The 281,126-nt window shown below is 47.4% G+C and overlaps 10 protein-coding genes, 3 non-coding genes and 1 pseudogene across 33 annotated transcripts; 6 read left to right on the top strand and 8 right to left on the bottom strand.

Annotated features, from left to right (window-relative positions):
* Positions 1–17,183: 17,183 nt before the first annotated feature.
* LOC120366084 (uncharacterized) lies at positions 17,184–21,792 on the bottom strand. The gene is made up of 3 exons (XM_074381533.1): positions 21,695–21,792; positions 20,898–21,578; positions 17,184–20,666 (listed from the first exon to the last, which is right to left on the bottom strand). Exons 1-3 carry the CDS (start codon positions 21,790–21,792, stop codon positions 20,489–20,491), a joined length of 957 nt encoding a protein of 318 aa, XP_074237634.1. The 3' UTR covers positions 17,184–20,488.
* Positions 21,715–24,730, top strand: POU3F1 (POU class 3 homeobox 1). The gene has a single exon (XM_039474108.2). The coding sequence runs from the start codon at positions 21,791–21,793 to the stop codon at positions 23,144–23,146; it is 1,356 nt and encodes a 451-aa protein (XP_039330042.1). The 5' UTR covers positions 21,715–21,790; the 3' UTR covers positions 23,147–24,730.
* A 19,682-nt stretch (positions 24,731–44,412) lies between these two features.
* On the bottom strand, positions 44,413–58,267 carry UTP11 (UTP11 small subunit processome component). The gene is made up of 8 exons (XM_039474578.2): positions 58,092–58,267; positions 53,831–53,892; positions 52,169–52,271; positions 51,341–51,454; positions 50,693–50,786; positions 50,462–50,592; positions 46,420–46,530; positions 44,413–45,679 (listed from the first exon to the last, which is right to left on the bottom strand). The coding sequence occupies exons 1-8, from the start codon at positions 58,152–58,154 to the stop codon at positions 45,596–45,598; spliced, it is 762 nt and encodes a 253-aa protein (XP_039330512.2). The 5' UTR covers positions 58,155–58,267; the 3' UTR covers positions 44,413–45,595.
* A 7,186-nt stretch (positions 58,268–65,453) lies between these two features.
* On the top strand, positions 65,454–74,193 carry FHL3 (four and a half LIM domains 3). 3 transcript variants are annotated; one of them, XM_074380555.1, is made up of 6 exons: positions 65,454–65,584; positions 71,529–71,704; positions 71,812–71,986; positions 72,830–72,999; positions 73,092–73,274; positions 73,403–74,193. In XM_074380555.1, the coding sequence occupies exons 2-6, from the start codon at positions 71,549–71,551 to the stop codon at positions 73,616–73,618; spliced, it is 900 nt and encodes a 299-aa protein (XP_074236656.1). In that variant the 5' UTR covers positions 65,454–65,584; positions 71,529–71,548; the 3' UTR covers positions 73,619–74,193. The 3 variants fall into 3 exon arrangements, with proteins under 3 accessions (XP_074236656.1, XP_039330324.1, XP_039330325.1); XM_039474390.2 differs by having other exon boundaries at positions 65,455–65,669; XM_039474391.2 differs by having other exon boundaries at positions 65,456–65,669; positions 73,092–73,278.
* Positions 74,194–81,100: 6,907 nt separating this feature from the next.
* On the bottom strand, positions 81,101–81,169 carry LOC120366188 (U6 spliceosomal RNA; annotated as a pseudogene).
* A 1,677-nt stretch (positions 81,170–82,846) lies between these two features.
* Positions 82,847–111,237, top strand: SF3A3 (splicing factor 3a subunit 3). The gene is made up of 17 exons (XM_039473668.2): positions 82,847–83,054; positions 83,340–83,387; positions 85,372–85,424; positions 85,530–85,635; positions 86,545–86,617; positions 87,044–87,135; positions 90,618–90,700; positions 92,004–92,142; positions 92,899–92,967; positions 93,374–93,441; positions 93,607–93,714; positions 95,375–95,444; positions 99,900–100,064; positions 100,180–100,290; positions 101,760–101,850; positions 108,542–108,597; positions 110,911–111,237. The coding sequence occupies exons 1-17, from the start codon at positions 82,959–82,961 to the stop codon at positions 110,986–110,988; spliced, it is 1,506 nt and encodes a 501-aa protein (XP_039329602.1). The 5' UTR covers positions 82,847–82,958; the 3' UTR covers positions 110,989–111,237.
* On the bottom strand, positions 109,151–109,257 carry LOC120366152 (U6 spliceosomal RNA). Its single transcript, XR_005580900.1, has one exon. It is a non-coding gene; the product is annotated as a U6 spliceosomal RNA (small nuclear RNA).
* Positions 111,238–123,253: 12,016 nt separating the features above from the next.
* On the top strand, positions 123,254–203,866 carry INPP5B (inositol polyphosphate-5-phosphatase B). 15 transcript variants are annotated; one of them, XM_074380544.1, is made up of 24 exons: positions 123,254–123,321; positions 123,993–124,069; positions 124,756–124,856; positions 127,324–127,421; positions 127,563–127,592; positions 130,707–130,817; positions 138,997–139,104; positions 169,982–170,078; positions 171,844–172,011; positions 174,562–174,663; positions 175,764–175,878; positions 176,844–176,960; positions 177,714–177,901; positions 181,012–181,123; positions 183,593–183,702; positions 185,735–185,870; positions 189,077–189,187; positions 191,026–191,188; positions 192,058–192,293; positions 195,052–195,165; positions 197,459–197,543; positions 198,172–198,299; positions 200,148–200,259; positions 202,400–203,866. In XM_074380544.1, exons 2-24 carry the CDS (start codon positions 124,019–124,021, stop codon positions 202,513–202,515), a joined length of 2,709 nt encoding a protein of 902 aa, XP_074236645.1. In that variant the 5' UTR covers positions 123,254–123,321; positions 123,993–124,018; the 3' UTR covers positions 202,516–203,866. The 15 variants fall into 15 exon arrangements, 14 of the variants coding, with proteins under 14 accessions (XP_074236645.1, XP_074236644.1, XP_074236643.1 ...); XM_074380543.1 differs by having other exon boundaries at positions 138,997–139,137; XM_074380542.1 differs by having other exon boundaries at positions 138,997–139,377.
* On the bottom strand, positions 154,767–154,873 carry LOC120366122 (U6 spliceosomal RNA). Its single transcript, XR_005580872.1, has one exon. It is a non-coding gene; the product is annotated as a U6 spliceosomal RNA (small nuclear RNA).
* Positions 178,108–178,209, bottom strand: LOC120366169 (U6 spliceosomal RNA). The gene has a single exon (XR_005580916.1). It is a non-coding gene; the product is annotated as a U6 spliceosomal RNA (small nuclear RNA).
* Positions 203,867–204,916: 1,050 nt separating the features above from the next.
* On the top strand, positions 204,917–264,758 carry MTF1 (metal regulatory transcription factor 1). The gene is made up of 11 exons (XM_039473669.2): positions 204,917–204,999; positions 207,140–207,598; positions 230,495–230,733; positions 231,920–232,051; positions 234,636–234,709; positions 235,468–235,604; positions 238,195–238,272; positions 246,844–246,946; positions 251,580–252,172; positions 256,704–256,767; positions 258,608–264,758. Exons 2-11 carry the CDS (start codon positions 207,191–207,193, stop codon positions 259,039–259,041), a joined length of 2,262 nt encoding a protein of 753 aa, XP_039329603.1. The 5' UTR covers positions 204,917–204,999; positions 207,140–207,190; the 3' UTR covers positions 259,042–264,758.
* Positions 264,759–264,877: 119 nt separating this feature from the next.
* Positions 264,878–266,102, bottom strand: C11H1orf122 (chromosome 11 C1orf122 homolog). Of its 2 annotated transcripts, none has more exons than XM_039473673.2 (3): positions 266,021–266,102; positions 265,594–265,795; positions 264,878–265,354 (listed from the first exon to the last, which is right to left on the bottom strand). In XM_039473673.2, exons 2-3 carry the CDS (start codon positions 265,639–265,641, stop codon positions 265,259–265,261), a joined length of 144 nt encoding a protein of 47 aa, XP_039329607.1. In that variant the 5' UTR covers positions 265,642–265,795; positions 266,021–266,102; the 3' UTR covers positions 264,878–265,258. The 2 variants fall into 2 exon arrangements, with proteins under 2 accessions (XP_039329607.1, XP_039329606.1); XM_039473672.2 differs by having other exon boundaries at positions 265,888–266,085.
* A 44-nt stretch (positions 266,103–266,146) lies between these two features.
* YRDC (yrdC N6-threonylcarbamoyltransferase domain containing) lies at positions 266,147–274,155 on the top strand. Of its 2 annotated transcripts, XR_012512380.1 has the most exons (6): positions 266,147–266,535; positions 267,106–267,220; positions 267,343–267,462; positions 270,573–270,715; positions 271,011–271,352; positions 274,091–274,155. XR_012512380.1 is itself a non-coding variant. In XM_003937074.4 (5 exons), exons 1-5 carry the CDS (start codon positions 266,147–266,149, stop codon positions 271,081–271,083), a joined length of 840 nt encoding a protein of 279 aa, XP_003937123.3. In that variant the 3' UTR covers positions 271,084–272,042. The 2 variants fall into 2 exon arrangements, 1 of the variants encoding a protein (XP_003937123.3); XM_003937074.4 differs by lacking the exon at positions 274,091–274,155 and having other exon boundaries at positions 271,011–272,042.
* Positions 272,899–279,957, bottom strand: MANEAL (mannosidase endo-alpha like). 3 transcript variants are annotated; one of them, XM_039473670.2, is made up of 4 exons: positions 279,104–279,957; positions 278,008–278,117; positions 277,074–277,150; positions 272,899–274,459 (listed from the first exon to the last, which is right to left on the bottom strand). In XM_039473670.2, the coding sequence occupies exons 1-4, from the start codon at positions 279,651–279,653 to the stop codon at positions 273,823–273,825; spliced, it is 1,374 nt and encodes a 457-aa protein (XP_039329604.1). In that variant the 5' UTR covers positions 279,654–279,957; the 3' UTR covers positions 272,899–273,822. The 3 variants fall into 3 exon arrangements, with proteins under 3 accessions (XP_039329604.1, XP_039329605.1, XP_074236641.1); XM_039473671.2 differs by having other exon boundaries at positions 272,899–274,182; XM_074380540.1 differs by lacking the exons at positions 277,074–277,150; positions 279,104–279,957 and having other exon boundaries at positions 278,008–278,085.
* Between the last annotated feature and the right edge of the window lie 1,169 nt (positions 279,958–281,126).

The following is a 281,126-nucleotide window of genomic DNA, read 5'->3' as shown; positions in this document are numbered from 1 at the left end:
AGGAGAATTGCTCAAACCTGGGAGGCAGAGGTTGCAGTGAGCTGAAATAGCACCACTGCATGCCAGTCTGGGCCATACAGTGAGACCTCCATCTCTTAAAAATAAGAAAAGTAGCCAGGAACAGTGGCTCACGCACTGTAATCCCAGCACCTCTGCCAAGGCGGGTGGATCACCTGAGGTCAGGAGTTCGAGACCAGCCTGGTCAACTGGGGGGTTGAGACATGAGAATCGCTTGAACCTAGGAGGCAGAGGTTGCAGTGAGCTGAGATCGCGCCACTGCACTCCAGCCTGGGTGACAGAGTAAGACTCTGTCTCAAAAAAAACAAAAATAAAATAAGAAAAGTAATAAACAATAATAAAGAGTTACGATCAGAGCAGGGACATAATTACCAAGATCTTAAAAGGTAAGCCTGATTGCTGTGTGAGTAACAGACTTCAGGCAGCATTGTCCAACAGAAATGTGTTTCAAGCCACATGCATCATTTAAAACTTCCTAGTGGGCAGATCAAACACAGTAAGGAAACAGGTGAAATTAACTCTAAGAATATATTTTGTTTCCCCCAAAATATTATCATCTCAACATGCCATCTACATAAAAAAATTATTAGCAATGTTTTACATTGGCTTCTTTATGCCACATCTTCAAAAGCCAGTACCTATTTTGTGTTTATTGCACATCTCAAGTTGGCCTAGTCACATTTCATGTGCCCACTGGCTGCATGTGGTGACGGTACTAGACAGCACAGCTACAGTGGGACGGGAGTGACACAGCAGGAAGACCAGGTAAGAGGTGGTTCCCAGGTGCAGGGGGCGGGGCTTGGAGTCCAATGGCAGCAGCAGAAGGGGCAAGTCCTACTTCGTGGGATCATCATGGGGGTAAATGAGGTAGGAAGGTGACAAGTGAGACTTCTGGCGAACGTTAGCTGCCATGGTTTGGTATTACTTGTAGTTACCCAGCCACCGCAATCTCTATGCAGCAAGCGCAGTGCCAGAGACTAATTCTCAGAATCTCAGTGGCCTCTCATCTGATCCCTTAGACATCCAAGAAAGCCAAACTCTGGCCCCCAACAACAGAAGAGGGTGGGGAGAGGAAGACATGAGCCTGGAGCAGCTGTCACCTCTGAGACAATCCATCCCTGAGCAGGCAGAGCCTACCCACCCACAGATGCCATGTCCCATCCCCTAGCCATGGACCCCAAGGATGGGGGAGAGAAGAGGCTATGGGGCTCAGAATTGAGCCTTGTGCCCAGCTTGGGAACTGGACACCAGAGCCTGGGTCTTCCACAGCCCAGAGCACTGGATGACCTTGGCCCTGCCCTCTCTGCCTTGTCTGCAGAGCTGCAAAGTGAGGAGCTTGCACTGCATGAGGTTATAGGGATACAGAGCAATGCGGGGGTCTCCGTTCACTAAGGAAACTCCTTACGTGTGTGCACATCTCTTAGACAGGGATCTACAGTCCTACCAACCTGGAGGATCAGGCGTTATCCTACAACTAACAAAAATAATAATGGGATAGGTGTGGAGGCTCACGCCTGTAATTCCAGAACTTTGGGAGGCTGAGGTGGGCAGATCATGAGGTCAGGAGTTCAAGACCAGCCTGGCCAATATGGTGAAACCCTGTCTCTACCAAAAAATACAAAAATTAGCCTGGTGTGGTGGCACAAACCTATAGTCCCAGATACTCAGGAGGCCGAGGCAGGAGAATTGCTGGAACCCGGAGGCGAAGGTTGCAGTGAGCCGAGATCACGCCACTGCACTCCAGCCTGGGTGAGAGAGCGAGACTCTGTCTCAAAAAAAAATAATAATAATAATGATAATAGCTAACACAGGCCAATTTGTGTTCTAAGTACTTAGATATAGATTAACTCATTTCACCCTTATTACCCAAGGTCACCCAGCTTCTGATTGGCGAGGTTGGCATGTGAACTAGGCAGTCTGGTTCCAGCACCCTAAGCACCACACCTCCTGCCTCTCTGGTGGAGCAGAAAGGTGCCACAGTCACCATCACTCAAAACTGTCAAGCACCTATCATTCGCCAGGCAGCACAGGGCCCTGCCCCTTCTGAGCGTACCCCTAGAGGACAAGTTCTCTATGATTTTTCTTCTGGGAATGCGCAGGGGCTTTTTGCCTAGGGTGGGGAGGGCTGGATGAATACTCCCTCCTCCTATGACTTCTCCCTGATACACAGAGATATCTATCTGATGTCAGTGAGAATTAGGAAGAAAACGAGGATGTCAGGGAGGGGAGCTGAGCTGAGTCCAGGCTGGTGTTCAATGGTTAAGGTTAGTGTCATAGGTCAAAATCCATGGAAATGCTGTGAGGCCGTGAGATTGGCATTGGCAAGGCAGAGAGGGCTGGCCCAAGGTCACCCAAGGCCTCTGGGCTGAGGAAGACCCAGGGTCTGGTGTCCCAATTCCCAAGGTGGGCTCAAGCCTCAATCCTCAGCCCCACACGGCAAGCCCTTTCTCTCCCCCATCCTTCAGGTCCATGGCTAAGGGATGGGACATGGCAGCTATAGGCAGCGAGGGTCTGCTCACTCAGAGATGGATTTTCTCAGAGGTGACAACTGCTCCTAGCTCATATCTCTCTACCAGTTCTATTGTTGGGGGCCAGAGTCTGGCCATCTTGGGTATCTAATCTCACAGCCTCACCGTTTCTGGGAGAGCTTACTGGGGAGTAATCCCGGGAATAACAGAAAACAAGGGAAGCAGGGTTGGGCAAACAGAGAAATTGATCTGCCACGCAGTCCTACCAAAGGCCTCAGCCCATCTCCCAAGGACCTTTAGAGCTGGGATGGCCCTTCAGAAGTGTCACAAATTGATGCAAAAGGACCTGGCTTTTTTTTTTTTTTTTTTTTTTTTTTTTTTTTTTTTTGAGACGGAGTTTCGCTCTTGTTACCCAGGCTGTAGTGCAATGGCGCAATCTCGGCTCACCGCAACCTCCGCCTCCTGGCTTCAGGCAATTCTCCTGCCTCAGCCTCCTGAATAGCTGGGATTACAGGCACGCACCACCATGCCCAGATAATTTTTTGTATTTTTAGTAGAGATGGGGTTTCACCATGTTGACCAGGTTGGTCTCGATCTCTCGACCTTGTGATCCACCCGCCTCGGCCTCCCAAAGTGCTGGGATTACAGGCTTGAGCCACCGCGCCTAGGACCTGGCTTTTGTACAGCCCCTTCCCCCACGATCAATGGGCCACTGGATGCAGGCTGCCCCCAGGAAGGAAGCATAACCTTAGGCAAGGTTCTCCCCCTCCTTCCATCAAAGGCAATTCCCTAAGACTGATTCAGCTGTGAGTCATCCACAGCCTACACACCCAGAAGCTGGGGAGCAAGCGCCTCTGACCTGAAGGGGAGTCTGAGCATGTACCAACCACAGCATCCACTACAGTCAGCAGCCGGGACTTGAAAGCGACGCATCTCCTCCCAGGAAGGAAAGCAGCACTGTCATGGTGGCAGGAATGGCAGGCACAAGCCAGCAATGCCAGCCCTGGCCTGGGAACACAGCTGGGGGGGGGGTCTCAGTCACAGCTCAGGCCCAGCTGGGGGCTGTGTCCCTAAGCCACTCACCACCCCCACCCTGTGCTACCCACTCCAGCCAGTCCCAGTCCCAGCTCCAGCTCCCCACCCCGTCCTGCCGGGTGGAGGATCTCCAACCCCATCTCAGCCCGGCTATCAGGAGGCCTGAACGAGTTTCGAGTTTCTGCGAGTGAGAAAGTGTGTTTGCCGTGGAGTCCTGTCTGCACTGCGGGGGAGGGGGGCTTTTACTTTTTTTTAATATTTTCCTTTAGTTCTGGGTTACATGTGCAGATCTTGCAGGTTTGTTACATAGGTACACACATGCCATGGTGGTCTGCTGCCTCCATCCCCCTCTCACCTACATTAGGTATTTCTCCTAATGTTATCCCTCCCCAACCTCCCCACCCCAGCTATCCTCCACTAGCCCTCCATCCCCCAACAGACCCCAGTGTGTGATGTTCAGGAGGGGGCTTTTATTAAGCTATCATTACTCTCTGCATCCCCTGCCTTTGGAAGACCTGCTCCCTGAGCCCACCACACTCGGCTTCCCTCCCTTGCCCTGGACTCCCCTCCTCTGATCCTTCTCTTCTCAGTCCCTTGAATCTTCCCTCTCTCACCTGAGTGTCTCTGCCTTCCTGAGTCTCTCTCTCCTCTCTCTCTCTCTCTCTCTCTCTCTCTCTCTCTCTCTCTCTCTCTCTCTCTCTCCACCCCTCAACCTCCATATCCCCCTGCCCTATCTGCATGTCTGTCTCCCTCTGATTTGGGTCTTTGCCCCTGGGCCCTCTGCAGTTTCACCTCCAGCCACAGCGGCTCAGACCCTAGCCCATGTGCTGCTGTCCAAGCCAGGTCTGACCTGGGCCAGGAGGACAGGCTTCAACTCTCAGGCCCACAGCAGCCGCTGGGTTCAAAGCGTGCCACTCACCCACCCCTCTGAGAACAGAGATGGCAACTACCCAACCCTTCCTGGCTCCCAGGCCCAGAGTCCCAGACTTTTTTTTTTTTTTTTTTTTTGAGACAGAGTTTCACTCTTGCTGCCCAGGCTGGAGTGCAATGGTGCAATCTCGGCTCATTGCAACCTCCGCCTCCCAGGTTCAAGCGATTCTCCTGCCTCAGCCTCCTGAGTAGCTGGGATTACAGGTGCACACCACCATGCCCAGCTAATTTTTTGTATTTTTAGTACTGATGGGGTTTCACCCTGTTGGTCAGGCTGGTGTCAAACTTCTGACCTCGGGTGATCCACCTGCCTCAGCCTCACAATGTTCTAGGATTACAGGCATGAGCCACCGTGCCTGGCCCCAGACTGTTTGTTTATTACAGTAGTGTGGAGAGGCTCTGCAGCAACACAACTGTAACACTCTAAGAGCTTGGTGCTGGCTAGAGGCCAGTAGCCCCTCAGCAGCATGGGCAGGCTGCCAGGCAAAGAGGCCCCGCCCCTGGAGCAGTGCAAGGCCCTGGCCCTGCTCACCTGGTGACCACGTTGGCATCCTCCACAGCTGGGACTGAGGGTAACAGGCCTGGTGCAGCAGCGGTGGCAGCAGCATGCAAGATTCCCCACTAACCAGGGTACTCAAGCCAGGCAGCTGCTGCCAACCCCACAGCCAACACAGAGTCCCTCCCATTGGCTCTACAGAGATGGAGGGGCTCCACTTCACAAGGAGCTCTCTACGAACCAGGTGAGGAGAGGAAATTCACAAAAAAGTCACAAAAGCATACACACTGACTAGATCCCAGCACACTCACTCAATAAACATAACTGAGCTGGTGGCTGCATCAGGCAAGCAGTCAGTGGGTGGATGGGTGGATGGATGAATGCACGGATAGATGCATGGACAGATGAAGAGCCAGAGAGATGAACAGAGGAAGAGAGTGAGGGGTGGATGGATAGATGGATAGAGAGATGAAGGGATAGATGGATGGATGGATGGATGGATGGATGGATGGATGGATGGAGAGATGAAGGGATGGATGAATGGATGGATGGATAGAGAGATGAAGGGATAGATGGATGGATGGATGGATGGATGGATGGATGGATGGATGATGGATGGATGGATGATGGATAGTTGGATAGATGGATAGACAGATGAATGGAATGACAGGTGGAGTCATGGTTTCCAGGTTAGCATAGCCAACCATACAAGACCTTCCTTTTCCTTTACCCTACCCAGAAAACCCCCTTTGCCAGGTGTATTTATTCTCCAAAGACTATTGGAACTGCCAGATCCATTCCACACCTCTGAATTTTGAGCAATTTTCTATTTAGTCATTTCTGTCCCCTTTCCTCCAGAAGAGGGTGAGGAGCCCAGGTCGTGGGCAGAAGCTGGGTACACAGGCACAGGTGGGCAGTCAGGAACTGAAAAGCCTGCCCTAGCTGAGGCCCTGTGAGCTGATCATTGTAAGGAAAGGACAGAAAGAGCCAGGCACGGTGCATACCGCCCTGCTGCCTCTAGCAGTTAGTGAAGCCACGGTGAGTGTTCGGGGACTGCCCCATCAGAAAATGGAATTTTTTCTTTTCTCCCTGGCAGCAGTCTCAGCCCTGAACTGGAACATGGCTCCCTAGGCAGAGTCCAAAAACAGGGCTTAAGCTACACAGAGGGGTTGGAGGGAGGCCAGGAGCTGAGTGGTACAGAGGGGACAGGGAAGGTACTACTGGGAGCCAGGCCCCTGGGAGGGGACATTCTGAGGGAGGCCTGGCTGGAGGGTACCCCACCCTCTCAGCCTATCTATTGGGTAGCTTCCAGGAGGCTCACAGCCTCATCCGAGGCAGGGCCCAGCCAGGACAGGAAACACCCTGCAGCAGTCATGTTCTCAGAACCGCCCCACCTCACCTACTGTGGAGGTCCTGGACTTCCTGCGTGGTACATACTGGGTGCCTGAGGTGGCTGGGAGATGGGAAGAGGGTGGAGGAATCAGAGGAAGACCAACTATCTCCCCAAACTTCCCCAACTCAGTGTGGTACTGTGAAGACCAAATGAGACAATATACATAAAGAGCTTAGAAGCAGTAAGCATTCAATAAGTGTTGGCCATTGGCATCTAGGATAGTGCCTGGCACAAAGCAGGCGCTTTGTTGAAGGAATGAATGAATCCTGTCCCCGCTTAGCTACTCTACTTCAGATACTAGAGAACTGGAGTCCATGTTGTCTCTACAGCTACTGTGGAAGGTGATGTACACGTTAATTCCTTCCCACTCTAGGGCCTTTGCACCTGCTCTTCCCTCTGCCAGGAGTGATTGCCCACACATTTGCACATAGTAGTCTCTCACCTGATTTCGATCTCTGCAGCTGGAAATTAGAAAGGTCTCTGACCACCGCCTGCTGAGAGAGAGAGCTCCCCACTTCCCAAAGTTGTCTATCCTTCTCCAGTCTAGGACCCTCACCAAATCCATAAACACAACACACACACACAGACACAGACACACACACACACACACACACACACACACACACACACATATAGCCAGACAATCCTGACCAGACAGCCTCAGTGTCCCTACCCTATCCAGGGCTGGTCTTAAGCCAACAGGGGCTCTCTCTGGCCTGGCAGGTGGTCCCACCCATCTGCTGACGGCCATCAGTGTCCCTGCATGGCAAGGCTCACTCAACCCACAGCAGAGGTCATGCTCTGTTCCCAACCATCTGCTCTCCCAACTGGCCTCGGCAAAAAACACAGTATCACGCAAACAGTAGGCTCAGTGAACCAGGATTTAAGAATCCTTGATGTGCCACTTAAGAAAAGAAATACTTTTACTATTAGCCGGGCGTGGTGGCGCATGCCTGTAATCTAAGCTACTCAGGAAGCTGAGGCAGGAGAATTGCTTGTACCTAGGAGATGGAGGTTGTGGTGAGCTGAGATCACGCCATTGCACTCCAGCATGGACAACAAGAGCAAAACTCCATCTCAAAAAAAAAAACAAAACTTACTTTTACCGAGCACTTACTGTGGGCCAGCCACCATGTTAAGCTGTCCACACACTTGAGTCCATTTCACTCACAAAAACAAAATGATGTTGGTTTTATCCTTATTTTACGTCTAGCTGAGAAGAATAAACTGGTCAAGTGCTTGGGCTTTGGAATGAAACAGAGCCAGATTCAAATCTAGACTCCTCCACTCACTTGCTGTGTGACCTTGGGCAAGTTACTATAGCTCTCTGATCTCTGCTTCTCCCTATAATGAGAAGATAAGACAGCCACTGCCTGTCAGGGCCCTTGTGAGGATTAAAGGAGATAATGGATGTAAGTATCACATGGTGCCAGGCACAGAGCCTCCACCAAGGTTGGGGCCTGCCCTTCCCTCCTTATCTTACCAGTTCTCCTGCCAAAGTTTGCAGGCTAGGACTGATCTTCTCCACAGTTCCAGGCACAGGGCTGGGCACTGCCAGCACACAGAAAATTCTTGCTGATGGGCAGATTTTCTCAATTCCTGTCCCAGGTCTTGATTACAGAGAGTGCTGCCTTTCTCAGAGCAATTGAAGCAGAGGACTCCTGCCCTGGGCAGCTCCAGGGGTCAGGCACTCTGCAGAGACAGCCTCTGAACTCTGCCTCGTTTGGAAGCCTTTCCAACCACCATGAGTCCTAGAACCTGAGCTTGGTTCCCACCCAGAAAGTATGGCCACCACCCAGGGTCCTCCAAGACCATGGCCCACTGTGTCCCCACAGTCACTCGCCCCAGTGCCTGGAGCTCCGACCTGCCCCCAGCCCCTTGGCTGGACCCTGCCGCATGCTAACAGACATTCCCCACTCACACCAGCTGCCCAAATCACCCTAGAATACCAGGCTCCAGTCTGCTCACTACACCCTCTCTGGCTGCCAGCCACTACCCATGGCTGCCACTTTCAACCCACCCAAGAACCCCCACATGCTCACATGGAGCCTGCAGCCACATCCATGCTGGCCATGCCCCTGCAGGGCCCAGAAGGCTGGCAGAAAAATCACACAGGCACTTTGACATTAATCAAAGACACTCATAAATAAATATGTGTAAATTGTATGCAAACCAAGGTAGGAATTAACATCTTTCTCTGCTGAGTCAGCATCTCAAGGCACCAGGGAGGCTGCCTGTACCTCAGGAGATTTGGGACAAGAACCCTCAGTATCTAGGAGTCCATTGAACAGTCCCAGATTCATCATCTGAAGTTCTGTAACTTCCAGGTTTGAAGAATCAACTACCATCTGCTGATTGCCTGCTACACACCACGCATTCTCCTACATACTAGCTACTAGAGGTATGAAATGAGATAGCATGTAAAGTGCTTCGAAGTGCTTACTGCTGGTACCTGTAAGAACCCAATATATGTGAGCTATGATTGACATCCTCCAGTTTAACCCTCACAAGAACAATAATCATTAGTAAAACTACCATTAATACCAGTCGCAATTAGTATCATTGATTGGGTGCTTCCTAAGCCACAGGCCCTCCGTGAGTAGCAGGTAATGCTGGCACTCCACCCCCATTCCTCCAGGCCCTACCATTTCGGTGTACTCCAGCCTGACTTCCAACTGCCTGCAGCTGCATCTTTGCCTGGGGGCTTCTTCTGGTCTCCAGGAGCCTGCTCTGTCCTCCGGAGGCAGGCCCAGAGTGCTGGAGAATTAACCTCCACCCCAACCCCAGAATGACTGACGTGTCAGTAGATAAGTGGCCTGCCTCCCTCATCTAGCAAGTGGGGTAACTCTGAGAAGTGTGTTCAACACAGGCGGCCAGTGGTCCTCAGTGGCCCAGTCACCCACAGCGTAACTCGCAACTTGCTCCAGGAGGCTCCCTCTGTGGGCTTCCTCCACTCCCCGTCGGCTCACAGGCCCACTCCCTACCAGCGTCTCCCGGAATCACTTCCCTGCATGTGTTCAAATCCTTATCTCGGGATCTGCTTCTGGGGAAACCCAAACATGATGCATATCTCATTGTACCCTCATGAGAATCCTAAGAGGTCGAAATTCACCCTTAGCAGGATGTCAGACTCCTGGCCGGGTTCTACAAGGACCTGCTAGGTGTGAGTCACCTCCCTCTTGGACCTCAGCTTCGGCTGCTGTCTCCTCTGCCACTCTGCTCCAGCAACGCCAGCTGCCTCCTATTCCTTGGACACGCAAGGGCACCTTGGCACCTCACAGTCTTCCCTGCCAGACACTCCTTCCATGGCTCTCAGCATGACAGGCCCTTCTCATCCCCAAGCGTCAGCTCCTACATCACATCCTCAGAGAGAGTTTTCTCAACGACTGCATCTAGGCCTCTCCAGCAGCTCTATCATAGCATCCGATGCGGTGCCTTCAAAACTCTTACTACAATCTGTAGTCATCTTCTGCGAAAGTATTTGTTTCCTGTCTGATTCTCTTCCCTCCTCTTCTAAATGTACATTCTCTGAGGACAATGGCTTTGTCTATCTTTTTCATGGCTATACCCCCAATGCTTGGCCCAAAAGAGGTGATCAAAAATATTAGTTGAGGCCAGGCACAATGGCTCACGCCTGTAATCCCAGCACTTTGGGAGGCCAAGGAAGGTGGATCACTTGAGGTCAGGAGTTCCAGATCAGACTGGCCAACATGGTGAAACCTCGTCTCTACTAAAAATACAAAAAAAAAAAAAAAAAAAAAAAAAAATTAGCTGGATGTTGTGGCAGGTGCCTATAATCCCAGCTACTTGGGAGGCTGAGGCAGGAGAATTGCTTGAACCCAGGAGGTGGAGGTTGCAGTGAGCCAAGATCACACCACTGCACTCCAGCATAGGCAACAGAGCAGGACTCCGTCTCAAAATTTAAAAAAAAAAAAAAAATTAAAGTGGAAGGACAAACTATTTGTAGACTGGGTACAGTGGCTCATGCCTATAATCCCAACACTTTGGGAGGCCCAGGTGGGAAGGTCACTTGAGCCCAGGAGTTCAAGACCAGCCTGGGGAACCTAATGAGGTCCTGTCTCTATAAAACATTTTTGTAGAGATGCACCCCAGCTACTCAGGAGGCTCAGCGGGGAGGATCACTTGAGCCCAGGAGATGGAGGCTGCAGTCAACTGTGATCGTGTCACTGCACTCCAGCCTGGACAACGGAGTGAGACCCTGTCTCAAAACACACACATACACACACAACTATTTGTACTGTATTCCTGTGTCAAAGTTGAGAAAAGTATGGCTACTTTTCAGCAAATTGCCCCTGGCCACACAACTGGTAAGAAGCAGCGCCTTTACTCAGCATCAGCTCTGCCTGTCTCCAAGCCCATGATCTGACTGCTGGGGTACTGTCTTTTCATTTTACAGATGGGGAAAACTGAAACACCGGGAGGTTTGCCAGGAGCCGCAGCAGGAACTTGAGCAGGTCTCCAAGCCGTAAAACCAGCGCTCCTTCCCCTATACCTCAGGGCCCACCCAACACTCCCCCGAAACCACAGCCTAATACACAAATCCTCTTTCGGCATTCCTGAGAGGAGCTACTCTGCCTTTACTTCAATTCCTTCAGAGTCAGGGAGCTCAGTCTGTGACAAGGTGGTTCTTAGAATCGGGAACCCAAACCCTGGCTCCCTAAAATGTCCATGGCTTGATCTGAATTCTGCTCCTTCGGGTCACAAAGAGTTTATCTCCTCCCTGGGGCCCAGGACAGCCCCGCAGACACTCAAGAGGCAGAAGCTACCATCTCAATGTCCATCAGTAGAGTTTAAATAAAGTACAGTGCATCAACACAACAAATACTCTACAGCCGTTGCAAAAGGGTAAGGTGGATGAGATGTATAAAAAAATAGACACACATCCAAAATACGTTGTTAATTTATAAACGCAAATTACAGACCAGGCACAGTGGCTCATGCCTGTAATCTCAGCACTTTGGGAGGCCGAGGCAGGTGGATCACCCGAGGTCAGCTGTTCAAGACCAGCCTGGCCAACATGGTGAAACCCCACCTCTACTAAAAATACAAAAATTGGCTGGACATGGTGGCCAGTGCCTGTAATCCCAGCTACTTGGGAGGCTGAGGCAGAAGAATTGAATCTGGGAGGCAGAGGTTGCAGTGAGCCGAGATCGAGCCACTGCACTCCAGCATGGGCGACAGAACAACACTCTGTATCAAAAAACAGAAACAAAAAAAAGTTAAAAAAAAAACACCATATGCACTGTGGTTCCATCTTCTGTACATAATATATCCATAGATATCTATACAGATTACTACCTAGATAACCTTGGCAAGTTTGAGTTCAACTCTCTGAGCCTCAGTTTCTTCATTTGTAAAATGAGAATAATAGTTGCGCTTAACCCACATTGTTTTTGTAAGGAAGCAAGGCATAGACTCAGGTAGAAGAACTTAGCACAGTACCTGCACTTCATAAGCCCTCAGTAAACCTAAGCCACTATTATTAAGTACTGTGTGTCCGCACAAACAAGTTCTGGAAAGATGGAGCCAACAGGAGTAGTTATGAGCAGTGAGGCAGGGAGCCGGATGGAGGACTTCCATTTTCTATCTTGTATACTATTTTTCTAGTGTTTACAAATGAGCTTGTATTGCTTTTATCATCGGCAAAAACCATAGAGATATTCCTATTTGGTGGAATAAAAGCCACAAAAGCAGAGACCATGTCCTCGGAACATTCAGTTCTCAGCTACCTGATCACGGTTCCACGTGGCCCCTTACTCTGGTCTCTGTTCCCATACACATTCCTAGGGATCTGTGTCCCTCCAAAGCTGGTCAGGTGCCAGGGCTTCCTGACCAGTGAGAGCAGCTTGGTCTGGACACAGCATTGATACTGATAATACTTTTTGTGACTCTCCCTCTCTGGCAAGACAAGCATACCTAGGACCCCTTTGACCTCCCCATTCGAGCTGAGCCAAGCCTCTGTTCTCCCACCTGCCCTCGAGGAGCTGGTCAAGGTCCTGACATTTGCCCAACACAGTCCTCCTTATTAGACTTAGTTCCATCCCTGCAGCCCACGGAGAAGCTATTATGTCTGGATTCATTGCTGCCCCCTGACCTTCACTGCACTTTCCCGCTCCTGTCAGCAGCAAATGCATCGAGTCCTGCCAGCCTATATATCTTCATCTTGGTCACAGATAAAGAATCTTGGGCAGGACACGGCTTCATCAGGCTCTTGTCCAAGGCATTCTGGGTCTGTTACCCAGCCCCTTTGACTACAGTCAACCCACCAGGTATGAAAAAGACATGCCCCCTTCTCTGAAGCCCATTTCTTCTGAGGCTGAAAACCAGCGTCTATAGTATCCCTTTTATACCCCCATTTTAAAAAAAAAAAAAGAAGGAAATGAGATCACAGCAGCACAACCTGTGGTCCTTCAGCAGGCATTCTTTACTGGTGCCTACTATGGACCGGGAATGAGCTGGGTGCTGGGGGACAGAGATAAAGCAGATCCAGACCCAGAACCCCAGAGCTCACAGTCCCATGGGAGAGACAGACACACGAAGAATTAATGACAGTACAGGTCTGTACAGGCTAATGCACAAATAGACTGCAGAAGCAGGACAGAGGCTGTGGCTTAGTCTAGAGGGGAAAACTTCCCAGGGCTGGTGAAGCTTGTGCTGGGATTTGAAGGATGTAAAGCAGAGACAGTGGACGTTCCAAGGACAGCGAACCATCTGTGCAGAGATAAGGGGTCTTAGAAGGGCCCGGTGTGTCTGCAGGAACAGAGATCGGTGTGGCTGGATTCAGAGGGTCGGCAGAGGTAGGATTACCAGGGACTTTGGGCCTGATGATGTATATAACGGGGAACAATAGAAGGGTCCTCGGGAGCCAGGTGCCAAATGACATGTCCAAGTTGTGTCTTTGTGGGAACACTGTGACCTGACTCAGTATCTGGATGAGGGATTGGAGGGAGGGAGAATCATCCCAGACGGGTCACCGGATTTTATAACCTATCAATCTCCTCATGTGTTCTTTTGACTTTGGTTTCCCAGAGCCACTGGGGTGTAGGCTTTGGCCAGTGCTCGAGGTACCCAGAGCAACCAGGCCACAGGGCCTACAATGGAAGGTAAACTGAGGCATTCCGCCTACAATCCCTTTCCCCAGTAGAAAGGAGAACAGGGACATAAGCCCTGCACACACTCTGTTCAGCCACAAACCAAAGTTGAGACTTAGGAGTGATTTTATCTGTGATGACAAGTGCATCCCTGGGCTCACACAGGTATTGTTCCAGGCCCAGCTGTCGTCCCCAGGTTAAACACACATCCAGGGTTCAAACAGACATTGCCCCCAGGCCAGGACGATGATGTACCAGGCCCAGACAGATGTTGTGCCAGGTTCAAACACATGTCCTGAGCCCAGACAGAAGCTGTCCCAGGGCCAGATAATGTGCTGGGCTCAGCCAGGTGTCCCAGCCTCAGACAGATGTTGTCTCCCGCCTAGGCAGATGCTACCTTAAGCTCAGACAGATGTCTGCCACCAGAGACATATAAAGATGCTGAGAGGTCCCTGGGAAAATATAATTCCTAAATCCTCCTTTATCACTTCCACTCTCCACCTGCTACCCCCAGGAAAGCTAAGAACGGTCAGCAATGAGCCCAGCCAACTCTCCCCAGACCTTCCCACCTTGCAAAAGCCAAGTACTTGTATCATTCTGTTCTTCCCCCAACTCCAGGCTAGACTACTACATGGAGGGGAGGGACAGACATACAGTGGGATGATGAATGAGGCACATGTACAGGCGTACAGGGTACCTGGGCCATCTGGGGAGTAGTGGACAGTGATGCCCAGGCTAGCCAAGCTGACTCTATATTAGGAGAGGGAGATGCAGTAGGTTAGAAGAAAATGTGGGTTAATGTAAGGACTGGGCGCATTAAATCCCACCTCAAACCTCCCACTCTGTGACTAGAGGGGAAAGGAAAGTCCTGTGACCTCATCCCCATACACACATGCTCTGCTCAACACCCAGGGAATATGATTACTGGGTCATGGGAAGGTAATTACTACTTCAAAGCTGGGCTACATTAAGCTAGGGAGAAAGAGAGGACTAAGCAGGCCGATCCAGTGTGGACAGAGAATGGGGAGATGGTCTCATTTATCAGCTTGACCCTGGTTGGAAGAATAACTTCCCTCCCCAAGATCCCTCACAGGAGCGTCCAGGACCTGACAGCTTCCTGATAGGAGCAGCCAAATCGCTCTTATCCCTATTGGAAGCTAGAGTTATGTGTCCTGTGGCTATGCAGAGGTCAGGTTTCAGGAACTGTGGGTGTTGGAGGTTCCTGAGCCGTGGGTTGGAGGAGGCAGCCACTATACCTGGGAGTGGGGAGTAAGAGGTGTTAACAGTGAGAGCCTGACCTCCTCCATCTGCCCTGAGAGGTCTCCCACTTGGGCTCAGACTGAGTCTCTTCAAGAGGAGAGTTCCCCAAGCCAACAGGTAGCTAGCTCATGAATATGTAAATCAACCTTGAGCCACACATCCCACAGCAGGTGCTGGTTGGGAATTCCCTCCTTTCTACCTTCTTCCTCTAAGGAGCTACCCTGAGACTGAGGGTGAGGTGTGGTCTCCCACCAGAGGGGATGTACTCACACACGCAATAAAGCAGTATCCCAAAAACATGCTCTCAAATGCAATTACTGACACAATTACAAACCAAGTGTCTGACACTAATACAAACCAAGCAAAAGCACCCTAACACAAGCACATGAATACTTATGGGCATCTATAAAATGTAAACACACGAATTCATGCAAGCATGCTAATATAAAGTCCCCATATATACAAGCACACCAAGCCACCTACACACTATTATAAACATCGTAACACCCATAATCTCAAGGAAATGGCCCTCCCTTCCTCCCACCCCACCCAAACTGCCTTAGTACCACCCGTCAATTGGACTACAAAGTCAACCCAGACTCAGAAAGGCATCTCTCTCTTCTAATGATGGTGACGAAGACTTAAATTATCATTCTCTGCTCCCACCCTACCCTGTGGTGGTGAATTTTGCAGACATCCAGATAAAAAGTATGTTTTAAAAAAAGAAAGAAAAAGAAAGAAAGAGACTAAAGCGTAGCCCCAGCCTTTCAGAGTGATTAATCCCTGCTAATGATTTACCGATTTGCAGAGAGCGTGTTCTGCATAACCGGATTGTGGGCATTAACACCAGCTCAAAGGCTGACATTCTGCTAAAAATGAAAGTAAATTTCAAGAGCAATTGACCACCCCTAATTTGAATATTCTACTGACACACTGGGAGGACCCTTACCCACACCCATAAGCTTAGAGGTTGAGGCAGGAATAAGAAAATACAAGGAAAGATTCATCCCAAAGAGATATTTCAGCTTCCGTCCCTCCTTCCCTTCACCAAGACCTGAGAATTAAATAAGTTAGACCGCTCCTTTCTCTTCTGCCAAAGGCAGCAACAGCCCTGATACTAATCCTCTCCTCTGCCTTGGGCTCTAAGATCACAGGAAGGACAGAAGAATTGGATACCTGGAGGGGCTGAGATTAGAGGGAAAGAGGAAGGGGCTTTGAGGGCTCAGAAGGTTGAGCTCATCCTATGTGCGGAGAGCTTTAGGATGATGGCAAGCACTATGAATCTGCCTAGCCAGCACCCACCCTCGCCAAGGTAGTGACCCTGGCGCCCTCCTAAGACTAGGGATTTATGACAGCCAGGACCCTGCCAGACTCTTCCGGTCAAAACCACATTCCAGCTCAGAATGAGCAGGCAGCCAGCCCCAGTGGGCGTGGTCCCTCCTCACACTCTTTAGCAAGAACTGGTTAGGGGAGCAGGCAGGTTCCACCCCTGCTCACACAGCCTCTTACTCACCCCAGATGGCCGGCCAGAGAGGGAAATCAAACCACACTTTCCCTTTCCAAGTTTCCTTCAAGCAGCGATCTCACCCCCAGCTTCTCAAGCAGCCAACAGAGACCATATTGCCCAGCTTTCAAATGAGGATACAGAGGGTCACAGAGGTTAGGAGGCTGACACTGGCCCAGTAGGAGCCCTGAGTCAGGACCAAGATGGAACCCAGGACCCTTGACCGCCAAGCCAGACCATTCTGAAAAGGTAGGATCCAGGGCATAAGGAGACTGGCAGGAGGGAAAGGAAGTGGCCCATGAGTGCTGCGCCTGTCCGGCCAGCCTCAAAGTCTCAAAGCCCATACATGCAGGAGGCATCCCGAGACACACAGCCCATCTGGCAGCACTTCCCATGGGCCCCATCTCTCTTCTTTTCTACTTCTCTGCATTCCTGACTTGTGAGGAATCCACGTGGAGCATACTGGAGCCTGTCTTCCTCCAGCACTGAAAAGGCCTGAGGTCTGAAACTGCATCTGCTCTCAGCCCGTGCTGGACTTCTCAGTAACTGATCTATTCGCAGAAGAGAGCTCAGAGGCTCAGAAACCAAAGGGGGAAAGCAGCCAGACCCAGCTGCCTCCAGGAGATGCAGAGCAAGGCTGTTCCTCTTTCTCCTTCCCAAAGCTGTGCTCGGTGTGCCATTGTTAGCCCCCCTGTCATCTGGGATGTGTGTCTGGAATACTGCCCTGTGTATGTGGCCGCCAGGGTGCTGATGGCGACCGCCTCGTGCGTATAGTTGTATTCTAGGGCCCACATCTGTAACCCAGAGCTTTGCGGAAAGAGTATAAGAAGCTGGAGATTGTGTTGTAGCCTGCCCTTCATCCCTGCAGAGCCTCCCTCCCACTCCCAGCCCCCCACAGCCCCCGGCTCAGAGACCCCCCACAGTGAGGGCCCCATCTGCTGGAGGCTCGGTGACCTGTGTCAAATGAGCAGGCGCTCGGTCACACTCCAGAGCCTGGAGGAGGCCTCTGTGCTCTGGGAAAGCCCAAGCAGATCCTGCCTGGGGGCGGGCTGGGCAGAGGCCCCGCTGGGGAGGGAGGCCCGGGAGCCTCTGAAACTGGCGGCGGCCTGGCTGGGAGCTGCCCTCCATAGACAAGGAGAGTGGGAAAAAATATAAAAAGAAAAGCCTTCCCTGTTTCCCTGGGACTAGCACTGCAATCAAACCATGCAGACCAAACTCGGGATTGGACACAGCCCCTTCCTCTGCTTTCCGATCCCCTGCGTGGAGCTGTATTTCTTACAGGGTGTGGGTGGATATGTCTGTGTGTCTCTGTGATGTGTCGGTTGAGCTTCTTTGTATCTGTGCATCTGGGTGAGAGGGTGTGCATGGCTGGCTCCGTGTGCTCATGTGTGTGAATATGATGGTGTGCCTATGTGTGTGACTCGGCATGCCAGCTGAGAGTCTTCTTGTTTGTGGCCCCAAGAGCCTGTAGGTTTCATGTATCTCTATGTCAGCAAAGCAGTGCCTACTTGAGCCTATTTCAGCCTATGTGTGGGTTCTGTGTATCTCCCCGTTTAGACACATGCCTGTATTTACCACTGGGTGTTGCTTTGTGTGACTATGAATATTCCGCCTAATGGTGTGAGTCTGTGTGTTCCCCATTGTGAATCTGCATGTTTGATCCTGTGCTAAATTGCACGGTTCTATCTGTGTGTGTGTGTGTGTGTGTGCACGCGCGCACCTGTTCTTATGCCCGCACCACTCTGTGTCTACATGGATCAGGTGGGCATCTGACCTCTGTGTGTACACCTGCCTATGTGTTGTGGGTCTGAGGGTGGGGGCCTGAGAAGGTGGTGCTCCAGGAGGAAGGGGCTGCTCAGCTGCAGGTGTTTCTGCCAGTGGCCATATCTTGGCCCTAGTGTCCCAGACAGAATCTTGAGAAGGATGTCAAGACTTCCGGGGGGAAACTTAACTCTAACACGAGAAAATTCTGACTCAAGACCAAACCCATATCCTTTTAGAAGGTCTAAAATTTCCAAAGCAGAGAAAGGAATTTTATCTTCCCTACTTCAAACTGCTTCCCACCCCAGGGCAGCATCTAATATTTAAAGGACACCTAAATTGGATGCCTTATTTCATTCGTGGAGCCTCAGAGCTGCCCCAAGAAGCAGGCATCATTGTTCTCACTGTAAGATGCACAAACTTAAGCTCCAAGAGGCAATGTAGTTCACACAAAGTTACAGGGCTGCTAAAGGGTGTGATGGGACTGGGACTTTGATTTGTTGGGTGACAAGCTGATAATCTAGAAGCCCGTCTACTGGGGCTTTGCTGCCAATGCCCCTCAATTCAGCACAGACCTGGGAAGATGCCTTCAGGAGACCTGGCAGGCCCTGGCCTGCCCTTGAGACCTACTAGAAACAGGGCCGCGGGCTCTCTTTGCTGTGCCAGCCAAAGCTGCTGCCTCCACAGGCCCCCATCCGATGGTAATGGTGAGAATGGTGAGTGGAAACTCACAGGTCCTATGCCATTGGACAAATCTTGGGTCCCTTATCTAGGCAATGAAGATAATCTCAGTGGTCTCTCACAGGACTGAGAGGTACAGTAAAATGATAGATGTTAAAGTACTTGTTAAAACACAGTGCCTATGCCGGGCACGGTGGCTCAAGCCTGTAATCCCAGTACTTTGGGAGGCCGAGGCGGGTGGATCACGAGGTCAAGAGATCGAGACCATCCTGGTCAACATGGTGAAACCTCGTCTCTACCAAAAATACAAAAAATTAGCTGGGCATGGTGGCACGTGCCTGTAATCCCAGCTCCTCAGGAGGCTGAGGCAGGAGAATTGCCTGAACCCAGGAGGTGGAGGTTGCGGTGAGCCGAGATTGCGCCATTGCACTCCAGCCTGGGTAACAAGAGCGAAATTCCGTCTAAAAAAAAAAAAAAAAACACACAGTGCCTGTATGTATACCTCTGTAACAAACCTGCACATTCTGCACATGTAGAACTTGAAGTATAATTTAAAACAAACAAACAAAAAAAAAAAAAAACCACGGTGCCTGTTGGCAATTCCAAAGGCTGGACATTGAAACCTCTGTCCACTGTCCAGACATTTCCCCTCCTGCAGCAGGAACTGAGACAGATTACAGAATCACCGACCATGAGAGTGAGAAATGCCAGAGAGGTTAACTGATCCAAACCTCTGCAATCCCATGCTATAGGTGAAGAAACTGAGATTTAGTTGGAGAGGGGGAATGCCTTGCCCCCTCACTGAATAGCAACAACAGAAACAATCAGAGTAAGCACCCATCTGAGAGCTTTACACCCCCATCACCTCACACCACTGTCTGACCTGCCTTGGTGAGACAGCTGGGCTGCCTATATTACTGTTATTCCCAACTTACAGGAAGGAAAACCCAGAGCTAGGAAGAGTGGATCAGAGTTACTCCTGCCCAGGAAGGTGATGGCAGCTCCAGGTTGAAAGCCCAAGCTTCAATATCACACAGACCTAGTTAGGGCTGGCATGAGAGGGGACTTCACTGCAAGATTCCCAGCCTACCTCCTACCTCCTAGGCCTGGGAAAGGGGGCAGGAAGGTGAAGGGCCTGGGTTGTCTCAAGGTGACCATTTCCTGGGCCAGAGTCCAGGAAAGCCCAGTATCTCTAGCTGGGTTCAGACACAGAACTCCATCACAGCTCTTACAGGCAGGGTGGGACCATGGAGCCTGCTCAGGACAGTGACCAATGGCCAGACAAGGGCCCTGCTCTGTCCCACTCCTTCCCTGTTCGGCCCTAGGCCATTCAGGGCCCACATGATCAAAGTCAGTGCCCAGGGTGACCCCTGTCACTGTCAACTCTGTCCCAGCCACCCTGGATCTTTCCGATGCCATCTGCCACCTGAGCACCCCAGGACCTTTTTTTGCACACTGAGGCTTTATTCCCCACACCTGACTTGCTCAGTGGGCCCCTGGCTGGGCCCTCCAGCTCAGTTCTGTGATCTGGGACCCCAGGGCCCTGTAAGCTATAAATCCACTTGAGGCAAGATCCAGGAGAGAACAGTGGGAAGACTGGCAGCTGAAGACTCCCTGGGACCCAAGCCTCGGTGCGGGGTAGAGGAGAGAACACAGCTCAGTCCCCTCAGCCTGGGGCCCAAGGTCGGGTAAGGAGGCACAGAGGAACTGCAGTGAGGTCCAACTCCACTCAAGATCCTTCAGGGGGTCCTCAAGGGCTGGGGCGTGAGAAGGTAGCTGAATTCCACTGTCCACCTTTCCAACAAGGTCTCCTTCCTCTCAATTCCCTTTTCAGCAGCTCCAGGCAAGTCCGGGGAAACTCCAGCCGGGGGTTCCTGGCGAGGCTGGACAGCTCCCGGCCTGCAACGCCGGATTTCTGGAGTGCCCGCGGCCCTTCCCTGAGTCCATCCTTCTCCTCTCCTCTCCCGGGGGTGACCCCACCATGACCACAGCCGATGAGCCGTTCAAGCTGGGAGAAGGAGCGAAAAGGCTGCAACGGAACAGGTCGGATACCCCTGGGCCCAATGTCCACCCCTCACTAGCGCCCTCGCCAGCAGCGTTTTCCCCGGAGCCACAGTCTCCACCTCGAGTTCTTCTCCTTCCGGAACCCCCGAGCGGGGCCGGGTACCGGGGGCTCGCGCAGGACTGTAGAACCGCTGCTGCCCGCCGCCCCAGCCCCAGCCGCCCGCGCGGTACTCACCTGGGCCGCAGTGCCCGGGAGAAGGGGTGCCCGCGCGAGGCGTGAAGCCCGAGTCCGTCCGACTCCGCCCGCGCCGGACGCGCTCTCAGGGCAGCAGAGGTTGGCGGAGTTGCGACTCTGGGACTGGAGGGAAGAAAAGGAAAGCCGAGACGGGCCGGGCAGACGCGCCGAAGAGCGCCCGGTGCACGCTGGCAGCCGCGGGAGGAGAGGCGGGCGGGCGCGGTGAGCAGTCGCGCCAGAACCGAGCCGGGAATCCGCGCCGCCTCTCGCTCGCAGCCGCCAGGACCCGCGGGAATCCTGGTCCGCCCGCAGCGGTACTGCGGAGGGAGGGGCGCGGGGCTGAGCCGCTTCTCGGAGCCCGAGCGCCTCCCGGAGCCCGAGCGCCTCCCGGAGCCCGCAGTCTCGGCTGCCCGGGCGGGATGCGGGCGGGAATTCAACTCGCGTGGAATGTGGGACCGGCCGGGCTCGGAGTCTCCAGCGCTGGGGGAAAGCTGGGCCCACACAGCCAGGACGAGAGGGGGTGCGGTCCCAGGGCCACCCCCGCGCCACTCCCCACGTGGCGGCCGCGCCCCCGGGGCGTGAGTGTGTACGCGGACGGTAGGGGGGCCGTGAATGAAGCCCCAGCGGCCAATCAGCACGGCCGGCGCGCGGGACCCCGAGAGCGACGCCCAATGGAGAGCTCTGGGCGGCCCGGCCGGGCGGCGGGCGGGAGAGGGGGGCGGGGGCCGGGGCCGGGGGGCGGGAGGCGGCTCCGCGGGCAGCCAATGGGCGGCGGGCGGGGTGGGGCTCCGGAGCGCCGAGCGGGTCGGGTCTTTAAGCCGGCGGAGCGAGGCGGCGGGGCCCGCAGACGGAGCGGAGCGGCGGCGGCGGCGCGGCGCAGGGCGCGGGGCGGCATGGCCACCACCGCGCAGTACCTGCCGCGGGGCCCCGGTGGCGGAGCCGGGGGCACCGGGCCGCTCATGCACCCGGACGCTGCGGCAGCAGCGGCGGCGGCGGCGGCCGCCGAGCGACTGCACGCAGGGGCCGCGTACCGCGAAGTGCAGAAGCTGATGCACCACGAGTGGCTGGGCGCGGGCGCGGGCCACCCCGTGGGCCTAGCGCACCCCCAGTGGCTACCCACCGGAGGAGGCGGCGGCGGCGACTGGGCTGGCGGCCCGCACCTAGAACACGGCAAGGCAGGCGGCGGCGGCACCGGCCGAGCCGACGACAGCGGCGGCGGCGGAGGTTTCCACGCGCGCCTGGTGCACCAGGGGGCGGCCCACGCGGGCGCGGCATGGGCGCAGGGCAGCACGGCGCACCACTTGGGCCCGGCCATGTCGCCGTCGCCCGGGGCCGGCGGGGGCCACCAGCCCCAGCCGCTCGGGCTGTACGCGCAGGCGGCCTACCCGGGGGGCGGCGGCGGCGGCCTGGCCGGGATGCTGGCGGCGGGCGGTGGCGGCGCGGGGCCGGGCCTGCACCACGCGCTGCACGAGGACGGCCACGAGGCGCAGCTGGAGCCGTCGCCGCCGCCGCATCTGGGCGCCCACGGACACGCACACGGACATGCACACGCGGGCGGCCTGCACGCGGCGGCTGCGCACCTGCACCCGGGCGCGGGCGGCGGCGGCTCGTCGGTGGGCGAGCACTCGGACGAGGATGCGCCCAGCTCGGACGACCTGGAGCAGTTCGCCAAGCAGTTCAAGCAGCGGCGCATCAAGCTGGGCTTCACGCAGGCCGACGTGGGGCTGGCGCTGGGCACGCTCTATGGTAACGTGTTCTCGCAGACCACCATCTGCCGCTTCGAGGCCCTGCAGCTGAGCTTCAAGAACATGTGCAAGCTCAAGCCGCTGCTCAACAAGTGGCTGGAGGAGACCGACTCGTCCAGCGGCAGCCCCACCAACCTGGACAAGATCGCGGCGCAGGGCCGCAAGCGCAAGAAGCGCACGTCCATCGAGGTGGGGGTCAAAGGCGCGCTCGAGAGCCACTTTCTCAAGTGCCCCAAGCCCTCGGCGCACGAGATCACCGGCTTGGCCGACAGCCTGCAGCTGGAGAAGGAGGTGGTGCGCGTCTGGTTCTGCAACCGGCGGCAGAAGGAGAAGCGCATGACCCCTGCGGCCGGCGCGGGCCACCCGCCCATGGACGATGTTTACGCGCCTGGGGAGCTAGGGCCCAGCGGGGGCGGCGCATCGCCACCCTCGGCGCCCCCGCCGCCCCCGCCGGCGGCGCTGCATCACCACCACCACCACACACTACCCGGCTCTGTGCAGTGACCCCGCGGGCCGGGCCCCCGCCGGCGCGCTGCAGGGCGCGGACGCGCAGCCCGCCCGCGCGGCCTGGACTCTTTTTGTTCCGTTGCTTTGGATTTTACAAAAAAAAAAAAAAAAAAAAAAAAAAAAAAACGCCCAGAAACTTTCGAACAAAACCAAACACCCGGACGACCCTCTCCGGTGAGCGGCGAAGACGGCTAGTACGCTGCGTCGCCCGAACCCCGGGAGAGAGGAGCGAAGATCCGGAACTCGCCAACTCACCCCGGGCATCCTGCCCGTCGCCTGCTCTCTGCCCCCATCCCCTCGACGACCCCCGCCCCTGCCCCCCGGGCTGTTCGGGGCCGGATCCCGGCAGCGGCCTCCCCAAAGCGACAGGTAACGCGGTGCGGGGTTAGGGATTCCCCGGGAGAGAGGACGAAGCGAGGAGAGTTCTCCATCCCCTCTCCCGGCGTGGACTCCTGAGCCTGCGGGTCCAGGGTGGGGGGGGGCTGTCACTTTATTCGCTACAAGCCTCTTCTCTCCTATAAGGATGCGCCCCACCCCCTTTTCCCCTTTCTCCGGGCTTGGTTTTTTACGGTTTTTATTTATTCGTGGAGCCTCTCGGCTCCTGGGGTCCTTCTAACTCCGCCCGCGCCCTTAATTTAAATCGCTGTATACTGTATTTATCGGGGCCCCGGAGGGGAGGTCGCGAGAGCCGCGTCTGTGTATAAAAGCAGGAAATAGCCAAAGCTTTAATCTAGCCTAATTTATTTTTCCCTTTATCTTTCCCTACCCTCCCCTCAAAAAAAAAGCAAAAAAAAAAAAAAAAAAAAAAAAAAAAACTAACAAAAAAAATTTCGAGTGTTCATTTTTCGTTTCGTTTCATCCGAGCCCCGGCTTGGTTCCCGGCCACGCGGGAGGGGTCTGCGCTCCCACACACCAAGATGGGAAGGGACTTCTGCCCTGCTGCAGACCGACCGCCGCACAGCGGGGCCCCTGCTCCCCGCGGGGCCCTGCCCTCCTGGCCACACCAAACGAAACTTGGAAAAGTTGGAGAGATTTTTTTTTTAACCAGCTGTAGAAATAAGCTGTTCCCTAAGAACCCTCCGCCTGATTCCCTGCAGCTTCCCTCTGCTCCCTTTCCAGCCCGCCGGGATGCGGGATGCCAGGGGAAGCCGGGAGAATAATTCCCCAACTTTGGGGTGAGGTGGGAACCATGTAAATATGTGAGATATGTACACACTGGAGGGGAGAAGAAACATTTTGTGCTTGGTTTTTATTTTTGGTTTTCCGGGTTACCCTTCCTTCCTACCCTAAAGGATTTTGTACACTGACTAATCCGAAAAAGATATTTTAATATGATTTCCGAATTTCTGACCCATCTCTATTTATTTTCTGGATGTGTTTGGAGCTTCCCCCTTCTCCATTTCTTTTTCTGTTTGTTAAGGTCTGAATTTAAATTTTGTTATTTTATTTTTATTATTTTTGAAACAATGTTTTGGTGCATTCTCTTTGTATCTTTATTGCAAAAAAAAAAAACTAATGTAGACTGGGAAGTTCCCTTTATATTTATGTTATAGTAAATATTTTATTACTCACATAAACATGTACCCCAGGGCTGTGTCCTGTCCTCTTTACTGCTAGGGCTTGGTGGGTTTTGGGGTGAAGTGACGGCATACCCTGCTTCACCTCCCTAAAGTTCTGATCTCACTAAGAGAGATCTTGGAGGAAGATGACCGTGCAGACCTAGATGGATATCAAGCCATGGGCAACAATTGGGCCTGTGCCTCATGCGCATCAGTTTAGGGAAGATGAAGCCGCTTCATATCCCCCTGCTGTAGACAGACTCTCCTAGACCAAACCAGGGCCTGGGACAGTGAGCCAAAGACACCACAAGGAATTCGGTCAGCCATCGCTCATGCACAACTCGACTGCTCTTCTCTGCCAAGAAGGAAGCTCGCCTCAGCCTGGGTCACCAGCCTAGAATCTATAATCCCCCACCTGACACTTCAACCCCAACTTTCATTTCACCTTGCACTCTATATGAGGGGTCTGGGCCAACTTCACCATTCCGGGTCCTAGGGCACCTGGCAGCCTGGTCAGGCCCCACCATTCTACCCCAGCAGGCTCTCCACTCAAAAACAAATGGTGCCCAAGCCTCCCTGGATCCATTGGGAGTTCTAACAGCTCAGATAGAGGTCAGTTTTGTGGTCCTGTGTGAGCTGGGTCAGCCTGGGGAGGGAGCCCTGCCAATTTGCTTGGGCAAAGCCGGCCCTACTTCTCTGCAAACAAACCACTGCCCCAGCTTCTCTTGGGGAGAAGTGGAGGCAGGGGCAACTGTGCCACCAGAAAGACCTGATATCTCCTCTCCAAGGGTGGGTACCCAAGACCGCTGTAGGGAGTACAGGGGAGAGCACAGACATTCATTCTCAGATGCTGTCTTCTGGAGCAAGTCAGGATGTCTGGGGCAGATCTGGTTCCAGGAGCAGAACCCCGGACTACCTGTGTTCCAATCACAATCTTATTTTCTCCTTTAAAACAACCGTTCTTAAAAATACTAATAAAAGAGCTCTTCCTGCTTCCTCCCTAGACGCGATTCTTTTCCCCTCTCCGGAGAAGCCACATGCAATTTCTCTCACTCTTTGTGAAGCCAAAGCTTGAAGGCATAATCTCTTAGCTGGGGAGAAAGTCGTCCCTAGTGAAGGGATATGTGGGGCCCCTCCTGAAAGGAAGCTGCCTGTGTCCAGGCCTGTGAGAGGCCTGGCCTCCAGCCGACGGCATCAGGGATGTCCAGAGAGGTGTCCACAGGGCCCCAAGTTGGTGCTCCCTCGCGGGCTGGGGCCTCAGGATGACTGTGCCATGCTGGGAGTTCCTGGTGACTTTCTGCGCTCAGCCCTCACTCTTGGAGGGGATTGTCTTTGCAAGCACAAACACTGCCTCGGTTTCTAGAGCCCCCGCCTCTCACTCCTTTGCTCCTTTTTCCTTTTCCTCCTCAGTCCAGCCAGGTGAGCCAATAGCCCTGTAATTGGCACCTGGGTCCCAGCCGTTCCCCACACTGGTGGGCCAGGTAGCCTGCCCTCCCGTGTTTCCTAAAGAGGAAGCGGGAACGAACAGGCCAGCCAGGCAATGGCACAGCCGGGAGCCGCTGACCACCCTGCCTCGGCCTCTCGTTTCCACTAAGTACAAAACTTCGAAGGCGCCACACACTCTTCCCTCCTCCCTCCTTATTTCTCCATTCCTGGATTTATCCCAGCCTCAAGGCTCTGAAATGGAAGCAAATGAAGCTGAGAGCTCCCGCTGCCTGCGAGGCCCAGAGCCTCAGCAGGTTTTGAGGTTGGAAAGGGCCACCAGGAAGATGGGGCCTTTCACTGGCCTCTGCCTGCAGCTGACACCAATTGATTGATTGATTTCCTAATTGTCTGCTTAATCCTCTACAAGAGGGTAGGTTTATTATTTAAGCAAGTCAACTCAAAAACAGCAAAACAAAGCAACCTCCCAAGAACCAGCAGCAGCTGAGGAGTAGAACAAAAAGAATGAAAAAAAAAAAAAAGTGGGAAAAGGGATGGAAGAAAATCTTTTACTTTGCAAGGATTTGGCTTAATGAGACACCAGCGTGGGATAGCTACCCGGTGACCAACCCCTTGGTCGCAGAAGGCCCCTAGACAGCAGGAACCTCAGCACTTTATAGGAAGAGAAATCTTTTTCCCTGGACAGAACAGAGTTAGGACAAGCAAAGCCAACTGTGGCCTTGATGCAGTCTCTCTGTCCCAAGGGTATGTGTGTCTACCTGCTTGCGCCTGAGAGTGTCAGACTTCCTTTTGTTCAGGAGAGGTATGTGACCCTAGTGTCAACCTCCAAGGAAGTCCAAGCTTTCCCTAGCATATTGGGAATTTTCTGATCCCATCTCCCTCCCCATCTCACTTGAACAAAATTATTGTTTATGATGATGTGGCCACAGATTACGGTAGTTAGAACTTCTCTGTCCCCAGGTGAACCTCTGCAAGTTGGTGTAAGAATTTGTGTGTATGCCATTGTGTGTGCAAAGCCACAGCTGATCCCAGAGGTAGGAGAGGAAAAAGAAAACCAAGGCTACATTGCTAATGCTTTGAGCTGAGCTGGAAGAACATTTACAGGCTGGAGGCTGGCCAATACCAAAAGGAATGAAGGTGGTCATCTTTGTCACCTGTGGTCATCAAGGCAAATCCAGCAGGAGGACATTTATATTCTCCCCCTCCTACTGCCAAGAAGGTTGCACTAGTTTATGTGTTGCATGCCTTAGGTCCCATGCAATCATCCCTTGACCCTAGGACTTGACTGGACATCCATAGGACTAACTGATCCCCAATCGCAGATGCCCACGTAGAGCTGTTCAGAACTCAGCCTGCCCTGGAGAGGCTCTGGACCTCGAATGACACACCCAGGGCCGGACTGCCTCCCTCCCTGGAACTTTCCCCAGCAGGGCTTCAGCTCCAAAAAGGAGACCCACCTAAGCAGGGGGTGGAGTGAGAGGAGGTTGGTCACCTGTCCTAGTTGCTCTCCTAAGCTCAGCCAAGATGATCTACTCAGGGCCTCTGGCTTGGAGAGTGAGACCAGAAGCAGCTGGAGGAGCCATCAGTTTTGTCCCTGCCTGTCATATTTAAAGGCCCTGGAGTTCAAATGGTGTTTGGCCATTCAGGGCTCCCCTTGCTGCCTCTGAGGCCTCCATGTGGGAGAACTGCCCTCTATTAGTCCCTGAACTGGGATCTGGCAGCAGTCACCAGAGCCACCTTGAAGTTCAGGATGCCCCCAGAAAGTAAGCAAGTGGGCCCCTCCAGGAGGGACTGGCAGTTAGAGCAGAGGCAACTTTAGTCTCCAAAAGCAGCAAGCTTGCCTCTCTTGCTCTGTCTCTCTCTCTTTCTCTTTCTCTTTCTCTCTCTCTCTCTCTCATACACACACACACACACACACACACACACGCGCTTATCCATGACCCTTCCCTCTCATCTTCCACCCCACCCATTCACACAACCACTCTCAGAAACCCACGATCACACACCACCTCCTCTGTCTCTCTCCCACTCACCCCCATCCCCGTCACTCCTCCCCTCAGCCAGTTAAAACCCCAATCCAGGCTCTTGCCACCTTGCTCGCTCACACACATGCTAACACACCCGTGGTCACACCCACACCATAGTTTGAGCCGTCCGAGACCAGCTTTCTGGTCTTTGGTGTTGAGCTCTTCAGAGTCGCTGAGTACCTGGCACATGTAATATATGATTAAGCACACACGGCGATCCTTTGCAACATTTGACCCGGTCCCCTTCTCTCAGGATTTCCAAGCACTTGCTCCTAAACTGCTTTCCAAACACATCCCTGTCCATCATTGTCCCAGCTCCTCCCAGATCTCTTCCTGCTCCTTTCAGATAATTAAAGTTAGGCTGTGTGTTTGTATGTATGTGTGATCTTATTTTTTAAACACACACCCCCACACATACATATGCGTGTATATATACAAACACACACAGCAATTAGATCTATCCGTTCCTGCCATAGTCCTTCTTATGCAGTAAAACCTCAGCTATGCGTCTGCCCCCACACTGCTATGCAATGAACCCAGCATCACCTCGTCACGGGCTCCCGATGTCACACACATGCACACACGTACACACACACACATGCACAGTGGCACATTCACGTGGTTACACCCACCCCCAGATCCCTCGTCTTTCTCCAAGGGCATGACCCACCTCCCACTACCCACCCTGCTCCAGGGCATCTGAGTGGGCTCTCCTCAGAAGACCTAAGTACCACTAAGTACCAGGAGAGCTTTGCCCCAATCCCTCCCCCCAGCACACACACACACCAGTGGACGTGTCTCCTGCTGAGTCTGACCAGGGTGGGTCTGGGTATTATTAGGCTGCAGAGACAGCACGGAGGCATATGGTCTCGTACACAAGAAATAATGTTCATGTTAAATCAGACCTCATGCATAATGCATGGTGCCTGATCTCACATTATTTTGGGTGTTCGTCAAAATCAGTGTTCTTTCTTGTGAGGGCTCCTGAAAAGAAGTGAAAAGGCATTTGCTAATTACACCCACGGCCTGGACCCAGAGAGCTGGGAGTGCCCCCAGGAGCCTCCCTCTGGCCCCACTTCACCCACCAGTGGGTCCCATCCCTCTGCTCCACTCTGTCTTCCCACTTGGAAGGAGGGGCTGCCTGGGGTTTGTGGCAGGCGTAAGGCCCCATGTTATTTTTATTTCTTTTCTCTCGGCTCTCTGTCCCCGGAGGGTTCTGGGGAATAGCAGTGGCTCTGTCGCTCTCACACCCGATTCATTTGCCGTTTTATGAACTCCCCGTTGATTCATCGCCTCCCTAAGTCAATGATTCACTCCTGATGGCTTTTCAGAAATCCTTCTTCAAAGGCTCCAGATTATTCAGCTCTGAGCAAGAGCAAAAGCCAGAGCAGACCTGGACCTTGCATTACCACTGCTCCTGTGGCTTAGAATGGGATATTGTCCCCATCTTTGGGCCTTCCCTAGAGCTGGCCTGGCCTGGGGAGGAGGGAGTGCTCCCTCCACACAAAAGCTGGTAGAGCTGGCCCAAGCAACTCATGGACAGACCTAGCCCACGGCCAGGCCCCCTCCAGTCTCTGTGAGTTACCTGCCTTCTCCCCTTGTCATCACAGTCCCTCCAGAAGCTGTCCATGCCTCCAAGGAGGTAGAGAGCAGAATAGTGAAGGACAGGGGCTGTGGGACCAGAACCCTGGGCACAAATCCTGACTCCACCTCTTATTAGTTTCATTTAGGCCAACTACTTACATTTCTGTGCCTCCTTTTTCTGGTATGGTAACAAAGCCAGTTCACTGATCATAGAGTTGTTTTGAGAATTTAGTGGGATAATATGCATATAGAGTTTACGTAAGTGATGAATGAATGAAACCTGCTGATTTGGGTTTTTGTTTTTGGGTTTTTTTTGTTGTTGTTGTTGTTTTTTGTTTTTGAGACAGGGTATCTCTCTGTTGCCTAGGCTGGAGTGCAGTTGTGAGATCTCGGCTCACTGCAACCTCCACCTCCCAGGTTCATACGATTCTCCTGCCTCAGCCTCCTGAGTAGCTGGGATTACAGGCGCCTGCTGCCACACCCAGCTAATTTTTTTATTTTTTTTAAATTAGAGAGACCGGTTTCACCCTGTTGGCCGGGCTGGTCTTGAACTCCCGACCTCAAGTGATCCACCCGCCTTGGCCTCGCAAAGTGCTGAAATTGCACGTGTGAACCACCACGCTGGGCCTGAGAGCTGTTTTATTGTGAGGCCTGAGCAGAGTATTGTACAGAAACCAGTGAACAGGGAAGAAAACCATAATGTAATGAACTTTGGTCATAGACCCCACTCCGTCCAAGGCATTCTAAGATCTTTTCCCATCACTACTTTGTGCTTTATTTTCACTACGTCACATTAGTTATTTGTTTTTGTTTTTGTTTTTTTTTTTTTTTTTTGAGACGGAGTTTCGCTCTTGTTACCCAGGCTGGAGTGCAATGGCGCGATCTCGGCTCACCGCAACCTCCGCCTCCTGGGTTCAGACAATTCTCCTGCCTCAGCCTCCTGAGTAGCTGGGATTACAGGCACGCGCCACCATGCCCAGCTAATTTTTTGTATTTTTAGTAGAGACGGGGTTTCACCATGTTGACCAGGATGGTCTCGATCTCTCGACCTCGTGATCCACCCGCCTCGGCCTCCCAAAGTGCTGGGATTACAGGCTTGAGCCACCGCGCCCGGCCAGTTATTTGTATTTTATAGATAAGGAAAGCGGTGCCCAGAGTGACTTGTCCAAGGCAGCATGATTAGTTAATGTCAGAAGCTGGGATAAAACCCATTTTCGCTGACTCCCAGAGCCCACTCAGATGCCCTGGACATGGACCTGGGACATGGACTCTCACGCCCATGACACCCCCTGCTGGGCCAAAAAGTGGTGTTCAGTGCTTGGGTATTTGCCCCAAGCAGGGGAGGTTCCAGGACTCAGGACTGGGCCAGGGAGAGAAGCTAGGGACCGAGGGTGACGGAGTTTATCGGCTAGTAGCTGACCCTTTCTCCACCACCCCACTATCGGGGTATGTTTTGAAAACAGAGGGACTGGCCGGGCACAGTGACTCACACCTGTAATCCCAACACTTTTGGAGGCCGAGATTAGTGGATCACGAGGTCAGGAGTTCAAGACCAGCCTAGCCAACATGGTGAAACCCCGTTTCTACTAAAAATACAAAAATTAGCTGGGCATGATGGCAGATGCCTGTAATCTCAGCTACTTGGGAGGTTGAGGCAGGAAAATTGTTTGAACCCAGGAGGTGGAGGTTGCAGATTGCGCCACTGCACTCCAGCCAGGGCAACAGGGCGAGGCTCCCTCTCAAAAAAAGAAAAGAAAACAGAGGGTCTGGTCTTATCTATGGCTATACTCAACATAGGGCTCTTATCTAGCTCTGTGCTCAACCTGAATCTCATGAGGCTCAAGAAAGTTGTGTAACTTGCTTGGGGTCATCAAGACCGTCAGGACGCCCTTCTGATTGATCCACTACAAGCTGTCATTTACTGAGCAGCTACCTGTACCTAAGAATGTGGGCCCTGGCAACTGCCCAGACATCCATCCTGGCTGCACCCCCTACTACCCATGAGACTTTTGGCAAGCTACTTAAGCCCTCCAAACTTCAGTTTCCTCATCTGTGAATGAAGATAATGAGAGTGCCTTCTTTGTAGAACTGCTGTGAGGACTAGATGAGGGATGATATATGTAAACACTCAGAAGGCAGCCTGGCACATTGCAAGTGCACATTAAATGTTAGCTATAAAAAAATTTTATATGTACAATATATATTATATTATTGCTGAGCTTAAGCAATGCAGAAAAATAATGCCTGGTGCTTCCCCGACCTAGAATTATTTCTCTTCATTTTCAAAACCACTCTGGAAAGAAAAGCTCAAGATCCCCATCCCCAATCTACAGGTGAGGAAACTGAGGCCCAAGAATATTGAGGGCCTTACCTGAGATAACCCAGAAAATTAGCGACAGGTGCAGTCTCTCAACCTATTCCCTACTTCTGCCACTCTGTAGCATTCCCTTGTCCTCGGTTATGGGCACTGGTCCCCTTCTGTGTTGGGTTCTAGGGAGACAGCACCCAGAGGGTCAGGGAAGGCCTCATAGAGGGTGGTACCATTAAGCTGGGTCGTAAAGAATGAGAGAGTGTTTGCCTGGGGGTAGGGTACAGGGGGGTCCCGGCTCTGGGCCTAATCCCAAGGAGCCAAAGTCACTGAGCCTGAACCCTTAGACTCCACTCATTAGCCTTCTTGCCCCTCTCAGGACCCTTCCACCAGTGGCCCCCTCCCCCCTCCCTTAACCCCAGCACAGAAAATTCACCCACCACGAGACTAAGTCTGCCTATAGATTTCTTTAGGTCTCAATTCCTGCTTCTACTGCATCCCTGCGCAGATGTTGACCACCAAACCGTGCCACAGGACAACCAAGCCTCCAAGGTGCTGCCCAGGTACCTGCATCCAGGCCTCGTTCCACTCTTCATCCCAAGTTGGGTCATCTGTCATGTCCTGACCTCAGTATATATGAAATGGGCATTTTCCCGTTCATTTATCCATCCATCCGTTCTACACCCATCCACTCACCCATTCATCAACCCACCCACCCATCCATTCATCCATCTACCCAGCCATCCACTCACGCATTCATCCATCCACTCTTCAACTACCTGTTCAACCACCTACCCATCTGTCTACCATCCACTCATCCAATCATCCAATTTAACAATCAGGCCCTATATTGAGCACAGAGATAGATAAGACCAGTCCCTCTGTTTTCCAATCACTCCCAGATTAGTCTCTTCCCTTCCCTAATGCTCAAGTCATATAGGGTAGGTATATGAGGGCCTACATGAAAAAATTGGGCAGAAACAATGTTCATTGTTGCATCAATACATCCTGTGTGTCAGAGACTGGGAACCTCCATGCCCCACCCATTTCCTGAGTGCCCCACAGAAGGTGTAGTGGGCTCTGCATGGCCCTAGGACTCCCCTTACTTCTATTTTACTTTCTCTGTTGCCAAGGCTGGAGTGCAGTGGTGTGTCATAGCCCACTGTGACTTTGAACTCCTAGGTTCAAGCAATCCTCCTGCCTCAGCCTCCCAAACAGCTAGTGCTACAGGGTAGAGGCATGTACCACCACACCCAGCTAATTTATATTTTTCTTTCTGTAGAGACAGGGTCTCGCTAGGTTGCCCAGGCAAGTCTGTTTCCTGACCTCAAGCGATCCTCCCACCTTGGCCTCCCAAAGTGTTGGGATTACAAGTATAAGCCACTGGGCCCAGCCTCCAATTTCTTACTCCAGGGATGCAAGTGTTGACCTAAACTAGAGGGATTTCAGAGGAAGTGGGGGAGAGGAAGGAGCTCATGAACATCACTTCTGCCAAAACAAAGTCACCACTTGGGCTCAGTCTCTGTCAGAAATGGCAGCAGCATCTCCAGGGAGATATGGGGCAATATCACCACCAACTGGGGCCTGTCACCACCCCGCTGTGTGACTTTGAGCGAGTCCCTGCCATTCTCTGGACCTCAGTTTCCCCAGCGGTGCAGACTGTGAGGGGTATAGGTTTTCCCAGTTTGAAGTGGTCCTCTTCGGTTCTCGCTTCTCTTCCAGCCTGGGTGGGCCTGCTCCTCTGACAATGGGGCCTCTCTGGCCGGCCCACACACGAGGCAGGGTAGGAGATGACGTGGTTGGTGTCCAGGGCCTGGAGTCCCCTGGCTATTCAACCCCCTCCCCTGACACAAACAACCCTCAGTTGCCTCCCCCTCTCAGCCCCAGAATCTGGGCACAGCTGGGGCCCGCTCTGCCCTGGCCACCCTATGAATCACCCCTCTATGGTCCTCGGGGGAGTGGTCCAGGGAGCATCCTACGCCCCACGCGGGGTGAGGGCCAGAATCTTGGCCCTCAAGCAGGCAGTGTCCACAGGAACAATGGGGGCCTGTGGCTAACAGCCGGAATGCAGCCATTGTCCAGCCCTGGCCCCCAACCCCAAGGCCTCAGGTCCCCAGGCTGGGCAGGCTGGCGTGGGTCGGTACATCAGGCACTCATGTGCCAGGGCTGGGGACATATGGCCTCCCACTTCCCCTCACTGGGGAGGCAGGCGGGTAGGCTGATGGGCCAGACCCACCTCCACACCCAGCCTCACAAAGAGTCCCATGCACAGGGTGAGGAGAGACAAGACGGGGTACACGGAGCAGACTCTCAGAAAAGGGGCCTAGCAGCTCTGAGACCCCAGCTATACATCACAGTGCGGAGGGGGACCACATTAGAATAATGCAGGATTAGAGTGGGGTTGCTATAGCGACGCATGAGGGCAATACATCTAGGGAGCCCAGCCCCTTGGTGATGTATGACTCTGCCCGGCTGTGGGGAGCAGGGGGAGGGGATCTGTCCCACCCCAGCCTCCAAGGGGAGAGCAGACACCAAACATTCTCTTCACCTGGGGAACATCTGCCTTGGACTCCTAATATAGGCGTCTCGGAATCCTTTCAAGACTGAAGGAGATGCCCTTCCAACCCAGCCTCCTACTTCTCACTTTAGCCCACGTTCAGCTCGGCTCTAACTTCAAATCCCAGCTCTAGCCTCAGTCTCAGCCCTGGCTTCTGCCGCTCCTCAACCTCAGCCCTACAGGGTCATACAAAGCCTCCATCCCAGCCCCTGCAGGCCTGGTCCTTTCGACTCCACTGCTAACCACTCCCATACCCCAGTACCTGATGAGATTCTGAGGACTCTATGCGGTGGGGGAGAGGTCAAAGGACACAAAAAGGGAAGAGGTGGGATCGCCTAGAAACGCTCCTCGGCCACACCGCCTGAAGCTGCTAATTGGAGAGGAGCCTGGAGAGTTTGAGGGCACATGTGCTGTCCCCTCTCACCCAGATGCCTCCTTGTGCCCATGCCTGGGTGCCCCTCCCTCATCTCAACCCAGGCAGGAGCTTAGCTTCCTGCCCCAGACTCTCAGGACCACCATAAGGTAATTAGGGGTGGACCAGCCCTAGTGAGAAAATTACATGGGGCTCCCAGCAAAGGACTCATTGGAAAAGCTTCACACAATATATGTAATGTTACATGACAAAGTTGAGCCTTGGGCTTCCTTTCAAATTCTGTGTCATTCATACCGGTTTGCCCCTTCTCTGAGGCCCTGGACCTCAACTCCCTGGAGACTTAAGGGGAAGGGTCTCTTCAGATAACCCCCTTTACTACATCCACCTTAGCATCTTGGTAAGGGAAGAGGTGGGGCAGATAAACTCCTTCAATAATCCTAGGTATGGCCCAGGCACGACGACTCATGCCTGTAATCTCAGCATTTGGGGAGGCTGAGGTAGAAAGGTCCCTTGAGCCCAGGAGTTTGAGACCAGCCTGGACAACATAGCAAGACCCCATCTCTACAAAATATTTTAAAAATTAGCCAGTTGTGATGGCATGCGTCTGCAGTCCCAGCTATTTGGGAGGCTGAGGTGGGAGTCACTTGAGCCCAGGAGGTCAGGGCTGCAGTAAGCCACAATCGCACCGATGCACTCCACCCTGTTGCCCAGGGTGAGATCCTATCTCAAAAGATTTAGAAAAGTGACACTCTGGCTCTGTCACCTTGAAAGTCACAGCTCTGGTTCCAGCCTGAGCCGGAAGATGCTGACCATAGAAATCACTCCTCCTACTAGAGGTCAAAGGACAAGGCAGAGCAGGGGGCATTACCCTCCACATAAGCACACACATCCACTCCCTTGCACACACATGCAGAGGCACATGCACATACGCCTTGGCCCCATCCCTGTGTTGTCCCCACAATGAAAGAAACTCAGTCTTTTTTTTTCCGTCACCCAGGCTGGAGTGCAGTGGCCCGATTTCTGTTCACTTTAACCTCCACCTCCCAGGTTCAAGCAATTCTCCTGCCTCAGCCTCCCAAGTAGCTGGGACTGCATGTGTGCATCACTACACCTGGCTAATTGCTTTTTTGAGACAGAGTCTCGCTCCGTCTCCCAGGCTGGAGTGCAATGGCACAATCTCGGCTCACTGCAACCTCCACCTGCTGGGTTCAAGCAATTCTCCTGCCTTAGCCTCCTGAGTGGCTAGGACTACAGGCACATGCCACCACGCCCAGCTAATTTTTTGGATTTTTAGTAGAGACAAGGTTTCACCATGTTGGCCAGGGTAGTCTCAAACTCCTGACCTTAAGCAATCTGCCTGCCTTGGCCTCCCAAAGTGCTGGGATGACAGGCATAAGCCATTTCGCCCAGCCTTGCCTGTCTAATTTTTGTATTTTTAGTAGAGATGGCGTTTTGCCATGTTGACTAGGCTGGTCTCAAACTCCTCACCCCAAGTGATCCACCCGACTCGGCCTCCCCAAGTGCTGGGATTACTGGCATGAGCCACCGCACCTAGCGTTTTTTTTTTTTTTTTTTTTTTTTTTTTTTTTGACATGGAGTTTTGTTCTGTCACCCAGCCTAGAGTGCAGTGGCCTGATCTCCATTCACTGCGCCCTCTGCCTCCCAGGTTCAAGTGATTCTCCTGCCTCAGCCTCCCTAGTGGCTGGGATTACAGGTGCACACCACCATGCCCAGCTAATTTTTTGTGTTTTTAGTAGAGACAGGGTTTCACCATGTTACCCAGGATGGTCTCAAACTCCTGAACTCAGGCAATCTGCCCACCTCAGCCTCCCAAAGTGCTAGGATTACAGGCGTGAGCCACTGTGCCTGGATTACAGGCATGAGCCACTGTGCCTGGCTGAAACTCTGTCTTTATTCCTGATGGGGAAGAACCCAGAAAGAGGGTCTCTTCTCTCCCTTTCATCCTGTGCTGCCCTTCTCACATTCACACAGACATACACTCTCATACGCAAATACACACACATTGTACACATGCTCCCACATGTGGCAGAGCAAAGAGAAAGACTAAAGAAGAAGGTAGGTGGAAGACAGTGTGTGTGCCCAGAGGGCAGTTCCTGGGGTGGGGGTGTCAGGGGGCCCAGAGCATGGAGTGGGCAGGAGTCTTCATGGCTTCCTCTCTTCCCTAGCCAGTGACCAAAGGTCAGCCCAGGCAGCTCAGCCACGTGCGGTCCACCCACCCGCCCTGGTCAGGTCATGTGAGACCAGGACCGAAGCCTCATCAACACTCCATTGTCTTCCAGAGCCCAGCCTTGAGCTGAAACTAACAAGCCCCCTCCAGCCCAGGACTGGCTGGTGGCCCTCCAGAACCTTTGGTTCCCTCCTGAGGGACCCTCTGCAGGGGTCTCACAGCCCCTGCTCTGAGGAAAAGCTAGGTGATGCTCAGCCAGATCCCAACCCTCTCTGGGACTTTATGTCTCCTTCTGAGAAATGGGGAGGAGCTGGCCTACCATTTGCACAGAGAAAGCCTAGGGTGAGCAGCAGGGAGCAGGGAAAGAAGGGCCCTCTTTCTCATGTTCCCTCTGGGGGCACATACCCCATCCCATGCCACCTCCTTGCCCATTCTCCAGATGCTCAGCGGGGAAGGAGAGCACAGCAGAGGGCCGAAGCGCGGCCCTGAAGGTCATCTTGCACGTCAGCACTGTGTCGGCCCCAGAGCCCCTTGCGCCCTGGCTCCCCGCCTGGACCACAACACAGGCTCCATTGACTCCTGTGTGCCCTCCTTCCCAAGATGCACACAAAGCCGTGGGCTCGTGGTTGCTGCCCACGGGCCCTGGAGCCCCACAGGACCCACCCAGGGAAGGAGGCCAGAGCTGGCTAGCTGGCCACAGCTCCCAAGGGGCTGGCATGGGGGAAGGATTGTGCACCTACACAAGAATCTCCTGGTTCTGGGCAGAAAGCCCTCATAGCCGACCTCTAGGCCCTGTTCTACCCAGGCTGGAATGGAGTCAAAGACCCTGGGGACCCAGCTAGGACAGATTCCCTGCTAGTGCCACCTCTACCCACCCTTCATCCTGTTTACCTCTTTCAAAAACAAGGACACCCACCCCGCCACTGAGACTAAACCAGGAGCAAAGCCGCCCTGGCCCACCCTCTGCCTCCCACAGGGGAAGTCAGGTGGGGAAAGATGCTTGTGTCTGGGGGAGGGGGACTGAAGGAAAGCTGGGGCTGAGAAGCTCCAGCCCCTCTGGGGGCTTCAGTTAGGGGAGGGCTGCCCCAGCAGGATGACAGAGAGATGATTAAACCCACAGAGAAGATTGATAAGGGAGCTAAACAGCTGCAACTCTGCAAGGTAGGCTGGGACAAATCTCATCTTGTCCTGGCGGCACTCAAAGCACTGGGGGGGCTGGGCCAGCCTGGCTCAGCTCATGACCTACACAACTCCAGAGCAGGAATGGGGGCAGGGGTGGCGGGCTGCTCCCACCTTCTTCCTCAGAGCCCAGTCCCCATTCCTGCTGCCTCAGAGCGCCCTCCCTGCCTGACACCCATTGGCACCTAGGCGGCGTGCCCCTCCTTCCTGGTGCCCCTTCACCCGCAGCACCTCTGTCTCAGCTCTCACTCTCGGTATTATTAGATGTGATTTACAGCGGAAACGCTGAGTCAGACAAACCAAGACTTCCCAGACAGAGGCAGTAGGAGAGGAGAGGAAGAGTCCAGGGCAGCTGGCCTCCCTGGGCAGGGTCCTCAAAGGAGCGAGGAGATGGGGACACGGGTCCCCAGCTTCCAGGATGGCTGGGACATTTGCCCCTCCTGTTTCTCTTTTCTGCCCCGGGCCCAGGATCATCATCCGGGACTCCTGGGCATTCAGACCACTTTTCTGACTCCCAGGCAGCCTCTCACCCTCAGTCCTGCCAGCCCCCGTCTCTTCCTTGGCAAGTTTGAGAAAACAGCCCTGCAATCCTGGAGCCTGGAAACAAGGTGGTTCTTCGGGGCCATTTCCTCACACCAAGGCCCCAGTTCAGAAGGCAGCCCCTGCCTCCCAGAGATAAGAGAGGCAGGAAAAGTGCATTCTGGGGTCCCAGCCCCCTACTCTGCCAACAGAAACACAGGCACCGTGTGCTCCTGGGGGTCCCAGGGCCCTAGAACCGGCAGAGAGCACACATTTCTGCTTCCACTTTGTGCGGAAGAGCACAGTGGGCAGGTCCGTCTCTGCTCCCCAGGTCTCTGACACCCTGGCAGGGAGGAACTGGGCATTGTTGCCAAAAATAAACGTTCCCTCTCCCGCTCCCTGGCTCCCGGCTCCCGCTCATTAGGATGCGTGGCGTTTGGCTGCGGTCCCACACCTTGCAGCTCATTATAAATATGCAGTCGCTGCTGGCGCTACCCCAATCATCTCTGCAATCAGAGCTTTTAATTAGGTTAATTAAATTGTATCAAATCTCGCAGGGACGCAGTTCACTGATGCTGATGAGGCAGCCAAAACAGACCCCAGCTCCTCCGCTAATGAAGGCCGCTGCCTGCCTGAGCCATGAGGGAGCAGGAGAGCATAATAAATGGGCGCGTCCTCTGGGAGGAGCTGCTGCCCAGGCCCTGAGCTCTGAGGACCTGGCAGGAGGTCTGCATCAAGCGGTCCAGGCTCCAGCTGCAGCAGAGGCTTCCGCCCCAGGAGCCGGCCCCTTCACACAAGAACTAACAGGGGCAGCTTCAGGAGCCCAGGCGCCGCCACCCTTACGTGGCAAACTTGAGGGTGTCCCCAAGATCCACTGACTCTGTCTGGGGCTCTTCTTTACTTCTCCCCCAGAATGGCCCAACAAGGCCAGGGCGCCCTCTCCCACACACCTACGTGCACACACACACACACCAGCAGTTAGCCCTGCCACTGCTCCCGGATTGTCTTATTAGCCAGAGTGGCCAGGCTGAAACTAGAAAGCCCATCCTGCCACTGCTGGCCTAGTCTCCATCTGCCATGGAGACCATCTGCCCCTGGTGTGGGGCAGGGGCGGTCTATAATGCTACTGAGCCAGCAACAGGAGGGGGTGCTGCCCCCTAGGCTCCGTGTGCCAGATGGACCTTCTATATTCCACCTACCACTCCACCTCGAGTCCTCTGCCTGGGAGGGACACCTGTCCTAGACCTCTTGGGATCAAATTAGCTAGGGAGGGGAGATGGTCCCCTCCTTCCATGGTCCCTCACCATCCTGAGCTCGCTGTCCCATGCCCTGGGAATCCATCTCCGGGCACTGGAGACCACAGGCTCCAGAGCTGGAGGGCCCTGCAAAAGTTCTCCCCTGCCTGTAAGCAGGAAGGCAGGTGCTGCCACCTCCAAAGGGGCTGTCCCCAGCACTCCACTCAGCCTGGCTCCAACCCCTCCCCTTAACCCCTCTGTCACTGGTCTCAGTGTCTCTGAGCAGATGAGGAGAGAGGATGGGGAAATTTTTAGTGCTCTCGGGACTCGTTGTTTCTGCTACAGAAGTTGGTTTTTTTGGTTTGGAAAGGTGGTTTTTTTTTTTTTTTTTTTCCACCCAGTAATGTGAAAACATGAAACCCGAAACCAACCCCCCACATTTGTCACCTCTGAGAGAAGCCTTTGGGGTAACTGGGAGAAAGCTGTAAATGAGTCAGGCTGATTGGGGAGGAGGGTGCTGCCCAGCTGCCTGGGGCACCAGGGTTTTATTAACACGCTCTGAGCACGGCCCTCAGGTGACAGATGCAGGGAGGGGAAAAGGGCTTCGTTTCCATCCTCTGCTTACCCCGAAACAACAGTCCCCTTGATACGTTCCTTTGCCTAGAAAAAGCTGGGTCCTTAGCTCCGTTCTGGACAAGCCTCTTCTACCACCACGCAGGAGCACAGGACTGGACTGTGTCACCACCCCAGCCCTAAGCAGTTTGTCCCCTTTACATCAAGCGAAGCAGACAGGATGAACAGGGAGAGCTAGGGGTATGTTTCACCTAGGAGTAGATTGGACAAGACTTCCTAAATGTGATGATGATGGATCCAAGAACAGGGAGCCCAGAGATTCATTACAGGGGGTCTGAGAAGCAGTGGAGACTTTCTTCCGTCTGGCCAGAGCAGTTTAGGAAAGAACAGGCCGAAGCATGAACTGGGCAGCCCCTCTAGACTCTGACCTCTCAGCAACGGGCTTGGAAGGGAAGCTATGCCTCCCTTTGTTTCACAGCTTCTCTCTGATCCTTCCTGGCACTTTCTGCTGAGACAGACCTGTAGAGACCTGGTTGGGTACAGAGAGCGCACCCTCTGACCCCAGGAGGCAGCCGCATATGCCCAGGAGGCCTGCCAGCTCCACCTCAACACAGAACTTCACGTCCGCCCCCAATTCCTCCACTCACCTGGGGCTTTGAGCCAAGACTCCCACCCACGGTTCAGCCCGCCCTTCCCCAACACCCTGCACAGAAGGCTCCAGGAACTGGCATGCTGGGAGAACTGGAGGGGGGGAGCCCAGCACCACACACCCACTTGCCTCACTGTTTCAAGTCCCAACAGGCCCTGGCCTCACCAGCCTCCGCAGGTAGGCAGCGCGAGTCTGCATCTGTTGGCTGCCTTCCCTGCTGGAGGACGTGCAGCTCTAATTGCTCAGTGCCCCACAGTCAGCAGCATGGCGAGGACAGTGAACAATAAACAAACACTCAGAGCGGCACAGAGGGAGACCCCTCCCAGGTCTGGGCAGAACCGCCCTGTGGGAAACCTGGGGCTCTATGACAGGGCCCTCCCTACGTGGTCCTCACTGGCTATAGGAAGGAAAAAGCACCTTCCCACCAGCCTTCCTCCTCAGGCCACACTCACCACAAACTCAGGGGGGAGAAAATCCCATTTCTTCATGGGAACTCTCCCCCATGGCATTAAATTCAGTAAGCAAACACATACAAGCACCTCCTAAGTACAAGGACGCTTCTGAAAGAAGCCAAGTAAGTGTGCTGGGTGGGTGGATACCAAGTCCCCAAGAAGGATCCCAGCAATGGGGCAGCAGCTCCACCTGCTGGGCCCTCTTCCACCCTGGCACCAGGAAGCAGAAATCAGAAAAAGGTTGGCCAGAAGCAGTGGCTCATGCCTGTAATCCCAGCACTTTAGGAGGTAGAGGAGGGGTGGATCACCTGAGGTCAGGAGTTCAAGATCAGCCTGGCCAACATGGCCAAACCCCATCTCTGCACCTGTAGTCCGAGCTACTAGAGAGGCCGAGGCAAGAGAATCACTTGAATCCAGGAGGCAGAGGTTGCAGTGAACCAAGATTGCACTACTGCTCTCCAGCCTGGGCAACAGAGTGTGACTCCATCTCAAAGAAAAAGATGAATTTAAGAATAAAGCTAGCCGGGCACAGTGGGTCACACCTGTAATCCCAGCACTTTGAGAGGCTGAGGCGGGAGGATCGCCTGAGGTCAAGGGTTTGAGACCAGCCTGACCAATATGGTGAAACCTCGTCTTTAAAAAAAAAAAAAAAAAAAAGAATAAAGCTAAAAGTTGACACTCTCCTGCTTTGGTGGGAAGGGCTCTAAGATGTGACAACAGACTAAGACTGAGCCAGGCTCACTGAATTCTCTGTTGGACAGACCTGAAGGGTCCACGTCACCATGGAGCTGGTTTGGATTTGCTCACAAGACCTGAGCCAAACAAGTCCTCAGAAATGCCCTCCAGCTCCATAGGCTGCCCACAGCCCCGCTGGCACAACTAGAACACTATGCCATCAACAGCCCCAATCACCCTAGGCCAAGAAGGGTGAATCCTAAGCAAACAATACTCTTCCCTCCCCAACAAACCAGGAGTCTGGGGTCCCATGAGCACCAAAGCAGCAAAGCCCTGGCCATTCTCAGAACCCATGGCGCTGGAGCTGTCCTTGCTTAGTCACAAGGGGCAGCCAATCTCTTTGCTTAACAACCTTGGGTCTTGGAGACAACAGAGTGTTAACAGCAATTCAAAACACCCAGCTCCCCTTATAGTTCTCTGATTACCTTCAGCCTGGAACTCACAGCACACCAAGAGGATGGACTTTCCTGCTCTGTTTGGCTGGGGCGGGTCCCTCTTCAAGTGTCACTGTTTGTGCCCACGTACCAGAGGGTGTGTAGGTATGCCCGCACCTGTTTATGAGGCCTGAGTTATACGTGCCTTGTGCATCTGTGAACATGAGATCCTATGGGGCAAGCCTACCTTCACGTGGGTATATGGCTCATGAGAAGGCATTTAGGTCTATCCTCCATTTTCTCACCCAGCAGGGGCAAGCGACAGAGCAGCAGCACCCAGCTGTTTGACCGCAGGATCAGACTGCTGCTTAGTCTGCTCATTCCTCTGTCCATTATCACTGTGATGAGTCCCTTCCCTGGTTTGATCCTCAGGTCTCCTAAAACTGTCAGCACTGACTGAGCTCAGCACCTCCCCAGAAGGGAGTGTGGGCACGCGCAGTAGGAAGCATTTCCTTCCTCAAGGCAAAAGCTACTGGTTTCTGTTTCCTGGCCCTTCTTCCTGTTTTCCAGGGCCCCTGATTTAAATCCCACTGGGTACACCCTGAGGAAACAGGCTTCCAGTCTGGGCTTGCACACGAACTTCATAGTCATGGGCACTTATTAAGTTATTACCAATTTTTTTTTTTAAGCCTTAAAATCCATACATGGTGGGCCAGGCACGGTGGCTCAAGCCTGTAATCCCAGCACTTTGGGAGGCCGAGGCGGGTGGATCATGAGGTCAAGAGATCGAGACCATCCTGGTCACCATGGCGAAACCCCTTCTCTACTAAAAATACAAAACATTAGCTGGGCATGGTGGCATGTGCCTGCAATCCCAGCTACTCAGGAGGCTGAGGCAGGAGAATTGCCTGAACCCAGGAGGCGGAGGTTGCAGTGAGCCGAGATCGCGCCATTGCACTCCAGCCTGGGTAACAGGAGTGAAACTCTGTCTTAAAAAAAAAAAAAAAATCCATACATGGGTATTCTTCCTCCAAGGATAAGGGCTGAGCAAGCCCACTGCCCCCACCGACCCGCCAAAAACCCTGCTTTTTGTTCTTCCACGTTTGCTCTAAGCATGTTCAGTCCTGTCCTTACTGGCCTTGGCCTATAGACCTGATGTGGGCAAATGAAGGAGAGAACCAGGGTAAAAAAGGAAGCTGGCCAACACACTTGGGGGGTCCATATTCCCAGAGTGAAAGTCTGTACTAAGCCATTATAGCCTTGGGATTGTGAGTTGGTATGGAGTGCAGAGGGCAGAGACAGAGCCAGGTCTATTCTGATTTGAGCTTCATCAATAAAGAAGAGGTGCTCCTGTGGGTTCCTTGTTCCAAGAGTTTCTATCTGCAGCTGTTAAGAGAAAAAAATTCCTCCTTGGATAATTTATGAAGCCACCTGAATAGCCAATAAAATAATGAGTGAGGGTAAAATCAGTCTATCCACTGGATAAAACACTATGCAATCATTAAAAGTAATATTTTACTGTTTAATGTATATTACTGTAAAAAAATTTTGTGATGTAACAAAGTGGGAAAGAGCTAATGATTTAATTAAAAAGTAGGACATCAAATTGTTAACTATAAAACACAAAAACAAGCCGGGCGCGGTGGCTCAAGCCTGTAATCCCAGCACTTTGGGAGGCCGAGGCGGGTGGATCACGAGGTCGAGAGATCGAGACCATCCTGGTCAACATGGTGAAACCCCGTCTCTACTAAAAGTGCAAAAAATTAGCTGGGCATGGTGGCACGTGCCTGTAATCCCAGCTACTCAGGAGGCTGAGGCAGGAGAATTGCCTGAGCCCAGGAGGCGGAGGTTGCGGTGAGCCGAGATCGCGCCATTGCACTCCAGCCTGGGTAACAAGGGCGAAACTCCGTCTCAAAAAAAAAAAAAAAAAAAAAAAAAAAAACACAAAAACATGGACAAAAAGTGATGCATAGCTTTACAAAATGGAGGAAATCAACTAGACTCTACTCACAGTAATTGCTCACCTCCACAGCTCCAGCTCCTAGCACAGTTAAGTATGCAATAAATACTTCTTATTATTGAATAAGTACTGGGATTAGGAATGAATTAATCTGTTTTCCAAATCTGCTGTAATGAGATCCTATAAGTTTCATAATAAAAAAAATTACAGGCCAGGCATAGTGGCTCATACCTGTAATCCCAGACCTTTCGGAGGCCAAGGTGGGAGGATCACTTGAGCCCAGGAGTTCAAAACCAGCCTGGCCAACATGGCAAAACCTGGTCTCTACAGAAAATTTAAACATTACTCAGGCATGGTGGCACATGTCTATAGTACCAGCTGCTTGAGAGGCTGAAGCAGGAAGATCACTTGTGCCCAGGAGTTCAAAGTTGCAGTGAGTCATGATCACATAACGGCACTTCCAGCCTGACAACAAAGACCTTATCTCAAATTGTAAAAAAAAAAAAAAAAAAAGTTATGTATATAAAAATAGGACTAATTTCACAATCCAAAAATAATTACAGAAGGGATGGAGATTTAATGTTGTCCATAGAAAGACGTTAATACCAGACTGACAATTTAGTTATGGTTACAAACCGGAAAACCGTGCCATTTGGGCTAATGGAATTTGAAGTTACTAGAAAAAGACAATAGATTTTTGATGCAGAATGACAAGGCTTATCTATAACATGTCAACGTTTTCGACGGCTCTGAAATTTATAAATAACTGGAGAGTTCACTGTTTCTTTCTTCACCTTCACTTTCTGAGTTTTATCCTACAAAAGAGTAAAGAGGTTATCAGTAAAGAGAAGGAAATGGTCACTTTCTAAAATAAAAAGCTTAATAAACTACCTATTAGAAAGCCCCGTTTCAGCCCTTCTCGAAGTTGAGAAGAGACAGAGCCCTACTGCCCAAGGCATCCACTGCATACAGTGAATTAACTTCTCCCCTAAGCCTCTAAAAAGTACTGGCTGTGTATACTCCATGGGAAAATTGAGAAAAAAGGTGTTCACGTAGTTGTTTCATTTAAAATTATCATTTTAATTCTCTCACGGAACCCCAGTTGAGAAAGGCTGACTTAAATGATCCGCAAAGCATAAGAATTTGACATTTAGAGAAATGATAAGAATATGAAGGAGGCATCTTATATTCCTCAGCTCTGCTATTTAACTACACAATGTTGTCTATTTTTAAACACCAATGAGTGACATGCACTGTTTTGTTAACCTGTTTAAATGTTACGGGAGCTGCTCATAAGCTATAAAGTTCATACGCTACCCGATCCTACCCTTTGCTGTTCCAAAGCACTGACTAATAACCCCCTTATTACCTTCTTAATCAAGGAACATTTCAACACTGTCAGAGTAACAGACACTGGCTCAAACCACTGCCCCTGAGGAGCAGACATTTTCACTGGGATTGATTTACACATAGCTGAAATCCAGTCTGAGTTAAGACCTTTACGAGACAGAAAAGGAAAAAAAAAAAAAAAAGGCCTAAGGCTCTCTTTCCTCACCAGAAGATCTTTGCGTGTTTGAATTTTCTGAGCAATAACGAACAATTTCTTCTCTCGTTCAATCCGCTGTGTCAGGCAGTTATATTGCTTTTGCCTTTCTTTAGCTATTCGCTGCAGAAGAAACAGATGTATTCTCAGTGACACAATGAACAGGACAAAAATGAGCAAGAAACTGTTTCTTAATCCATTTAAGCCAACTGCAGAGTTTCATCAAATCCCTTTCACCAGAATCAACATAATGTGATAACAATGAAGCTGCCCATTTTAGAAACATCACATTCTGAAGCTAAAAGGAACCCTGGGCCAGACAGTGGCTCACGACCGTAATCCCAGGAGTTTAGGAGGCTGAGGCAGGAGGATTGCTTGAGCCCAGGAGTTTGAGACCAGTGTGGGCAACATAACGAGACTCTGTCTCCAAAAAAAAATTTTTTTTTTTATTAAAAAGGAGCCCTAGGCCAGGCACAGTGGCTCACGCCTGTAATCCAAGCACTTTGGAAGGCCAAGGTGGGCAGATCACCTGAGGTCAGGAGCTTGAGACCAGCGTGATCAACATGGTGAAACCCTGTTTCTACTAAAAATACAAAATTAGCCAGGCGTGGTGGTTCATGCCTGTAATCCCAGTTACTTGGGAGACTGAGGCAGGAGAATTGCTTGAACCTGGGAGGCGGAGGTTGCGGCAAGCCAAGACTGTGACATTGCACTCTGGCCTGGGCAACAAGAGTGAAACGCCATCTCAAAAAAAAAAAAAAAAAGAAACCCTATAGACTACCTTATCAAAACCTATCATTTACAAAAGCAGAAAAATGAGGCCCAGAGAAGAAGTAAGTGGCCTAAAGACACATGGCTCACCTGGAGCAGAGTCAGACTGTCCCCGTCTCACAAACCCCAGGAATCTTTCCACTACTATACTAAGCTGCTTCAACCTTTGTGTGAGTGCTGCAATCACCTGAGATGATGGCAGGAATGAGTCAGTGTTGGAAACCCTACACAAAGTGAATGGAGAACAGAAGGGTCCCCAGGCAGTGTGCTGGTACCTGAGAATCTTACCATACAGAGAGCAGAGGAATTTTTTCAGCTGAAGCTGACCTGGGAATTCTCACTGCTAACGACTCCTCAAAGACCAGTGGGGTCCTTAAGTTTTGGGGAACCATCAACCTCAGAGAAACTGATGAAAGCTTTGGGACCTTTCTTTCTTTTTTTTTTTTGAGACACAGTCTTGTTCTGTCGCTCGGGCTGAAGTGCAGTGGCAGGATATTGGCTCACTGCAACCTCTGCCTCCTGGGTTCAAGCAATTCTCCTGCCTCAGCCTCCCAGGTAGCTGGGATTGCAGGTGCCCGCCACCATGCCCGGCTAATTTTTGTATTTTTAGTAGAGACATGATTTTTTCCACCATGTTGGCCAGGCTAATCTCAAACTCCTGACCTCAAGCCGTCCACCCGCCTTGGCCTCCCAAAGTGCTGGGACTATAGGCATGAGCTACCACGCCCAGCCTGGGATCTTTCTTGAGATAAATGTACACATATGTTTATAAAAGGTTGTGCGATCACATGTAGCTATCTGCACAAAATACCAGCAAGAAAGGGGGGCCTTCACAGACCCCCTAAAGCTCATTCCTGGGTTGTCTACCCATACCAAGTTACAGACAAAATATCCTTGCAATCCACCCACCAGCAGTCTCTTAATAAAAATAATTTTGCAGTAAACAAAATAGAAAGAAACAGCACTACTAGACAAAATGGCAAAATCTAGACCTTCCTAACTTTTCAAAAGCTATGCTGGTGAACAATTCTACATGGGAGTTTGGAATACTAATCTTTTTAGGGACTACCACAATTCTTGAGAAGTATCAATGACATGGCTAACTGAAAGTACACCTAATTGACAAATAACAGGGTTATCACAGAGCGCTCAAGAGCAGGCTCTTCAGCTGGAAGTGTTATCTACATAGAGGGAAATATTACTGGGCCTCAGACTTCAACAATCCACGGATTCTAGCACAGTCTCACAGCAGTGGTTTCAGACAGCTTTTGTTTTCGCTTTACTGCACAGACTGTCAGATTTATGGGATTACCCAATATAGTCAAACTAATTAGGGGTATTTATATTACTAAAGCAAGTTTAGCTGCCTCTGAGCTAGAGAAAACTGCTGTGAAATTAAACATTGGAAGCAAAACTGATGCGGTGTAAATGATTCAAATCAAAACAGAACAGCTGTCTGCTTGAAACACATTGACAGCATTTTTTTTTAATGAATCAGTCAGAAGAGTTCAACTCCAGAAGGCTTTGAGAAAAAGCATGTCTTCTGCACAACCCAGTTACAGTGACGGAAAGCACCATAAGGAAAAGTCAATACAAAATGTTTGTTACAATACATAATATGAAAGACCTTTTGGGCAGGCATGGTGGCTCACGCCTGTAATCCCAGCATGTCAGAAGGCCAAGGCACGAGGAAACACTTGAGCTCAGGAGTTTGAGACAAGCCTGGGCAACATAGCAAGACCTCATTTCTACAAAAAAAAAATTAAAATTTAGCTAGGCATTGTGGCACACACCTGTGGTCCCAGCTACCCAGGAGGCAGAAGCAGGAGAATTGCTTAAGCCCAAGAAGTGGAGGCTGCAGTGAGCCATAATCACACCATTGTATTCCAGCCTGGGTGACAAAATGAGACCCTGCCTCAAAAAAAATTATTTTTTAATAGAAAGGCCTTTTGATGTGTGCATTCACTGCTAAAGGTTCAATATTAAAGTATTCCAAATCCTTTCATCTTCAGCAATCGTTCCTGTCTCTGCATTTTAAAAACACTGGCATCTGTTACAAGCATTAAAAGCACAAAGCGCAGTGTCAGAATTGGGATTCAAACCCAGGTCTAAAAGCCAGAACCTAAGCTCCTGACCACTATACCAACACATCCTCCGATCACAGAAACGGAGCCCTTCCCCACTTCCATCCCATCATCAAATCCTCCTTCAAATCCTCCTACAAATCCACTTTTCTAAAAGAACTTCATGGGTTTTCATTAATAATTATTTTAGGGCCGGGCGCGGTGGCTCAAGCCTGTAATCCCAGCACTTTGGGAGGCCGAGGCGGGTGGATCACGAGGTCAAGAGATCGAGACCATCCTGGTCAACATGGTGAAACCCCGTCTCTACTAAAAATATAAAAAATTAGCTGGGCATGGTGGCGCGTGCCTGTAATCCCAGCTACTCAGGAGGCTGAGGCAGGAGAATTGCCTGAAGCCAGGAGGCGGAGGTTGCGGTGAGCCGAGATCGCGCCATTGCATTCCAGCCTGGGTAACAAGAGCGAAACTCCGTCTCAAAAAAAAATAATTATTATTATTATTATTTTAGGTGGGGCACAGTAGCTCACACCTGTAATACCAACACTTTGGCAGGCCAAGGCAGGTGGAACAACTGAAGTAAGGCATTCAAGACCAGCCTGGCCAACATAGCAAAACTCCATCTCTATGAAAAACACAAAAATTGGCCGGGCACGGTGGCTCACGCCTGGAATCCCAGCACTTTGGGAGGCCAAGGCCGGTGGATCACGAGGTCAAGAGATCGAGACCATTCTGGTCAACATGGTGAAACCCCATCTCTACTAAAAAATACAAAAATTAGCTGGGCATGGTGGCGCACGCCTGTAGTCCCAGCTACTCGGGAGGCTGAGGCAGGAGAATTGCCCGAACCCAGAAGGCGGAGGTTGAGGTGAGCCGAGATCGCGCCATTGCACTCTAGCCTGGGTAACAAGAGCGAAACTCCATCTCAAAAAAAAAAACAAAAACACAAAAATTAGCTGGGTGTGGAGATGCACTCTTGTAGTCCTAGTTAATGGGGAAACTGAGGCATAAGAATTGCTCGAACCCAGGAGGCAGAGGTTGCAGTGAGCCAAGATCATGCCACTGCACCCCACAACAAAGTGAGACTCTATCTAAAAAATAATAATAAAACTTTAAAAATTATTTTAAATGCAGTGGCAAAAAAAAAAAAAAAACAAAGAACTTAGATTCCCCTAAACTCACATGTGAAGAACAGAGAAAATTACCTTAAGTCCAGTCTGATGGGTAACTCCTTTCACTTTTTCCTTCTGCAAGGTCTCTATCCTGGGCCTATTAAAGACTCTGTCGACTAGTTCCGGGGCTGTTTGCAGGTGAGTTGCAACATCAAACTGTTCAACTAAAATTCAAGACAATTCTTAAGGCACTGTCTGTTTCTAACACCAAACAACACAGACTGGCATGGTAGACTGTCCCAGAAACCTTTAAACATTTCATACCTTCCTTTTTGGTGTCAAAAAAGAACACATGCTTGCTCTGTTGCTTCCCCTGGAAATCCAGCAGATGGAGCTCTGATTTTAGTCTTTCAATTTTCTAGAACACAGAATATGGTCTCACTTTATATTAGATTCTTCTGGCATATCAAAAAAAAAAAAAAAAAACTGCCAAAGTTTAAACCATTTCACATCATTATTGCCAGCCAGCAAAGAACTTGCTTCATCTTATTTTTCTTTTTTTATTTTTTTTTTTCTTTTTCTTTTTTCCTTCCATCATTTGTCGGCAGGAAGCTTCATCCTTTTAAAGGAAAGGATTCCAAGTATACATCAAGTACCGGGCTAGGCGCTTCCCAAAATGCACTTAACCCTTGCAACAATCCTCTGAGACAGAAATGAGGGAAGAGCCCCAGGGAGTTGAATTTGCCCACTGTCATGGGGCTAAGTCATTGGCAGTGCCAGAACTCAAACCTAGGGCTGTCTCATTCACAAACTTGAACTCCTTCCACTACCATGCTAACTATACTTCCAAATCATTAACACAAACAGGTAAGATTGTAAATGCCAGAATAAATTAACAAATAACTTGAGACTGACGATTTTAAGTTTCTTTCTTAACCAATAAACCAAACAGAACAGAGAATGAGTTGTTACCTTAGCTTCTGCAACCCTTTTCATTTCTATATATTTGACATCCTGAGTTCTCATCAGCTTTAGTTGTTCTGGAGTTACCTCTTCCTTAGTCTGCTTAATAACATGTACTCCATCCTAAAATCCAAATGTAAAAGATATATTCCCTATTAGATTAAAATCATTAATAAGTTGTGGCACAGTACATGGTTAGAACAAAGACAACCATAGGGCAGGTACAGTGGCTCACACCTGTAATCCTAGCACTTTGGGAGGCCAAGACGGCCAGATCACTTGAGGTCAGGGGTTCAAGACCAGCCTGACCAACATGGTGAAACCCATCTCTACTAAAAATACGAAACATTAGCCGGGCATGGCGGTGTGTGCCTGTAGTTCCAGCTACTCAGGAGGCTGAGGCACAAGAATCACTTGAACCCGGGAGTCAGAGGTTGCAGGGAGTCAAGATCATGCCACTGTACTCCAGCCTGGACAACAGAAAGAGAATCCATCAAAAAAAAAAAAAAAAAAAAGAAAACCCCCCAAAGCAAAAAAACCACCAAATGTTGCATGCTAACAGCACTCCTAGACACAGGCCCCTGAGGCGCACGTTCAGTGTAGCACCTCCAGCCAGCCATCCTAGAACAGCTCCAGGGCTAAGACAACTCGGATTCAAAGGCAGAAATGCATGCTCCTCTGGAAGTGGCAAGTTTGCCTTGGACACTGACCGAGAGCACCTGGAGTAACCAGGGAAGGGTTAAATTAAGGCCAAGGATCCTTCCTCTCCATCTCCTCCCTGTCCTTATTTTCCAATGTGTGGAGCTCAAAACACCAACCAAGCCATTGGGCACCCACCTGGAGTTTAACCCGAGTCATTTTGTAGTAGAATTCATCTGGATTTTTTTCAAGAGCCTTCTTCCGGAGAGCTCTGAGGTATTCTTGTTTTTTACGGTAGTCACTAAAGACAGGTTAAATGCATAGCAAAAAACAAACGAAATAACTTTAAAAAAACAAAATCCCACAATAAGCAAACTTTACAAGCATCTAAAAGGTCACACAAAAACTCGAAAAAGCCAAAGCAGTGACTGGATCTGACCAACACTCCACTGTCACTGAGCTGAGCTCATGTCTTCACAGGGTCCACAATCTAATCAACAGTTCTATTCTAGTGGAACCTGAAATTAACTGTCCCCAGCCCACATATGTTTCCGTGCCATTGACATCATTACAGGGAGACACCAAAGTACAAATTAAAACTCCTGGCCGGGCGCGGTGGCTCAAGCCTGTAATCCCAGCACTTTGGGAGGCCGAGGCGGGTGGATCACGAGGTCAAGAGATCGAGACCATCCTGGTCAACATGGTGAAACCCCGTCTCTACTAAAAATACTAAAAATTAGCTGGGTATGGTGTCAGGTGCCTGTAATCCCAGCTACTCAGGAGGCTGAGGCAGGAGAATTGCCTGAACCCAGGAGGCGGAGGTTGCGGTGAGCCGAGATCGCGCCATTGCACTCCAGCCTGGGCCACAAGAGCGAAACTCCGTCTCAAAAAAAAAAAACAAACAAATTAAAACTCCTTAGAGATGATATCGTGTAAGCTTGGGCACCAAATGACCACATATAATTCAGAAACTACACAGTACAGTATAGCATAATGACTAGAATCGTGGACTCTGGAGCCAGACAGCATGGGTTCAAATCTGGACTTGACACTTCTGGCTAAGCAATTTTGGATAAATTATTTAACTACTCTGCATCCCAATTTCATTTGTAAAATGAATATGGTAATAGTAACCTATCCCAGAAGGTTGGTTGGGAAGGATAAGTCAGGTGTAAAAATGGTAAATATCCTAGAACACTGCCTGGCCCAATAAGCAACACTTAATTATCATTAGCCTTAAAATCTCTGGGACCTACAGAAACCCACTTAATCCATCGCCACCATCTATACCAGGGGCATAAGAAGGACCTCAGCTGACATGTATGGCTAACAAATAATTATGAAGTATTCTGCAAATCAAGTGCTAATAGAGAAGAAGAATGGGGATAATTGTTTTATAAAATGTTTTCAGAGTTCATTATCACCCACGCTTGGTCTCATGAATCTGTCTTTCACATCTCTTCATTCCACACCACACCACACACATGGTGATGTAAGAGACTCAACAAATGGAATTTTAGATTATATCTTGCACTTCAAGAAAACGAAGAGAAAAAAAATTCAGCTTTGGGCTCAAACATCAAGGCCGAGCCAAATCAAAGCCACTATGAGAAAAACGCTCTGGAACAACATAATAAAAATAACTCACAATGCCACTACAGTTAAATAAATAATGATGTGCCTTAAACAAAGAGAGAAATGTAGGGTCACAGAAAAAATCATCTGACAGGCTGCCAGCGCTTTGGCCATTTTATCAATGGCAGGAAATGATCCCCTGTCGGACACTCAGGCAATTCAGCTGCAGTGCAAGGAGGTTGTAAGCTTTCTCGGCAGCGACTCTACCAGAAAGACTGAACTCACTCTGCACGAAGTTTGTAATCTTTCTTTTTCTCCAGCAGGCCCAGATGTTTTCGAAAGCCAGGCTAGAAGACAAGAGGAAAAATGACAGTGCTTAGTTTCCTCGGTGAACACATATCCAAACCAACGTGACACCTCACAGGCACTGGAGTCTGCAGCGCTCAGTAAATCCAGTCCTTGGAGCTAACCCATGGCCCTGTTCCCTCCCCTCCCAACAACTGGGCTCTGCCCAAGGATGAGAGGGACCACGCCAGCACCAGACAGGTCACAAGCACTGCTGTAGTAGGTTTGTTGGCCTATTAAGGACAGAGAGAGGCAACAATGACTCGGCACTAAGCAAGCAGTTGCCAGTTGTACTAAAATTACTACCAACTTAATCCATGGGTTTAGAAAATACTACAAAGGGAAAACATAGTAACAGGGAGGCAACTGTGGTAAGGGAGCTAAATTTAGAGTTTGGAGATAGGGGTTCAAATCTAAGCTTTACCTCTGAACAATCTGTGACCTTGGGCATGTCAGTTAACTTCTCTGAACCGCTATTTCCTGACTGTAACATGAGAACAGTACCTGCTTCTCCAGGTTATCCTGAGGATTCAAGGAGCTTGTGTAAATGGTTATGACTGCACATGGTTTCACACATAGCAGCTGTCCAGCATGAGTTATTATTATTATTATTATTATTTTTTGAGACAGAGTTTCGCTCTTGTTGCCTAGGCTGGAGTGCAATGGCACAATCTTGGCTCACCGCAATCTCCAGTCACCACAACCTCTGCCTCCTGGGTTCAAGCAATTCTCCTGCCTCAGCCTCCCAAGTAGCTGGGATGACAGGTATGCACCAACACAACCAGCTAATTTTGTATTTTTAGTAGAGACAGGGTTTCTCCATGTTGGTCAGGCTGGTCTCGAACTCCCGACCTCAGGTGATCCGCTCGCCTGGGCCTCCCAAAGTGCTGAGATTACAGGCATGAGCCACCACACCTGGCCCCTACTATTATTATTATAATTCTGGTACTAGGTATGAGAAAAAAGTATGACAAAAAGTACTTTCTCTGACACAGACTTGGAGAGCACAGAAGGTATAAGGATTAAATCTTGGTACCATCTTTCTGCATACCATCATTTGTTGAGCACTTAGCATATGTCAGCATCTGTGCTGGCTTCTCTTGCCTACATCATTATAATAGTTCATATTTATGAAGCACTTACTCTGTCAAAAAACAATGTGTTATGCTCACTACACAATTTCATTTAATCCCCACAACAATCACGAAAAGAAGGTGAAACAGGCACTACTGTTATCACAGTTTTCCACAAAGGGAATGAGGTTTAGAGAATGATAAGCCCAAGAACACTGAACTAGTAAGTAGCAGAGCTAAAACTAGACCCCATTCTACCTAGGACCATCACAGTAGACTGAGTTCTCTTCTATTGCGAATAATCTTAACATTTTGGGAAATGCATACACTTCTCTAGTGTTTAAACTTGTATAATAGGTGGGGTGCAGTGGCTCATGCCTGTAATCCCAGCACTTTGGGAGGCCAAGGTGGGTGGATCACAATGTCAGCAGTTCAAGACAAGTCTAGCCAACATGGTGAAACCCTGTCTCTACAAAAATTAGCCAGGCATGAAATTAGTGGGTGCCTGTAATTCCAGCTACTTGGGAGGCTGAAGCAGGAGAATCGCTTGAACCTGGGAGGTGGAGGTTGCAGTGAGCCGAGATCACACCATAACATTCCAGCCCAAGCAACAGAATGAGACCGCATCTCAACAAAACAAACAAAAACTTGTATAATAATTTGGGTAGGATTTTTAACAGTCATCTGTCTCATCTTTTATGCTTCAAATGATGCAATAAATAACTATTTAAGGCCGGGCTCACACCTGCAATCCCAGCACTTTGGGTGGCAGAGGTGAGCAAATTACTTGAGCCCAGGAGTTCAAGACCAGTCTGGGCAACACAGTGAGACCTCACCTCTACAAATTAAAAAATAAAATAAAATTAGCTGGGTGTCATGGTGTACACCTGTGGTCCCAGCTACTCAGGAGGCTGAGGCAAAAGAATGGCTTGAGGGGGTTGAACCTGAAGTGGGCAGTGATTGCCCCACTGCATTCCAGCCTGGGGCTAAAGATAGAGCGAGACCCTATCCAAAAAAATAAATAAAGTAACACCAAACCTCCCTTAATAATTTTAACTTGTGGGCCAGGCGCAGTGGCTCAAGCCTGTAATCCCAGCACTTTGGGAGGCCGAGGCGGGTGGATCACGAGGTCAAGAGATCGAGACCATCCTGGCCAACATGGTGAAACCCCCTCTCTACTAAAAATACAAAAAGTTAGCTGGGCATGGTGGTGCATGCCTGTAATCCCAGCTGCTCAGGAGGCTGAGACAGGAGAACTGCCTGAACCCAGGAGGCGGAGGTTGCGGTGAGCCAAGATTGTGCCATTGCACTCCAGCCTGGGTAACAAGAGCGAAACTCCGTCTCAAAAAAAAAAAAAAAAAAAATTAACTTTAATTACAGCAGATAAAAGGAGATTGACAGAGTAGACAAAGAAAGCTAAAGGGTCAAAAGAGCAACAACATGAGAAGAGGCAGAACTCTTGAGATCTCTCATGTTCACTTGAATGTACATCTGCATTACAGAAGAAAACCTGGTATTAATATCTGAAATAGTTTATGTAATTAACATATACACCCTCCATACAAAATATCTTCAGTAGCCCCCCTGCTGCCCTACGGAAGGATCTACAGGAGAAAGCCCAAAGTACCCAAATATGGAACATCTGTGTCGATGGTTTACCCACCTTTCCAGCATGGCCTTCTCCTCACCTCTTCCACATAGGCCTTCTGTTCTTATTCAGCCACGGCCATGCCATGTCCATGGCCAGCTTTGAAAGCCCTCTGTCTTCTCTGCTAATACAAATCCACTACTGACAACTATGACTTTGGATATACTATTCAATCTCCTTAAGCACCAGATTCCTTATTTGTAAAATGAGGAATTAACATCCACCTCATAGGGATGGTGTAGGATCCATGAGACAATTGTAAAACATGCAGGGCTCTGCCTAGCACATAATAAGTGCTCAAAAGGTAATAGTTTTGGCCGGGTGTGGTGGCTCACACCTGTAATCCCAGCACTTTGGGAGGCCGAGGTGGGTGGATCACCTGAGGTCAAGAGTTCGAGACCAGCCTGGCCTGCATCACAAAACCCCATCTCTACTAAAAATACAAAAAATTAGTTGGGCATGGTGGTGCACACCTGTAGCCCCAGCCACCCAGGAGGCTGAGGCAGGAGAATCACTTGAAGCCAGGAGGTGGAGGTTGCAGTGAGGCGGTATCACACCATTGTACTACAGCCTGGGCAACAGAGCAAGATTCAGTCTCAAAAAAAAAAACAACAACAACAACTCTGATAAATGCTATTAAGCAGGAAGACTGAACTATAGTTAAGAGGCCTTAGTTGTATCCCATCAGTCAGCTGCACAACTCTGGACACATCCTTTCCCCTCTCTTCCTTATCTGTAAAATGAAGTTGGAGCACATATATACGTATGCCTAAGAGTCTTTCTGAATCAGATATTAAGCATGGGATTCCTGAAAGTGTATCAATATAAACTTATTTCTACTCAACCTCCCCACACAGACACACCCACCATAGAAATCCTGGAACTGTTTACTCTGCCTGAATCTGGTGTTTATAAATGGACAAGTCACCACGCTGGGCCTCAGTTTCCTCATCTGTATAATGGGAGTGGAAAACACCAACATTAAGGGGTAAGGCATAAACAAAAGGCACATGTGGCAGATCATTATGAACCACAAGACCAGTATGATAATACCACATTAGTAACGACAGTCTCCTCGGTCAGTGCCACCATATGCAGCAGGAGGAGCTGAGCATTAAGACGCGGGATCCAATTTCAGCCTGGCAGTTGTTGCCTGTAAGAGCTTTGACCTCGGCTGCCTCAGAAGAGGCCGAGCACTTAACATATATTGTCTTAATTCAATCACCACACTGAAATCTTCCAGAGTACGTTTGATGGCCCCAAGGAATGGGGAGCAGCCCTTGCTCTTGCTAGAACGGGAACGACAAAGCCCCTCCACTCGTTGCCGCGAAGCCCCGCCCCAGCCACGCCAGCTGTATTAGCATACATTTGCGTACATTTACATACAGCTTGGACTGGGATCCCAGGGTGGCGAGAGGGTTGGGACGAGAGTAACACATGGCGACAAGGGCCAGCGCTCGTGGAACCTGCATGGTCCTACCTGGCTTCGCTCTCGGTGTTCCCGCTGCCGGGACTTAGCGGCCTTCCGAAAAGCCGCCGCCATGTCTGTACAGCCTTGGAAAAGCTCACTGGACAACGCCGGTTCCGCACTCCCTCTGCCGCCGTCCACTGATCCTACCGGAAACAGGCCTAGCCGCTGGTGGTTTAGAACCGCCTACTTCCTCTAAGCAACCTTTCCGGAGCCGATCTTCCGGATGTACGTCATCCAGCAAAGGCAGACACCGCAGGCTCCTTCTGGGAAATGTAGTTTTCTAGATCTAGTCTTGTGACTCGGCAAGAGCCCGTTCTTATTAGCTAGTGCCTGTCCACGCTGCCCAGATCTCGCCTTCGCGCTTGGCCCGCGTTGGCACCTGGGAACACGTGGCTGGCACTGCCCTGCGTCCAAGTTGGGCTTGGCGTGTGCGCATGTGCAGTCACTTTCAGCTCGGCACGGGTTACAGTATTTAGGCGGTATGTTTAAAGCTAGAGGAGTATGCACTCAACAGTGTTGGCGCTGGCTGGGCGCCGTAGCTCATGCCTGTAACCCCAGCTCTATTGGGAGGCTGAGACGGGCGGATCACGAGATTGGGTGTTCGAGACCATCGTGGCCAATATGGTGAAACCCGGTCTGTACTTAAAAAAATAGAAAAATTAGCCGGACGTGGTGATGCACACCTGTAATCCCAAACTACTCGGGAGGTTGAAACAGGAAAATCACTTGAACCTGGGAGGCAGAGGTTGCAGTGAGCCAACATCGTGCCATTGCACCCCAGCAGGCAATAGTGAGATTCCGTCTCAAAAAAGACACACCACTCCAAATATGACTGTTGGAGACCAGAACTCCAAAATATATATTTATCTTGCTTATTTCTTTCAGCTGGTTATGCTGAGAAACTGCAGACAGAGGAGTTGCTCTGAAAAGCTGTCCTTCCTTTTGTAAAATAAATTTACATCTACAACGGAAATTTATATTTTTAGAGAGCTATCTGTGTCAAGAAGAGGGCTGACAACTGTCACTTCCTGAGAGATTTTATCTCCATAACAGGACATTTCTTCCCCTCACCTTCCCATAATTTGTGTTGCCACCAGCCCCCAGAAGCCCCACGCCACTATTCTTTTTTGTAACTCAGAACACTATATAAACTTGGTTCATCTGACCCACCCATTTTTTCCTCCTCTACAACGGTGTACAGAAAAGATCATTCTATGGAGAGACAAGAGACCTTAAAACCATACCTGGCTCTGCCACTCACTTATAGGCTGTGTGACTTTTGGCTGGTTTCTTGACTTTAATGAGCATCATTTTTCTCAACTATAAAATGAGGATGATAATAACATGCACCTCTTGATTCACATTGCTGTCAAGAGCTCACAGATGAACTGATGAATCATATCTGTAAAGAGCATAGAAGGGAATCATTCAATGACAGTAGCTATAAAGTTCTGAGTCCCTCACATCCCCAAGGGAATGGCTGGTTGATGATATGAGGATCAGAGGCAGTACAAGGTAATGATTAGAACTGTGACCCATGAGGTGTGTTCTGAGGCTACCCCAGTCAAAGTAAAGTTAGATTCACTGAGCCTCCACCTGAGTGTAAATTGAGATACTAATAATGCTATACCCACAGGATTGTTTTGAGAATAAAATAAAATCATTTGTAAAATGCTTAATGCTGTTTTTACTCCTTAGCAAGTTCAAAATAAAATGGAGTTAGTAGGCCAGCCACAGTGGCTCGCTTCTGTAATCCCAGCACTTTGTGAGGCTGAGGCAGGTGGATCACCTGAGGTCATGAGTTCAAGACCAGTCTGACCAACATGGAAAAACTCCATCTCTACTAAAAATACAAAATTAGCCAGGCATGGTGGCACATGCCTGTAATCGCAGCTACTCGGGAGGCCGAGGCAGGGGAGTCACTTGAACCCAGGAGGCAGAGGTTGTGGTGAGCCAAGATTGTGCCATTGCATTCCAACCTGGACAACAAGAGCAAAACTCCTTCTCAAAAAATAAAATAAAGTAAAATAAAATGGAGTTACTATCGTTATTTTTATTATTACTAAACCTGCTCTAAGTTTACAGAGAGGACTGGGCATAGTAAAGCATTCTAGAGGCATTTGGTTTCTTTTCCACCACATGAAACAGGGTGTATAATTGCACCCCTTTCTCATGACAGGGGTTACTCCTCCAGCTAAGGAGCTCTGAGGAAATCCTCTCCTTAGTCCCCAGAAATGCCAGTCCAGTTGACCAGTGGGCATGAAAGAGCTCAAAGTATGAGTTTGAGCCTTGCCCATTTAGGGCCTCTTGCATTAAAAAAATTTCATCTCATTTGTCACTTATGATTGGAAGACGAGGCCCTTTATAACCTGACCCATCCCATGCCCACCTTTCCAACCTTGTTTCCATCAAGAAGACCAGCTATCAGGCACAGTGACTAGGTGGCAGCCCCAGCCACTCCTGCCTCTTCCCCTGAAGAAGGCACTGGGTGATCAGCATACCCAAGAGAAGCTAGCTCTGTACATTAGACATGGGGACCCTGGTGTCAGCCCTAGTTTTATATCTGTCACCTACTGGCTTGTGATTTGAGGCCATGATGTCATATACTCTGAGCTTGTCTCACTCTGTCAAATAGTGATGACGATAATTATTATAATAAACACCTCATCTGGTTTTTGTGGGGACTGAAGGAGGTAATAACTAGCACGTGGCATGGTGCCCTTCACACAGTCAACCTTTAACCACATTAGTTCTCACTCTGCCCTCCCCACCTCCCATGCTCTGTAAAAGTCTCTTACTTATTTCAGCCTCTCCACCCACAAATTCAATGTCCAGCTTGGGGTCACAAGGAAAGTTTCTGGACGGCCAGGCACAGTGGCTCATGCCTGTAATCACAGCATATTGGGAGGCCGAGGCAGGCAGATCACTTGAGGTCAAGAGTTAACAACCAGCCTGGTCAACATGGAGAAACCCCATCTCCACTAAAAATACAAAAATTGGTGGGGCGTGGTGGCACGTGCCTGTACTCTCAACTACTCAAGAGGCTGAGGCAGAAGAATAGCTTGAACCTGGGAGGTGGGCATTGCAGTGAGCTCAGATTGCTCCACTGCACTCCAACCTGGGCGACAGAGTGAGGCTCTGTCAAAAAAAAAAAAAAAAAGCTGGACATGATGGCTCACACCTATAATCCCAACACTTTGGGAGGCCGAGGCAGGCGGACCACAAGGTTGGGAGTTCGAGACCAGCCTGGCCAATACGGTGAAACCCCATCTCTACTAAAAATACAAAAATTAGCTGGGTGTGGTGGTGCACGCCTGTAATCCCAGCTACTCCGGAGGCTGAGGCAGGAGAATCACTTAAACCCAGGAGGCAGAGGTTGCAGTGAGCAGAGATTGCACCACTGCACTCCAGCCTGGATGACAGAGCAAGACTCACTCTCAGGAAAATCAAAATAAAAATAAAAGAAGGCATCTGGGCAATTTGGAAGAGGTTATCTGCCAAGCCTTGAGGCCTGCAAAGGCTGTAGGCAGGCAGTATAAGAGTCAGCAATACACCCAGAGAAGAAAGCCTGTGTTCTCACCAGGGGGAAGGAAGCCTGTGGTTACAGGCATCACGGAGTGATTCACCAACCCAGAAGAAACCATGAGAGGCCTGTCAGTAGCCACCCAGAGCCTTCTTTTAAAAATCCTTGCAGGGTAAAAAAAATAGCAGGGGTATCCTAAGAACAAGATAAAGGGCCGGGCGCGGTGGCTCAAGCCTGTAATCCCAGCACTTTGGGAGGCCGAGGCGGGTGAATCACGAGGTCAAGAGATCGAGACCATCCTGGTCAACATGGTGAAACACCGTCTCTACTGAAAAAAAAAAAACAAAACATTAGCTGGGCATGGTGGCGCGTGCCTGTAATCCCAGCTACTCAGGAGGCTGAGGCAGGAGAATTTCCTGAACCCAGGAGGCGGAGGTTGCGGTGAACCGAGATCGCGCCATTGCACTCCAGCCTCGGTAACAAGAGTGAAACTCCGTCTCAAAAAAAAAAAAAAAAAAAAAAAAAAGAACAAGATAAAGAAGAGTACGTGGGGACCTCCAGGGTGACTGAGGGACAACAGGCTTCTACTCACCCAAGGCCAGTCGTGCAGCTCCCGGGCTCTGCTTCCAGCCCCAGTTCAGACACACCTGTTTCCCAGGGAGGGGGGAGGATAGATAGGGAACAGGAACAGGGAGTCCGCGTGGCTGATCCCTAGACTTTCCTGGGGCACGTCCTCCTGGGCCAGCGAAAATAGAGTGAGCAGGGAAATGTGAGCCCACTGGGGAGTGGAAATTGAGACGGGGAGACACAGCTTCCCTGTGGGCAGCTTGCCCCTAGGCTGGTTTCCCTAGCCCAGGTGGGCCCAAGCCAGATAGCTAACTTTCTCTGACCCCCAAACTCCAAGTCCAAGCAGCTGAACCTTAACATTTGACCATGAAAGGGGGACTGTCCCCACATATTGACAGCCTATTATGTGCTCTCATCCAATCTTTACAACAATGCTGTGAGGCAGTCATTCACTTTACACAGCAAGAAGACTGAGGTTTATAGAGATAAAATGACTACAGATACTAGAGCCTAGTGGTGAAGCTCATTTTTGGCATAAGCACTATGACATCTGACTGTCTAGATTTGATTTTTATTTCCCTCACCCCCAAGATGGAGTCGTGCTCTGTCTGTCACCCAGGCTGCAGTGCAGTGGCACAATCTCGGCTCACTGCAACCTCCGCTTCCCAGGAGGTTGGATCAAGCAATTCTCCTGCCTCAGCCTCCTGAGTAACCGGGATTACAGGCAAGTGCCGCCACGCCCGGTCAATTTTTGTATTCTTCGTAGAGATGGGGTTTCACCATGTTGGCCAGGCTGGTCTCAAACTCTTGACCTCATGATCTGTCCACCTCAGCCTCCCAAAGGGCTGGGATTACAGGCAAGAGCTACCATGCCCAGCCAACCATCTGGATTTGAATCCTAACTTTGCCTTTATTACCTGTGTCACCCTTGCCAGGTTACTTAATCTCTCTATGCCTCCATTTTCTCATCTTTAAAATGGGGATAAAAATATATATTTAGACCAGGTGTGGTGCCTCATGCCTGTAATCCCAGCACTTTGCGGGGCTGAGGCCAGAGAATCATTTGAGCCCAGGAGTTCAAGACCAGCCTGGGCAACATAATAAGGCACCTGCTTCTACAAAAAATAAAAATTAAAATTAATTAGCTAGGTGTGGTGGCCCATGCCTGTCTGTAATCCCAGCTACTTGGGAGACTGAGGTCAGAGGATCAGTTGAGCCCAGGAGGTTAAGGTTACAGTGAGCCACTGCACTCCAGCCTGGAGCAACACACAGTATCAAAACAAACAAACAAACAAATATATATATATATATATATTTAATAAAGTTCTTGAATGATAAGGTATGTTAATATATGTAAAGTGTTTAGCACTGGTGCCAAAAAAGAACTCAGGAAGTACTGGCTCTTATTATGACTATTTAGGAGGGATTAGAGCCATGCATCAAGAACAGAGATTCCAATACTCTGCCTTTCATCGGGCCCTTCTGCACCTACTCATAAACTCCCGCTTTCTGAAGGCTCCCCACCTTTGCCCTCCTATCAACCCAGAGCTGACCTCCTCTTGATACCTACTCCACCAAGACTGAGTAGTCTTCACTGCTCTTCCCTGGGCTGGGAGTTTCTTACACCCACCAGATAAACCCCAGAGAGGCCAGGTGCAGTGGCTCATGGCACTTTGGGAGGTTGAGGCAGGCAGATCATGAGGTCAGGAGTTCAAGACCAGCCTAGCCAATATGGTGAAACCCCGTCTCTGCTAAAAATACAAAAATATTAGCCAGGCATGGTGGCATGCACCTGTAGTCCCAGCTACTTGAGAGGCTGAGGCAGAAAAATCGCTTGAACCTGAAATGTGGAGGTTGCAGTGAGCGGAGATCATGCCACTGCACTCCAGCCTGAGTGGCAGAGAGACTCTGTCTCAAAAAAAAAAAAAAAAAGAAAGAAAGAAAAAAAATCCCAGAGAAAGGCCCCATCCATGGGCTGGATGCTCACTGCCTGGACTCTAGAGAGCAGATGCCTATGATCCAAACTGAGGATGTTAGAGGGACATGCATCCTGAAGCAGTGTCTGTCATCCATTCATTCATCAGATGTTTATGATGTGCTGGACCCTGGGTTAAGTACTGAGAAGGCAGTGGTGAACAAAAAGGAGCCCTGCCTTCATGGCTCTTACCATTTAGGCAGCAACAGCAATAATAAACAAGCAATGATTTAATTTTGAAAGGAAACCAGGCCTGGAAGGTGACTTGGGAACCAGGAACCCAGGCATGACACAGAAATGGGAGGGAAGTGTTCTCAGGAGCCCCAGCCTGGGAGGGTGTTAGTCCCTCCCTTGAGAGCTCGGCTGCACCCAGCCTGGGGTGTGGGGAGGTCTCTGCAGGCACCTGAATCTTCACTCTAGATGCTAAGGTTATTCCGGGGTTGGTTTGCTGTCTCTTGTTTCCCCAAACAGCACAGTAGAGCCTCCTGCCTCCCTCCTTCCCCACCCTTCCAGACCAAGGCTATTTATTCCTAGTGACAAGCCTGAGGATCCCGGGGGGAGGAGGGGGTGGCCTCAGGGACCTGGAGGGGCCTCGTATCCCTAGCAGGCGCCAGTCCTTCCTCACAGACACTGCAGAGGTCCCTTCCCCTCTCCTCCACCACCCCTGCGGCGCCCCATCTTCTCACACTCCTCACACTCCTCCCTAGAAGCCCGAAGATCATGGGGTCAAGGATTAGGGTCTCCCCCACCGAGCTTCAAAGGTCAAAACTATTCCTGGGCACTGCGGAAACCCAGGCAAGGCAGGACTTCTCAGTGTCAGGAGGCCGCTGGAGGTGGGGAGGTGGTTACCCCTGTTTTTGCCACTCAAAGTTGTGGAATAAAATCCTATGGTGAGGAGGGGTCCTCTCTTTGCCCCATGTTTTCAGAGAACACTTTGATGCCCGCTGACAGGCTCAAGACAGCAGAGTCAAAACCTCCTCTTCCAGCCTGGATTAAGGCAGGGTTGAGTGTCACCCCTAGGGGTAAGGTGGGGCGGGGGTTGGGGGGGAGATCCGAGGAGGCCAGAAGCCTCTTCCCCAATGGACTGTGGTCTGCGGGGTCTGGTGCCGCCGGCCTGAGATGGAATACAGCAGTCTCCCTCTGGCAGCTGGGGATGGGGGTGGGAGGGGAGGACAGCAGCGGCGGCGGGGAGGGGACAGGGGCGGGGTCCCGGCTGCCCGAAGGTTGGGAGCGCCAGGTTAGGCCGGGCGGGAGGAGGGGGCGGGGTCTGGCCCCCGCGGCGGGCCTGGGGGCCGGGGGCGGGGGCCGGGCGGGGCGGGCCGGCGCTCACTTCCTCGGGGAGGGGTTGGGGCCGCGCTCCCACTCGCCCACACGGTCCGTCTGCAGTCGGCAGCCTCGCCGGCAGCTCGCTCGGCCCCCGCTCGGCCCGGCCCGCAGGTAGGAGCCACCGAGGGACGAGGCGCCGGGTTCCCGGCCCCGCCCGCGCCGCGCGCCGCCCGCCCGCGCGCCGGCCCGCTTCGAGGTGAGCGCCCCGCCGACCCCGGCTCCCAGCCTCGGCCGTCCTCCCCCGCGCCCGGGCCGGGGAGCGAGCGGACCCGCGGAGGGCTGAGGCCAGCCGCGGCCCCAACCCCTGTCCCCGCCTGGCTCTGGCCGCGGGCGCCCGGGACACGCCGAGCCCGGGAGAGCGCCCGCTCGGACTGGACCCCTCCGGGTTGCCCGGCGGGGCGGGGGCGGGGGCGGCCGCGAGAGTTGGTCGGGGGAGGGGGGCTAAGTTTGAAATAGAAAAGCCAGAAACAGACAGACAGACAGACCGAGCAGGAGCGCTGGAGAAACTGAGGTTCTCGGAAAGCCTGGTGGAGCGAGAGACCGAGACAGGCAGGGACTCGAGGCACAGGAGGCTACTGAGATCATTGAAACAAGGACACACTGGGCGTACGGAGTTAGCGGTGGACAGACCCGAGGCATGGGGGCCGTCCCAGGCTTTGTGGAGCATTTTCAGAAAAAGCTTAGGTAGAACCCCAGCGAACACACTGCTAGGGCCCTTCTCTGGGCCTTGGAGGTGCCCTGCGGCGTGGGTGTCAGTGGCATCATGCTGAGTCTGCTCTCTGAGGCCTGCAGAGACACTGAGAGACTAGAGACAGAGACATTCAGGTATGCAGAGATGGCGAAAGAGACCTGGATGCAGAGACAGAGAAAGGGAGGTGGTGAGCATTGAGACATTAAGCCATGTAGCCAAGAAGAGACCAAGACTTGAGATCCACAGAGGCATGGGCCCTCTGGGGGACAGGCAGTCAAGATACAGGGCCGTCCAAAACCTAAAGACAGCCGCTGAAGTGTGCCCAGACTGAGATGCTGCGTGGAGCAGAGACAGAGACTTAGTGGAGGCAGAGAGACCTATGTGGGCTGACAGCTTACAGGACAGCCCCTGACAGACCCAGGCCTGAACCACTGGGGAAACAGTAACTCTGAGCTCACTGATCCCCCAGGAGACAGAGGCCCTGAGACAGTAAGTTCGAGATCAATAAGAGCCCCATGCACACACACAGCCACCAAGATAGCCCCAACTTATTTTTAAACTCAAATCTTGGACGGGCTGCCTCAGCCCTGGGGGACCGGGGTGAATGAACTGTTCTGTTCATCTCCTGTCCCCAGAGCAGCTGCGGGATCCTGCTCCCCAACCCCCTTCCCTAAACTTCTCTGACTTTCAGGTCCCATGGGGGAGAGCAGACCTTGGAACGGTTGGTGCCCAGTTGCAGAGGGTGAGGGTTGGGGGAGTTGAATTTCTCCCTTCAAGTCTCCTGTCAGCTTCTAGAAGGTGGGGGAGGGGTCTGTTCTGATCCTGACTCACAGCTGTGGGACCTGGCCAGGGTCCTCCTGGACAGTGGGTGTGTTGGGGGTGGGGGACAGAGGGTTGAATGGTTGGCATGGGTCATTGGAAAGGCTTCTGGGTGCCTTCCAATCACAGGGCTAGCAGCTGGGGAGAAGAGCCAGGCTCTGTTGCATCTCCTGTCACCCTGCCCTTACAAGCTGACCATCTCCTTCATCACCAGGGCAGCATTTTTAGGGAGAGAGCAGAGCTCTGTGCTGGGAGGCAGGGTATCTGGGTCCTGATACCTAAGTGATCTTGGGCATGACCCTGCTCTGTTCCTGCCCTCCTTGTGCTCAATTGTAAAATGGGGATGATACTCTGTCCTTCCTGCCTTTTGTGAGATCTGATGAGATGGGATAGGCATGGACTTTGCAAGTGGCAAAACAGCATGCAGCTGTCTAACACCCGTGGACCTGTGTGAGAGATCTCAGAGTCATGCTTACTAGAGTCAGGCTGACCAGGCTGGAGTGACCAGGACACTGGCCCCACTGGTGTCTTCCGCAAGCCCCATGGGCCTGGGGCCTCCTGTTCTCTCCCTGGGCCTACACTGAGAATGTCCAGGTCAAATTTCAGGACAGGCTGGGCACAGTGGCTCAAGCCTGTAACCCCAGCACTTTGGGAGGCTGAGGCTGGAGGATCACTTGAGGCCAGGAGTTAAAAGACCAGCCTGGGCAACATAGTTGGACACCCATCTCTTCAAAAAAAATAGAAAAACCTAGCTGAGCATGGTGGCACATGGCTGTAGTCCCAACTACTCAGGCTGAGGCAGGTGGCTTGCTAGAACCCAGAAGTTACTTTTTTTGTTTTTTGAGAGAGAATTTTGCTCTTGTCGACCAGGCTGGAGTGCAATGACACAATCTCACTTCACTGCAACTTACACCTCCAGAGTTCAAGCAATTCTCCTGCCTCAGCCTCTAGTAGCTGTGATTACAGGCGCCCACCACCATGCCCTGTTAATTTTTGTCTTTTTAGTAGAGATGGGGTTTCACCATGTTGACCAGCTGGTCTTGAACTACTGACCTCAGGTGATCCACCTACTTTGGCCTCCCAAAGTGCTGGGATTACAGGCGTGAGCCACCTCACCTGGCCGAGCTCAGAAGTTTGAGGCTTCTGTGAGCCATGATTGTGCCACTGCACTCCAGCCCTGGCAACAGAGTGAGACTCCAACTCAAAAAAAAAAAAGGCTGAGCCAGGCTGGCCAATATGGCAAAACTCTGTCTCTACTAAAAATAAAAAAATTAGCTGGGCATGGTGATGTGCACCTGTAATCCCAGCTACTCTGGGAGCTGAGGCAGGAGAATTGCTTGAACCCTGGAGGTGGTGATGGCAGTGAGCCAAGATTACATTACTGCACTCCAGCCTGGGTGACAGAGTGAGACCCTGTCTCAAAAAAAAAAAAAAAAAAAAAAATCTGGCCTGGGCATGGTGACTCACGCCTGTAATCCCAGCACTTTAGCCAAGGAAGCAAGAGGATAGCTTGAGCCCAGAAGTTTGAGACCAGCCTGGGCAACATATTGAGACCCCCATCTCTATTTAAAAATTCCAGTCCTGGCCAGGCGCGGTGGCTCACACCTGTAATCCCAGCACTTTGGAAGGCCAAGGTGATCAGACCACAAGGTCAAGAGATTGAGACTATCCGCTAATATGGTAAAAACCCTGTCTCTACTAAAAATGCAAAAATTAGCTGTGTCTGGTGGTACATGCCTGTAGTCCCAGCTACTTGGGAGGCTGAGGCAGAAGAATCGCTTGAACCCAGGAGGTGGAGGTTGCGGTGAGCTGAGATCGCGCCACTGCACTCCAGCCTGGGCAACAGAGCAAGGTTCTGTCTCAAAAAAAAAAAAAAAAAAAAAAAAAAAATTCCACTTCAGCTCCTTGTTGTGAAACTGCTGTCTGGCCACAGTATGAGAGAGGATGCTAACAGTAAAAATACTGATAGCTACCATTTTCTGAGTATTTATTATCTGCCAGGTGCTTTACAATTATCATCACATTTAAGCCTGACAACAACCTTAGGAGGTAGGAAGTAGTAGTATCTCATGTAATTCGATGGGAAAACAAGCTTAGGGAGCTTAAGTGACTTGCCCAAGGTCACCCAGTTAGTAAGCATAGGAGCTGGGATTCAAACCTTGCAGCTTGAGCTGCTCCACACACCACAGCCAGTTACGCAGCTCCGGAAGGTTCCCTGGGAGGTGTCTTGTCGGGGGGGAGGGGGAGATTGTTGGGGGTGCAGGGGTTGAGAGCCATCTGTAGAGGAGCAGTCTCCCGCGGGCCCTGCCCCACTGCCAGCCAGGAAGGAATACAAACTTGGCTCCCCTCAGTCCCCAGCCTAGCCAGGGAAAAGGGCAGGGAGAGGGGTATGGGCAGAGACAGGTGGGCCTTGATGGTGCCCTTCACTCTGTCCTCATCAGAGCCCAGCTGGATACACTAGGACATTGGAGATTCTGGGAAGGAAATAGAAGCCATGCCCATACCCTATTTGGGTTGCCCTGGTCTCAGAGTGCTGACTGTCTCTCAGGGGGTGGACCCAGGGCTAGCCTGAGCCTGAGATGGTGGCAGCCGCAGTGGGCCAAGCCAAGAAGGAAGGAAGAGGCCCAGGCACCCGCTGTGGACGCATTCCACCTGTGTGGCCCCCTGCTGCCCTGTGGCTGACAGCCCAGGCAATCCTCAGATGTTGGGCCAGAGGAAACCTGGGTCTGAGTGGCAGGAAGCGGACTGAGAAGGAGGAGTATCTTCTCTACCCTATGCCATAGCCCCCACCCCAGGAGTCCCAGCTCTAAAGACCCTGGCTCCTGGTGGCCTCATGCCCTGGCCTGGGGTGCGAGCTCACTGTCCCATTGCACAGAGGCTTGATGTATGGAGAGTAGGCCTCCAAGCTAGGGGCATCTATCTGCTGGTGCCTGGAGTCTGAACTTCAAGCCAGAGCAGTGCTAGTCAAGAATGTTGAGCTGGGGGTGGATGAGAAAAGGAGGACTTTTCCTTCAACTTGAGCCAGGGCAGGCCCTGGTGACTGCCAGTCACCGGGGCCTTGTGGGAGAGTGGGTTGGTGAATTCCTTTGTATGTGCCTGTAACTTCCCCCGGTTCATCCACAGCTGTGAGAACATCCCCTTCCTATGGGTCCTGGTGGGTCCTCTCCATACCCCAGGATCCCAGCCCTTAGAGAGCAGGCTTCATGATGGAGGAGAGCAGGGGTGGAAGCTCTGACTTTGGGACTAGAGACTGGAATCGGGGACAACAGAAAGGTCTGGGAACCCCACTTCCCTACCGCTCCACTCCCCGGGCTCCTGTTCCAGAGGCAGCTGTGTGGATGACCTCATCCCGCAAACATGCTTTGTTCCTGAGAAAATGGAAAGTGTCTGAGGTTTGGTGGGGGGCTGGGTGTCTCCAGCAGCAGCTCTCAGGGCTCCCCCTTGTCCTACCCCCCCACCCAAGATGGGGCCTGACTGGGGAGAAAATGTCTTCACTGGCGCTTGTTCTCTCTCCTTTCAGCTCCCTAGTCCCAAATCCTGAGGAATCAGAAAAGGTGGGAGATCGACTGTCTCTCCCAGAGGCAGTGGGAGGGAAATCATGACCCCAGGGGCTGGAAAGGTCCTGGGGTTTTGCCAGCTGCTAGCAAGAGGTGGCAGGGGCACACTGCACTCTCAGTCTGTCTCCAGTTCCTCTCGGCCTCCCGCGACACTTCATTTTCCCTTTTTCTCCCCATTGCTGGCAGAACCTGACATCTGGCCATCTGTGCCGCCACAGCTGCTGCAGATGTTTGAGGCCAAGGCTGTCCAAGCTGGTGTGACCAGAGACACAGCGGGGGTGGGAGGATGAGGGCAGAGGGTCTAGCTGGGGAAGCCGGGCTGTGTCCAGCTTGCAGGATTTCCTTCCTGCTTGAGCCTAAGCTGAGCCTCTGAAGTTCCCCTTGCTTGGCTGATTCTCCCGGAGGGAAGGCCCAACCTCTCACACTGGCCTCCTCCACCATTCATCAGTCCAGCATCTCTCTAGCATTCCACTGTTTTCTGGACCAGGAGGGGCCGAGAACAGCCCATTCCCATCTCTCAGTTCTGTACTCCAGAGCTCTGGATAAGGGTTCCTTTAAAGTCCCTTCCTGGGAGTCAGGAGAGGGTGGGAGTACTGTTCATATGGAGTAGAGTGGGGTGGCTCCCTGCCCCTGCTTCTCCCACGCTGGGGACAGTCGGGACAGTGGAGGCTAAACGCTGGCTGGGGCAGGAAATGAGTCACTGACCCAGGAAAAGCCCCCTCCCCCTAGATCTGCTAGGGCCTAGATAAGAAAACAACTTCTGCTTCCTGGTTTTTTCCTGACCTCTTCCTACCCCCAGTTAAATACAGAAAGAAATATGCAGAACTCCTAGTTTCCCGGAAGCACCCTTTCCCCATCCCCACCTAACTCTGAACCGGCATTTCCTATGCCAGGTCTCTTGCTGTGTTTTGAATGCAGAGGACTCTTTGCCAGGAGCCAAGTCACAGCCCCTCTGTGTGACCCCAGTTCTACCTTGTGTCCCTCACAGGGTTCTCTCCCCTTGCCACCATGAGCGAGTCATTTGACTGTGCAAAATGCAGCGAGTCCCTCTATGGACGCAAGTACATCCAGACAGACAGCGGCCCCTACTGTGTGCCCTGCTATGACAATACCTTTGCCAACACCTGTGCTGAGTGCCAGCAGCTTATCGGGCATGACTCGAGGGTAAGGAGAGGACCAGGCTGGGCAGGAGGTGGGTGGTGACCAGAGGGAGGGGGCAAAGGATGGATCCACCAGGCCTGGGTGCCAGCGTCCCGCTGTGTTCCCCACAGGAGCTTTTCTATGAAGACCGCCACTTCCACGAGGGCTGCTTCCGCTGCTGCCGCTGCCAGCGCTCACTCGCCGATGAACCCTTCACCTGCCAGGACAGTGAGCTGCTCTGCAATGACTGCTACTGCAGTGCGTTTTCCTCGCAGTGCTCCGCCTGTGGGGAAACTGTCATGCCTGGTATGTCCCCAAGGGGCTCAGCTTGTGTGAGAACTGGCGTGCCTGGCGTCTGTGTAGGGTCTTGGCATGTCTGTCTCATACGTGGAGACTTGGTCTGTGTAAAGACCTGCACACACACCGCGTTTCTGGAAATGTAGTGTATGCAGTATCTGTTTGCCTGGTCTCCTGGGGGCTCACTATGTGCTGGCAGATTGACGCATTTGATACATCCTTGGAGGCTTAGCATGTGTGAATATCTGCATGTTTGGTACATGTAGGTGCTAGAGGCGTGCTGAGACTGTCATGCTCGGTGCATTGGGTCTTAGCGTGTGCAGAGGCAGGTACACAGAGGGCTTAACGTGTGGGGACCTGCATGCCTAACAGAAATGTTGGGATTCAGCACATACGGAGAATGGTGTGCCGAGGAGATGCGAGGGCTTAGCATGTACTGAACCTGTCATGCCCAGGGCATTAGGACTTAGTGCGGGCAGATACTTACTTGCCTGGCACATGTGGGGTCCCATGTGAGTGCTGAAACCATCACATCTGTTATATGAGGGTTTGGAACACAGTGAGACTTCATGAGTGTTACATGGAGGCTTGCTGTGTACTGAAATAGTCATATCAGGGACATATAGGGGCTTAACATATGCCAAAATCCTCATGTCTAGCACGTGCTGAGTCATCATGTCTGGTGTCTAGGAAGAGGTTAGCATGCGTAATGTACATGGGGGGTCTTGCTGCATGTGCATGGACGTCACCCTGCTCAGGCTGTGAGAGCAGTGGAGACTCTGGGGATGTAACAGAGCATGGCCCTCAGGAGCATGTGACACAGCCTCTGAGTGGAACCCCTGTTCCCCACAGGTTCCCGGAAGCTGGAGTACGGAGGCCAGACGTGGCATGAGCACTGCTTCCTGTGCAGTGGCTGCGAGCAGCCACTGGGCTCCCGTTCTTTTGTGCCCGACAAGGGTGCTCACTACTGCGTGCCCTGCTATGAGAACAAGTTTGCTCCTCGCTGCGCCCGCTGCAGCAAGGTGGGGGCTGGGCCAGCCAGGTGGGGGTGAGTAAGGCCCGTTCTGGGGTGGGAATCGCCACTCATACCTACTAATGGATGCTGCCCCCACAGACGCTGACACAGGGTGGAGTGACATACCGTGATCAGCCCTGGCATCGGGAATGTCTGGTCTGTACTGGGTGCCAGACGCCCCTGGCAGGGCAGCAGTTCACCTCCCGGGATGAAGATCCCTACTGTGTGGCCTGTTTTGGAGAACTCTTTGCACCTAAGTGCAGCAGCTGCAAGAGCCCCATCGTAGGTGGGACAAGGGTCAAAGAACGGAGCGGGCAGGGTGCAGGCAAGGGAGTGGGATGTGGTATTGGGCAAGGTTGAGGGCCAGACCATCCCCAGATCTGCAGAGCTAACTTCCGGCCTCCCTCCAGGACTCGGTGGAGGCAAGTATGTGTCCTTTGAAGACCGACACTGGCACCACAACTGCTTCTCCTGCGCCCGCTGCTCCACCTCCCTGGTGGGCCAAGGCTTCGTGCCGGATGGAGACCAAGTGCTCTGCCAGGGCTGCAGCCAGGCAGGGCCCTGAGCCAGGGCTCCTGCGCCCAGGCTTTCCAGTACCACTGCCCCAGGACTGGCTCCTCTTCTAAACCACCTCTGGGACCCAGCCCCTCCCCAACGTGGGTCTCTCTCTGGGCTCCGGGATTGTCTCCCCACTCCAGCATCCCCAAACTGGTGCTCCCTGAGCCAGGCCCCCAAACCTGGCTTTTACGGAGCCTCCATGAGTCAAGCCCCCTCCCCACACCTGGACTCCAGAACTCAGCCCTCTGCCCTGCAGTGTGGCCTCCCAGACTGAGTCCTCTCCTCAAAGCAGGGCTCTAGACTCCAGCCCTCCAAACCTGGACTCTGGGACCTAGGCCCCCTTAAACCTAGACTTCTCTTTATAGATTTTAGGTCTCCTATGGGTGCCTGAGAAGTCCTCAAAAGTGACTGTTCCCAGGCTTGACCCACCCCGCCCTATCCCCGGGGCTGAGGCTGGCTGTGGGGGCAGCAGATCAGGGGCCCACTGATTAGGGGGCCCTAGGGGACAGGGTGCTGCCCGGCCTGTGTCCACCAAGTGTCTCCTCATTTTATTTCAGCTCCATTTTGCCCAGAGATGGGCGGAGGGGTGAGATTGGCTCACCCCCCTTCTAGATTCTGCAATAAAGCTGTGTGAGGAAGCAGGGCCTCTGCGTGTGTGTTCAGGGTATAGAGGGGAAGGAAGGGTTTTTGCAGACTGGGAGGCTCAGAATGTCTTCTAGACCTCGTCCTTGCAGGGCGGAGGGAGGGGGGCCGGGCCACGGGTGGGAAGTCTCTCCCCAGGAAGGGGATCCCCGCCACAGCTACTGTCCCTTTGGAGCTGGGCCTGCCTCCCTGCTGGCAGAGGGCTTTTTCCTCCATCTAGGGAAGGGAGGGGTTTGGGGGAGGTTCCAGACGAAAGCTAGGGTGGCGGTGGGGTTCCTTAATTGGCCGGTGCAAATCGTCCCCTCCGCCAGCAGCCCTGCCCAAAGCCCGCAGAGCCAGTACCCGGTTCCGATCCCCCGTCTGGGCCCAGACCCTCTCAGTCCCCTTCCCCCTCTTCCCAAGGATTAGTGGGGGCGGCCCAGGATCCGCTCCAGCCGCACGTTTTTTGCCAAAAAAGGAAAGGATGCAGCTGCACATGCCGCGGGAACATCTGGATCCGATTCCCGGCATGAATGGGTCACGCCCCGTCCCCCGTCTCACCCCCCCACCACCACCCCAGCCAACATTAATTCAAGTCCAGGGTGGAGGCGGGAATGAGCGAGGGGGGCTGTCCCCCAAAATGGGGAGATGGGCGGGGCGACGCTCCCCACTCCTGGCTTCCGACGCCCAGGTCCCTGACCCTGGCAGCCGCGGTCTGGGCTCCCGGTCCGACTGTCGACTGTTGGGGCAGGTATGCGCACACACAGTGGTGCCCGCAGCCGCCTGCGGTGGGGCCCGGCCTTGGGCCTGGAGGGGAGGGGAGGGGAGGGGAGGGGCCCCTCCGCCTGGGGGAAACCGCGAGATTGTTTGTATCTCAAGTTAAATCCTCCCCGAAGTCCTGTGGGCGGGTATTATTACTTCCATTACACAAAAGTAGAGATGCCCACAGTCAGTAGCCCCAAGTCACATAGGTAGTCACTGGTGGATCCAGAGTTCTAATCCGCTTTCTGAAACCGTGGTTGATATTTTCTCTTTTCTTTTTTTTTTTTTTTTTTTTTTTTGAGACAGAGTCTTGCTCTGTCGCCCAGGCTGGAGTGCAGTGGCGCGATCTCGGTTCACTGCAACCTCTGCCTCCGGAGTTCAAGCTACTCTCCTGCCTCAGCCTCCTGAGTAGCTGGGATTACAGCGCGCACAACCACGCCCGTCTAATTTTTGTATTTTTAGAAGAGAAGGGCTTTCACTATGTTGGTCAGGCTGGTCTCGAATTCCTCATCTCATGATCCGCCCGCCTCGACCTCCCGAAGTGCTGGGATTACTGCCGTGAGCCACTGTGCCTGGCCTTATTATTATTTTTTATTTTTATTTTTAATGTTACTTTAAGTTCCAGGATACATGTGCAGAACGCTCAGGTTTGTTACATAGGTTTACGTGTGCTGTGGTGGTTTGCTGCACTTATTGACCCGTTCTCTTAAGTTCCTTTCCTGACATTTTCAACAAACTTCTACAAATGCCTATACGTGTGTTTATAAGTGGTAATTACCGTAAATGCTTACGATTTTGTTTGTTTCTCTCTCCAACCAGCCTAAGGACGGAGATGAGATCCTGCCTGCCTTCCTCCCCGCTCCTTCTCAGTTCCAGGCACTTACTATGTGTTCAATAAACACTTGTTGAGGAAGAGCAGTCCAATCATAGAAAACAGCTGGTGCCAAGGCCTGGCGGCCTGCAAACGTAAGGTGCTTTGGGGAAGTCGTAAGTAATTCCGCTTGGAGGAAGTGCCAGGAGCGTAAAACGGCAGGCAAGAGCCCAGGTCCTAAAAAACCAAATACCAAGTTACACAGATCTTACCCCGCAGGAAATGCAGCCTATGGAAACGTTGAAGCAGGGGCCTGGGATGAGCAGAGTTTTAGAAAGATGATGCTGGCTGCGGCATCAATAATGGAGTGGAGGGGTTAAGATGAGCAGGCTGTTCAGAGGCTAGCGTAGAGGTCCCAGTGAGAGATCTGGTGGCAGGCAGCGGCCTGAGCAGAAAAGGCAAGACTTGCTGCCTGGTTGGATGGAGTGGGGATGGAGAAACATTTAGGGGCAGGAAGGCGTTAGATTTGAGGCAGAGTGACTGGGGGCTGGCGGTGGTTAAGGTGGTCCACCCACCTAACAGGAAGTGAGAGACGTGCAGCTACAAAACTGTTTGATTTATTTCAGTACATACATTTTTCAGACTTAACATCTTAGAAACCCAGGCATATAATTAAAAAAAGAAAAAGAAAAAAAGAAAAACAAAGCAAAACAAAAAAAAGAAACCCAGGCATATAATCAAGGCCGGGTGCTGTGGCTCACGCCTGTAATCCCAGCACTTTGGGAGGCTGAGGAGGGTGGATCACCTGAGGTCAGGAGTTTGAGACCAGCCTGGACAACATGGTGAAACCCCGCCTCTACTAAAAATACAAAAATTAGCTGGGCATGGTGGCAGGTGCCTGTAATACCAGCTACTGTGGGGACTGAGGCAGAAGAATTACTTGAACCGGAGAGGTGGAGGTTGCAGTGAGCCGGGATCGCACCACTGCACTTCAGCCTGGGCGATAAGAGCAAAACTCCATCTCAAAGAAAATGAAAAGAAAAAGAAACCCAGATATATAATCAAAGCTGTGTCATTGTTTAATTGACAATTTTTTTCTCTCTTCCTTAGTAAAGAATAAAATAATGCTAAGTTTTACATTTAATGGCATCTCATATTCGATAAATACAGTAGCTCTCCAACTTTATACCCCTCACAAAACAAAACAGAACAAAAAACATTTGCTGAGTCTCCCCATTCCCTGAATGGAGATTTCTACTACTTCTTTCTGAGTGGTCCGGGAAAAGCCCCAGCTGAGTTGTGACTGGGTCCTTTCCCTACACTCGGCAGCCCTGCTTACCTTTCTGTATACAAATAAGATCCTCACAGTACCCCATGAGTGGGCAAAACACAGGCTATTGTTTCCATTTTCTTTTTCCTTCTTTCTTTTTTTTTTTCTGAGACGATCTTGGCTCCCTGCAACCTCTGCCTCCCGGTTTCAAGCGATTCTCCTGCCTCAGCCTCCGGAGTAGCTGGGAAGCTGGGATTACAAACAAGCAACACTGACACCACACCTGGCCAATTTTTGTATTACCATTACTATTATTATGATTGAGACAGAATCTCATGCAGTGGCACAGTTTCAGCTGGGACTACAGACCCACACCACCACACCCAGCTAATTTTTTGTGTTTTTAGTAGAGACGCGTTTTCACCATTTGGCCAGGATGGTCTCAATCTCTTGATCCACCGCCACAGCCTCCCAAAGTGCTGGTATTACAGATGTGAGCTACTGTGCCTGGCCTCCATTTTATTTTCAAAAAAAAAAAATATATATATATGTATTATATATATATTATTATATATATTATATATTACATTATATATATATATTTTATATATATATATATTTTTTTTTTTTTTTTTTTTTGAGAGAGGGTCTCACCCAGGCTTGGAGTACAGTGGCATGATCATAGCTCATTGTAACCTTCAACTCCTGGGCTCAAGTGATCCTCCCACCTCAGCCTCCCAGGTAGCTGGGAGTACAGGCAAGTGCTAGCATGCTCGGCTAATTTACTTATTTTTTGTAGAGATGAGGTCTCGCTATGTTGCCCAGACTGTTCTAGAACTCCTAGCTTTAAGGGATCCTCCCAGCTTGGCCTCCCAAAGTGATGGGATTATAGGAAGAAAAATTGGGCTGGGTACAGTGGCTCATGCCTATAATCCAGCACTTTGGGAGGCCAAGGCAGGAGGATTACTTGAGCTCAGGAAATGCAGACTAGCCTGGCCACCATAGTGAGATCTCCTCTCTAGCAAAAATCAAAAAAATTATGTGGAAGGCTAGGAGTGGTGGCTCATGCCTGTAATCCCAGCACTTTGGGAGGCCGAGGTGGGTGGATCATGAGATCAGGAATTCGAGACCAGCCTGACCAATATAGTGAAACCCCGTCTCTTCTAAAAATACAAAAATTAGACAGGTGTGGTGGTACGTACCTGTAATCCCAGCTACTCGGGAGGCTGAGGCAGGAGAATTGCTTGAACCTGGTAGGCAGAGGTTGCACTAAGCTGAGATCACACCACTGCACTCCAGCCTAGGCAACAGAGTGAGACTCTGCGTCAAAAAAAAAAAAAAAAAAAAAATTATGCCAGGTCTGGTGTCTTATGCCTGTAATCCCAGAATTTTGGGAGGCCAAGGCAGGAAGATCGCTTGAGTCCAGGAGTTTGAGACCAGCTTGGGAAACATGGCAAAACCCTGTCTCTACAAAAAATTCAAAAATTAGCAGGGTGTAGGGGCATGCGCCTATAGTCCCAGCTACTCAGGAGGCTGAGGTGGGAGGATAGTTTTAGCCTGGGAGGTCGAGGCTGCAGTGAGCCAAGATCCTGCCACTGCATTCCAGCTTGGATGACACAGGAAGACACTATCTTAAAAAAAAAATGATAATTAAAAAAAAAAGCCTTGGCCGGGTACAGTGGCTCACGACTGTAATCCCAGCATTTTGGGAGGCCAAGGTGGGCCGATCACGCTGAGGTTAGGAATTCAAGACCAGCCTGGCCAACATAGTGAAAGCCCAGCTCTACTAAACATATAAAAATTAGCCAGGCATGGTGGCACACACCTGTAATCCCAGCCACTTGGGAGGCTGAGGTAGAGGAATCACTTGAACTCGGAAGGTGGAGGTTGCTGTGAGCTGAGATCATACCACTGCACTCCAGCCTGTGCCACACAGCAAGACTCCATCTCAAAAAAAAAAGAAAGAAAGAAAAGAAAAGAAAAGAAAAAACAAAACCAAAACTTTGAATGTGGCTTTTGTTGTGAGGGGAAAAAAAATTAAACAGGGTGGTTGTACCTACCTGTGGGGCCATGGGGGTGGAGGCTGCAGTGAGCCATGATTACGACACTCTGCTCCAGCCTGGGGCAACAGAGAAAGACCCTATCTTAAAAAAGAGAAAAAGAAAAAAAAAAGTGAACAATAGGTAAATTACTAATAATTTGATATATTATGTCCTCATTCTTGTTAAACATAAATGTGCACATACATATTTTCAGTTTTAAATTTATTTTTAAATTGAAAAAATAATTCAAATAAATTGTTGAAAAATAACTTTTCACTGGGCCGGTGGCGCATACCTGTAGTCCCAGCTACTTGGGAGGCTGAAGTGGGAGGATCACTTGAGGCCAGGAGTTCTGGGCTGTAGCGCACGATGCCTACCTGGTGTCCGCACTAAGTTCAGTATCAATATGGTGACCTTCCGGGAGCGGGGGACCACCAGGTTGCCTAAGGAGGGCAAACCCGCCCAGGTTGGAAACGGAGCAGGTCAAAACTCCCATGCTAATCATGAGTGAGATCGCGCTTGTGAATAGCCACTGCACTCCAGCCTGGGCAACATATTGAGACCCTATCTCTTAAAGAAATAATAAGTTTTCAGCCGGGTTTGGTGGCTCATGCCTGTAATCTCAGCAGTTTGGGAGGCTGAGGTGAGTAGATCTGAGGTCAGGAGTTTGAGGCCAGCCTGGCCAATATGGTGAAACCCCATCTGTACTAAAAATACAAAAATTAGCTGGGCATGGTGGCACACACCTCTAGTCCCAGCTACTTAGGAGGCTGAGGCAGAAGAATCACTTGAACCTGGGAGGTGGAGGTCGCAGTGAGCCGAGATCGTGCCACTGCACTCCAGCCTGGGCGACTAAGCAAGATTCTATCTCAAAAAAAAAAAAAAAAAAAAAAAAAAAAAGCCTGGGTGTGATGCCTCACACCTATAACTCTGTAGTCCCAACACTGGGAGCCTGAGGTGGGAGGATCACTTGAGCCCAGGAATTTGAGACCAGCCTGGAAAACACAGCAAGACCTTGTCTCTAAATAAATAGATAAATAATAGCTTTTCATGTTGTGCTTGGGGTGTACACAAAGAAAAATCTCCCTCCCGTATCAGATCTCCAAGGCTATCTGCTCAGGAGCAACCACTGTTTACTGTTACTTGGATATCCTTACAGAAATAATCTCTTTGCACATCTATTTTTATACACGCTTGTGCGTCTAGCTTTTCTGTTCGTGTGGCCATCTCTCCATATGAGTTCATGCAGAGTGTTTAACAGTTTTTTTTTTTTTTTTTTTTTTGTGGGGGGGGATGGAGTTTCGCTCTTGTTACCCAGGCTGGAGTGCAATGGCGCGATCTCGGCTCACCGCAACCTCCTCCTCCTGGGTTCAGGCAATTCTCCTGCCTCAGCCTCCTGAGTAGCTGGGATTACAGGCACACGCCACCATACCCAGCTAATTTTTTGTATTTTTAGTAGAGACGGGGTTTCACCATGTTGACCAGGATGGTCTCGATCTCTTGACCTTGTGATCCACCTCGGCCTCCCAAAGTGTTGGGATTAAAGGCGTCAGCCACTGCGCCTGGCTAACAGTTTTATTGAGGCATAATTTATATACCACAAAATTCACCCATTTTAAGAGTACAATGCAATTAATTTTAGCAAAGTGAATAGACTTAAGCAACTATCACCACAGTCCAATTTTGGAACATTTCTGTCAGTCCAAAAAGGATTCGTTGTGTACATTTGTAGTCACTTCCAATCTCACCTCCAGTCACAGGCAACCACCCATAGACTTTCTGCCTCCATAGATTTGCCTTTGTTAAATTAGGTTTAGCCCAAGGCTGCCTCCTTACATGTTTTAAACTTAGCCTAAAGGTTTCTCTGTACATCGTGAACTATAACCTAAATGGAGTTGTCAACAGACTGTAGCCTACTCTTTGCCAATTGCTGAGTTTTGGCCAATCAAACATGGTAAACTATGCAAACCATGTTCAAATAAGGCAAAGGCCAAGCTGTAACCAGTGTTTTTCTTTTCCTTTTCTTTTTTTTTTTTTTTTTTTTTTGCCCAGGGGCATGCTAATCTTCTTTGTATGGTTCCAGTTTTAGTATATGTGCTGCCATAGTGAGCACCAGTGTTTTTATTTTAACACCCTTCTGGACATTTCATCTGGACACACATTGTTGTTTTTCTCCTGGCTTCTTTCACTCAGCATGATGCTTTCACGGTTCATCATTGTAGTATTCCTTTATTGCTGAATGATGTTCCATTGTACCGTATAGATATACCACACTGTATCCATTCAACAGTTAATGGACTCTTGGGTTGCCTCCAGTTTTTGTCCGTTACGAATAATGCTGCTGTGAACGTATAAATACGTGGACGTCTTTGCATTTCTCTACCTACAAGTGGAGATAAATAGACACAGTCTTTTTTTTAAGGCCGTATAGCATTTCACATAAGGTCTTCCACTGCTTGGATGCACAGACTTTATTTTATTTTATTTATTTCATGTTTTGACAGAGTCTTGCTCTGTCGTCCAGCTGGGAGTACAATGGCACGATCTCGGCTCACTGCAACCTCCACCTCGCAGGTTCAAGGGATTCTCCTGCTTCAACCTCCCGAGTAGCTGGGACTACAGTCATGCATCATGCCTGGCTAATTGTATTTTTAGTAGAGATGCGGTTTCACTGTGTTAGCCAGGCTGGTCTTGATCTCCTGACCTCACTGGATACACAATATTTTATTTAACATACTGATAGGTCGTTTCTACACATTAATTTCTTTTTCTTTTCTTTCTTTTTTTTTTTTTTTTGAGACTGAGTCTTGCTGTGTCACACAGGCTGGAGTGCAGTGGCTCGCAATGTCAGCTCGCTGCAACCTCTGCTTCCTGGGTTCAAGCGATTCTCCTGCTTCAGCCTACCAAGTAGGTGGAACTTACAGGTACCTGCCACCATGCCCGGTTAATTTTTTTTTTTTTTTTTTTTTTTTTTTTAGTAGAGACGGGGTTTCACCATGTTGTCCAGACCTCAAGAGAGCCACGGGCCTTGGCCTCCCAAAGTGCTGAGATTACAGGCGTGAACCATCGCGCCCGGCCTCACTTGTGAATTTCTTTTAAAACACCACCAGAAGTGGCTCACGCCTGTAATCCCACCACTTTGGGAGGCCAAGGCGGTTGGATCACAAGGTCAGAAGATCGAGACCATCCTGGCCAACAGGGTGAAACCCTGTCTCTACTAAAATACAAAAAAAAAATTAGTTGGGTGTGGTGGCGCACGCCTCTAGTCTTAGCTACTCGGGAGACTGAGACAGGAGAATTGCTTGAACTCGGGAGGCAGAGGTTGCAGTGAGCCGAGATCGCGCCACTGCACTCCAGCTCTGGCGACAGAGCAAGACTGTCTCAAATATATAAAAAAAAAAAAACCACCAGCAAAACAAAACCCCACTATTCCCATTTTACTGAAAAAGACACTGAGGTCCAGAGAAGGAGCAAACGTTCTGATAATTCACTCTGAAAACTGCGCCCTCAAATTCCGGTTTCCCAGCTCTCCCATCCGCGCTCCAACTGCTCGCGCAGTCCACACAGGTACCTGTCCGCCCAGCCGGCACCCGCAAACCCCGGAAAGCCCGCCGCTGAACCTCACGTTCTGGGATTTTCCCATGCCCCCTGGAGGCATCTGCAAACCTCTGGGCGTCCGTCCCCCACACCTCCGACCAGCAGGTGGCACTGTTGCCATCTCGATAGCATAGACCGGTCCTCCTTGTGGTGCTCACGTTTTCCTAAGTCCCTGGACACTTCCGGCACTGGCGGAACTTTGGTGCGGCCGGATGCGCAACGCGGGGACTCAGGCGCGCAAGGCGGCAGGGGTTGTTTCCGCCGCGTAGGTGGTCTGTATTGAGAGGCCGAGAGGCGAAGGGAAGATGGAGACGATACTGGAGCAACAGCGGCGCTATCATGAGGAGAAGGAACGGCTCATGGACGTCATGGCCAAAGAGATGCTCACTAAGAAGTCCACGGTGAGTGGGGTCTGGTCAGGGACTGCGTGTGAGGCTGGGCCTCTGTCCCGTGTCTGACCTCTGAGAGCTTGCTTTGGGCCGCAGCCTCCCCGCGCTCCGCCCCGTGCCTCCTCCGGGGCTCCGTCTCCGAGCTCCGGTCTCGGTAACCTCCTCCCGGTGTCCAGCGCCCCAGAGGCCTTTTCCGCCTCCGCTGCTAAAACCCGAGCCGGTAAGCTCCGCCCTCGGCGGCCTTTTCTGCTCCGGAACGTAGACTAACGGCGTGTGTGTCACCGTTTGTTTTTTCAGCTCCGGGACCAGATCAATTCTGATCACCGCACTCGGGCCATGCAAGACGTGAGTGCCCTGCTGTCTGCCTCCCTTTGGGTCGGCGAGGGCGGGAAAAGAGGGGAGGTGAAGTGCGCGGCTCAGCATGAGCACTGACCAAGGGTAACCGGATTGGCCAGTCGCGGGCTCTCTGCCTGCACACAGGTCCACCGGCTGCCGAACGTGAGGGTGCTTCCTCACTTCTCTGAATGGGGAACTCTTAGGCATTCTTCATTACTCGGGAAGGTGCCCATTCTTTTTCTTTTCTTTTCTTTTTTCTTTTTTTGAGACGGAGTTTTGCTGTTGTTGCCCAGACTGGAGCGCGGTGGCGCGATCTGGGCTCACTGCAACCTCCGCTTCCCGAGTTCAAGCAATTTTCCTGCCTCATCCTCCCGAATAGGGGAATTACAGGTGCCTGCCACCACACCTGGCGCTCATTTTTTGTATTTTAGTGGGATGGGGTTTCACCATGTTGACCAGGCTGGTGTCGAACTCCTGACCTCGTGATCTACCCGTCCCAGTCTCCCAAAGTGCTGTGATTATAGGCATGAGCCACCGCGCCCGGCCTACAGGTGCACATTCTTACAGAATCCCGTATCCCTTGGATGGGCAAACAATAGTTATGAGGAATCTATGACTGAGGTGCACGGCTACAATTCTTCTCTTAAAAAAAATACCGTAGGCCGAGGCGGGTGGATCACGAGGTCAAGAGATCGAGACCATCCTGGTCAACATGGTGAAACCCCGTCTCTACTAAAAATACAAAAATTAGCTGGGCGTGGCGGCGCACGCCTGTAATCCCAGCTACTCAGGAGGCTGAGGCAGGAGAATTGCCTGAACCCGGGAGGCGGAGGTTGAGGTGAGCCGAGATCGCGCCATTGCACTCCAGCCTGGGTAACAAGAGCGAAACTCCGTCTCAAAAAAAAAAAAAAAAAAAAAAATTAAAAAAAAATATATACTGTATATTAGTGTTTTTCTCTCAGGATACTGTTTTAAAGTTTTTTGGACTACTAAACTGCATTTGTCTTGTAATAGCTCAATTAGTACTTTAACAAAAGATGTTATATAGATTTTAAAAACTGAGTGATGAGTAAATGGAGGTTATGCTACCTTCCTTACTCTTGCGTATGTTTGAAACCTGTCTAAAAACAAATAAAAGACGTACTTGGATATTCTGATTTGCAGGAGAGAATCAGATTACAAGCCCTCAGTCCCAAAATACTCTGAAAACTAAGGATTTTTTTTCCTTGGGTGATTATTTGATGTCAAAATCTGACTTGATCTCACTTGGTAGTAAAACCTGGGCTGAATCTGTGATAGGCTTTTTATAGTCTTTAATTTATCTCACTTAGTAAATAAGGTATAAGGTTTACTGCAGAACTGTGTGCTCCAGATTCCACTAGGGATGTTACATAATATATGATACCTTTTCTGAACTTAAAAAATTCCAAATTCTGAAACAAACCTGGTCCCAAAAGTTTTGGAGGCATGACTACATACCTGTACCATCCTGAATTAATATACTTTAACTCCAAAGGAAGCCTATGTAATGTTTATTTAGCCTGCCTACTCTTCAGTCAAGCTTTTTGAAATGGTGAATATTATCTTGATTATCATCTTTATCTTTGAGGATTTTCGGTGGGAACTTGTGTTTAGCTAATGAGGATGAGTCTGTTACAGGCAAAGTTAGGCATTGGTGGTATGTAAAGATAGGAGCCACCTCTTAAATGGTATCATCAGCCTGTTTAAAAAACTAACCTGGAATCAGGGCTGTGTGTTAAAAGGTACTAGGAAGCACAGGAACTGTTAAGACCATATCCATGTCTCTTGAGGTTGCCCTGGGCTTTGACTAGAGAGCCTTTGTTGTTTGCTTAACTCTGTTAGGTCAGGAGTTCAAGACTAACCATGGCCAACATGGTGCAATCCCATTTCTACTAAAAATACAAAATTTAGCTGCGCGTGGTGGCAGTTGTGCAAATTGTGTCGTTCTGATGGTTTCGTATTTGCCTTTCAGAGGTATATGGAGGTCAGTGGAAACCTGAGGGATTTGTATGATGATAAGGATGGGTAAGTGACAGTCACAGCTAATCCAAGAGTTAGTGTTTCTGAGGAGCCCTAGTTAGAGGACTGACTTTGTGTTTTATCTTCTTTGAATTTTTCCTGAAATTGCAGATTACGAAAGGAGGAGCTCAATGCCATTTCAGGACCCAATGAGTTTGCTGAATTCTATAATAGACTCAAGCAAATAAAGGAATTCCACCGGAAGCACCCAAATGAGGTATGTCCTCAGAAAAGTCTTTTCTCCAGACCTATCCTTAAAGCATACTAAAGGAAAGGAGTAAAGGAAACTGGACATGTGCTGTTCAAGTGAACTTCGAGAAAGAACTTGCCATTTAGCTGCAAGGACCATAGTTAGCTAACATTCTACAACTACAGTGTTTTCAGCATCCCCCCTCATCTTTTAAGCCAAGGCCACATTTCGTGGGCGGCCCCCAACCAGTGACTGAGCACAGTTTGGGTACTAGGGCCCAGCAATTTGGTCCACTGTGAGACTCTGCTGATTATTAGTCTTTGTTCCTCAGTTCCCTGTTGAGTTGGTCAAGATTTTGTCCAATCTGCATGTGGTTTAGGCTGTCCTGGCCTAATCCTGCTTTCTCTTCCTTTTTACCTTCACAGAAATTACCCTCCCCAATAAATTGTGCTCCTAACTCTGTCTTGAAGTCTTCTACCTAGAAGATTCAGTTAACACAAAGATAATTTTACTCATTTCCAAAGTTCATTTCACATTAAAGATTCAGCTCAGAGGCCAACTCTTTCATGAAATTTTTTTTTTTTTTTTTTTTTGAGACGGAGTTTTGCTCTTGTTACCGAGGCTGGAGTGCAATGGCGCGATCTCGGCTCACCGCAACCTCCGCCTCCTGGGTTCAGGCAATTCTGCCTCAGCCTCTGGAGTAGCTGGGATTACAGGCACGTGCCACCATGCCCAGCTAATTTTTTGCACCTTTAGTAGAGACGGGGTTTTACCATGTTGACCAGGATGGTCTCAATCTCTTGACCTCATGATCCACCCGCCTCGGCCTCCCAAAGTGCTGGGATTACAGGCTTGAGCCACCGCGCCCGGCCGAGAGAGTCCATCTCAAAAAGAAAGAAAGAAAAAATCTACCTGAGCTTTCACTTTTCCCCTCAGATCTGTGTGCCAATGTCAGTGGAATTTGAGGAGCTCCTGAAGGCTCGAGAGAATCCAAGTGAAGAGGCACAAAGTGAGTAGGGGTGAACATTTCATTCAACACGAGCAGAAGTGCAGGTCATGCAGCCGTAGCCTCAGAGATATTCATAACCAGGTTTTCTTGTTGCTTTTGTCTTTGCTGGTTTCTGGGCTAGAGTGACATTCTAAATTGGTCTTGGGCAAAATGCTCCTTTTGTTCTCTCCTACCTAAAATTTACTGGCTTGGAAAGCCAAGTGTTATTCACTTTAGTTCACAATACTAAAATGAGTCAGCCCTTGTTACCTTGTAAGAGAACACTCGCTTTTGATCTCACTTATTGGAGGTTATATTGTGAGCACAGGGAGGATATTTGGGTGGCATGCTGCCTCAAGAAACTGGGAACAAGCAGTCCATTTGAAAAAGTAAGTTCAAGAGAGTGGTCTGTAGAATCTGAAACATTGGTGTATTTGATTCCCTCAGACTTGGTGGAGTTCACAGATGAAGAGGGATATGGTCGTTACCTTGATCTCCATGATTGTTACCTCAAGTACATTAACCTGAAGGCATCTGAGGTAAGGCCTGGGAGAGGGGAGAGAGATTCTGATTCTAGAGCTAAGTCAGGACACTAGGCTGGAACTGCTAGACATGAAGCCATTGTAAAAGTGTCTTGCCGGGCGCGGTGGCTCAAGCCTGTAATCCCAGCACTTTGGGAGGCCGAGGCGGGTGGATCACAAGGTCAAGAGATGGAGACCATCCTGGTCAACATGGTGAAACCCCGTCTCTACTAAAAATACAAAAAATTAGCTGGGCGTGGTGGCATGTGTCTGTAATCCCAGCTACTCAGGAGGCTGAGGCAGGAGAATTGCCTGAACCCAGGAGGCGGAGGTTGCGGTGAGCCGAGATTGCGCCATTGCACTCCAGCCTGGGTAACAAGAGTGAAACTCCGTCTCAAAAAAAAAAAAAAAAAGTGTCTTGTGTTTTCAAACTGTTACATAAATAATAATAAAGAGGTGATAATGAAATACTATTCAAAATGAAAGTTTTCTACAGTGAAAACATATTTATTAATAAATTTTATTTTTTTATTTTGAGATGATGCCTTACCATGTTGTCCAGTCTGGAGTGCAGTGTTGTGATCTTTGCTCACTGCAACCTCCACTTCTAGGTTCAGCCTTCTGAGTAATTGAAACTACAGGTACACACCACCACCACACTTGGCTAGTTTTTTTTGTTTTTGTTTTTTTTTAAAGATGGGGTCTTGCAGTGTTGCTCAGGCTGGTCTCAAATTCCTGACCTCAAGTGATTGTCCTTTTTCGGCCTACTACAGTGTTAGAATTACAGGCATGAGCCACTGTGCCCAGCCCATTATCAATACAATAAGCTGCTTTTTTTTTTTTTTTTTTTTTTTTTTGAGATAGGGTTTTTGGTTTGTTTTTCTTTTTTTTTTTTCCAGACAGAGTCTTACTCTGTTGCCAGGTGTCAGGCTTGAGTGCAGTGGTGCAATCTCGGCTCACTGCAACCTCCACCTACCGGGTTCAAGCAATTCTTCTGCCTCAGCCTCCCGAGTAGCTGAGACTACAGGCGCGCGCCACCATGTCTAGCTAATTTTTTTTTTTTTTTTTTTTTTTGAGACGGAGTTTCGCTCTTGTTACCCAGGCTGGAGTGCAATGGCGCGATCTCGGCTCACCGCAACCTCCGCCTCCTGGGTTCAGGCAATTCTCCTGCCTCAGCCTCCCGAGTAGCTGGGATTACAGGCACGTGCCACCATGCCCAGCTAATTTTTTGTATTTTTAGTAGAGACGGGGTTTCACCATGTTGACCAGGATGGTCTCGATCTCTCGACCTCGTGATCCACCCGCCTCGGCCTCCCAAAGTGCTGGGATTACAGGCTTGAGCCACCGCGCCCGGCCATGTCTAGCTAATTTTAGTAGAGACGGGGTTTCACCGTGTTGGCCAGGATGGTCTCGATCTCTTGACGTCGTGATCCGCCCGCCTTGGCCTCCCAAAATGTTGGGATTACAGGCGTGAGCCACTGCTCCTGGCCTGTTTGTTTGTTTTTTTTTTGAGACAGGGTCTCACTTTGTCATCGAGGATGGAGTTCAGTGGCACAGTCTTGACTCACTGCAGCCTCGACCTCCTGGACTCAAGCTATGGATCCCGCCTTAGCCCTACCAAGTACTTGAGACTTCAGGCGCATGCCACCATGCCGAGCTAATTTTTTTGTATTTTATGTAGAGACAGGGTTTTGCCATGTTGCCAGTGCTGGTCTCAAACTCCTGAGCTTAAGCAATCTGCCTGCCTTGGCCTCCCAAAGTGTTGGGATTCTAGGTGTGAGCCATAACACTCAGCCTTATCTAAGATTCCTTAAAATTTTTTTTTTTTTTTTTTTTTTTGAGATGGAGTTTTGCTCTTGTTACCCAGGCTGGAGTGCAATGGTGCGATCTCGGCTCACTGCAACCTCCGCCTCCTGGGTACAGGCAATTCTCCTGCCTCAGCCTCCTGAATAGCTGGGATTACAGGCACGCGCCACCATGCCCAGCTAATTTTTTGTATTTTTAGTAGAGACGGGATTTCACCATGTTGACCAGGATGGTCTTGATCTCTCGACCTCGTGATCCACCCGCCTCGGCCTCCCAAAGTGCTGGGATTACAGGCTTGAGCCACCACGCCTGGCCAAAATTCTTGTTTTTAAAAATAAATATTATGTTCCTGTTTTAGACACATAAAATACTAGGTACATGGAAGATAAAACAGCATGATGTTTCTGTCAGCAAAAAGCTATTTAATGTCTTTTGTTAAAGATGTTTAAACATAGCTTATCACAAGAGATGAAGTTTAATATGATAATCTCAAAAGAGTCACCAGGAAATACATGATTAGATTCCTCATGGAGTTGTGAGGAAATGTCCCAGAAGTACAGTGACCAAACTTGAAGTTCCATGGGGGGCAGATCAGACAACTTGTCTGTTTTGTTGTATTCTGTACCCTGTACTTGGTACAAAGATGCTCAATAAGTGGTTACATGTGTGAGTAAATGGCAACATTCAGGACCTTACGTGAGGATGTCAGAGTCCTTAACCAAGAGCCCAGCATGAGGTAATGATCCACAAATGTTTCTTTCTTTTTTTTTTTTTTTTTTTTTTTTGAGGCGGAGTTTCGCTCTTATTACCCAGGCTGGAGTGCAATGGCGTGATCTCGGCTCACCGCAACCTCCGCCTCCTGGGTTCAGGCAATTCTCCTGCCTCAGCCTCCTGAGTAGCTGGGATTACAGGCACGTGCCACCATGCCCAGCTAATTTTTTGTATTTTTAGTAGAGACGGGGTTTCACCATGTTGACCAGGATGGTCTCCATCTCTTGACCTCGTGATCCACCCACCTCGGCCTCCCAGAGTGCTGGGATAGAGGCTTGAGCCACCGCGCCCGGCCCACAAATGTTTCTTTTAGTTTATTGTTTGTTAACTTGATCTTTATTTTGTAAAGTTAATTATGTCTGATATTTTCCTGTTATATTTATTTTCTAAAGTTAATTATGTCGATATTTTCTGGTCCAGTGAAATTAACACTCCAGCCGGGCGCGGTGGCTCAAGCCTGTAATCCCAGCACTTTGGGAGGCCGAGGCGGGTGGATCACAAGGTCAAGAGATCGAGACCATCCTGGTCAACATGGTGAAACCCCGTCTCTACTAAAAATACAAAAAAACTAGCTGGGTGTGGTGGTGCATGCCTGTAATCCCAGCTACTTAGGAGGCTGAGGCAGGAGAATTGCCTGAGCCCAGGAGGCGGAGGTTGTGGTGAGCCGAGATTGTGCCATTGCACTCCAGCCTGGGTAACAAGAGCGAAACTCCGTCTCAAAAAAAAAAAAAAAAAAAAGAAATTAACACTCCAATTGTAGTAGGATTGAATTATTATGGGAAAGCAAAAAAACCAAAATGGCCAGCCCTTGTTACTTTGTTAGAAAACACTCAATTTTGGTCTCACTTATTGGAGATTATATTTTAACTTGTTCCAGTATAAATACCTAACTAAAGTTCCTATCATTTCTTTCCTCTTTTCAGAAGCTGGATTATATCACATACCTGTCCATCTTTGACCAATTATTTGACATTCCTAAAGAAAGGAAGAATGCAGAATATAAGAGGTAGGCATTAAGAGCTTCTAGGCCTCTCCTGGATTTGATTAGAAGACAATGTGAAGGTTTTGAGAGTGAAGTTACGAATTTGTTGCCGGGAAGGCATACAATGAAGGCATACTTCCTTCGTACATGAAGGTTTATTGGAGGATAAGGATTATGAATGATGTGGTTTTAAAACCTTCGCGATACTATGGTTATGGGCAAGGGTGTATCTGTGGGCACAACTTTCTATATTATGCCCATACTGTTCTTTTTTTTTTTTTTTTGAGACGGAGTTTCGCTCTTGTTACCCAGGCTGGAGTGCAATGGCGCAATCTCGGCTCACCGCAACCTCCGCCTCCTGGGTTCAGGCAATTCTCCTGCCTCAGCCTCCTGAGTAGCTGGGATTACAGGCACACGCCACCATGCCCAGCTAATTTTTTGTATTTTTAGTAGAGACGGGGTTTCACCATGTTGACCAGGATGGTCTCGATCTCTTGACCTCGTGATCCACCCGCCTCGGCCTCCCAAAGTGCTGGGATTACAGGCTTGAGCTACCGCGCCCGGCGCCCATACTGTTCTTAATTTTGTCTCACTGTAGAAGGAACTCTCCCACTCTGGGACTTAAGTGTTTTTGAAGTTTAATGGGAAAAAATTAGACTTTCTCAGATTGTGACTAGAGTGAGATGCTTGGGTGTGATGTGTAAGTCAAAAATGTATGTTTTTGTTAATTGTTCCCCTGATTAGTGATTTTATACCCTTTCTCTCTTTTTCTTATTTTCTTTTTACTGAAATATTTTCTGTGCAAGATAATTAAGACCTTAGCATTTAGCATTATTTCATGAGACTAAAGGGAGGTAGGAAAGGTCAGAATCAAAATGACATGTCGGGAGAAAAGTCCATTATAAGTTCATTTAAAAATGATTATTGCCGGGCGCGGTGGCTCAAGCCTGTAATCCCAGCACTTTGGGAGGCCGAGGCGGGTGGATCACAAGGTCAAGAGATCGAGACCATCCTGGTCAACATAGTGAAATCCCGTCTCTACTAAAAATACAAAAAATTAGCTGGGCATGGTGGCACGTGCCTGTAATCCCGGCTACTCAGGAGGCTGAGGCAGGAGAATTGCTTCAACCCAGGAGGCGGAGGTTGCGGTGAGCCGAGATTGCGCCATTGCACTCCAGCCTGGGTAACAAGAGCGAAACTCCGTCTCAAAAAAAAAAAAAAAAAAGATTATTAAAAAATGCTATTACTAGAATTATAAGTACTATTTATTCTACAGGGAATATAACAAGATACTTTTTCTTTCTCTTTGTTGTGTGTTCCTCTGTAGATACCTAGAGATGCTGCTTGAGTACCTTCAGGATTACACAGATAGAGTGAAGCCTCTCCAAGATCAGAATGAACTTTTTGGGAAGATTCAGGCTGAGTTTGAGAAGAAATGGGAGAATGGGACCTTTCCTGGATGGCCGGTGAGCTTCAGTGGGGTGTGAATGGTGGACATGCCAGGGAATTGAACTGATTATTTTCCTTTATCTTGAGCTTCCACTTTAGGGCATTAGATATCAATTCCTTTGTATCACTTGTGACCATGAGGTATTCCCTGCCAAATATGCTAGGTTTTTTTGTGTGTACTTTGGAGCAAGATTAGCAGGGCCCACTTGCCTTTGACTGTGCCCAGATTTTCACCAATCACATCATTACTGCTATGTGGTTTCTGCTGACCAAAAACTTATTCTATCATATGTTAGGAATCTATATTCTTGCTTGTGGGGGATAAACATGAGTTTTTCCTGAACTCTCCAGGCAGAGAATGTGGACCAACCTTACGTTCATTCTAAACCTGTTTTTGTTTGTTTGTTTTTTGGAAGCGAATTCTCCATCTGGCTCCTAGGCTGGAGTGCAGTGGTACAATCATACCTCACTGCTGCAGCCTCAACCGCCAGGGCTCAGGAGATCCTCCCACTTTAGATTCCTGAGTAGCTGGCACGTGCCACCATACCCAGCTAATTCATGTATTTTTTTGTAGAGGTGGGTTTTCACCGTGTTGCTGTGGCTGATCTCTTAACTTCTGAGCTCAAGCAGTCCACTCACCTTGGCCTCCCAAAGTGTTGAGATTATAGTTGTGAGCCACTATGCCCAGCCTAAACCTGAATCTTTTTTTTCTTTGTTTGGTTCCAATGCATAAATCTGGATCTTAATAAATAACATATTGTTCTTCTTTCCAGAAAGAGACAAGCAGTGCTCTGACCCATGCTGGAGCCCATCTTGACCTCTCCGCATTCTCCTCCTGGGAGGTATGTTTCCTTCAGTGGTAGTAGTGTTCTCCCTGTCTGTCATTCAGAGGGACCACTTGCTCTCCTGTCTTTAATACCGTGGTTGTGTTGTGATAAGGCACTATTTCCTGGGATCAAGCATCTACAAAGAAGGTAGCAAGGTAAAAAGAAAAAAATAATTAACTACTTGGGAAACTGAAATAATTGTTCTAACTACATTAAGCTGTAGTAACAGTAATAGTTACTACCAGTATGTTTAAGTCTGAAGATGACTATAGGCTCAGTCCTCTGGAGAGTTTAGACTTACTTCCGTATCGGCTGTGAAATGTGTGGTCCTGACACAGCCTCAGGAACACCCACCCACTGGCCTGCATTTGTTGTTTCCCAAAAATCTTAATGTAATATTGTAATTTTTCTTTTTGTACAGGAGTTGGCCTCTCTGGGTTTGGACAGATTGAAATCTGCTCTCTTAGCTTTAGGCTTGAAATGTGGCGGGTAAGGAATGGTTTTTCTATCAAAACTGTTTGATTTACTATGTGTTTGCACAGTCTTCTAAGTAGCTCTGATTACATATTTTTTTCTGTTCTTCCATACTGCAAAAATAAGCAAGCCTGTGTGGTAAAGTAACCCTGAAATCCTTTGCCCGTTCTGTCTCCTTAGGACCCTAGAAGAGCGAGCCCAGAGACTATTCAGCACCAAAGGAAAGTCCCTGGAGTCACTTGATACCTCTTTGTTTGCCAAAAATCCCAAGTCAAAGGGCACCAAGCGGTGAGTGGCTGGGATAGCACCTCTCTTTGTGGCTTTTAAATGTTATTCCCATGCAGAATTTTTAACCACAGTGGAGATTTTAAAGCAGAGTCTGCTTTATCCCCATTATTGGTTGACAGATTCAGTCTGCTCTTTTGTATTTTTAGTAGAGACAAGGTTTCACCATATTGGCCAGGCTGATCTCAAACTCCTGACCTCGTAATCCACCGGCCTCGGCCTCCCAAAGTGCTGGGATTACAGGCGTGAGTCACACTGTGCCCAGCCAAAAAATATTTTTCTAAGCTTATTTTTGGTAATGAAAGTTGAATCTTAATTCTTGAACTACATACTTATACAGGGTCTTTTCTCTTTTTTTTTGACACAGAGTTTTGCTCTGTCACCCAAGCTGGAGTTCAACGGTGCAATCTATAGCCTTCACCTCCTGGGTTCAAGGGATTGACTTGCTCAACCTCCTGAATAGCTGGGACTACAGGAGTGCACCACCACACCTGGCTGATTTTTTGTATTTTTAGTACAGATGGGTTTCGTTATGTTGGCCATGCTGGTCTGCATCTCCTGAGCTTAAGTGATTCACCCGCCTTGGCTTCCCAAAGTGTGGGATTATAGGTGTGAGCCACCGCACCCAGCTGAGGGAATTTTTTTTTTTCTTTTTTGAGGCAAAGTCTCACTCTGTTGTCCAGGCTGGAGTGTAGTAGCACGATCTTGGCTTATTGCAACCTGTGCCTCCCAGGTTCTAGTGATTCTCCTGCCTCTGCCTCTTGAGTAGCTGGGATTACAGGCACCTGCCACCGTGCCTGACTAATTTTTGTATTTTTAGTAGAGACAGGGTTTCACCATGTTGGCCAGGCTGGTTTTCAACTCCTGACCTCAGGCAATCCACCTGCCTTGGCCTCCCAAAGTGCTGGGATTACAGGTGTGAACCACTGTGCCCACCTAATTTTTGTATTTTTAGTAGAGACAAGGTTTCATCATGTTGGCCAGGCTGGTTTTGAACTGACCTCAGGCAATCTACCTGCCTTGGCCTTCCAAAGTGCTGGGATTACAGGCATGAGCCATTGCACCCGCCTAATTTTTGTATTTTTAGTAGAGACAGGGTTTCACTATGTTGGCCAGTCTGGTCATGAATGCCTCAAGCGATCCTCCTGCCTCAGCCTCCCAAAGTGCTGGGATTTACAGGCATGACCCACTGCGCCTGGCCCATTTTCTTAATGCATGTTTTTTTCTAATTCTTACAACAACCCTGAAAAATAGTTGTTATCCTGAGTTTTTGCAGATAAGGACTCAGAAAAGTTATAGTGTGTGTCCACTCTCTCATAGTTCTAAGTAGCAGAGTCAGGATTTGGGCCCAGGTCTACCTACTGCAGAGCCTGCTCTTCTATATCACATTTTTTTGTAGATTATAGTGATGGAAATGTAAGTGCTCTTGATGTCTTTCACCTTCTAGATGAGGTCATAGAGGAAGCCTCCATGCATTCTAAGAAATACCTTCAGTATTTCTGTCAGAGTCATGAGATGAACAGAGCATTTCCTTTCGTAGGATGGTATTTCTCATGTGCTTATAATTTTTAATGCAGTTGTGCAGTAAGTGTTCCCAGATATAGGGAACAAGGCAATGGATGCGAGAATCCTTGAGTGATAACGGCTTGTTTCTTTTTCTCAGAGACACTGAGAGGAACAAAGACATTGCTTTTCTAGAAGCCCAAATCTATGAATACGTAGAGATTCTCGGGGTAAGTGACTGCTGAAAGCGGAAAATGGTATAAAGTATGGGAGTTAAAGGGAGAGGAACTTATGGAAGATATTTTTTTCTCTAGGTTCAAAAGAGGAATGGATAGGTGAGGTGATAAACTAGTACGGCACAAAATAGACGTCAGGGTACCAAGGTCTTGAGTAAGTTCGTATTCTGTTGTCAGATGATACTCCCAAAGTTGCCCAATTCCCATAAGGCCAGGCATGGAGAAGAGAGTCCCTTCTTAATATAATGTCCAGAATAGTGCAGGTTCTTTGCCTGGGCTTCAGAAAATACTCAGGGGTGGCCCACAAAGCAGACACTTAAAGGGCAGGTAACATGCTACTCGCAGCAGCATTTCAGTTATGACTTACAAAAAGGCATTGACTTACATGTTCATAAGATTGTGAGAAACTTAGTAGGGCTAAAGTATTAGTAGTACAAAGCTGGCAGTGAATGTTCTCCTTAAATATTTCAGGACGAGCTGAAGTGTGGGTTGGGCTAGAAAAGGGCTTAGCCTGAGCAAGATGATTATCTCAGAGAGAAAGTAGGGAGAGGAGTAGGAGGAAAATAAATCTCTTTCCAGGAAGAAAAGGCAGCAGTGATCATCCAGAGATGTTCAGTGTCTTTCCTCCAGAGACACTGTGTAGAGTTTCTTTCTTTTTCTTTTTTCTTTTCTTTTCTTTTTTTTTTTTTTTTGAGACAGTCTCACTTTGTCGTCCAGGCAATCTCGGACCACTGCAACTTCCGCCTCCTGGGTTCAACTGATTCTCCTGCCTCAGCCTCCTGAGTAGCTGGAACTAAAGGCACGCGCCACCATGCCCAGATAATTTTTCGTGTTTTTAGTAGAGGCGGGGTTTCACTATATTGGCCAGACTGACCTCATGATCTACCCGCCTTGGCCTCCCAAAGTGCTGGGATTACAGGCGTGAGCCACTGCGCCTGGCCCAGTTTTTTACTTTCAGAGCCTTTCCCTTTACACACACTCACATGGTCCTTTGAGTGGATGGCTCTGGGTCAGATAGCTTGTTTACATATTTTTGTTAATTGCTGTGGACATTTTCATTCTGCCCTTGTTTGAGGACCATCTATATAATAGGTGTAGAACTAGTCAGCTGTGATTCTGTTATGACTGCTTTCAGTAAAAGGCTAGCTAGACGTTGGATATTAGAGAGGCATATTCTTTGCTATGAACTTGGGCTATGCTAGGCTGAGTTGCCAGTCTTGTAAAGGTGGCTAGGAGGCCACTGACAAAATCATGCCCTTGACAAGAGGTTTGTCAACTCTCTCTCTCTCTTTTTTTTTTTTTTTTTTTTTGAGACAGAGTCTCACTCTGTCACCCAGGCTGGAGTGCCGTGGCGCAATCTCAGCTTACTACAACCTCCACCTCCTGGGTTCAAGCCGTTCTCCTGCTTCAGCCCCCCAAGTAGCTGGGACTACAGGCATGTGCCACCACACCTGGCTAATTTTTGTCTTTTTTAATAGAGATGGGGTTTCATCATGTTGGACAGGCTGTTCTTGAATTCCTCGCCTCAAGTGATCTGCCCACCTTGGCCTCCCAAAGTGCTGGGATTACCGATGTGAGCCACCACATCTGGCCCTTTTTTTGAAATAGTGTCTCACTCTGTCACCCAGGCTGGGGTGCAGTGCATGATCTCGGCTCACTGTAACCTCCGCCTCCCAGGTTCAAGTGATTCTTGTGCCTCAGCCTCCCCAGTAGCTTGGACTACAGGTAGGTGCCACCACACCCAGTTAATTTTTGTATTTTTGGTAGAGACAGGGTTTTGCCATGTTGGCCAGGCTGGTCTTGAATTCCTGGACTCAAGTGATCCTCTTGCCTTGGCCTCCCACAGTGCTGGGGTTACAGGTGGGATCTATCAAGGCTGGCCTCTCCCTCCTTTAAGCGCATTTTGTTTTCCCTGCCAGGAGATGGCACATATTTTCTTCAGAATTCCAACCAGTTCTAGCCAAATACTTTACAGAAAGTTGCTCTCACTATGAACTGATAAAATTTTTGCCGTTATTAACACCATTTGTTGATACCAGATTTTGGACATTATGTGAATTTTTTTGGTACAATAGTGAATATGGTATAGCCTCTTGCCCTTGAGAAACTCATTTTGTGGTTAAGGGAGACAAATAATTAAAATATAATATGATACATATCTTAATACAGTGAGGTTGAGCTTTCTAAGTAGAAAGAGGGAGAAGAAAAAGTTCCTGGTAGAGGAAACAGCAAACACAAAGATACAACAGTATTAGATACAATTATGTGTTCATGAAATGAGAAATGTAGTATGCCTGGAATATGACTTGTGAGGGAGGGAATGGTGAGAGAAAACTTGAGAGATTTATGTTGGAAATTTGGACTTTGCCTTATAAGCGGTAGGAAGCCAATAGAAGTTCTCGTAAGTAGGGTAGTGTGCCACAGATTTGGATTTTTTTTTTTTTTTTTTCTTTGAGACAGAGTCTGTCGCTGCAATATTGGCTCACTGCAACCTCCACCTCCTGGGTTTAAGCAGTTCTCCTGCCTCAGTCTCCCAAGTAACTGGGATCACCCACGCCCGCCACTACTCACGGCTAATATTTTTGGTTTTTTTTTAAACTTTCACATTAGTTGTGTGAGAAGATAATTTTTGTATCTCTTAGTAGAGACGGGTTTTCACCATGTTGGCCAGGATTTTCTCAATCTCTTGACCTCGTAATCTGCCCACCTCAGCCTCCCAGAGTGCTGGGATTACAGTAGTGAGCCACCATGCCCGGCCAATTTTTGTATTTTTAGTAGAGACGGATTTTCACCATATTGGTCAGGCTGGTTTGAACTCCTGACCTCAGGTGATCCACCTGCCTTGGCCTCCCAAAGTGCTGGGATTACAGGTGTGAGCCACTGCACCCGGCCACAGATTTGGATTTTTAAACAGATAAACCTGGTAGCAAAATGGAAATTAGACTGGAATGAGGAGAGACTCAAGGCAAGTTAGAATGTGCTCATGTTGGTGAGGAAAGGAGAAGAAAGTCCTGGTTAAGGAAATATTTTATATTTTTAAAATTTTATTATTAGTTTTTTGTTTGTTTGTTTGTTTGTTTGTTTTTATAAAGACGGTTTCACCACGTTGGCCAGGCTGCTCTTGAACTTCCGACCTCAGGTGATCCACCCGCCTTGGCCTCCAAAGTGCTTGGATTACAGGCGTGAGCCACTACGCCCAGCCCCCAAGAACCTTTCTCTAAAAAATACTAATAATGGACCAGGCGTAGTGGCCCATTCTTTTTTTTAATTTAAAAAAAAAAAAAAAGGACTGGGCGCGGTGGCTCAAGCCTGTAATCCCAGCACTTTGGGAGGCCGAGGCGGGTGGATCACGAGGTCAAGAGATCGAGACCATCCCGATCAACATGGTGAAACCCCATCTCTACTAAAAATACAAAAAATTAGCTGGGCATGGTGGCGCGTGCCTGTAATCCCAGCTATTCAGGAGGCTGAGGCAGGAGAATTGACTGAACCCAGGAGGCAGAGGTTGCGGTGAGCCGAGATCGCGCCATTGCACTCCAGCCTGGGTAACAAGAGCGAAACCCTGTCTCAAAAAAAAAAAAAGAGAGAGAGAAAGGTTCTTGCTCTGTCACCCAGGCTGGAATGCAATGGCGGGATCATAGCTCACTGCTTCCTCAACCTGGGCTCAAGCAGTCCTCCTGCCTCAGCCTCCTAAGTAGCTGGGACCACAGGTGCACACCACCATGCCTAGCTAATTTTTAATTATTTTGTAGAGACAGGGTCCCACTGTGTTGCCCAGGCTTATGTTAAACTCTTGGCTTCAAATGATTCTCCCACCCTAGCTTCTCAGAAGTGATGGGATTACAGGTGTGAGCCACCACACCCAGGCAAGAAATATTTTAGAGTCAGAATAGATGAGACTGTTTTCTGTTGTTCTGTAATAGCCTCAGATGAGAAATTAGGCAAGTGATCTAAAACCTTAGACTTTTTTCTTTGGTATCAGGTAGGGCCTGCTGATAAGGAGTTCTGATACAAAGGCAAGATTTTCCTTTATTCTAGAAGAAAGAACCTTATCCTTGGAAGTAAGAGATCAGCAACAGGAAATTTCCCCTTCTCATTCCGAAATTTTTTTTTTTTTTTTTGAGATAGAGTTTCACTATTGTTGCCAAGACTTCAGTACAATGGTGCGATCTCAGCTCACCACAACCTGCATCTCCCAGGTTCAAGCAGTTCTGCTTCAGTCTCCTGAGTAGCCGGAATTATAGACATGTACCACCATACCCAGCTAATTTTTTATTTTTAGTAAAGACAGGTTTTCTCTATGTTGGTCAGGCTGGTTTCAAACTCATGACCTTAAGTGATCCGCCCACCTCGACCTCCCAAAGTGCTGGGGATTACAGGTGTGAGCCACCATGCCTGGCTTCTTCTGCACTACTTTTTTCTGACTTTTCATTTATGGACCTGCCTTAGGAACAGCGACATCTCACTCATGAAAATGTACAACGCAAGCAAGCAAGGACAGGAGAAGAGCGAGAAGAGGAGGAAGAAGAGCAGATTAGTGAGAGTGAGAGTGAAGATGAAGAGAATGAGATCATTTACAACCCCAAAAACCTGCCACTTGGGTGGGATGGCAAAGTAAGTCTCAGCACTACCACCTTCTCCCCATTCCCCATTTTGGAAGCAGATACAGAGTTTAGTAGGCTAACGCTTCATGTTGGTTTTGTTTTTTGTTTTTCTTTTTCTTTTTTAGCCCATTCCCTACTGGCTATATAAACTTCATGGCCTAAATATCAACTACAACTGTGAGATTTGTGGAAACTACACCTACCGAGGGCCCAAAGCCTTCCAGCGACACTTTGCTGTAAGAAATTCAGAGCCGTTTTTCCTGGGAACTGAAGTGAAAACATTAGACTTTCAGAGAAGAGAGTAGGAGCAGCCCATGTGGACCACTGGTGTCCAGAGCTGAAGGGAATCAGAAAAGGATAGTTTTAAAATCCAGCCCATGGCATTTGACTTTTGGCACCAGTGTTAGTCTTAAATACCTGAGACAGTTTCTGGAGGAATTCTACCACTCTGCTCTTTGAACCTCACTTGGTTTTCTCTTGCCTGCTCTTAGACTTCTCTTCTTGTTTTTTGCTGGCATTTTAGATCAATTTTGACTCTGTTATTTCTCCACCCCATTGCTAATACTCAGGACTGAAAATGGAACTGACTGATCTCTTTTGGATCTTAAATGGGCCTTTGCCTTTTTTTTTTTTTTTTTTTTTTGTGGAAACAGAGTTTCGCTCTTGTTACCCAGGCTGGAATGCAATGGCGCGATCTCGGCTCACCGCAACCTCCGCCTCCTGGGTTCAGGCAATTCTCCTGCCTCAGCCTCCTGACTAGCTGGGATTACAGGCACGTGCCACCATGCCCAGCTAATTTTTTTGTATTTTTAGTAGAGACGGGGTTTCACCGTGTTGACCAGGATGGGGTCTCGATCTCTTGACCTCGTGATCCACCCGCCTCGGCCTCCCAAAGTGCTGGGATTACAGGCTTGAGCCACCGCGCCCGGCAGGCCTTTGCCTCTTTGAGAAAACAAAGGGGATGTTGTTTATCAAGCTATTCTTCAGACAGGGTATCGTTCGGGTGGTGCTGCTGTAAGTGGGCTCACCTCTAACTAGGCTCTACTTTCAGTTCTTAGACTTTGGAAAGAAATATTACAGAATGGAAAAGATTTATGCTAGACCAAGGATGATGAATTTATATGAACTCCTCTCCCCGTCTCTGAGTCATACATATTAATTGATCCTGGGTCTTTTTTGCTGAGCCCATGAGTGAGTTCTGAATATTTCTTAGCACCACCTCCAATGATTGGAGTTGACATCCAGGATAAAACCCACATGCCAATTACCATCCCTCAGCCAGAACTGCCATCATGTTTTACCACATCATTATGCCTAACAAAGATGATGCTGACCTGCCATTAGTAACCCGTATTCATGCAGGTGTTCAGAGTTGCTGGGGCTTTGGTAGGTTCTCCCGCAGCATGGGAGATGTAGTTAGAGTTGTGATGTTTTCCTGTGATCCTCACCCAGAAATTTTATGTGTAAGACTACTGTCTCTAGGTTTACAAGCCAGCCCAGTGAGGCAAACAGTGCAATGCTGCTTTGAAATACCAGCCTTTTGTCAGTCACAGCCAGCTGTTTACAAACATGAAACAGAAGGAATGCTGCCTTTAGGTGGAGTCTTGCAAAGGGCCATGTTAGGATTTATGAATAGAATGGAGTTAGTGCTCTGTGTTCAGCTATTCCCATTTCACATGGTCCTTTTGCTTCTCTCTTCTCCCAGGAATGGCGTCATGCTCATGGCATGAGGTGTTTGGGCATCCCAAACACCGCTCACTTTGCTAATGTGACACAGATTGAAGATGCTGTCTCCTGTAAGTAAGGTTTATTTACTGTCTCCTAGGCCAATACAAATGGCCTCTCCTCCTTCAAGTCAACATCCTAATAACCTGTGTATCTAGGATTAAAGGCAGTAGGTTGTAGATATGTAAAATCTAGGACAGTTCTATAATTATTGCATATTTTTTTTATTTTTTTGAGACAGAGTCTCGCTATCTATCACCCAGGCTGGAGCGCAGTGGCATGATCTCGACTCACTGCCACCTCTGCCTCCCAGGCTCAAGTGATTCTCCTGCCTCAGTTTCTTGAGTAGCTGGGATTACAGGTGCCCGTCACCACACCCAGCTAACTTTTGTATTTTTGGTAGAGACGGGGATTCACCATGTTGGCCTGGCTGGTCTCAAACTCGTGACCTCAGGTGACCTGCCTGCCTCGGCTTCCCAAAGTGCTGGAATTACAGGCATTAGCCACCACACCTGGCCTGGCTTTTTTTTTCTTTTCAGTGGATCTGTATCATATTTCACTGTTGTCTGGTTAGACAGAAGTAAGGTATTTTACTTTGTTAATTTACAGGAACTTTGCTCTCAGTTGTTCTTAGCAAGCTGTTCAGCTGCTTGGGCAGCTGGAACCTTGGGCTTCCAATTCTGTTGCCCAGGGTGGAGTGCAGTGGTGCAATCACAGTTTACTGCAATCTCTGCCTCCTAGGCTCAAGTGATCCTCCCACCTCAGATTCCCAAGTCGATGGGACTACAGGCATGTGCCACCATGTATTTTTTTGTAGAGATGGTGTTTCACCATGTTGCCCAGGCTGTTCTCAAAGTCCTGTACTCAAGCAGTCTGCCTGCCTTGGCCTCCCAAAGTGCTGAGATTGTAACATGAGCCTCACCCAGCCTGTAACAACGCTACAATTTTTCTGTCATTTGAAACTGTTTATATTGACAGAGATTACTTTTTCAGCGAGATTGTGCTAAGATTCTTTTTTTTTTTGAGTCAGAATCTCGCTCTGTCACCTCTGGTGGGGTGGAGTGGAGTGGAGTAGTGTGATCTTGGCTCACTGCAACCTCTGCCTCTGGGTTCAAGTGATTCTCCTGCCTCAGACTCCTGAGTAGCTGGCATTATGGGCAGCTGCCACCGCGCCCAGCTAATTTTTTTATTTTTACTAGAGACGGAGTTTTACCATGTTGGTCAGGCTGGTCTCGAACTCCTAATCTTGTGATCTGCCTCCCTTGGCCTCCCAGAGTGCTGGGATTACAGGCATGAGCCACTATGCCTAACCGCTGAGATTCTTTAGTTACCACTAACTTGTATAATTTCTTGACTTCTTATAACAAGGTAGGAAACCAACTGCTTTAATTCTGAGTTTATTTTCCTTTTCTTTTTTTTTTCCACTTGTGACTGGGTCTCCCCAGGTTGGAGTGCAGTGGTGTGATCACAGCTCACTGCAGCCTTGACCTTTTGCATTCAAGCAATCCCCCCACCTCAACTTCCCAAGTAGCTTGGACTACAAGTGTGCGCCACTGTGCCCAGCTACTTTTTTTTGTTTGTTTAGATGGGGTTTCCTTATGTTGCCCAGGCTGGTCTCAAACTCCTGGGCTGAAGTGATCCTCCCACCTTAGCCCCACAAAATGCTGGGATTATAGGCATGAGCCACTGCACCCAACCTTTTTTTTTTTTTTTTTTTTTTGAGACGGAGTTTCGCTCTTGTTACCCAGGCTGGAGTGCAATGGCGCAATCTCGGCTCACCGCAACCTCCGCCTCCTGGGCTCAGGCTATTCTCCTGCCTCAGCCTCCTGAGTAGCTGGGATTACAGGCACGTGCCACCATGCCCAGCTAATTTTTTGTATCTTTAGTAGAGATGGGGTTTCACCATGTTGACCAGGATGGTCTCGATCTCTCGACCTCGTGATCCACCCGCCTCAGCCTCCCAAAGTGCTGGGATTACAGGCTTGAGCCACCGCGCCCGGCTCCCAACCTTATTTTTTAATTTTTATTTTATTTTATATTTGAGACGGAGTCTTCCTCGTCTTGCCACCCAGGATGGAGTGCAATGGCATGATCTCAGATCACTGCAACCTCTGCCTTCCAGGTTCAAGTGATTCTCCTGCCTCAGCCTCCCAAGTAGCTGGGATTACAGGTGCCTGCCACCAAGCCCAGCTCATTTCTTTTTTAATTTTATTTATTTTTAAAAATTTTTTATTTTTCTGTTCTAATGAAATTTTTTTTTTTTTTTTTTTTTTTGAGACGGAGTCTTGCTCTATCACCAGGCTGGAGTGCAGTGGCACAATCTCAGCTCACTGCAACCTTCGCCTCCTGGGTTCAAGCAATTCTTCCGCCTCAGCCTCCCAAGTAGCTGGGACAGGCACGTGCCACCATGCCCAGCTATTTTTTGTATTTTTAGTAGAGATGGGGTTTTACCATGTTGGCCACGATGGTCTCAATCTCTTGACCTCATGATCCGCCCGCCTCAGCCTCCCAAAGTGCTGGGATTACAGGCGTGAGTCACTGCGCCTGGCTATGAATTTTTTTTTTAAATAGATTCTCAGTCTATCGCCCAGGCTGGAGTGCAGTGGTGCAGTCTCGGCTCACTGCAACCTCTGCTGCCCAGGTTCAAGCAGTTCTCCTTCCTCAGCCTCCGAGTAGCTGGGATTACAGGCACCTGCCACCGTGCCTGGCTAATTTTTGTATTTTTAGCAGAGACGGGTTTAAATATCTTGGCCAGGCTGGTCTTGAACTTCTGACCTCATGATCCACCCGTCTCGGCCTCCCAAAGTGCTGGGATTATAAGCGTGAGTTACTGTGCCTGGCCTAATTTTTGTATTTTTAGTAGAGTTGGTATTTCGTCATGTTGCTCAGGCTGGTCTCAAACTCCTGACCTTGTGATCCACCTGCCTCGGCCTCCCAAAGTGCTGGGATTACAGGCATGAGCCACCATGCTCAAGTCTATTTCATATTTTTATCTGTTCATTTTTAATTCTAACAGGGACATGTTATAATTAAATTTTATCTCTTGCGTTTCCATCAGTTTTATATGTATTTTTTGCGTTAAGCTATAAAAGCTCAATTGTAACCTTATTAATCACTCTTATTTTCTTTTTGAAATTTTCTTTATCTGTTAACATTGTTTGTTACTTTGTGATAGATCATTTCCTTAATCCTCAAAGTTTTGGCAGCAAATGTTAGATTTTTTTTGCTTTTTTTCCAAATAGAAGGCTGAATAAGGTTGGCTAATTTTTAACCCAGTCATCAGTATTCATTGTTAAATAGGTGAATTAAGCCATTTATACTCAATGTATTAATTGATTTATTTGTATTTATCTCCTTTGCTGGTTTTGTTAGATTCGTTTATTCTTCTCCTCTGTAGAGATTATAATAGTAGACTTGAAACTTCATTTAGACAGGTTTTATGTGTGTGTGTGTGTATGTATGTATGTATGTATGTATGTATATATAGTCCTTGATTCAGGATAGATACCTATGTTTCTAACATTTTAGTGTAACATTTTAATGTTTTAGCAAGTGGTTTTTTTCTACTGATTCTTATTATCTATTATTGTCTATTATCAGCATATATTATTCGTTTGAATTATGTACAAAAAGTGATTATATCCTGATGGTGTAGAGTACTGTACATATATACCTTCTTATTATTATCATGATTCACTCTAGTTTAACGTCTCTATCACTATTCTTAGCATCTTGTTTATAAAAACAAGATGCTTTTAAATTCCCATCATCTCTTGTCATGAGCTTTGCCCTTATGACAGGACTTGGTTAATAGATTCTATCAGGTTCTTTATGGTTTGATATGTTCTGCCTCTAGGGTAAAGTTGGCTCAAAACCTCATTTCTAATACACTTTCATGTGATGAAGAATGCAGACTCTGGAGAAGCAATCTGTTGGCGTTCAAGTCAGTGACTCTGCCACTTACTAAGTGGGACCCTGCACAAGTTACTTCCCCTAGTGCCTCCATTTCCATATCTAAGATGTGGATGGTAATAATATGCCTACCTCACAGAATTGTCTTGAAGTTTAAATGAGATGATAACAGGCAGAGCATTTATAACTTTGGCTGACATAACATAGTATGCAGTCAGTGACTAAGTGTTAGCTGTCATCAGCATCATTTTCTCTTCTGAGCTCTTCTGCAGAGTCTGAGGAATAAGATCCAAAGTCACCTATATCTTTTCATTTTAATATTACTAGTCTCATTTATCAAGTGCCAGCTGTACTTCTCAGATAAATGACAAGTTAGGTAACTTTTTCCAAGGTCATTTAACTTGGAAGAGGGAAGGGCCAGGGATCAAACTCATGTGTCTTAAAACAGTCTTTTCTCTTTGTACAACGCCATACTGACTTCTTTGAAATCAGTCTCAAGTAGATTTTTAAAGGGTTGGTCATTAAGAGACTTTCTGAAAGAAATTGTATTCTCTTAGCCATATACAGTTGTTTTTTTTATTTATTTATTTTTAGAATATTATTAGCAGGTTCATGATTCTTCAGTTGTATTACTTTGAGAATTTATCTCCTTATTCAGTTGTCTAGGTTAATCAGTTTCTCCCTATGTATGTTATTTATTGCTACTGCTTTAATAGTATTATTTCTACCCATCATGGCTTCCCTTGATCTTTTTAGATTCACCACATAGCATTTGTAGTTTCATTTCTACCTCAGTTTCTACTGCACCCACACACAGCCCCTGTCTTCTCTCCCTTTTTTTTTTCCCCTGAGACTGGGTCTCACTCTGTCGCCCAGGCTGGAGTGCAGTGGCGTGATCTCTGCACACTCCAGTCTCCACCTCCTGGGTTCAAACAATTCTCCTGTCTCAGCCTTCCAAGTAGGTGGGACTACAGGCATGTGCTACCACACTCAGCTAATTTTTGTATTATTATTATTATTTTTTTTTTTTTGAGACAGAGTTTCGCTCTTGTTACCCAGGCTGGAATGCAATGGCGCAATCTCAGCTCACCGCAACCTCCGCCTCCTGGGTTCAGGCAATTCTCCTGCCTCAGCCTCCTGAGTAGCTGGGGTTACAGGCACGCGCCACCATGTCCAGCTAATTTTTTGTATTTTTAGTAGAGACGGGGTTTCACCATGTTGACCAGGATGGTCTCGATCTCTCGACCTCGTGATCCACCCACCTCGGCCTCCCAAAGTGCTGGGATTACAGGCTTGAGCCACCGCGCCCGGCCAATTTTTGTATTTTTTAGCAGAGATGGAGTTTCACCATGTTGGCCAGTATGGTCTCCATCTCTTGACCTCGTGATCCTCCCACCTCGGCCTCCCAAAGTGCTGGGATTACTGGCGTGAGCCACCTCGCCTGGCCTGATTTTTTTTTTTTTTTTTTTTTAATTCTCCAAAAGCTAAGAAAGAGCCCTCTGAGATTGCTACCAGAAATCCTCATTTAGGTGATAGGTTGCACTTCATGAATTTTTTTTTTTTTTTTTTTTTTTTTGAGACAAAGTCTCATTCTGTCACTAGGCTGAATTCTTGTTTAGATTCTTGAAGGACTTTGACAAAGATGATGACAGGGTCCTGCCCTGTCACATAGAAGCACATGATAACGTCTCCATTCCTTCTTGATGTGCATATTATCTGGGCTTGAGGACTTCATTAATTTAAAGCAATTAGCAAGGAAGGAAAAGATGATTAGTTGAGCACCTATGGGCCAGGTGCAGAGCTAAGCATTTTATCATATATTGTTTCATTTAATATTTATTCACCCATCTTAGGCATCAACTATCTCTCTTCTAGTCTGGTCAAGTTTAAATTATTCTCCAAAAGGTGAAAGCGCAGGAATCAAGTTCTGTTTTTATTATCTTCCCTCTCTGGTAGTGGACCTGTCTCATGTATTCCATGTAGCCATTTGTTCTAAGAGTTCACCTTCCTGACACCATAATTTAAGGTTCAAGTTGTTCTTTACCTGGTTTTGTATTTGTTTTTTTCTTTTTTTTTTTGAGACGGAGTTTTGCACTTGTTACCCAGGCTGGGGTGCAATGGCGCAATCTCGGCTCACTGCAACCTCTGCCTCCTGGATTCAAGCAATTCTCCTGCCTCAGCCTCCTGAGTAGCTGAGATTACAGGCACGCGCCACCATGCCCAGCTCATTTTTTGTATTTTTTTTTTTTTTTAGTAGAGATGGGGTTTCACCATGTTGACCAGGATGTTCTCGATCTCTCGACCTCGTGATCCACCCACCTTGGCCTCCCAAAGTGCTGGGATTACAGGCTTGAGCCACCGCGCCCGGCCCTTGTATTTGTTTTTTTCTTATGTATACATGTCTGATCACTCCCTCTGAATCTATGATGGTTTTTTCAGATGTCTTTACCTTTTCTCCTTCATAGAAATTGCTGTTGAACTGTTAGAATTTTTAAATTATGAAATATGAATACCAATAATATGAAATATTAAGAAAGTAAGGTCACTTTCTCCCATTCTCATAGATTGTTCCACATTAACCCCCTTCAAGAGTATCAGTTTTCTGTTCTTGGAGGTCTTTGGTTGTATTTGATCCAACTTTTACAGCAAAGCAAGATTATGACAAATTTTGCAGTGGAAGGGGTTTTGTCTATAGGTGGTCCAGACCCCAAGTTCTGGTTTGGGGTAGGCAAGACTCTCAAAGGCAGAGTCTTCCATGGAGCATCCTTAATAGCAGGGAAGGAGGATTATAACAGTGGATACCCAACAGATGTTCAGTCCATCCATTGCTGTTCATTTCTCATCCTGCAGTGTGGGCCAAACTGAAATTGCAGAAGGCTTCAGAACGATGGCAGCCTGACACTGAGGTGGGTACTAATAATATGGATGGTGTTGGGGATAGTGTCAAGTGATAGAGAGCTCCCTCGCCATGTAGAAGGGAGGTGCAAGATGATCCAGACAAATTCTCTGCAAATACTAGAGTAGAATAGAATGGTGTACTGCAGCAGTGAGTATAATGTGACAATATCTATAAATTGACTTTTCCTTTTTTTTTTTTTTTTTTTTTTTTTTTTTGACATGGAGTCTCTCTCAGTCACCTAGGCTGGAGTGTAGTGGCGCAATGTTGGCTCGTTACAACTTCCACCTCCCAGGTTCCAGCAATTCTCCTGCCTCTGCCTCCCGAGTAGCTGGGATTACAGGTGCCTGCCACCACACTCAGCTAATTTTTGTATTTTTAGTAGAGACAGTTTCGACATGTTGGCCAGACTGGTCTTAAACTCCTCACCTCAGGTGATCCACACACCTTGGCCTTCCAGAGTGCTGGAATGACAGGCGTGAGCTACCACACCCAGCCTTAAATTGACTCTTGACATGTAAGCCTAATTTATTTGTTATATTTGTTAGACTTTATTATTATTTTAAAATATGGAATGCTTCATAGATTTCCATGTTATCCTTGCACAAGGGCCATGCTACTCATCTCTGTATCATTCTAATTTTAGTATATGTGCTACCAAAGGAAGCACTCTCAGACTTTATTTTTATTTATTTATTTATTTATTTATTTATTTATTTTGAGACAGGATCTGACTCTGTCACCTAGGCTGGAGTGCAGTGGCACAACCTCGGCTCACTATAACCTCTGCCTCCTAGGCTCAAGCCATCCTCCCACCTCAGCCTCCCAAGTAGCTGGGACTACAGGTGTATGCCACCACACCCAGCTAGTTTTTATATTTTTTGCAGAGACCTGGGTTTCGCCATGTTGCCTAGGCTGGTCTCAAAACTCCTGAGCTCAAGTGATCTGCCCACCTCAGCCTCCCACGTATTACAGGCATGAGCTACCACACCAGGCCAGTACTGTCAGACTTTAAATCCATGTCTGAAGACAGGTTGTAGGCTGGCATGGTTGTTCACAGTAGTAATCCTAGCACTTCGGGAGGCCAGAGCAGGTGCATCACTTGAGGCCAGGAGTTTAAAACTAGACTGGGCAACATAGTGAAACTTTTTATTTACAAAAAAAAAAGTTAAAAGATTAGGCCAAGCACTGTGGCTTACATTTGTAATCCCAGCACTTTGGGAGGCTGAGGCGGGCAGATCATTTGAGGCCAGCATGGAGAAACCCCATCTCTACTAAAAATACAAAAATAAGTGGGTGTGGTGGCACATGCCTGTAGTTCCAGCTACTTGGGAGGCCTAGGCATGAGAATCGCTTAAACCCGGGAGGTGAAGGTTGCATGAGCCAAGATGGTGCTGCTACACTCCAGCCTGGGTGACAGAGCAAGAAGACTCTGTCTCAAAAAAAAGAAACAATTAGCCACATGTGGTGATACATGCTTGTAGCCCCAGCTAATTGGGAGACTGAGGCAGGAGGAACGTTATTCTCCCATTCAAATATTGAAATGGGCCAGGTGCAGCAGCTCATGCCTGTATTCCCACCACTTTGGGAGGCCTGTGCAAGGCAGATCACTTGAGCCCAAGAGTTGGAGAACAGCCTGAGCAACATGGTGAAACCATGTCTCTACAACTTGGGAGGTGGAGGTTGCAGTGAGCCAAGATAATGCCACTGCACTCCAGTCTGGGTGACAGAGCAGAGCAAGACTTCGTCTCAAAAATAAATAATAAATGCCGAGATTGTCCCACTGTACTCCAGCCTGGCTGACAGAGCAGAGCAAAACTTTGTCTCAAAAATAAGTAGAATAGAATAGGATAGGACAGAATAGAATCAAGCAGAATTGCTCTGGACATGGAGAAGCTCAGACTTCTTGGTCTCTCTTTCACCCCCTACAGTGGTCTCTGGGCAGGAACCTGGGATTCTTGGGAACCATTTGCAAACTGCTGTCGTAGGTCAGCCTTTCTTAACCAGGGTTCCTCATCTTAAACACAAAAAGAAAGCTAAATGAACTATTTTCTCAGATACCCTAAAGATGGATCATGACTGATACCATTCTAGATGTCTAAGAGAGAAGTTAATTCATTGCACACAGTGGCTGCTTTTGGGCAGTGGGGCTTAATTCTCTTGTGGAACCCCAGTTGAGAAAGGCTGTCTTAGATGAATTCTAATCTTAGTGTACCAGAGTATGCCATGAAAGCAGATCAGGATGAGCTCAGGTATCTAGAGATTGGTTCCAAACATTTCTTTTAGGAGATGTATCTAACAAAATGTACCCCTTCCTTTCCAGGAAGAATATGAAGACTCGAGTGGGAATGTTGTGAATAAGAAGACATACGAGGATCTGAAAAGACAAGGACTGCTCTAGTGTTCAGGGATGTAGCTCAGCTTTTGGGCTAGTCCAGGCTTCCCTAAGATCTGCTTTTTCTATTTCTCCCAACCAAATCCTCTTAAAGACCCTTTGCTATGTAGTCTCATGGTCTAGCATGCATCTTGTAGAAACAAGGCATGCTGGCAGATTACAGGGTTGGGATGCGTTTTATCTGTTTTATATTAAAAAAGATCCTGCCGGAAAATAAAACCAGGCCTTGTTCTGAAGCCCAGGATTATGGACCAACTCAGTGCTTCAGGTCTTAATGCCTCCATACCTCTTTCTTACCAACTTTAGTAGTAGCTGAGATTTAATGGGCACCTGTTACGCTACACATCACGTTAGGTAAATCTTACCTGACCTCTTTCCCATCCTCCTTTGTTGCTACTTCCTGAATGAGTATTACCCCAGGGTGAGGTCTGCTATCAGCTTAGTTAGCCACTGATGCAAATACTAGGGAAAGACTAGGAGGGCAAGCCGGGGCTTACAAGTTAAGTGTGGCACCAAGGTTTGCCTTTTGTATTTGCATAAAGAAAGGAGTTGGAACTGGGTCCAGTGGCTTGTGCCTGTAGTCCCAATTACTTGGGAGGCTGAGGCAGGAGGGTTGCTTGAGATTAGCCTATGTAACATAGTGAGACCCTGTCTCATTTAAAAAAAAAAAAAAAAAAAAAAAAAAAAAGATAGGCATGGTGGCACACACTGTAGTCCCAGGTATTCAGGAGGCTGAAGTTAGAGTATCCTTTGAGCTTAGGAGTTTGAGACCAGCCTGGGTGATACTGTGAGGCCCCATCTCAAAAAAAAAAACAAAAAAAAGGAACTGGCTGTTTGGAATGGGCCTGTAATCCAATATGCAATGCAACTAGGACCAGCAGTGACTTCACCACCTGCTTGCTAGGTCAGAATGAGAGACTTTGGTGGGTCTGTCTACCTGTTTCTTCTACAGGACTCCTGCTTGACTATAAAAGTAGCAAATATTCACATGCTCTCGAAGCCCAGGTAGCCATGGCAGAGTTGAGCAGCTCCCCCAGGATCCAAATCTGGTGTCTGAAATGGAAAGTACTAGGGCAGCCAGGAAGGCACTGATCTGCCTTATAAGCACAGTCCTCTGAAAGTAGACCTGCTGCAGGACAGGATCCCCCAGAGGCCCCATTTGCCTCTCAACACTCAGGCTTTCAGTTGTTTTTTAATAAATTACTTTTTAAAAAAAAAATAATCTTTTTCTTTATATTATAGATTTATATCTTATTTTTCTAAAAACCTGCCAGGGACCAGTGCTGCATTTGCCCCATGCAGAGGCAGTCTGGCTAATGTTTTTAATTTTAAAAATCCCAACTCACACGGCCGGACACAATGGCTCACACCTGTTAATCCCAGCACTTTGGGAGGCCAAGGCGGATGGATCACCTGAGGTCAGGAGTTTGAGACCAGTCTGGCCAACAATGTGAGACCCCATCTCTACTAAAAATAGAAAAATTAGCTGGGCCTGGTGACAGGTGCCTGCAATCCCAGCTACTTGGGAGGCTGAGGCTGGAGAATCACTTGAACCCAGGAGGCAGAGGTTGCCATGACTGGAGATAACACCGTTGCACTCCAACCTAAGTGACATGAGCGAAACTGTGTCTCAGAAGAAAAATAAAATAAATCCCAACTCAGGCCAGGTGCCACTTTGGGAGGCCAAGGCTGGCAGATTACTTGAGGTCGGGAGTTCAAGACCATCCTGGCCAACATGGCAAAACCCTATCTCTACTAAAAAAAATTAGCCGAGGATGGTGGCATGCACATGTAGTCCCACCTACTCAGGAGGCTGAGGCAGGAGGATCACTTGAACCTGGAAGGCAGAGGTTGCAGTGAGCCAAGATCGTGCCACCACACTCCAACCTGGGTGACAGAGCAGACCCCATCTCAGAATCCCAAATTGAACAAGCCCTCTGCGTCACACTAATCTTTTGCCCCAGTCATTTCCATGGCAGTAAAGTTTCACCACTCCCACCCCAGTGGCACTTTAGGTTGGTATTTTCCTTCCTGATTTGACCCATCCCTGTGCAACTCATATTCCCATGTGTCTTCACTCCATCAAGACTCCAGTCAGACAACTTCTCCAGGGCCTGAGCTGAAGCAGAGTGAGTGGATAATTAAACATAATTGAGCCAACTAGAAACACTGATTAGTGGACCCTGGCCCAAGGTGCAAGGAGACATTGCCATTTGAGAAGAGTTAAAACCTTGGAATGGGGGGCCGGGCGCGGTGGCTCAAGCCTGTAATCCCAGCACTTTGGGAGGCCGAGGTGGGTGGATCACGAGGTCGAGAGATCGAGACCAACCTGGTCAACATGGTGAAACCCCGTCTCTACTAAAAATACAAAAAATTAGCTGGGCATGGTGGTGCATGCCTGTAATCCCAGCTACTCAGGAGGCTGAGGCAGGAGAATTGCCTGAACCCAGGGGGCGGAGGTTGCGGTGAGCCGAGATCGCGCCATTGCACTCCAGCCTGGGTAACAAGAGCGAAACTCCATCTCAAAAAAAAAAAAAAAAAAAAAAAAAAAAAAAAAAAAAAACCTTGGAATGGGAAATGTGCAAAGAAGATGGCCCTTCAGACTGCTCGGCAGAACAGTGGCTGCACTGGGCTACCAAGCAACGCACCTGCTGCTTTCCAGCTTTTGGGAGTCCTCCAGGCCCTGTCTTGAGTGGGTACCTGGGACTCCAGGGTTAATGGGCTATCCCTCTACAGTGTGGAGAGAAGGTAGGACCAGGTTCTGAGGAGTCCTGCCTTCCCCTTGCCCAGTAACTGAAGTCATCATGTGAACTCTGCCAGAACAGCCTTGGAGGGAACCTGGGGCTTAATTGTCATTGCAGAAGTTTGTTCATTTGTTACCTTCATTGATTCAGGGTTTTGTTTTTTTTTTTTCAGTGCCTTCCATATGCCAGGCACAGCTAGATCCAACCTTGAAAAAGTGGAGGTGAGGGCTGGGCGCGGTGGCTCACGCCTGTAATCCCAGCACTTTGGGAGGCAGAGGCGGGTGGATCACGAGGTCAAGAGATTGAGACCATCCTGGTCAACATGGTGAAACCCCGTCTCTACTAAAAATACAAAAAATTAGCTGGGCATGGTGGCACATGCCTATAATCCCAGCTACTCAGGAGGCTGAGGCAGGAGAATTGCCTGAACCCAGGAGGCGGAGGTTGTGGTGAGCCAAGATCACGCCATTCCACTCCAGCCTGGGTAAAAAGAGTGAAACTGTCTCAAAAAAAAAAAAGTGGAGGTGAGACTTTGGAGGCAGAAGCCTCTGGGACTGCAGAAAAGCCATATGGCCAGCTCCATCCAGGTGCAAGGGACACTGCTGTTTTCTGAGGTACAGGCAAACCACATCATAATTGGTTCTCAGAGGCGATTCCTTCAGGTTTGGACTCCATAGGGTCAGCCAAAGGAAAAAGAATTTCAATCAGACACCTGCCTTGGCCTCCCAAGTCCAAGAGTCTTGCTCTCCTGCCCAGGCTGGAGTGCAGTGGCCTGATCTCAGCTCACTGCAACCTCTGCCTCCCAGGTTCAGTGATTCTCCTGCGTCAGCCTCCCAAGTAGCTGGGATTACAGGCGTGTGCCACTAAGCCCAGCTAATTTTTTGTACTTTTGGTAGAGACGAGGGTTTCACCATATTGGCCAGGCTGGTCTCAAACTCCTGACCTGTGATCCATCCGCCTCAGCCTCCCAAAGTGCTGGGATTACAGGCCCGAGCCACTACACCCAACTTGGAATCGGAACTTCTGCCAATTAGCTTATTGCTGAGAACAGTTAATTCAATTAGCTCTTCAAGGAGGAAAGCTGCAGGAAGTGTTTAGGGAGTTATTCCTACGATTGATTTCCAGATTGGTGCTGCTAAACCCAAAGGCTGCACCTGAGATGAACCCTCCCAGGAGGAGTCTACACCTACTTCTCAAAGGAAAGTGAATACATCAGTCTCTAACCTCAACCAGGTATCCCTTTCTTCATTTTCTTTCCATTCCCCTCCCTGGGGTAAACTTGTGCTGGAATGCTCTGTGAAGGGAGCACCCTAAAGGTAACCAACGTGTTGGGAAAGTGAAGTTCTGAGATATTTCTCTCTCTGCATTTAAAAAAAAAAAAAAAAAAAAAAAAAAATCCGGCCAGGCGTGTTGGCTCATGCCTGTAATCCAAGCACTTTGGAAGCCAAGGCGGACGGATCACCTGAGGTCGGGAATTCAAGACCAGTTTGACCAACATGGTGAAACCCTGTCTTAAAAAAAAAATCCTTGGGATGATAGCAACCTTTCCCCTCATCCTTCAGGTTCTACTGTTAGCCTCAGCTCAGAGTTCTCAGGGTGGGAATGAGCCTGTGACCCTCTCCACCCTCATCCAGAAGAGTCCTCCCATTGCAGGTCTGCTGTGGGAGGACACTGGTCTCCTCTCCCTCTGATCTCTTCTGAGAGCACTCTCCACCTGCCAGGTTTTTCATCCAGACAAATAAGGCATCTCCCAGTGGGATGTTGGGATGGAGGTCTTTTGAGCTGCCCAAGCTGTCAACTGGCTTTATTTTGTCCCTCCAACTACAGTCTGGGCAGCAGCTGTGCTTTCTTCTTCTTCTTTTTTTTTTTTTTTTTGAGACGGAGTTTCGCTCTTGTTACCCAGGCTGGAGTGCAATGGCGCGATCTCGGCTCACTGCAACCTCCGCCTCCTGGGTTCAGGCAATTCTCCTGCCTCAGCCTCCTGAGTAGCTGGGATTACAGGCATGTGCCACCACGCCCAGCTAGTTTTTTGTATTTTTAGTAGAGACGGGGTTTCACCATGTTGACCAGGATGGTCTCGATCTCTCGACCTCGTGATCCACCCGCCTCGGCCTCCCAAAGTGCTGGGATTACAGGCTTGAGCCACCGCGCCCGGCATGTGCTTTCTTCTTTTAAGCCTGTGGTCCCTGTGTGTCCCTGGTGGCAGCAACGTGAGAGGCAACTCCCAGAGCTGACATATGATTGGAGGGGAGGAGGAAGGGCAGCTTCCAGTTTCCAGGGGCTGCAGCTGTGGCCTCCCTGCCTTGTGCATGCACACTCACAGCCCTCCGCACCTTCAAGTGCGCAGGTAGGTCTATAGCTGGGATAGGGTGGGGCACAGAGAATATTGAGACTATGCTTTAGCCATGGAGGGGCACACAGACTAAAGCAGATGGGCAAGAAGCCTGGATTGATACAGCCTAGGAGGTACCTACCTAGCTTTGCCCAGCCTTCTGATTCAGTTCAGTGTCTGTCAACCTGCCTGATCTGTCATATTCCTGAGCTGTCCCTCCAGCCTCATCTGTGCAAAGTAAGGAGAAGGAAAAGGGCTTTTTTGGGAGGCCTGGGCTCTTCTTTTCACGAAGCTTCAGGGACCTGGGTAGAACCTTTGAGCCCTTTGAACCTTTGGTGTTTGGAAACTGAGGTCCCCTTGGAGATGTGCTGACTGGCTAAAAACTTTTTTTTGTTTGTTTGTTTTTGAGACCGAGTCTCTGACGCCTAGGCTGGAGTGCAGTGGTGTGACCTTGGCTCACTACAACCTCTGCCTCCCAGTTGAAGCAATTCTCCTGCCTCAGCCTCCTGAGTAGCTGGGGTTACAGGCATGTGCCACCACGGCTGGCTAATTTTTTTGTATTTTTAGTAGAGATGGGGTTTCACCATCTTAGGCTGGTCTCAAACTCTTACCTTGTGATCTGCCAGCCTTGGTCTCCCAAAGTGCTGGGATTATAGGTGTGAGCCATCGTGCCCAGCCCCAAAAACTTTTTTTTTTTTTTTTTTTAAGACAAGGTCTCACTGTTCCCTAGACTAGAATGCAGTGGCATGATCATAGCTTACTGCAGCCTCCCAACTCTCGGGCTCAAGTGACCTCCCCACCTCAGCTTCCCAAGTAGCTATTACTACAGGTGCAGACCTCCATGCCCAGCTGATTTTTTGTAAAGATGGGGGTTTCACTATCTTGCGCAGGCTTGTTTTGAACTTCTGGCCTGAAGCAGTTCTCCTGCTTCAGCCTCCTGAGTCACTGGGATTATAGGTGTGAGCCACCATACCCAGCAAGAAAATTGTTTCTCAGCCGGGCGCGGTGGCTCAAGCCTGTAATCCCAGCACTTTGGGAGGCCGAGGCGGGTGGATCACAAGGTCAGGAGATCGAGACCATCCTGGTCAACATGGTGAAACCCCGCCTCTACTAAAAATACAAAAAATTAGCTGGGCATGGTGGCACGTGCCTGTAATCCCAGCTACTCAGGAGGCTGAGGCAGGAGAATTGCCTGACCCCAGAAGGCGGAGTTTGCGGTGAGCCCAGATTGCGCCATTGCACTCCAGCCTGGGTAACAAGAGCGAAACTCTGTCTCAAAAAAAAAAAGAAAAAGAAAAAGAAAAAATTGTTTCTCGAGTGTAGTGTTTGTTGGTGGTGGGGACGGATGGGCAACAGAGAGGCTGGCACCATCAGAAGGGCCCAGCCCAGGAGTCCTTGCTGCACATTTTCCTGTGTATCACATCACCCTGGCTGCTGTCACTTGAGAGACAAGTCTGAGTGCTGATGGAGGATTATATCCATGAGGGCAGGGAAACAGATGCTCCATTAGCATTGGGAATGGTAGGGTTGTGCTCAGCTTCCAGGGCTGGGCAAGAAGATGGGAATAAGCCCCATTCTCATCTCCAGCAGTTTTCTACCTTTCATGGAAAACCCTAAACTCAGGCTTAGCAGACTGTTTCAGGTCTGATCCCTTAGTGCTGCAGGAGGCAGAGCCTGGGATCCAAGAACCCAGTGTCTGAGAGCTACCTCCTGTCTTTGGCTCAGCACTCATTTAGGGACAGGGTGGGGTTTGAATCCCGAAGAAGACTTAGACAAAGTGAGTCTGGACTTTTGACTCTCTGTGGCCCAGGGTTTCCCTGCCCTGGGTTCTGAGGAAGCCCATCACCCTCACCTTCCCACCCCGGGCACCTTCTGACGTTGGCAGCAAATGAGGCCAGATCAGAGGCACCGGATATCTATTTCCTGTCGCAGCACCTGCTCCAGTTCTGCCTCCCCTCAGGCTGGGATGCTGCTGTTGCCATGCCAATGACAACATGTACTCTCAGAGAGGCTGTTACTAGCAGGCAGGCCCCTTTGTGACTGCCTCAATGTCACTCTGACAGTATGACTTGCAGGAAGTGAAAGCTGAGCCCCGAAACCTCATATTCCCTAAAGGTTGACCCACCCGCACCCCAGTTCCTCAGCTTCAGTTTTTTCATTTGCATAGCACAATAATGGAAATTTTGGCCGGGCGCGGTGGCTCACGCCTATAATCCCAGCACTTTGGGAGGCCGAGGCGGGTGGATCACGAGGTCAAGAGATCGAGACCATCCTGGTCAACATGGTGAAACCCCGTCTCTACTAAAAATACAAAAATTAGCTGGGCATGGTGGTGAGTGCCTGTAATCCCAGCTACTCAGGAGGCTGAGGCGGGAGAATTGCTTGAACCCAGGAGGTGGAGGTTGCGGTGAGCCGAGATCGTGCCATTGCACTCCAGCCTGGGTAACAAGAGCGAAACTCCGTCTCAAAAATAAATAAATAAATAAATAAATAAATAAAATAAAAAAATAATAACGGAAATTTTGTTTGTAGATTTCCTGGGCTGCCCAGAACTGGTCCTTCCCTCTCTTTGGCTCCTGCGGCACCTCAGTCGAAGATGTATGTGGCCAATGGTAGCCACAGAGCTGCTTTGCTCAGAGGTAGCTGTTCTCAGCCCAGGGACTCTGGCCTTTCCTGGACCCTGACTATTGCTGGGCCCTGGGACTGCCCCTACTTTTCCCTAAGTTCATGACCTCTTCCACTTAACTGCTGCAGTACCTTTCTTTGACCTATGACCTTTGAGCTGGTTACCCCCTGCAGTGGCTCCCTCTTTCCTTTTCCTCCTGTCAGTCCTCCTGCTGGTCTTACTGGTAGCCCAAAACCTGGCAAGAAGTCAGCTGACCCCTCCTTCTGTCCAGGTAAGTAGCATGTGAAGGAGGGGACAGCCTTCCTTTTCTTTTTTTGAGACAGAGTCTTGCTCCGTCACCAGGCACCAGGCTGGAGTGCAGTGGCATGATCTTGGCTCACTGCAACCTCTGCATCCCAGGTTCAAGCAATTCTCCTGCCTCAGCCTCCCGAGTAGCTGGGACTACAGGTGTGCGCCACCACACCCAGCTAATTTTTGTATTTTTAGTAGAGACGGGGTTTCACTATATTGACCAGGATGGTCTCGATCTCTTGACCTCGTGATCCGCCCACCTCGGCCTCCCAAAGTGCTGGGATTGCCACTGCTCCCGGCTGCGGACAGCCTTCCTAATGCCTTCAGCCCTGGGCATGGGACTACAGTGCTCCAACCTGTCTGCAGATATGCCACAACTTCCACTGCCTTGGAGACATGTGCTACCAGGAGGCAAAGTTCTCCAACCAGACAGCAGAGTGCAAGCCCGGGCAGCACCACTGCGAGGTGTGGGGCTGGGGCTATGATGGACCCCAGACAGGGCACTTCTCAGAGGTGAAAGGGAGTGGAGGGAGTGGAAGGAAGACTGACATTCAGGTACGGTCAAGTGCGGGAATGGATCCTGAAGCGGGAGGGAGGGGAGTCAGTATTTGGGACGCTGGGAACATGGAGATATTGACCAGGTCTGGCTGTCCCCCCATCCTCCTGGACATGCCTTCATTCTCTCTACCCAGCTGATTCAACTCAACACTTCCCACTACGTGGCCCAGTGCAGCTTCAGCTGTGAAGGGGGAAATGAATACAGCCCTAGCCCTTGCCGGCTGTCCAACGGCTCAGCCCCCAGCCCAGGCCCCTGCAGGCTGCAGTGCTGCAGTGGAGGGCCACTCTGCCTCATGCTCAATGAGTCAGCCTCGGGTAAGACAGCCCCACCTTATTGCTCAGCCCTGCCCCACCAATCTGCAGCTCTGAGCCCCATTACCCCCACCTCTAACTCTCATTCCTACTCATCCACAGGCTCACCCTCCTGCCCACTAATCCCTAACTCTGAACCCAGCCCTTTGAGAGGCCCTCAAATCTCAATTCAATTTTCACCAGCCCCCCAACCTCTATAAATATGCTAACCTCTAGGCCTTGCCTGACTGACCCCTACCTTTAATGCCTTCCCTCCTCATCAGCTCCCCAAGTCTGAGCTTTCTACCTCTGGTGCCCCACCCCCACCCCCCACCCCCCATTCCCAACTCCTAATATCCCCACCTCTCCTTAGTCCAGCCCATCCAGCACTCCCCTACCCAACAAGCTCCAAAGAGGCCTGGGGCAAGCACCTGCACTCATCCAAGGTGGCAGCATGGGAGGCCATCAGGTTGTGAGCTGCCCACACACATGATGCTCTCCCTGGGGACAAGGCAGGGGGCCAGGGCTTTGCAGAGGTGTCACAGCACTTCCCCAGGCAGTCTTGCTCTGCTCCTAGGCCTAGCCCACCTGATGATCCCAGAGGTCAAGCTGCATTCCACTCCACCCCTGGTGACCACCACCTTGCCAGCCCTCCAGGGAAATGTGAGTGTCTCATTCTCGCCTGCCTGCTCTGGGAAGTGGAGGCAGGAACAGACAGCGTGTGGTGAATGGGGCCAGTGACACCGGCACGATAGGGCTCCGGCCTTGCCTCTGTCCCACATTTACCACCCATTTAGTCTGCACAAAGCTCCCAAACCTCCTCCTGCTTTCTCTTCCATGAGAAAATCTGTGCCACTTTCTCCTGCCATGGTGGTGAATGTTTCAAAGGGCAGAAAGCTGTGGCCATGTGCTCTGAGGGCTTGGACTTCTGTGAGGTGAGCTTCAAGGATTAGGGAGCTGTCCTCCCTCAGAGCTGCACGGCTTTCTCCGTCTACCTGGAATGGGTAGCTCGGCAGTAGGATCTGGCTGGAGCTAGACCTGCTGGAAGCCAGGCTGCCTGAGATCTAGCAAGCTTGACACCCTCAGCTCTGCATGATGCCAACACCAAGGGCAGCAGCTGGAATTTTCCATACCTCCATGATGTGCCCCTTTGTTTCTGGCCACGCTGTATGTTCACTAGGGCAGGAAGTTAGGAATCCAAGGAGGTTGAGTTCAACCCATGGCCCACTTAACACTTTCTGCCTTTGGGTGGGGAAAAGGGGGGCAAAGGGAAGATGAATGGTCCCACCTCTTCCTACAGCTGAACCGCTCCAGCTCAGGTTACACTGCAGGCTGCAGCCAGGCCTGTGAAGCAGGGACCTCCCGATGTCATGAGGCCGTGGCTCCGCCCTGCTATCAGGAGTGCTGTCAAGCCTCAACCTCAGGCAGCTGCCTCCAGCTGGATGGGAACCTTCACTTCAACCAGGCATCCCCTGGGGCCACCAGAAGCCTCCTGCACTGGGCCCTGGCTGTGGCTACACTGCTGCTCCTCCACTCTGCCCTGCTTCTGTTCCTGCTCCCCTAGCTGGGCCCAGCAGAATCCAGGAGCAGCCACCAAGAAGACCCTGTAGGTCCTACAAGCCTTCAGGCCCATCTCCAGCTCTGATTCCTGTAGTTGCATCTTTAGAAAAGGGCTTTATCAAGTCCATAGCTCTGGGCTTAAGGCTCCTCACTTCTCCCCTTCTAGGGCCTAGACCTGACCACAGAACCCTCTAAGGGGGCAGGGCCTTAGCCCTAATCTCAAGGAGAGGATAGGGTTTGTCTGGAAAAATTGAAAACCTCCTGCCTGACCCCCACCCAGTGGGAGGACCCCAGAATCCTACAGGGACAGTTTCTTCATCATAAAAAACATGCAGCCCATCTTCTTTCCCCAGACCCCCACCCCCACCCCTAGGCTTTAACACTAAGAGCAGGGCTGGAATTCGGGTTCCTCTGTTTCTCTGCAGTGACCCACCCCTTGATCCTAAGGGTCTGAGTCAATCTCCTTTCCCCTCATCCTCCACATGACTTTGAAACTGAATTCAAATAAACTTGAGCTCCATTTGTACTGTGGATGTTTCCAGGAAAAGGAATTGATTGAGAAGAAGGCGATGCCTATTTCTGGAAGGGGCTTACATATGCAAAGTTGAACTGGTCATTAGTATGGCCACTTCACTTGAGGAAAGAGGAGGAGACACTGGTCACAAATCACAACAATCACCCCTCTCCCAGCATTGAAGGCCCATTCCTTCAGTTTGGGTCAAAGCTTGGGAGAAGGTGTATTTATTAAAATAGTTCATTAAGTAATTCACTAACTCAGTAGATAACTGTGTGCCAGAAACTGCTGGTATGTTGAGGAAAAGGCATAGTCCTGTCCAAAGGGAGCTTACAGCTTGATTAAATGGCCAATAGGCCAAGAGAGAATGATCTTAGTATTCCTTATCTGAACTGGATGAGCAATTACAGGTCTCTGCAGTCTTGGACTCCTGGGCTCAAGTGATCCTCCCACCTCAGCCTCCCAAGTATCTGGGACTGCAGGCATGCACCACTACACCCAGATAAATTTTTAATAAATTTTTTGTAGAGATGGGGTCTCAAACTCCTGGCCTCAAGTGATCCTCCCTCCTTGGCCTCCCAAAGTGCTGGGATTACAGGCATGAGCCACCATGCCCAGTCCCTGCGCTGGCTCTTTTTGTCCATCTGGAATAACCTCCTTATCTTAGATGGGGACACTGAGGCCCAAGGAGAGAAAGGTCTTGGCAAAGGTCATACAGCCAGGTGGATCAAGGGAAAGACATTGCCAGTCAGAAACGATATCATACTCTTTACAAAGTATGTTCACACCCAGTAGCCTCAAACAGCCCTGTGTGGAAGGAGGGCTGGGTGGGGTGGTATAAATGGCCCAGGAGTTGCAGTCAGACTTTCAGTGGAGTCCCAGTGTTGCCACCTGCTAGCTGCAAGACTTAATGTCAAACTACTTACCCTCTCCAAGGCTCAGTTTCTCCACCTGGAAAATGGACATAATGGTTCTTCAGAGTTGGGTTCTCTCTCCATTAAGCTAGGAGAGGGTAGTTATTTTGGGGGAAGAGTTTCAGTAGAGGTCCGAGCTGTCTACCCTGAAGTGAGAAAAGCTGAAATGGAACTAAGTAGAAAATAAAAATGCATTACTTTCTTCCCCTAAGATAAAATGTGGCCATTTTCCTTCTGGGCAGGAAGCTCTGGCCCCATGACTTAGAGGGCTGGGGATGAGTGTGAGGACAATCATTAGAAAACCTTTCTGGAATAGGAGTCCAGTGTATGCCAGGACCTAAGGGGTTAACGGGGATGGAGAGGTTCCCCACCCCACGATTGACTCGGGCATGCTGGGACTTGCAGGCTGACTGACCCCCGTGTGGCGCAGGGGCTGTTGGGAAATGTAGTCATTGTCCCGGACCCTGGGGCAGTGGTGTCCCGTGTGCCCTGTGGTGACAGCTCAGGAGGTAGGTGGCAATGGCAGGGGGCTGTGGTGGGTGGGGGGTAGAGCAGGAAATCCAGGGCAGGGCTGGGCAGGAGGGAGTGGGCAAGCTGAAGGCTGGGACACCCCCACACACCCCCACCCTCGGCCTGCAGCTGATGCAATGGGCCTGCTGGGCGGGGGTTAGGGGCAAGCAGCTACAGGATGCTTCCGGTCTCCAAGGAAAGAGGAATGGGACCCTCCCTGAATGAGAGTAAGGGAAAGTTCCCCCAAACCCACACGGACACACCACTGACACCTCCTAGAGAGGCAAGAGCAGAACAAAAACTGCCCCCAAAAGAGAGGCGGAGCCCTGTCCTAAGAGCAAAGGGGCTAGGTCCCCTTCTCCAATACCACATAGGCCACTTCCAACAAGTAGGATAGACCATACTCAGGAACAACTGGATGCCCTCCCAGACAAAGGCAGTACAGCAAACTCTAGATCCCACTGGGGGCAAAGGAACCAGACCCCTATTTCTAGAAACTGTAAAAGGCCAATTCTAGGAAGGAGACAGGAGAATGAGGAGGATCAGGCCCCCCTAATACCTGTTCACACCACAAAAGCCCCTCTCTCCTGCCCCCCACCCCTCTAAGGCAGCTCCATCAACTCAAGCCTAACTTGCTGACCAAAGGGGGCTCCCGTCTCCCCTCCTGCAGGGTCTGTGCACTCAGCAGGGGCCAGCATGGACCAGTCTGTGGCGATCCAGGAGACGCTGGCTGAGGGGGAATACTGCGTCATCATATCCTTCCTGTGCTAACTGCAGCCCTGAGCCTGCCCTGGCCTTGGGAAGCGGAATGGAAGGTGTCGAGGTGTCTGTCCCCTCTCCTCCCTCTCTGAGCCATCAGGGGAGAAGGAAATCAGTATTCACTAAGTACTTACTGATTCCTGGACTCTGCCAGATGCTTTAAATATGCAGTGATCCAGCCGGGTGCGGTGGCTCAAGCCTGTAATCCCAGCACTTTGGGAGGCCGAGGCGGGTGGATCACGAGGTCAAGAGATCGAGACCATCCTGGTCAACATGGTGAAACCCCGTCTCTGCTAAAAATACAAAAAAAACATTAGCTGGGCATGGTGGCGCGTGCCTGTAATCCCAGCTACTCAGGAGGTTGAGGCAGGAGAATTGCCTGAACCCGGGAGGTGGAGGTTGCGGTGAGCCGAGATCGCGCCATTGCACTCCAGCCTGGGTAACAAGAGCGAAACTCCATCTCAAAAAAAAAAAAAAAAAAAAAAAATATGCAGTGATCCTCCCAACCCCCTATGAAGTTGGGGGTTTCTATCCTCATTTCATAGAGGAGGAAGGCTTAGAGAGTGACTTGCCCAAGACCACGCGGTAAATCTAGGAGCAGGGGAAGGGAGGGAAGGTGGGACAGGCTGGGTGGGGAAAGCCTGGCCTCCAGATTGTCTTCCCTTGACTTTGAGCCGCAGGCGGTGCAAGGTGTGCTGTGTGAGGGGGACAGCCGGCAGAGCCGCCTCCTGGGACTCGTGCGCCACCGCCTGGAGCACGGTGGCCAGGAACACGCGTGAGTGAGGGGCTTGGTCCCCGCCTGTCTGGGCCATGGCGGTGTTCAAGACTCCACCCTCCAGCTGAACTTCAACCATCCCTCCAGGGCCGGGTCTGAGTCTCCTAGAATAATTATCATAGTGACAATTAATATTTTTGAATACTATATTCTAAACTCTTCACACATGTACTAACTCATAATCCTCAAGATCTGAGGAATAAGTTTCTTGGGAAGAGCTAGTTTACCATACTGGCCCAGATCTTGAGCCTCGTGGTCCAACAGCTGCATGGGTTAAAACCCAGAGGGCCGGGCGCAGTGGCCCATGCCTGTAATCCCAGCACTTTGGGGGGCAGAGGCGGGTGGATCACGAGGTCAAGAGATCAAGATCATCCTGGTCAACATGGTGAAACCCCGTCTCTACTAAAAATACAAAAAATTAGCTGGGCATGGTGGCGCGTGCCTGTAATCCCAGCTACTCAGGAGGCTGAGGCAGGAGAATTGCCTGAACCCAAGAGGCGGAGGATGCAGTCAGCCGAGATCATGCCATTGCACTCCAGCCTGGGTAACAAGCGAAACTCCGTCTCAAAAAACAAAACAAAACAAAACAAAAAAAAAACCCAGAGTTTGTTACTAACAAGCCACATGATCTATTTTTTTTTTTTTTTTTTTTTTGGTTTGTTTTGAGACGGAGTCTGCTCTTCGCCCAGGCTGAGTGCGGTGGTGTGATCTTGGCTCACTGCAACCTCTGCCTCCCAGGTTCAAGCAATTCTCGTGCCTCAGCCTCTCAAGTAGCTGGGATTACAGAGATGCCCGTTACCGTGCCTGGCTCATTTCTGTATTTTTAGTAGAGCCAGGTTTTACCACATTGGCCAGGCTGGTCTTGAACTCCTGACCTCAAGTGATCCACCTGCCTCAGCCTCCCAAAGTGATAGGATTACAGGTGTGAGCCAGCGCACCTGGCCTCACATGATCTTTTTTTGGGGGGGTAGGATCTCTATCACCCAGGCTGGAATGCAGTGGTGCGCTGGTAGCTGCACCGTGGAACTCCTGGCCTCAAGCCATTCTCCCGCCTCAGCCTCCAAAGTGTTGGAATTTTAGGCATGAGTCCACGCACCTGGTGGAGCCACATCAACTTGAGCAAGTTGTACTCCTCGACTTGTCCAGATTAAAGAGTAAAGTGAGCCGGGCGCGGTGGCTCAAGCCTGTAATCCCAGCACTTTGGGAGGCCGAGGCGGGTGGATCACGAGGTCGAGAGATCGAGACCATCCTGGTCAACATGGTGAAACCCCGTCTCTACTAAAAATGCAAAAAACTAGCTGGGCGTGGTGGCGCGTGCCTGTAATCCCAGCTACTCGGGAGGCTGAGGCAGGAGAATTGCCTGAACCCAGGAGGCGGAGGTTGCGGTGAGCCGAGATCGCGCCATTGCACTCCAGCCTGGAAAGAGCGAAACTCCATCTCAAAAAAAAAAAAAAAAAAAAAAAAAAAAAAGAGTAAAGTGAATTAGGACAGGTGCAGTGGCTCATGCTTATAATCCCAACACTTTGGGACGCTGAGGCAGGAAGAATTGCTTGAGCCTAGGAGTTCGAGACCAGCTTGGGCAACATAGCAAGACCCCATCCCCCATCTCTACAAAAAATAAGAAAATTAGCTGGGTATGATGGTGCACGCTTGCGGTCTCAGCTACTCAGGAGGCTGAGGTGGGAGGATCACATGAGCTGAGGAGTTTGAGATTACAGTGAACTGTGATTGCAGTATAGCTTGGGTGACACAGCGAGACCCTGTCTCTATAAAAAAAGGAAAAAAACCAAACACCATGGGGCACATAGAAAGTGTTCAGTAAGGCTGGGTGCAGTGGCTCACACCTGGATTCCCAGCACTTTGGGAGCCTGAGCTGGGAGGATTGCTTGACCTCAGGAGTTAAGACCAGCCTGGGCGATATAGTAAGACCCCATCTGTATTTCAAATAATTAAATAATAATAATAAAAAGAAAAAAAAGAAAGTACTCCATAAATGCCTTGTAATGCCCACATACCACATAGAAGCAGAGAGAGACCAAATAGTTGTCAAAGGACTCAGAGCTGGTAAGTGACCCTCAGGGTCTGGGAGCTGGGAGGAAGGGGTCCTTAGACATTTTCTGATCCATCACCCCAATTTTCAGAGAGAAGTGGGTAGCTAAAGTCACACTGCTCCTGTCACACACAGTGCTACAATGCGCTGTGATTAGATCAAACGTGTGTTTGTGTTTTACTAACAAAGCAGGGACTCCTGCAGATGAGAAAAGTTCTGCTTTGATGACCTCATCCACAAAACTGCAGTCTCTGATGGGCACCATGGACAGAGATGGCATGAGACATGTGCCTAGCCAGGGCACCACCGGCACAGTGTTAGGGAACAAGGAGGGAGTGTGAGCACCCCAAGGCCTCCAAGACAGGGCTGAGGGACAGCCAGTGGGCCTCCATCCTCACCTCTGCTTCCTGCCCTTAGTCTCTTCCTCTATACGCACCGGAGGATGGCCATTACCGGGGATGATGTCTCTCTGGACCAGATAGTGCCAGTCTCGCGGGATTTTACGCTGGAAGAAGGTGCCACAGGGGGCTGGGTGGTATGAATCTTCTCCTGTGGGCCCCCCAGGTCATCTTTGTCTTTGATGGGGGAGCAAGAGGGAGTAAGAATGATGCTGGGGTGCTCAATTGCTAAAGGCATTCTCATTTCCCTCCCCACAGTGTCCCCAGATGGTGAAATCTACATCCTTGGTGAGTGGGCCTCTCGGTCCGGGTACCACTTGGGCCAGGGGGTACATGATCTTCAGAGAGAAGAGTGGTGTAAAGTAAGAGCACTCCCCGGTAAACGTATTGCAGCAAGTAAGATCCTGTAGGATCTAACACTGCCCATCTCCGTGGGCTCATCTCCTATCACTCTCCTCCTTGCTGCTGCTTCTGTCGCCCCCACGCCCCAAGATATCACATGTTCTCACCCCAGAGCTCCTGCACATGCTGTCCCCTCCTCCTGCAAGCCTCACATCTCTTTTCGCCTAATCAACTCCTACTCAGCCTTCAGGGCTTCCATTCATGCATTTCTCTTCCCAGGCAGCCTTTGTGAAACCCCTGGAATTGTTTTGTATCTCCCTTCCTCTGGCTCCCTCCCTCCTTCCCTCCCTTCCTTCCTTCCTTCTCACTTTGTCACACAGGCTAGACTGCAGTGGTATGATCTTGCCTCACTGCAACCTCCGCCTCCCGGATTCCAGTGATTCTCCTGTGTCAGACTCTCGAGTAGCTGGGACTACAGGCACGCGCCACCATGCCTGGCTAATTTTTTTGTTATATTAGTAGAGACAGGGCTTCACCATGTTGGCCAGGCTGGTCTCAAACTCCTGACCTCAGGTGATCCACCCACCTCAGCCTCCCAAAGTGATGGGATTACAGGCGTTAGCCACCACACTGGGTGAGCCCACACTCTTTTATTTTATTTTTTGAGACGGGATCTTGCTCTGTCACTCGTGCTGGAGTACAGTGGCAAAATATGACTCACTTCAGCCTTGACCTCCTGGGCTCAAGTGATCCTCCCACCTCCGCCTCCCAAGTAGCTGGGACTCCACATCTGGCTAATTATTTATAGAGATGGGGGTTTCACTGTTTTCCAAGCTGGTCTCAAACTCCTGGCTTTAAGTAATCCTCCTGCCCTGGCCTCCCAAAGTTCTGGGATCATAGGCATGAGTACGCCCTGCCTAGCCCATACTCTTTTTTTTTTTTTTTTTGACGGAGTTTCGCTCTTGTTACCCAGGCTGGAATGCAATGGCGCGATCTCGGCTCACCGCAACCTCCGCCTCCTGGGTTCAGGCAATTCTCCTGCCTCAGCTTCCTGAGTAGCTGGGATTACAGGCACACGCCACCATGCCCAGCTAATATTTTGTATTTTTAGTAGAGACGGGGTTTCACCATGTTGACCAGGATGGTCTCGATCTCTTGACCTCGTGATCCGCCCACCTCGGCCTCCTAAACTGCTGGGATTAGAGGCTTGAGCCACCGCGCCCGGCCTTTTTTTTTTTTTTTTAAGACGGAGTCTCTCTGTCATCCAGGCTGGAGTGCGGTGATGCAATCTCAGCTCTCTGCAACCTCCACCTCCTGGGTTCAAGTGATTCTCTTGCCTCAGCCTCCCGAGTAGCTGGAATTATTGGCATGCACCATCATACCCGGCTAATTTATATATATATATATATATATATATATATATATATATATATATATTTTTTTTTTTTTTTTTTTTGAGACAGAGTTTCGCTCTTGTTACCCAGGCTGGAGTGCAATGGCGCGATCTCGGCTCACCGCAACCTCCGCCTCCTGGATTCAGGCAATTCTCCTGCCTCAGCCTCCTGAGTAACTGGGATTACAGGCACGTGCCACCATGCCCAGCTAATTTTTTGTATTTTTAGTAGAGACGGGGTTTCACCATGTCGACCAGGATGGTCTCGATCTCTTGACCTCGTGATCCACCCGCCTCGGCCTCCCAAAGTGCTGGGATTACAAGCTTGAGCCACCGCGCCCGGCCAATTTTTTTTTTTTTTTTTTTTTTTTTTTGAGACGGAGTTTCGCTCTTGTTACCCAGGCTGGAGTGCAATGGCGCGATCTCGGCTCACTGCAACCTCCGCCTCCTGGGTTCAGGCAATTCTCCTGCCTCAGCCTCCTGAGTAGCTGGGATTACAGGCACGCACCACCATGCCCAGCTAATTTTTTGTATTTTTAGTAGAGACGGGGTTTCACCATGTTGCCCAGGATGGTCTCGATCTCTTGACCTCGTGATCCACCCGCCTCGGCCTCCCAAAGTGCTGGGATTACAGGCTTGAGCCACCGCGCCCGGCCCAATTTTTATATTTTTAGTAGAGATGGGGTTTCACCATGATGGCCAGGCTGGTCTCAAACTCCTGACCTCAGGTGATCTGCCTGCCTCCTCCTCCACCTCTCCGCTGGGATTACAGGTGTGAGCCACCATGCCCACTAGCCCATACTCCTTTTTTTTTTGAGACAAAGTCTCACTCTGTCGCCCAGGCTGGAGTGCAGTGCCACGATGATCTTGGCTCACTGCAACCTCCACCTCCCAGGTTCAGGCAGTTCTCCTGCCTCAGCCTCCTGAGTAGCTGGGATTACAGGCGTGCGCCACCACGCCCAGCTAATATTTGTATTTTTAGTAGAGACAGGGTTTCACCATGTTGGTCAGGCTGGTCTCAAACTCCTGACCTCGTGATCCACCCACCTCGGCCTCCCAAAGTGCTGGGATTACAGGCATGAGCCACCGCGCCCAGTGCCCATACTCTTAATTGCTCTGCTAGGTTGCTTCTGTTTGTCTGTTGGTTCAGCACACATTTTTGTGTGTTTACCATGTGCCTGGTTTGGGTATATGCTATGAACAGGGGAGCCTTCTACAGTCTAGCTCCCTGAGATGGGCCCACATGTATTCTCCTCACCATGGTATTCCCTGTGCCTATCATGGTATCTGGCACAGGCAGGTAGAATGACCCATGGACATCCCCTCTTGTCTGCCTCTATGTGCTTTTCATTTAATCAGGAGGGGAACAGACTACATGTCCAGAGAACCCGTTCTCTACTGGCTCCATCTAGTACTGCGGGGGAGGCTTGTCGACTTTTCAGAGCCTTTGTCTACCTTCTCTGTAATGAGGGGATGATGATAATTTGGAACTCAGGGTACAGAGGGTTTCCTTGTCCCAGCAGCAGTCCCAAGTGAGCTGCTTAAGGGCTCCAGCCCGCGTGACAGAGCAAGATCCTAATTCTCCATTCTGAGGACTCCAGCCTTAAGATGCATCAAGCACTTAGCTCCTGGCAGCCAAGGGTTCATTGCTGGCTTCCTTTGTTCAGGCTCAGATGTGACTGTCCAGCTCGACACAGCGGAGCTTAGCCTCATATTCCAGCTACCCTTTGGTTCACAAACCAGGATGTTCCTCCACGAAGTTGCCAGGGCCTGTCCAGGTAGGTAAGACCCCAGGCTCCCTGGGATGGGGGGCGGGTGGCTGGGTATTCACCTACCCACTTCAGTTGACTTTTCACCCTTTGTGCTCATACCCCATGGTTTCTGTGTCCTTTTGAAGCTGCTGATGTAAAGCCACAGTGCCCCCAGGCTGCCAGCCAACCACAGGGTTTGCTTTTGTGTTTACAGTTTCTAGAGCTGAATGTTAACTAAGGCAGGTCCCCTTTGCCCTCCTGGCTCTGGGCAGGGTTGCACAGGGTAGGTTGTGACTGTAATGCAGAATCTCTTAAAAACTGGCAGGCTGAGCGGCTTCCAGCAGCCCATCTTCCCTCTCTCTGCCACCCACAGCCAGAACTCCCAGCTAGAACCATCTGTCATATTGGCTCTCCTGCCCTCGAACTGTGCTGGCACTCACTGCAGCTGAGAAAATGGTCTAGCTTTGGGCTTGCAGTGAAAGGTTAGTGGCCTCTCGGATAAAATTTGTTTAGAAAAGGAAGTTAGCCTGGCAGGTGGAGGAGAGTTTGTATACAGAGCTGAGGACAGAACATGCAAATTCAAGCCAACAGGTGCTGGGGCTTAAGTGTTTACCCAGCACTTTCATCTGTCTTCTTTCAAGCTAATCTCTTGTCTTTGTGGGAACGGGAGAGGGCTGGTGTTCACTGTGGTCTCACTATGCAGTCTGAGCGTCCAGGGGCTTGGCTTTATTTTGGTTGGTGTGCCAGGAAGGGAACTGGCCTTGGATACAAACCCAGGGATGAGGGAAAATGAAGCAGAAGAAACAGATAGGCCTAGTAGCTTGTATGTAATCCCAACTACTTGGGAGGCTAAGGCAGGAGGATCACTCGAGCCCAAGAGTTCAAGGCTACAGTGAGCTATGATCGCACCACTGCACCACAGCATGGGCGACAGAGTGAGACTCCTGTCTCTAATAAAAAGGCCAGGCACAGCGGCTCATGCCTGTAATCTCAGCGCTTTGGGAGGCCAAGGCAGGTGGATCACAAGGCCAAGAGATCCATACCATCCTGGCCGACATGGTAATACCCTGTCTTTACTAAAAATACAAAAATTAGCCAGGCATGGTGGCACGTGCCTGTGGTCCCAGCTACTCGAGAGGCTGAGGTGGAAGAATCACTTGAACCCAGAGGCGGAGGTTGCAGTGAGCTGAGACTGCGCCACTGCACTCCAGCCTGGTGGCAGAGCAAGACTCCATCTCAAAAATAAAATAAAATAAAATAAAATAAAATAAAATAAAAAGCCGGCGCAGTGGCTCACACCTGTAATCCTGGCAGTTTGGGAGGCCGAGGCAGGTGGATCACCTGGGTCAGGATTTTGAGACCAGCCTGACCAACATGTAGAAACCCCATCTCTACTAAAAATACAAAAATTAGCCGGACATGATGGTGCATGTCTGTAATTCCAGCTACTCAGGAGGCTGAGGAAGGAGAATTGCTTGAACCCAGGAGGTGGAGGTTTCAGTGAGCCGAGATTGCGCCATTGCACTCCACCCTGGGCAACAAAAGCGAAACTCAGTCTCAAAAAAATAAATAAAATAAGGAAGTAGAAATATGATTATAAAGCCTTGAATGCCTGGTTAAGAGCTTTATTTGCTTATTTTATTTTTTTGAGACGGAGTCTCAAGATGGCGCTATCTCAGTTCACCACAACCTCTGCCTCCCGGGTTCAAGCAATTCTCCTGCCCCAGCCTCCAGAGTAGCTGGGACTACAGGTCCCTACCAGCAAGCCCAGCTAAGTTTTTTGTTTTTTGTTTTTTGTTTTTTGAGACCGAGTTTTGCTCTTGTTACCCAGGCTGGAGTGCAATGGTGCGATCTCGGCTCACCGCAACCTCCGCCTCCTGGGTTCAGGCAATTCTCCTGCCTCAGCCTCCTGAGTAGCTGGGATTACAGGCACGTGCCACCATGCCCAGCTAATTTTTTGTATTTTTTAGTAGAGACGGGGTTTCACTATGTTGACCGGGATGGTCTCGATCTCTTGACCTCATGATCCACCCGCCTCGGCCTCCCAAAGTGCTGGGATTACAGGCTTGAGCCACCGCGCCCAGCAGTTTTTATACTTTTAGTAGAGACGGAGTTTCACCATGTTGGTCAGGCTGGTCTCAAACTCCTGACCTCAGGTGATCCACCTACCTTAGCCTCCCAAAGTCCTGGGATTACAGGCATGAGCCACTGTGCCCAGCCAAGAGGTTTAAGATTTATTAAGCAGGGGGAAATTTATCTCTACATCTTAAAATAATAAGGATAACATATTTTATGATTATTAATAGTAGTTGTAGGAGGTAAAATAGTAGAAATAACAGCAAAGAGCCTGGCCTTTGAAGTTACACAGCCCCTTGAGTTTGAAACTCATCTCTGCCAGTTCCTAGCTGTGCAACTTTGGGCAAGCTACTTCACCTCTCTGAACTTTAGTTTTTGTAAGCTTCTGTAATGTAATGAATACCTTATTCATGCGGTTGTGAGAATTAAATGAGATAACACATCTATAAGTGCCTACCACACAGCAGGAACTCAGAAAATGTTTTTCCACTCTACAAGAAGGCTCATAGCGCACATTCATTGTTGATTTAGCATGTGTTAGGGACTATTCCAAGAACTTTTCACACGTTATCTCATTTACTCTTTTTTTTTTTTGAGACTGAGTTTTGCTCTTGTTGCCCTCCTGGGCTGGAGTGCAATGGCACTGTCTCAGCTCACTGCAACCTCCACCTCCCGTGTTCAAGTGATTCTCCTGCCTCAGCCTCCCAAGTAGCTGGGACTACAGGCACGTGCCACCACGCCCAGCTAATTTTTGTATTTTTTGGTAGAGACAGGGTTTCACCATGTTGGCCAGGCTGATCTGGAACTTCTGACCTCAAGTGATCTGTCCACCTTGGCCTCCCAAAGTGCTGGGATTACAGGCATGAGCCACTGCACCTGACTGATTTTTTTTTTTTTTTTTTTTGAGACAGAGTTTCGCTTTGTTACCCAGGCTGGAGTGCGGTGGGTGGCACAATCTTGGCTCACTGCAATCTCTACCTCCCAGGTTCAAGCCATTATCCTGCCTCAGCTTCCCAAATAGCTGGGACTGTAGGTGCATGCCACATGCCCGGCTAATTTTTGTATTTTTAGTAGAGACAGCGTTTCACTATGTTGGCCAGGCTGCTCTTAAACTCCTCACCTTGCTGGGCGCTGTGGCTCATGCCTGTAATCCCAGCTCTTAGGGAGGCAGTGGCGGGAGGATAGCTTGAGCCCAGGAGTTTGAGACCTGCCTGGGCAATATAGTGAGACCCCGTTCTCCACAAAAAGGAAAAAACAAAAAGACACACAAAAAAAACAGGACAAAACTCCTCACCTTGTGATCTGTCCAACTCGGCTCTCAAAGTACTGGGATTACAGGCATGAGCCATTGTGCCCTGCCAGATTTTTTTTTTTTTTTTTTTTTTTTTGAGTCAGAGTCTTGCACTGTTGCCCAGGCTGGAGTGCAATGGCACAATCTTGGCTCATGCAACCTCTGCCTCGTGGGTTCAAGTGATTCTCTTGCCTCAGTCTCCAGAGTAGCTGGGATTATAGGCACCCACCACCATACCCAGCTAATTTTTTGTATTTTTAGTAGAGATGGGGTTTCACTATGTTGTCCAGGCTGGTCTCAAACTCCTGACCTTGTGATTTGCCCACCTCGGCCTCCCAAAGTGCTGGGATTACAGGCGTGAACCACCATGCCCAGCCCAATTTTTGTATTTTTAGTAGAGACAGGGTTTTACCACATTGGCCAGGCTGGTCTTGAACTCCTGACCTCAGGTGACCTGCCCACCTCATCTTTCGAAAGTGCTAGGATTACAGGCATGACTCATCATGCTGGCCTCATTTACCCTTTACCATGATCTTATCAGGCAAGTATTATCAATGTGTCCATTTCACAAATGAGGAAACTGAGGCTCAGAGAGGGTAAGAGCTTTGCCTGAGTACCTAGCTGGTAAATGATAGAGCCAAGATTAGGCAGGATTAAATAGTTCTACTCCAGGCTGGGTATGGTAGTTCACAGCTGTAATCCCAGCAGTTTGGGAGGTCCGAGACAGGTGGATCACTTGAGGTCGGAGGTTCGAGACCAGACTAGCCAAAATATAGTGAAATCCTCTCTCTACTAAAAATACAAAATTAGCTGGGCGTGGTGGTGCATGCCTGTAGTCCCCATTAGTTGAGAAGCTGAGGCAGGAGAATCCCTTGCACCCAGGAGGCAGAGGTTGTGGTGAGCCAAGATCATGCCACTGTTCGCCAGCCTGGGTGACAGAGCAAGACTCTATCTCTCTTTTTTTTTTTGAGATGGAGTTTCACTCTTGTTGCCTAGGCTGGAGTGCAATGGCATGATCTTGGCTCACCGCAACCTCCAGCTCCCGGGTTCAAGCAATTCTTCTGCCTCAGCCTTCCAAGTAGTTGGGGCTACAGGCATGTGCCACCGCACCCAGCTAATTTGTGTATTTTTAGTAGAGATGGGGTTTCACCATGTTGGTCAGGGTGGTCTCGATCTCCTCATCTTGTGATTCGCCCACCTTGGCCTCCTAAAGTGCTGGGATTACAGGCATGAGCCACTGAGCCCAGCCTAGACTCTCTCTCTCTTTTTTTTTTTTTTTTTTTTGAGACGGAGTTTTGCTCTTGTTACCCAGGCTGGAGTGCAATGGCGCGATCTCGGCTCACCGCAACCTCCGCCTCCTGGGTTCAGGCAATTCTCCTGCCTCAGCCTCCTGAGTAGCTGGGATTACAGGCACGCGCCACCATGCCCAGCTAATTTTTTGTATTTTTAGTAGAGACGGGGTTTCACCATGTTGACCAGGATGGTCTTGATCTCTTGACCTCGTGATCCACCCGCCTCGGCCTCCCAAAGTGCTGGGATTACAGGCTTGAGCCACCGCGCCCGGCCTCTCTCTCTTTTTTTTTAAGAGATGTGGTCTTGCTATGTCACCCAGGCTGGAGTGCAGTGGCTATTCACAAGTGCGATCCCACTACTGATCAGCATGGGAGTTTTGACCTGCTCCGTTTCCAACCTGGGCCGATTCACCCCTCCTTAGGCAACCTGGTGGTCCCCTGCTCCTGGGAGGTCACCATATTGATGCTGAACTTAGTGCAGACACCCGACTGGCATAATGCACTACAGCCCAGAACTCCTGGACTCAAGAGATCCTCCAGCCTCAGCCTCCCGAGTAGCTGGGACTACAGGCACTCACCCCTCGAGACTCCATCTCTTAAAAAAAAAAGTTCCACTCCAGAGCCTGAGCTCCTGAGTGTTTTGCTATAGTGCTTCCTTAGCTCATGGCACCCTCTCCCCTATAAACAGCTCAGAAAGGCTTCATATAGGAGGTGATATTTAAGCTTAGGCTAGAAAGATGAAGTTTTTCCCCAGGCAGGCAACAAGGAGGAAAAGGACATGGCAGTTGGAGGGAAGAGCAGGACCTTTGATGGGGCAAGGGCAGGGTGTGGAGACAGTTTAGCCAGGAGAGGTCAGCAGAGGACATCTCATGAAGAGTCTTAGCTACCCAGCAAAGAGCTTGGACTTTGCCCTATATATTAGAGAGAGCCATTAAGGAATTTTAAGCTGGAGAGTGATTAAGGCAAGATTTGCAAGTTGGAAAAGTTCCTCAGGCAACTGGTATAGAAAAAGCCTAGAGCAGGGAGATAGGAATGTTTTGCAATGGCTGAGGAATGGAAAGTGAGTCTGGAGCCTGGGAGAGCCCTGGTGATAAGAATGGGGAAGGAGGGATGGACTTGTAAGATACAGAGGTCAAAGAGATGAGAATGAAGGCACCATGGGGGCAGTGAGTTTGGGTCACATTCACAACTTCATCTGCAGAGATCAGAACAGTGCCTGGCACACAGCAGGCCCTTAATAAGTATTTGTTGAATGCATGAACAGAGATTGGTAGCTGGCTATGAGAATGAAGGAGTCAAGGATGACTTCTTTTTTTGTGTGTGAGACGGAGTCTCTCTCTTTGTTGCCCAGGCTGGAGTCCAGTGGGGCGATCTCAGCTCACTGCAACCTCCGCCTCCCGGGTTCAAGTGATTTTCCTGCCTCAGCCTCCCCAGCAGCTGGGACTATAGGCACGTGCTACCACACACAGCCAATTTTTTTTTTTTTTTTTTTTTTTTTTAGTAGAGACGGGGTTTCACCATGTTGGTCAGGCTACTCTTGAACTCCTGACCTCGCGATCTGCCTGCCTCGGCCTCCCAAAGTGCTAGGATTACAGGCGTGAGCCACTGTGCCTGGCCAAGGATGACTTCTTTCTTTTAGGATTGAGTGTATGTCTTGCAGTCCCCTTACCTGCTCATCTTTCTGGGGTCCACAACACACCTGGGGTAACCAGCAGAGAAACTCTGTACCAACCAACTTCCCCGAGTGCTTGTCATGATGGAGATTTCCTCAGGGAGGAACCTGGGTGAGACGGAGTCTAGCTCTGTCACGAAGGTTGGAGTGTGGTGACACAATCTTGGCTCATTATAACCTCCACCTACCAGGTAAAAATGATTCTCTTGCCTCAGCCTCCCAAGTAGCTGGGATTACAGGCACCTGCCCCCATGCCCAGCTAATTTTTGTATTTTTACTTATTTTTATTTTTGGGGGGACAGTCTTACTATGTCACCCAGGCTGGAATGCAATGGCATGATCTCAACCAACTGCAACCTCCGCCTCCTGGGTTCAAGCAATTCTCCAGCCTCAGCCTTTTCAGTAGTTGGGATTATAGGTGCACACCACCACGCTTGGCTAATTTTTTGTATTTTTAGTAGAGATGGGGTTTCACTATGTTGTCCAGGCTGGTCTCGAACTGCTGACCTCGTGATCCACCCACCCCAGCCTCCCAAAGTGTTGGGATTACAGGCGTGAGCCATCACAACTGGTCTTTTTGTATTTTTAGTAGAGACAGGGTTTCACTATGTTGGCCAGGCTGGTCTCAAACTCCTGACCTCAGCCTCAGCCTCCCAAAGTGTTGGGATTATAGGTGTGAGCCACTGTGCCCAGCCACTACCATATTTTATTTTTTCAGACCTTGGCTTTCTTACTTATACAATGGAAATATAAACTTGCCTTCTCTAATAATCCAAGAGTTTTGTGAGGATCAGATGAGGCCAAATATGGGTTAGTAGTATGTAAATGGTGAAGATAACTTAAAAGCTGTGTCTGACAGTGCCATAGTTAGGACTGGAACTCATGTCTTCTCATGTGTCATGTCCTTGCACATCCAATTCAGTTTGGTCAGGTTCATGCAGTTCCACACACAGAGCAGGCAGGATAGCAGAAGGGTTAAGAACAATTGTTCCAGAGTCAGATAGTTTGAGTCAGAGACAGAGGTGACTCAAGAATTTCTAGGAAGGAGAGTGGCAGTCTGGTGAAGGGAGAAATAGAGGATTTGTCTTGATATATTTCATAGTAAACACACTGCTTTGCTTAGAGCGTGCGGTTTCTCTGGAGTGGGCTGCCAACTGCTGGTGGAGTTTATGGGTAGTGAAATCCTCCAACCCTCTGGCAACTGTTTGAATCCTACACTCTGCCAGTCACTCTGTGACCTTAGACTTAACCTCTCTGAACTCGGCTTCCTTGTATATAAAATTGGGATGATAGGCTGGGTGCGGTGGCTCATGCCTGTAATCCCAACACTTTGGGAGGCTGAAGCTGGCAGATCACTTGAGGTCACGAGTTCGAGACCAGCCTGATCAATATGGTGAAACCCCCGACTCTACTAAAAATGCAAAAGTTAGCCAGGTGTGGTGGCAAGTGCCTGTAATCCCAGTTACTCGGGAGGCTGAGGCAGGAGAATCGCTTGAACCTGGGAGGTGGAGGTTGCAGCGAGCTGAGATCACGCCACTGCATTCCAGCCTAGGGGACACAGCCAGACCCCATCTCAAAAAAAAAAAAAAAGAAAAGAAAAAGGATAATAGTTTTCTCCCTCATGAAGTGTGTTACGAGGAGTAGGAAGATAATATTTATACGAAGCACAGACCTTGGCACATAGTTACCGTGAGGTTCAATGGCGGAGTCTCTGCCTTGGAATAGTACTTTTGTGTTCACAATTATTCTTGCATTTTAACCTCAGACCCTTCTGTGCGCAAGAGAAACAGGCCAGGAGGGTCTCGGGATAATACAATCATTCAGAGCAGGCTCATTAAGCCCATGGCTCAGTCTGCCCTCCTTGTTCCTGCACAGGCTTCGATTCTGCGACCCGGGATCCTGAATTCCTGTGGCTGTCTCGGTACAGGTGCGCAGAGCCGGAACCCGAGCTGCCGACGCCGCTCGATTGTAACTCGGCCCCAGGTACCTGGCCAGGGTGCGCGACAATTGGCGGAGGCAGGTATCCGTCTCGAAAGGAGCGGTGGGGATTGGAGGAGGCCTGGCTTGAGGAGGCGGGCTCTATTTTGTTTTGGGGCGGAGCGATGAAGAAGACAGGCTTTCGATTGGTGGAGGGGCACACGGGGGCGGGTTCGTCTTGGGGGTGGAGTGCGCGGGGCGGGCGGCGGGATGAAGAGCTTGAGGAGGCAGATAGGGAAATGTCTGCCGCCGTCGGCTCTCGGGAGCGCAACTCTGCAGGTCCGGCGGGCGGCGGGAAACTGGGCTGGGGAGTTGGGCCGGGGGCGGCGGTGGGCCCGGCCCATGGGTGGGCAGGGTCTGCGGTTTGGCCGGTGGACGCACGGGGCGAACACCAAAGTCTTGGTGGCCCTCCGGAGGCTGGGACACTGGGGCAGAAGTTCTGTTACGTTCTTCTCAGCCGGGTGTGACGAGAGCAGGAGGGTGGGAATGGGATACTCGGGAATCCGGAGGCTGGGGTTTTAGTAAAGCTCCGTTTCGAGCACGCTGTGTGGCCTCGGGCCACTCGCTGCCCCTCTCTGGACCTGTTTCGCCATCTGAGCTTGCTCTTCAATCCTGACCTTCCGAGTTTGTCGCGTGGGGGGTGCACTCCCTATGACAGAGCCTTCCTTTGGGTGAGGTGTGGTATATGTTGGGGTCCTGTCAGTCCTCAGACCCTGTGATGATAGTGTCAGTCCTCAGACCCTGTGATGATAGTGCAGTGCACAGGGCTTGAGTCTTGGGGAGCCCCGTCTACTCTGGGACTGGAGGCCGGGATGAGGTTACAGGTTATAAAGGGACTGGGTTTTTTCCCACCGAGCTGTTGATGAATAATGAGCAGCACAGAAGGCCAGAGGCTCAGGGATGAAATTTGGCTGAGTCCGCTCTTTTGTCCAGCTCCAGGGTTTTCTGCAAGGGCTCCAGGTGCTTTTTTCCCCTGGGTGTGTCCTTGAGGCTCCATTTATGTGCAAGCTTTGCATGACCCTTATTACCTATTTGTACTTCTTTTCTCAGTCATTTGCCAGCAGTGAATAGGCTGTCAAGTAGATGTGTAAAGTGTGGGCCAGCACTCCACTTGCTCTTACAAGGCTTGGAAACTGTGAGAGGCAGGGAGGAGTGGCATGTTGCACAAGAGTTTGTAAAATGAGAGGAAATGAGGTGGGCAGAAGACTTCCTCAGTGCTTACGTTTCTCCTTCATTGCAGCCACCACAAGGTGCGATTGAAGAGCCTGATGGTGCTGATAGTTTGCGTCTTCCTTGGGCTTATCTCAGAGTTCACTATCGCTTGAGTTTCCATGACATTCTGGGCTATAGTTCGGGGACGGGTGAGAGTTTAAGAGCACTTCATCTCTTTGCCCCTTCACAAGAGACTGCCAGAATCCAGAGAGTTGACGGAGGACAAGCCCAATGGCAGCAGAAAGAGGTGGGTGCTGAGTTCTCAGCCAGTACACCAGAGCTAGGCCAGGCAGGCACTTCACTCCCTTAGTCTTCAACTCTGAAGCCAGTTAGCTTCTCCTGGGTGAGAAATGTGCAGGGATCTCAAGCTTTCATTTCCTTTCCGAGCCACATGCTGGAGACGATTTATTGATGTTAAGGTTTTGGTTTTATTTTCTTTTATAATAATTTGAAAGCCGAGTGTGGTGGCGCGTATCTATAAGTCCCAGCTCCTTGAGAGGCTGAGGTGGGAGGCTTGAGCCCAGGAGTGTGAGGGTGATGTGCACCATGATTGATCCTGTGAATTAGCTATTGCACTCCAGCCTAGGCAACATAGTGAGATTGTCTCTAAAATAAATAAATAAATAGTTTAAACAATTTTGTTGGCTGGGTGTGGTGGCTCATTCCTGTACTCCCAGCACTGTGGGAAGCAGAGGCGGGCGGGCCACCTGTGGTCAGGAGTTTGAGACTAGCCTGGCCAACATGGCGAAATCCCATCTCTACTAAAAATACAAAAATTAGGTGGGTGTCATGTCGCATGCCTGTAATCCCAGGTACTCGGGAGGCTGAGGTAAGAGAATCGCTTGAACCTGGGAGGCAGAGGTTGCAGTGAGCTGAGATTGCGTCACTGGACTCTATCCTGGGAGACAGAGCGTGACTCCATCTCAAAAAAAATTTTTGTCTTATCATAATACCTACAGTAAGTGGGGTTACACTATTAATTGCTAAGTTGCTCCTGCTAAAATTGCTAAAAAATGGCATCAAGCCTCTCAGTTCTATTTGGGTTATCTCTGTTTTCAGAGTTATTCTGACCTCAGAGGAAAGTTACATCTTCTACAACAGGTAGGAAAAACCCTTTGGGCTGCCTCTGGATGTCGATACAGGCCCCAAGGGAAACAGAGTAGTAGATTTGTTTTTTCTTATATGCATATGATCAAAATACTCACTTCTTGATAGCCTAGAAAACCCAAGGCAAAATGTTGCTTAAAAATGCTGTTTTTGGCCAGGCGCAGTGGCTCACACCTGTAATCCCAGCACTTTGGGAGGCGGAGGCAGGTGGATCATGAAGTCAGGAGTTTGAGACCAGCCTGGCCAATGTGGCAAAACCCTGTCTCAACTAAAAATACAAAACTTAGCCCAGGTTTGGTGGCTCATGCCTGTAATCCCAGCGCTTTGGGAGGCCGAGGCAGGCGGATCATGAGGTCAAGAGATCAAGACCATCCTGGCTAACACAGTGAATCCCCTTCTCTACTAAAAATACAAAAAAATTAGCTGGGCGTGGTGGTGGGAGCCTGTAGTCCTAGCTGCTTGGGAGGCTGTGACAGGAGAATTGTTTGAACCCGGGAAGCAGAGGTTGCAGTGAGCCAAGATCGTGCCATTGCACTCCAGCCTGGGTGACAAGAGCAAGACTACGTCTCAGAAAAAAACAAACAAACAAACAAACAAACAAACCCATATATATATATATATATACATATGCTGTTTTTGATACACAATAGGAGAGACAAGGCTCCCCCCCAAGAGCTGGCAGTCTGATGGAGAGGGGTCTGATAATACATAGATAGAGGTAAGAGAGTATAGGGTTGGCCCAGCAGGACAGTGTTCCTTGTAGGGAGAGCTTGGTAGGGATTATATTAGAAGAATGAAATGAAGCTAGTTTCAGACTGGGATCCATGTCTTCAGGTTCAGATCGGTATCTAGGAGCTAAGTTGTGGTGTTGAGGTAATGCTTCTGATTGAGTGGCAGCCTGTTCATGTGATTCTCTTGGCCTCTTCAACTACTTCAAGTGCCAATTGTCAAGGCCAGCTTGCAGTGACATTAGATTGGTAGTTGGATTAGTAGGCATCTTTCTGCTCCTTCACTTATTTAAATGCTCTTAATATCTTTTTCTTTTTTTCTTCCTAACCACTAGATGACCAGGGATGCTGTTAATTTCCTTGTGCAGCTTTTCCTTTCCTTAAAAAGAGTGAAGTCCGATTTGGGAGAAATGCCTCATTATTTCCATCTAGCAACTGAAGTTGCTTTTATCCAGAAAACCCCATTGAGGATCCTGGCTGCACAGTGCCCAGTACTGAGCCAAGTCAGTCTGTCAAATGTTCACCTGCATTACATCCCTGGTACACGCAAAGGCCTGGAGCTGTGTTCTGGAGGATTTTGAAATACGTGCTAGAAAGGAAATGGCTACTCAGAAGTCCCACAGGGCCATTCTGGGCTATTTTAACAAAGCGGTAATAGCAAATAAATTTTGGCCTTTTGAAGTGGTTTTTTTAATCCACTGGTTGATTAGAAATGAGTCAGCTTGGGCCAGGCGAGGTGGCTCACACCTGTAATCCCAGCACTTTGGGAGGCTGAGGTGGGTGAATCACAAGGTCAGGAGTTCAAGACCTGGCCAAGATGGTGAAACCCGTCTCTACTAAAAATACAAAAATTAGCTGGGTGTGGTGGCACATGCTTGTAATCCCAGCTACTCGGGAGGCTGAGGCAGAGAATTGTTTGAACCTGGGAGGTGGAGGTTGCAGTAAGCAGAGATCACACCACTGCACTCCAGCCTGGGCAATAGAGTGAGACTCCGTCAAAAAAAAAAAGAAGAATGCCGGGCGTGGTGGCTCATGCCTGTAATCCTAGCACTTTGGGAGGCCGAGGTGGGTGGATCACCTGAGGTCAGGAGTTCAAGACTAGCCTGTCCATCATGGTGAAACCGCATCTTAAAAAAAAAGAAAAAGAAAAAAAAGAAATGAGTCAGCTTTGTAGTAACTCAAATTTAAAGGAGAAGATGTGTTATTTTTTCTCTAGACCCAGGAAACAAAACATTAAAGTCTGTCTGGCCAGTGAAAGGAAATGAATGCTATTTATATCTCAGGGTAACATAAAGGGTAACCTAGATTACCAGAGTAGAAGCCAGAAAGCATGTTAGCAAAATAGCCCTGGGTTGGTTTTCCCTCTCACTCTCTGTTTCATCTTACTTTGTCAGTACTAATAGGTAAAACTTGTGTGACCAACATATCCTTTTAACATGGGGAAAACAAATTTGCTTTTGTTTATCTTAGAGTACAAATATCACCCATCATTTCCACCTTTGTGGGAAGGTCTGCAGGCTCCTCAGTAAATTATTTTAGGTCACCTTGTTTCCTGAAACAAAAGAGAACTGTATTCGTTTTTCTTCTTCCTTTTGTTGCTCCCCTCTCCATTTTCCTTCTTGGTGCCATTTAACCCCGTTTTTTGTTTCTAGCACAGGAGAACCCACTAAAGAGTCTTTTTTTCTTCTGAAAACAGTTTGTTTTGGAATTCTACAGTGATTGTTGAGAGCAAGTGAGGTGACCCACAAACACTCAGAAGTGGAGCTTTGAACAAAAAAATCCTCAGGGAAGGGACGGTTCAGGAAGAGGAAGGCATCAATATTTATTAGAGGAAAGATGCTGTACTGTCGGAGGATAGATGCTAGCTAACATGCATGTTTTTCTTTGCTACTTAAAATGTACTGTTTGCCCAGCACAGTGGTGTGCACCTGTAGTCCCAGCTACCCAGGAGGCTGAGGTGGGAGTCTTGCTTGAGGAGTTCCAGACCAGCCTGGGCAACAAAGTGATATCTCTATATTTAAATTAATGACTTAATTAAATAAATTATGCTCTAACAGTTTTGTTGTTGGTGATCCATACATGTACTGAAGCTAGAAAATGTGAATGAGAAGAGGCTTGCTTTCTTGGAATGCCGATGGTGAGAATTTAAACAAAGTGGGTGTCAAGTAGTCTGGACATTTTTCTTTTCATCATTGTTCCTTGGTGCACTATTATTCTCCTTTTTTGTTTATATTTATTTTTATTTTATTTTATTTTATTTTTTTGAGGCAGAGTCTTGCTCTGTTGCCAAGGCTGGAGTGCAGTGGTATGATCTCTGCTCACTGCAGCCTCTGCCTTCCGGGTTCAAGCAATTCTCCTGCCTCAGCCTCCCAAGTAGCTGGGATTACAGACCCATGCCACCATGTCTGGCTAAATTTTGTATTTTTAGTAAAGACTGGGTTTCACCATTTTGGCCAGGTTGGTCTTGAACTCCTGACCTCAGGTGATCCACCCACCTTGCCATCTCAAAGTGCTGGGATTACAGGCGTGAGCTATCATGCCTGGACTAATTTTTGTATTTTTAGTAGAGACAGGGTTTCACCATATTGGCTGGGCTGGTCTCGAACTCCTGACCTCAAGTGATTCGCCTGCTTGGCCTCCCAAAGTGCTGGCATTGCAGGCTTGAGCCACCATGCCCAGCCTCTTTTTGTTTTTAGAGATGAGATCTCCCTGTGTTGCCCAGGCTGGTCTCAAGTGATCCTCCCACCTCAGCCTCCCAAAGTCCTGGGATTACAGGCATGAGCCACTGCACCTGACCTCAAGTGATCCACCTGCCTCAGCCTCCCAAAGTGCTGGGATTACAGGCATGAGCCACCGCACCTGACCCCTTGGTACAATATTAGATGTATGTCTTAACTTTCCTTATATGTCTGTAAAATAGGAGTGAATGTTTGCCTCCTGAAGGTCACACAGGACTTAAGGAATACTAAATTATTTAGACGTGCTTTTATTTGGGAAATACAATTAGAAATGGGAAATGCTAGCCAGGAGTGAGGTGGCTCATACCTGTAATCCCAGCATTTTGGGAGGCCTAGGTGGGCAGATCACTTGAGGCCAGGAGCTCGAGATCAGCCTGGCCAACATGGTGAAACCCTGTTCTACTAAAAATACAAAAATTAGCTCGGCAGGGTGGCATGTGCCTATAGTCCTAACTACTTAAGAGGCTGAGGCTTGAGAATGACTTGAACCCTGGAGGCAGAGGTTGCAGTGAGCTGAGATCACACCACTGCACTCCACCCTGGGCAACACAGGGAGACTCTGTCTCCAAAAAAAAAAAAAAGAAATGGGAAATGTTCACCTGTGAGAACCGAGAACCTGGCTCCTCTATTCAGGGCCTATCCTAGGGCGATTCATTTCCTGTTAAGAACTACACTGGCTGGATGTGGTAACTTATGCCTGTAATCCCAGCACTTTGGGAGGCCAAGGCGGGTGAATCACCTGAAGTCAGGAGTTCGAGACCAGCCTGGCCAACGTGGTGAAACCCTGTCTTCACTAAAAATACAAAAATTAGCCAGGTGTGGTGGCATGCACCTGTAATCCTAGCTACTGGGGAGGCTGAGGCAGGAAAATCACTTGAACCCTGGAGATGGAGGTTGCAATAAGCAGAGATCATGCCACTGCACTCCAGCCTGGGTGACACAGCGAGACTCTGTCTCCAAAAAAAAAAAAAAAAAAAAAATCGAGTTAAAGTACAAACCACAGTGCTTTGAAAAAAAAAAAAAAAAAAAGGCCGGGTGCAGTGGCTCACACCTGTATTCCCAGCACTTTGGGAGGCCGAGGCAGGTGGGTAATGACCAGCCTGGCCAACATAGTGAAACCCCCATTTCTACTAAAAACACAAAAAATTAGTCAGGTATGGTGGCAGGCACCTGTAATCCTAGCTACTTGAGAGGCTGAGACAGGAGAATCGCTTGAACCCAGGAGGTGGAGGTTGCAGTGAGACGATATCATGCCATTGCACTCCAGCTGGGACGACAGTGTATGGACTCCGTCTAAAAAAAAAGAAAAGAAAAAAAGAAATGCACTTACTATCTTCTTTACTCCGTTCTCCCTCCATTTTCATGTTTCTGAATGCCATCACTAACAACCTCAGGACATCCTTGACTTTCACTCTGCTATTATGTCTAATAAGCAAATTCTGTTCATTCTTTTTCTGAAGTGCCTCTCCTATCTACACACATTTCAAAATCCCCGTCGTTCACGTTGGTATCCTCTTACCTGAACTGTTGCAGTCGTCTCCATATAAGTCTTCCCAACCTCAAGTTTCCCTCTCCCTTCAGGATCTCCTTAGAACATAACTTTGATTGTGTATGTGAACTTGAATATTGTACCACTACCTGTTGCCTGCAGAATAAAGTTTAAATTCCTTAGTGTAGTGGTCAAGTCCCCTGCACTGCCTGTCCTCAGCCCGCTTCTCTGGTGTTATCTGCTGCAACTCATCTTCATTTCCTTTTACTTCAAACTCAACTGCTTATTATTTCTGGATAAAGCCTTGTACCTTTTCCCCTCTCTGTTGACTTCCCATTCAGCTACATTTTTGTAAACTTGAACTTGCTGCTTTTAGCATTTTGCATTCTCTCTCCTTCCCAAATGACAGTGGAATGCTTTGTACATCAGTAGGTGCTCAAAAAATCTCTGTCTGTCTCTGGTTGAAGTGTAGAAACCCATACAGTTTTTAGCCTATGGTGCTTTGTGGCCTGAACAACTCCTGCCCTCTTCCTCTTTGAGCATGCTCTATGTTGCCCTCCCCCATCCCTGGTTTGCTCTTGCCCACTTCTCTTTTAGCTTTATCACCAGACCACAGACAGTTCACAGAAGGCCCAATGAAGGGTGAGCCTGAGAAGGAAAAATTCAAGTCATCTCTCCAAGGGCCTATCACCACTAACTAACCTGTTGCTGTAAAGTAATTGCACTGTAGTCTTCCTCCTTGAAAGCTAAACTGGTCATATTTAGTCCTTGCCAGCCTAAACTGGATTTGCACAGGATGCAAATTGGATTTTCAATCTGGAGCTTACAGTTTGCATGGCACATGATGTGTTTTTAGAGATGTCTGTGTTCATTTTATTTTATTTTTTTGAGACAGAGTCTTACTCTGTTGCCCAGGCTGGAGTGCAGTGGCATGATCTCAACTCACTGCAACATCCACCTCCTAGGTTCAAGTGGTTCTCCTGCCTCAGCCTCCCAAGTAGCTGGGACTGCAGATGTGCGCCACCACACCTGGCTTATTATTATTATTATTATTATTTGAGCCAGAGTCTTGCTCTGTCACCTAGGCTGGAATCCATGGCATTATCTTGACTCACTGCAACCTCCACCTCCCATGTTCGATTGGTTCTTCTGCCTCAGCTTCCCAAGTAGCTGAGACTACAGGTGCCTGCCACCATGCCCAGCTAATTTTTATTGTTTTTATTTTTTTGAGACAGTCTTGTTCTGCCACTCAGGCTGGAGTGCAGTAGCTCAATCTCAGCTCATTGTAACCTCCACCTCCTGTGTTCAAGCAGTTCTCCTGCCTCAGCCTCCTGAATAGCTGGGATTACAGGTTCCCACCAGCATGCCCATTATAGGCAGCTGCCACCACTCCTGGCTAATTTTTGTATTCTTAGTAGAGACAGAGTTTTGCCATGTTGGCCAGGCTGGTCTCGAACTCCTGACCTTAGGTGATCCACCTGCCTTGGCTTCCCAAAGTGTTAGGATTACAGGCGTGAGCTGCCATGCCTGGACTTTATTTTATTTATTAATTTCTTTTTAAAATGTTTTGTATTTTTAGTAGAGGTGTAGAGGTGGAGTTTTACCATGTTGGCCAGACTGATCTCAAACTTCTGACCTCAGGTGATCCACCCACCTCAGCCTCCCAAAGTGCTGGGATTATAGGCGTGAGCCACCGCACCCCGCCCTGTGTTCATTTTAAATGCTAGAATCTCTGTTAAGTTTTTTTTTTTTTTTTTTTTTTTGAGACGGAGTTTCGCTCTTGTTACCCAGGCTGGAGTGCAATGGCGCGATCTCGGCTCACCGCAACCTCCGCCTCCTGGGTTCAGGCAATTCTCCTGCCTCAGCCTCCTGAGTAGCTGGGATTACAGGCACGTGCCACCAAGCCCAGCTAATGTTTTGTATTTTTAGTAGAGACGGGGTTTCACCATGTTGACCAGGATGGTCTCGATCTCTTGACCTTGTGATCCATCCGCCTCGGCCTCCCAAAGTGCTGGGATTACAGGCTTGAGCCACCGTGCCCGGCTTCTCTGTTAAGTTTTTTTTTTTTTTTTTTTTTTTTTGAGACGGAGTTTTTGCTCTTGTTACCCAGGCTGGAGTGCAATGGCACGCTCTCGGCTCACCGCAACCTCTGCCTCCTGGGTTCAGGAAATTCTCCTGCCTCAGCCTCCTGAGTAGCTGGGACTACAGGCACGCGCCACCATGCCCAGCTAATTTTTTGTATTTTTAGTAGAGACGGGGGGGGTTTCACCACGTTGACCAGGATGGTCTCGATCTCTCGACCTCGTGATCCACCCACCTCGGCCTCCCAAAGTGCTGGGATTACAGGCTTGAGCCACCGCGCCCGGCCTCTGTTAAGTTTTTTAAAGCCACGAGATACTTGAGAAATGTAAAATAGATGAAAAAAGAAAACTAAACATGGTTATTTAACTTTGAAGAAAATAACAAAACTATTTGGGATGGTGTTGAAGCTGAAATGGAAAAAATGTATTCTTTCCAGTCTTTTTAATGCCAGGTGCCCTGTGTTATGAATGTCACTCAAGAGTTACCTGCCCTTTGTAGTATGTGCTAGGTAAACACTTAGCTCCTTTCTGTCATAAGAATAAAATCCAAACTCCACATGGTGTTTGAAGTCTTATAGTTTAGCCTAAATTTATTACTGTTATTATCATTATTAGTAGTACTTACCATTTATTAAGCGCTTACTTTGGGTCCATGAGGCTTACACTGTGTCACAGAAGTTCCATAAGAGGATCTCTATTTTTCAGCTGGGAGATTGAGGCTTAGAGAGGGTGGTTAACATGCTTGTGATCACTCATCTGGTCAGTTGCAGAGTCGAAAGTAGAACTCAGGTCGCACTTGAGTCCTAACTCTTTTTTTTTTTTTTTTTTGAGACAGAGTGTCGCTCTTGTTACCCAGGCTGGAGTGCAATGGCACGATCTCGGCTCACCGCAACCTCTGCCTCCTGGGTTCAGGCAATTCTCCTGCCTCAGCCTCCTGAGTAGCTGGGACTACAGGCACGCGCCACCATGCCCAGCTAATTTTTTGTATTTTTAGTAGAGACGGGGTTTCACCACGTTGACCAGGATGGTCTCGATCTCTTGACCTCGTGATCCACCCGCCTCAGCCTCCCAAAGTGCTGGGATTACAGGCGTGAGCTACCGCGCCCGGCCGAGTCCTAACTCTTACACTCTTTTTTTTTTTGAGACAGAGTCTCGCTCACTACCCAGGCTGGAGTGCAGTGGTGTGATCTCAGCTGACTGTAACCTTTGCCTCCTGAGTCCCAGTCATTCCCCTGCCTCAGCCTCCCAAATAGCTGGGATTATGGGCGCCTGCTACCACACTCAGCTAGTGTAATCATTAGTAGAGATGGGGTTTCTCCATGTTGGCCAGGCTGGTCTTGAACTCCTGACCTCAAGTGATCTGCCCACCTTGGCCTCCTAAAGCTCTAGGATTACAGGCGTGAGCCACTGCGCCCAGTCACACTCTTCTTTTGTATCCCTGGTGGTTCTCAAATAAAACTTTTACCTACTTATTTATCCTACTTATTACTTGTTTCTGATCATACCATAATGCTATATCTTTATTCTTTTGCTGAAGTTATTTTCTCTGCCAGAAATGCCTTCTGAGCCCCTTGTTTTCTCCTTGGTAATATAGTTTATTGATTGAGATCACAGACTCTTGGCTCAGATTCCCTAGGTTTGAACCCTGGCTGTGTATGCCGTTTATGACTGTGTGCTCTTGGGCAAGTTATTTAACATCTTTGTGTGTGTCTCCTGGTCTGTGACATGGACATAATAACAGCACATACATGGTAGAGTAGTTGTAACGATAAAATACATGTGAAGTGATTTAAACAGTGCTCAATATGTAGTAGCCTTAAGTATTTGCTCTTTTTATTTTTGACATGGAGTCTTGCTCTGTCACCCAGGCTGGAGTGCAGTGGCATGATATTGGCTCACTGTAACCTCTGCCTCCTGGGTTCAAGTGATTCTTGTGCCTCAGCCTCCCGAGTAGTTGGGATCACAGGCACCTGCCACCAAACCTGGCTAATTTTTTTGTGTTTTTAGTAGGCACTGGGTTTTACTATTGTGGCCAGGCTAGTCTTGAACTCCTGACGTCAGGTAATCCACCCACCTCAGAAGTACTGGGATTACAGGCGTGAACCACTGCACCTGGCCAAGTATTTGCTCTTAATATTATTAATATTGGTAATATTACTATCATTGTCATCATCAACAGAGGCCTGACTTGTATTCTAAGTAGTTGGATCTAGACTGGCTGAATTCTTTGCTAGTATATGAGGCTCTGTCGCAGACTTAGAGAGCCTGTGGAATGTCCCCCTGGTGGTGTGTGCACAGCATGATGTCACTGTCAAGCACTGAACCCACTCACTTAATCTGGTCAGTTTGAACTGTCAGGTATTTTGATGCACATGGTTTGCAGGTATTTTGCTCCCATGGTTTTGCAGGTTCTTCCAGTGTGCTGGAAATGGAATGCAAAGGCTGGTGACTGAGAAGATAGGAGGGGACACCTCCTCCTAGACCTGTCTAGTAGATGTTCAGGAAGGGTAGAACATGATTTCCACCCAGCAGTGACTGCCACCCTCCCACACATTCTGTAGAAACTGTGCTGATACTTTTGCTTTGTTATCCAAATAGATTTAAACCTTTTATTCACATTGTACTGATCCCTGGGAGTTTATAGTTTCAGTGGTGATGATGTCCTCATGCTTGCAAAAGGGGAGGCTGTGGGACTTTGGAGTCAAGTAGATCTGGGTTTTAAAGCTAACTGCACCATTTACTGGCTCTATGTCCTCAGGCATGTCTGCTATCTGCTCTAGGCCTCAATAGCCTTATTTGTAAAATGAGACTAATAATCAGACACCATGGATGAAACATTTAACATAGTACCTAACTATGAGAGGTGCTTGATAAATGGTAGTCGTTATTATTAAAGCAGTGGGGGATTAGGAGTGATGGAGAAGAAGGAAAGGAACAGTTCCTGAATGCCTGCTGTGTACCAGGCGTTGTGCTAGGTTCATGACCCATGTAGATTGTATTTGTTTATCCTTTTGAGGTCTCTGTAAGGATGGTAGCATTACTTCCATTTTACAAATGAGGAAGCAAATTAAGTAATTTGTTTGAGATTTCATATGAAGTGATGGATGGAGTCAGTAACATTACCAGCTCTATTTTATTCCAAAGCCCAAAGCATTTTCCAAAACACTCTAATGTTTCTTAAAGTGCTAGACACGTTATATTTACAGGAAGACACTCAAAATTCAGAGAAATGACTACCGAGGACTTATGTGACTGGGGAGGGCTTCATGAAGGAGGAGGTAGGAATTGAGGTTGGGCTTCAAAGGAGAGGTGGCCAGAAAGTAGGAGGAATTTCATATGAAGGCATGAGTGAGGATAGCATGTGTGAAGAATCTATGCTTTTAGAGCGTGCTGTCTTTGGGTGATGGATTGATGAGGGAGAATAAAGCCAAAACGCAAAGGGCCTCAGATGCCAGTTGAACCAGTTTGGGTCTTAACCTGTAGGCAGTGGTGTAATACAGGAGTATTTAGATCAGGGAGAGAGAAAATCACAGATTAATCAGGTCAAGTGTGGAGGCTAAATGGGTAGGGAGAAGTGGGAAGATCTCATAGTTGGGAGACTCCTGAGGTAGCAAGTGAGGAGATGATAGCCTGGAGGAAGGCAGCTGTGAGACTGAAGAAACAGATGACTGACGCTTTCTGGGGGCCCAAGGAGAGAGGTGAGCTGATGGCAAGACTGTACACCTGGCTGACAGGAAGAATGATGGTGCTGATAACAGGCAGGAGAGCTCCGGGAAAGAGTCCAGAATCAGACTGCAGTTTTACCTGCCTGCCTCCCGACCTCCCGCATATAGAACATCTTATAGAAGTGCCCAGGGGACAGTGGAGGTGTGAGCTCAGACAGGGCTAGACAGCCGCATTCATAATCAGCTGGGATGGCTGGCGGGTTCCTTGTAGAACAAGAAGAACAAGGTCTAGATCTGGACTGTCCAATATGGTAGTCACTAGCCATATGTAGCTAAGCTTTTTTTTTTTTTTTAAGAGATGGGGTCTCGCTATATTGATTGACTAGGCTGGTCTCGAACTCCTGGCCTCAAGCCAGCCTCCCATCTTACACTCCGAAAGTGCTGGGATTACAGGCTAAACTTAATTTAGGTAAAATCAAATAAAAAATTCAGTTTTTTGGTTGGGCGTGGTGGCTCATGCCTGTAATCCCAGCAGTTTAGGAGGCCTAGGCAGGCAGATTGCTTGAAGTCAGGAGTTTGATAGCAGCCTGGCCAACATGGTGAAACCCTATTGAAACCATCTCTACTGAAAATACAAAAATTATCTGGGCGTGGTGGTGCGTGCCTGTAATCCCAGCTACTAGGGAGGCTGAGGCAGGAGAATTGCTTCGGAGGCAAAGGTTGCAGTGAGTAGAGATTGTGCCACTGCACTACAGCCTGGGTGACAGAACAGGACCCTTTCTCAAAAAAAAAAAAAAGAAAAAAAATTATTTTTTTTATTTCTTGAAGTCGTATACTGCCCCCCAACCCCACAGACAGAATCTTGCTGTGTCACCCAGGCTGGAGTGCAGTGGTGCAATCTTGGCTCACTACAACCTCCGCCTGCTGGGTTCAAGCAATTCTCTTGCCTCAGCCTCCTCAGTAGCTGGGATTACAGGCACCCACCACTGCGCCTGGCTAATTTTTGTATTTTTAGTAGAGACAGGGTTTCACCATGTTGGCCAGGCTGGTTTCAAACTCCTGACCTCGTGATCCATCTGCCTTGCCCTCCCAAAGTGCTAGAATTACAGGCATGAGCCACTGCGCCTGGCCTCAAGCCATATTTTAAGTGTTCAATATGTATTGGACAGCACAGTTACGGAATATTTCCATCATCAAAAATGTTCTATTGGACAGTACTGGTCTAGGGCTTGGGGAGTACCTACAAATAACTAGGGGGCCTAGAGGAGGAAAAAGAGCAAAAGAAGACGGAGCAATTGAATGAAGAAATAATCTTGCTGCCTCTCAGATGATTCTCAAAAGAAATGGGGTATTTCAGTTTTGGTTTGAATTTATTTTTCCTTGTATGATGGCATGTTTTAGAAAAAGCCCAGACTGCAGTGGCTCACACCTATAATCCCAGCACTTGAGGAGGTTAAGGTGGGTGGACCACTTGAGGTTAGGAGTTCAAGACCAGACTGGGCAAGATGGCAAAAGCCCGTCTCTACTAAAAATACAAAAATTAGCTGGGAGCAGTGGCAGGTACCTGTAATCCTAGCTGTTTGGGCGGCTGAGGCATGAGAATCTCTTGAACCCAGGAGGCAGAGGTTGCAGTGAGCCAGATCACGCCACTTATCTCCAGCCTGGGCGACAGAGCGAGACTCCATCTCAAAAAAAAAAAAAAAGGAAAAAGAAAAAGAAAAGCCCAGACTCCAATTCAGTGGTAGCCCTGGCTACAGGATGTTGAAATCGAAGCCTTGCCATCTATCTTTGTTTCATAAGTCTGGGCCTTCAACAGATCTTGTTTGGCTTCTAGAACACTTGTTGGTCATGCAGTGAGGTTAAGCCTCATGTTAACCACGGGAAAAGAAGACAGCAACTGTATGAGGCAGACAGTGTTATCTTGCTGAAATGAGGAAGCAGATGCTTAGAGAAGTTTGATAACTTTCTCAATATAATGTGCCTTTGACTCCAAAGCCTGTGTATATGTAAAACACAAAAAATATGCATTTTTATAGCTAACTATAGGAAGTACATATAAGCAAAAATAAATCTAACCACTGAGAAATAACTACTGTTAACATTTTGCTGTATACCCTTCCAGACTTTCCCTGTGTCTGTGTATGGGTCCATACAAATACAGCATATGTGACTATTGATAAACATGTTATCTATGCACATAGACATATACTCCAGTCTTTTCTAACGTATCTAGGTATGTCAGGCCATGCTCATTAACTACCATCCTCAATCCCTTATCAGCAGTTCTGAAGTTCTGAAAGCGCTAAAGGCTGGAACAAATTTTTCTTTCTTTTTTTTTTTTTTTTTGAGACAGAGTGTCACTCTTGTTACCCAGGCTGGAGTGCAATGGCACGATCTCGACTCACCGCAACCTCCGCCTCCTGGATTCAAGCAATTCTCCTGCCTCAGCCTCCTGAGTAGCTGGGACTACAGGCACGCGCCACCATGCCCAGCTAATTTTTTGTATTTTTAGTAGAGATGGGGTTTCACCACATTGACCAGGATGGTCTCAATCTCTCGACCTCGTGATCCACCCACCTCGGCCTCCCAAAGTGCTGGGATTACAGGCTTGAGCCACCGCGCCCGGCCTCTTTCTTTATTTTTTTTAAAAAAATATGGAACGCTTCGCGAATTTGTGTGTCATCCTTGTGTAGGGGCCATGCTAATCTTCTCTGTATCGTTCCAATTTTAGTATATGTGCCGCTGAAGCGAGCACCAAATTTTTCCTGTAAGTTTGACCCAAGCTCAATGTGGCAGTAAGACTTGGTTGAACTGACATGAGACTATTTATAGGCTTTGTTTATCGCACTAAGTGTTACTATTCATAAGTTATGCTGTGGAAATATAGAGTGTTTGATTAACTGGGTATTGCCTCAGACTCCCCTGGGGTTGTTATATAGGATATGATATAGGTAATGTGTTATCTTCCTAAAATGCCTCAAATTCTGAATTCCAAAAAACACTTGGCCCAAAGGATTTCAGATAAGGGCTTATGGGTCTGTATTAGGTTATGTTGCTGCTTGGGCTAAGGAAGGCACCTCAAGGTCAACATTGTCTGTTTAGTGAGGCATGTGAGAGTTTGGGTTCTATACAATATGTAGTACAAAGCAAAGAATTTGCAAGAAATACAGAACACTTGAACTTTTACACATCGTAATCAAGCTGCAGTTGTTACTATAGCTTGTTGACCTACTAGGTAAGCTGTTACTGGGAAATGATTTCATTTGTCCACATGAAAGGCAGTTAGTGAGAGTACACAGAAAAATTCCACTGAGCTTAATCTGTGCCTGGGGGCTGCTTGTTTAGGGTGTGTTTACTGACTGCCTGGTGTGTGCCGTATATTGTGGTGAGCTGGGGCCACAGAGACAGCACATCAGTCCCTGCTTTCAAGAAGCTGTGGTCTAGGTATAGAGGTAAGACAGATAAGAATGGTTAAACCCAGGTATGGTTCCATGATTATAAATGCCCTGATGGAGGTAAGCACTGAGTTATGTGAGAATATAAGGAGAGGGCCAGAGAAAGCTTTTTGAAGATAACTCTTGAGCTGAGTCTTGAATGATGAGTTTGTAGCTCACCACGTGAAAGTGGAATTGGGACATGGAAAGATGTACCCTGGATCAGGGGTGGCCTGAGTAGGCAGGTAAGTTTGGTGACTGGATTGGGAGCTAAGAGAGGGAAGCTTCCAGTGGGGATGGGAAATGGGTCTGAAAAGGTAAGTTTGGTGACTGGATTGGGAGCTAAGAGAGGGAAGCTTCCAGTGGGGATGGGAAATGGGGCTGGAGAGGTAGTTTGAAGCTGTTTATAAATGTCTTTGCATGCAATACTCAAGAAGTTTGGGTTTTATTTCAAAAATGATTTCCGGAAAGGGATCTTAATCCAGGCTCCAAGAGAGGGTTCTTGGATCTTGAGCAAGAAAGAATTCAAGGCAAATCTATAAAGTGAAGGAAAGTTTATCAAGACAGTAAAAGAATAAAGAATGGCTACTCTATATAGACAGAGCAGTCCTGAGGGCTACTGGTTGCCTGTTTTTAAATTTTGTTTTTTTTTTTTTTGAGACAGAGTTTCGCTCTTGTTACTCAGGCTGGAGTGCAATGGCGCGATCTCGGCTCACCGTAACCTCCGCCTCCTGGGTTCAAGCAGTTCTCCTGCCTAGCCTCCTGAGTAGCTGGGACTACAGGCGCGCGCCATGATGCCCAGCTAATTTTTGTATTTTTAGTAGAGACGGGGTTTCCCCATGTTGACCAGGATGGTCTTGATCTCTTGACCTCGTGATCCACCTGCCTGGGCCTCCCAAAGTGTTTGGATTACAGGCATGAGCCACCACGCCCAGCCTGCCTTTTCTTTTCTTTTCTCTCTCTTTTTTTGAGACAGGGTCTCACTGTACTGTCCAGGCTGGAATGCAGGGGTACGATCATGGTTCGCTGCAGCCTCGACCTCCCTGGCTCAAGCAATCCTCCTCCCCTCATCTCCTGAGTAGTAGCTGGGACTACAGATGTGCACTACCATGCCCAGTTAATTAAAAATATATATTTTGTAGAGATAGGATTTCACCATGTTGTCCAGGCTGGTCTTGGACTCCTGGACTCAAGCGATCCTCCTGCCTCTGCTTCTCAAAGTCTTGGGATTACAGGCATGAGCCACTGTGCCCACCCAGATTTGTGTTTTCTTCTAGGTGTTGGCAGAATGGATTGGAGGAGGTGAAAATGGAGGTAGGAAAATCATTAAGTGGGCTTTCCAGAAACATTAAGGGCCTAAACTAAGGCATGACAGTAGGGATAGAGAAGACAATCAGGTATAATAATATTTAAGAGAGGCTGGGTGTGGTGGCTCACGCCTATAATCCTAGCACTTTAGGAGGCCAAGGTGGGTGGATCACTTGCAGTCAGGAGTTTGAGACCACCTTGCCAACATGGTGAAACTCCGCCTATACTAAAAAATACAAAACATTAACTGGACGTGCTGGTGCATGCCTGTGATCCCATCTTTCTTGGGAGGCTGAGGCAGGAGAATCACTTCAACCCAGGACAGAGGTTGTAGTGAGCTGAGATCACATCACCACACTCAAACCTGGGCAGCAGAGCAAGACTCCGTCTCAAAAAAAAAGTTTAAGAGAGAGGATTCATAGGACTTGGTGACCGAACATGGGAAAAAAAAGGAAAAATCTCTGTTGTCACCTATTAGATTGGGTGACAGAAGGGTTGGAGGTCTGAGGTTGGAAAAAAGACTGAGTTGGGAGTAGGGAAGCAGGAGAGGAGAAAGGACAGGAAGCTGTGGCCAGAGGAGGAACTGTGGGGCTGTGTAATGGCAAATCTGGTCAAGAGCTGCTCTGACAGCCAGCTTCTGTGCCAGGTTCTAGAGGAGATTCCGAGAAGACTGCCCTGTGGCTGGAAATCCCCTACATCATGCCTTAAAGTTTCCATGTAGTGTAATGAGTGAACATGTTCCAGTCCTTGCTGGACTGTCCTGAGAGACCCCTTGTGAGAGCATCGACAAGATGCAGGGCCGTTTTCCTACCAGTACCCTACGCACCCCTGACCGTGAGCCAAATCCACAGAGACAAATTGTTGGTCCTTAGGAGATGCCCTTTCAGCCTGTCTGTTAGGAAGTACCTAAAGAAACAATCCTGAGAGAGTTATTAGAAAACACTGATGTGCAGAAACAAAGCACTTAATTATAATTCCTTAGTTTGAGAATTGCAGATGCCTTTGCATATGGTAAAGGTCCCTGAAATATTGATATTTAAAGTCCCCACTTTATAGATGAAGAAACTAAGACCCAAAGAGCAGAAGTGACTTCTCAAGTCATACAGGAAGATAGTGGTAGAACTGGACGTCAGCTGACATTTCCTGATACTTTGCTGTACTTAATACATTGAGTGCCTGTAGTGCACTAGGCAGGGAAGGAGCAGAAAGAAGACCAAGTCCCTGCCTTGTAGAGTTCACGTTTTAGTGGAAATGGTATCCAATAAAAATGAATAAATATAAAATTTAATATCAAATGGTATTGGTACTAAGAGGGAAACTTTTATTTTTTATTGAGACAGAGCTTCACTCTGTCACCCAGTCTGGAGTGCAGTGGCATGATGGCTCACTGAAACAAGAGGGAAACTTTTTTTTTTTTTTGAGACATTTTCACTCTTATTGCCCAGGCTGAAGTGGAGTGGTGCAATCTCGGCTCACTGCAACCTCCACCTCCCAGGTTCAAGTGATTCTTCTGCCTCAGCTTCCCGAGTAGCTGGGATTACAGGCATGCACCACCATACCTGGCTAATTTTGTATTTTTAGTAGAAATGGGTTCTCCATGTTGGTCAGGCTGGTCTTGAACTCTCACTCTGCCTGCCTCAGCCTTCCAACGTGCTGGGATTACAGGTATGAGCCACTGTGCCCAGTTCAGAAACTTTTTTTTTTTTTGAGATGGAGTTTCGCTCTTGTTGCCCAGGCTGGACTGCAATGGCACAATGTTGGCTCACCACGACCCCGCCTCCTGGGTTCAAGCGATTCTCCTGCCTCAGCCTCTCGAGTACCTGAGATTATAGGCACCTGCCACCACACCCAGCTAATTTTGTTTTTTTGTTTTGTTTTGTTTTTAGTAGAGACAGGTTTCATGGTGTTGTTCAGGCTGGTCTCAAACTCCTGATCGACCTTTTGATCCGCCTGCTTCAGCTTCCCAAAGTGCTGGGATTACAGAGGTGAGCCACTGTGCCTGTCCAAGAAACTTTTTAAAAAGCAGTGCTATAGTTCCCAAACTGTTCAGGTACCCTGGGGCTCTGCAGGAACACTCATAGGGTCACTGTGGGAGATTTAAAAATTTCAAGATAGGCTGGGTGTTGTGGCTCACATCTGTAATCCTAGCACTTTGAGAGGCCCGAGAGGGTAGACCACTTGAGCTCAGGAAATTGAGACCAGCCTGGCCAACATGATGAAACCCATCTCTACTAAAAATACAAAAATTAGCTGGGCATGGTGGCATATGCCTCTAGTCCCCAATACTTGGGAGGCTGAGGCATGAGAATTACTTGAACCCAGGAGGCAGAGGTTGCAGTGAGCCGAGACTGCCCCACTGCACTCCAGCCTGGGTGACAGAGTGAGTGAGACTTTCTCTAGAAAAAAAAAAAAAATTTCAAGGTAAACAGAGAGATCTGTGGGAACACCAGACAAACTTCTAGTTGAAAGTAGTTCATAGTTTCAACCTTAAATGGGTCTGCATTCCTTTTGATAACATATCTTCGTGAAGCTGGGTTTTTGGTGGTTGCTGTGATTAAACACAAGTCCACACAAAAGTCAGTGTGGAACATTGTGTGTGTTGTGTCCAACCTGCTTCCAAATTTTGAGAAATTGTGCAGTATCTAACAGACACACACATCTCATTATTAAGTCATTGTGGTTAAGATGAAATGGAAATCTTTTCTTATGTGTATTGTTTTTTCAAACTGCTACTAAGTTGTTAGGGCTTAAATACTTATTTGGCCTTGACTGCTTAAATAGAACTGTTAGGGATTCCTTTTGGCCTAGAGGTGCCTTGAGAAAATTATTGAGCCAGTAGGGCGCTGAGAACTGAGAGCCTTTAAGGGTGCTCTGGTGTAAGGAGATAGGATGTTGTGGGTTGGTGGGGCCCCTGGCTGTTAGATGGGGTGTCAGAGAGAGCTTTTTTTTAGAGACAGACTGTCACTTTGTCACCCAGCTGGAGTGCGATGGCACCATCATAGCTTACTGCAGCATCAAACTCCTTGATTCAAGTGCTCCTGCCATGTCAGCCTCCCAAGTAGCTAGGACTACAGGCATGTGCCAACGTGCCTGTCTAATTTTTAAAATTTTTTGTAGAGATGGGGGTCTCACTGTGTTGCCCAGGCTAGTCCTGAACTCCTGGCCTTAAATGATCCTGCTACCTTTGCCTCCCAAATTGCTGGGATTATAGGTGTGAGCCACTGTGCCTGACCTGAGAGAGCTTCTGACATTTGAGCAGAGGCCTAAACAAGATGAAAGAGTTGGCAGGGTGGAGATCTGTAGGAAAAGCACTCTAGGCAGAGTATCAACAAGAACAAAGGCCCTGAGTTGGGAATGAGCCCGATATGCTCTAGCAACAGCCAACAGGGAAGTGGTGGAGTCCTGTTGATGAGGTGGAGTATAATAGGTGAGGTCTCAGAGGCATCAGAGGTTGGGTCAAGTAGGGCCTTGTCAGCTCTGTTTAGGGGGTTGGATTTTTTTTTTTTTTTTTTAGGAGATGGGGTCTCGATATGTTGCCCAGGCTGGAGTGCAGTGGCTAGTCACAGGCGCAATCCCATTACTGATCAGCATGGGAGTTTTGACTTGCTCCGTTTCCCACCTGGGCCAGTTCACCCCTCCTTAGGCAACCTGGTGGTCCCCCACTCCCTGGAGGTCACCATATTGATGCTGAACTTAGTGCGGACACCCAATCAGCATAGAGCACTACAGCCCAGAACTCCTGGACTCAAGAGATCCTCCAGCCTCAGCCTCCCGAGTAGCTGGGACTACAGGCACGCACCACCATGCCCAGCAGAGGTTGGATTTTATAGTTTGTTCTAGTTAATTTCTTTTCAAGAATTTTTTATATTTTTTAGCTTTTAGTTTGGGGGTACATGTTAGGGTTTGTTACATAGGTAAACTCATGTCACAGGGGTTTGTTGTACAGGTTATTTCATCACCCAGGTTTAAACCCAGGACCCAATAGTTGTTTTTTCTGCTTCTCTCCCTCCCTACTTCTACCTTCCCATTTTGATTTCTTTCTTTCTTTCTTTTTTTTTCTTTTTGAGACAGAGTCTCACTTTGTTGCCCAGGCTGGAGTTGGAGTGCAGTGGCATGATCTCAGCTCACTGCAAACTTCATCTCTTGGGTTCAAACGATTCTCCCACCTCAGCCTCCCAGGTATCTGGGATACAAGCAGGTGCCACTACGCCTTGCTAATTTTTTTGCATTTTTAGTAGAGAGGGTTTCACCATGTTGGTCAGGCTGGTCTCAAACTCCTGACCTCAAGTGATCTGTCCACCTCTGCCTCCCAAAGTGCTGGGATTATAGGCATGAGCCACCATGCCTGGCCTCCCATTTTTATTTCTATATAGAAAACTAACCGTTGAAGTGTTAGTACTAAGAGGAAACTAACGAGTATTAGTACTTTGAACACACAGAAGTGCAAAAAGCAAGAAGTGGCCAGGTACAGTGGCTCACGCCTGTAATCCCAACACTTTGGGAGGCTGAGGTGGATGGACCACTTGAGGTCAGGAGTTCGAGACCAGGCTGGCCAACATGGTGAAACCCTGTCTCTACTAAAAACACAAAATTAGCTGGGTGTGGTGGTAGGCACCTGTAATCCCAGCTACTTCAGAGGCTGAGGTAAGAGAATTGCTTGAACCTGGGAGATGGAGGTTGCAGTAAGCCAAGATTGTAGCTTAGGCGACAGAGTAAAACTCATCTCTCTCTCTCTCTTTTTTTTTTTTTTTTAAGATGGGGTTTCACTATGATGGCCAGGCTGGTCTTGAACTCCTGACCTCAGGTGATCCACCCACAGCCTCCCAAAGTGCTAAGATTACAGGCGTGAGCCACCGCGCCTGGCTAAAACTTGTCTCAAAAAAAAAAAAAAAAAAAAAAAAAAAGCAGGAAGCTGCTGTTGTAGTCTTGGTGAGAACTTCTGGGTTTAATCTGTTTTTGGTGGTGTTTTTTTTTTTTTTTTGCTTGTTTGTTTTTGAGACAGTCTCACTCTGTCAACCATGCTTGAATGTAGTGGTACTGTCACGGCTCACTGCAGCCTCAACTTCCTCAGGCTCAGGTGATCTTCCCACTTCAGCCTCCCGAGTAGCTGGAACTAGAGGCATGTACCGAATGCCTGGCTAATTTTTGTATTTTTTATAGGAATGAGGTTGTGTTGCCCAGGCTGGTCTCCAACTCCTAGGTTCAAGTAATCTGCCTGCCTTGGCCTCCCAAAGTGCTGAGATTGTGAGTGTGAGCCACTGCACCTGTCCTGGGTATAATTTTAAAGGTAGAAATTGCTTGAATTGCTGATGATTTAGATGTGGGTATGAGCAGGAATAAGAGAAGTCATGAGTGTATCCAAGATTTTTGCAGCTGATGGAATGATGGCACCATTTACTGAAATGAGGAAGAGTAATTGGAGAAGGAGGTTATAAGAATCTGCAACTCAGGTAGAAGATCCAGGCTGGAGATATAATTTGAGAATGAGTAGCATGTAGGTGGTTTTTAAACCTATGAGACTAAACGAGATCATGAGATACATAAGAGATTATGTAGAGAAGAGGTCCCCATCCCAGGACCTTACCTGGGTCTTTCAGGCATGGAGAAAAAGAGGGGCCTTCAGGGGTTAAGAAAGTGTTTACCAAAGGAGGGAGTGACAGTCATCTATCAGGACTACCAAAGAGGTCAAAGTGGATGTAGCTGAGAACTGAGAATTGACTGTTGGATTTGGCAATATGAAGGTTGTGGGCACCCTTAACAAGCAGTTGCAGTAGAGTAGTGGCAACAAGGCCCGATTACAGAGGATTGAGAAGAGAATGGGAGGTAAGGCAGAGACTAGATAAACCTTTCAAGAGTTTCAGTCTCCAGTATGTCTTTTTAAAATTATGACCAGTGAGGCCGGGCGCGGTGGCTCACGCCTATAATCCCAGCACTTTGGGAGGCTGAGGCAGGCGGATCACGAGGTCAAGAGAGCGAGATCATCCTGGCCAACATGGTGAAACCCCATCTCTACTAAAAATACAAAAAAAATTCAGCTGGGCATGGTGGCGCGTGCCTGTAGTCCCAGCTACTCAGGAGGCTGAGGCAGGAGAATTGCCTGAACCCAGGAGGCGGAGGTTGCGGTGAGCCGAGATCGCGCCATTGCACTCCAGCCTGGGTAACGAGCGAAACTCCGTCTCAAAAAAAAAAAAAAAAAAAAAAAAAAAAAAAAAAAAAAAATTAGCTGGGCCTGGTGGTGCGTGCCTGTAGTCCCGGCGGGAGGATTGCTTGAACCTGGGAGGCAGAGGTTGCAGTGAGCCGAGGTCGCACCACTGCACTCCAGCCTGGTGCCTGATGATGGAGTGAGACTCTGTCTCAAAAAATAAAATAAAATAAAATAAAATAATGACCAGTGAAATGTTCACAGATGGCTTTTTTCAAAAATAAAATTTTCTTTTCTTTCTTTTGTTTTTTCTTTCTTTCTCTTTCTTCTCTTTTTCTTTTTCTCTCTTCTTTCCATCCTGTTCTTTTTCTTTCTTCCTTTTTCCATCCCTCCTTTTTCTTTCTTTTCTCTTTTGGTAGATAACAGGGTTTCACCACGTTGGCCAGGCTGGTCTCAAACTCCTAACCTCAAGTGATTCGCCTGCCTCGGCCTCCCAAAATGCTGGGATTACAGGTATAAGCCACTGTGCTCGGCCCATTATCTGTAAATATTTCTGTATGTAACCATATGTGTTAAGATAAACATGAATTCATACTGATGCCTCCAACTCTAATCCATTACCACATGGATTGTTCTGTCTTTCTTACCTGGAACCTCCCACTCCAACAGTGGAAAACGTCGCTCCTTCCATCTGCCAGCCATTTACTCAGTTGTTTAATTCCAATACACATATATAGTAGTTTCAGAATTGTTAACCTGTACCCCCATGGAAACACCATTATCAACCAGAGTACAGTGCTTATGTACAGTTCCATTTGCCTTTAGTCTTACAGATTCCACTTATTTCCAAATTTACTTAGGTAGACACTTCTCCTCTACTCCCTTCAATGAGGTTGTTTCATACGTTTGTGATATAGGTTAGACACTTTTGTCATTTTCCGGATTTTACTCCACAGTTTCCTGATGTCCTAAGTGATTTTTTAAAATTTGCATACATGAAGGTGCATTCTTTGTGCTATAAAAATCTGTGAGTTTTGAAACCCATAGATAGTGCCATATATCCAGCATTACGGTTTCTTTCTTTTTTTTTTTTTTTTTTTGTGCCGTGACTCAGATGCATTACAGTTTCTTTGAGAATAGTTTTGCTGTCCTAAAAAGTCCCCTGTCCTTCATCGATTTGATCTGACCCTCACCACCAAAACCCCTGGCAACCATTTATCTGTTTACCATCCCTATAGTTTTATCTTATCTAGAATGTTGTGTAATTGGAATCATATAATATATAGCCTTTTCAGACGGCTTCCTTCACTCGGCAATATGCATTTGAGATTCATTCATGTATTTTCATGGCTTGATAACTCATTCTTTTTTATTGCTGATTACTTTATGGATGTTTCACAGTTTATCCATTCATTTATTGCAATACATCTTGGTTGCTTCCAGTTTTCGGTGATTATAAATAATGCTGCTATAAACGTTTCTGTTCAGGGTTTTGGGTGTACAAAAATTATTTTTCTTGCCATTTTTTTTAGAGGTTGGGTCTCCCTCTGTCACCCAGGCTGGAATGTAGTGACAGGATCACAGCTCACTGCAGCGTTGAACTCCTGGGTTCATGTAATCGTTCCTCCTCAGCCTCCCGAGTAGCTAGGACTATGGACATGTGCCATCACATATTTTATTTATTTTATTATTTTTTAAGAGATGGGGGTCTCTATTGTCCAGACTGGTCTCAAACTCCTGGGCTCAAGCAGTCCTCCTGCCTCAGCCTTCCGAATAACTGGGACTATAGGCATAAGCCATGTGCCCAGCAGATTTTCAAATCAGTAAATACGTAGGAGTGTGATGGCTAGATCATATAGTGAGACCGTTTAACTTTGTAAGAAACTGCCAAACTGTCTTCCAAAGTGGCTGTATGGTTTTCCATGCCTACTGTCAGTGAATGAGAGTCACTGCTCCTCTGCATTCTTGTCAGCAGTTGGAATTGTGAGATGATTTTCTTTTCTTTTCTTTTCTTTTAAATTTCATTCATTCTAACAGATGTCCCGGTTACTAACTCAAAAAGCTTAGCTCTCTAAGCTTTATTATAGCTCAGCGAGAGTAAAGTAAGAGAGGTAGAATACAACTGTGGATTTTATTTCCAGAAATAATTATTAAGTTAACTATGGTGTAGTAGAACTCTAGACACAACCTATTCTAATTCTCCTTTCTTATTTTTGTTATATTTTGGAGATAATGGAAAGATTACCTCAAACATTCCAAAATAATGCTACAGACTTGAACTTGGATATTATGTATTTAACCATATAAGGCACACAGGGGCCAGGCATGGTGGCTCACACCTGTAATCCCAGCACTGGGAGGCCAAGGTGGGTGGATCACCTGAGGTCAGGAGTTTGAGACCAGCCTGGCCAACATGACGAAACCCATCTCTACCAAAAATACAAAATTACCTGGGTGTGGTGGTGCACATCTGTAATCCCACCTGCTCCAGAGGCTGAGGCTGGAGAATTGTTTGAACCTGGGAGGCAGAGGTTGCAGTGAGCCAAGCTTGAGCCACTACACTCTAGCCTGGGCAACAAAGCAAGACCCTGTCTCAAAAAAAAAAAAAAAATACAGAAAAAAGAAAAACATATAGGTACATAGGGATTCATGTACATTGAGCATTTAATATTGAATTGTATGATTGCACCGCCTATAATGTGCTGGGTGGTATACCGAACGATGGTGATACAGCGATGCATAAATCAGACAAAGTCTAGTCCTCAATAAGCTTACAGTCTAACTGGGAAGAAAAGAACACCTACAATAGACAGCAATCCAAACTGCGATGGGGAGTACAGGGAGCTATGGAAACACCAATGTCAGGGCATCTGACCAGCCTAGGAGAGGTTAGAGAAGGCTTTGTGGAGGAAGTGACCTCTAAGATATGACTAGCAAGAGTTGGTGAACTGCAGTCTATAGGCCAAATCCAACCTGCCATCTGCTTTGTTACAGCTCATGAGCTAAGAATGATTTTATGCATTTTTAAATGTTTGAAAAGATTCAAGAGAATAATGTTTTGTGATATGTGAAAATTGTATCATATTCAAATTTCAGTGTCTATAAATAACATTTCACTGGAATGTAGCCACACTCACAGCTGCTTTTGCACTATAGTGGCAAAGTCGAACAGTTGCAAGAAACTGTATGATTGCAAAACCCAGGGTATTTACTCTGTGGCCCTTTACAGAAAAAGTTTGCTGACCCCTGGCACAGGATGGGTAGGAGTTAGCCTAATAAAGCAGAGTGAGGAAGAGGGAAGTTGCTTTCTGATGGGGTCTTTTTATAGCTGTAGTAACCTTAATATACTTAGAGCGTGGCATCAAGGAGGTAGGGGCTGAAGGACTATGGTGAGTATTGAGGCTGGAGCAGTGGGCAGGATCCAGACTGGCAAGAGCCTTGGCAACCATATGTAGGGATTTGGGCTTATCCAGTATGAAGCCTTTAAAAGATTTAAAGTAATGTGATCCGATTTCCTTTTTATTTTTTATTTTTTTGAGATGGAGTCTCACTCTGTTGCCTGGGCTAGAGTACAATGGCGTGATCTCGGCTCACTGTAACCTATGCCTCCCAGGTTCAAACAATTCTCCCGCCTCAGCCTCCTGAGTAACGGGGATTACAGGTGCCCGCCACCACACCTGACTAATTTGTATATTTTTAGTAGAGATGTGGGTTTCACTATATTGGCCAGGCTGGTCTTGAACTCTTGACCTCATGATCTGCCCGCTCGGCTTCCCAAAGTTCTGGAATTAGGCCGGGCGCGGTGGCTTAAGCCTGTAATCCTAGCACTTTGGGAGGCCGAGGCGGGTGGATCACAAGGTCGAGAGATCGAGACCATCCTGGTCAACATGGTGAAACCCCGTCTCTACTAAAAATACAAAAAAATTAGCTGGGCATGGTGGCACGTGCCTGTGATCCCAGCTACTCAGGAGGCTGAGGCAGGAGAATTGCCTGAACCCAGGAGGCGGAGGTTGCGGTGAGCCGAGATCGCGCCATTGCACTCCAGCCTGGGTAACAAGAGCGAAACTCCATCTCAAAAAAAAAGTTCTGGAATTACAGGTGTGAGCCACCGCACACCCAGCCCTAATTTACTTTAAAAAAAAAAAAAAAAATCCTCTGGCCACAGTGTAGAGATTGGGTTGGAGAGGGTGGGCTGAGAAAAGGGGCAGGGAAACTAGTTGAGATTTTGTAGTCATTCAGGGGAGAAATTGGTGACTTAGGCTAGCACAGTGACATTGGGGATAGGAATATATTGGTTTGAAAGGCATTTAGGAAGCAAAATTGAAAGAGTTTGGTGTCTTAGTTTAGCCTTAGTCTATAGGCTGTTATAACAAAATACCATAGAGTGGTAGTTTTTAAACAACAGAGATTTGGCTGGGCATGGTGGCTCACACCTGTAATCCCAACACTTTGAGAGGCTGAGGTGGGAGGATCACTTGAGCCCAAGAGTTCAAGACCAGCCTGGGAAACATAGCAAAACTCCAGATCTCAAAAACAAAACAAAACAAAACAAAACAAAAAGGTGGGCATGGTGGCATGTGCCTGTAATGCCAGCTACCCAAGAGGCCGAGGTGGGAGGATTGCATGAGCCCTGGAGGTCGAGGCTACGATGAGCCATGATCAGGCTACTGTACTCCAGCCTGGAGACCCTGTCTCAAAAAAAAAGGAAAAAGAAAAAGAATTAAAAAGAATACAGAGGCCGGGCGCGGTGGCTCAAGCCTGTAATCCCAGCACTTTGGGAGGCCGAGGCGGGTGGATCACGAGGTCGAGAGATCGAGACCATCCTGGTCAACATGGTGAAACCCCGTCTCTACTAAAAATACAAAAAATTAGCTGGGCATGGTGGCGCGTGCCTGTAGTCCCAGCTACTCAGGAGGCTGAGGCAGGAGAATTGCCTGAACCCAGGAGGCAGAGGTTGCGGTGAGCCGAGATCGCGCCATTGCACTCCAGCCTGAGTAACAAGAGCGAAACTCCGTCTCAAAAAAAAAAAAAGAATACAGAAAAAAAAAAACCCCACAAAACAAAAGCAGATATTTATTTTTCACAGTTTTAGAGGCTGAGAAGTCTAAGATCAAGGTGCTGGCAGGTTCAGTGTCTGGTGAGGGTCTGCTTTCTGGCTTAGTGGCAGCTGTCTTTTCACTGTGCTCTCACATAGCAAAAGGAGGAACTCTGGTCTCCTCAGCCCTTATAAGGGCACTAATCCTAATCATGAAAGCTCCACCCTTGTGACCTAAACACCTCACGTCTCACAAAGGCCACACCTCCTAGTACATTATCTTGGGGGTTAGGATTTCAACGTAAGACTTTGGGCAGGGGTATAAATATTCAGTCTATAGGATTTAGTGATTGGAGGCATTGAAGTGTGATTATTTTCATGTTTCAAATGATTGTGCTTTTTTTTTTTTTCAAAAGTTCGTTTTTCTGGTTCATGTGAATGCATGGTTAAGAAATCCATGTTTAGTAATAAATAGTCTTTAGAGCAAAATTCTTGAGTGATGTTTCATTCCTCCAGAGCTCCTTCCCATAACTTGGGTATTAAAATCACATCTCTCTGTGACCTCTTCATGTTGTTCCCTGTTTACAAGAGATCTGGCTTTTAAAGAGCAGAGAACCTATGGGCAGATTAATTTTCCTTTCCAGGTTTATCTTGGTTTAATGACTTTCCCAAAATATTTCTGGATTGGGCCCTTGGGCTCTTTGGTTTTCAAGACAATTTGTTAACAATGACAAGCGCTTCTCATTTTCTAGAGCACTTAGACTATTTCTGGTTTTAATCTCTGACCCTTGCCTTTCTCCTCTTTGGAGAGGAAGTCACTATATTATGTTTTATAATGTGTTGTGTAGCTTTTAAAGTGCCTATTCACATGTCAACTCAGTTGATCCTACAGTAAACCTGTAAAGAAGGCAGGACAGGTCAAATTATTGAGATTAAGAGAGGTTAGATGGCTTTTCCAAAGCCAGAAGGTCAATAAATAGTAAAGCAGGTGATTTGCCGGGTGCGGTGGCTCAAACCTGTAATCCCAGCACTTTGGGAGGCCGAGGCGGGTGGATCACGAGGTCAAGAGATGGAGACCATCCTGGTCAACATGGTGAAACCCCGTCTCTACTAAAATACAAAAAAAAATTAGCTTGGCATGGTGGTGTGTGCCTGTAATCCCAGCTACTCAGGAGGCTGAGGCAGGAGAATTGCCTGAACCCAGGAGGCGGAGGTTGCGGTGAGCCGAGATCGCGCCATTGCACTCCAGCCTGGGTAACAAGAGCGAAACTCCGTCGCAAAAAAAAAAAAAAAAAAAAAAAAAAAAAAAAAAAAAAGTAAAGCAGGTGATATAAAACTTAGGTTTTTCAGATTTTGTAGTTTTATTCTTTCTATAATGTACCTTGTCTCCAAGAAAAGGGAGTTAGACTAGCTGTAATAGTTACATTTTCAGCAGTAAAGATGAAATGAAATACTTTTTTCTCCTTCTGCGTATGATCTGTGGGACTTTGTCCAGACGTCAGCATAGTCTTTTCCAAGCAATATGTGGACTACCAATAATTCCTAGACTACAATTTGTGAAGCTGTTGTCTGTATATTGAAGCATATATATGTATATTTTATTTTAATTAATTAATTAATTTTTGAGATGGAGTTTTGCCGTTGTTGCCCAGGCTGGAGTGCAATGGCGTGATCTCGGCTTACCATAACCTCCGCCTTCCAGGTACAAGCAATTTTCCTGCCTCAGCCTCCCAAGTAGTTGGGATTAGAGACTTGAGATACCACACCCAGCTAATTTTGCATTTTTAGTAGAGATGGAGTTTCTCCATGTTGGTCAGGCTGGTCTCAAACTCCTGACCTCAGGTGATCCATCCGCCTCGGCTTCCTGAAGTGCTGGGATTACAGGCATGAGTCACTATGCCCAGCCTATGTATGTATATTTTAATTCCTTCTCCTTCCCTTTAGGTGGTTCTAACTTTGATGGTTTGAGGCCAAATGGGAAGGGACTGCCTATGGACCAAAACTCCAGTGATCAAGATAAACCAGAAAGCTTGCCACCAAGGTAATGCAACTCTCCCTTCATTTGTCTCTTGTAGGACTGAGGTTCTCCTCATAGTACTGAGACCATTACTGGGCATAATGTAAGTCATTCCAGGGTGGCTAGCCTAGGAAATGTTCTTTTTATTTATTTATTTATTTATTTTAAGGTGGAGTCTCACCATGATGGCCAGGCTGGTCTTGAACTCCTGACCTCAGGTGATCCACCCACCTCGGCCTCCCAAAGTGCTAGGATTACAGGCGTGAGCCGCCGCGCCCGGCCGGGAATGTTCTTAATTATACCTAACATTTATTTGCACTTACTGCCAGGCACCCTGCTCTTATTTGGACTATCTTATTTTAGCCTAAGAGGTAAGTACTTTTTTCTGTTTTACAATTAAAGAAACTCAGATGATGAGAAATTATATAACTCAACTAAGGTCCCAGAATTAGCAAGTGGCCAACCTAGGATTTGAAACTGGCAGTCTAACCCTCCCTTGAAAATGTAGATTAGAAATGTTTGATTTCACTCTTTCATTCTTTTAGGCATTTCCTGACTCTGAAGTGGCTTTTTTTTTTTTTTTTTTGAGACGGAGTTTCGCTCGTGTTACCCAGGCTGGAGTGCAATGGCGCGATCTCGGCTCACTGCAACCTCCGCCTCCTGGGCTCAGGCAATTCTCCTGCCTCAGCCTCCTGAGTAGCTGGGATTACAGGCACGCGCCACCACGCCCAGCTAGTTTTTTGTATTTTTAGTAGAGACGGGGTTTCACTATGTTGACCAGGATGGTCTCGATCTCTCGACCTCGTGATCCACCCGCCTCGGCCTCCCAAAGTGCTGGGATTACAGGCTTGAGCCACCGCGCCCGGCCTGAAGTGGCTTTTTTCCTTTTTTATTTATTTTTTCCCTACCCACACCTGAGGTGTGTTATAAAATATCTGAAGTCTGTACTCCAGTGCCCCCTACTGAATGTCTCCAGGATCTGTTTGGTGAAGATAAAACACTTGTGTCAGTATTTTAGTTATGACTATAAATACAGTATAACGCAAATAATAATGAAATGTAAATTTTTATTGGCTTCCTTTTATTTTGGATTATTCCTGTGGAATAGATGTACATAATAGAATGATCAAGTCAAAGGATCTAGAGGGTTCTATAGTTTTTTTTCTCTCTCTTTTTTTTTTTTTTGAGACAGAGTCTCACTTTGTTACCCTGTCACTACAGCCTGTGCCTCCCAGGTTCAAGTGGTTCTCCTGCCTCAGCCTCTCGAGCACCTGGGATTATAGGCATGCACCACCACACCCGACTCATTTTTGTATTTTTGGTAGAGATGGGATTTCGCCATGTTGGCCAAGTTGGTCTTGAACTCTCAGCCTCAAGTGATCCACCTGCTTCGACCTCCCAAAGTGCTGGGATTACAGGCGTGAGCCATTGCACCCACCTGTCAATTCCATGTTCTAATCCCATATTCTGCTACCATATATGTGGGTGATGACACTGGGTTTCATTTTTCTCATTTGGAACTGAGGGAATTGGATTATCTTTAAGGTGCCCCTCTGGTCTGAAATTCTGTGACTCTATTATCAGGAAAGTCTCCAGACCAATATATTATATAATCAACAAAATATAAATTTACCTAATTCCACATAGAAATAGTGTTATTTTAGTAAATAAATTTTACTTTGGCCTCCTTTAGTCTTCTGTGACTTAGATGGGATCTTTTAGCTTTTCATTCTTTCATTTTGCCATGGGGACTCATCCACATATGAAAAAAATATTTTTATTTTTCCAGACAGAATAAATCCAAGTCCCAAATTACTGACATGGTTCGGTCCTCCACTATCACAGTCTCAGACAAGGCTCATATTTTATCCATGCAGAAGTTTGGACTGCGAGATACAATTGTGAAATCACATCTACTACAGAAAGAAGAAGATTATACCTACGTCCAGAACTTCAGGTAGCTAACTGCTGGGTCTTAGGATGTTTTCAGAACAGAATGATTTATTTATTTATTTATTTATTTATTTATTTATTTATTTATTTGAGATGGAGTCTTGCTCTGTTGCCCAGGCTGAAGTGCAGTGGCACAATCTCTGCTCACTGCAACCTCTGCCTTCAGGGTTCAAGTGACTTCTCTGCCTCAGCCTCCCGAGTAGTTGGGATTACAGGCATGCACCACCATGCCTGGCTGATTTTTGTATTTTTAGCAGAGATGATATTTCGCCAGTTGGCCAGGCTGGTCTCAACCTCCTGACCTCAGGTGATCTACCCGCCTCAGCCTCCCAAAGTGCTGGGATTACAGGCATGAGCCACCATGCCTTGCCCCAGAATGATCATTTGGCTCTCTGGAATTTGAGCACTTCCTCCTATACCCGGATTTGGAGTTATGCTCTTGTATAGAATCTCTCCCCTCATTTTTGAAATGAGTGATTTTATGCACTGTTTACTAACAGGCATTTATTCTGTGCTCTTTCTAGGTGGGCACTGTGGTATAGTGAGAATGACACAACTTGCAGATAGTTACAACTTGCAGTTAGTTACAGAAATATTTGCAGAGACAAATTGGTACAGAAGAAGGAGCACCATCATGATTCTTCCTTTTTTTTTTTTTTTTAACGTTTTATCTTTTTGAGACAAGGTCTCGCTTTGTTTCCCAGGATGGAGTGCAGTGACTCAATCACAGCTCACTGCAGCCTCAACCTCCCAGGCTCAAGTAACCCTTACACCTCAGCTGCTGGAGTAGCTGGTAATACACATGGGTATACCACTATGCCTAGCTAATTTTTTTTTTTTTTTTGAGACGGAGTTTCGCTCTTGTTACCCAGGCTGGAGTGCAATGGCTCAATCTCGGCTCACCGCAACCTCCGCCTCCTGGGTTCAAGCAATTCTCCTGCCTCAGCCTCCTGAGTAGCTGGGATTACAGGCACGCACCACCATGCCCAGCTGATTTTTTTGTATTTTTTAGTAGAGACGGGGTTTCACCATGTTGACCAGGTTGGTCTCGATTTCTTGACCTCGTGATCCACCCGCCTTGGCCTCCCAAAGTACTGGGATTACAGGCTTGAGCCACTGCGCCCTGCCCAGCCTAGCTAATTTTTTAAGTTTTTTTTTTTTTTTTTGTTGTTGTTGTTGTTGTTGTTGTTGTTGTTGTTTTTTGAGACGGAGTTTTGCTCTTGTTACCCAGGCTGGAGTGTGCAATGGTGCGATCTCGGTTCACCACAACCTCCTCCTCCTGGGTTCAGGCAATTCTCCTGCCTCAGCCTCCTGAGTAGCTGGGATTACAGGCACACGCCACCATGCCCAGCTAATTTTTTGTATTTTTAGTAGAGACGGGGTTTCACCATGTTGACCAGGATGGCCTCGATCTCTTGACCTCGTGATCCACCCGCCTCGGCCTCCCAAAGTGCTGGGATTACAGGCTTGAGCCACCGTGCCCGGCCATATTTTTTAAGTTTTGTAGAGACAGTGTCTCACTATGTTGCCCATGCAGATCTCAAGCTCCTGGGCTCGAGCAGTCCTCCTGCCTTGGCCTCCCAAAATGTTGAGATTATAAGTGTGAGCCACCACGCCCAGCCCAGTGATTCTTATGTATCCCTCCAAGGTTCTGTATCCCTTTGTCATTCTGGGCCTTTGAAGAAAGTCATTTAGAGTGAAATTAGTAAAACGAAGTTAGCTGGTGTTTGGCAATCTTTTTAGGCAAGATTACTAAAAGCTAAATGAATAAAGGTTGTGGGATTCTGCTAGATCTTTCAGAATCATTGCATTGGACTATAGATAAAATAACATTGTTTCTAGCGATATAAACTGTGAATTATGGTGAAGAAGTAGCCTTTTGAACACTGTTGTTGCTTTCTTGCCAAAAGTAATTACCAAAGCACTTTTCAGTTTTTCATTTCATTAGTATATACAAGGCAAAGAATTATGCAGATAATGGCTGGATAATGGCCATTTAAAGAAAGTAGGAATGTTCAGAATAGGCCTATACTGTTGAAATTGTTCTCACAAAAGCAGCAGATACCATAACAGACCACAAGTCACCCCTTGGTGCTTCAGTCCTGATCTAGAAATGATATTTATATATATATATTTTTTTGAGACGGAGTTTTGCTCTTGTTACCCAGGCTGGAGTGCAATGGTACGATCTCGGCTCACCGCAACCTCCGCCTCCTGGGTTCAGGCAATTCTCCTGCCTCAACCTCCTGAGTAGCTGGGATTACAGGCATGTGCCACTATGCCCAGCTAATTTTTTGTATTTTTAGTAGAGACGGGGTTTCACTATGTTGACCAGGATGGTCTCGATCTCTTGACCTCGTGATCCACCCGCCTCAGCCTCCCAAAGTGCTGGGATTACAGGCGTGAGCCACCACGCCCAGCTTAGAAATGATATTTTTTATGTCTTAAAATGCTGCTCCACAGAGACTAAAACCAGCATAAATCAGCATAAAATGCTTTCTCCTGTAATCTCCATAGTGATTTGCAGTCACTACTTCTTTCTCTTTGGTGACAGGTTTTTTGTGGGAACATACAATGTAAATGGACAGTCCCCCAAAGAATGCCTCCGGCCCTGGCTGAGCGAAGGTATCGAGGCCCCAGATGTCTATTGTGTAGGGTGAGTGCTTCTCTTCTCTTCTTGTCTCCATCTTCAAGCACGCAGAACTGAGGTTGAGGATGGGTCTTCACAGCAGGTGAAGGATTTGAAAAATGAACAGGTGCTTAGAACAGCTGCTTCCCTGTTTGATGTTCTTCCTCATGGCAAGCAAATGCCTGCCACTGTTAAAGTGAAGTGCTTGGCATTTAAATGCTAATACTTAATTTTTAGTGTAATCTTCTGTTAAAACACTGAATTGCATCCTGAACTCAGTGCATCCTGAATTGAACTTTATTGCTTAGACGTTCAATCCTTTTTTGGTTACAAAGCAAAAATGTCTTTTGCCAGAGAAGGGAGGTTACCTGAAGAAAGTTCCATTAGTTGGCCGGGCGCGGTGGCTCAAGCCTGTAATCCCAGCACTTTGGGAGGCCGAGGCGGATGGATCACGAGGTCGAGAGATCGAGACCATCCCGGTCAACATAGTGAAACCCCGTCTCTACTAAAAATACAAAAAATTAGCTGGGCATGGTGGCACGTGCCTGTAATCCCAGCTATTCGGGAGGCTGAGGCAGGAGAATTGCCTGAACCCAGGAGGCGGAGGTTGCGGTGAGCCGAGATCGCGCCATTGCACTCCAGCCTGGGTAACAAGAGCGAAACTCTGTCTCAAAAAAAAAAAAAAAAAAAAAAGAAAGTTCCATTAGTTAGTCTTTTTTTTTTTTAACCTTCTCATTACTATACTGGGCCTTACTGGTGGGGAGGGGCAGCAAAGCTTGTGTAGTATATTGAAAAGAACGAGAATTTAGAATTTATATAGACCTAGGTTTGAGTCCTAGTTTGCCACTTGGTGCTTGTGTGAACTAGGGGCTACAGATATCAAATAGTGACACTTCGAACTATTTCTTAGGCTGGTCATGAAAAGGAATGGGGTTTTGTTTGCAAAAGCACCTGGAAAGTTCCTTGGCATTTAGTTCCTTGGCTCTAAGTGTTTGTTTAAATTTTTTCCTCCTGAGAGTCCTGAAGTTTAGCTAGAAAGCTAGGGCTTATGCACCTAAACCAATCCGAGAATGTGTCATTTGCACATTACTTTTCTTTACTCTCTAACTGGCTGCTTCTCCAAATAGGTTCCAGGAGCTTGATCTGAGTAAGGAAGCTTTTTTCTTTCATGATACCCCAAAGGAGGAAGAGTGGTTTAAAGCTGTGTCAGAGGGTCTTCATCCAGATGCCAAATATGCAAAGGTAAGAGAGGAGTCAGGGACCTTTTCATTTATGTTGCCATGCAGGGAAATTCCAGGATCATTTTTCACCTTTTCTATGACCTTTATCTTTTTTCTTTTTTTGAGACGGAGTCTTGCTCTGTCGCCAGGCTGGAGTGCAGTAGTGGGATCTCTCGGCTCATTGCAACTTCCGCCTCCTGGGTTCAAGCGATTCCCCTGCCTTAGCCTCCCAAGCAGCTGGGATTACATGTGCACGTCACCATGCATGGCTAACTTTTTGTATTTTAGTAGAGACAGGGTTTCACCACGTTGGCCAGGACGGTCTCGATCCTCTGACCTCGTGATCCACCCTCCTCAGCCTCCCAAAATCCTGGGATTACAGGTGTGAACCACCGTGCCCAGCCCATGACCTTTATCTTAAGCCAATCTTAATTATCCCGCAATTTTCATTTCCAGATCTTCCAGAAGGGGTGTCTCTGGGTGGGACAGATGCAGGGCATTGGCACTCGTAGGTTAGCATGTAGCATGCTTGGTGAGTTGAACAGATGATTACCTGTGTTCTAGCGTGGAGAAGGAGAGGTGTTAATACTCTCAGCCAGCTTCCAGACCACTTTTCCTTTGGGGTATTTATTCCTGTTTGCAACTTCTTTTTTTTTTTTTTTTTTTTGAGACGGAGTTTCGCTCTTGTTACCCAGGCTGGAGTGCAATGGCGCGATCTCGGCTCACTGCAACCTCCGCCTCCTGGGTTCAAGCAATTCTCCTGCCTCAGCCTCCTGAGTAGCTGGGATTACAGGCACGCGCCACCATGCCCAGCTAATTTTTTGTATTTTTAGTAGAGATGGCGTTTCACCATGCTGACCAGGATGGTCTCGATCTCTTGACCTCGTGATCCACCTGCCTCAGCCTCCCAAAGTTCTGGGATTACAGGCGTAAGCCACCGCGCCCGGCCCTGCAACTTCTATTTAATGCCATGTCTCTCATTTCCAGGTGAAGCTCATCCGACTGGTTGGGATTATGCTGCTGTTATATGTCAAACAGGAGCATGCAGCATATATCTCAGAAGTGGAAGCTGAGACTGTGGGGACAGGAATCATGGGCAGGATGGTGAGTCCTTGATTGATATGTTTGGCACATTGAGGACCTTAACTCCTGAGGTATTGACTGCTTCTGATGACACAGTGACTACACATGTCCCAGTTTGAAGGTGCCAGTATTCCAAGATGAATCATATGCTCAAGCAGGACTCAGTCGAGCAAACTATTTAGAAACTGCATTTTAGTGAACTGCCTGCTGATTTAACCAACTAGTGCCTATCCTTGTATTTGCCAACACTCGAGCCTCCAGTTGATCCTCCCATTTCACCCATGAAGTATGTTGCAGAAACTATGGTGGGTCATCCAGGAAAACAAAGAATGCTGATAGTAGGTTTGCAGTTTCCTCTTCTTCTTGAGGCCATTAAGGTTCTGTTTTTAGGTTCTTCTGTAAGAGCTTAGCTTTGTGTGGCAGAGGGCACATATGGTTTGCCTGTGATTTAGTGTAAAGAACACTGGATTGAGGGAGCTAAGTTTTGGAGCTGGCGCGATGGCTCACAACTGTAATCCCAGCACTTTGGGAGGCCGAGGTGGGTGGATCACTTGGGGTCAGGAGTTCGAGAGAGCTAGGTTTTGGACTCAGCTTTGCCACTGACTGGCTAGTCATTCTGCCTTCTTGTTTTGTTTTTTTTTAATTTGTAAAATATAGATAATAAGCTCACAGGATTATTATAAAGATTAAGACAAAACATTGTGAAAGTCTGTAGGTTTAAATGACTGACACAGTTAAGTTTGAATTGGATTTCTTTGGGGATCTTTTCCACAGGGCAACAAGGGAGGCGTGGCGATCAGGTTCCAGTTCCACAACACCAGCATCTGTGTTGTGAATTCTCACTTGGCAGCACACACTGAAGAGAATGCGAGGAGGAACCAGGACTATAAGGACATTTGTTCTCGAATGCAGTTTTATCAGCTTGACCCAAGCCTTCCCCCTCTCACCATCAGCAAGCACGAGTGAGTCTGGGCTTCCACCCCCATACCATTTATCATGAATGCATAGAGTTCTGGGCTCTGGCTTTTGATGGGGAGATGCCTGGTGGTGGTTTACCGTTGCTGCAATGGTGGCAAGTGCCACCTCTTGGTTATACATGGATTATATCTCTTGAAAATTTTTACTTTCCTAACTTAGCATCTGGCAGATCTCTAGAGCCTTTCTCTTTTTTTATTTTTAAATTGTTATTTGCATGTCATCCTTGCTCAGGGGCCATGCTAATCATCTTTGTATCTTTCAATTTTAGTATATGTGCTGCAGAAGCAAGCACACTCCAGCGTCTTTCTCAAGCATTATGTGTCCTTGGGAAAGTATAAGGTTTATTTATTTACTTTTTTTATTTTGAAATGGAGTCTTGCTCTGTCACTAGGCTGGAGTGCAGTGGTGCTATCTTGCCTCATTGTAACCTCCACCTCCTGGGTTCAAGTGATTCTCCTGCATTAGCCTCCCAAGTGGCTGGGACTACAGGTGCGTGCCACCATGCTGGGCTAATTTTTGTATTTTTCTTTTCTTTTTTTTTTTTTTTTTTTGAGACGGAGTTTCGCTCTTGTTACCCAGGCTGGAGTGCAATGGCGCGACCTCAGCTCACCGCAACCTCCGCCTCCTGGGTTCAAGCAATTCTCCTGACTCAGCCTCCTAAGTAGCTGGGATTACAGGCACGTGCCACCATGCCCAGCTAATTTTTTGTATTTTTAGTAGAGACGGGGTTTCACCATGTTGACCAGGACGGTCTCGATCTCTCGACCTCATGATCCACCCGCCTCGGCCTCCCAAAGTGCTGGGATTACAGGCTTGAGCCACCGCGCCCGGCCCAATTTTTGTATTTTTCATAGAGACGAGGTTTCACCATGTTGGCCAGGCTGATCTCGAACTCCTGACCTCAGGTGATCCATCTGCCTCGTCCTCCCAAAGTACTAGGATTACAGGCATGAGCCACTGCATCTGACCAAGGTTTATTTTTTCAATATTTGATTTATCAACATGTATGAGAGTCCTTGGCTGCTGTAGTATAGCAGCTAGAAGTAGTTAAGAAGAAAGTGAGGCTGGGTGCAGTGTGGTTCGTGTGTGTTATCCCAGGACTTTAGGAGGCTGAGCAGGGGGATTGCTAGGGCCCAGGAGTTCAAGAATAGCCTGGGCAACATAGTGTCTCTGCAAAAAATTTGAAAAATCAGCTGGTGTGTTGCTGCATGTCTGTAATCCCAGCTATTCAGGAAGCTGAGGCAGGAAGATAACAGAAAGGGAAGGGAAGAGAAAGGCAAGGAGAGGAGAAAGGAAAAACGAAAGGAAGGAAAGGAGAGGGAAAAGTTTATTTTGAGCAGGGAATATGACAAAACGTCAGTTCACAGTTATATTGTAGTCTGAGTTCTGCTTAAGATTTATCTTTTGGCCGGGCACGGTGGCTCAAGCCTGTAATCCCAGCACTTTGGGAGGCCGAGGCGGGTGGATCACGAGGTCAAGAGATCAAGACCATCCTGCTCAACATGGTGAAACCCCGTCTCTACTAAAAATACAAAAAATCAGCTGGGCATGGTGGCGCATGCCTGTAATCCCAGCTACTCAGGAGGCTGAGGCAGGAGAATTGCCTGAACCCGGGAGGCGGAGGTTGCGGTGAGCCGAGATCGTGTCATTGCACTCCAGCCTGGGTAACAAGAGCGAAACTCTATCTCAAAAAAAAAAAAAAGATTTATCTTTTTTCTTTTTTTTAAGATTTATTTTAATTTTGGTCTGTCTACATCCAACATTATGAAGAAAACCAAAGAATGAGCATATCAAACCCAGTTTTTAGAAGTATGTTTTAGGATTTTATATATCTACTTTTTTTTTTTTTTTTTTTGAGGTGGAGTTTTGCTCTTGTTGCCCAGGCTGGAGTGCAGTGGCACGATCTTGGCTCACTGCATCCTCTGCCTCCCGGGTCCAAGCAATTCTCCTGCCTCAGCCTCCTGAATAGCTGGGACTACAGGTGCACACCACCACACCTGGCTAATTTTTGTATTTTTATTAGAGACAGGATTTCACCACGTTAGCCAGGCTGGTCTCGAACTTCTGACCTCAGGAGATCCACCCGCCTTAGCTTCCCAAAGTGCTGGGATTACAGGTACCTAGGTTCCAGGGAACCTAGCAGGGAGTGTCTTGCAGCTGAACTCTTCTATTCTGGTGAACCTGCAGCATCCTAGTTTGTGAGGTCACAGCTTATGTGTCAGTTTGCCTGCTTTTAGTTTGTGGATGCATTAATTTTGGTGTGTGTGTACTGCCGTGCAGATTCTCTAATGACATGGTTGTTGGCTTCAGATACAGCAGTATTAGACTTAATGAGATGTACATTGTCATCAGGGAGCCTTCAGTTAGCTTCTTCCCAAAGCAGCAGGAGGAATAAAACACCTTCTACACTCTACCCAACAGCACAGAAAGAGCCAACCAATGATATGGTAGGGATTAAATCCAGGCTCCACTATAAAGTTTGAACTTTGTTTTCTTTTTTTTTTTAAGAGACAGGGTTTCACTATCTTGGCCAGGCCGGTCTTGAACTTCTGACCCTGTGATCCACCTGCCTCGGCCTCCCAAAGTGCTGGGATTACAGGTGTGAGCCACCAGACCCGGCCTTGAACTTTGTTTCAGAGGAACTCTGCTTTAGAAACAAAGGCTGAAAGTGTGTTTTGTGGACTGCAGTATACACAGAGGCAGAGGTGGCATTGTGGCATCATCTGGTTTGGGGTCCCTGGGTGATTGTCATGACTCTCAATTTTTGATCTTTTTTCCTTCTTCCCAAGAATGGGGTAAATTACTATTTTTCAGATCTTATCAGACTGTCTTTCCAACCTACAGAAATAAAATAGTTAGGGAGAACACAAGGCTATTATAAGGAGCTTAGACCAAGATACAATTATCACAAGCAAGCATCACATTAGAGTATTAAATGGGATGGCAAGAGAAAAAAAATTCCTGAACAGTTGAGCCATTTCCCCACTCACCTCCCAAGAGGCTGAGCCTCATGGGCCTTTCATCAGAAGCACCCTGGGTAGGTTGGGTTAAAGTTCCTCCTAAACCCTGTTACCTTTGTGCTCTGCCCTCACAGTGTGATCTTGTGGCTGGGGGACCTCAACTACAGGATAGAAAACATGGATGTGGAAAAAGTGAAAAAGCTCATTGAAGAGAAGGACTTTCAAACCCTGTATGAATATGATCAGGTACAGATGGCCACCTGTGCCCTCTTCCAGCAGCTGTCCTCCACTGTGAGGGCATGGAAAAGCCTGGCTTCCAAACTCATAGCCTCTTATTCTTTGGCTTGAGAGGTTTCTCTGAGTTCCTGATGTTGTTCAGTCATTTCTTCATTTCATCTGCATTCCCTTTTCCATAATTGTCTCCCCATTGTTTCTTTCCTGAAGCACATTTTCTCCTTTGGAAGCAAGAGTGTGTTCTCTCTCTCTCTTTCTCATTCATTCATTCAAGAAGTCTGAAGTTGGAGCTAAAAGAGTACCAACTTTCTATAAAGAAAGGAATTGTTATATTTAAGATGATGAAATAATTGTTTTAGTATGAGCCTTCTTCCCCCCTGTACTTCTCCTCACCAGAGTTCTCCATTGTGAGTGACAGCTCTTCCTACGTGGCTTTCCTCACTTCCTACAGGAATCAGTAACCTGCTGTTCTCCATCGTTGCTTGACGGAGCATTTCCCTCTCAGAGCACTCGCTGTTTCACAGTACAAAAGAATCTGTTCCTCTGTGACTTTCTTCTGGCTACTCCTCTCAGTAGATTTCAGACTTGTTTAGGTGGTCAGGTTGTTTAGAATGCTAAACATTATTTTTTATTGTTGTTGTTCTATATCCTCCCTTTTAATAACTTTAGTATTGTCATTAATCTGAATATTTCTATTATAATTTTTTCTCCAGTGCAGATTAACTAAAGAGAAGAAATCTCAACTTATTTATGTCTGTCTATTTTTTTTATCTCCTCTGTGTTCTGGTCTGAGGCATTCTAACTTCCCTGGTAGTTTAATACCCATCTCTACTTGCCTTCTTTTCTGGTCTTTCCTAAAGGAATAGTACCCATTTTGTGTGTTATCTGCCTACTACATGGTTTTAAGGTCTGTACATTCATACCTAGCTCACATTCATACCTACATTTTAACTATTTTCTGTTGCTTTTGAATAGGAATTTGGCAAGTGGTATCTACTCAATAGCTGACCATGTGCAATGTTAGAGGTGACAGTTCTTCACCAGTCCATGCAGTGCCACGCTTGGTGCTTCAGGGAAGAGGAAAGAGTACCTGTGTTTTGTTTTGTTTTGTGAGACAGAGTCTTCCTCTATTGCTCAGGCTGGAGTGCAGTGGCGCAATCTCGGCTTACTACAACCCCCACCTTCTTGGTTCAAGCAATTTTCCTGCCTCAGCTTCCTGAATAGTGGGGACTACAGGTGTGTGCAACCATGCCAGACCAGGCTAGTTTTTTTTGTATTTTTACTAGAGATGGGGTTCTCCATATTGGCCAGGCTTGTCTCGAACTCCTGACCTCATGATCCACCCACCTCGGCCTCCCAAAGAGCTGGCATTACAGGCATGAGCCACTGTGCCGGCCAGCACCTGTAGTTTCTATGTTGCTGAGAGTGTGATCTGGAAGGCACTCCTAAAATTCATAGGAATGATGCTAACTGTTATCATAGTGTGTCAGGCACTGTTTAAGTTGACAGAAAATCTTTCTAACAACCCTATGAGGTAGATTCTGTTAAAAATCCAAAATTTGCAGCTGCAGCAACCAAAGCACAGAGCTTTCCCCAGTTCACGTAACTAATTTGACAACACAGTTCTATCTTTGTGTGTATTTAGAGCATCTATGCTACACAGATGAAGTGTTTGTATACCTGGCAGAGAAAAACTATTAGTTTGTTAAGTGTAAGTGATACCTAATCCTCTTAAAGATATCTCAATAAGATGATAATCAGGCCCTTTGGGTAAGCTTTGCTCTTACGAAGGAGCCTTAGCCAGGCATGATGGCTTACACATGCAATCCCATCACTTTGGGAGGCCAAGGCAGGAGGATCACTTGAGGCCAAAAGTTTCAGACAAGCCTAGGCAGCCTAGTGAGACCCTGTCTCTAAAAAGTTTTTAAAAGTAGCTGTGTGGTGGTGTACACCTGCAGTCCCAGCTACTTGGAAGGCTGAGGTGGGAGGATTACTGGAGCCCAGGAGATGGTGGCTGTAGTGAGCTATGGTCACTCCATGGCACTCCAGCCTGGGTGACAGAGTAAGATCCTGTCTTTAAAAAATAAAAAACATTAAAAACAACTAAAAAATAAAAACTATATACAGAAAAGAAATGGTCAGCTTGTTCACTTTCCTAGGAGTTAGCTAACTTAAGGTATTATAGAAGCTGGGCATGGTGGCTCATGCCTGTAATCCCTGCACTTTGAGAGGCCAAGGCAGGAGAATTGCATGAACCTGGGAGGCGGAGGTTGCAGTGAGCTGAGATCACACCACTGCACTCCAGCCTGGGCAACAAGAGCAAAACTCTGTCTCAAAAAAAAAAAAAAATCTTATAGAGTAACTTTTTTGGGGGTCTTTTTCCTTAGAGTTTGAATTCTAGACTGATATCCTTTTCTCCACTAATTCAAAGTTTGACCTTTTTATTGTGAGATTTGTTTTTTCTCCCATCATTTTGTATAGCTGAAAATTCAGGTGGACAAAAAGACTGTCTTTGAAGGCTTCACAGAGGGTGAGCTGACATTCCAGCCTACTTACAAATACGATACGGGCTCTGACGACTGGGATACCAGGTAGGTCAGAGGTTTCTTCAAATGATTGAGCAAATGGAAACCCAGAAATTCTGGGAAGCACTTCTCTTTTGGACCTAAGGAAGAATATATGCTTCCTGTGACTTTTCCCCCATGTTTTGCACTCTGGTTAAACATTTCGTCTCAGTATTTGCTCATTAAGCAGCCTGCTTTCCCATGTATTTACTTTGTGACTGCCTTTGCCTTTGTTCCATAATAATTTTTTTTTTTTTTTTTTTTTTTTTTTTGGAGACGGAGTTTCGCTCTTGTTACCCAGGCTGGAGTGCAATGGCGCGATCTCGGCTCACTGCAACCTCCGCCTCCTGGGTTCAAGCAATTCTCCTGCCTCAGCCTCCTGAGTAGCTGGGATTACAGGCACACACCACCATGCCCAGCTAATTTTTTGTATTTTTAGTAGAGACGGGGTTTCACCTTGTTGACCAGGAGGTCTCGATCTCTCGACCTCGTGATCCACCCGCCTCGGCCTCCCAAAGTGCTGGGATTACAGGCTTGAGCCACCGCGCCCGGCCCCATAATAATTTTTAATACTGATTTACTTTTCAGCTGTGCCTAGGATGAGATGATTCCAACTAACTTAGCTGGTACTTGGTCATTACATAGTAGTTAATATTTTTGTTTGTTTGTTTTGAGACAGTCTTGTTCTGTTGCCCAGGCTGGAGTGCAGTGGCTGGATCTTGGCTCACTGCAACCTCCGCCTCCGGAGTTCAAGCGATTCTCCTGCCTCATCCTCCTGAGTAGCTGGGATTACAGGTGTGTGCCACCACGCCCAGCTAATTTTTGTATTTTTGTAGAGACAGGGTTTCGCCATATTGGCCAAGCTGGTCTCGAACGCCTGGCCTCAAGTGATCGGTCTGCCTCAGCCTCCCAAAGTCAGTAGTTAATATTTTTTATTACTGCTTACCATGTGCCATGTACTTTTGATGTACTTGTTATTTTCTTATTTAATCCTCAGGACTCTGTCGAAGTAGGTATGATTTACCTCATTTTATGAGATTGGAAACTGAAGCATAGAAAAATTAAAGAGGCCCCAGGTAGACAAGGGATACAGGGAGGATTTGAACCCAGGCAGTGGGAAATTCAGAGCCTGTCTCTTAACCAGCATCTCTTTTTTTTTTTTTGAGACGGAGTCTCACTTTGTTGCCAGGCTAGAGTACAGTGGTGTAATTTTGGTTCACTGCAACCTCTGCCTCCTGGGTTCAAGTGATTCTCCTGCCTCAGCCTCCTGAATAACTGGGACTACAGGTGCATACCACCACATGCAGCTAATTTTTGTATTTTTAATAGAGACGGGGATTCACCATGTTGGCCAGGATGGTCTCAGTCTCTTGACCTTGTGATCCACCTGCCTTGGCCTCCCAAAATGCTGGGATTTCAGGGGTGAGTGACTGCACCTGGCCTTAACCAGCATCTTTTAAAGACCATAGGGTGGCCGGGTGGGGTGGCTCACACCTGTAATCCCAGCACTTTGGGAGGCGGAGGCAGACAGATCATTAGGTCAGGAGATCAAGATCATCCTGGCCATGGTGAAACCCCATCTCTACTAAAATACAAAAAATTAGCCAGGCATGGTGGCACGTACCTATAGTCCTAGCTACTCAGGAGGCTAAGGCAGGGGAATCACTTGAACCTGGAAGACAGAGGTTGTAGAGAACCGAGATTGTGCCACTGTACTCCAACCTGGCTAAAGATCAAGACTCGGTCTAAAAAAAAAAAGACCATAGAGTGCTTACTGTTAGATTGGTTTTTTAATTCTCTCCTAATTCTCATAGGAGGGTAAAGAGCAGAGAATCAGTCTGAACTCTGTTTTGACTTTGAGCTTTCATAGTTGTTTTGGATGATACCCACAGGATGTATGTTATCCCTTGGTGGGCCCAAATTGCTGTTGCTTCCTCAGATGACTTAGCCAGGTGGACATGAAGGCCCTGATTTATCACTCTGCCTGAGCCAGGACACTTGCCAGGCAGTGGGCACTGCTGTTTCTGTGAATACTTCCAGGGTGGACTTTGCATTTCAGTGAGAAGTGCCGTGCTCCTGCCTGGTGTGACCGGATCCTCTGGAAGGGGAAGAACATCACTCAGCTGAGTTACCAGAGCCACATGGCCCTGAAGACCAGTGACCACAAGCCTGTCCACTCACTGTTTGACATCGGGGTAGGTGGGCAGCTGGTGCCCGTTGTAACCATTCTGGAGGGAATTGGCTTTCACAACTAAGACCATTTCTTCTCTTTCTGGTTTCTTCCTCTCCTTTTGAGTGGGAGGAAGCCCCTTTTAGAACAATTTAGAACAATTATTAGCAACTTAGTTAATAATTATTTTAGTATGCCTCTGTGTTTTTCCTCATACATGGAAGTTCCCTTTTCTATTTTTGAACTGTCTTTTTGCAGACCTTTCTCTATGTGTTTATAAATGGATGTATCAGTATTCTATATATAACATTGAGGGTATTTTTCCTTTTTTGTAAAAGGATCATATTATACATATTGCTCTAAGGACATCTTTTTTTCCCCGACTGAATATGTCTTAGGAGATCTTTCCGTGACAGTGAAGGTAGAGCTTTCTTCTCATTATTTGTAAAGGTTCCAAAGTATTCCATGGTCTGGATGTGCCTTAACATACGCATTGATAAAGTTATTTCCAAAGTTTTGCTATTACACACAGTGCTGTTGTGACCACCCTTCACATGTATCTTTGTGTATCGGTATATTTCTATAGAATGAAATTAGTGGTTCAAAGAAAAAATGTATTTTAAATTTATTAGATCTTGCTAAATTATCCTTACAACAGTTTTACCACTTTACACTTCTACCAACCATATAAGAGTTTGTTTTCCCATGCCCTTGCCGATACTGGGTTTTATCAGTCTTTTACATTTTTGTCAACCCAATAAACAAAGGGAAAAAAAAGATACTTTATTATTTTTTTTTCTTTTAAGCCAAAGGATTTTGTACAAGTTCAAAAAGGTACTTTATTATGTTAGATTACATTTCCCTGATTACCTATGAGTCAGCATCTTTTTCTTCCTTTCCCTTTCCTTTTTTTTTTTTTTTTTTTTTTTTTTTTTGAGACGGAGTTTCGCTCTTGTTTCCCAGGCTGGAGTGCAATGGCGCGATCTCGGCTCACCGCAACCTCCGCCTCCCGGGCTCAGGCAATTCTCCTGCCTCAGCCTCCTAAGTAGCTGGGATTACAGGCACGCGCCACCACGCCCAGCTAGTTTTTTTGTATTTTTAGTAGAGATGGGGTTTCACCATGTTGACCAGGATGGTCTCGATCTCTCGACCTCGTGATCCACCCACCTCGGCCTCCCAAAGTGCTGGGATTACAGGCTTGAGCCACCGCGCCCGGCTTTTTTTTTTTTAATTTTTATTTTTATTTTTATTTATTTATTTATTTATTTATTTATTTATTTTTGAGACGGAGTTTCGCTCTTGTTACCCAGGCTGGAGTGCAATGGCATGATCTTGGCTCACCGCAACCTCCGCCTCCTGGGCTCAGGCAATTCTCCTGCCTCAGCCTCCTAAGTAGCTGGGATTACAGGCACACACTACCACGCCCAGCTAGTTTTTTGTATTTTTAGTAGAGACGGGTTTCACCATGTTGACCAGGATGGTCTCGATCTCTCGACCTCGTGATCCACCCGCCTCAGCCTCCCAAAGTGCTGGGATTACAGGCTTGAGCCGCCATGCCTGGCTAATTTTTATTTTAAGACAGGGTCTTGTTCTGTCACCCAGGCTGGAGTGCAGTGGTGCTGTGGCACAATCACAAAGCACTGCAGCCTCGATCTGCTGGGCTTAAGCAGTGCTCCCACATCAGCCTCCTGAGTAGCTAGGACTATAGGCATGTATCACCTTACCTGGATTTTTTCTTTAGAGACAGTATCTTGCTATCTTGCCCAGACTGGTCTCAGGCGACTCCTGGGCTCAGGTAATCCTTCTGCCTTGGCCACTCCAAGTTCTGGGATTATAGGATGAGCCATCACACCTGGCCTTTTCATTTCTTTATTATCTATTTACAGTGGCTCTTTATTATCTTTTTTTTTTCTTGAGGCAGAGTCTCACTCTGTTGCCCAGGCTGGAGTACAGTGGCACGATCTCAGCTCACTGCAATCTCTGCCTCCCAGGTTCAAGCAATTCTCCTGCCTTAGCTTCCTGAGTAGCTGGCATTACAAGCTTATGCCATCATGCCCAGCTAATTTTTATATTTTTAGTAGAGACGGGGAGTCTTATGCCACCATGCCTGGCTAATTTTTGTATTTTTAGTAGAGACGGGGTTTCACCATGTTGGTCAGGCTGGTCTGGAACTCCTGATCTCGTGATCCGCCCACCTCAGCCTCCCAAAGTGCTGGGATATCAGGCATGAGCCACCACGCCCAGCCCAGCTCTTTATTATATATTACAGTGACTCACGCCTGTAATCCCAGCACTTTGGGAGGCTGAGGTGGTTGGATTGCTTGAGCTCAGGAGTTCAAGACCAGCCTGGGCAACACGGCAAAACCTCTTATTGCTACAAAAAAATTAAAAACTTAGCCAGGCGCGGTGGCTCAAGCCTGTAATCCCAGCACTTTGGGAGGCCGAGGCGGATGGATCATGAGGTCAAGAGATCGAGACCATCCTGGTCAACGTAGTGAAACCCCGCCTCTACTAAAAATACAAAAAATTAGCTGGGCATGGCGGCGCGTGCCTGTAATCCCAGCTACTCAGGAGGCTGAGGCAGGAGAAATGCCTGAGCCCAGGAGGCAGAAGTTGCGGTGAGCCGAGATCGCGCCATTGCACTCCAGCCTGGGTAACAAGAGCAAAACTCTGTCTCAAAAAAAAAAAAAAATTAAAAACTTAGCTGGGCGTGGTGGCTTGCGTCTGTGGTCCCAGCTACTTCGGGGGCTGAGGTAGCAGAATCACTTGAACTCAGGAGGTGGAGCTTGCAGTGAGCCGAGATCACTTCACGGCACTCCGGCTTGGGTGACAGCAAGACCTTGTCTCAAAAGAAAAAAATAAAAAGAAGCTTGAGAAACACTGCTTTAAATCAAAGCCCTAGAAAAGGTTCTCACTGCTGGCCTGTTGGTGGCAGCAAGCAATTTTCTGCCCTGGGCCTTAGACCTGACAGAACTAACTGCCAACCATGCTTTCACTTCCATGTCTTTTTTTTTCTGCTAATCAGGAAGCAGATGCCTGTACCACAAGCTTTGCCTCTGGGAGATACTTCTAAGTCAATTGTTAATGGAGTTAATTAATTAATTAAATCTATTTAGATTGTTTTCTGTTTGCTGTCAACTGTTATTTCCCAATGCTGTGAATGCTTTCTATACTGAGAAAGAAGAAATGGGCAGAAGCCAGGGCACTCAGTCTCTGATGTTTCCCTTCCAGGTGAGGGTCATAAATGATGAGCTTTACCGGAAGACTCTGGAGGAAATTGTTCGCTCCCTGGATAAGATGGAAAATGCCAACATTCCTTCTGTGTCCCTGTCCAAGCGAGAGGTAGGAAGGACATGTTAAGAATATTAGCATTCTAGAGAGACAGAACTAAAAAAAAAAAAAAAAAAGAAAGAAAAAAAGAGAATTATTATCATTGAGGCCAGGCACGGTGCCTCATACCTGTAATCCCAGCACTTTGGGAGGCCTAGGCAGGTGGATCACCTGAGGTCAGGAGTTCGAGACCAGCCTGACCAACACAGAGAAACCCCATCTCTACTAAAAATACAAAATTAGCTGGGGGTGGTGGTGCAGGCCTGTAATCCCAGCTACTTGAGAGGCTGGAGAATCACGTGAACCTGGGAGGTGGAGGTTGCAGTAAGCCAAGATTGTGCCATTGCACTCCAGCTTGGGCAACACGAGTGAAACGCTGCCTTAAAAAAAAAAAAAAGAATATTAGCATCAGACTCTTCTATTCCTAGAACTTAAATCTCCCTCATCTATTGGAGCTCAGAGTTCCAGGAGGCACCTATACCACTATTGGACTGTAGTCTTTCTTTTTTTTTTTTTTTTTTTTTTTTTTTTTCGGAGACGGAGTTTCGCTCTTGTTACCCAGGCTGGAGTGCAATGGCGCGATCTCGGCTCACCACAACCTCCGCCTCCTGGGTTCAAGCAATTCTCCTGCCTCAGCCTCCTGAGTAGCTGGGATTACAGGCACACACCACCATGCCCAGCTAAATTTTTGTATTTTTAGTAGAGATGGGGTTTCACCTTGTTGACCAGGATGGTCTCGATCTCTCGACCTTGTGATCCACCCACCTCGGCCTCCCAAAGTGCTGGGATTACAGGCTTGAGCCACCGCGCCCGGCTGGACTGTAGTCTTTCTTGATAGACTGCTTCTAGATAAAGTGAGGCTGATGTTGTTAGCTGAGAAGAGAGAGGTTATTGGCTTAGGTCATCATGTCCCGCTCTTCTAAACCAGAAGAGGATTCAAAATGTGTTTTTATTTTAGAATAACTGTTGTATATTCTTGCAATAGATTTTTCTTACTGATGCTTTGCCTTGGGATTAAATTGAGTTTGGATGCCCATGAGCTGATGGGAGGCAGACAGTATAGAAAAGGAATAGGTAATATATGAAGTTGAATAAGGTTTGAAGGTTTTTCATGGAAGAGCCAAATGGAAGATCATTCAAACTTGACAGTTATGCAGAGTCAAATGGGGGTTTAAGGTGAAGGCATTTTTTGTTTGTTTGTTTGTTTTAGATAGAGTCTCACCCTGTCACTCAGGATGGAATGCAATGGCATGATCACAGCTCATTGCAACCTCTTTCTTCTAGGTTCAAGCAATTCTCATGCTTTCGCCTCCCAGTAGCTGGGATTACAGGCATGTGCCACCATGCCTGACTAATTTTTGTGTTTTTAGTAGAGATGGGGTTTCGCCATATAGGCCAGGATGGTCTCGAACTCCTGAGCTCAAGTGATCTGCCCACTTTGGACTCCCAAAGTGCTAGGATTATAGGCCTGAGCCACTGCACCAGCTGCTGATGGCATTTTTAATGCCCTAGGTGTCCAGCTACTTGGAAGGATGGGCTTAATCATCATGTTTAGTAGTGGAATTTGTGAAGGGTGTTTTGTAAATGGTTTTGGGGTATAGGCGATAAAAACTTTCATTTCTTCAGGAAATATAACACAAAAACAAATGGAATTTTTGGATTTGAGGTTGAACACAGATAACTAGTCTTTAGTGGGAACTGTGGCCTCCCAGGTAAATACGTAAAACAGAGACATTTAAAAGAGATGGTCCTTCATTTTCTTTCCATGGTAAGGATTGCCCAGTTGGGGTGGCTAGGCAGGTGGCCAAGGAAACGGCACTGGTTTTCACTGGACCCGGGCTTCTTCCCAGTTCTGTTTTCAGAATGTCAAGTACATGCAATTGCAAGTAGAATCCTTTACAATTCATAATGGACAAGTACCCTGTCATTTTGAATTCATCAACAAGCCTGATGAAGAGTCTTACTGTAAGCAGTGGCTAAATGCCAACCCCAGCAGAGGCTTCCTCCTGCCAGGTAAGGCCTCTGTCCCAGCTTCCTGGTGTCTGGTTTGGGGAAAGCCTTACTCTATATTTGCTCATTTTCCTAAAATAAGCTTTTTGCTTGAGTGTTTTATTCTCTGCTTGAGGCTTTTTAAAAAGCCCTATAGAGGAACCCATTCATAAATAAAATGTAAAATAGGAGCATGAGTTCAGTTTCAAAAGCATTCTGTCATTTATATGTTCTATAATTTCACAGAAAGAGAAAACCTAAGATTACTGTAGAGCAGTTGCTGCTGTTACTTTTGTCCTCAATAAAGTTTCTCAAGTTAAAAAAAAAAAAAAGCAGGTGCTGCTGTTAAAGGAACCATTTTATGATCTCGCTATAATCAACTCCCAATTATCTGCTCTTGATAATGGGGAAGTAATCCAGAAATTATGTCTGGCCCTGGAATGTACCATTCAGATTTTTCCCAACTTTTCCTTTGCACGCTGCATGATTCTGTGTGACAGAACAATGAAGGGTGTTCTGTGGACAGTTCGCAGGTTGATAATTGTGTTACATTTCTTCTGAATCAGGTCTCTTCATCTTACCTGGCTCAGGGAAGGCTCTTTGATCCATGCCTTCTTATTCTCTTAGTATTTCTAGCTTGAGCTGTGCTCCTTAGTACTTCAATTTTATAGCATTTGTCTATTTACATGTTTTTGTCTGTTGTTTTCATATTCCCATTTGGACTATAAACTCTTTGTTCTTGTTTCTCCTGCATGCCAAGCACATTTAGATGCTTGATACCTTTTCTTTCCTTTTCCTAACCCTTCATGCCTTACCCTCTTCCCTCCTATCTTCTTTTCCCCTTTCCTCTTAGCCTCCCCCTAGCCAACATTATTTTTAAAATTTCTCTGCAGATTCTGACGTTGAGATTGAATTGGAGCTCTTCGTAAATAAGACCACAGCTACAAAGCTCAACTCTGGTGAAGACAAAATTGAGGACATTCTGGTTTTGCACTTGGACAGGGGAAAGGATTACTTTTTGCCTGTGTCTGGGAACTACCTGCCTAGCTGTTTCGGGTCTCCCATTCATACACTGTGTTACATGAGAGAGCCAATCCTAGACCTGCCACTTGAAACTATTAGTGAGCTGGTGAGTAATATGCCACAAGGAAATACCTAGAACTTTGTAGCAGCCAAGCCAGTCAAACAGGATATTCCTATGCCTACCTTCCTAGGGACTTAGAAATTCTTCAGCCTTCTAGAGCTTGCTTAGTGTATCAGCTGTATAAAGCTGTGCTACAAACTATCTGAAATTTTAGTAGTTTTTAACACCAAGTTATTGCTTCTCATGATTCTGTGAATTTCCAGTGTGGGTCTTCTGCTGGTCTCACCTAGCCCCATTTGTGTGGTTATAATCAGATGGCAGCTGTGATGGCCAGAGGGCTCCAGATGGCCTCTCTCACATGTCTTGGTGTTTGCCTTTTCTCTGGATTTCACTCACCACATAGGCTCATCATTCAGAAGGCTAGCTCAGGTTTCTGTAGCTAGTGGCAAGAACATGAGAGAACTGTAAGGCCTTTTGTAGCATAGGCTCCAAAATGCACACAAGGCCACTTCTGCCATGTTTTATTGGTAGAGCAAGTTATGAAGCCGTACTAGATTCTATGAGTGGAGCAATAAAGACTCTGCTTCTTTTTTTCTTTTCTTTTCTTTTCTTTCTTTCTTTCTTTTTCTTTTCTTTTCTTTTTTTTTTTTTTTTGAGACAGAGTTTCTCTCTGTTGCCCAGGCTGGAGTCCAGTGGCTTGATCTCGGCTCACTGCAACCTCCACCTCCTCCTGGGTTCAAGTGATTCTCCTGCCTCTGCTTCCCCAGTAGCTGGGACTACAGGCATGCACACCACCACGCCTGGCTGATTTTTGTATTTTTCATAGAGATGGAGTTTCACCATGTTGTCTAGGCTAGTCTGAAACTCCTGACCTCAAGTGATCTGCCCACCTCAGCCTCCCAAAGTGCTGGGATTACAGGTGTGAGCCACCACACCTGGCCTTTTTTTTTGTGGGGGGAGGGTAGGGTCGGAGTCTCACTCTGTTACCCAGGCTGGAGTGCAGTGGTGTGATCTTGGCTTACTGCAACCTCTGTCTCCCAGGTTCAAGTGATTCTCCTGCCTCAGCCTCCTGAGTAAGTGGGATTACAGGTACCTGCCACTATACCCAGCTAATTTTTGTATTTTCTGTACAGGGTTTTGCAGTGTTGGCCAGGCTGGCCTGGAACTCCTAACCTCAGGTGATCCTTCCACCCTGGCCTCCCCAAGTGTTGGGATTACAGGTGTGAACTACTGTGCCTGGCCTAACTCCACTTCTTGATAGGAAAGAAAAGCTGCAAAATGCTGTGGCCATGTTTTTCAGTATTTCACTTACAGTATGTTTCTTTGTCTGAGCTGTTATAACAGAATCCCATAGACTGGGTGATTTATCAGCAATAGAAATTTATTTCTCACAGTTCTGAGAACTGGGAAGTCCAAGATCAAGGCACAGTCAGATTTGCTGTCTGGTGAGGTGAGGGCTTACTTCCTGGCTCAGAGAGGGCCATCTTCTCACTGTGTTCTTACATGGCAGAAGAGATGAGGGAGGTCTCTGTGGTATCTTGTTTAGGGGCACTAATCCCATTCATGAGGGCAAATACCTTATCACCTAACCATCTCCCAAAGGGCCACCTCCTAGTACCATCACACTAGGGATTAGGTTTCAACGTATTTGAAGGGGTTATAAACATTCAGTCTGTAGCAGTACATTAGAGAAACTCAGCCATGGGTTGGACACAGTGACTCACAGCTGTAATTCCAGCACTTTGGGAGGCCAAGGCAGGAGAATTGTTTTAGGCCAGGACTTTGAGACCAGCCTGCACAACATAGTGAGGCTCCGTCTCTACAAAAAATTAAGAAATCAGCTGGGTATGGGGGTGTGCACCTTTAGTCCTAGCTACTTGGGAGGCAGGGGTGGGAGGGAACCGGGGAGTTCAAGACTGCAGTACCTGAGCAATAGTGTAAGACCCTGTCTCTAAAAAAAAAGAGGAACTCAGCCATGGATTCTAAAATAATGAAAGTTCCATAGTCAATGATATTATTCTTTTTTTTTTTAAAATCATCATTGGTAGGTTATCATCCTAAACTAAATTTGCTGCGATCTAAAAGCTTCCTATGAAGACAATTCTAATGCAAGGGAAATAATTTGGAGCAGACCTATGGTAATATGCATGCTTTTTTTTTTTTTCCAATGCATTTTTTAAATCTAGGGAGTCTTGAACTTCCTCTTCTGCATCATGTAGATGAAAACAGGGACCCAATCAAGGAGAGTGATTTGTCACAGGTCATATGGTGAGTTAACAGTGGACCTGGAGGCTGGGTACAGTGGCTCCCATCTGTAATCCCAGCACTTTGGGAGTCTGAAGTGGGTATGTCACTTGAGTCCAGGAGTTCAAGACCAGCCTGGGCAACAGAGTAAGACCCCATCTCAAGATTAAAAAAAAAAAAAAAGAATTAAAAAGAGAATCAAAACAATGGACGTGGGCCTTGAACTCAGATTTTCGGACTCCCAGGTCTGTGCTGTTTCCTCACCAGATGACACCTCTCTAGTTCTAATAGTGAAATGCTATAGGAATGATTTTTTTCCTAAAAATATGGTATATATTTCACCTGATTCATTGAAACTGCTTGTCATAACCCTCTCCTGATTCTCAAAAATTACCTTTTGTTCCTTGATCGTATCACCTGAATTCATTTCTGTCTGAGGACTGTGTGGTTAGGGGCATTGAATTATTTTCCTTCTTCCATGGGTTTGCCGTCCCCATGTCATGCATTTTCCTGGAGCCGGCCTGGCAGAATTTCTGTCATGATCTTGATTGCTTTCCAGACTTTGATGCCAATACAGACTGAAAGTAATGGGAGCCAGCTGGAGAGACCCTTGGAAATTCCCAAAGAGCTCTGGATGATGGTTGATTACCTGTACCGAAATGCTGTCCAGCAGGTAGGTTGTGTTTAGGCATTCAGACCTGATTGAGGCCAGGCTGCCTTGAGAAAGACCATCAGCTCCAAGAACTTTTTGCATAAGGAACCTGTGGAGAACTGTTCTTCCCCCATGAAGGGGAAGGAGGATAGGGAGTATGCCATGTTTCACAATGCTGGGAGACTGCTTTTTTTTTTTTTTTTTTTTGAGACAGAGTCACGTTCTGTCGCTCAGGCTAGAGTATAAATGGCGCAATCTCAGCTCACTGCAACCACCACCTCCTGGGTTCAAGTGGTTCTCCTGCCTCAGTCTCCTGAGTAGCTGGGATTACAGGCACCCACCATCATGCCTGGCTAATTTTTGTATTTTTATAGAGAAGGAGTTTCACCATGTTGGCCAGGCTGGTCCTGAACTCCTGACCTCAGATGATCCACCTGCCTCAGCCTCCCAAAGTGCTGGGATGACAGGTATGAGCCATGGTCCCCAGCCAGAGACCCTGCTATGACATGCAGTACATGATCACCCCCAAGGGAAGCAGTGCTGCGTAGGAAGGCCATCCCAGCACTGCATAGCATGTTCCTTCCCATGGCCTCTGGGGTCCCTCAGCCAGAAAACTGCCTGGAGGCCTCTCAGAATGTTATTGCTCTCCTTCAGGAACTCTCACCAGCTTCTGGGAATGAGTGGGGCTAACTTGTTGATAAACCAAGGAGAGGCAGGGGACCAGATGCAACCCCTGGTCCTCGAATTTGGAGGCCTGATTTCTAGAGAGACTAGGGCAGGCTTCACTAGTCAGATTGGTCAGTTTCACTGATCTGTTTATATAGGTTTCAGGGAGACCTATACAAACTATAAGATCACTTTATTTTTATTATTTTTATTTTTTTTATTTTTTTTGAGGCAGAGTTTCACTCTTGTTACCCAGGCTGGAGTGCAATGGTGCGATCTCGGCTCACCGCAACCTCCGCCTCCTGGGTTCAGGCAATTCTCCTGCCTCAGCCTCCTGAGTAGCTGGGATTACAGGCATACATCACCATGCCCAGCTAATTTTTTGTATTTTTAGTAGAGACGGGGTTTCACCAAGTTGACCAGGATGGTCTCGATCTCTTGACCTTGTGATCCACCCGCCTCGGCCTCCCAAAGTGCTGAGATTACAGGCTTGAGCCACTGCGCCCGGCCACTGTAAGATCACTTTACCACTTCAGAGCAACATACTTTTCTTTTTTAGTATATATTCTTTTTTTTTTGAGACAGGGTCTCACTCTGTTGCCCAGGCTGGAGTGCAGTGGCACGATCTTGGCTCACTGCAACCTCTGCCTCCCGGGTTCAAGCAATTCTCCTGCCTCAGCCTCCCAAGTAGCTGGAATTACAGGCACTCGCCACCATGCCTGGCTAATTTTGCATTTTGAGACAAGGTTTTACCATGCTGATCAGGCTGGTCCTGAACTCCTGTGACCTCAAGTGATCCACCGCCTCGGACTCCCGTAGTGCTGGGATTACACGTGTGAGCCACCACACCTGGCCTTAATATACATTTTTATGATATTCCATTTTCACTTTTTTTCCCCTCACATTTATTGAGAATTGCAGTATGCCAAGCACTATTCTAAGTGTTTTACAGCATTGCCTCTAGTTTTCACAGTAGTTCTCACATGAAGTAAAACAGATGCCTGGAAAGGTGAATAACTTGGTTAAGGTCCCAAAGCTGATAAATGGGCAGAGGTGGGATTTGAATACAGTTAATCTGAGTAGAGAAGTCATATTCTTCAGTGCTATACTATTCTACCTTCTCTGCAGAGCTCCTTTCAAATGTAATTTTTGAGCAATATATATAACAATGTTACTATTAATACAGTTATATGGTATTAAGTCATTTTATAAAACAAATGAACATAAAGTGTCCTGATACTAATGGAAATAGCTTTGCTGCCATAAACTTATTTGCTCAAAGCAGTGAAGTACCTTGTTAGCTTTCTCTTATGCTCTTATGCATATTTTCTTCATTTTTTCCCCCCGGGTAATCCCTCTATACCACTGCCGGAAACACAGCTGCTTTTATGTTTTCTCCAGTGTTGGATCTTCTTGCATATGGTATGCCCTACCCATAGTTTTATAGTAGATGCCTGAAGACCTACTGTAGAAACATGCCTGGGAAGGCCCACAAGATGAATTAGCCAAATCAGCTTAAATCAGAGAATCTGCCAGGGCCTTACCACACTGCTCCTTTTTGCATTCTGCTAGTGATATTATTAGGTCAGGAAATCATTGGTGATTTTCTGAGAAAATAATTCTTTTGTGACTATCTTCCATTTTGCAGGAAGATCTGTTTCAGCAACCGGGCCTGAGGTCAGAATTTGAACATATCAGGGACTACTTGGATACTGGAATGATTGATAACCTCTGTATCCTTCAGACATTCAGCTCCGTGTGTGTGTGTGTGTGTGTGTGTGTGTGTGTGTGTATGTGTGTGTAAGAGAGAGAGAAAGAGAGAGAGAGAATATGAATGAGGGGTGAGAAAAAGGAAAGTATTTTCAGACTTAGAATCTGATATTGTATCCTCAGTTACCATGTTTTATTTAAAGTTTGCATAGAGAAGACTTTACAACTTTTTTTTTTCTTTTGAGACAGGGTCCATTTCTGTCACCCAGGCTGGAGTGTAGTAGTGTGATCTCAGATCACTGCAGCCTTTACTTCCTGGGCTCAAGCGATCCTCCCACCTCAGCCTCCTGAGTAGCTGGGACCACAGGTGAATACCACCATACCTGTGGTCCCAGCTTTTGAACTTTTCATAGAGGCAGGGTTTTGCCATGTTGCCCAGGCTAAGAATTTACAACTGTAAGTAACCAATATAGCAGGAACTCAGGAGGCCTGGCTCAACTGACAGTGTGGCCCCTTTGAGAAGTTAGGCTGGCATTCTCGCTCTGAGCAGAGCCTGACTGGGCAGGCAGCACTTCTGGCATGTGCTTGCTCCTGGGCCTTTTCCTAACCATGGGCAGCAGCACCATCGATTCCTTAATGATAGGTCAAAAGCTGCCAGCAATCATTCTGTAGCCGAAGCCCTGCTGCTTTTCCTGGAGAGCCTTCCAGAGCCTGTCATCTGTTACAGCGCCTACCATAACTGCTTGGAGTGTTCTGGCAACTACACAGCAAGCAAGCAGGTGAGGGGAAGCACTGAGCATCAGCATACACATGTGGTTAGCCCCAGACCCCATGGGACCTAAGGGAACAGAGTGGACGCAGTCCCTCAAGTGCAGTGTCTCAGAAACTGAACACCTTATCTTTCCTTCTCAAACTCAAACCTGTTCTTTCTCTCATGTCTTTGTTTCTTTTAATGGCATCACCCTTAATTCCAGTGAGTCAACCTGAGACCTGAGTCATTTCTGACTCCACCCTCTTCGTGCCTCCCACGGGCCCAGTCTCGTTGATCTATGACCTGTCTTCTCTCTTATATTCTCATTGTACTTAGCTTGGTTTCAGTGCGCTGCATTCACGATCTCCTTCTGCTGATTTGTTTTGCACACTGCCATCAGATTGTATATTCTAAATTAGGCTATTGTCATGTGACTATTGGTCAGAAAACCATACTTGGCTCTCCATTGACAATTACTAATTTTCTTAAATATTGAAGACTTTCTATGATCTAGCTTCGTGGTTCACACATACAACAGGCCTTGGCAGAATCTAGAAAACTTGCCAATAATACAGATTCTAAAGCCTCACCCTAAATCCACTGAATCATAATCACTTTTTTTTTTTGAGACGGAGTTTCGCTCTTGTTACCCAGGCTGGAGTGCAATGGCGTGATCTTGGCTCACCGCAACCTCTGCCTCCTGAGCTCAGGCAATTCTCCTGCCTCAGCCTCCTGAGTAGCTGGAATTACAGGCATGTGCCACCATGCCCAGCTAATTTTTTTTGTATTTTTAGTAGAGACAGGGTTTCACTATGTTGACCAGGATGGTCTCGATCTCTCGACCTCGTGATCCACCCGCCTCAGCCTCCCAAAGTGCTGGGATTACAGGCTTGAGCCACCGCGCCCGGCCACTTTTGTTTTTTGTTTGTTTGTTTGAGATGGAGTCTCGCTGTGTCACCCAGGCTGTAGTGCATTGGCGGGATCTCAGCTCATTGCAACCTCCGCCTCCCGGATTCAAGTGATTCTCCCGTCTCAGCCTCCCAAGTAGCAGGGATTACAGGTGTACGCCACCATGCCTGGCTATTTTTTGTATTTTTTTTTTTTTTCTTTTTTGAGACGGAGTTTCGCTCTTGTTACCCGGGCTGGAGTGCAATGGCGCGATCTCAGCTCACCACAACCTCCGCCTCCTGGGTTCAGGCAATTCTCCTGCCTCAGCCTCCTGAGTAGCTGGGATTACAGGCATGCGCCACCATGCCCAGCTAAATTTTTTGTATTTTTAGTAGAGATGGGGTTTCACCATGTTGGCTAAGCTAGTCTCAAACTCCTGACCTCAGGTGATCCACCCGCCTTGGCCTCCCAAAGTGCTGGGATTACAGGCTTGAACCACTGAGCCTGACTGATAATCACTTTTGGAATCTATTTTGTTCAAGCTTCCAAACTGATTCTGATATGCAGATAGCTGGAGTACTCATTGATCAGGGCCTGATCAACCCTTCTAGTTATGCTCCTGCCAAAATTGACTTCTCATAAAGTGTTCTACTTATCTATTTTTCTCCTCTTGCCCTTTTTTACACATTCTTTGCTCTAAATAACCCATTTCTTACCTCTGTAAATCCAGTTTTGTCTTATATTCAAGACCCAACTAAAATGTCTTATTTCCTGAAGTCTTATAAGAACATGCAGTTAAAAGGCTGACTTCTAAATTCATGTCACATTTGACCTGTACCTCTCTTTTGGTACTCAGTGGTAAGCAACCACTTTTCTGTGTACAGTCTTACTCGTGCACTTGGATGGTGTATTCAGTTCTTGGACTGTAGTAGGCACCTGACAAATGATTCCGTTAACAAAAGACAAATTCCAATTCTCCCTCTTTCAGGTCATTTCTACTCTCCCCACATTCCACAACAATGTCTTCAAATACTTGATGGCATTTTTGCAAGAACTGCTGAAAAATTCAGCAAAAAATCATTTGGATGAGAATATTCTAGGTAAGCAGCCAAAAGTCTATGGAAAGCATTTCTGCAAACTGAGAGACTTGTAATGAGAAATGTGGTTGAGGAGGGTCCCAAGTCCCTTGCAGTAGAACTAAAATATTATGCTCTGGGCCAAGATTTTTTTTTTTTTGAGATGGAGTTTTGCTCTGGTTGCTCAGGCTAGAGTGCAATGGTGTGATATTGGCTCACCACAACCTCTACCACCCGGGTTCAAGCAATTCTTCTGCCTCAGCCTCCCATGTAACTGGGATAACCGGCATGTGCCACCATGCCCAGCTAATTTCATATTCTTCAGTAGAGACAGTTTCTCCATGTTGGTCAGGCTGGTCTCGAATTCCCAACCTCAGGTGATCCACCCGCCTTGGCCTCCCAGAGTGCTGGGATTATAGGTGTGAGCCATCGCACTCGACCTGGGCAGATTTTTTTAAAGCAGAAAGTATTGCATTTGGACATTCCTCCCCACTCCTAACAATGCAAGAATAAGTATAATCATGGACCGGGCATGATGGCTCACATCTGTAATCTTAGCACTTTGGGAGGCCGAGGCAGGCAGATCACCTGAGGTCAGGAGTTTGAGACCAGCTGAGCTAACATGGTGAAAAATACAAAAATGAGCTGGGTGTGGTGGTGGGCGCCTGTAATCCCAGCTACTAGGGAGGCTGAATCAGGAGAATCACTTGAACCCAAGTGATGGAATGGAGGCTGCACTGAGCCGAGACTGCACCACTGCATTCCAGCCTGGGTGACAGAGTGAGACTGCGTCTCACAAAAAAAGTATAATCCTGTACCGTATAATATCTTGGTCAACAACGGACCATATATACAATGGAGGGTCCATTCGATTATAATACCATGTGTGTGTGTGTGTGTGTGTGTGTGTGTGTGTGTTTATGTTTGAGACAGTCTTGCTCTGTCACCCAGGCTGGAATGCAGTGGTGTGAACTCAGCTCACTGCACTCTCTGCCTCCTGGGTTCAAGTGATTCATGTGCCTTAGCCTCCCAGGTAGCTGGGATTATAGATGCCTGCCACCATGTCTGGCTATTTTTTTCTTTTTTGGAGACAGAGTCTCGCTCTGTCACCTAGGCTGGAGTGCAGTGGCATGATCTCGGCTCACTGCAACCTCTGCCTCTGGGGTTCAAGCGATTCTTCTGTCTCAGCCTCCCAAGTAGCTGGGATTACAGGTGTGTGCCACCATACCCAGCTAATTTTTGTATTTTTAGTAGAGATGGGGTTTCACCATATTAACCAGGCTGGTCTTGAACTCCTGACCCTGTGATCCGCCCACTTTGGCCTCCCAAAGTGCTGGGATTACAGGCGTAAGCCATCATGCCCAGCCTTTTTTTTTTTTTTTTTTTTTTTAAGGGCGGTAACCAATGTCCACCCTCCCCACTTCTGGGTGGGAGAGTGCTGGAAGCCAGATGGCCACTCGGGCCCACGCAGCCACCCCTGGGCCTTAGCTATCCTTACCATGCTCACAAAACCCTGTGCGAGCCTGGAGACCAGCCTCAGCGAGAATGGGAGGGAGGTGAGGCAGTGTGGGAATGAGAGGGAAAGAGGCAGGAACCAGAGAGGCGGGACACCAAGCAGGGCTGCCTCCCCCAACACCCTGTAACCTCGGCCACCTCCGACAGGGCACCATTCCCCTTGGAAAGCCCACTGTGGGGGGACAGGCTAATTTTTGTATTTTTAGTAGTGATGGGGGTTTCACCATGTTGGCCTATCTGGTCTCAAACTACTGGCCTCTAGTGATCTGCCTGCTTCGGCTTCCCAAAGTGCTGAGATTACAGGTGCGAGCCACTGCACCTGGCCCATAATACTGTATTTTTGATGTACCTTTCCTATGTTTAGATCTATTTGGATGCACAAATACTTACCAGTGTGTTACAGTTGCCTGTAGTATTCAGTATAGTAACTTGCTGTACAGGAGCCTAGGAGCGATAGGCTATACCATCTAGAATTGTGTAAGTACAAGTGCGAGTAAAGTTTGTGTAAAGTGTAAGTACACTCTTACGATGTTCGCACAATGACTAAATCACCTATTGACATTTTTCAGAACATACCCCTGCTGTAAGTGATGTGTGTCTTTAGTACCTTCTTTTGCTGAATCATTTATTTTCTGTTTTTTTCTTGCAGCTAGCATATTTGGCAGCTTATTGCTCCGAAACCCAGCTGGTCACCAAAAGCTTGATATGATGGAGAAGAAGAAGGCTCAAGAATTTATTCATCAGTTCCTCTGCAACCCACTCTGAGCCTCTCTCTTCTATTTTACTTGAGGCAGCCAATTACCAGCCCCACTGTTTCAGCTCAAGAGCTGTCTTAAGATAATTATGTGAGGCTACTTGGTAGCAAGAATGGCAGCTGTTTCCTGAGCCTAGTGCCCTGACGAAGCCCACCATTGGTTAGCACACTCAGTGCTGTAAGTCATGAAGACATAGGAGAAAATCCACCATAATAAAACTGACGTTCAACTTTCAACTTCAGTTATTTAACACAGATTGAGTGCAATTTTTTTTTTTTTTTTTTTTTTTTGAGAAAGAGTTTCACTCTTGTTACCCAGGCTGGAGTGTAGTGGTGAAATCTCAGCTCACTGCAACCTTCCCCACCTTAGTTCAAGCGATTCTCCTGCGTCAGCTACCTGAGTAGCTAGGATTACAGGCACTTGCCACCACGCCCGGCTAATTTTTTGTATTTTTAGTAGAGATGGGGTTTCACCATGTTGGCCAGGCTGGTCTCGAACACCTGGCCTCAGGTGATTCACCCGCCACAGCCTCCCAAAGTGCTGGGATTACACTCGTGAGCCACCACATCAGGCTTTTTTTTTTTTTTTTTTTTAATTTAAAACGTTTTAAAATAACTACTTGTACTCACTCACCCTACCTCCGGGGCATAGTTGGTGCCTTCCCTGTAGCCTGGGGTGATATCTTCATGATCAGATATTTGAAGGAACTTTGGAGTCCTGAAAGGACTATGAGTTAGTCGACAAGAATGCAGGCAGAAACTGCTGGATAAAATAGGCTACAGCCACCCCAGATGCTTTCAGTGCTGGGTCTGAGGATATGTGTATATGCACAGGCAAACTCCACCTCCATTTCTGCTCGGATAATGGCTCGGTAACTCTGACTGGCTGCTCAGCCTCTGAAGGCAATACAGGTGTTTAAAAAATTAAAATAACCAGGCGCAGTGGCTCAAGCCTGTAATCTCAGCACTTTGGGAGATTGAGGTGGGAGGACTGCTAGAGACCAGGAGTTTGGGACCAGCCCGGGCAACACAAGGAGACCTCATCTCTACAAAAAATTTTTTAAAAATTAGCCGGGCGTGGTGATGCATGCCTGTGGTCCCATTTACTTGGGAAGCTGATGTGGGTGGATCACTTGAGCACAGGAGTTTGAGGCTGCAGTGAGCTACGATCACATCACTCTACTTCCAGCCTGGGTGACAGAGGGAGACTCCGTCTCTAAAAATAAAATGTAAAATCACTGAAGAAATGAGTGTTCGATGAAACAAGTGGGATTTTCTGGGCCAGCAAGTCTTCCAAACTGTATATGATGCATCCCCTCTCTCATGTAATATATTTTAATGATAAATGTATATTTAACAGTGGTGGTGGTGTATGTTTTTCTCTCTTAAGAGATGGCAGTTCGCTGCAGCTGGACTTTGTGGCCCAAGCCTTGGGACCAAAGAGACATATTGCTGGCAGTCAGCAAAAAATGGGTATAGCACTGGCCTGACCCCCCTTGATCCCTGGTCTAATTTTTGGAGTTGTCCCACTGAATATTCGAGAAGCAGCTTATGGGAAAAACAGGCAGTGGCTGCTGGGAGGATCTAACAGCTAGATCCTCCAGGCATTTGGAAAGGACAGGGGCGTAACGAAGGCACACGCAGAATTGTTTCCTGGGTACAAATACAACTACTTCTGGGGACTGTAAAATGGGTTTAAGACACGGACCAGCAGGACAATGTGAACGGTTAAAGGGAGTGGCCGGTAGGTGGCGCTAACTGGCCCGGACAAGAGTCCCGTCGAAGCCGCGTCCGCTGCTGGGGAAGAAAGTTGGGACCGCTTGCCCGGGCGAGAGTGAGAAGGGCGTCCTAGGGAAGCGCGTGGTACAAGGAAGAGGCGAAGGCGTCCTCTCCAGCTGGGCTTGGAATACTCTTAGTTCTGCCTTTGGAGTCTTATCTTCCTTTCTGGGGCCTCCCGCCTGTGTTAACTTTGATGGGTGCTGAAGGGGAGGCCGGAACCCCGGAGGGAGAAACCCGGGAACGTCACGGCCGTCCAGACTCCCCAGGCGAGTTGGAGTCAGAGTTGTGACGGCCAACTGTGGTCCTTCCCGCTGCAGCTGTGGCTGCCTGGGCGAGGGCGGCCAGCGCAAACTCGGCTGACGATATTTCGGACTCTTGCTTTGGGGTTCGTTCCCTTCTTCTTGCGTCCTGTGCCGTGACGGCAACACCCTGCGGGCAGCCAGTAGCTACTCCGGGCGCTTCCCCGCGCGGACGAACTCACCCACTGGGCGCCTTCCCCACGGTGCCCCGCCCCGCTCCTCCCTCTCGCCAATTGGAGGCTTCAGCTCGGCCCCTGACAACCTGAGCCAACCAGAGGCGCCAGGGAGGGGCGGAGCGCTGTCCCCTCCTTCCTCCGGAAAGCGGAAGCGGAAGTGACGTTGAGGAAGGTGGGGCAATCATGGTGCCGCTGGGGAGGGGAGAAGCTGCTGCCGCCGCCGTTGCCGGGAGCCGCGGAGGTAAAAGGCGAAACTAGACTCGGCCTGGGCTTGGGACTTACCGGGGGCGCGGGACTTAGGCTCCTTCCTGAAGCATTTTCCAATGGAGACCTCAGTCCGGTCACCATAGGGACCCCACCCCTTGTCTGTTTCCATGGGGATGGGTATCCAGCCCCCCTTTCCTGTTTCCATGGAGACCCGGACCCTGCCCCTCTTCTCTGTGCTTGGAGACCCCCAGCTTGTCTTCGGATTTTTCTGTGTGGCCCCCTACTGGGGGCTGTTCCAGACAGGTTCATTTTCCCAGCCTCCTCTCAAGGAGGCTCTGTTCGCACTCCTCTTGGCCACCCTGAAACCTCCCGGTCTTGTTTGTTCCGGACAGTTGGTCTCTGCGTTGCCGCTGAGGGTGCCGGGGCAGCCCACTGGGGCCCTCGGTGCTCTTCTCTCTTCTCAGATGCAGCGAAATGTACATCTATGGGGTTGCGTAAGCCAGAGCTAGGGGTCGGGCCGGTACCTCCCGGATCGGATCCTTTGGCCTGTCTTTGGTAACTAAGCCACCCCACTAAGTAAAGGCTCACTTTCTAACCCAGAGCAAAAGAGAAAGATAAAGTGCAAAGCCAGACTGAAAAGGAAAAGGGATATGCTGATTATTTTAAAATTCTCTGTTCTGCCTGCCAAACCCACATTTGTAGAGCCTGTGTTTGTAGATGAAGGAAGAATCACTATTCCAGAACATGAAAGCTTCAAATGTGGTATTTTTCTCAAGAGAATATATCTTCCCAAGATACTGTCTTCACGAGAGTGTATGTTGTCATGTCTTTTATTCATTTAGCTGACATTTCCTGCACTTCTATTATCAGTGTGTTAGGCTAAGGGCTGTGGAAACAAAAATAATAAGTAAGACCCAATTCATTCAGGGATAAGAGCCCATTATACAACTATAACTTCTGATACCATATTTGTTTTAAGACATAAATAGATAACAGTGATCTTCACTGTTTGTGCCTGGGGATTAGCCCCTCCACCCAGAAGGTTGAAACATCTGTTCTAGGTAGCAGGGAAGAAATTCACACTTGTTCCTCTACGATTTATCAAACATTGTGCTTTGCATGTGTTGCCTCTTTTATTCCATGTAAAAGCTTTGAGAGAACAGGAATTACTAGTCCCATCTTGCACATAAGAAAAGCGACATACAGAAAAGTTACCCATGTAGTAGAGGGCAAAGCCAGGATCTGTAGGTAGATGACTCTTCCTCCAAAGCCTTGTTCCTTCTACCATAAATTACATGAGACTGTTTACTACCTCGCGGTCTAATTTGGAGGATATTTGAGTGCGTTTTCCTTTAAGATTTGTAGCAGTTCAGCCTTTAAGCAGCCACTGTTCTGTTTGCTCTTTTGTCCCCTTTAAGTATTTTGACCAGGTTTCAAATTGTTTGACAGGCACATTCAGAAGGTCTTATGAACTTATTCAATTTTTGAAAAGCATTGCTTTTCTTTCCTTCCTTCCTTTCTCTCTCTCCCTCTCTTTCTTTTTCTTTTTATAGAGATGGAGCCTCACTATGTTGTTTTGACCATGCTGATCTCATACTGGCCTCAAGTGATCCTCCCATCTCAGCCTCCCAACATGCTGGGATTACAGGCATGAGCCACCACGCCCAGTCAGCATTGCTTTTCTTTAAAAAAAACTTGATGGTTTCAAAGTTAAGATAATTAAAAAATTATTCCCTGCCGGGCGCGGTGGCTCAAGCCTGTAATCCCAGCACTTTGGGAGGCCAAGGCGGGTGGATCACAAGGTCAAGAGATCAAGACCATCCTGGTCAATATGGTGAAACCCCATCTCTACTAAAAATACAAAAATTAGCTGGGCGTGGTGGCGCATGCCTTATAATCCCAGCTACTCAGGAGGTTGAGGCAGGAGAATTGCCTGAACCCAGGAGGCAGAGGTTGTGGTGAGCCGAGATCGCGCCATTGCACTCCAGCCTGGGTAACAAGAGTGAAACTCCGTCTCAAAAAAAAAAAAAAAAAAAAAAAAAACCATTCCCAAGGATGGTTTTTCTTTTGCTTTGGCTTGCTCTGTAAATGAGAGGGAAAATGAGCCCTGTGCTTGCTGTGGAGGTCCAAGGGTCTTGTGATATGACTCTAACTATGGCTTTGTTCTATTGCAGACAAGTCATTATCTTTTCATTTCTCACAATTGGGCTGAGCACAACTGAACCATGGGGGAACACAGTCCAGACAACAACATCATCTACTTTAAGACGGAGGAAGATGAGCTGACCCCCGATGATAAAATGCTCAGGTTTGTGGATAGAAATGGACTGGTGCCTTCCTCATCTGGAACTGTTTATGATAGGACCACTGTTCTTATTGAGCAGGACCCTGGCACTTTGGAGGATGACGATGATGACGGACAGTGCGGAGAACACTTGCCTTTTCTAGTAGGGGGTGAAGAGGGCTTTCACCTGATAGATCATGAAGCAATGTCCCAGGGTTATGTGCAACATATTATCTCACCAGATCAGATTCATTTGACAATAAACCCTGGTTCCACACCCATGCCACGAAATATCGAAGGTGCAACCCTCACTCTGCAGTCGGAATGTCCGGAAACGAAACGTAAAGAAGTGAGTAAAGCAGTCAGTGGGGGCCTAGTTGGTTTGGGGGCAAGTCCTTACAAAATTTTGGGTGCAAATTTTAGCTGGGGAGTAAAGGAGTGTGTGGGGTTAGGACTTAGAATAGTTTTGCTTATCAACAACACATATGCTTTAGGTTTTGTTGTGATTGCTTCTGGGACTTTGGTTTGTATAGCCACATTGAAATTTGGAAATACGAAATTGTAATTTCTCAAATATCCTTCCCTAGGTCATAATAAATTTCACTTAAGTAAGTCCATGTTTCTGAAACTAAAATAATTAGATTTAGCTTATCTGACAGGGAAGTAACTATAGAGTTGGCTTATTTGATAAAGAAATAACTATTTGGGCTGGCTGGCTCATTCCTGTAACCTCAGTACTTTGGGAGGCCAAGGCGGGTGGATCACGAGGTCAGGAGATCAAGACCATCCTGGCCAACATGATTAAACCCCATCTCTACTAAAATACAAAAATTAGCCAGGCGTGGTGGCACGTGCTTGTAATCCCAGCTACTTCGGAGGCGTGGCAGGAGAATTGCTTGTACCCAGGAGGCAGAGGGTGCAGTGAGCCGAGATTGCGCCACTGCACTCCAGCCTGGCGACAGAGCAAAACTCCATCTCAAAAAAACAAGGAAAAAAAAAGAAATAACTAGATTTGGCTTATCTCTGGGTTGTGTTTAAGTGATTTGTTTTGAACATGAGAATCTGCTGGAATATGTTTGTTTATTTATTTTATTTTATTTTTTAAGATGGAGTCTTATTCTGTCGCCGAGGCTCGGCTGGAGTGCTGCAGTGGTGCAGTCTTGGCTCACAGCAACCTCTGTCTCCTAGGTTCAAGTGATTCTCCTGCCTCAGCCTTCTGAGTAAGCTTGGATTATAGGTGCCTGCCACCATGCCTGGCCAGTTTTTGTATTTTCAGTAGAGATGGGGTTTCACGAGGTTGGCCTAGCTGGTTTCAAACTCCTGACCTCATGATCCACCTGCCTCGGCCTCCCAAAGTGCTGGGATTACAGGCGTGAGCCACCATGCCTGGTCTTAGAATATGTTTTATTATCTTAGTGAATATTTAATGAATTTTTCTTTTATGGTGACTCATGCCTGTAATCCCAGCACTTTGGGAGGCTGGGGCGAGTGGATCACTTGAGGTGGAATTTGTAACCAGCCTGGCCAATATGATGAAACCCCGTCTCTGCTAAAAATACAGAAATTAGCCAGGTGGTGGTGATGCAGGCCTGTAATCCCAGCTACTCAGGAGGCTGAGGCAGGAGAATTGCTTGGACCCAGGAGGCAGAGTTTGCAGTGAGCTGAGATCGAGCCACTACACTCTAGCCTGGGCGACAGAGCAAGACTCTGTCTTTAAAAAAAAAAAAAAAAGAAGGCCGGGCATGGTGGAATCCCAACACTTTGGGAGGCCAAGGTGGGCGGATTGCCTGAGCTCAAGAGTTCGCAACCAGCCTCGGCAATACGATGAAACCCCATCTCTACTAAAAAATACAAAAAATTTAACCAGGCGTGGTGATGTGCACCTGAGTCCCAGCTACTTGGGAAGCTGAGGCAAGAGAATTGCTTGAACCCCGGAGGCAGAGGTTACAGTGAGCCAAGATTATGCCATTGCACTCCAGCCTGGGCAACAAAGCAAGACCCTGTCTCAAAAAAAAAAAAAAAAAAAAAAAAAGAAAGAAATTCAGGCTGGGCACAGTGGCTAACACCTGTAATCCCAGCACTTTGGCAGGCCAAGGCAGGTGGATCACCTGAGGTCAGGAGTTCAAGACCACCCTGGCAAACATGACAAAACTCTGTCTTTACGAAAAATACACACACACAGACACACACACACACAAATCTGGGCATGGTGGCTCAGCTACTCAGGAAGTTGAGTCAAGGAAATTACTTGAATCCGGGAGGTGGAGGTTGCAGTGAGCCAGGATCGTACCACTGCACTCCAGCCTGGATGACAGAGCAAGACTCAGTCTCTCTTTTTTAAAATTATTTATTTATTTATTTATTTTGTTTTTTCTTGCCTGTTCAGTGCAAAACAGAAAAGACTCAGTCTCAAAAAAAAAAAACATTCAGGCAAGAGACAGTAAATGAGAGCAGGTTATCTTTTTTTTTTTTTTGAGACGGAGTTTCACTCTTGTTACCCAGGCTGGAGTGCAATGGCGCGATCTCGGCTCACCGCAACCTCTGCCTCCTGGGTTCAAGCAATTCTCCTGCCTCAGCCTCCCGAGTAGCTGGGACTGCAGGCATGCGCCACCATGCCCAGCTAATTTTTTGTATTTTTAGTAGAGACGGGGTTTCATCTTGTTGACCAGGATGGTCTCGATCTCTTGACCTCGTGATCCACCCGCCTTGGCCTCCCAAAGTGCTGGGATTATAGGCGTGAGCTACCGTGCCCAGCCCTTTTTTTTTTTTTTTTAAGACGGGGTTTCACCATGATGGCCAGGCTGGTCTTGAACTTCTGACCTCAGGTGATCCACCCACCTCAGCCTCCCAAAGTGCTAGGATTACAGGCGTGAGCCACCGCGCCCAGCCGAGAGCAGGTTATCTAAAATAAGTTTTCATGTTCGTGTTTAGCTAATGTGAGTAAGGTAATGCTGTCAAGATTAACAACCATTTACTAATGGTTGTTATACTACTGGTTATTATTAGCAGAATAAAAGCTCTGATTTTGCTGGGCGCGGTGGCTCAAGCCTGTAATCCCAGCACTTTGGGAGGCCGAGGCGGGTGGATCACGGTAAAGAGATCGAGACCATCCTGGTCAACATGGTGAAACCCCGTCTCTACTAAAAATACAAAAAATTAGCTGGGCATGGTGGCTTGTGCCTGTAATCCCAGCTACTCAGGAGGCTGAGGCAGGAGAATTGCCTGAACCCAGGAGGCGGAGGTTGCGGTGAGCCGAGATCGTGCCATTGCACTCCAGCCTGGGTAACAAGAGCGAAACTCTGTCTCAAAAAAAAAAAAAAAAAAAAAAAAAGTTCTGATTTAAAGGTAGTGATATACGTTATCCAGGAACTATTACAGGTCAGTTAGAAAAAAATAGGTCACTGGTAGTTACAGTACCAGGGACTAAATGTAAGATGTTACCAAACAGAAAATAGGGTGAATGATTTAGCAATATAGTTTTCTTTTTTGCTGTGGTTGAGGTCTTGAAACTGCATATGGCTTATGTATGTGGCTTATTAATGGCCTATCACTTTTCCTTTGCTAGCCTTAGAGAGACCATCTTGTCCTACCTCCTACGCCATGCAGAAATCTCCCTATGGCATCTCTGACATCAGTTCATCTGGTTTCTGCTTGAAAACTTCCAGAACAACGAGAGCACAGTGTTTCATACCTCAACCCAGTACATTTGTTAGCCAGTTCTGACTGTTAGAAAGCTTTTACTTGTTTAGAACCAAAACCTGCCTTTCTGCAGGTGCTGCCCACTGGTTCGAGACCTACCTGCCTTCCTGAGTAAGCTTCCTTCCATAGGATAGTCCATTAGCTATTTGAAGATCATGGGTTTTTCTTCCTCTTACATCACCTCCATGTACTTAAATCCCCCCTGTGACATTTTCTCCAGTCTCTCATCAGCCTAGTCACCTTTGATTATATGAATTCCAGTCTTCCAAAGTCCTTTTTTTTTTTTTTTTTGAGATGGCGTTTTGCTCTTGTTGCCTAGGCTGGAGTGCAAATGGTGTGATCTCTCACTGCAACCTCCGCCTCCCAGGTTCAAGTGATTCTCCTGCCTTAGGCTCCCGAGTAGCTGGGGTTACAGGCATGCACCACCATGTCTGGCTAATTTTGTATTTTTAGTAGAGACAGGGTTTCTTCATGTTGATCAGGCTGGTCTTGAACTCCTGATCTCACTCTGCCTGCCTCAGCCTCCCAAAGTGCTAGGATTACATGTGTGATTCACCATGCCTGACCCCAAAGTCCTTTAAAAATCTATAGTTGAGCACAGTCTCATGAGTGTGAGTCAACTGGCGTTGAATATAGTATGGCTCTTATCTCTTATTCAGGAACTGTACTACAGTTACTATGTACTTTATATTTATTATCAGCAACATCTTACTACTAGCTTGTAGTTGGTAGTTTTTACAGTAGTGCTTCTTAACTGCAGGCAGTTTTGCCCCCAGGAAATGTTTGGCCATGTCTTAGAAACATTTTTGGTTGTCACACTGTGGAGGTGGTACTGGAATCTAGTGGTTAGAGGTTAAAGACACTGTTAAATGTTTTACAGTGCACAGGACAGCCCCCTACAACAGAATTATCTGGCCCAAAATAGCAATAGTGCTAGGATTGAGAAACCCTGCTCTAGATTGTTTTCATGTATGCAGCTGTCAGATCTTATAAAAATGAAAACGGAGACCTGCATGTAAGCCTTATTAAAAATATCTCCCGGCGGCACGTGGTGGCTCATGCCTATAATCCCAACACTTTGGGAGGCCGAGGTGGATGGATCACCTGAGATCAGGAGTTCAAGACCAGCCTGGCCAACATGAGGAAACCCTGTCTCTACTAAAAATATGAAAAATTAGGCTGGTGTGGTGGCAGACGCCTGTAATCCCAGCTACTCTGGAGGCTGAGGCAGGAGACTCTCTGAACCTGGGAGTCTAAGGTTGCAATGAGCCAAGATTGCACCACTGTATTCCAGCATTGGCAACAAGAGCAAAACTCTGTCTCAAAAAATAAAAATATCTCCCTATGACATTTTATCTTGTTGGTTTCAGCTGATTTGAGTTTGTAGGGGATTTGTAAGTTTGTTCAGCTCAACAAACGTGAAGCAAGGTGCTGTTATGTTCTATGGACACTGCAGATGATTTGGTAGTCGATTTATAACACAGAAGCAGAAATTGTTTACACTAATAATCATAGCCCAAGCACAAAGTGGTAAATGTGAAGGAGAGGTACAGATATTACACTGTGAGCACAGACAAGCTCACCCTTAATTTTGGGATCAGGGAAGTCTTTGTGAAAAAGGTAGCATTTGAGCTGGTCTTAAAGAATATATACAATTGGCTGGGCGTCGTGGCTCACCCTGTAATCTCAGCCCTTTGGGAGGCTGGGGCCAGCGTATTACCTGAGGTTGGGAGTTCGAGACCAGCCTGACCAACATGGAGAAACCCTTTATCTACTAAAAATATAAAAAAATTATCTGGGCGTGGTGGTGCATGCCTGTAATCCCAGCTACTTGGGAGGCTGATACAGGAGAATCTCTTGAACCTGGGAAGCAGAGGTGTGGTGAGATGAGATCGTGCCATTGTACACCAGCCTGGGCAACAAGAGTGAAACTCTGTCTCAAAAAAAAAAAGAATATATTACAATTAAGGAAAAAAGGAGGAAAAGGTTTTTCCAAGAGAGAGGAATAGCATACAACAAGGAATGTAGGTGGGAAACAGGCCATTTTCAGGGAATAGCCAGTTTTCCTGTTACAACAGAGGTCAGTACACTTTTCTCTGCATAGGGCTAAATAGTAAATATTCTGAGCTTTGCTGGCTATAAGGTCTCTGTTGGAACTACTCCATTCTCCCATTGTAGCGCAAAAGCAGCCATAGGCAATACATACATGAATGAACGTGGCCGAGTTCTCATAAGACTACAAAAACAGGCCAGGCGCGGTGGCTCATGCTTGTAATCCCAGCTCTTTGGGAGGCCGAGGTGGGCAGATCACCTGAGGTCAGCAGTTTGAGACCAACCTGGCCAACCTGGTGAAACCTTATCTCTATTCATAAAAAAAAAAATTTAAAAATTAAAAAAAAAAAAGACTTTACAAAAACAGACAGTGGGGTGGATTTGGTTCACTGGCTGTAGTACACTGACCCTTAGACTAGAACACAGGGAGTAAAAGGAGTTAAGGATGGAAAAGATAGTGAAGATCCAAACATGGAAGGCAGTGATAACCCTCTGTGGGTTTTGGACTGTCCTCTTGTGGAAATGGTAGAAAACGATTGGAGGTGTCTGAGCCAAGGCTAGAGTGGTTAAATATATAATGTGGTTAGAGTAGCATTTTAGAAAGATTGGTCTGGCAGCAGAGGTAGCTTGGAGGCAGAGGAAAACTGGAGGTGTCTTGCCTAGTTGGGAGACAGTCGTAGCTTCTGTTTGGGGTTACATTTAAGTCTGAAGAAAGGATAGTGGCCTTGTTTATGGGAAGAATCAAGAGCTTTTGTAGAAGCATGAGAGAACTTTGTATGTCTTATTGGAGTTTGAGGAATGAGCCATGAATTGGGCATGATTAAAAGGTTTTGAATAGGCTGGGCGCAATGGCTCATGCCTGTAATCCCAGCACTTTGGGAGGCCGAGGCAAATGGATCACTTGAGGTCAGGAGTTCTAGACCAGCCTGGCCAACATGGTGAAACCCTGTCTCTACTTAAAATACAAAAATTAGCCAATTATGGTGCAGCATGCCTGTAGTCCCAGCTACATGGGAGGCTGAGGCAGGAGAATCACTTGACCCCAGGGGGCGGAGGGTGCAGTGAGCTGAGATTGTGCCACTGCACTCCAACCTGGGCAACACAGTGAGAATCTGTCTAAAAAAAAAAAAAGGTTTTGAATCATGTTTATTGAAAGGATTCATCCATTTTCCCAAATCTGTTGAGTTTCTGCTATGTCTTAGCACAGCTTATTGATGGAGCTTCAAGTCTAGGTTTAGAGTTAAGTAGTTAGAGTCCGTTGTGGTAGATATTTTAACAGGGGAGTACTGGAAGTGCTGTGTGCATGCTGGGGAGAAAGTGGCTAACTCTGTTCGCCCCACCCTCCAAATGGTGATCCCATTCATAGGAATCAAGAAACACAGGAAAAGGAAAACGTTGAAGGAGTAATTAGTGAATTTGGTTGAAGTGTATCGAATGTACAGTCCTTGGAGAAAAGTAACATGAACAAATTGAAAGGTCATTGGAAATGTGTATCTAAGTCAAAGAAACAATTTGTAGTTAGAATAGTAGTAGAAAGGGTTCTTCAAACTATGGGTGGTTTACTCAAGGGAGAAGTAAGAGTTGACCTGAGAATTTAAAGCGTGGGAAGAGAAAGAGGAACCCAAGATCATGATAGTCAAAGAGATGGGTTGAATGCAGAGTTGTGGAAGCTGAAGGAAGAGAGTGTCAATAAATGAGAATATTCCTGTGTGACCCTGCAGAGGGATTGAGGAGCCCAAAGAAGCCAAGCCACTAGTTCTGCTGGTTGTGCAGTTGTTCACATGAGAAGACTTGCAGTAGAGCAGTGGGGCTGAAGCCAGGTTTTGAGTGATGAAGAAGTGAGTGGTGAGGAAACAGGAGGCAGGAAATGTCAAGTTGTGTGTGTTTTTTAATAAGTTTGGTAGAGGAAGAAGAGTGATGAGACAGCAGGAGCTAGCTCAAGGGGATCGAATCTTTTTTTTTTTTTTTTTTTTTTTTTTTAGCATAGGTAATTTGGACATGGTTTAGGTTCTAAACTTGAGGCCATCCTCAGCTAATGATTGCTGTGTGACAGTGTTTCATGAGCAAGTGTTTGGGAAACATTAAGTTAAACCAAGACAGAAATTTGTTGATTAGGACTTCCCAGAGCCTTTGATGCGCCAACAACTAAGAAGGAAGAAAATGCAGAATTTTTCAAATGCTTTAAACTTGAGAAACCATTTTTCAGATCTCATTTCCAGGGATCAGTGTTTTGTGGAACACATTTTGGGAAGTGCTGATCCAGGCAGAAGAGGAGGAGATGGTACAGAGGGAATGATTATGCAATCAGTGAAAACTGTCACTTTTCCACTTCCTGCTATTCAGATTCCTTTATTCTATTTGCAAGTCTGGTTTGCCATTCATGTCTTCAGGTCGCTGATAATTATATTGAATAGGCCAGGGTCAAGGATATTATGAGCACTTGGTTCAGTTTGCTGGGGATTTAGCTCACTCCACTTTCCTCCCACCCACATTTTTTCCTGCTGTCCATAAGACCCATGTGGAAGAGTCTATATTTTTGAAGTCAGTAGGTTTGGGGTTGGGTGGAGATTGAGGGAGAAGTAGCAGTAGCTTTAGTCTTTGAAAATCTTGCTTAAGGACCAGACATTCAGGAGGCTTGCCTTCCTGAAGGACTGTCTTAGCTTAACTTTTGTTGTGGCTGGGATTTTATTTTGGCATTAAAATCCACTTAACTGGCCTGAAGAGGCTGATGTTTATGACTACTTGATAACAGACTTAATGATCCTTTAGCCCTTCCGTACTCCTTTTCCCCTCATTTTTTAAGCTTGGTTTTTGGTTTTTTTTTTTCTTTCTTTCCCTCCATGCACAGGTGTTGCTCTTGAAATATCAGATCATTTGATAACTAGTTGGTCTTCTTGGCTTCACAGGCAGCTTATTTTCTGAGTCACATTTTAGCCTGAATTTCCTGTTTACTTCTGGTTTTTTCATTGTTTCGTATAGTACGGAGTTGGCTTACCTATTACTTCATTTTCTTTTCTTCATGCTTATCTTGTACAAAAAATCAACCAACCAGAACCTTGCCACAGAAAAAGTCCTACCACAAGACCACTGGTAATTCTGACTCAAATTTCACATATCTTATTCTCATACTTGTTATTTCATTACTATCTCCCTGTTGATTTGGTAGCTTTGAGATCTCCTCCCCGCCCCTCTCTTCCTTCCTTTCTTTCTCTTTTTCTCCTTCCTTCCTTCCTTCCTTCCTCTCTTCTTTTTCTTTCTTCCTTCCTGCTTTCCTTCCTTCCTTCCCTCCCTCTCCTACCTTTCCTTCTTTTCCCCCCTTCCCTTTCTTTCTGTCTTCTTTCTTTCCTTTCTTTCTTGAGACAGGATCTCACTCTGTTACACATTTTGGAGTGATTGCAGTGGTGGGATCATAGCTCACTGTGACCTCAAACTCCTGGACTCAAGTAATCCTCCTGCCTCAACCTCCTGAAGTGCTGGGACTATAGGCATGAGCCATGGCATTTGGCCAGCTTTGTGAAATTTCTTACCAAAATATTTTCATTCTGCTCAAAACAAAAGCATTCTTTTTTCTTCACTCTCTTTTTTTTTTTTTGTTTGAGACAGGGTTCCAATTCTGCAGCCAGGCTGGAGTGCAGTGGCATGGTCACAGCTCACTGCAGCCTACCTCCCAGGCTCAAGCCATCCTCCCACCTCAGCCTCTGTAGTAGCTGGGAGCACAGGCATGTGCCACTGTGCCGGCTAATTTTTGGTTGTTGTTTTGGCAGAGAGGGGGTCTCACTATGTTGCCCAGGCTGGTCTTGAACTCCTCGGCTCAAGCAATCCTTCCGCCTTGACTTCCCAAAGTATTATGATTACTAGTGTGAGCCACCATGCCTGGCCTTTAAGGCCTTTCTACACCAAGTCTCTAAGTAGCTGTGTTTTATTGTTGTTTGTTTGTTTATTTATTTATTTATTTTTTAAAAGATACTGGGTCTTGCTATGTTTGCCTAGGCCATGATCATAGCTCACTGTAATCTGGAGCTTCTGGCCTCAAGCAGTTCTCCCTTCTTAGCCTCCTGAGTTGCTGGTATTAAAGGCATGAGCTACCACACCTGGCAACTGTGTTTTCTTTAATTGGTTTTTGCAGTCCATTCTTGAATCCATGCCTTTCCAGAGAACCTGCCAGGACTGTCTAGTTACATGTTCATCTACCTCTGTCTGAAATGCATTGGTGACATGATGGATCTTCCATGGCTAACTGACCTTGCCAGTTTTCCACAGAGTAGTTAGCTAAAGAGTTCGAAAAAACCCTAGGAATCATATGCCACATTTATTCTACATGATGCGCCAAAGTATTCCAGGGTGTTGATTAGGAAAGGACTCTACCAGGAAGCACAGTTACGGTGACGTTTTTAGGCTGCTTGGTCTATATTGCTCCTAGACACGCCAGGAACAAATTGCATGGTCAGTGGCATTCCAAGAGGAGAGTTATTTTTTTTTAGTGTGACAGATTTCAAGTATAACGGGAAAAATCTGACTCCAGTGTTTTGGAGGCTTTTTGCAATGTATGTCCTTTACCATGGGAGACCTAGTTCCAATCTCATGCCTTATTATAAATTCCTCAGGCAGTGGAGTGATCCACTCAGGCAAACCAAGATCCACTCAGGCAAACCAAGATGTTGTTGAGTCTCCCAGAGGGGAACTACCCACTTTTTAGTCTTTGTGTACTGTGATTACATTTCTTTGGAGGTTCCCTTCTGAACTCCCATGGTTTGTAAGTATCCAGAGCAGGAAGCATTTTCCATTTACCACTATATGAAGCCATTTTATCAGTGTGTCTGAGTGTGTATTATGTACCTCTCCTTAGTAATCAGCATTTCCATCACTCAGGTCCACTGGCCTGGAAACGGGACGAGAGTGGTTTTGTGTACAATTGGGTTTCAAACATGGTATTATAGGAATTGTAGGTCTCGATTTACATTTTACATAGGCTCTACATATTAAATACTACTAACATTCTGCTATGATATGACATTGGCAAAAGAACCTGAATTTTAATTTTTTCCCCCTCTTATTTATGTCAGGCTTACTCGTTTCTTCTGTAATGTTCAAAGGGATAGTTTCAACCTAGGTTCCAGCTTTATTCTGTTGCATACTAGCTATGGGGCCTTGGACAAGCTGCTCTGTTTCCTTTTTATAAAATTGAAATAAAAATATCCCATTGCATCTTGTGAAGATTAAATGAGATTTATTCATATGTAAATATATAATAGTATATGTGTGAAACATTTAGCATAGTGTCTGTTGCATCATGGTTGTTCAGTGAATGTTCATTTGCTTTCTTTTCCTCATAGGCCTCATAGGTTCTTGAAGGAGGTGAGGAGGTAGTGTCCAGTTTAAGAAGAGGTTAAAATGTTCTTTTTGGCCGGGCACAGTGCCTCATGCCTGTAATCCCAGCACTTCGGGAGGCCCAGGTGGGCAGATCACGAGGTCAGGAGATCGAGACCATCCTGGCCAACATGGTGAAACCCCATCTTTCCTAAAAATGTAGAAAAATTAGCTGGGCGTGGTGGTGCATGCCTGTAGTTCCAGCTACTCAGGAAGCTGAGGCAGGAGAATTGTTTGAATCCAGGAGGCAGAGATTGCAGTGAGCCGAGATCGCACCACTGCACTAAAGCCTGGGCCACAGTGTGAGAGACTGTCTCAAAATAAATAAATGAATAAAAGTGTTCTTTGTTAGAAACTCTTTGGGAGGTGTTTTCTCCTTGAGACAAGGTTGTATATAAATTGTGATTAGGTTCCAGGATATCCTGTAGAAATCTTGGTAACCCCTAATTAGCTGAACTGTTGTATTAATACTGCCATGGAATGTAAACCACTTATTACTGTGTTATATTTATTGATTTTAATTTCTCAAGACAGAGTCTCACTCGGTCACCCAGGCTGAGTGCAGTGGTGTGATCACGGCTCAGCCTTGACCTCACCAGCTCAAGCAGTCCTCCCAGTTCAGCCTCCCAAAATGCTGGGTGAGCACTTATAGGCATGAGTCACCTTACCAGCCCATACAACAGTGTTTTTTTTTTTTTTTTTTTAGACGAGTCTTGCTCTGTTGCCCAGGCTGGAGTGCATTGGCATGATCTTGGCTCACTGCAGCTCCGCCTCCTGGCTTCAAGCAGTTCTCCTGCCTCAGCCTCTCTAGTAGCTGGGATTACAGGTGCACACTACCACGCCTGGCTAATTTTTGTATTTTTAGGAGAGACAGGGTTTCACCATATTGGTCAGGCTGGTCTTGAACTCCTGACCTCATGATCTAGCCTCCTCAACCTCCCAAAGTGTTGGGATTACAAGCATGAGCCACCGTGCCTGGCCACAACAGTGTTTTAAAATGAGAACCTGTTTGCAGTCCCCTGCAGGTGTCATATAAATACCAGCTCTTGCCACTCCTCTCTTTTATACTTGGCTTACTTTGACTTAGTATCAGGCCACTGAAAATTATTTCCATGGTGGGCATTTGGAACACCAGGCAGAGCTGATGGCTCCGAAAGAATGAGGACTTTTATTATGCTGGCAATGGTGGTGGAGAGGAGATGGCTGGCGTCTGTTGACTACTTGCTATGTACCAATCACTATGTTATGGGCTTTAATACAGTTTTGTATTTAATTTTCATAACAATCCTATAACATAGATACTATTAGCCCCATTGTACAGATGACAACCTGAGGCTTAGAAACACGCAATTAGCAAATGGTAGACCCAGGATTTCAACTGAGGACTTTATGGATGCCAAAGCCTATGCTTTCTGCCATCACACATAACTTTTGCAAAGATACAAGAATCAGGCACAGACCTGTTGGCTGTGAAAAGGGCTAAGAAATGAAGAGACAGCAGCATTTGTTTTGTAAGGTTAAAGGTTTGAAGTGTGGGGACAGCTGGATGAAGTCAGCTCTCATGGTAGGGGATGGGAGGACTGTTAAAATGAGGTCTTCAGGGTTCTTATATTTCTGAGCTTTTTGATTATCCATTATGGAGAAGAAATAATACCAGTGCCAATATGGGGAACAGAGTCGGACACAGGGAGAGGGAAGGGAAGTCCCTAGTGATGGGGAGGAAAGGGCAGTTTCTACAGCCTTAACAGGCAGGCCAGTAATTTATTTATGAGTGTTCATGTGCTAGGTGCTCAGAAGCAGGAACTCTCTTTCCTTATGGAGTAGGGGCTGTAAATGTGTATAAAATCTACTTCTCACTTTCACTTTATCTTCCTTCAGGAAAACCCCAGCCTTTTTTCTTTCTTTTTGCCTTTTCTTTCCATAGGCATTGGCTTTTTTCTTTTCCTAATTTTTTAAAGCTTTTGCCTTCTGGGGTCACAGTGTTTAATTTTCTCACTTTTGCTTATCTCAGTTACCTGTCTTCTCTGATTCTGTTACCATAACAAGGCAGTCATCTTTGTTAAATACTTCTGTATTCTAGAACTGCTCAGAACACTGTAAATCGGCATCAGTTCTCTGAAACCTCCTATTTTGTGCCCATTACTAGCATGAGACACTATCCTTCATGAACCCTAACCTGTGCTCCCTCCATGTTCCTTAACAGGGCAATTGACAGCCATCTGAGGCCATTCAGGAAAATTAAAGTCATGCTTAGAGCCTGAAGCTCTTTTGGAGGAACTTTTTTTTTTTTTTTTTTTTTTTTTTTTGAGACGGCGTTTCGCTCTTGTTACCCAGGCTGGAGTGCAATGGCGCGATCTCGGCTCACCGCAACTTCCGCCTCCTGGGTTCAGGCAATTCTCCTGCCTCAGCCTCCTGAGTAGCTGGGATTACAGGCACGTGCCACCATGCCCAGCTAATTTTTTTGTATTTTTAGTAGAGACGGGGTTTCACCATGTTGACCAGGATGGTCTCGATCTCTCAACCTCGTGATCCACCCGCCTCGGCCTCCCAAAGTGCTGGGATTACAGGCTTGAGCCACCGCACCCGGCTGGAACTTTTTTTTTAATGGACTCTTTGGTGACATTATGTTCATATTACAGATATTCTCATTCCTTTTTTAAAATATTTATTTATTTTGTATGTTAAGGTACATCTCAGCAGATCCTTTTTTTGTTTGTTTGTTTAGTCTTCTACTTACTCATCTTTTTTTTTTTTTTTTTTTTTTTAAATGGGATCTCACTCTGTCACCCAGCCCCTCATGTCTTTAAATTCAGGTTGGGGAATCACCTCCTTCAAGAAGCCTTTCTGAGTCATTGAAGTCTAAGTTAGATGTTTCTTTGATAAATTCCCATAGTATGCTGAATATCTATTATCAGTACAACTTCTCAAACCATATTGTTCTCATCTGATTCTCCTTTTGACTTTGAGCTCTTTGAGAGCAGGTACAATTTTTTTTTTTTTTTTTTGGTATTCCTAGCACCCAAGACAGTATAATTTCTGAAACATAATTTTTAGGATATATGAATGATAAACCTTAGTTGTACTGAAATGTTCCAAATGTTGCAATACCTCCTGTATGTAACCATGAAAACCTACATGGTTTTTGCAACTTCCTGTTCTGATCCAGTTTGAGGAGGTTTAGTTTTCCCTTTTTGTGAAATTCTGTGCTATTTTGAAATGATTCTGAAAGACACAGTATAGTGACTTCTCCCTACAAATGAGGCGAGAGATTACGCATTTATTCAGCAGTTTATTGGGAGTAGGCATTTACTTTTGACAGTCAACTGTCTTGCCCACTTTTATTTTTTATTTATTTTTTTGAGATGGAGTCCTGCTCTGTCGCCTAGGCTGGAGTGCAGTGGCGCGATCTTGGCTCACTGCAACCTCCGTTTCCCAAGTTCAAGTGATTCTTCTGCCTCAGCCTCCCGAGTAGCTGGGACTACAGGCATACGCCACCATGCCTGGCTAATTTTTCTGTTTTTGATAGAGACGGAGTTTCACCATATTGGCCAGGCTGATTTCGAACTCCTGACCTCATGATCCACCTGCCTTGGCCTCCCAAAGTGCTGGGATTACAGGCATGATCCCCCACTTTTTTTTCTTTTGTTAAAGTTTTTTTTTTTCTTCCTCCATTGTCAATGCTGAATCCCCCACTTTTAAATACCAATATTTTCAGGCTGGGTGTGGTGGCGCATGCCTGTAATTCCAACACTTTGGGAGGCTGAGGCGAAAAATGTATTTGAAGCCAGGAGTTCCAGACCAGCCTAGCCTGACAAAGTGAGACCCCATCTGTACAAAAAATACAAAAATTAGCTAGACGTGGTGGTACGTACCTGTAGTCCCAACTACTCAAGAGGCTGAAGTGGAAAGACTGCTTGATCCCAGGAGATTGAGGCTCTGGTGAGCAGAGATCATGCTACTGCATTCAGCCTAGGCGACACAGAGAAACTCCATTTATTCGATAAAGACATAAAAATAAATAAAACAAATACTTTACCCAGTCTGTGTCCTTTCCTAACTTGCTATATCCCCCTCTCTCTCTTTCTCTCTCTCCTCAGTGAAGTTTCTGGAAAGTGTAGTTGATATTGTCTCACATTCTGACTTCTGTTCCCATCACTCTAGTGAAGCTAGTTGTGCTGAGGCAATTATGACTTTGTGAGTCAGCTAAATTCAAGAGATGTTTTACCATCGTCTGTGCTACATTTGACCTACTTGACCATTCTCCTTGAAACTATTCCTTTGTCACATGTCACTTGTCCTTGTCACTACCTTTTCAATCCCACTGGTTTTCTTCATTTGCTCATTCATTCAAAAACTATAAACTAAATGCCACTTCTCCACAAGGCTAGTCCCAGAAGTTGTGTCAGTGAACAGGATAAACCTGGTCTCATGTCCACTGATCCTCTACAGTCCAGCTGGGAAGTAGCTATTCACTCATTTAATTGGACAAATATTTATTTAGTGCCTGTTGTTTTTCAGATACTGTTGTGCCTAGCCATGAAAGATAATTATGTAAATGGTTTAATCACATAATTATTGCATCTTAATTGTATCTTGTGCTCACAGGAAACCGTGAAAACCTATAATTAGGATACCTATTCTAGTTTGGGATGGAAGTAAGGATCAATCAGGAGGAGTTCCTAGAAGGATCATTTAGTGGAAGCTTGAATTGTGCAAGTAAAAAAACCTGGATGGGAGTAGAGTTTGGCAGGGCAGGGAGGCAGGAGGGGTAGTTAATTATTTATTGCAATTACTTATAAAGTTATCAACAGCTGTAGCATCTTAAGAATGAACTGCTGCTCTTATCATTCACCATTGTACAACAATGCAGCTTTATGATTGAGACATGCAGGCTCCTTTATCCCAGCATCCACAGTCCCGGTTCTCCTTCGTGGTGAGTGATTATTTTGAATTCCCTATCTGGCAGCACCAAAGAGGTTTTTAATCTCAGTGGGAAGTCAGAATATATGCATGAGAGGATAATTAACAATATACGTGTCAAATGAGTGGAGTAGTAAATATTATTAGCATTCAGAGAAGGGCACTGTCACGTAGACGTAGAGTGATTATGGAGGAGCTTGGAGTTCCTGAGGCTTACATTAAAGGAAGAAAAGGACTCAGAAAAGCAGAGAAGAAAGGAGCTAGGCATTTCCAGTAGAGAAAAAGGAGAGGGAAGTAGGAATTCAGTCTTGTAAATGGGTAAGAGTATACTGTTGTTTAGAAGCCTAGACAGAGCCTTCTGTTTGGCTGCTGACCGAGCAATATGATAGAAGACAGAAGCAGCCCTGGAAAGATCCTTGAATGTCAGGCTAAGGAACTGGGACTTTATCATTTGAGCAGAGAGATGGCATGTGTGGAAAACGGTTTTAGACTTAATCTGGCAACAAATGACTTCAGAATTAGGCACTGAGACATGAGAAGAATGCCTGGATTAGTGGTTCAATAAGGAATTCAGTTTAACAGATATTTATGGAGCTTCTCCTGTGTGGAAAGAACACAGTGAACAGGTGAGAGCACTTGACTAAGGAACCTAAAGACTTATGCAAGATCATATGGGGGTTGGGCAGATGGGAGAGGGGTGGGAGGGGAGACAGGAGTAGGGGCCCTCCTTACTACCCTACCCACACAGGTTTTAGAGGTTAGCAAACTGTGGCCCACAGGCCAAATCCATCCAGTTACTTGTTTTTCTACAGCCCTTGAGCTAAGAATGGTTTTTACATTTTTAAAGGATTTTTTTTTTTTTTAAATCAGAGGAGGAGTACATCATGATATATGAAATTCAAATTTCAGTGTCCGTAAATAACAGTTTTGAAACAGAGTCTTACTGGTTCATTTAGGTATTGTCTGTTGCTCCTTCAACATGCAGAGGTGAGAAGTGACAGACCATAAGGCCTACAAAGCCTAAACTGTTTTTTGTTTAGCCCTTTACAGAAAACTTTGCTTATCCTTAAGTCATACTCATCTCAAATCTCTTTTCTTTTTTTTTTGAGACGGAGTTTCGCTCTTGTTACCCAGGCTGGAGTGCAATGGCGCGATCTCGGCTCACCGCAACCTCCGCCTCCCGGGTTCAGGCAATTCTCCTGCCTCAGCCTCCTGAGTAGCTGGTATTACAGGCACGCACCACCATGCCCAGCTAATTTTTTGTATTTTTGGTAGAGACGGGGTTTCACCATATTGACCAGGATGGTCTCGATCTCTTGACCTCGTGATCCACCGGCCTCAGCCTCCCAAAGTGCTGGGATTACAAGCTTGAGCCACCGCGCCCAGCCTCTTTTTTTTTTTTTAAGATGGAGTCTCACTCTGTCACCCAGGCTGGAGTACAGTGGTGCAATCATGGCTCACTGCAGCCTCAGGTCACTGCAACCTCCGCCTCCCAGGTTCAAGTGATTCTCTTGCCTCGGCCTCCTGAGTAGCTGGGACTACAGGCCCGTGCTACCATGCCTGGCTAATTTTTTATATTTTTAGCAGAGATGGGGTTTTACCATGTTAGCCAGGATGGTTTCGACCTCCTGACCTTGTGATCCACCCACCTCAGCCTCCCAGAGTGCTGGGTACAGGCGTGAGCCACTGTGCCCGGCCCTTGGCTCTCTCTTCTGAAACTAAATGTCCCTCTCCTACCTGAGGCTTTTCCCTCCTCCTGGGGTTTCGAATCTTTCTCTTATTTTCCTCCTTAAATCCTCAGCTTCTCCTTCTTCCAGGACTTTTCTGCCTCCAAATATGTTCAAAACTAACTTACTTAAAAAAAAAAAAAAATCCAGGCCAGGAGTGGTGACTCAAGCCTGTAGTCCCATTGCTTTGGGAGGCCGAGGTGGGAGGATTGCTAGGGGCCAGGAGTTCCAGACCAACCTGGGCAACATAGCAAAAAATGTAAAAGGTAGCTGGGTGTGGTGGCATGTGCCTGTAGACCTAGCTGCTATGGAGGCTGAGGAGGGAGGATCACTTGAGCCCAGGAGTTTGAAGTTACAGTAAGCTGTGAGCATACCACTGCACTCCAGCCTAGGCAACAAAGACTCTGTCTCATAAACAAAAACAAAAAAACTTTATCAACTCAAAAGTTCACTTGTGCTGCTGTAATTCATCTCTAGCCTCCGCCTCCAGTTTAGCTTTCACTCAGTCATCTGAATCCGGACCCACACCCCAGAAGTCTGCTGAAACTAGTCTTGCTGTCATTAGTGAAATCCTAGCTGCTGGATCCAGTCACTTCCCATTTATCTTCCTTGTTTTCTCCAGTATTTAACATTTTGATCATTCCTTTTCCTTGATAGCCTTTTTCCTTTAGCTGCAGTGACATCGTTCTTCTTGGTTTCTCTTCCTACTTCCCCAGCCCTTTCTCCCACTCACTGGCCAAGGGCCTCTCTTCTTTTACCAGTACCTTAAACGTTCTTGACTTTTAGAGGTCTATCCTTTTTCCTCTTAGGAGAGTTATTATTTTATTGAGTACCTACTATATGCCAGCCACTATATTAAAATGCTTTACACATTTATTCCTAACCCTTGCAACAACCCTAAAAAGATTGTTTTGTTTTCTGTGAAGTATAAATAAGGAAACTGAAGCTTAGTGAGTTTAAGTAATTTTCCTAAAGTTACACAGTAAGTGGCAAAGTTGGGAACTGAGCCTGAGCTAGCTTTGTTATGTAGCTAAAGTCGGCTGTTAACTGTGTGCCAGTGGCTCCTGCCACAGACTTTCTTTTTAGCTTGCAGCGTGTTTGTCCAACTGCCTCCCAGATATTTCCACCTGGAAGTCCTAGCAGCACCTCCAGCCCAACTCATCATCTTTCCTCAATCCCCATCCAGCCCCACATTGGTAGTGTACCATCTATCTAATCATGAAGGCCACAGTCTTAGGGTTGGTTTTAGCTTTGCCTCCACTCCACCCCTTCCACTCCTCAGCATCCAGTTGTTCCTACAGCCCGTTGTTTCTCCCCACTTTATTTCTCTGGAATTCACCTCAGGATATTCACTGTCACTTCCCTTGTTCAAGCTCTTTTTGTCTCTCTCCTAGACTGTTGTTCCTCAGCTCTTAATTTCTGTCTCTTCTACTCTCTTACCCTTCCAGTCCATTCACCACAAGGATACCAGAATGATCTCTCCTAAACCCAAATCTGATTGTGTTGCTATCTTGGTTAAAACCTCCCCACTGTCCTGTTCCTCACTCCATAGCTTATCTAAGGAGGCCTTGCCTTATTTTTCTAGACTCTTCTTCCAGTCTCTCACATACTGCAGATGTTTGTGGTTTCATGATACCAGCACACGTACTCATCTCTCTATGTAGTTCCATGCTGTTCCCTCTTTCTGGAAGGCCCTTTTCTTCCTGGTTGACCTGAGGAGCACCTTGCCATCTAATCCTTAAGAAATAGACAAGCAAAAAATATCCTCAGTTCAGAGAGAATACCTCAGCTTCTCGACCTTCACTGATTTCTGCTTTGCGAGGGGTTAGATGTTTCCTTTTTCCTGTTCTCCAAGTACCTTATGCGTGTATCTGCTGTAGAGCTTAGCACAGTGTATCATGATTGGTACACATGTTCATTTCCTTACAAGTGCTGTTCCTTCAAGGCAGAGACTTTTGTCGTGTTTACTTTTTTATCCATGGTATCTAGCATGTTGCCTGGGACATAGTGATTCAGTAACTGTTGAATATTAAAATAGTAGTAGCGTAGTTGTATATATGGACTAAGGCTTTGAAGAAAGACTGGGATTAAAGATTTATGCACATGAAGATGATGGTTAAAGCTAATAAGTAGATGATACTAACACCTTGATATTGTATGGCATCAAATAATTCACAAAGTATTTTCACAAATGCTTTATCTATTTTTGTTCCACCCAAAAGCACTGTGAGACAAGCAGGGCAGGCATGCATATTTGCATTTTAGAAATAAAGAAGCTGAAACTCAGAGAACTAAAATTGTGTGCTCAAGAATTATGTTGAGGCTGGGTGTGGTAGGTCATGCCTGTAATCCCAGCACTTTGGGAGGCCAAGGTGGCAGATCACCTGAGGTCAGGAGTTTGAGACTAGCCTGGCCAACATGGTGAAACCCCGTCTCTCCTAAAAATACAAAAATTAGCTGGGCATGTTGTCATACCTGTAATCCCAGCTACTCGGGAGGCTAAGGGACGAGAATCGCTTGAACCTGGGAGGCAGAGGTTGTAGTGAGCCGAGATGGCACCATTGCACTCTAGCCTAGGCAACAAGAGTGAAACTCTGTCTCAAAAAAAAAAAAAAAAAAATTATGTTGAACAAAAGTGCCAGAATTGAGCCTTCTGCTATCAAGTCTAATGCTTCTCCTACTGCATCAGTACAGATACAGGAAATGTTTGGGAGATGAGAGACAAAGTTTGGAATACACCTACACTTAGATGGTAAGGGAAAGAAGTGTCTCAGAGGAGTTGGAAGATTGCCCCAAGGCATTACTGTGTTGTGAAGAACAAGTTTTCAGACACTGAGGGCATCATCAATGAGGTATTTTTGTGAATAGTAAGGAAAATAGGGAAGGATGAAAGAGTTTGACTACCAGGAAGTTAAGAGCATAATTTCATACAGTGAAACCACCTTGCCATCTGGTTAAGAAATACATGGGCATTGACAGAAATGGAGGCACACATGTCAACTGCCCTTTTTTTTTTTTTTTTGAGACGGAGTTTCGCTCTTGTTACCCAGGCTGGAGTGCAATGGTGCGATCTCGGCTCACCGCAACCTCCGCCTCCTGGGTTTAGGCAATTCTCCTGCCTCAGCCTCCTGAGTAGCTGGGATTACAGGCACGCGCCACCATGCCTAGCTAATTTTTTTGTATTTTTAGTAGAGACAGGGTTTCACCATGTTGACCAGGATGATCTCGATCTGTTGACCTTCTGATCCACCCGCCTCGGCCTCCGAAAGTGCTGGGATTACAGGCTTGAGCCACCGCGCCCGGCCAACTGCCTTTTTTTTTTTAAATTTTTAAAAATTATTTTTCTTTTCTCCTTTCTTTTCTAAATCATCCAGCCCAAAATGTTATTTTTTTTTTTCTGTAACCTAGGCTGGAGTACAGTGGTATGATCACAGCTCACTGCAGCCTCAGCCTCCCAGACTCAAGTGATCTTCTCAGCCTCCTAAGTACTGGGACTATAGGCATGTGCCACCACACCTGGCTAACTTTTGTATTTTTTGTAGAGATAGGGTTTTACCATGTTGCCCAGGCTGGTATTTTCTTTATTAATATTTTTATTGCTATTATTGTTTATCTACTTTTTCTTCCCCCCTTTTTTTCTTTCTTGAGACTGGGTCTGGTTCTGTCCGCTAGACTGGAGTGCAGTAGCAATTGTAGCTCATTGTAATCTTGAACTCCTGGGCTCAAGCGATCTTACTTCAGTTTCCCAGATAGCTGGGACTATAGCTGTGTGTCACCATTTTGTGGTTTTGTTTGTTTGTTTTTGGTAGAGATAGGGTCTTACTGTGTTACAAGGTGGTCTCGAACTCCTGGTCTCAAGTGATCCTCCTGCTTTGGTCTCCCAAAGTGATGGGATTACAAGCATGAGCCACCACACTCAGTCTTCTTCTTCTTCTTCTTTTTTTTTAAACAGGCTCAATTTACTTTATTGTTCTTGTGTAAAATCCTTATGTTATAGCCACAGTTACAGCCTGGGTCCTCTGCACAGAGACTGGTGAAATGGTCAGTGAATTCCTGATAGGGAGACTTAGTGAATACAGTCTCTTTCCAGAGATCAGGGGTCAGGTCTTAAAGGTGGCCTTAAGGATGGCTTTGTCCAGGGTAGCAGTGCAGCCCCTGGTAGAGGTGTAGCAGTTGTCGGTACCAGCCATCAGCAGCAGTTTGCTGGGCATAGGGGTCAAGATGATGCCAGTGTCTGGGGTGGGGGGTGGGGAAGGAATAAGGTGCACCAGCGCAGAGCCACAGCAGCCTGTCACCTTGCAAGGGACAGCGTGGGGCTTGCTGATCTTGTTCCCTCAGTGGCCTCTCCACATAGGGACAGTGGAGAGCTTGGCCAGGATCATGGGCCCTTGGATGACATTGGCAATCTCCCTGGAACACTGAACATCCAGACTGATGTGGCCCCTGTAGTCCCCAATGGCCTTGAACCTGGTGTGCTGGCCAGTGCGGGTCTGCCTTTGCAGAGGTGTAGTCTTCAAAACCTCATCCTTGAGAAGTGACCCCAGCAAACAGTCAGTGATCTCAGATTCTTTGATGGGCAGGGAGAAGAGCTAGATCTCCTCCAGGGACTTGATCTTCGTGTCCCGGACTAGGCAGCCCAGCCTGGTGATGGGCATCCACTCCTTCTTCTCAGCCTTGCCTCAGAGCTCCATGTCCTCAGCCCACCCACAGCCATGACCCTGGCCCCCATATCTCTGTCAAACAAAGCCTCTGAGGAAGCTGCTGGGCCTCCCATTCCAGGCCCTCCAGGCCATCCGCTGCATTAGAGTTATTGGCCATTTGGTATTTGTCAGAGAAGCAGCTCTCTTTTTTTTTTCCCTTAACCTTCTACCGTGAGGTGAAGAATTGATTCCCCTTTCAAGAAGTTTGATGGTGAAAGGAAACAAGAGGCTGGTAGTTTGAGAATTATCACACCACCAAATATTCCAAGAAATTTGCAATATTTAGTTGTCATTTTGTTGGCTTGAAAATATGCAGTGGAAACAATCTAGGGAAATACTGTTTGATGATTAAGTATGTAAATTTCAAGATGTTTTAGACTCAATTTAATAGTGATCAGTTCCAATCAAATTGTAGTACTAGAGGTCAAGGTGTTTAGTCAAGCCTTAAAGTTGAGATTTTATTTGAATACAGATAGCTGTAACAGTATAATGTACTTTTAGCAGATAGGTGTATATAGAGTCTAAAAACACTCTTGTATTCATTTAGAATATTTACATACATATAGACTGATTTCTTCGCCATAAATCATTATGTGTTGTCCAGGTATGATTTGATCAATAATAAGGTTTTGCCACTTTGCTACTAGAGGCTGTTCTTCTGTGTTTATAATGAAAACCCATCTGTATTGTCCACACGTCTTGGGAGCGGAGCTCTGGGTGGGGGAGTTAAGCCCTGGGCAGCTTTTTTGTCCTGTTGATGAGGTGTCTTCTGTCTGCCAGGTAAAGCGGTACCAATGTACCTTTGAGGGCTGTCCCCGCACCTATAGCACAGCAGGCAACCTGCGAACCCACCAGAAGACACATCGAGGAGAGTACACCTTTGTCTGTAATCAGGAGGGCTGTGGCAAGGCCTTCCTTACCTCTTACAGCCTCAGGATCCACGTGCGAGTGCACACGAAGGAGAAGCCATTTGAGTGCGACGTGCAGGGCTGTGAGAAGGCCTTCAACACACTGTACAGGTCAGCCTCGTCTCCACTGCTCCCCCAGCCTCTGACCTTGACCTCGTTGTGACTACAGAGCTCCTTCTCCTTTCAGAGGAGAGTTGTTCACTTTCAGGGCTTTAAAAGAGCACAGCTCTGTTCAACTGTGTAAAATTCATTTCTGCCAGATCTCAGAAAATGAAAGAAAAAATTTTAAAAACGCGTTAGAGAAACTTGTTACTTAAAGATGGACATGTCTTGGGCTGGTTAGGAGTGACAGTACATTTATGTTTACATTTGCATCTCATGGAGCAGCATTCTGGCCTGGGCATTTTAGTGCTTGGCATAGAGTACTCTCTCTCCTTGGCTCAGGATCTTTGTAGTAAGGCTTCTGTAGTCTTCTTTCCTACCTCACCTTGAAGGACTTTTCTATCCTGAGAATTGGCGAGTGGCCCATTCAGTAGCCAATTGTCTTTTCCACATTTGTATCAGGAGACTTATTAGTCTTCAATGTTGAGTATAAAGTGACAGAAATAACAATAGCTAACACTTAAAAAATACTCACTGTGTGCTAGGCATGATTTTAAGTGCTGATCCCCACAACAGCTGGTAAGTAAATGGGAGTGCAGAGGGGTTCTATAACTAGCTCAAGTTTCCCCAGCCAAGCAGGATCTGGGACCAGGATTTGAATTCCCAGAAGTCTGTCTCCAGAGTTAACACTCTTAGCACTATGCTATTCTCTGAATTTCTTTTGGGGCAAAATATGTTGTATACTAATATGTTATGGGTATAGAATTCTTACACACTTGATCCTGAAGCACATTAAGCTGGCATGGGGAGGCTGTGTAGAACTTTATGATAAAGGGAGGCCGGGCATGGTGGCTCACGCCTGTGATCCCAGTACTTTGGGAGGCCAAGTTGGGCCGATCACCTGAGGTCAGGAGTTCAAGACCAGCCTGGCCAACATGGTAAAACCCCATGTCTACTAAAAATACAAAAATTAGCTGGGCATGGTGGTGGGCACCTGTAATCCCAGGTACTGGGGAGGCTGAGGCAGGAGAACTGCTTGAACCCAGAACCCAGGAGGTGGATGTTTCAGTAAGCTGAGATCACGTCATTGCACTCCAGCCCAGGCGACAAGAGCGAAACTCCATCTCAAAAAAAAAAAAAAAAAAAAAAAAAAAGAACTTTATGACAAAGGGAATTTCTCTGGGATATTCTGCAGGCTGAAAGCACATCAGAGGCTTCACACAGGGAAAACGTTTAACTGTGAATCTGAAGGCTGCAGCAAATACTTCACCACACTCAGTGATCTGAGGAAGCACATTCGAACCCATACAGGGGAAAAGCCATTTCGGTAAGTCTTACGGTTTTCTGTTTGTCACTGACCAGGTTTCAGCTGGGGGTCTTGATATACTCTGAAATTTTTCAAGAGAGAAAGAAAACTTCATTTACTAGCTCTTTCTTTGGCATTGTTAGCTCACCCCAGGATAGCTATAACCAACCACTGCAGATTAGAGGGGTGCTGGTGGAGTCCAAGAACACCCTTACTCTGTGGGTGATGGCCTTTCCACATCATTTTTTCCATTTATTTTTGAGAAGCATTTGTTGAAACTTACTCATGTGGTAGGTACTTTTATTAGTGCTAGAGAAATACTCAGAAGCAGGCTTTCTTCTCAAGAACCTTTGGTGTCAAAGAACCACAAATTTGTGGGTAATATCTGAGGCTGCAGGATTCCCAAAGTGCCTTGAGCCCAGAGAAGGGGTACCTACCTGAGAATCAAGGAGGGCAGCGGGTGAGGAGACGAGAGGAAATGAGAGGTAGGAATGCTTAGCTTAGTGGTGCCATTGTTACTTGTTCAAATTATTGCTTTGTAATACCTTGTGTATACACAAACATATAGGAGCATCCATTTTTATTCATATATGTCAACATATGTTTATCTAATAGATACATGTACTGTGTACTATAAACTTGAAGGAGGTACTTGGGTTATCTGCTTTCTTCTCTGCTCATAGTATGTAGCATGATTCTGGGCATTCAGTAGGTATTCAGAACCATCTTTGGGATTATTATATGACATTTTTAATGAGATAATCAGTTTGTAAAGATTTCCGATAAATGTAATATAGATAGATGTATTGCAGAAAACTGCCCATAAACAATGTCTTTGAGGCTGGGCATGGTGGCTCATGCCTGTAATCCCAGCACTTTGGGAGGCTGAGGCAGGCGGATCACTTGAGATTAGGCGTTCAAGACCAGCCTGGCCAACATGGTGAAACACCATCTCTGCTAAAAATACAAAAATTAGCCAGGCATGGTGGCGCACACCTGTAATCCCAGCTACTCTGGAGGCTGAGGCAGGAGAATTGCTGGAAACCGAGAGATGGAGGTTGCAGTGAGCTGAGATCGTGCCACTGCACTACAGCCTAGGCAACAGAGTGAGATTCTGTCTCAAATAAAAATAAAAATAATAAACAGTGTCTTTGAATTTTGGCAAGGAATATCACAGTTCTATTCAAGGCATTAAATATGTACCTGTTCCTTTTCAAACCACTCATCTCATTAGGGTACTTAGAAACAAAAAGTCTTCAGAGACAGTCAGCTCTTAGATACCAATCAAATGGAATTGTGGGCTTGGTGTGGCAGCTTATGCCTGTAATCCCAGCACTTTGGGAGACTGAGGTGGGAGGATCACTTGAGCCCAGGAGTTCTGAGACCAGCCTGGTCAACATAATGAGATCCCAAGTCTACAAAAAAATTTTAAAATTAGTTGGGAGTAGTGGCACATGCCTGTGGTCCCAGAGATTTAGGAGGCTGAGATGGGAGGATCGCTTGAGCCTGGGAGGTTGAGGCTGTAGTGAGCCATGGTCATGTCACTGCACTGCAGCCAGAACAGAGAGAGACCATGTCTCAGGAAAAAAAAAAAAAAAAAGTTTTGTTTTTTAAATTTATAGATGGATTCCTGAGTCATGATCCCTTTAAGGGCAAGAGTAGTTAGATTGTAATTGTTTACTCTACAGATGGATGCTCTGAAGCTTAGGTTATTCTTTTTCCCCCATAGGCTGCTGAGAGAACTCTGATTTCTATCCAGTCACATGCATTTATTTTTATGATTAAAACTGCGTTTTTTTGAATATTCAGTAAGACTTTAGACATGATGATGATTATATGTAATTAAAAATGAACATGCTTTAGAGAAGCTTTCTATTTAAAGAAAATATTTTGGTTTATAAGAAAATGCATTCATTCATATAAGTAATTAAGGAATGTCTGCTGTGTGCTGGAACTACAGAAAGAGCTACGTGGATCCTGTGCTCAAGTAGTTTACACTCTAGGAGAACACATAGCAGATGTATCCACGGAGGTAAAATAAGATTGGAAATGAGAGGTGGCATAAAAGAAATGTGAAGAAATGCCTTAGGAGCTCTGAGGAGGGAAAGATTTCTTCTAGCTTTGGTTATCAAGACAGTAAAAGAGAATGAAGTAGATCTCAACGCACAAGATTATAGATAAGTTACTTGAGCCTGTCTTCTGATTGATTTTTTATATTTCAAGCCCTGTGCATATTCGAGAGCCACTTTGCTCACTCTTGATATTCCTAATGTTCCATTGGCAGTAAATTTTTCATATGGACTGTCACTGTCAATAGAGATCTGTTAAGTAATTCATCAAAAGACTTCTGTTGTCAGGGCTCTCAGCGTGGGCCTTACCTGTAGAACAGGAAGTATTTATCCTGGGCACTCAGTTCCCTCTGATCCCAGATACACCACCTTACTTTTTTAAGGACCTCTCATCATTCCCGTCTCTAAAACCAGTGTCATCAATCTGATCCTAGTGTTCTGAATATTTGTTTTAGTTTGTATTTGTAAGAGATGTTCAGAATAAAGGCCTATTAGCTAATGACTCCTGTTTCTCTTTCCTTAAACAACAAATTTAGGTGCGATCACGATGGCTGTGGAAAAGCATTTGCAGCAAGCCACCACCTTAAAACTCATGTCCGTACACATACTGGTGAGTTTAGGCCAATTTTTATTTTTTTATTTTAACCATCATCAAGCCTGTATCTATCAGTATTTCTATTGAGACCTGTAGAGCTAGGTAAATTTACAGAGATATATATCCTGTATATATACAGGTGAGCCTAATTAGCTTAGCCTTACCTGGAATGTTTGAGTTTCTTTCAGAGGTGGACCTCAAGTATTCAGCCTTAAGAAATGAAACCGGCCAGGTGCGGTGGCTCACACCTGTAATCCCAGCACTTTGGGAGGCCGAGGTGGGTAGATCACAAGGTCAGGAGTTCAAGACCAGCCTGGCTAAGATGGTGAAACCCTGTCTCTACTAAAAGTACAAAAAATTAGCCGGCCATGGTGGTGGGCCCCTGTAATCCTAGCTACTTGGGAGGCTGAGGCAGAGAATTACTTGAACCCAAGAGGCGGAGGTTGAGCCGAGATCATGCCACTGCATTACAGCCTGGGTGACAAAACGAGACTGTCTCAAAAAGAAATGAAACCAATACAGAGATACTCTAAAAAAGCAACTTGTGAGAAATGAATCTTCTCTTTTAACTTCCCAGCAGCAGCCATTCCCAGTGCTTTGCTCTGCCTTGAGTTTTAGGACTGAGATGATTAACATGTAATTTATTCAACTTTTAACAACTGTTACCCAAACTCTCTTAATAATACTTACTTTCCTCTGTTAGGGAAAAGTAGATTTCTTAATCCAGTTCAATGACTTTATGGTAAATTAACACTACTTTGTTATTCTTGCAGGTGAAAGACCCTTCTTCTGCCCCAGTAATGGCTGTGAGAAAACATTCAGCACTCAATACAGTCTCAAAAGTCACATGAAAGGTCATGATAACAAAGGAAACTCATACAGTGCACTTCCACAACACAATGGATTAGAGGTATGTGGTGTTTTTGTCTCTTGATCTGAGTACCACAGATCATCAACAGTTGTTTGTGTATCATGGTCAAAGATTAAAATGTCTTCTCTGTGTGTCTATTAGTGAGAAGGAAGAAGTCAGGGTCAAGATCAGTGTCTTGACTTGCTTATTCAACCACCTACTCAACGTCTCCACCCAGATACCATCTACTCTTATCAAACTTACCATGTCCAAACCTGTTCTTCCTGCAGCCTTTTTCATCTTGGTAAATGGCAGCTCTGGTTTTCTAGTGGCAGAGGCCAAAAATCTTATAGTCATTCTTGAGTCCTTTTTTTCCCTCACACTCCACATCTGCCAGCAAAGTCTACCAGCTCGCCCTTGATAATTTATCTAGAATCCGATCATTTCTTCTGATTATTTTGTTTAGTCTACTATTGTCTTTTTGCCTGGATTATTGCAATAACCAGTTAAATGGGGTTCATAGGACCTCTTCCGCCTCTGCTCTGTAACACACTGTTCTACATATGTCAGCCAGAGCGATCTTTATGAACCATAAAGCAGATAATATCTGTCCTCTGCTCATAACCCTCCAGTAGCTTTCTAAATTTTTACTTATTTTTATAGATTTTTTTTTTTTTTTTGAGACAGAGTTTCGCTCTTGTTGCCCAGGCTGGAGTGCAATGGCGCGATCTCAGCTCACCGCAACCTCTGCCTCCTGGGTTCAGGCAATTCTCCTGCCTCAGCCTCCTGCGTAGCTGGGACTACAGGCACGCACCACCATGCCCAGCTAATTTTTTGTATTTTTAGTAGAGACGGGGTTTCACCATGTTGACCAGGATGGTCTCGATCTTTTGACCTCATGATCCACCTGCCTCAGCCTCCCAAAGTGCTGGGATTACAAGCGTGAGCCACTGTGCCCAGCCTATTTTTATAGATTTTTGAAAATTATTTTAACATAGAGATGAGCTCCAAGCAGTCTCTCCGATCCCCACCACCACCACCACGCCCGCCCCCCATCTCAGCCTCCCAAAATGCTGGGATTACAGGCATGAGCCACCCCACCTGGCCTCCAGTAGCTTCTAGCTTCTTGTATCAATGGAAATAAAAGTCAGAGTCTTTATAGTAGTTTACAGGGCCCTACACCTTCTGGCCTGGTTGCTTCTCTGATCTCATCTATCTCTCTTTTATTTTTGTTTTATTTTATTTGAAACAGGGTCTTGCTCGGTCACGTAGGCTGGCGTACAGTGGTGCAGTCTTTGCTCACTGTGACCTCTACCTCCCTGGCTCAGGGATCCTCCTGAATAGCTGGGACCACAGGCATGCGCCACCACACTCAGATTTTTTTTTGTATCTTTAGCAGAGATGGGGTCTTCACCATGTTGCCTAGGCCAGTCTTGCTCTCCTGAGCTCAAGTGATCTATCTGCCTTGGCCTCCCAAAGTGCTGGGATTACAGGTGTGAGCCACTGCACCCAGCCTACTTTTTTCTTCCTTTCACTTCAGCCATATAGTCCTCTTTGTGGTTTCTTGAACCAAGGAGTGCCCTCTCGTGCCCCTAGGCCTTTATACTTGCTATACCCTCTGCTTGGAACATCTTCCCCAGATATGTGCACAGCCCATACCCTCTTTCCTTCACTCTCTACTCAAATGCCACTTACCTAAGAGGGCTTTCCTAACCATCCAATAAGAGCAATCCTACTCCAGAGTTCCCTACTCCCCTTACTCTCTGTAACACTTATCCTCTCAATTGTATGTTTATTTGTTTTTTTGTCCTGTCTCTCCGCAAGAACGTAAGCTCTTTGAGGGAAGGACTTCAGTTGATTCACTATTGTATCCCTGGGCCTGGAACAGCATCTGTTACATAGTAGATGCATCATGAATGTTTGTTGAGTGTGTGCATGAATAGGAGCATTTAGGGCCACCACCTAAAATGTGCATTGGGACTGGCATTCTGGGAATCCAGAGTTCCCTTAGCTTGGGTAGTGGGATTTGAGTACTGAATCCCCAGCACCACTCTGAGTAAGGAGCCCTTCAGTGCCCACGTGGGAGACATAGTCATGGAAGGAACATTGACTTTTCAGTCAGAAGCACTGGATTTGTCTTCTGCTAATTAGCTATGTGTTTTGGGGCACTTTGTTCCCAATGTCTGAGCATCAGTTTTCTTATATTTAAAATGGGAATGTAAGTTTGTGGCAATTTGTTACAAAAAGAATTAAAAAATAGGGATATAGAATAATACTGCCAAGGTTTATATGAATGGCAAATGAGGTCATGTGAAATCACTGTAAATGATGAGACCAAATATACAGATAGTATTAATTTCACATTATTATAGGTTTGTTACTCTGGAGCTTTAGTCGTGAAATAATGTTAAAACTCTTTATTAATCACCTTTAAGAAATGAAGAAACATAACAGATTCTTCTAAGAATATCAGGATTTTTAAAAATTAACTGATTCACTTAGTCCTTGCTTTGGTTGGCTTATACTTCTTCAGATAACACATGTAGACATGTGGAACATTAGGGACTTTGTAGTCAAGTGCTTTATTACATGATATTCCACTATACATCCTGGTTTTTGTTACTCAATTAGACTTTTTTCTCTTTCACAGGATACAAATCACTCACTTTGTCTGAGTGACTTGAGCCTTCTGTCCACAGATTCTGAATTGCGAGAAAATTCCAGTATGGTAAGTGTAACTGTAATATCTATGCTAGAAAAATAAGGGCAAGAACTGAGCACTCCTTTGGTGGGAAAATTGAGGCAGGCCAGTCTTTGATGTTTTCTAGATTTAACTGTGTTTAATTACTGACTGTATAGGATTTTTTTTTCTTCTCCTGATAAGAGTTCTATTAGGAGAGGCTTTTCTCTCTGATGCCTGTTACCTTTTGATCCAGGTCACTCACTCAGTAACCTCCTGGCCCCAGAAAATTTCTATTTTTACTCATTTAGCAACTGTTTATTGACCAGGCACTGTGCCAGTACTGAGCTTATAGTGGTAAAAAAGTTGGTATAGTTTGTCCTTGAGGAACTTAACATCTAGTACTGTAAGACATAGCCAGGATTCTAGTTTCTGGACTTTCTCAAACCCTGTCTGTCCCACCTGGCTTGGTCCTTTCCCTTTTTAATTTTAATTTTGTTTTTTATTTGTTTTATGCCATGGGGAGAGAAAATTTGCCCTTTTAAAACTTACTAGTGTTTTGAAGAAACCTCTTATACAGGCCTTTATCTGCTAAAGGACAAACCCACTTTGTCTTAATCTGATTGCTTTGATTCAAGCTGTTAGGAAATTTTACTGCCATTCCCATTGGCTCCATGATGCACCTTACAAACCACTGCATTGAGTCTGAGCTTATGCAGCCTCCACTTTGTTGAACGTGAGAGTTTTGCAGTATTGCTAACACTAATTTTGAGTTTGGGTTTTTTGTTGTCATTTTTCCTGGTAAATAAATATAGCATAGGGTATATTATCTGTGATTATGTGCACGATGAATAAATGTGATGGGAATTACTTGAACAGAGACTGAATGATTCAGGAATGCTGTGAAAAAGTGTTTTGTTTTGTTTTGTTTTGTTTTGTTTTGTTTTTGTTTTTTCCAATGTGTGATTAGTGGAATCAACTACAGCACTTCTAAAATTGTAGGTTCTTGGGCCTCCCCACAAACCTGCTGAGTCAGCAAGTCTGACTGTGGCGTCTGAACCTGCATTTTTATATAAGCACTCCAAGGCCTAATTCTCCTTCTGGTAGTGGCAGAGTTGTTCTTATGAGACCAACTCTTCCGCAGAAAACACCAAAAATGCTAGACAAAATATAGAAAGCAACTAAGGGAAGGCACTGGTGAGCAACCAACAGCAGGCTGAGGTAACCTTGGAAGAAGGGATTGCTCAGAAGATAGTAAAAGCACCGGGTAGGCTTGCAGGTTTTATGGCTTATCCACCTTGGGCAAGCCCCAGCTGGCACCTAATGAGGCAGTCAAACTCATAAAAACTCAGTCTTACTGGCTTGAATAACCAGAGGACAGAGTTCAGGGTCACAGCACCTGGAAAGTGAAGGCCGGTAGCATGGAAAGGAAAGAGTCAGGAAGGGGGAGCCCCAAGTTCGGGGTTTAAACTCTCTTCAAATCTCTGGCTGACCCCTGAACCATGGATGTGCGGGATGTGGGTTGGGACAGCCCAGCCAATCCTAAAAAGAACTACACAAAGATCACAGCTCCATCCACTGCAAGGGAGATGAAGTTAATGGAATATTCAAACAAGTCAGCACTATTTCAAGAAGTGTAACAGAATCCAGAGTGTCTACAGTATATCATTTGCAATGTGCAGAGCAATCCCAAATTAGTAAACAGGTGAAGAAACAGGAAAACATGATTGCCGTTTAAGAGAAAAGGTAATCTGTGGAGATGGACCCCAAGATGACCTATCTAATGTTAAAATTAACAGACAAGGATTATTTTTATTTTTATTTTTTATGGGACAAGGATTTTTAAGAGTTATTATATGCTTAAGGACATAAAGGAATATGCTGATAATGATCTAACAAATAGGAAATCTCAGCAGAGGAATATAAATGTAAAAGAAGTCCCAAATGGAAATCCAAAATAGAAAAATATAGCTGAAGTAATTGACTGGATGGGGCTTAACAGCAGACTGGAATGAAAGAAGAATGAGTCAGTTAAGTTGAAGATCGAACAATAGAAATGAATCAGTCTAAAGAACAAAGAGAAAAAGAGTAATTGGGTACATCATATGATTTTTATACATATTCCTATTTCACAACTAATGTTATAAAAGAAATTTCTGCACTGGGTGGCCTAGATGCCCTCTAAGTACCCAGCTTAAGATTTCTGGGAAGAATATCCCTTTACATGTAACTGTGTTAAATAGCTTAGGAGTCTCTTCTCTGGCCAAGACTATGACATATGAGTAAGGAGCTTTCTGGAGCCCTAGGGTCACAAAGAAAATACTCTGGTATAAGAAGACATTAAGTACTTATAAAAAAGGGAAACCAGCCGGGTGCGGTGGCTCATGCCTGTAATCCCAGCACCTTGGGAGGCTGAGGCGGGTGGATCGCCTGAGGTCGGGAGTTTGAGACCAGCCTGACCAACATGGAGAAACTCCATCTCTACTAAAAATACAAAATTAGCCAGGCATGGTGGCACATGCCTGTAATCCCAGCTACTTGGGAGACTGCAGCAGGAGAACTGCTTGAACCTGGGAGGCAGAGGTTGCAGGTTGCGGTAAGCTGAGATCATGCCATTGCACTCCAGCCTGGGCAACAAGAGCAAAACGCCATCTCAAAAAAAAATAATAATAAATAAAATAAATAAATAAGCCTTTTCTATCACAATTTCTATAATCAAGAGAGAGAAGCACTATCCCTTGGGGTTTTATTATAGATTATGTTCCTGGAACCCAGTATTTATTTCAGATATGGAAATTCATTTTAGCCTTTCAAACTAAGGCCACAATTCCTTGAAGCAATAGGATTCATTTTTCTCTCCTTGAAAAAAGAAATTAGGGGCATGTGCAGTAGCTCATGCCTGTAATCCCAGCACTTTGGGAAGCTGAGGCAGGTGGATTGCTTGAGCCCAGGAGTTTGAGACCAGTCTGGGCAACACAATGAGACCTCATCTCTACTAAAAATAAAATATTAGCTGGGTGTGGTGGTGCATATCTGTGGTCTCAGGTGTTTGGGAGGCTGAGGCAAAATATTGCTTGAGCCCCGGAGTGAGCCATGATCACACCACTGCATTCCAGCCTGGGCAATAGAGCAAGACCCTGTCTCAAAAGAAAAAGAAAGAGAATCAGGACTTGCTAACATCAAATGTAAATTTATATGAGATAATGATGTTATGGGTTTCTGAGCAGTCACATGTGAATGCATGTCCTAGAAATGAACTTGGTTTGCTCAGATCTTTTGTTAAAGGAGGGTTGAAGGTGCTAGGGAATGGCCTTCTCTCTGTCTTTTGGCTGCACACCTCCAGGATCCATCCTGGTCACAGACAGCTACCTGTATTCTCCTCTTCTTGCTGGAAAGCTCAGCCTGTTCTTGTCTTCTCTGCTTGTGAAAGTTGTTCCTATCCACTTAGCTCCCAGTGTTTTTGCCCTGAAGCTTGGCAGGGACTTCAGCATTTTCCTTTTAAAAAAATCTTGACAAGCTTTTTATTGAGGTACAATATACACCCAGAAAAGTACATGTATTATAAATGTGTGCAGCTTGATGAATCATCACAATTCATCACACTTAGGTAACCAGCACCCCAATCAAAAAGAACATTCCCAGCCGGGTGTGGTGGCTCATGCCTGTGATCCCAGCAATTTGGGAGGCCGAGGTGGGCGGATCAACTGAGGTCAGGAGTTCAAGATCAGCCTGGCTGACATGGCAAAACCCAGTCTCTACTAAAAATACAAAAATTAGCCGTGTGTGGTAGTGGGGGCTACTCAGGAGGCCGAGGCAGGAGAATCACTTGAACCTGGGAGATAGAGGTTGCAGTGAGCTGAGATCGTGCCATTGCTCTCCAGCCTGGGCAACAAGATAGAAACTCCATCTCAAAACAAAACAAAAGAACATCCTCAGCACCTCAGAGCTCCTCCCTCACAACTGCATACTCCCAAAAGCTATGATTTCTCCCAGCAGACAGCCACTTTTCTACTTCTAACAACTAAGATTAGTTTTTCCTGTTTGTTTTTGCTTTTATGATTGGAATCATATACTTGTTTATGCCTGGCTTTTTTCTCATAACATTATGTTTAAGAAATTAAGCCATATTGTTACATATAGTTATAGATCATTCATTCTTGCTGTTGAACAGTATTATACTTAGGGAATATACCACAATACCCTAAATGAATATACCAATATTTGTTCTTTCGCCTGTTGGACATTTGGATACTTTCTAGTTTGGAGCCATTATGAATAGTGCTGCTGTGAACATTTTTGTACATATGTGTTGGAAGCATACAAGCCCACTCCTTTTCTTCTTCCGAATATTGAGGTATTAGGTTGGTCAAAAGTAATTGCCATTGAAAGTAATGGCAAAGACCACAATCACTTTTGTACCAACCTAATATCATTGATAAATATAGCTCATTCCTTTTTAATTGGGTTACTACCTATAATGATTTATAAACAGATAGAACAAAAATAATAATTAAGAGGAGGTAGTTAATGCCCAAGAGTAGTTGTTAGTCAGCTATTTTTCAAACTGGATTGCACCTTTTTATTGGGTTTTAAAATAGTGGTTTATAATCAGCATTTCAAAGACATCAATAGAATAGAAAAAAAAGCCGGGCGCGGTGGCTCAAGCCTGTAATCCCAGCACTTTGGGAGGCCGAGGCGGGTGGATCACGAGGTCGAGAGATCGAGACCATCCTGGTCAACATGGTGAAACCCCGTCTCTACTAAAAATACAAAAAACTAGCTGGGCGTGGTGGCACGTGCCTGTAATCCCAGCTACTCAGGAGGCTGAGGCAGGAGAATTGCCTGAACCCAGGAGGCGGAGGTTGCGGTGAGCCGAGATCGCGCCATTGCACTCCAGCCTGGGTAACAAGAGCAAAACTCCGTCTCAAAAAAAAAAAAAAAAAAAAAAAGAAAAAAAATTGGCTGGAGCTGGGCAAGGTGGATCATGCCTGTAATCTCAGCACTTGGGGAGGCTGAGGCAGGCAGATCATGAGGTCAGAAGCTCGAGACCAGCCTGGCCAACATGGTGAAACCCCATCTCTACGAAAAATACAAACATTAGCTGGGTATGGTGGCTCGCGTCTATAATCCCAGCTACTTGGAAGGCTGAGGCAGGAGAATCACTTGAACCTGGGAGGCGGAGATTGCAGTGAGCTGAGATTGCACTACTGCACTGCAGCCTGGGGGACAGAGGGCGACTCCCTCTCAAAAAAAAAAAGAAAAAGAAAAAAGAAAAAAATCAGAGGACGTTGCACATAGTAAGGATAAAGTCTGTTTTACAGACTCGTTTTAGTTATACTTATGGATATGAATATAATAGGAAGAATGTATGTAGTATATACAGTATAAAATGTATTTCTTACTTTGTGTGTTTTGTTTTTTTTTTTTCTTTTGGAGATGGAGTCTCGCTCTGTCCCCGAGTCTGGAGTGCAGTGGCACAATCTAGGCTTGCTGCAACCTCCGCCTCCCAGGTTCAAGTGATTCTCCTGCCTCAGCCTCTTGAGTAGCTAGGATTATAGGCATATGTCACCACGCTTGGCTAATTTTTGTATTTGGGTAGAGACAGGGTTTCACCATGTTGGCCAGGCTGGTCTTGAACTCCTGATGTCAAGTGATCTGCCCACCTTGGCCTCCTAAAAGTGCTGGGATTACAGGTGTGAACCACTGTGCCTAGCCTCATATCTAACTTCAGCTTCTATCATACTGGCAATCAGGATCGCTGAACTAAAAAAAAAAAAAAAAAAAAAAAAAAAAAATTGAATTTCCCCTTCTTCAGCTGATAGACTCAGCATAAAATTATCAGCTGGTGGTGGTGGCTTATACTTGTAATCCTAGTGCTTTGGGAGGACCACTTGAGATCAGGAGTTAAAGACCAGGTTGGGCAACACAGCAGGACCTATCTCTACTAAAAATAATTCTTAAAAAACAATCAGGTACGTTGACATGGGCGTGTAGTCCCAGCTACTCGGGAGGCTGAGGGGAGAATCTTGAGCCCAGGAGTTCAAGGTTGCATTGACTTAACTGCGCCATTGCACTTCGGCCTGGGTAACAGAGTTAAAACCCTGTCTCAAAAAAAAAAAAAAAAAAAAAAAGAAGAAGAAGAATTGTTCTCTTTTGGCTCCAGTTGGCAGTTTAATCTTTGAGCACTTCTAGATTGGTGGACAGCCTCACTCATTGCCACACTTCTGCCCAGTCCCAAAGTGATTTTTCTGCGTTCTCCCTCCTAAAAGCAGAGTTGTTGCAAAATGACCTTAAATCGTAAATTGGCATTAGGGCAAGACCTGCCCTGAAAAATAGGTTTTAGTTTGGTGTATACAGGTGTGTTTAAATTATTTTCAATTGCATGTGACCCTTGAACAACACGGGCTAGGAGTGCTGCCCACCCCCCACATCCGTACCTCCCCTGTACAAGCAAATCCTAGTATAACTTGACTCTCCAAAACTGAGCTAGCAATAGCCTTAGCCTACTGTGACTGGAAGCCTTACTGATAACATAGAACAGTTTAGATTAACAGGTATTTTGAATGATATATATTATATATTGCATTCTTAAAGTAAGCTAGGAAAAAGAAAATGTTAAGAAAATCACAAGGAAGAGAAAATAAATTTACTATTTATTAAGTGGAAGTAGATCATTGTAAAGGTATTCATCCTCATCATCTTCACGTTGAGCAGGCCAAGGAAAAGGAAGAGAGGGGCTGGTCTTGCTGTCTCAGGGGTGGCAGAAGTGGAAAAAAAATCCAAGTATAAGTCCACTTGTGCAATTCAAATGCATGTCATTCAAGGGTCAGCTGCACTCGCTTTTATATACAAGTTGGTAGATTTCATGTAAAAATTAAGATTTCTGGGTCTGATGGGGTGGCTCACACCTATAATCCTAGCACTTTGGGAGGCTGGGGTGGGAGGATCCTTTGAGCCCAGGAGTTCAAGACCAGCCTGGACAACATGGTGAGACCGCATCTCTCCCGAAAAATTAAAATATTATCCAAATGTAGTGGCCTATACCTGTGGTCCCAGCTACTTGGAGGCTGAGGTGAGAAGATTGCTTGAGCTCGGGAGTTTGAGGCTGCAGAGAGCTATGATCACACCACTGCACTCCAGCGTGGGCAGTACAGTAAAGAAAGCCTGTCTCAAAAACAAGAAAATCAAAATTTTGTCACTTACTTGAGTTCTGATAATCCCTGTCCTGCATAGTCCCATGGCAGCATTCGACTGAAGCCCTGTAGGTGACCGGCATGCATTCTCTCCAGTATGTCACAACCCAACTCCCTTGCTTCACGTATTTCTGTTCCTTGTCTGGACTGTGTAGGCAGTTGCCCTTCCCACCCTTGGCCTATGGACTGTGGGGATGGAGGTGGATTGGAGGCTGACCATGGCTGGAAGAACTGTAGTGTTTCACCTTTCCTGAACTAAAGTGAAGAGTGTTCATTTTAATTAGCGGTGGTGGGCAGACAGGCCCTCAGGGCATTGTGTTGGGTTTACCCCCCTCACGTTTTACCTTTTTGTTTTTAATGCCTCTGACCTTTTATTAAATATAAAGCTATCTTTATATTTTGTTGTCTTGTTTGATTTATTACCATGCATACATATTAGCATATTGTAGGTATTATAAAAGATATTCACAATGTTATTACATGAGGAAAGGAAGTTGCAGGGTAATGAATATTATATAATCTCATTTTTTACTGTAGGATTTGGTCTTTTAGATCAGAAATCAGCAATGTTTTTTTGGTAACGAGCCACACAGTAAATATTTTCAGCATTGTTGATCACATGTCACAACTAGTCAACTCTGCCATTGTAGCAAAAGTAGCACAGATAATATGTAAATGGATGTGCGGCCTGTTTTGAAATAAAACTTTACAAAAAACAGGCGGTCAACTGGCAAGTCAGCGTGCTAATTCTTCTTTTAAAGTATGTGAGGGGCTGGGCATGGTGGCTCATGCCTGTAATCCTAACATTTTAGAAGGCTGAGGTTGAGTGTATTGCTTGAGCCCAGGAGTTCAAGACCAGCCTGAGGAACATAGTGACATTCTTTCTTTATAAATAAATAAATAAATAAAGATCAAGTATTGGAGGACCCAAATCTTCAGTGTCTGAGGCTTAAGGAAGTATGTGTTATTTTAAATAGCAAAAGATAGAAACAAGATGCCTATCAAAAGATTTTCATTCTAGTTCTGCTGCTTTGAATGTGTTCTCTCATGGTGAAGAATTGTCTCAAGATGGCCAATCTGGCTGGGCGCGGTGGCTTACGCCTGTAATCCCAGCACTTTGGGAGGCTGAGGTGGGCAGATCACGGGTTCAGGAGTTCAAGACTAGCCTGACCAACGTGGTGAAACCCTGTCTCTATTAAAAATACAAAAATTAGCTGGATGTGGTGGTGGGTGCCTGTAATCCTACCTACTTGGGAGGCTGAGGCAGGAGAATTTGCTTGCACTTGGGAGGCGGTTGCTGTGAGCCAAGATTGCACCATTGTACTCCAGCCTGGGCAATAAGAGTGAAACTCTGTCTCAAAAAAAAAAAAAAAAAAAAAAAAAAAAAAGGACTGGCCAATCTCACATCTTTGTCTCTCGCCGTCAGATACAGGGCCAGGACCTCAGCACAATTTCACCAGCAATTATCTTTGAATCAGTGTTCCAGAATTCAGATGATACAGCAATTCAGGAAGATCCTCAACAGACAGGTTTGTCATGCAGACTCTTTTTTTCTTTCTTTCTTTCTTTTTTTAAATTTATTTATTTATTTATTTATTTTTTATTGCATTTTAGGTTTTGGGGTACATGTGAAGAACATGCAAGATTGTTGCATAGGTACACACGTGGCAGTCTGATTTGCTGCCTTCCTCCCCTTCACCTATATCTGGCATTTCTCCCCATGTTATTTCTCCCCAACTCCCCACCCCCCGCTGTCCCTCCCCTATTTCCCCCCAACAGACCCCAGTGTGTGATGCTCCCCTCCCTGTGTCCATGTGTTCTCATTGTTCAACACCCACTTATGAGTGAGAACATGTGGTGTTTGATTTTCTGCTCTTGAGACAGTTTGCTGAGAATGATGGTTTCCAGGTTCATCCATGTCCCTACAAAGGACATGAACTCATCGTTTTTGATGGCTGCATAGTATTCCATGGTGTATATGTGCCACATTTTCCCTGTCCAGTCTGTCATTGATGGGCATTTGGGTTGGTTCCAGGTCTTTGCTATTGTAAACTGTGCTGCAATGAACATTCGTGTGCATGTGTCCTTATGGTAGAAGGATTTATAATTCTTTGGATATATACCCAGTAACGGGATTGCTGGGTCAAATGGAATTTCTATTTCTAGGTCCTTGAGGAATCGCCACACTGTCTTCACAATGGTTGAACTAATTTACACTCCCACCAACAGTGTAAAAGTGTTCCTATTTCTCCACATCCTCTCCAGCCTTTGTTGTCTCCAGATTTTTTAACGATCGCCATTCTAACTGGCGTGAGATGGTATCTCAATGTGTTTTGATTTGCATTTCTCTAATGACCAGTGATGATGAGCATTTTTCATGTTTGTTGGCCTCATGTATGTCTTCTTTTGTAAAATGTCTGTTCATGTCCTTCGCCCACTTTTGAATGGGCTTGTTTGTTTTTTTCTTGTAAATCTGTTTTAGTTCTTTGTAAATTCTGGGTATCAGCCCTTTGTCAGATGGGTAAACTGCAAAAATTTTTTCCCATTCTGTTGGTTGCCGATTCACTCTAATGACTGTTTCTTTTGCCGTGCAGAAGCTGTGGAGTTGGATTAGGTCCCATTTGTCTATTGTTGCTTTTGTTGCCAATGCTTTTGGTCATGAAGTCCTTGCCTACGGCTATATTCTGAATGGTTTTGCCTAGATTTTCTTCTAGGGTTTTTATGGTGTTAGGTCTTACGTTTAAGTCTTTAATCCATCTGGAGTTAATTTTAGTGTAAGGTGTCAGGAAGGGGTCCAGTTTCTGCTTTCTGCACATGGCTAGCCAGTTTTCCCAACACCATTTATTAAACAGGGAATCCTTTCCCCATTGCTTGTTTTTGTCAGGTTTGTCAAAGATCGGATGGTTGTAGATGTGTTGCCTCCAAGGCCTCTGTTCTGTTCCATTGGTCTATATCTCTGTTTTGGTACCAGTACCATGCTGTTTTGATTACCGTAGCCTTGTAGTATAGTTTGAAGTCCAGTAGTATGATGCCTCCCGCTTTGTTCTTTTTGCTTAGAATTGACTTGGCTATGCGGGCTCTCTTTTGGTTCCATATGAAGTTTAAGGTGCTTTTTTTCCAGTTCTGTGAAGAAGGTCATTGGTAGCTTGATAGGGATAGCATTGAATCTGTAAATTACTTTGGGCAGTATGGCCATTTTCACGATATTGGTTCTTCCTAACCATGAACATGGAATGTTTCTCCATCTGTTTGTGTCCTCTCTTATTTCGTTGAGCAGTGGCTTGTAGTTCTCCTTGAAGAGGTCTTTTATGTTCCTTGTTAGCTGTATTCCTAACAAGAAACACAAGGCTGTTGAATTTTGTCAAAGGCCTTCTCTGCATTTTATTCTCTTTGTAGCAATTGTGATTGACAGTTCATTCTTGATTTGGCTCTCTTTAAGTCTGTTATTGGTGTATAGGAATGCTTGTGATTTTTGCACATTGATTTTGTATCCTGAGACTTTGCTGAAGTTGCTTATCAGTTTCAGGAGGTTTTGGGCTGAGACGATGGGGTCTTCTAGATACACAATCATGTCGTCTGCAAATAGAGACAATTTGCCTTCCTCCTTTCCTATTTGAATACCCTTTATTTCTTTTTCTTGCCTGATTGCTCTGTCTAGAACTTCCAATGCTATGTTGAATAGGAGTGGTGAGAGAGGGCATCCTTGTCTAGTGCCAGATTTCAAAGGGAATGCTTCCAGTTTTTGCCCATTCAGTATGATATTGGCTGTTGGTTTGTCATAAATAGCTTTTATTATTTTGAGATACGTTCCATCAATACCTAGTTTAGTGAGGGTTTTTAGCATAAAGGGCTGTTGAATTTTGTCAAAGGCCTTCTCTGCATCAATTGAGATAATCCTGTGGTTTTTGTCTTTGGTTCTGTTTATGTGGTGAATTACATTTATAGACTTGGGTATGTTGAACCAGCCTTGCATCCCTGGGATGAATCCTACTTGATCATGGTGGATAAGCTTTTTGATGTGCTGTTGCAGTCGGCTTGCCAGTATTTTATTGAAGATTTTTGCATCTATGTTCATCATGGATATTGGCCTGAAGTTTTCTTTTCTTGTTGAGTCTCTGCCAGGTTTTGGTATCAGGATGATGTTGGTCTCATAAAATGATTTGGGAAGGATTCCCTCTCTTTGGATTATTTGGAATAGTTTCAGAAGGAATGGTTACCAGCTCCTCTTTGTATGTCTGGTAGAATTTGGCTGTGAACCCATCTGGACCTGGGCTTTTTTTGGGTGGTAGGCTCTTAATTGCTGCCTCAACTTCAGACCTTGTTACTGGTCTATTCAGGGTTTCAACTTCTTCCTGGTTTAGGCTTGGGAGGAGGCAAGTGTCCAGGAATTTATCCATTTCTTCCAGGTTTACTAGTGTATGTGCATAGAGTTGTTTGTAATAATCTCTGATGATGGTTTGAATTTCTGTGGAATCTGTGGTGATATCCCCTTTATTGTTTTTTATTGCATCTATTTGGTTATTCTCTCTTTTCTTTTTTATTAATCTGGCTAGTGGTCTATTTTGTTGATCTTTTTGAAAAACCAGCTCCTGGATTTATTGATTTTTTGAAGGGTTTTTTGTGTCTCTATTGCCTTCAGTTCTGCTCTGATCTTAGTTATTTCTTGTCTTCTGCTAGGTTTTGAGTTTTTTTGATCTTGCTCCTCTAGCTCTTTTAATTTTGAAGATAGGGTGTCAATTTTAGATCTGTCCTTGCTTCTCATGTGGGCACTTATTGCTATATATTTTCCTCTAGAGACTGCTTTAAATGTGTCCCAGAGATTCTGGTATGTTGTGTCTTTGTTCTCGTTGGTTTTGAAGAACATCTTTATTTCTTCCTTCATTTCATTGTTTATCCAGTCAACATTCAAGAGCCAGTTGTTCAGTTTCCATGAAGCTGTGTGGTTCTGAGTTAGTTTCTCAATTCTGAGTTCTAACTCGATTGCACTGTGGTCTGAGAGACTGTTTATTATCATTTTTGTTCTTTTGCATTTGCTGTGAGGAGTGATTTACTTCCAATTATGTGGTCAATTTTAGAGTAGGTGTGATGTGGTGCTGAGAAGAATGTATATTCCACACAGACTCTTTCTACTCACATCTCAGCACTTGTTGACACAGTGAGTCACAGGCACAATGAGATATTCTAGTTAGCTTAAATGGGGTGAGCTTTCTATGAAGGGTCAGAAAAGTTTGGGTCTTTCAGTTTAATTCCATCTTTTCCCTTACTTCCCTCAGTCCTGAAGAAGAGAGTCTCCTTTCCCAGAATCTGTTGTTGGGTGTAAAAAACAAAATGGGAGGAGCTGTGAGCTCTTTCTTCTGCTTTTTTTTTTTTTTTTTGAAACAGCATTTCACTTTGTCACCCAGGTGGGAGTGCAGTGGTGTGATCACTGCAACCTCCACCTCCATGCTTAAGTGATCCTCCCACCTCAGCCTCCCAAGTAGCTGGGACCATAGACATATGCCACCACACGCAGTTAATTTTTTTTTTTTTTTTTTTTTTTTGTATTTTTAGTAGAGATGGAGTTTTGCCATGTTGCCCAGGCTGCTTTCAGTCTCCTGAGCTTAGGTGATCCACCTGCCTCAGCCTCCCAAAGTTTTAAGACTATAGGCGTGAGCCACCATGCCTGCCCAGCCTTGTGAGCTCTTTCTTCTGATGTGATACGCTATGAGTGGACAGGACCCACAAACCATGCTTCAGATGCATAGCTCATACTGTGTTTGATGAAACTTTGTCTGTAAAATTTCCCAGTAGTCAGAAAGTATATTCACTAGTCATGCCAAAAAAAGGATGTCTCTAGTCTTTTTTCCAGAAAAGCCGTAAGACACTTTTTTAAATGGTTAGAGCTATACTAGGTCTTTACATCTAGAAAGTGAGGTTGTCTATGAAGTCAAAACACAAAAAATAGAAAAAAAAAAAAAAAAGTGAGGTTGTTGCTGAAACATGATTCTTTGACCAGAAGTGTCACTAATTGAAAATGACAGAAAGCCAGCCTGCTAACTATGAAGGAATCAGCTCAGTGAACTTCAGCTGTCTTTTGTTTAGCCCGTAATGACTGTTTTTGTGGCTCATAAAAGGCTTGGGATATATATATATGTATGTATTTCTATTTCTTTTTCTTGCCAGCTTCCTTGATTGAAAGTTTTAATGGTGATGCAGAGTCAATCAGTGATGTTCCGCCATCCACAGGAAATTCAGCATCTTTATCTCTTCCACTTGTACTGCAGCCTGGCCTCTCCGAGCCACCCCAGACTCTACTACCTGCCTCAGCTCCGTCTGCTCCTTCGTCTGCTCCCTCCCTAGGACCTGGCTCCCAGCAAGCTGCATTCGGCAACCCCCCTGCTCTCTTACAACCTACAGAAGTGCCTGTTCCCCACAGCACACAGTTTGCTGCTAATCATCAAGAGTTTCTTCCGCACCCCCAGGCACCACAGCCCATCGTACCAGGACTTTCTGTTGTTGCTGGGGCTTCTGCATCAGCAGCGGCAGTGGCATCAGCTTTGGCAGCACCAGCCCCACCACAAAGTACTACTGAGCCCCTGCCAGCCATGGTCCAGACTCTGCCCCTGGGTGCCAACTCTGTCCTAACTAATCCCACAATAACCATCACCCCGACTCCCAGCACAGCTATCCTGCAGTCCAGTCTAGTCATGGGAGAACAGAACTTACAATGGATATTAAATGGTGCCACCAGTTCGCCACAAACCCAAGAACAAATTGTAAGTATTATGTATAAATTTCCCTAGTAGGATGAAGCATATTTATATAGGTGACATGTTCAGAAGCTTTTACTTCAAAAAGGAAGATTCCTATCATATCCACCCTGAAACCTGTAATTCTTTTAGTCATTTTCCACATAATCAAGTGGTATAAAAGTAGGAAATGCTGTCATGAGCACCTACAATAAGGAGCCAGAGAAACAGTCTTTAAATCTAGCAGGAGGCACTCGAACAAATGTATTCCTACTGATACTGCAATCCAATCACATCATCTAGTATAAAAAAGCAGTCAGCAAACTCCAGACACCCCAGAATATTCCAGAAAAAGGTTGTCTTCAAGGCAGAGTCAGGCTGATGTGACTCAGTCAGATGGCACTGGACAGCAGTGGCCAAGTCAGAGAAGTAATCTGTGCTCCCACAGCCCACCATAGAATCACTTTCTGAGGAAGTACTTGCTTGGTCTTGATGACTAGGGAAATGACTTGGTCATTCAATTAATTCTTCATGGTGAAGAATTGTCCCAGAAAGGCCAGTGTCACAACTTAGAACGCCTAATATTTACCAGACACCACACTGAATATCTGGAGGATATAGAAAAGAGAAAAAACATGATTTCTTTTTTATAAAAATAGATATTCTAGTTAAAGGGGCTAAAAATGCCAAAAAGAAAGTTAACATTACCAGTAGGCAAAGTACCAAATACTAATAATGGTCATTTTAAGAACATCAACAGCTGTTATTTATTGAGTCCTTACTATGCATAAGGACTTACTGTGCTACATATTTTTTAAAAACTGAGGATCTGCAATGTGTCAGTGATTACGTATGTACATTATTTTTAGATTACTTTTTTAGGGGATTTTGTTGAACAGATGGTACATAGAGTATCCATAAACCCTTTCCCCATCCCCTGTTTCCCCAATTATTATTATATATATTTTGAGGCAGAATCTAGCTCTGTCACCCAGTGTAGTGGTGCGATCTCAGCTCACTACAACCTCTGCCTCTTGAGCTCAAGCCATTCTCTTACCTCAGCCTCCTAACTGGGACTACAGGCACTCAACACAATGCCTGGCTAATTTTTTTGTACTTTTCTGTAGAGGTGTGGTTTCGCCATGTTGCCCATGCTGGTCTTGAACTCCTGGACACAAGCAATCTGCCTGCCTCAGTCTCCCAAAGTGCTGGGACTATAGGCGTGAGCCACCATGCACAGCCCTACCCTATTATTATTGTTGTTTTTTCTATCATCTTATTTTTTTCCCCATTACTAACATCTTGTAACAATGTAGTACATTGGTTACAACTGATAAACCAGTATTGATACATTATTATTATCTAAAGTCCATAGTTTACATTAGGGTCCATTCTTTGTGCTATACAGTTCTACTGGCTTTGACAAATGTATAATGTCATGTATCTACCATATAATATCCAGAATAGTTTCACTTCCCTAAAAATTCCTTGTGCTTCACTTATTCATCCCTTCTACCTCTTCCCCCTCCCCTAGCAACCACTGATATTTCTGCTATCACTGTATAGCTGCAGGTCTATATGTCACACAAAGCACATTTTAACATATTACAACAATCCTAGGAGTTAGGTCTAATTTTCCCAGTGGAGAGCAGAGGTCCAGAGAGGGTAAGTGACTGGCTGGAGTTCACACAGCTCACATTGGCAAAGCTGGGCCTGAAGCATAAGCAGATTGATCCCAGAGTTGGTGGCTCTTGGCCACTCCATTGAGGGGTTCAGATGCTAATGATTTGTTGGGTGGCCATACAGGTCAGGTGAACCTTGAGATATGGGTAGGAATTAGAAGGAGAAAAGTATGTACTAGGTTGGAGAATCTAGAGGTGAATATATGCTACTATCAGACAAACTGGAAAGGCGATTTTGAGCTCAATAGGGAGAACACTCAAATTCCAGAACTAGGGTGCCAGCCCCCTCTAGAGAGAGCCTATTTCCATTTCTAGATAGCTGGAGTGATTGGAAAGGGCTTTCCAGTATTGGGACCCAGACTGCCTCCATGTGATTTTCATTGTTTTCTCTGGCCCTCTCCTGGGGTGGTGAATGAAATAAGTCGTCCGTCTTCTTTTCAAGTATTTAAATATGGGTCTCACTTCTCCTTTTTTTTTTTTTTTTTAAGTCAAGAGTCTCTCTGTTTTGCCCCAGCTGGAGTGCAGTAGTGCGATCTCAGCTCACTGCAAACTCCACCTCCTGGGTTCAAGCTATTCTCCTCCCTCAGCCTCCCGAGTAGCTAAGACTTCAGGCATGCACCACCTCGCCTAGCTAATTTTTCTATTTTTAGTAAAGATGGGGTTTCACCATATTGGCCAGGCTGGTCTTGAACTCCTGACCTCAGGTGATCTGCACCCCGCCCCCCTCCCCGCCTTGGTTCCCAAAGTGCCGGAATTACAGGCGCGAGCCACCGCACCCAGCCTCCATTATTATTTTATAGTGTCATTTGCTATAACTTAGCCAGAAGCTTTCACTTTGCTCCCAGACTCATCTTAGAGGCACTTTTTAATTTCCTGATTAAAGAGATAAAAGACTGTCTCAAGATAAGTCTTCAAAAAAGTAGAAACCTTTTGGCCAATGTAACAGGAAGTATACAATAGTGATTTGCTGGGCATGGGTTTATAGTCCTACTTAGTAATGATACATAATGAATGTTTACTGAATGTTCACCATGTGCCAAGTGTCCTATGGGCATTGTCTCATTTCATACTTACAGGGGACTTTGAAAAGGTTTTTGGTTATTGTCTTGGTCCATTTTCTGTTTATAACAGAATGCCCCAAACTGGGTAATTTATAAAGAAAAGACATTTATTACAGTTATGGAGGCTGAGAAGTCCAAAGTTAAGGGGCCACATCTGGAGGGCTGCCCTGCTGTTGTGGACCCTGTGCAGAGTCCTGAGGTAGCACAGGGCATCACATGGCGAGGGGTCGAACATCCTAGCTCAGGCCTCTCTCTTTTTTTTTTTTGAGACAGAATCTCGCTCTGTCACCCAGGCTGGAGTACAGTGGCGCATTGCACTCAGCTCACTGCAACCTCCGCCTCCCAGATTCGAGTGATTCTCCTGTCTCAGCCTCCCGAGTAGCTGGGACTACAGGTTCATGCCACCTTACCTGGCTAATTTTTGTATTTTTAGTAGAGACGGGGTTTTACCATGTTGGCCAGGATGGTTTCGATCTCCTGACCTTATGATCCGCCCGTCTCTGCCTCCCAAAGTACTGGGATTAAAGGCATGAGCCACAGTGCTCAGCCTTATTTTTTATTTTTATTTTTAAGAGAAAGAGTCTCACTATGTTGCCGAGGCTGGGCTGGCCTTGAAACTCCTGAGCTCAAGGGATTCTCCCACAGTCTTCCAGATATGCCTGGAAGATAGGCATATACCACTACAGCCTGCTTCTCTTACTCTTCTTTTTTTTTTTTTTTTTTGAGACGGAGTTTTGCTCTTGTTACCCAGGCTGGAGTGCAATGGCGCGATCTCAGCTCACCGCAACTTCCGCCTCCTGGGTTCAGGCAATTCTTCTGCCTCAGCTTCCTGAGTAACTCGGATTACATGCACGCGCCACCATGCCCAGCTAATTTTTTGTATTTTTAGTAGAGACGGGGTTTCGCCATGTTGACCAGGATGGTCTCGATCTCTCGACCTCGTGATCCACCCGCCTCGGCCTCCCAAAGTGCTGGGATTACAGGCTTGAGCCACCGCGCCCAGCCTCTTACTCTTCTTATAAAGCCACCACTCCCACTCCCATTATACCCCATTAATCCATGAATGAATGAATTCATTCATGACCCAGTCATCTCTTACAACACTCAGCCTCTCAGTACCGCCACAGTGGGCGTTAACTTTCAACATGAGTTTTGGAGGGGACAGATATTCCATCCATAGCAGTTATCCCTGTTTTTAAAGGTGGGGAAACAAGACTCTAAGAAGTTAAATCACATGCCTGACATAATCAGGTAGTAAGTGGCAGAGCTTGGACTTGAATCCAAGTGTGGCCGAATCCAGGGCCCACCCTTGAACTATGCTATAGACCTTACAGCACAAGACCTTTACAGGCTGTCTGCCTTTGAGAGGAAGCCTTAGCCTGTCATTGGCATGCAGCTTAATCCCTGAGGGGAAAAAAAGAACTTTCCAGCTTTCTTAGAAGTATTGGAGGGGGCACCAGGGAAGGTGGAGAGCCTGAAGGAAAGCTAGCCCTTGGTTCCCTCTAAGAAGACAATCTGCTTGAGAAAAACAACCTTGGAGGAGGAGGAGCCTTTGGATATAGAACCCACTGGATTAGGCAGCCGGGAGCCAGCCAGCTAGTAGGGTATAAAGCTAGCTACATTGTTGGCACTGAATGTCAAACAGTGCAGTGACCTCATATCAGAGCACAAACAAAACACCACTCAGTACAGAAATCCCCGAACACTGAGGGTTTTCTATCGTTTTGGATGACCATTACAATTGGGAGGCTTCAGGTCCCTGGGGATCTGCCATATTACAGTGGCTATAAATGGGATTTCTTTTTCTTTTTTCAGCAGCAAGCATCTAAAGTTGAGAAGGTGTTTTTTACCACTGCAGTACCAGTAGCCAGTAGACCAGGTATGTAATTCCATGTTAGTCTTAAGAGAAGGCAACTCTGGGTCCCTTGAGGCACAGCTAATTATTGCTTTGTCCCAGTTTCTAAAACTTTATAAATCTTTAAACAGCCTAAGTTAAATTCTTCACATTGTATTGTTTGTTAGAGTATTTCATATTCTCACAACTATTAGAAGTTAGTTTACTTCTGGCCAAGATATCATGTTAAACTTTTTTTTAACTAGTAACAGTTCTTTCTCTTTCAGATACAGCTTTTAAATGTAGCCAGAAAAAAAAAAAAAAAAAATTGAATCACAGTTAATGCTAAAGAGGGCAGTTGTTAATTCACTGGACTCTTTTCTAATTACAGTAATGAAGAAATAGCATCTGGGTCAGAGACACATATAGAGCTGAAAGTTCCTTTTATTCAAATTCTTTCTTTTATAGATTAAGAAACTGGGACCCAGAAAAATTAAATGACTCCCCCAAGATCATAAGTGAATTTGTGGTAGAACCAAACAAAGCACTAGTTCTCACACCTCCCAGTTCCCACCCTGTTCTTCTGCCCATTGGCCTTTGTTTTGTTTTATTTTTGAGACGAGGTCCCGCTGTCACCCAGGCTGTGGTACAGTGGCACGATCATAGCTCACTGCAGCCTGGACCTCCTGGGCTCAGGCACTCCTCCTGCTTCGGCTTCCCGAGTAGCTGGGACCATTCGTACATGCCACCATGCGCAGCTGATTTTTCTTTTTTTTTTTTTTTTTGAGGTAGAATCTCGTTTTGTTGCCCAGGCTGGAGTGCAGTGGCGCAATCCTGGCTCACTGCAACCTCTGCCTCCCAGCCTCAAGTGATTCTCATGCCTCAGCCTCCCAAGTAGCTGGGATTACAGGCGCCCACCATCATGCCCAGCTAATTTTTGTATTTTTAGTGGAGATGAGGTTTCACCATGTTGGCCAGGCTGGTCTCAAACTCCTGACCTCAATGATTCGACCACCTTGGCCCCCCAAAGTGCTGGGATTACAGGCGTGAGCCACCGCACCTGGCCTAATTTTTCTTTATTATTTGTAGAAACAGAGTCTCACTATATTGTCCCGGCTGGTCTCAAACACCTGGGCTCAAGAGATCCTGCCTTCTCAGACTCCTAAAATACTGGGATTACATACAGGCATGAGCCACTGTACCCAGCCCTGCCCATTCATCTTTAGCTCTGTCAAGACACACAAAGCCTGGCTGAACATGGAGCACAACACATCAGAGAAAGAGAGATGAGTACGGTGTCCTAAAGGAGCTCAGAGTCTCCTGGGCAGGCAGAACCAAACAGGTCCTGTACCATATGGAGAGAGGTGTGGAAGGAAGACAGCAGTACTGCGCATGTGTGCTGGGAAGCTTGGTATGGGCTTCACCCCAGCTAGTCCTCTGCATAGGCCTACAGAGAGCAGGGGAGTGAGCTAGGTCCTGAAAGATAAGTGTCAGTTCTCCAGAAGAGTGGTGTCCAGGGGTTTTAAGCATACGGAAGAGCCCACACGCCCAGGGGTATAAAGAACATGTCAGGAAAAGGTAGGTATCTGCACAGAGGGTGCGGTGGAGAATGACTGGAAATGAAGCTGGAAACACAGGGTGCATCTAGATTGCGTGTGCATTTCCTTTCTAAGGAAAGGAGACTTTGTCTTGGGCTGGGGAGTGTTTCTTTTTTTCCTGAGAGGGCATGTGGTCCAATTTAAAGCAGAACAAAGCCCAAAGCATGGCGACCGTCCTTCCCATGGTTCCTATGGCACTTCACTCTCACCTAGTCCATGTATCCCTGTCCCTCGTGCTCCTGCCCCTGCAGCTACTTGAAAAGCAGTCTCTCTTGCCTCTCTCGCAGGGAGCTCTGTCCAGCAGATTGGCCTCAGTGTTCCTGTGATCATCATCAAACAAGAAGAGGCGTGTCAGTGTCAGTGTGCATGCCGGGACTCTGCAAAGGAGCGGGCGTCCAGCAGGAGGAAGGGCTACTCCTCCCCACCACCCCCTCCAGAGCCAAGCCCCCAAGCTCCTGATGGGCCCAGCCTGCAGCTCCCAGCGCAGACTTTCTCTTCAGCCCCTGTTCCCCGGTCATCATCCTCCACCATGCCCTCCTCCTGTGAGCAAAGCCGACAAGCAGAGGCTCCTTCAGACCCTCAGACAGAAACGTTAAGTGCCATGGATATGTCACAGCTTCTATCCCTCCAGAACCTGGACACCCCGTCCCATTTGATTCCCATTGAAGTACTACTGCAGGCGGAGGAGGAGATGGGCCTCACCAGCAGCTTCTCCAAGTGAAGGGCCGTGTATGCTCACCTCCAGGAAAAAGAGGGTGAGCAGGAGGCATGAGGTACAATGCCTGCCATCATGGGTCAGAAATTTGAAGGATGAAGAAATTTACTGTTTGAAATCCTCACCTTTCAGACGTATTTTCTTTATTCACATCCCAGGAACTAATCTTTGGAAAAAAAAAAACAAAAAACAACAAAAAAAGCTAAGTTATAAGTGAACTGTTTGGCTGCACTGTATGTCACTTTTGCTTGTTGTCATGTGAACTTGGAAACTAAGGTTACTCGTATGCATAAAAATTCTAAATGAAAGGGTGTGGTTTCCATCAATCTGATGCTGCCCATCGCTTGCACTGGGGTCTTTGTGGATTGGGCAGGAGAGTTCAGTGTGTTGGGTGTTGTTCCTTCCTGTGTGTCTTTTGAATCTGAGGCTGACATTTGCTTGGAAGGCCAGACCCTTGCTCCATCAGAGAGGGCAATGGCAAAGGCCAGTGAGGCAGCTGTGAGTTGGACAGGGTTCAGATGAGATGGTGTTGTCATTTGTGCTTAGTGTTGGTGGAGCTCAGGGTGGATAACACGGGTCGTTCTGCAGCCCGCTTCAGCACAAATAGGCAGCTTCAGGCCCTGCTCGCAGGCTGTGGGGTTGATCTGGTTCTGCAGAGGCCCTAGGCAGCTTGTTGAGTGCTGTCTGCCGATGACGTGTGTGCAGAGCAGGCTCTAGCAACATTATCACTGTCTTTGCCTTCCTGGTTCTTTCTCTCAGCTGGTTGCTAGGGCTTGCAGATCAAAGTGAATTTTCCTTGGGGAATATCCCTGTTTCTTCCTAGAGTGAACATGTGGTTTATGGCCAGTTGCTGTTTGGTGGTCTGCCTTCTTTTTTATGGTATTTTCTTCTTCAGAGCAGAAGGGCTGTATTTTGCTTATCAGGAGAAGGTGCAGATTTAAGGGAATTCGTATGAGGTGGCATGTAATTGGCAGGCCAGGTGGCCTGTTTCCAGGTTCCAGCCAGGCTTTGGGTTGCCCCCTCCATCTCTGCCCCTCCCTGCCTGGATTTTGCATACAGCCTCATACAGTGCAAAGAAGGATGTGACTTGCTCAGCTTAGTCATGTGATTTATTAAAAAACAAAAAACAAAAAACAAAAAAACACAAAACAATGATCTTCTACTCAGGGTATAGCAAAACAAAAAAATTCCCTTTCCACCAAAAAGCCTGAAATGTTGCAATAAGTTATCTCATTTGGAATGTTTCATTAAGTTGTTATAGGAAAAAATTGTGTGTGTGTGTGTGTAGAATTATATCCATCTGTCTGCCTTTGGCTCCAAGTCATTGCCTCTTAAAATAAAAGGTAAGATACAATCCACACTAGCATGAAAAGTGTTTCTCAACAGGCTATATTAACATAGTCATGAATGCTCACCAAACTCACCAAGCTCAGAAGCCAGGTGCGGCCTGAGGTGCAGAATAGGCCTCTGCCTCCCAAGAGACCTTTCCCTGCCCTGAGCAAGGAGCAGTGTTCCACTAACAAGGCTGCTCTTCTGAGCCAACAGTGTCAGGCAGGAAGCAGCCATAATTTTGCCTTGCATTTTCATTCCCTAATATAAAGGGATCTGCATTGGTCACTCTCCTATTCTCTGAGCCATTGCTCAGGGCCAGCCAAGACATGATCAAGAGCAGATAATTTACCCTGGAGCCAGAGGCCCTCCTCCCTTGCCTTTAGCCAGGATGTTCAGGGACAGACAAAGAGGGCAGTGGGGGTGAATGTCATTACTGCCATGAAGAAAATGGTCTTAACTAGAAGAAGCCGATTTCTCATTCTGGGACCCTAGCCAGGGGAATTGATTTTTTTTTTTTTTTTTTTTTTTTTTTTGAGCTGGAGTTTCACTCTTGTTGCCCAGGCTGGAATGCAGTGCCGAGATCTCAGCTCACCGCAACCTCCGCCTCCCAGGTTCAAGAGATTCTCCTGCCTCAGCCTCCCAAGTAGCTGGGACTACAGGCATGCACCACCACACCTGGCTAATTTTGTATTTTTAGTAGAGATGAGTTTCTCCATGTTGGTCAGGCTGGTCTTGAACTCCCAACCTCAGGTGATCTGCCCACCTTGGCCTCCCAAAGTGTTGGGATTACAGGTGTGAGCCATTGTGCCCAGCCTAGGGAATTGACTTCTTTTTGACCTTCTGCATTCCCTTCCCCAAAAGGTTTGTGGCTTCTGGTGACCATTGACCTCAGCAGAAGTTGGTAAGGCAGGAGGAATCTTCTGTTTACACAGTGGGTTAGTCCTCCTGGAAAACCACCTGCTGAGTGTGAGGTGTCCTTGGCTGTCTCTGAACCTCATATCCATAGGAAGCTTTGAGATAGGCCCTTGCTGTTTACAACTTAGGAGAGAGGAGTGATGGGACCCCAAACTAAGCTTGTATCAGAGAGCAGTAATGACGCTCCCATATGCCCATCCTATGGTCACCTGGTATTGGGTTCCCTGGGAGCAGAGGTGGGAAATAGGAGCCCAGGGAAGGCCATTTGAAGCACCCATGGTTTAATTATCGACTTCCTGGTTAGCCGGGACTGTGCTCATATTGGGGCCCTACCCAGGTCTGTGGCCTTTTCACTCTCAAAGATCAGGGGTGACGAAGCAGCCTTTTTTTTTTTTTAAGATGGGGTTTCACCATGATGGCCAGGCTGGTCTTGAACTCCTGGCCTCATGTGAGCCACGCGCCCAGCCGAAGCAGCATCTAAAACAGTGTTTAGGCTGACAGATTTTTCCAGTTGAAGAAACTGAAGTGTCTGCCTTTTGAGGGTGACTTTAGATTACAAGAGAGACTATCAGATCCAATCAGCTTTGAAAAATCAGGAATATGCTTAAAATGCCAGTGAGTGGTTGTGAAGATCAGGTTTATTGCCCAGGGTAGGTAGTCTTCCTTTCCCTCCTTTTTCAGTTCTCTTTTCCTACCTGTCCTTCCCTAATCCTGGTCTCTAGTGCCAAGGACCTTGAAGAAGAGAGGGCCCCTAGCTAAGCTGGAGCCAGAAAGAACCTTCACGTGAGTGTGGTTTCCCAAACCTGAGAAATGAACCTTGGGAGGTATGGGAGGGTTTGTAGAATTCTAGCGGGTAAAATCAAGCCTTTTTTCACTCCCATAGTAAACTTAACCATTTTCACCCTGTACATTTATCTTCCAGCTCCTACTAGCATCTCCAATGAGACAACCACTTCGAAGGGTGCTTAGCACCAGGGATTGGGGTTCATAAATTTAGGAGGTGGTAAGGAAACTGGCTGGCACCACCAAACTGCCTTAGTGAACTTGGCCCTTCCCAGGCAGGCAGGTTGGGCATTGAGGGAGAGTGGCCCAGTCTTTCCTGGCAGGGTCTGGCCAATCTCATGTGGCCACCACTAGTTTGGTGACAGAAGTGGTGTCATTTATTGAATTCCACCTCTGTTTAGAAGGAGATTATGGTACAAGCCCAGAAGGGGCCTTAAGATGTGAAGATCTCTCTGGGTAAAAGGCAAGGGGCTTCTCTTCTTCACCTCTGGGATAGTTGGTAGATTGGAGAGTTTTATTTTCAGGGTCAAGGCTGTGGACTGATGGGGATATTGGAGGGTGGGTGGGTTTTCCTGAGAGACTTTGTATAATGCTGAATGTGTCCAGAGGGACAAGTTTGCAGAACCTCATATTGGTATATTAAAGAAATAATAAAATAAAAAAGCACTTTAGGTTATTTTATCTTTAACCCGATTGCTGCAATTTCTTTTGTGTGTGTGCGTGTGTATATATATATACATACATATATATATATATATATATATATATACTTTCCACAAAGTTTTATTTTTTGCTCAGAATAAAAAGTTAAATTGAGGTGTGAAAAGAAAAGCACTTACCTTGGTGCAATATGTGTAGCTTGATGGTCGTTGTCCCATGTGGCCCTGGCTTGGCCGCGTTTTTCCGCTCAGTCAGCCCTGAGCTATGAGGCTGTCCATAGGGAAACACTATTATGCATTCTCAGCAACCCCTCAATCTATGCAAGCCTTCCCTGTGTGCCCCAGGGCGCCCCCTCAGGCTCTCTGAAGAACTGCTGTGGGTCCTGTTTTCTGCTGACTGTTGAGGCCCTTTTTTCATCACTTCTTGGTCTCTTGCCCTTTTCCCTCTTCACCATTATGAAATGATGCCTGAAAGGAAGGAACAGGTTGTTCCTCGGTAGAAACCTGGCACCTTCTAGACTTTTATGTTTGTGATCACATCCATTGTCCTTAAAGACTTCTCCAGAGTCACTGAAACCGTTGATTTGTGCAACTGCAACAGTATTTCTCAAGAGTTTACAATTGTCTTACACCACCAATCAGAAATATGTTTGGGGAGGCATGGGTGTCGGGGGCAACAAGAGCCATTTCCACACTGCTCCCCATACTACCTGTGTTGGTTCCTTAAGCAAAAAGGCCTCCAACCTTCATTAAGTCCCATAAACAAACATTAAATCCCATGAATCAACTTTCTTCCTTTTTTCCACCTCCCCCGTTTTATCTTCAATTCTCAGGCTATAGAATAGACAAGTTTTAAAATATACTTCAGCCAAAGCAGAAAGATTTTCATAGATCCACTATGCAAATGATTCTGCTGTGACATAGATCAGAAATTGTCTGTTCCTTCATATTTGGGGATGGAGGCAACAAAACTGAAGCATATTTCTGATTGGTTAGCCATTTTAGCCTGTTTCCTCTTGCATATTTTTTAGGGAGAGAGGGAAAGGGTCCTGTATTTCTTCCGATACCCTTAGGGGAAGCCGACGACCACTGTCTGGGCATTTCTCACTGTTATTCCTGTTCAAGAGAGGGCTTCTCAGTCTGCACTGAAAAATGCAAATTAAACTGGATCTTTATGTCAATGTGTACATAGTACAAGCTTTTTTTACTGGAAGTGAGGTTTAAAACCCCACACTGCCCTTTTGGTGGTGTGCCTGTTGGGCCAAAAATCGGGTGATCTGTAGTGTCACTTTCTCAGCTCAATGCAGTTTCTACTTTTTCTTATGGGAAAATTTTTCATAAAACATTTTTGCACCAAAACCCAGGGGTGTTTTTTGCAATATTCTTGTTATCCTCGTAGTGTGCCAAGTCAGAGGCTTCTCTTGCCCTTTTCCTGCTGTGTTCTCAGGCCTCCCAAAGGCTGTTTGACTCAACAGTCTATATCCTTCATTGTGTTTTGGAGAATGTGGAGGTGGCAGTCAGAGTTCAAGGTGTCTGTTCTTTTTTCCATAGAACTTTTCCTAGTCCCTGTTTGGGGAAGGTGGCTGGAAACAGATTTTTGTTGAATCTCTGGCTCAGATCTTCTAGCCAGGAAAGGCAAGAGCCCCCAAGAGCCCTCTTTTTTTGACATACACTAATCATTGGCCAGGGTCTTGGTGACAGTTTTTAAAATCCCAAATAGTTTTATTTGGATTATGTAAAAGTCTATCAAATTTATTTAAGTGTGAAACATGGGAACAACGGACTTCCACTGAGCGATATGAAAACGTTACAGGTTCAGTACTTCCAAAGGAAGAAACCTCCAAACCCAAAAAAGAATAAATACGAATTTGTATTTTTGAAGAATGTGAAATAATGGTGTTTGCTTAATTGCTCATTTTGTATAAACTTAATATTGTACTTTAAAATATCTGCTAAGAAGTGAAAATTTAACTTTTTGGAATTGAAAAAGCAATATTAAATACTAATGAAATCCTAATTAAATGCTTATTTAAATCTGGTAGTATCTGTGGCGTTTCTTCCCAACCCTGCCCAGAGTTGACATTTTTCCATCACTCCCCCCTGCCCAGCCATCATTCTTGGCGAGGGGACAGAAAGGAAACGTCGGTCACCAGGAGAGTCTGCAGGCTTCCTTTTAATCAAGGCTCTGCTGAAGTTGTTTTGTGGGGCTAAGAGCCCCCAAAGCATGAAATAGACATGTAACACCACCTGGATCCCCCATAGCAGGCCAGACCACTTTGGCGAGCACTGCTGGTCTGCCCAAATCTGGGTAATCAGACTGGGTATTCATTGGCTACATTTCAAAGCACTGCACTGCTTTCAGCCAGGATGAAGTGGGAGTGAACCCAGCTGCTAGCAGAGCTGCCACTCCAGGCTGAGAGCCAAGTACCAGCCACTGCCAGTGAAGACTGGCCCCTTTATTGAAGGGAGTTCTTCAGAGTCCAGCCACTGGCCCTGGGGAGGGAGAGAAGTCAGGGCATCCGGCTCGGGGATGGTCAGGGCTCCGCAGCTCCATCGCCAGCATCCTTTGGAAAGCAGCCTCTGGCTGAGACAGCCGGTTGGGGGGGCGCTCCGGGTTTGGCTGAGGCGTTCTAGTTGGAACAGAAAGGAAACAAGTGAGGCTGGGAGGCAAGGCCTTGGATTAGGCCCCAGAAGGATATGGCCATTTGGCATTTGGATAGTACTAACTTTTCGAAACCTCTCACCAGATCAGAGGTTAAGGATAAGGCGGTGGGGAGACAGTTCCCCTCTCCAGGGGAAGCTAGGGCTTGGCTAGCCTACCCAGTGGGCAGACCCCACCCCACAGGCCCAGCCCGGGGTGGGCACTAACCCCGCCACCAGCCGGCTCCGGGCGCCGGCGGCCCAGCTGCCGTAGCATCTCCTCGCAGGCGGCGATGGTGTCCAGGAGCTGCCGCTGCCGCTGCTCCACCGCGTCCAGCAGCTGCTGGGCGCGCTCCTCCCGGGGCGGCTGCGGGGGTGGCCTCCCGCCGAGCCCCAGCCCCGCCTTCCCGCGGTCCACGCCGGCAGCCTCCCTACCCGGGAGAGAGCGAGAGACAGACGGTCAGGGCCGGCGCTTGCGCGGGGTCCGAGCCCCTTCCCCCCTTCCCGAAGGGCCCCCTCTCACCCCCGTGACCAGTCTGAGCCCGGGCCCCATTCCATCTCCACCTGCGCGGCCCGACCACCGCCCCCCTTTCGGCCGCCCCCCTCCCCAGCGCTTCGTTAGGACTCCGCAAGGCTGCGCCCCGCCCCGTCCCCACCGGTCTCCTTCAATCCTCCTGGGGGTCGTGGTCCCTTTAAGCTGCCCGGCGCAGAGGTGGGGCCGAGTCTCCCGGGCCGGAAGCTGGCTAGGAGCGTCACTTCCTCCCGGAAGCGGGCCTGGGCGGATGTCTCCGGCACGCCGGTGCACGGGTATGAGGGCCGCGGTGGCTGCCAGCGTGGGGTTGGGCGAGGGGCCTGCTGGTTCCCGGAGCGGCCGTCTTCTCCGCCCGCCGAGCCCCGTTCTGCCGGCTCCCGGGGCCCGGCTATTGCGGCTTCCGGGGAGTGGGGCCGTGCAGGCCGCAAGCCCGGAGCGCGCCGGCTGGACCGAGGCGCTGCGGGCCGCCGTGGCCGAGCTGCGCGCTGGCGCCGTGGTGGCCGTCCCCACCGATACGCTGTATGGCCTGGCCTGCGCAGCGAGCTGCTCAGCGGCCCTGCACGCTGTGTACCGCCTCAAAGGCCGCAGCGAGGCCAAGCCTCTGGCCGTATGCCTGGGCCGCGTGGCCGACGTCTACAGGTGAGGCCGCCCCGACCCGGCCCCGCTGGGGGCGGCACCGCGGGAGGGGTTTCCGGTGACAGGCTTGGGAGACTGAGGCGCAGAGAGCGGGAGGGGCTTGTCCAGGCTCACCAAGGAATCCGGAACTGGGAACGTGTACCGAGGACTTAATCTGCCCCAGGCTCTGAACTACACGCTGCTAGGAGGCAGCGACACACGAGAAAGCCAGGGGCCGTGTTCCCTGGGCGCTTTTGTGCTAGTTGGGCAGGCTCTCAAGAAAAAGCAAACACAAACACAGTAGCTTAACTTAATAGCGAATCTCTTGAAGAAAATAAAACGTGGAGCTTAAACCCATTGTCAGCGATATCACAGCGGTGCAGCTGTTTTAGTCTCTGAGACCAGAGGCACGTGGGTGCCAAGCCAGCGGTGCGCCCCTGGGGCCCTGCTTTCTGCTCAAGCTTCTAGGGAGGTGAAACAGGGTGAGAGGCGGCTTCCATTGTAAACTCGAAGGATTCCTTTCCTGCGTTTGCCTAGAGTCTGGGAAAGGACCACCAGTCATTTTGAATGGATTTATGCTCCTGTGTTTCCCAGATACTGTCGTGTGAGAGTACCCGAGGGACTCCTGAAAGACCTGCTGCCAGGACCCGTGACCCTGGTGATGGAACGCTCGGAGGAGCTCAACAAGGACCTGAATCCTTTTACGCCTGTGAGTCAAGTTTTCTCTTGTGTCCCCAGACTCCGGGCCACTTGCTTTCACTGGGATCCAGGTCAGACATACCCTCTACGTCTTCCAAGCTTTCTCATGATCCCCTTCCCCTTGCCTCATAGCTTGTAGGAATCCGGATTCCTGATCACGCCTTTATGCAAGACTTGGCTCAGATGTTTGAGGGTCCTCTTGCTCTCACTAGCGCCAACCTCAGCTCCCAGGCCAGTTCTCTGAATGTCGAGGTGCGTTTACCCAATCCTTCCCCTGGAAATGTCACCAGCCCAAACACTGTTTCCTATTGGATTACCGGGCGTGAGAGTCCTTGGGCAAACAGTGGGAAGGTTGCCCAGCTGGCAGGGAGGTAGGGGTGGGGCTGGGGTGGGAATATAAATTAAAGAAATTTGAAAGGTTTTATCAACGTCTGAAAAGCCAGGGGGAGAATGGTAGTTTCTTCTTACCATAGGAAAGCTTATGATAAGAACAATGTCTTCCTGTTTTCCTGGAGATGGCAGTTTTTGGAGAATACAGAGTTAGGCTGTAAATCTTCACGACAGTGCTCTAAAGAAAAATGAAGAAGGCCAAGCACAGTGCCTCATGCCTATAATCCCAGCACTTTGGGAAGCCCAGGCGGGTGGATCACCTGAGGTTTAAGACCAGCATGGCCAACATGGCAAAACCTCATCTCTATAAAAAATACAAAAATTAGCCAGACTTGGTGGCTCATGTCTGTAATCCCAGCCACTCAGAAGAATGAGGCAGGAGAATCACTTGAACCTGGAAAGTGGAGGATACAGTGAGCCAAGATCGTTCCACTGTACTCTAGCCAGGGCTAGAGTGAGATTCTGTCTCTTAAAAAAAAAAAAAAATTTTAAAGCCCTGGCGCAGTGGCTCAAGCCTGTAATCCCAGCACTTTGGGAGGCCGAGGCGGGTGGATCACGAGGTCAAGAGATCGAGACCATCCTGGTCAACATGGTGAAACCCCGTCCCTACTAAAAATACAAAACATTAGCTGGGCATGGTGGCACGTACCTGTAATCCCAGCTACTCAGGAGGCTGAGGCAGGAGAATTGCCTGAACCCAGGAGGCAGAGGTTGCGGTGAGCTGAGATCGCGCCATTGCACTCCAGCCTGGGTAACAAGAGCGAAACTCCGTCTCAAAAAAAAAAAAAAAAAAAAAATTTTAGCTTCCAAAAAGTTGAATCACTTGTTCTAGGTCACACAGCCATTAAGTGACCCAGATTTTTACCCAGTTTTTGACTCTTGACCCTGGTTCTCTTATCTCTGCCACAAGCCAGATCAAAGAAAGGACAATCCTGGGCTGGGCAGTGCCTCATGCCTATAATCCCAGCACTTTGGGAGGCCGAGGCGGGTGGATCACAAGGTCGGGAGATAAGACTATCTTGGCCAACATGGTGAAACCCTGTCTCTACCCAAAACACAAAAATTAGCTGGGTGTGTTGGCACGCGCCTATAGTTCCAGCTACTCAGGAGGCTGAGGCAGGAGAAGCACTTGAACCCGGGATGGGGAGGTTGCAGTGAGCCGAGATGTCACCACTGCACCCTAGCCTAGCGACAGAGCAAGACTCTATCTCAAAAAAAGAAAAAAGAAAAAAAAAAGGACAATCCTAATCCTTTTTTGGCTAGGAACAAATGAGGACACAGAAATTTCACTTCTTTTTCTTATTAAGATGTAAAATAAGCTGATGGGGTTTTCCATGCCCAGACCTAGGGCAGGGCTTAGGGTTCTTGGCGAGTGAGAGTTCAGCATCCTTTCTCATTCTCAGAGTGCAGGTTTGACTTGGTTCTGGTGCCTGTACCCCAGGAGCAAGAATGGGGATGTGGCATGGGGTGGGGAGGTTTTTACCTTGTCAGCAATCATTTGACCTGTCCAACACAGTAACTGGTTTTTATGATCCCCTATCCCAAATTTCCAGGCCTAACTGAGACTGCAGTGTCTTCACAGGGGGTTGGGGAAGCTCTAACTTAGTTAACAATTCAGTCCATGATTCTAGGGGGAGTATCCTCATAGCCCAAAGCCTGAGTGCAAGTAGCAGGCAGTCTAACCCGTTCTGTTCTTCCCACCCTGATCAGAGTTGCAGTGAGATCCAGGAGCATAGTTCTAGAGCTGGAAGGAGGTGGAATCACTTGTTCCAGGTCACACAGCCTTTAAGTGACCAGATTTTTACCTAGGTTTTTTTTTTTTTTTTTTTTTTTTTGAGATGGAGTCTCATTCTTGCCCAGGCTGTAGTGCAGTGGCACCGTCTTGGCTCACTGCAACCTCCACCTCCTCGGTTAAAGTGTTTCTCCTGCCTCAGCATCCTAAGTAACTGGGATTACAGTGCCCGCCACCATGTCCAGCTAATATTTGTATTTTTAGTAGAGGTAGCGTTTCACCGTGTTGGCCAGGCTTGTCTCGAACTCCTGGCCTCAAGAGAGCCGCCTGCCCCAGCCTTCCAAAGTGCTGGGATTACAAGCATGAGCCACCAGGCCCAGCCTTTTTACCTAGTTTTTGACTTTTGACCCTGTTCTCTTACCTCTGCCGCAAGCTAGGTCAAAGAAAGGATCATCCTAGTCCTGTCTTGGCTACATAGATTAGAACAAATTAGGACACATAGGATCTTCTAGTCCAGCCCACTTGTCTGGTACACCTGGATAGAGTAACGTGCGTGCAGTCACACAGAGATATGAGGGGAAGTCCAGAGTTAGAGCCCATATTTCTGCCCAAAACTCTGATCGTTGTACTTCTGTTTCCCTAACTGAAGCAATGTGTGAAATTTCCTTTTGACATAGCAAGATTTTCTTTAAGTCCTAGGTAGGTGTTACTTGGGGTGCTAACTCAGGAGGGCTCCAAACCTCATAGGATGCAGTACCCATGGCACAGCTGACCTTAACTAAATGAAGTTCCTTTCTCTGCTTAGAGGAAGGTGCCTCCTGTGTTTCATTTGGTTTTGTTTTTTTGAGACGGAGTTTCGCTCTTGTTGCCCAGGCTGGAGTTCAATGAAGTGATCTTGGCTCACCGAAACCTCTGCCTCCTGGGTTCAAGTGATTCTCCTTTCTCAGCCTCCCAGGTAGCTGGGATTATAGGCATGTGCCACCATGCCCAGCTTATTTGTTTGTATTTTTAGTAAACATGGGATTTCTCCGTGTTGATTAGTCTGGTCTTGAACTCCCGACCTCAAGTGATCCACCCACCTCAGCCTCCCAAAGTGCTGGGGTTAGAGGCGTGAGCCACCGTGCCCAGCCTGGTGCCTCCTGTTTTAAGACTGTAAGGCCTTTGATGACCCTGTGTGCAGTATGACATTATTGCATATGCCAGGGATAACATCCATGCTCTTCCTTCTTCCTCTTCTCAGGAGTTCCAGGATCTCTGGCCTCAGTTGTCCTTGGTCATTGATGGGGGACAAATTGGGGATGGCCAGAGCCCTGAGTGTCGCCTCGGCTCAACTGTGGTTGATTTGTCTGTGCCTGGAAAGTTTGGCATTATTCGTCCAGGCTGGTAAGTACCTTCCCTGTGGCATGGGTAAATAATTTGAGAGGGGTTGGAGAGATGCAAAAAAGCTTTGACAAGATAAAGATGGTGCCTTCTATCTTGCCCTGAGGGCCGGTTTTGGATCAGTGGTAGTTGCAGTGGGACTAAGTTTGCTGGCTTTACTAAGATTCAAAAGGATTCACCAACCAGTTTGTTGAACAGGGCATAACAGGGCCAGCGAGTCTATGTACCTGCTCACCAGCCTCTGGTGGGCTCGGGACTTAGAGAAATCAGACTGGTAACTGTCCCGTTTCCTCCTCAGTGCCCTGGAAAATACTACAGCGATCCTCCAACAGAAGTACGGGCTGCTCCCCTCACATGCATCCTACCTGTGAAACTGGGAAGCAGGAAGGCCCAAGGCGTGGTGCTGGATACTATGTGTGTGTCCACTGACGACTGGCAAGGCCTCATCCGCAGAGGCCACTGGAGCTAGGGCACTAGCCTGACTTTAGGCAGTGTGTCTTTCTGAGTACTGTAGACCAAGCCCTGGAAGCTGATGGTTTAGCCTTGTACCTGGGGAAAGACTATTTATTATTCATAATTTCATATATCGGCCAAAAGCTGAATGGAAAAGTTAAAAACATTCCTAAGTGGCCTTATTCCAGTAAGTTTCTTCTGTCTGTTTTGCTTTTTAATTGAAAAGTAATTTAAATAACAGATGTAGAATCTAGTGAGAGCCTCTTTTCTGGTACATAGTGGCATTTAAGCTTCCAACCAGCTAGAAGTGCTGGTGCTGTTTAAAAAGTCTCAGGTAGCTGCATGTGGTGGCTCATGCCTGTGATCCCAACATTCTGGGAGGCCCAGGCAGGAGAACTGCTTTAGCCCAGGAGTTCAAAATTGGCCTGGGCAACCTAGCAACACCCCGTCTCATAAAAATTAATAAGTAAAGAGTCTCAGGTGACCAAAGGCATGGGTTGGGCTCCTGAAGCTAGAACCACATTAGGTTAAAGACTGAAGAGCCACTGGGCCTGGTGGTGGTATGTATTATAACTGCTGGTGGGGAGAGCACCCTTTTTGGTGTGATAGTGGAATGCCTGCTCACTTGGCAGGGGTTGGGTCCAAACTGAAGAATATTGGGAAATCTCCACTATCCTTTTCAGCCAGGAACTCTTTTCTTATTTATTCATAAAATAAGTTACAGTTCACTATACCCATAGCACCTTTATTTAAATCCAGTGTTCTCCACAGCCTTTTGTCTATTTATATGTGTAAAAGTGTTAATTATTGTTGGGCATTTGAACTTTGTATTTCTTTAATGTAAAGAAATGCTGCTATTAAACATATTTGTAAATGGTTTATTTTCTTTTGAATTATTTCCTTAGTATTAGGAATATTAGGTCAAAGTAGATGAAGTATTATGGCTCTCAATATTGATTAGCCTTCAAAAGAACTGAGTTAAGTTACATTGCCATCAGCATTGTGTGAGAATGGCTGTCCCTGCCCCTGGCCTTGCTATGTTTAGTATTTTTCAGATTGTGTATGTGTGAAATGAAGCCTGTGTTTCTGCCTTCTGAAAATTACTGTAGGTCAACATCCAACCCTTTCATCTGTCCCTGCCTGCCTTGATTTTCCCAGCTAAGCCACAAGCCAGGTGGCCAGGCCTGCTCATCTCTCTGTTATCTAACAGGATGGGTGTCCTTGAGGTGACCATGGGTCTACTTTCTCCCTCCTTTTCCCTCTTACACCCTAGTTCCCAGAATTCTGGTTGTCTTTTCTTTTTGAGACAGAATCTCACTGTTACCCAGGCTGGAGTGCAGTGGCACAATCTTGGCTCATTCTAACCTCTGCCTTTCAGGTTCAAGTGATTCTCACGTTCGAGGGATTCTCGCACCTCAGCCTCCTAAGCAGCTGAGATTACAGGCATGCGCCACTATACCCTGCTAATTTTTTTTGGTATTTTTAGTAGAGATGGAGTTTTGCCATGTTGGTCAGGCTGGTCTCAAACTCCTGGTCTCAAGTGATCCACCCCCTTCTGCCTCCCAAAGTGCTGGGATTACAGGCATGAGCCACTGTGCCCAGTCATGTTGAGTAATTTCTTAACCAAGCCTCCTTGTTAGTGCTAAAGCCATAGCCAACCCAGCTTATACATCAGTTTGTCACAGAATCAAAGATCCGAATTGGTGAAGTCTTAAAGAGAGCAAAAGGAATGCTTACTTGAGAATACCGGTTTATATTTAATTACTACAAATCACAGTAGCACTGAACATGGCTCTAGTGAGTGGGCCTCAGTCAGTTCAGGCAGCTAAAGGGAGGGGGTTTCCTCATAGTCCTCTCCCTGGAGCTAAATACGCATCTGGGAAAAAGTAGGCTCTGGAGCACAGAGGTATTTTTTTAGAGGAGAAAGAACTGAACTCCCAGCACTAGGTAAAACTGCAAAAAAAAACACTGTGCCCAGGCACTAGCTACAAGGCCACACCAGATCAGGAAAGCTGGGTCCTGTAAGCTTGAGGACAGGAACTGTTCCTGGGTCAAGTTCTCCCCAGCACCTAGCACATAGCAGTGTGCTTGATGAGTGAGTGTTAAATGAACCTGTGAGTGCTCAGGATGATTTCCTGATAATTGGGTCCAGGAATCTACTGGGAGGAGCTTGAACCTAGAAGTTCCTTTTTTGAAAGTCTCAAATATGGTTCCCTAGCTTAGAGAAGACATGATCTGGGAAGGAGTCCTGAGGAGAGGACGCAGGCTGGCAGAAGGGAACAGGGTGCATGCGAGCCCAGACCCTGACACCCTTCCGAGGGCGGTGACTGGGCGGCCACTACACAATACCAACCCGCTGCAGAGCTCCGAACTAGAAGGGGTTACAGGAAAGTGTTCCCAAGATGCAGAGCTGCCCTGGCCTGAGTCCAGTCACCTGCCAGCCTCTGCTGTTCCCATCACCGCAGAGCACCCCAGCACCGCATGCCTGAGGAACGGGCTCTGTGCTGCCCAGGCCTGACGGCCGAACCAGAGGCACCCAGCTGCTGACCTCTGACCTGGGAACGAGCGAGTGCTTACAACCTCAGCTGAACCCCACGTGGTGACCCCTTCCAGCAAAGCAAGGACATCAGCACCTCACGCCCCTGTTTACAGGCCCCTCACATGAGCCACTGCTCTTTTTCTTTGATGAAGTGCTCCGCCCAGCGGCGGGTCAGCTCCAAGTACAGGCTGGGCTGGTGAGGCAGGTAGTCCAAATACAGGCGGGTGGGTGTCTTCTTGGGAATGGCCTTCTCAATCTGGGTGCCCTCGTGCCACTCATTGAAGGAAGTGATGGAGACTATCTCGGGCCTCACTGTTAGGGCCGCCTGCAGGGCCGTCTCATAGTACTTGCCGTTGACCCTGTTGCGTGTATTGTGGTTGTTCCAGGGCCGGATGCTGGTGTCTATGTAGCCAGGCCCCACGCTGGGGATGAACATGAGGTTGTTGGCATCACAAAAGTTCTTCACAGCTTTCCAGTTCTGATGGGAAGAACCAAAGGAGAAACCGTTGGAGGCAAAGTAGGTGTACATGCCGTCAAATCCGGCGGCCAGGATGTCATGGGTGTGGCCCTCCTCCACCAGCAGTGCTATGAAGACCCCATCATAGGGCGTGTTGCGGATCGAGTGGGGCCCGTTTGGTGTCAGGAGGTGGGCCCAGGCCTCAGGGGACGTCAGGTATGAGTCGTAGATATAAAAGAGTGGGAGGCTCTTGCCCATGCTGTTCTTATAGCGGTAAAATGCACCATGGGAGCCATACCTGAGAAGGAGAAAGAAGAGCCTCAGCTGGATGGGACAGGACAGACTGGCCCACCTCTAGGACCTGCCGTGGATGAGATCTGGATGCCACACAGCCCAGTTCTGGAGCCAGTCAGTCTCCACAGTTGGACTCATATCCCTCTGAGCAAGAACCTGGCTCCCCTCCTTCCTCTCCCTAAGTGTCATTCCTAAGCTGCACTTCCCTACCCTTAGCCAAACCACCACCATTTTTCATCTGGATTGCAGCAACAGCCAGCTAACTGGTCTCCAGGTTTCCATCTTGCCTCCCTATAACCCATTCATTATTCCCCTTTACTTGATCCGGCCCTGCCTACTCCATTCTTGCTCTTCACCCACCTATTACTCCCCATCTGGCCTTTCTGTCCGGATGTCACACGTCATACAAGCTTGTCCCATCTTACAGCCTTTACCTCTGCCAGCCCTCTCCATGGAATTTTCTCCTTGCCTCCAGATCTTTGCAGGCTGACCCTTTTTTTTTTTTTTTTTTTTTTTTTGAGATAGGGTCTTGCTCTGGAGTGCAGTGGGCAATCTCAGCTTACTGCAACCTCCACTTCCTGGGGTTCAAGTGATTCTCCTGCCTCAGCCTCTCAAGTAGCTGGAATTACAGGCACCCACCACTATGCCTGGCTAATTTTTGTATTTTTAATAGAGATGAGGTTTCACCATGTTGGCCAGGCTGGTCTCAAACTTCCGACCTCAGGCAATCCACCTACCTCAGCCTCCCAAAGTGCTGGGATTACAGGTGTGAGCTCCCATGCCTGGGCTTTTTAAAAAAAAAAAATTTTTTTTTTTTTATTCTTGAGACCGAGTCTCACTCTGTTGCCCAGGCTGGAGTACAGTGGTGCCATCATAGCTCACTGCAACCTCAAACTCCTGGGTTCAAGTGATCCATTCACCTTAGCCCCCTAAGTAGCTGGGACCACAGGCGTGCATCATCATGCCCAGCTAATTTTAACAAAAATCTTTTTGTAGAGATGGAGTCTCCCCATGTTGCCCAAGCTGGTCTCAAACTCCTGGCCTCAAGTGATCCTCCCACCTCAGCCTCCCAAAGTGCTGGGATTACAGGTGTGAGCCACTGCACCCAGCCCTGACTACTCATTCAGGTGTTAGCTCACCTGTTGTCTCCTGAGACTCACTTGACCTGACTAGCCACTCTTAAGTAGTTTCTTGGGCATACTCTAGCACAAAATCCTGTATAGATCACTGTTTAATTTTTCCCATTTAATTACTGTCTGCTCCACAGTACCTGCAACATACACTAGAAAGTAAACATTATGGCTGGGCGCGGTGGCTCAAGCCTGTAATCCCAGCACTTTGGGAGGCCGAGGCAGGTGGATCACAAGGTCAAGAGATTGAGACCATCCTGGTCAACATGGTGAAACCCTGTCTCTACTAAAAATACAAAAAATTAGCTGGGCATGGTGGCGCGTGCCTGTAATCCCAGCTACTCAGGAGGCTGAGGCAGGAGAATTGCCTGAACCCAGGAGGCGGAGGTTGTGGTGAGCTGAGATCGCACCATTGCACTCCAGCCTGGGTAACGAGTGAAACTCCGTCTCAGAAGAAAAAAAAAACAACGAAAGTAAACATTATGAACTTAGAAACTTCGCTAGGCTTACTGATTACTGTACAACTGGGCTTAAGACAGTGCTTGGACACATGTAGGCACTCAATCCTTTTTTTTTTTTTTAAGAGACAAGAGTCTTGCTCTGTTACCAGCCGGGATGCAGTGGCATAATCGTGGCTCTCTGTAACCTCGAACTCCTGGATTCAAGTGATCTGATCCTCCCACCTCTGCCTCCCAAGTAGCTAGGACTGCTATAGGCATCCACTACTATGCCCAGCTAATTTTTTTTTTTTTCTTCAGTAGAGATTGGGTCTTGCTATGTTGCCCAGGCTGGTCTCAAACTCCTGGCCTCAAGCAATTCTCCCACCTCTGCCTACCAAAGCACTGGGAAGCTGGGTGCAGTGGCTCACACCTTAGTCCCAACACTTTGGGAGGCTGAGGTGGGCGGATCACCTGAGGCCAGGAGTTCAAGACCAGTCTGGCCAACATGGTGAAACCCCGTCTCTACTAAAAATATAAAAATTAGCTGGGAGTGGTGGTGGGTGTCTGTAATCCCAGCTACTCGGGAAGCTGAGGCAGAATTGCTTGAACCCAGGAGGCGGAGGTTGTAGTGAGCCAAGATTGTGCCACTGCACTCCAGCCTAGGCAACACAGTAAGACTTCATCTCAAAAAGGAAAAAAACAAAAAGCACTGGGATTACAGGCATGAGCCACCACGGCACCCAGCCTCATTCAATACTTTTTGAATGAATAAATGATGTGCATACACTATAGAAGCCACTTTCACATATATTAACTTGTGTGATTCTCACAAAAGTCAAAGGTTAAGAGGATTGCCTCATCACAGAGGCCACAGAACAGGAACTGAAACCCAGGCTGCCTGACGTTAGGCCCAGCACTCTCTTACTATAAAACAGCTTCTGGGAACACAGGCATTATGCCCCATGTCTCTTGACCTGCCCCTCCAAACCTTCTATCCCTTCCTCCATTTTGACCCCCACCAAAATTCCAGCCCCAAGAGCAGCCTTACGTGTCAATGATGTACTTGATGTTGTCATGTACAGTGATGTCATCCCGGCCCTTGTAGGGTTGGATGTGGAAGGCCACCTGCCATAAACAGAGGAGTAACTGGTCAGGTGAGTGTCTATCCAGGGGCCACGACATACCAGGCTCGGGATCTAACCATGGCCTAGAGGAGAGGCTGAGTTCAGAAGAGGGTCTGGCAATGGTGGGCACAGTAGAGATAGAGGCAGTGGCTGCCCTTCAAGGCCAAAAGAGGGGTGAGCAGTTTGCCCACTTCCCACATGTGGGAAGGGCATGTGGGAATCACTTTGGCGGGCTGTTACAGGGTGGCTAATAGGTTTCAACCTTGTTCCAGCTCCAAGTTGTTGGTGCTGGCTGCCTGAAACAGTGGAAGAAGTATGCTGAAGCTGTGTCAGTGGGAAACTGCTGTGATCTGTTAGATGTGTCGGTGGTGGAATTCCTGTTAGGAATGGGGAGTGAGGGTTTTCTACCTTCTCTATCATCTTTCTTCCTTCACCACAGAAGCAAATAATGACTTACTCGATTGGCCCATGTGGGGTAATGCTTCACCCAGCTCCGTCCTTCCTCTTGAAAGTGAGCCCACTTGCTGAGATCACCTGTCTACTCCTCGAGTTCCAGTACTGCCTCCCACTAGAGAGTTGAGTCTGCAGGTCCCTTTGGCTCTTGCCTACCCTTACTCCACCAAGGTTTACCACCTAACCTCTGTTACTATTTAACAAAAGTGATAATTATTTCGTCTGCCCTTGGTCCTATATTTAGTTTACTCAGTTCTCGTAGAATTCAAAAAACTAAGAGTAACATAGGCAGCACTTATCTGAACCCTCCCCCAAAACCACACGTGACACATATTTGTTTTCCCTGGGCTACTGCAAGAACTTCCTAGAGACACTAACCCACATGGCCTCTTCTTGAAGACTCACCTGGATGCTGTACTGATGGGCGGTGTCCAGAATGGCGGGCACCAGGTCATCTGAGGGTTCCCCGTTATCATCAGCCATGCCAGGTGGGTACCAGGACAGGACCAGAACGCCTGAGACGCAATACAGAGGCCACTTCAGAGACACACAGTATCCCCCTCAACAGAGATTTTTTTTTCCTCCACAAACGTCTCCAATTGCAAAAATGGTTTCTAAAAAACTGGAGCAAGCCTCCTGCCAGGTTCACTTCCTGCAGATGAGATCCCAGAGCCTCGCGCCCCGGAGCTGTCCACGCCCGCGGTGCTGAAGCGCAGCGGCTGCGGGAACCGTAGCGTGCCAGGCCGCAAGGGAGCCAGGCTTTAGAGTGCATTAGCAAGTAGAACAAAGGGAACGGGTGGACAGTGCCACACCCACCTGGTAGCCACAGGCCTACCTCTGAAGAAGAGAAGCACCCCTAACCCCTAATGTCCTGCATGGAGAAGAGCCCTGAGCATAGCCCATCTGTAAAATCTAGCAGAATTCAGGGACGAAACCTTTAACGAGTGAGCCTCCCCTCCCCAGCCTACAAAGGAGGCGCCCAGGGACGTTCCCACTAGCTGGGTGCTTGATGAAAAGCCTCTAAACCCCCAGCGCTACCCACAGCTGCAAATAGAGCAGAAGCCCTTGTGGAACACCAGCACAGTTTCCTCTCTGCAGCCAGCAAAAACAGGAAGGGCTGCTGCTCTACCCTGTACCTGCTGTGAAAGCAGAGGCCGCCCTAGGTTCCACTCTTCTGAATCCCAGATCCTGAGGGCCAGGGCTCCAGGCCTCACTTCCCATCGCCCAACAAATTTGAAGACTCTGCCTCTTCTGGCGCAAACTCCCAGCAGTTCCGCCCTGGATTGACAGGGGTCAAAGGGCCCAGGTGGGGGTCTGAATACTAGACGGAGGGGGCGGTGCCGCATGGTGGGCCCAGGATGAGTGGGAGGGAACGGCCAAGAAGCCAGGTTGGCGGGCAAGTGGAACCAAAGGCCCGGTGACACGACCAGAGGGAGCTGGGGTGTGGGAAGGAGAAAGGGCGAGGCTGGGGTCAGGGCCACCCGGGGTGGGGGGCGCTCACCGATGGCGGCTTCCTTGAGCTGGGTCATGTGCTCCCGCAGCACTTCGGGGTCCCGGGAGCTGTACGGTCCCAGCTCAGGGTAGAAGCTGGAGCCCAAGTCGTCTGGGGGGCTGTGGCGGCCGCGGGGGTAGCTGGCCGAGATCTTGGGGTCCCAGTGCGGCACCATGACGTGGTCCCAGTGAATGTAGTGACCCTCGCGCCGCGGGCTTCCGTACCACGAGTAGTAGAAGGCGTGCAGGTCCGAGTAGACGCGCAGGCTCTGCCCGGGGGCGGGCTCGGCCTCCGCGGGGACCGGCCCAGGGGAGCCGCCAGGGTCCGAGGTGCGGGGCGGCGGCGGCGGCGGGGGCGGAGCGGCAGGGGCCGCCGGGGCCCGGGCGGCGGGCGCGGGGGCCCCCTCTGGGCGTCGCTCAAAGGGCGCCAGCTCCAGACCCGGGCCCAGCGCCGGGAGTCCGTCCGGAGCCTTGAGCGTGCGCAGGCCCATGAGCGTGCCGAAGGCGAAGAGCAGCACCAGGAACAGCGCGATGCAGGCGCGGCGCCGCCGCCGGGCCATGGCCGACAGTGCGCTCCCGCGTCCGCCCCGCTACCTCCCCGCGCGCCGCGCCATGGCCGCCCGCCCGCTTCCCAGAGAGACTGCGCGCCCGGCGGAGCGCGGCGTGGGCGGCGCCCGGCCTGTCCCCGCAGTGCGGGCGGGCCCGGCACACAGGACGCCGGCGGCGCGGACCAAGTGGCCGCGAGCCGAGGGGGAACTGGACGCCGACTGCGAGGCAAGGCCCGGCGAACGGCGCCTGAGTCAGCCCGTGCGGCCTGCGGAGGAAGAGTCGCCTGGCTGCCTGGGCGGCGGGTGGCGGCGCCCGGCGCTGCGCGGCGAGCGGGAACTCGGGCCTTCCGGAGCGCGGGAGAGGGCGGCGCAGCGGCGGCGGCGGCGGCGGCGGCGGCGGGGGCGGGGAGGGGAGGAAGCGCGCGTCTGTGGTTCTTACCCCAAGAATTTCCATCTCCGTCCATCCCCCTTTACTCACTTCACTGGCCCCCTCCCTAAGGGTCTCAGTGTCACCTTTCTATTCCCAGGTCCCCCATCCCTCGGACCCCCTCCCCGACACCCCGCGCAGACCCTGAACCCCGGAGAAAGGGGCGTCAGGAAATCCCGAGGAGTCGAACCCTGCATTCGCTGCCCGGGGCCTGGCGGGCAGAGGACGACCGTGACTTGCACAAGGTCACACTGACCGGGTAAGGACGCGCTCTCCAGAGCTCGTTGCACTGCCCGGCCTGCCTGTTCTCAGGCCTGATGTCGTCTGGAGCGGTCTCTCCTGGGAGAACCTCCTAGAGTCGGGGAGGATTAAAGGAGATGGTTCCCATAAAGCACTTCCACGGGGCCTGAAAAGCAAGCACTCAATACATGTGCACCTTTCTTCCTGGGTTCTGGGCTCCAGAGGGTAGGCCGCGTCTTATTTACCTTGTTAGAAGCCAAGGGCTGCTGGAACAGGAGGTGACACTCACTTGCTAGCACCGTTTGAGTGAGTACCAGCCCCTGGTGTGATAGTCTGTAGATAAGCTTTTCACTCAATTGACGACGTTTACGGAGTTCCTACACTGCATTATTCATTGCTTCGTTTATTCAGACAATAGTTTTGTTTATCATATGCCTCCTTTGCTGGTCCGCGATGACAGCAGCTTTGTTTCACTGCATGTCTTCATGTCTAAAACAGAGCTTGGGATGATGGCGGGCACCCAGTTCTTACTGCTTAAGTAAAAAGAATTGTAGGGGACCCAGGAAGATGAGCAGCAAGGTTGGGAAGTGTTGCTAGACCTGCAACCCAGGAAAGTGAGCTTGAGAGACTTTATGATGGTGAGTGTGAATGAAGTGGAATGCCTCCAGCTCCAGGTGGCAGATGCCCCGTTCAGCCTGGCTTAAGGAATATGCCAGTGTATCAGCTTGCAAAGCAAGAAGCCCAGTGGCAGGGCAGAGTGGGTATATTCTCTGATCCAACAATGTCATTAGGAACCTGAGATGCTCCTGTGGCACTGC

This window comes from Saimiri boliviensis, chromosome 11, assembly GCF_048565385.1.
Source record: "Saimiri boliviensis isolate mSaiBol1 chromosome 11, mSaiBol1.pri, whole genome shotgun sequence".
NCBI classification, from domain to species: domain Eukaryota; kingdom Metazoa; phylum Chordata; class Mammalia; order Primates; family Cebidae; genus Saimiri; species Saimiri boliviensis.
The sequence above is the reverse complement of the archived record's forward strand: the minus strand, read 5'-3'. Positions and strand labels throughout refer to the sequence as shown.

What these genes read in the sequence shown, in the direction of transcription:
- C11H1orf122 (XM_039473672.2), bottom strand. Translation starts at nt 265,922, where the DNA reads ATGGAATGGGGCCCGGGCTCAGACTGGTCACGGGG. An exon ending in GGCTCAGACTGGTCACGGGG is followed by an intron (nt 265,796 to 265,887) that starts GTGAGAGGGGGC and finishes TCTCCCGGGTAG; the next exon opens with GGAGGCTGCCGGCGTGGACC. An exon ending in CGGAGCCGGCTGGTGGCGGG is followed by an intron (nt 265,355 to 265,593) that starts GTTAGTGCCCAC and finishes TGTTCCAACTAG; the next exon opens with AACGCCTCAGCCAAACCCGG.
- FHL3 (XM_074380555.1), top strand. Translation starts at nt 71,549, where the DNA reads ATGAGCGAGTCATTTGACTGTGCAAAATGCAGCGAGTCCCTCTATGGA. An exon ending in TTATCGGGCATGACTCGAGG is followed by an intron (nt 71,705 to 71,811) that starts GTAAGGAGAGGA and finishes TGTTCCCCACAG; the next exon opens with GAGCTTTTCTATGAAGACCG. An exon ending in TGGGGAAACTGTCATGCCTG is followed by an intron (nt 71,987 to 72,829) that starts GTATGTCCCCAA and finishes TGTTCCCCACAG; the next exon opens with GTTCCCGGAAGCTGGAGTAC.
- UTP11 (XM_039474578.2), bottom strand. Translation starts at nt 58,154, where the DNA reads ATGGCGGCGGCTTTTCGGAAGGCCGCTAAGTCCCGGCAGCGGGAACAC. An exon ending in GATTACAAACTTCGTGCAGA is followed by an intron (nt 52,272 to 53,830) that starts GTGAGTTCAGTC and finishes ACCTGTCTTTAG; the next exon opens with TGACTACCGTAAAAAACAAG. An exon ending in TGACTCGGGTTAAACTCCAG is followed by an intron (nt 51,455 to 52,168) that starts GTGGGTGCCCAA and finishes TTTGGATTTTAG; the next exon opens with GATGGAGTACATGTTATTAA.
- MANEAL (XM_039473670.2), bottom strand. Translation starts at nt 279,653, where the DNA reads ATGGCCCGGCGGCGGCGCCGCGCCTGCATCGCGCTGTTCCTGGTGCTG. An exon ending in CCCATCAGTACAGCATCCAG is followed by an intron (nt 277,151 to 278,007) that starts GTGAGTCTTCAA and finishes TGTTTATGGCAG; the next exon opens with GTGGCCTTCCACATCCAACC. An exon ending in ATCAAGTACATCATTGACAC is followed by an intron (nt 274,460 to 277,073) that starts GTAAGGCTGCTC and finishes TCTCCTTCTCAG; the next exon opens with GTATGGCTCCCATGGTGCAT.
- LOC120366084 (XM_074381533.1), bottom strand. Translation starts at nt 21,792, where the DNA reads ATGCCGCCCCGCGCCCTGCGCCGCGCCGCCGCCGCCGCTCCGCTCCGT. An exon ending in TTAAAGACCCGACCCGCTCG is followed by an intron (nt 21,579 to 21,694) that starts GCGCTCCGGAGC and finishes CGGGCCGCCCAG; the next exon opens with AGCTCTCCATTGGGCGTCGC. An exon ending in TCCCGGGCACTGCGGCCCAG is followed by an intron (nt 20,667 to 20,897) that starts GTGAGTACCGCG and finishes TCCTTCTCCCAG; the next exon opens with CTTGAACGGCTCATCGGCTG.
- POU3F1 (XM_039474108.2), top strand. Translation starts at nt 21,791, where the DNA reads ATGGCCACCACCGCGCAGTACCTGCCGCGGGGCCCCGGTGGCGGAGCC.
- INPP5B (XM_074380542.1), top strand. Translation starts at nt 124,019, where the DNA reads ATGGACCAGTCTGTGGCGATCCAGGAGACGCTGGCTGAGGGGGAATAC. An exon ending in CCCTGTATGAATATGATCAG is followed by an intron (nt 181,124 to 183,592) that starts GTACAGATGGCC and finishes CATTTTGTATAG; the next exon opens with CTGAAAATTCAGGTGGACAA. An exon ending in TCTGACGACTGGGATACCAG is followed by an intron (nt 183,703 to 185,734) that starts GTAGGTCAGAGG and finishes TTTGCATTTCAG; the next exon opens with TGAGAAGTGCCGTGCTCCTG.
- YRDC (XM_003937074.4), top strand. Translation starts at nt 266,147, where the DNA reads ATGTCTCCGGCACGCCGGTGCACGGGTATGAGGGCCGCGGTGGCTGCC. An exon ending in CCAGTTCTCTGAATGTCGAG is followed by an intron (nt 267,463 to 270,572) that starts GTGCGTTTACCC and finishes TCCTCTTCTCAG; the next exon opens with GAGTTCCAGGATCTCTGGCC. An exon ending in GGCATTATTCGTCCAGGCTG is followed by an intron (nt 270,716 to 271,010) that starts GTAAGTACCTTC and finishes TTTCCTCCTCAG; the next exon opens with TGCCCTGGAAAATACTACAG.
- MTF1 (XM_039473669.2), top strand. Translation starts at nt 207,191, where the DNA reads ATGGGGGAACACAGTCCAGACAACAACATCATCTACTTTAAGACGGAG. An exon ending in CGGAAACGAAACGTAAAGAA is followed by an intron (nt 207,599 to 230,494) that starts GTGAGTAAAGCA and finishes TCTGTCTGCCAG; the next exon opens with GTAAAGCGGTACCAATGTAC. An exon ending in TGCGAGAAAATTCCAGTATG is followed by an intron (nt 238,273 to 246,843) that starts GTAAGTGTAACT and finishes TCTCGCCGTCAG; the next exon opens with ATACAGGGCCAGGACCTCAG.
- SF3A3 (XM_039473668.2), top strand. Translation starts at nt 82,959, where the DNA reads ATGGAGACGATACTGGAGCAACAGCGGCGCTATCATGAGGAGAAGGAA. An exon ending in AAGAATGCAGAATATAAGAG is followed by an intron (nt 90,701 to 92,003) that starts GTAGGCATTAAG and finishes GTTCCTCTGTAG; the next exon opens with ATACCTAGAGATGCTGCTTG. An exon ending in AAGTCAAAGGGCACCAAGCG is followed by an intron (nt 93,715 to 95,374) that starts GTGAGTGGCTGG and finishes TCTTTTTCTCAG; the next exon opens with AGACACTGAGAGGAACAAAG.